The sequence below is a fragment of the Cyprinus carpio genome, chromosome B17 (assembly GCF_018340385.1).
Source record: "Cyprinus carpio isolate SPL01 chromosome B17, ASM1834038v1, whole genome shotgun sequence".
In the NCBI taxonomy this organism is placed as follows: Eukaryota; Metazoa; Chordata; class Actinopteri; order Cypriniformes; family Cyprinidae; genus Cyprinus; species Cyprinus carpio.
The window spans coordinates 21,853,152-22,134,273 of NC_056613.1; the positions used below are offsets into that span (position 1 = coordinate 21,853,152).

At 38.4% G+C, this 281,122-nt stretch overlaps 6 protein-coding genes across 25 annotated transcripts; 3 read left to right on the forward strand and 3 right to left on the reverse strand.

The window, feature by feature from the left end:
• Positions 1–17,488: 17,488 nt before the first annotated feature.
• On the reverse strand, positions 17,489–38,943 carry zmp:0000001267 (b(0,+)-type amino acid transporter 1). Its single transcript, XM_042743118.1, is given in 8 exon segments — positions 17,489–18,552; positions 19,574–19,702; positions 19,862–20,008; positions 20,177–20,496; positions 28,020–28,176; positions 28,178–28,458; positions 37,759–38,262; positions 38,694–38,943. Coding segments are annotated over 8 exon segments (1,926 nt in total). The 3' UTR covers positions 17,489–18,414.
• Positions 38,944–87,559: 48,616 nt separating this feature from the next.
• On the reverse strand, positions 87,560–151,844 carry arel1 (apoptosis resistant E3 ubiquitin protein ligase 1). 3 transcript variants are annotated; one of them, XM_042742811.1, is made up of 22 exons: positions 151,756–151,844; positions 149,646–149,892; positions 130,547–130,715; positions 129,683–129,903; positions 128,521–128,592; positions 119,092–119,318; positions 118,701–118,938; positions 111,946–112,115; positions 111,625–111,805; positions 110,260–110,504; positions 110,080–110,157; positions 109,810–109,951; positions 109,568–109,689; positions 109,328–109,403; positions 108,967–109,076; positions 108,384–108,563; positions 107,806–107,931; positions 107,343–107,472; positions 107,207–107,265; positions 103,155–103,244; positions 90,112–90,287; positions 87,560–88,788 (listed from the first exon to the last, which is right to left on the reverse strand). In XM_042742811.1, exons 2-22 carry the CDS (start codon positions 149,791–149,793, stop codon positions 88,686–88,688), a joined length of 3,063 nt encoding a protein of 1,020 aa, XP_042598745.1. In that variant the 5' UTR covers positions 149,794–149,892; positions 151,756–151,844; the 3' UTR covers positions 87,560–88,685. The 3 variants fall into 3 exon arrangements, with proteins under 3 accessions (XP_042598745.1, XP_042598746.1, XP_042598747.1); XM_042742812.1 differs by having other exon boundaries at positions 149,646–149,889; positions 151,756–151,810; XM_042742813.1 differs by lacking the exons at positions 118,701–118,938; positions 119,092–119,318.
• On the forward strand, positions 151,789–166,680 carry LOC109081149 (rRNA-processing protein FCF1 homolog). Its single transcript, XM_042743120.1, has 9 exons — positions 151,789–151,944; positions 152,036–152,103; positions 152,869–152,940; positions 155,844–155,992; positions 163,064–163,136; positions 164,587–164,674; positions 165,659–165,753; positions 166,403–166,447; positions 166,560–166,680. Exons 1-9 carry the CDS (start codon positions 151,942–151,944, stop codon positions 166,678–166,680), a joined length of 714 nt encoding a protein of 237 aa, XP_042599054.1. The 5' UTR covers positions 151,789–151,941.
• Positions 166,681–172,861: 6,181 nt separating this feature from the next.
• On the forward strand, positions 172,862–174,112 carry cga (glycoprotein hormones, alpha polypeptide). Of its 2 annotated transcripts, XM_019096146.2 has the most exons (4): positions 172,862–172,984; positions 173,162–173,260; positions 173,342–173,529; positions 173,639–174,112. In XM_019096146.2, exons 2-4 carry the CDS (start codon positions 173,167–173,169, stop codon positions 173,711–173,713), a joined length of 357 nt encoding a protein of 118 aa, XP_018951691.1. In that variant the 5' UTR covers positions 172,862–172,984; positions 173,162–173,166; the 3' UTR covers positions 173,714–174,112. The 2 variants fall into 2 exon arrangements, with proteins under 2 accessions (XP_018951691.1, XP_042598753.1); XM_042742819.1 differs by lacking the exon at positions 172,862–172,984 and having other exon boundaries at positions 173,143–173,260.
• Positions 174,113–174,849: 737 nt separating this feature from the next.
• Positions 174,850–230,441, forward strand: LOC109081152 (zinc finger protein 292-like). 4 transcript variants are annotated; one of them, XM_042742814.1, is made up of 8 exons: positions 174,861–175,243; positions 175,887–176,041; positions 187,103–187,181; positions 206,558–206,693; positions 206,842–207,044; positions 220,929–221,065; positions 223,546–223,684; positions 223,775–230,441. In XM_042742814.1, the coding sequence occupies exons 1-8, from the start codon at positions 175,109–175,111 to the stop codon at positions 229,802–229,804; spliced, it is 7,014 nt and encodes a 2,337-aa protein (XP_042598748.1). In that variant the 5' UTR covers positions 174,861–175,108; the 3' UTR covers positions 229,805–230,441. The 4 variants fall into 4 exon arrangements, with proteins under 4 accessions (XP_042598751.1, XP_042598752.1, XP_042598748.1 ...); XM_042742815.1 differs by lacking the exons at positions 174,861–175,243; positions 175,887–176,041 and adding exons at positions 200,315–200,546; positions 200,617–200,707 and having other exon boundaries at positions 187,110–187,181; XM_042742817.1 differs by lacking the exons at positions 206,558–206,693; positions 206,842–207,044; positions 220,929–221,065; positions 223,546–223,684; positions 223,775–230,441 and adding an exon at positions 200,315–200,707 and having other exon boundaries at positions 174,850–175,243.
• A 19,482-nt stretch (positions 230,442–249,923) lies between these two features.
• On the reverse strand, positions 249,924–253,598 carry LOC109080447. 14 transcript variants are annotated; one of them, XM_042742833.1, is made up of 12 exons: positions 252,969–252,988; positions 252,783–252,904; positions 252,653–252,700; positions 252,470–252,553; positions 252,329–252,388; positions 251,585–251,635; positions 251,332–251,376; positions 251,190–251,251; positions 250,883–250,956; positions 250,719–250,759; positions 250,457–250,613; positions 249,924–250,329 (listed from the first exon to the last, which is right to left on the reverse strand). In XM_042742833.1, the coding sequence occupies exons 3-12, from the start codon at positions 252,677–252,679 to the stop codon at positions 250,172–250,174; spliced, it is 759 nt and encodes a 252-aa protein (XP_042598767.1). In that variant the 5' UTR covers positions 252,680–252,700; positions 252,783–252,904; positions 252,969–252,988; the 3' UTR covers positions 249,924–250,171. The 14 variants fall into 14 exon arrangements, with proteins under 14 accessions (XP_042598767.1, XP_042598764.1, XP_042598768.1 ...); XM_042742830.1 differs by having other exon boundaries at positions 252,323–252,388; XM_042742834.1 differs by lacking the exon at positions 252,329–252,388.
• Positions 253,599–281,122: the final 27,524 nt, after the last annotated feature.

Sequence of the window (281,122 nt, forward strand, 5' to 3'; positions counted from 1 at the left end):
AAAAAGTAGTTTTTTTGAACAATTGAAAATAGCGAAAAAACTAAACCTTGCGATTTTTGAATTTCGGTGTTCATTCGACTTGGCATGAGCTAAGGATTCAGAGGAAAAAAGAATTTTCATTTTGTGGCTTACGGTTCAAAAGTTATTAGCATAAAAACATTGATATTTTGGACAAGTGGTGGCGCTAGAGAGTTGGAGTTAGAGACTTCAAATTTGCTATAGTTAATGGTGGGACTGTCCTCTATCAGTGTGCCAAATTATACAACTTTCCCGCAATCGGTTCTATGGGCTGCCATAGACTTGCGGCGGAAGAAGAAGAAGAAGAAGAAGAAGAAGAAGAATAATAACGCCAACGGATACAATAGGTGCCTAAGCACCTTCGGTGCTTGGCCCCTAAATAATAATAATACTAAGCGCTTGGCCCCATAAAATAATAATAATAAGCCTAACGGTAGGTGCCTACGCACCTTCGGTGCTTGGCCCCTAAATATAGCTGCAAGCAGCAATTACGGGGCCAAGCACTACAGGAGCAAGCTTCAGACGAACAGTGGGAATGAGTAATTAAAACCGTTTTAAGATTATTTTAGGCAAAATGGCTTGAAAACAATAAACACAACAACTAGTAATAGGATTTATTGGCTTATCACGTTTGACCAATAGGTGGCGCTGTTGTCAAATTAGTGTGGAATGGTCAGTGTGAGGTGACTATTGCACATACAAAGTTTTGGTGTCAGTATGTCAAAGCTTTGAAGAGATATAGCCTTAGAGTCATTTTTGACACAGTGCTTAAAGTTTATAGCTGCCTCAAATTTGTAGTGTTTTGTCTATCAACACGAAATCCATAACTTTTTGTCAGCACAGTCTGAAGATTATTTGACTCGATTTTGGTGAAAATTGGACAAACGGTTGATGAGGAGTGCAAAAAAGTAGGTTTTCAACATAAATGGCTGACAGGAAGTTCGGTTTATTATGACATAACTGATATGTATGTTGTCGGCACAACCCAAGGAATATGAGACCAGTTTCATTACAATAGGTCAATGCAATCAAAAGTTATGAAATTTTCAAAAATGGTAATAATTAAGAATTAATGAATGTTTATTACTCCAGACCAATAGGTGGCGCTGTTACCAAATTGATGTGGCGTGATCAATTTGTGGTGACAATGGCACATGCAAAGTTTGGTGTAAATTTGTCAAATCTGTGCAGAGATACAGCCTCAGATACATTTTGGCATTCTTCCAGCAAATTCGTTGGTGCGCTAAATGAAAACCGTTTCGGATATCGACACGAAATCCATAACTTTTTGCCAGCATTGTCTGAAGATGATCTGAGTCACATTTGGTGAAAATTGGACTAACGGTCTAGGAGGAGTTTGAAAAATTAGGTTTTCAACATGAATCAAAATGGCGGACAGGAAGTTTGGCCAATTTTTGTCGTAATTGGTATCGATGTTCTCGGCATGGTCCAAAGAATTTAGGGGAGACCAGTTTCATTCCAATAGTCCAATGTATTCAAACGTTATTAGCATATATGTTAAATTTCTTTATAACTTTTGACCACAAGGTGGCGCTGTGCCCAAAGTTTTTGAGTACCATCAGGGCACGGTGTCGAACATTTTTGTAATTAGTGTCGTAACGATACGCTAATGCGTTTGTGAAATACAGCAACTTAGGTAATAATTCAAAATGGCCGACGCCCAAAATGGCTGACATGGGAAAACTAGGTATCATTCGATTCAACATGATGCACCCAATCTAAAGAGACGAGTTTTGTGATTTTTGGCCAAACCATTCAGAAGTTCTGTGCAAAAATATGCATTTTTCGTATCTCCTGACCACTAGGGGGCACTGCACCGAAACACTGCAGGTAGCCTCAGGCTATGCTTGTTTACAACATACACCAAGTTTGGTCTCAATACGCTAAACCGTTGCGTAGATATAGCCTCATAACTATTTTTGTGTGTTTTTTCTTGAATTCGTTTGCGTGTTATTCCAGAACATTTTGAATAATCAACTTGAATTCCATAACTTTTTGCCAGCATGGTCTGAAGATGATCTGAGCTAATTTTGGTGAGATACGGACTAACCGTCTAGAAACAGATAGAAAAAGTACTTTTTTCGAATATCTAAAAATAGAAAAAAAACTAAACCTTGCGATTTTTGAATTTTGGGGTTCAATCGACTTGGCATGAGCCAAGGATTCCTGAAATTCTCAGAATCTTGCCGGAAAATCGGTGACTAACCTGCCTAGGATGAGTTCGAAACGGTAGGTTTTTCATAACAATTGAAATAGCGAAATAACTAACCTTGCGATTTTGAATTTAGGTGTCCTTCGACCTTGGCTTGGCTCCTAATCCGCGGCACAAAAAAGATTTTAATTTCGTGGCCTACGGTTCAAAAGTTATGAGCATAAATAAATTGAACTTTGGATACTAAGTGGTGGCGCTAGAGAGTTGGAGTTCGAACTCTAACTTTGCTATGGTACATCTCGCGGACAACTGGCTCTGCCTCTTATCAGTCTTGTGGCCAACTTCATAACTTTCCCGCAAGCGGTTATAGCAACTGGGTCTCTACTACCTAGCGGTCTTGCGCGTGCGGTGAATATAACTAAAAACACATCCTGACCTGACGCATACGTGCCTCAAACCCTCCGGTGGCTTGGCCCCTAAATAATAAGATAAGAAGCCTAACGATACAATAGGTTGCCTAACACCTTCGTGCGTGGCCCCTATTAACGATATAAGCTGCACGCAGCGGATGGCTGGCCTCCAAGCCATCAGTCAAACGTGCACCCCACCCCCCGTTATCGCATCTGGTAAACGTGCCCAGGCGGGCACAGGGCGCATTACAGTCAACCCTCTTATACTCAGTTTTAGGGATACACAATTCCCGTTAATCCGAGTCATCAAGCATCTTGGAAATCACAGCTACACAGAACAAATATTCCTGCTCAGAGGGAAGTGACAAATTAACACATGGATTACTAAACTATTTATTCGACCGGAACCCTGCTACACATTTTCTATTCTAATACTACGGTCTCTTGGCTGTGAACATCTGTAGAATAGTCATAGATAGCAATAAAGCAAGCCTTATTTCGTGGCTCATGCACAACAAAAGTCTGGGAATGCCTTTTATGTTTTCCCCCTGTTTGCTATTTCACCTTCTGTCCCTGAAGCTTTGTGGCCTAAGAACACAGAAGGTAACTGACAACAATGATGGTTTAAGTCAGGTGATGATTATGGGTCCCAGCACATGGTTTGTGTAGCTGCTGCCAGTTAAATTAGGAGTGCTTATGTGTCTCTATATTAAGAGTAAATTATGAATCAATGCCCGTTCTACACTTTTTCAGTAATGTGTGATTAACTTGAGAAAATATGTTATCAATACCATTAAAATAACAAAGTCATGGTATTTAGGAGATGATAGCTTTTGCATAAGACTAGATTTATTGGGCTTTATTTGAGGGGTGGTATGTTCGTCGAACAGAAATGAAATGTTTAGCATTTTTTATTTATGCACATAAATGAAATATTTTTCAAGTCTTTGAACAGATCTTGAAGTAGTTGCCTATCCTGTTGCGTGCCCATCCGCGTTGGACACCATTAGCATTGTGGCCTTCATATGATTGAACAACATTATGAAACGGGGCCAATATTTTTTTGAGATGAGTTATAAATATTTAATGATTAGTGTTACTGATATATACCCACATTAAAATCTAATTTACTGGATTCTGTATCTTATTTCCATGGCTTAATCAGGGAGTTTAATGAATTTTTCAATTTACATTTTTAACATTGTTTTTGAATGATTACTAGATTGAGTTTCCGAAAATTGTTTTTGTGTTTTGTTTGTTTTATTTATTTTTAGGATTTTCATTAGGATTTACTTAAAAAGATCGCCACATACTTCAAACATTTTAAGCCGCTTGAACAAAACATGTTAATATTTCTTTACCGATAGGGCGCTACTGGTAACTGTCTATAGCCGCTCTTAAACAAATTTATTATAAAATACAAGGGTGTACACCAGTTAAATTGGACATAAAGAAATTGCTAACAATAGTTAATATGTGCAGGTTTTTAGAGGTTATAGGTGTGTTAGATGCAGAAATGGACAAATCAAATGTAAAATAACATGACATCGATTTAGTTAAACTATAGATTAATTCTTGGATTGAAGCAAAATGGATAATAATAATAATAATAATATAATAATATAAATACATGAATACAGAACACCATAAAAAAACAAAAAACAAAAAGAGTCAGCCAAGATTTTCTGATCTTTTTAGAGTTAGAAATTGAATACAGAAGAGCAGCTGGTAAATGCAGTCAGCTTTAATATTCAAAGCCAGTATCATGATCCACTTCAGATTTAAATTTCTCACAGTTTATATTCACGTGGCTGTTTTCCGTTTACTAAATTTCGCCAAGCTATTATGTATTGTTGAAATAAATCTTGTACGCGATTTTGTTCGTTCTTGCCGACGAAAGCAGAAATCAGTGTCCTTTGGCTGCCTCGAGAGATCGATGTTAGTCTGATTCTGCCCTTAGACGTCCGTCTCGCGCTCTTCATAATAAGGCTATCTTTTCACAAAGTAAACAGCTCCAAGCAACAACCTGAATTCAGCTCTTGTGTTTGTTTGGTGTTCTAGATGGGTGGATTGTGTGCATTCGCGGTAATATTTGTGTTGTTAAAAAGCTCGTTAAAGACATAATGTTGCTTTTAGTTGTGAGCTCGTGGGTGAGACTGCACGCGCTGATGCAGCGGTGATTGCTCATCTCGGTCTTTCTCACTGTTCTAGGCCAGACATCAAATATTCAATGAGATCTGAGCCGGTAATAATACCATATGTTGGTTCAGCCTTGTCAGTGTGAATGAAATGCCTTGTATTTATTTGTCCGTTCTTGCACGAAAGAACGTAAATCACCGTGTTCTGGGAGCGCAGAGCATCGATTGATGTTCAGGGCCCTTAGACAAAGAAAATCTCCCAAAGCACGTCATACCACTCACTTTCATCTCCTATAATATGTTTCATATCTAATTGTTTTGTGTTAATTCGCCGCCGTGTTTTAATTAAAAGGCTGTAGTTTCAATGTATGTAGCTTTTTTTTCCCTTCAAGTGTTCAGAAGTCTCCGCGCTGTCAACCGCCTGCAGCAAATATTTCATTTTAACACTCACAAACATCTGGAAATTTAAGCTGCTTGGTGTGTTCTAATTGGCGGATTGTGGTGGCAATCGCGTAATAATTTATTTTAAAAAAGCTATAAAAAAAATAAAGCGTTTTTTTGTGAGCGCGTGGAGAACGCAGAGCAGGGGGTTGTTTTATCTCTGTCTATCTCACTTTTCCTGGCCATACATAAATTAAAAAGGGCCCCTGCCCCGGTATAAGAAAAAGGTTGGGTTTTATTGCGTGTAAATACATTTTTTTATTTTAGTATTTTTTAACCCGATTTAAAAGTGAAAAAAGCGAGATCCCCCCTTTTAGTCCCGGGAGTTGTGTAGGGCGCAATTTCTCTCGAAAGAAAGTCCAAACATACACCCCTACACAACCCAAAAAACCTATTCAAATCAAAAAAAGCGACTTTCCGTTGGTCGTAGCTAAGACTTTAAAATTTGAAAGTTTTCCCTTTAATAAGAACAATTTGTACCGGAGTTTGGGGTTGGTAAAACTAAGCCCCCATTTGCAAAAAGGGGGCGTTTTAGGTGCCTCTCCACGCCCTTTTAGACTTTCCGTGTCAGCATCATTAAAACTGATATGTGTTTTGAGTTTCATGAAATTTTTTTAAGATGTTATGTGCCCCAAAACAGAAAAATATTTTAAAAGAAAATTTCCGTTTTTTAAAGTTTCCAGAACACATATTAATATAATATCCCTCCGTTTTTCTGGGGGGGTTTTGTCATTTTTCTGATGAATTTTAAGCAAATTTATAAAAATAAGATGCTGAATTCAAAACATTTGAAAAAAACACACTTCCTGTGCCCGTTTGGGGGCACTAATTTTCTCCAATGTCACATTTTGCGATCGGATCAAAAAGAACAAATTTTATGAGTTAATTAAAATAGGAAATGTATGGGGGTTTTTAGCACTTCTGTTTCTCATTTTTGCCCTAATTTAACGCCGCCAAAAAAAAAAATCGAATATCAAAAACCCTGGCAATTTTTCATCCCCAAGTCTTGAGATCATATTTAAGAGTTTGGGGGCAGGGTAAAAAACCTTGAAGTTATCAAATTCCCGAGCATGGCTTTTTTTCAAGTCTAAATAGGATTCTGTGGGCGGGGCCTATGACATGCAATATGAAATTGGTTTGGGGGCAAAGAGGTCTATATGTGAAAACTGAGTTTTAAAAAATCATGCAAGAGTGTGAGATAACAAAAATTTCTGATGTTCCAGGGGGGCCCTAGAGCCCCCGGCACGCCCGGGGCTCGCCTCGCAGCCCTCCCAATGGCCATAGATTTCCAAGGGGTGTGCAAATTTCAAGAATTTTTGAGATGTTAAGGGCCCCCAAAAAACCCCCAAAACTTTTCAGAAAAAAAAGAATACCCAAAACCCCAAATAGCCAACTTTTGTTGGGGGGGGGGCTTGACAGGGTCGAAATTTTTCGGCTTGATGGCTAATTTTGTACCCAGTTTCATACGTCTACGGCAAGTTGTATGAAAATATGGCCCTCCAAAATTCCCGGGGGCGTGTAGAGCCCCCGTGCCACGCCCCGGGACAGTCTCTGCCCGGCCTAAGGCCAGATTTCCCAAAGGGTGTGCCAATTTTTAAGAGTTTTGAGTGTTAAGGGCCCAAAAACCCCGAGAGTTGGGGAAAAAAAAATTTAAAATAAAAAATAATCCTAAGGAAAACATGGGCTTGCCCTCAGGCTTTAGCCTAATAAGAAGGAGAATAAAATAAAAATAAAAATTTCCAGGAAAACAAAAGGGCTCCGCCCCTTGGGTTTAGCCTAATAAAAAAAAAAAAATAATATAAAAAAATAACCTAAGGAAAAAATAGGCTTTCGCCCCCAGGCTTGACCCCAATAATAAAATATAACAATAAACCTAAGGAAAAAAATAGGGTTTCGCCCTTGGGTTGAGCCCAATAAAAAAATATCTTCGGAAACAAAACGGCCTGTGCCCCTTGGCTGGGCCCTAAAAATAATATAAAAATAAAAACGAGCAATTCCAAAGGCCTCACACCCTCGGGCTGGGGGGTAAAAATAAATAAAAAAGCAATTTCCCAGAGGGGCCCCGCCCCACCCGGGTGGGCCTAAGAAAGTGCAAGCAGCGATGGGAAAAGGGGCCCCCGACCCGGGTCCCACCATCGGTGGCATAGGAGATAGGAAAAATTTTGGGCCATAGGGTTTTAAAAATGGTAAATTTGTGCCACATTTCCTGCTGCCAACAGGTGGGTATGATTTTAATTTAATATGGCTGTAAATGTCTTCAGGGATGGCTTTTACCAAACATGCAAAGTTTCCCGGGAGACAGACATTGATGTTTAGTTTGTTTAAAAAAAAAGTAATTTCCTGTTTCCAGCGGGGTGCTAAGACTATAAATAAATATTTGGCTAAATATGGGCCTTCAAAAACACTGAACTTGGGCAGACCGGATATTGCAATTAAATAAAATTTTAAAACAAGTAAATTTCCGTTTCCAGCAGGTGGGCTATAAAAATAAAGAATAGGGGGAGGATGTGTTGGAAAGGGCTCTGGGCAAAGTAAGTTGGGGCGACGGACATTGCAACCCAGGTACAGCAACTTTCCCCCTTTCCCCCATTTGTAGAGGGTTTAAAACTTTAAATAAGTGTACTAGAGTTTTTGATGTTTTAAAGTTGCCCGTATATTTACACCCTGCACTTTTAATATTGCTAGGAGCCATAACAGTGTTTAAAAATGACACTTCCCCATTGCCCGTAGGTGGCCACTTTACTATAACCGAATACGGGCATGTTTAGTGTTTTGGACAGGACTCTTTTAAAATGTGTGAAGTTTGGGGCAGATGGCATTTCAGCATGAGTACAAAGCCCCTTTGTGCTTAATAGCATGTTAGCACTTAGTAAGTGTTTCTAGCTGTTGATAATATTTTAGGAGTTTAGCACACAATAGCATATTTATGTTTGCTAAAAGGCTACCAGTGTAAAAAATTCACGTCTGTTGCGTAGGTGCGTTAAACTATAACAAATGAGAGACATGTTTTTAGGCCAGGCTCTTATAAAAAAGTGTAAATTTTAGGGAGATTGGCACTGTTGCAAGAGTTAAAAAAACCCTCTTTTATAGTTTAACAAGTGGGGGTTTTTACAGTTTGAGAATAATCTAGATGTTTTGACACAAAGGAATTTTAGTGTGCTATAGTGCATAAGTTTAAAAATTTTCTTCCTGTTGCCCGAGGGGGGCGTTTTTAAACTTAACCAAAATGAAAATGTAGATTTTTAGGGCCCGATCTCATAAAAATGTGAAGTTTGGGGGTGAATCGGATTGCTTGCCTGAGTTACAAAAACTTCCTTTTTCACTAGCATAAAGTATCAATGCTTAAGCACTTAGTACGGTTGTTAGCATGTTTAGTATGTTCTAGCATTTGCCAGCCTATTTAACAATTGTTGACACTTTTTAATATGATCATAAGAGTCCATAACAGTGTTATTGTGTGTCACATCCTGTTGCCCAGCAGGTGGCGCATGACTATAACCAAATACGGGCATGGTAATGTATGTAGAGTAGACCTGATGTACGTTTTGCAGATTAATCGGCACGGGGGGGGGAATAGTTGATTGCTGGAACAATCGGGTTTATTCGCAAAACCGTGTCCTCCCTCCTATATGTCGCTTCGTCCCTTGCTCTGAGAGCGGCTGATAGTTTCCCGGTTGGGTCCCTTTGCCTGGAGCTGCTGAGAAGGTCTGTTTTCCTTATACTGTGCGAGAGCCGGTCTAGTGGCTGAAATCACTGACAGCACGTGCTGTTTGTTTAGACACGTCACGCTGCACGCTTATGGAATTACATTTGGTGAAACGTAACTTTATATAAAACTGAACATAACTTTTTTCAAAAACTATCAAAAATATGCCCATTACAAAAGAAGAAAAACCAATGAAAATGAAAAAAATTAACTCAGTCGCACAAATTTAACAGGCTCTTCAAATATGATTCATTCTTTGTTAATGTTTTTCAAAGATTCGTTTTCCCTAATCGTGGACTCTGAATGCATTGCCACAGATTTCGCTTACGTTTCGCAGCTTTTCATTTGGTGTTTTTGACACAAACCTCTCGTGGGGGCGGCTTAACAGTGATCTACTCTGATTGGATAGTGAGCTTTTGATGGGCAGGTGCTCTCTGAGCGGGAAGTACAGACGCCACTCAGTGGCGCGCATATTGGAAGCTCTCGCGGTGATTAAATCTGGGTCTCTAACCGCAAGAAATTCTTTTTCACAGACAAAGTGAAAGAAATTATTTTTAAGTCTCATACACAGGTTCTACCCTGTAAAGAAGTTTTATACAAAGATTTTTAAATCTGACATTGATTTTACAAGCTCTTTTTGGTTCGAGTTCTGAAGAAACTGTACACTTATTTTGGTCATGTCACTACACTCAGAAACTTTGGGATGATTGGTGTGTTTGTCAAGTAAGATTTTGCCAGGCTTCTCAGTTCATATGAAAAACATTATATTTGTGGTATTATGACTCTGACCCCACAAACAAAATATCAGGTTTGTTATTAATTTAATTTTTTTCCTAAACAAATTTCACATTCACAAATGCAAATTCTCCAACGTAAACCTGCTTCTTTCTCTGGGTTTCCTAAAAGAAATGGAAAACTATTTGAATGTAATTTGATCTCCTTGTGTAATTTTGATTAGATTTTGGCCCTCTTTATCTTAGTTCTAATTTTATTCTTTATTGTTTTTTTTTTGTTTTTTTGTTTTTTTGTGGTTGATATTATGTATGTTTTTATACTTTTGTATGTTTTTGTTCTCTGCATTAATAAAAAAAGAAAAGAAAAAAAAAAAGCTCTCGTGGTTATTTGTATGCAATACGTCGTGCCTTGTATTACTAAATATGTAAATAATATTTGACCTTCGATCGTCTCACTCTGTAAAGATGAGCTCTCAGGAGAGACATGGAGCGGGCATCATCTTCCTCCTCGCTTGTCCTTCAAAGGCAGCTTGAAGTAAGCTTGTGTTACTGAAGTAACCAATAACATCGATACAAGTTTTTCATGTTACAGTGTGCAACAGTTTGTTGTGGGTTATTATTGTCATTCAGTAACGCAAGCTTACTTCAAGCTGCCTTGAAGGACAAGAGCTCATCTTTACAGACTGAGACGATCGAAGGCCAAATATTATTTACATATTAAGTAATACAAATCACCGCGAGAGCTTTCCAATATGCGCGCCACTGAGTGTCTGTACTTCCCGGTCAGAGAGCACCTGTCCATCAATAGCTCACTATCCAATCAGAGTAGATCACTGTTAAGCCCGCCCCCACGAGAGGTTTGTGTCAAAACACCACGTCAACTGCGAAACGTAAGTGAAATCTGTGGCAATGCATTCAGAATCCACGATTAGTGAAAACGAATCTTTGAAAAACATTAACAAAGAATGAAGCATATTTGAAGAGCCTGTTAAATTTGTGCGACTGAGTTCATTTTTTTTTTTTTTTTCATTTTCATTGTGTTTTTCTTCTTTTGTAATGGCATATTTTTGATAGTTTCTGAAAAAGTTATGTTCAGTTTTATAAAGTTTCGTTTATTTTTATAGAAGCAAATGTAATTCCATACACGCTGGACAGAGCGCCATTCACATAGTTTTATATTAAATTACATTATATTCGCCCCGAATCGTTGTTAATGTACATAATGAATTGTATATTGAGCATTTTCATTGAAACGTTTGTCTTTCTGTGGCTCTAATAAAGTCTGTATGCTTCATTTATATAGCTAATATTGCTCTTTCTGTTTGCTCCGATTTTCAAACATTGAACTTAAAATTATCTTTGCCTCATTGTTCATTTTTTTAGGCCCCGTCCACACGGATCCGGCGTTTTCGTAAGGTGAAACCGCTATTTTTTGAAACCGGGTCCCAAAGTGGATAAATCTGAAAACGCCGCCTTAGCGTTTTAGTACTGGACGGCTAATCCGTATATTTTTCTGAAACGATGACGTCATCAGCCCACGTCTCCCCCCCAGTCAGACACCTCTACGTCACGTAACAGCAACAAAAACATGAACAAATACTGAACGATTGTCTTTTTATTAACTAACATTAACACAGATTAATAAATGTATTGTTCCATGTTCGTTTGTGTACCACGCGCAAGGTTTATGAGCGTAGTCCAAATCTTCTTCTCCGTTTTTTAGTGTATCTCTGTGGCAGAATTACAGCGCCACATGCTGGTCTGGCATGTATACTACATCATTTAGCGGTTTCGTGTGGACGCGGATATTTCTTGAGATGAGGAAAAAAAAGATCGGATTGGGGTAAGCTCATAGACAGTAAAAGAAATGGACACAGCGACCCCATTGGAACTCAATTGAGACAAGTGAAGCCCATTTTTAGCGATTTTTTTAGAACTTCCGTTTCTGACGCGCAGACTCAAACTAAACTTGATTACGTCAGCAACCTGTCCTGACAGATGTAAATCTTCTAGTAGCTGTGCGTGCAAACTGCCATCGTTAATCTTGCAGAGACGGCGAGCTTGAGCGGGGAGTTCTTTGGCGTGAGTGAGCAGGAGTATGTATTCTGATTAATTATTTTGTATAGTATTTTAAAATGTAACGCCAGTACGCCATTTGTCTTGACGTCTCCCCGATTGCCTGCGAGCTTCTCCTCCTGTCTGTACGGTAATTTCTCTACTGTGCGACAGAGAGTCGAGTGGTTATGACGCAATCGTTAGCCTATTTTTTACAAAAAAAACTGTTTTTTCTACGGGGCCATAATGTAACATAGAAGGTAATGGAGCCCTTTATACATTGTCGTGTATCTTTAGAAATAAATAATGGACAAATGGAGTCTTTAAACGCCTCAGATGTAAAGTTATTCGCTGTCAAAGTGACGCCAAAATGAATGGGAGTCAATGGGATGCTAACGCAAGTGAAGTTCTGCTACAAGATGGCGGCACGCGGCCGACTTCAACTTCCGGTCGACTTCCTTCCCCCCTGGGTAAGCTCCGTCTCCGTGTGGACGGGGCCTTAGTCAGCTTGTGTCCGTCTGGTGAATAAATAAACTGTTAGACCGCTGCTCAAGTTGAACGCGACGCGTCTGGATGTGTGTACCCGTGAGTTCTCCTAGACTCAGCTGCTCTTTTATTTTGATTAGATAATCACTTGAGTGTTCAGTAACAGAAGCAGTTAAAGTGCGAGAGTTAACATTGTGCTGGTATAATTGTAGGGCCCTATGTTTTCCGCGATGCAAAAAACGCGGACGGAATCGCGGAATCCATTCATAAAAACAGAATTCACAGTTTAGCGCGTGTGACGCTCGCGGTGATTTCAGCGTCTGCTGTCTCACTAAATGAGTACGAAAACACATGAACAAGCGCATCTCCAGAACTGCTCTGAGAGTCACTTCATGAGCATTTGGCCTTTTGTTGATTTGAGCAAAAGCATCATATCACTTGCAAAGAATTGTAAAGGTATTCTTTTATTTTGCAACCCGTCAAAATAAAAGTCCGGTTTTGAAGTCTAATGTACATAGCCTACTACTACTACTAAAATGAAACAAGCATTATTTTTTAAGGAATAATCACACAACATTTCTTCCATGTTTTAATTTTAATAGTAAATCCCCCTTGTTTGCCAAAAAAGTTTGCTTAATTTTTATTAATTAAAAGACAAATAAAATGTTTCATGCCTTGATTTGATAACAATAAATATGTAAATACACAGAATTTTTGAGTGGAAAAAATCATTAGTCTTCTTTAAGAAAAATAAATTAAGTTGTTTTATGTGTTCAAATAATTAGACATGCTAAAACAGAATTTGGTAACAATAAAAAAATATGGTGAGAAAAAAATAAAACATTTCATAGGGCCCTAAACATGTAATTTTTGTTAAACTTTAATTAAACTGATTTGAAAATGTGTAAGTTTCATGATTTTATTTATTGACTTTATGATTAAAAAACTTACTTTATGATAAACTTTAATTTAACTATTAAAAAGGAGTGGAGTAAAATTAAAATGGAAAAAACTGAATCCAGAAAAATTAAATAAAATTTGGAAATAAATAAAATGGAATTTAGGAAAAAATTAAACAGATTTCATAGGGCCCTATTACTATTACTGTTATTATTATTATCATTATTATTATTACTACTACTACTTTTTTTTTGTAAATAAAGCACTATTTTAGTTTTTTTTTTTTTTTTGTATCCATTTTAAAAACTATCGGTTAATTAATCGGTATCGGCCAGTGTGGTCCGACCTAGCTATCGGTATCGGCAAAATCCAATATCGGTCGACCTCTAGTAATATGTTCAGGCAAGGACTCTTATAAAATGTGTGAAGTTTTTAATATGTTCCTAGGAGTCCATAACAGTGTCAACCATGTCACTTCCTGTTACCAGCAGGTGGCGCTATGACTGTAACTGAATTTGGTCATGGGTGTTTGTTCAGGACAGAACACCTTTCACACGTGTGAAGTTTGGGGCAGATCAGACATTGCTTGCCTGAGTTACAGCGACTTCCTGTTTCACGGCGAAACATCAAAATTTGGCAGGCCGCCAGGGACACACCCCTTGACGAAAACTCAAAATCTTTGCAATTTAACATCACAAAGGTCTTATGATGACCCTCACAAAATTTGAAGATAATCCGATTAAAACTGTAGGAGGAGTTCGTCAAAGGCATGGAAATGGCAAAAACTGCACAAAAATCGTACAGGAAATTCAAAATAACTTACTTCCTGTTGGATTTTGACTTTTTTGTAGGTAATGGTGTGTTACACGTATGTTCCGATTTTCATGCATGTACGTGAAAAGTAGCCCGAGGCGCACTCCGCTGAAATTTAACAGGTGGCGCTATCAAGACATTTTGCCACACCCACTTCTGAAACCTATATCAGATGTAAATTTTCGCCAGTTCTGATGCGTGTGCAAAGTTTTGTGAGTTTTAGAGCATGTTTAGGCCCTCCAAAATGCGATTCATTACGGAGAAGAAGAATAAACGGAGCAATTCCAAGAGGGTCCTCACACCATCGGTGCTCTGGCCCTAATTAAAGCTGCAAGCAGCGATGAACGGCCCCTCGCACCCGGGCTCACCACCAGCGGGTGGCTTTTTTAAAACAGCAAACGGCGAGATACACTCACCTAAAGGATTATTAGGAACACCTGTTCAATTTCTCATTAATGCAATTATCTAATCAACCAATCAAATGGCAGTTGCTTTAATGCATTTAGGGTTGTGGTCCTGGTCAAGACAATCTCCTGAACTCCAAACTGAATGTCAGAATGGGAAAGAAAGGTTATTTAAGCAATTTTGAGCGTGGCATGGTTGTTGGTGCCAGACGGGGCGGGTATTTCACAGTCTGCTCAGTTACTGGGATTTTCACGCACAACCATTTCTAGGGTTTACAAAGAATGGTGTGAAAAGGGAAAAACATCCAGTATCCAGTCCTATGGGTGAAAATGCCTTGTTGATGCTAGAGGTCAGAGGAGAATGGGCCGACTGATTCAAGCTGATAGAAGAGCAACTTTGTCTGAAATAACCACTCGTTACAACCGAGGTATGCAGCAAAGCAGTTGTGAAGACACAACATGCACAACCTTGAGGCGGATGGGCTACAACAGCAGAAGACCCCACCGGGTAACACTCATCTCCACTATAAATAGGAAAAAGAGGCTACAATTTGCACGAGCTCACCAAAATTGGACAGTTGAAGACTGGAAAAATGTTGAATGGTCTGATGAGTCTCGATTTCTGTTGAGACATTCAGATGGTAGTCAGAATTTGGTGTAAACAGAATGAGAACATGGATCCATCATGCCTTGTTACCACTGTGCAGGCTGGTGGTGGTGGTGTAATGGTGTGGGGGATGTTTTTTCTTGGCACACTTTAGGCCCCTTAGTGCCAATTGGGCATCATTTAAATGCCACGGCCTACCTGAGCATTGTTTCTGACCATGTCCATCCCTTTATGACCACCATGTACCCATCCTCTGATGGCTACTTCCAGCAGGATAATGCACCATGTCACAAAGCTCTAATCATTTACAATTGGTTTCTTGAACATGACAATGAGTTCACTGTACTAAAATGGCCCCCACAGTCACCAGATCTCAACCCAATAGAGCATCTTTGGGATGTGGTGGAACGGGAGCGTCGTGCCCTGGATGTGCATCCAACAAATCTCCATCAACTGCAAGATGCTATCCTATCAATATGGGCCAACATTTCTAAAGAATGCTTTCAGCACCTTGTTGAATCAATGCCACGTAGAATTAAGGCAGTTCTGAAGGCGAAAGGGGGTCAAACAGTATTAGTATGGTGTTCCTAATAATCCTTTAGTTGAGTGTATATGCTTTTAATGTGGTAAATATAAGACGAATATGTCAAAGTCATTTATATGTGCCAATCTTCCTGCTGCCAGCTGGTGGAGCTATGACTATAACTGGATTTTGGCATGTAAAATTCTTAATTCCAGCACTTTTATCAAGCATATGAAATTTAGTGCAGATTGATCATGAAATTTTTCAGTTAGTATAAAGCATGAGGTGTTCTATTGCCAACAGGTGGCGCAATGATTATAACTGAATACTGGCCTTTAGATGTCTTCAGGCCATGACTCTTTCCAAATATTTGAAGTTTGGTGCAGACTGGACATTGCATGTTTAAGTTAGTGTAAAAAAAGCCATTTCCTGTTGCCAGCAGGTGGCGCTATGATTATACTGGAATATTGACCTTTAGATGTGTTCAGGCCAAGACTCTTTTCGAAAGGCCGGGGAAGTCGTGTCACTTCCTGTTGCCAGTAGGTGGCGCTATGACTATAACTGAATATGGGCATGTCGTTCTGTTCAGGTCAGGAGTCTTATCAAACATGTGAAGTTTGTGGCAGATTGGACATTGTATGTCTGAGTTATAGCAACTTAATTTTTCATGGCGAAACATCGAAATTCGTCAGGCCGCCACGGATACGCCCTTAAACAAAAACTCACGATCTTCGCAATTTAACATCACAAAGGCCTTTAGATTAGGCATACCAAATTTGGTGTTGATCTGAATAAATCTCTAGGAGGAGTTCATTAAAATACAAGGCACGCAAATGACAAAAATGATGCAAAATTTGCTCATAAAATTAAAAATAACCGACTTCCTGTTGACTTCCTGTGACATGTACAGTATGACACATCAGATTATGAATGACCAGGATTAATTGTTAACTCTAGGTAAAGTATGAACAGTGTACAATGTAAAATAAGATTACCTAGGATCCCATTTACCTGTGGTTTAGAATTACCCAGTGTTAATTATTTCAAGTGTGAGAGACCTTAAATGTTTAAGATATTATCAGTGGTTATACCAAATATGCCCTTTAGCATTATGACTATGCTCACATCATATAACAAAAAAAAAAAAAAATTGAAAGAGAGAAAGAAAGAAAATCCAATAATTCCAGATTAGGCAAATTTTGATTTATTGATGTCAATGCAATGTGTGGTAAAAGTAACCACTTTTCCCTATGAGGATTTGATTCAAACGTTACAATACTGTGTGTTTGAACTCTTGGTAGCTTGGTAACTTTTCATAGTTAAAATGAACAAAATCCCTTCTTCAAAATATCCCTAAAACTGATTTAAAAATCGAATCTTATGAATAGACTACTGAGAGAAAGATAATGTCCCTCAACTTGACCATTTCAGTGCATTTTTAGCACTCTGACAGGTTTGTTCTGTGCATATTGTTTTGATCGAGGGAAACAAGATGCATTCCTAGTTTCAACATTACTTATTCTTCAGACATTTGCTTTTCAGCCACTAAAATAGATAATATTCAACAATCTGAAAATGGAGCTTCATTGAGATGCCCCATATCTCTGGAACTGAATGATGTAGGGCCTTATAAATTAAGATTCAAATGTAAAAGTTTATTAAAACTAAAATATAAAATAATATTTTGATATCTTTAATTCTTCTTGAGTTATAGGCATGCAAACTTTGGAAAATTATATTAATGACAATCAGTCAGGTATGTTCAATGCAGTTGCTTTGACAGAAGTAAATGAGATGCATCTCTAGTTTCAACATTATTTTTTCTTCAGGCATTCCTCTTTAAAAGAAAAGAAGTACTATATTTTTGCAAATTGAGTCACTTTTGGTTTTTAACCACTGAAAATATGTACATTTTAACAATTTACTCCTGGAGCCATGTTGAAATTCCAGTATCTCTGGAACCGAACCATATGGGTGCTTAAAAATGAAAATGCCAAATCAATATCTAAAAGGGCATTGAGATATCTTTAATATTTTTTGAGTTACAGGCATGAAAACTTTTACAAAAAACGTGAAAAGTGCTCTTTCCCCATTTTTGAATGGTCACCATTGGCACATAATGTAACAAAGATTGCTAAAGTCAACATATTTTCCCAAAAGACCAACTAATCTCTGTGTAAAAATAACATTGTGAATGACTTTCATAAGTCATTTTAAACCTCCTGTAATATTGCTCTGAATCTCAGGTGAAAATTGCCCTTCTACAAAATTTTCCTTCAGAAAAAAAATATGCGCAAAATCAAAAATGTGAGATGGGAAAATCTCTGAAATTTGGTTGATTTGACATGTAATGACCCTGCTGTAAAAAAATAAATAAATCAACCAACCAACCAAAAAAAAAAAAACAAATGTTATTGCACTTGTGTTCATAGCAGTACTTTTAAATGAAAAAAGAGTGCAATACACTACTTTTGAATTCATTATTTAGTTTTGTGCATAACAATGTGAATAATCGTGATTAATTGCAGAAAAATCATGCTATTAATAGCTACTGAACAATGTAATCATTGCCCATCACTAATATGTATGTGTGTGTGTGTGTGTGTGTGTATTTAAAGTATTGTCTGTGCCTTGGTTCCTTTGTCCGTTGTCGTCTATACTATGTGCTTCATGTGTGTTCCTGTCTGCCCTGTTACCCCCGTTTGGATCAATAAAGATTGTTACTCGTTACACTCCATCATATCTGCGTTCCTTGCCTCCTCAGGAGCATCGTGACACTTTTAAAACTGCTACTTATTCAAACTTCTAATTACTTCAAACTGAACACCTTCAAACTTCAAACTTTTAAAGCTAGGCTTCTTCCAACTTTCTGGTCAGGCTTTCTCAAGCCAACATCAAAGTTTGTATCGATATACTTTTTTCATGTAGTTCTATTTAGACTCTTTTAAGCACTATTTTTTATTACCTTAATTTCAATAGTACATACATGTTAAAAGTCATACAAAATCAGGCACTATACCTGAAGTAGTTCACTATGGCCTGGAACTCTCCCAGAATGAGAACAATAAGAGCAATGATTGTGTTGAAAATGAGGGCTGGAGAGGGAGTAAGCCTGCGCATGTGAGCCATGGCCAGGATGTCTGGCTGAAAGACAGGAAACATATAATTGTTCTTTTCTAGATCTAGATAGCACATGTATATTTATCATACATCATAGTGGTTAATTTAATTATCTGTATATCTGTCATGGTGCAAAGATAAAGCTTTTTCAGATGCTAAAATTAAAAAATGTGTGTGTGTGTGTGTGTGTGTGTGTGTGTGTGTATAAATATATATATATATATATATATATATATATGTGTGTGTGTGTGTGTGTGTGTGTGTGTGTGTGTGTGTGTGTGTGTGTGTGTGTTTAAATATAATCAATGCAAAACTTTGAACACAGTTCGATAAACAGTGAAATAAACAGATAAAACTGAATCATCAGAAGCAGTGGAACTATAATTTTTATCCTTGGTCTGGCTAGAAACCATGTAAAACCCATGTTGCAGTTTTGAAAAAATGGTGGCGATTGGGAATGGATGTTTAATGTTGGTTTTTCATGTTGTTCTTCACCCTAATTATTAATTTCTTTTGCAGTTAACATGTATTTATTCTACTCCACCTGTTGTTTTCGGACCCTGCTGATCCAGTGAGTGTTTCGTTTGTCCAATGGTCATGCCTTAACTTTGCAAATTCTAGTATTGCATTAGTATTTTATCCTTCTCATGTGCATTTAATAATTTAGGACTTTTCGGTCTGAGGTTATTCTCGTTTTGGCTCTTATTTCCTCTATAAAAAAAATCTGCTTAATAATTATGCCCACCTTAATATAAGGACCTTTTCACTTCCAGCCTTTGTGGAATTTTATATCACTTATAAATGATTAAATACAAAATTAATAGGAGCTATTAAAATTGATGTGGTTTGGAATTGGTAAAATGTGCTTGGAAAAAAATGATCAGAATATCAACTTGCATAATAAATATGCATGCACTGTATAAGTAGTATATCTGGGTAAAAATGTCTTTATATTTTTCTTTATATTTACAAATTCTGCATTACACTCAAATTACTGATTTGTCTTTCACATTGTTTTCAGTTATTTCCAAAGCAATTTTCTCACCATGTGTCCCTCTCTTGCTGCTACGTAACACATTCGTCCTCCACTGAAAAAGGATCCATTTAGAGAACCAAAGGCTGATAGTGCTGCAGCAACAGACATCACCCAGCCCCATCCTCCTAATACTTTATTCTTTGCAAAAATAAAATAAAAAACCTTGCACATCATAGAACAAAAATCCCTGTCCCATCTATAATATTCAAATAATGTAAAATAACAATACAAAATAGTATTTTTGCACATAACATTTATGCATACAATTATATCTAAAAATACATTTTTGTACAGCACTCAAAATCCTTACCCCCAAGTGACAGCCACTGCACTGGATGATATCATCTCTGTGGGTGTCATGACAGCTAGATAACTGACATTGACTAGTAGGTACAGAATCGTTACCATGGGAATAGCTATCATCAGTGCCCTTGGCAGGTTCACCTGAAAAACAAAATAATTTCATTAATGAGAGGATTATAGTGATAAACCATATAATTTTGCGGTTGTGACATATCCACATTTATCACCTTAATTATATAATGACATCAACTTATTTCATTCATGTCAACACTGCACATAGTAATGACATTGCAGAAGACTTAATCTCACCTCTGGCCTTTTCACCTCCTCAGTAACATTGTTTAAGTTGTACCACCCAGCATATGACCACAGGCATTGATACAGTGCCATTCCAACAGTACTGATACCAAGCTTTGTGTCTGCGAAGGCACTTTCTAAATTTAAGAGACTTCCATAATTTCCCTGTAAAAGTGTTATTATTCCTCCAATAACTATTATCATTAGACATACAAATCTCTCCACCATAAAGACTGCCTGAGCAGCAATGGTAAAATTTATATTTTGCAGGCTGGCAGTTGCAATCACTGACACACATGCTGCAGCAATACACATTACCATTAGTATGTGTTACAGACACGCCAGGTTCCACCTCCATTCAATCACAGCGCACGCCCTCACCTGAGTATTGAGCACTTCCACCTGACCCTCATCAACAGTCAATCACCTCTGCACTACAAATACCACACACACGCACTCAGTCAGCGTCCGGTCTCGTTCCCAACAAGGTCTTACCTTTATGCTAACTCTAAGGACTAACTCTATCTCTACTTACCTCTCTCCAGCGATCTCCAGAAGTTCCCATCCATCTCTGTGCGTGTTTGTGGTACACCTCCCTACCTTGACGTCTCTACCCCTCTACTACGGATCAATTCATCACTGCCAGTCTCCATATCACTTTTCCCAGCACTACCCGCTCCTCTGCTTGTGCCTGAATAAAACTGTCTTTCTGTTATCCTCAGCCTCCTGGGTATTTCATAACAGAAACCGGACAAAGACCGATCGGCACAAGCATGAGTCTCACGGATCCCTTCCAAGACCTGGTCGACGCATTACGTCAGACACTCACCACTCTACCCACATCCCCGACACCAGCAAGCACTTCCGCCAACAACGCCAGCACTCCCTCACCTGCCGTGCATGCCAGTCCCATGGCCCGGCCGGTGCCCTACTCTGGTTCGGCGGAGGATTGCAGCGGTTTTCTTCTTCAATGCTCGTTGATCCTGGAGATGCAACCGCACTTGTACCCAACCGAAAGATCCAAGGTAGCATTTGTGATTTCTCGGTAGCATTGTTAATAACTTCTGTGGGCCGATTCAATTTGGACTCAGAATAACCCAGTTATCCAGTCTTATTCCAGCTTCATCGACCATTTCCGAGAAGTTTTTTGCAGACCAGCTTGGGACTCGTCTATTGGTGAGAAGCTGTATAACCTTAAACAGGGAAAAATGTCTGTCAATGAATATGCTTTTCAGTTCAGGACTCTAGCGGCCACCAGTGGATGGAACAAACAGGCCTTGCTGACTACCTACTGTCAGGGATTGGAACCTCGAGTGCGGTTGCATCTCGCTGCATATGAGGATACCATCGGGCTTGAACGGTTCATTCAACTCTCCATCCGCTTCGCCACCTGTATGCAGTCGTGCCTAGAAGAGCACCAGGGCCAGGCTTATCCCAACTTGCCACTCTGCCGACCAGAGGCCGTCAGCTCCCCAGAACCAGCCAACGAACCCATGCTAGTCGACTCCTATTGACTCACGGCGGCGGCTGAACGACAAAGACGGCTGGCCCAGAATCTATGCCTCTACTGTGCATCCCCGGGGCATATCATCTCTGTATGCCCCGTCCGTCCTCCTCGTCCCATGGTGAGTGCCATTCTCCCTTCGAAGTATCAAATGAAACCACTCACCACTATTGTGACACTTACTGCCGCTGACATCTCTCTTCCAGTTTCCGCCCTCCTCGATTCTGGGTCAGCCGGCAACTTTATCTCAGGCACCCTCTGCCGTCACCTCAAACTCTCTACCACGGCAACGCCGTCAGCCTACCAGGTCCACACAGTAACCGGAAGGCCGTTGAGTAGAAGATGTGTGCATTATAGTGTGGGTCCCATTACCCTCCTAACCGGACTACTCCACCAAGAGGAGATCCACCTGCTGGTTCTGGAGGAATCCACCGCTGACGTCATCCTAGGGTGCCCATGGTTGGAGCAGCATAACCCTGTCATCTCGTGGAAGACGGGCGAAGTCCTGAAGTGGGGCGACTCCTGTTTCCAGAGCTGCATCACCGGTTGTCCTGTCCCAGGCAAACCTACCCCTGCACCTCTTGCAGTTTGTACTACCTCAATTGAGAGCCCGGTGGAGAACCAATCCATCTCCATCCCAACATGCTACGCCCCCTTCAGTGACGTATTATGCCCCAAACGGTCTTCCAAGCTGCCTCCACACCGGCCGTGGGACTGTGCCATCGATCTGCTTCCGGGTAAACCAGTGCCTAAAGGAAGGATCTACCCCCTTTCCATTCCGGAGGAGAAGGCCATGGAGGAGTACATCAAGGAGGCGCTGGCCCAGGGTTACATTCGTCCATCTACCTCCCCTGCTGCTTCGAGTTTCTTCTTCGTTGAAAAGAAGGCTTACGACCCTGTATCAATTATCGGGCTCTTAACAACATAACTGTCAAGTTCCGATACCCACTTCCCCTCGTCCCAGCTGCCCTGGAACATCTCCATGGTGCCACTGTCTTCACCAAGTTGGACCTCCGCAGCGCCTACAACCTCATCCGGATACGAGAGGGGGACGAGTGGAAAACAGCCTTCATCACCCCTACTGGCCACTATGAGTACTGCGTGATGCCGTATGGACTTGTTAACGCCCCCTCCGTCTTCCAGGATTTCATCCATGAGGTGCTCCAGGAGTTCCTCCATAAGTTCATCCTCGTCTACATTGATGATATCCTCATTTACTCCCGGAGCCTAGCGGAACATCGTCGCCACGTTGCGGAGGTCCTGCAATGCCTGAGGGCCTTTCAGCTCTACCTCATGGCCGAGAAATGCTCCTTCCATCAGCCCTCAGTGCAGTTCCTTGGTTACAACATCAACAGCAGTGGCATCCGGATGGACGAGGGGAAGGTAAATACTGTAAGGGATTGGCCCATACCTACCACCATCAAGGAACTCCAACGATTCCTTGGCTTTGCCAATTTCTACAGACGTTTCATCCAAAACTACAGTGCCATCACCAGCCCTCTCACTAGTCTCCTCTGGAATAAGCCAAAATCACTCTCTTGGACTCCAGCCGCCACAGAGGCCTTCAACTCCCTCAAGAAGGCATTTACGACCGCTCCACTCCTGGTCCATCCTGACCCCAACCGACCCTACATCGTTGAAGTCGACGCCTCTACTACCGGAGTGGGAGCAGTCTTATCTCAGCAGCAGGGGAATCCCAGTCGCCTCCACCCATGCGCCTTCTTCTCCCGGAAGCTCAACCCGGCGGAGGTAAATTATGACATCGGCAACCGTGAGTTTTTGGCCATCAAGTTGGCCCTGGAAGAATGAAGGCATTGGCTGGAGGGAGCCAAACACCCCTTTCTCACTGACCACAAGAACCTTGAGTATCTTCGGGTCGCCAAGAGGCTAAATCCAAGACAGGCCCGCTGGGCACTATTCTTCACCCACTTCCATTTTACCATCTCGTATCGCCCAGGGGCTAAGAACGTGAAGGCTGACGCCCTGTCCCGGTGTCATGCCCCCAAAGAAAACCTAGAAGAACTAGAAACCATACTCCCAGAAAAAGTCATCATCAGCCCCATTACCTGGTCTGCCGAGACTCTTCCTTCATCCGATCCGGCTACCAACACCCCGCCGGGTTGCCCACCGGGACACCAGTACATCCCCAGGACACGGCGCACTCCACTCATTCACTCCGCTCACACATCTGTTGGGGCTGGTAACACCCCGCCGGGTTGAAAACCCTCTCGTTGCTAAGGGAACGCTTCTGGTGGCCCAACATGGCCTCTGACATCAGAAGGTATGTGAACGGATGTACAGACTGCGCCATCTCTAAAAGCCCACGCCATCTACCATCAGGCAAGCTCCATCCTCTGCCCGTCCCTAATCGCCCGTGGTCACACCTAGAGGTGGATTTTATTACTGATCTTCCTCCCTCTGATAATAATACCTGCATTCTTGTCATAGTGGACAGATTTTCTAAGTCATGTCGTCTTCTCCCCCTGAAAGGTCTGCCCACGTCCATGGAAATGGCCGAGTTACTATTTAACCATGTCTTCAGGTACTTCGGCATCCCAGAAGACATCGTCTCAGACAGAGGTCCTCAGTTCATCTCCCAGGTATGGAAAGCATTCCATTCGCTCCTAGGTGTGGCCATCAGTCTGTCCTCTGGATACCATCCACAATCTAACGGGCAGACGGAGAGGAAGGTTCAGGAGATTGGACGCTTCCTCCGTACCTTCTGTCACGGCCACCAGAACTCCTGGAACCAGTTCCTAGGGTGGGCCGAGTACACACAGATCTCCCTGCGACAACCTACCACCGGACTCACTCCATTCCAGTGCGTGCTCGGCTAACAACCTCCACTCTTCCCCTGGTCAGGAGAACCCTCGGATGTCCCCGCCATCGACTACTGGTTTCGGGAGAGCGAGAGGGTCTGGACGCTTCCTCCTTGAAGACGTTGCTGCCTTACGAAGTAAGAGACATCCTGGACTCCCGGCGGCATGGTGGACAACTTGAATACCTATTGGACTGGGAGGGATATGGTATGGATCCGAACTTACTAAACACCTTCCACTCCAGTCATCCTAACAGGCCAGCTCCCAGAGGAAGAGGACGTCCACCACGTCGTCGGGGTCCTCGGCCCTCAGGAGCGGGCCGTGGGGAGGGGGGTACTGTTCAGAGGTGGAAAGTAACGAATTACATTTACTCGCGTTACTGTAATTGAGTAGCTTTTTTGTGTACTACTACTTTTTAAAGTAATTTTTAAAATCTGTAATTTTACTTTTACTTAAGTATATTTTGTTTGAAGTATTGTACTTCGCTACATTTTAAAACACATTAAAAAAAAAATTGCTCCCTGTAAACTACGTCAGTAAATAATGGGCAGGAGGGCAAACTGGCGCTAAAATCACAAGAAAGATGCAGACGGACAAAACAGGCGTTGGTGCAGACACCGCTGAAAACGAAACCCGTCATATTCTGAAGTTGGACTCGAAGGAAATGAAGTGAACCCCTGGCCATATTTATGCTCTATTGTGCAGTGTAAGCTGTGCTTACCTAGGGAGACCAAACTAGCAGCTTCTAAAATCTCGACAAGACATCAACCCTTCGCAAGCATGTAGAGGTAAGATAAATTATGATAAAAATGCATCGTTGCATTGGTGGTCAAAATGAAGCTTTGACATTTTAGCAAGAGGTTTGCACAAATTAGCCAAAAAGACAGTGGTGTGGAGTGTGCGATATATATCGTCTGCGATAATATCATAATTGTTTTTTTTATTATGTGCGAGCGCATTTATAGTGCGTTCTTTCACTGTATGATTCAGTCTTGTAAAATGCATTTAGAATGATCACAAAATTGAAGATATAGGGGCAGAAAATTTACATATATCATTTCATATAGTAAATCAAAATCACACAAAGAATGCCGTCTTTTCCTACAAAAATCATCATGATTAAATATATATATATATATATATATATATATATATATATATATATATATTTATTTATTTATTTATTTATTTTTACAACAGGTCAGTAAACAAGTTAATTAAGAGACTTGCGTTTTAGACACCATATTGCCTGTTTTTGCTCTATTTTTACAACAAAAAATAATTAGAAACAGCCACTGAAGCACAGTTTTGTCTCTGAGCAACATGACAGTGTTTCGTTCCTGAATGAATCAACCATTTAAATTATTCGGTTCAATCGCAATGACTCACTTATTAACAGTGACTTGCTGACACATACTGGCCATTTTAATTTCACATTTAAAGTATCTTTTGGGTTTTTTTTTTTATAATTAATTTCTTATAATTTCAAATGAGTATTCAACATTTTAAGTCTTTTATATCAAAACATTATTCATGCATTTGTAACTGCAGGTTAGATGCATTCTTATCCTGCATTAAACAGTGTGTAAATACATCTAAATGTCACTTCCAATGAAGCTTCTGCATTTAGTCTGAAAAGATGAGTTTGTTGATACTGATTTGCCTGGTAACAGCCCAAATGTCTTATTATTCTAAATAACTGATTCCTTTAATTAAAAACAACTAGTTTGAGATTAATAGGCCTGGGTGTCAAACTCAGTTCCTGGAGGGCCGGAGCCCTGCAGAGTTTAGTTCTAACCCTCCAGCACGCATATCATGTAGTTTTCAAATAAGCCTAAATCAGCATTCTCCAACCCTGCTCCTGGAGAGCTACCGTCCTGCAGACTTCAGTTCCAACCCTGCTCCAAACACACCTGTCTGTAACTATGAAGTAGCCCTGAACACCTTGAACAGCTTGTTCAGGTGTGTTTGATTAGGGTTGGAGCTGCAATCTGTAGGACAGTAGCTCTCCAGGAGCAGGGTTGGAGACCACTGGCCTAAATGGTTAAATTAGCTGGTTCAGGTGTGTTTAATTAGGGTTATATCTAAACCGCGCAGGACTGTGGCCCTCCAGGAACTGAGTTTGACACCCTTGCCTGTCCCATTTTTGCCTCCCTTCCACTGTTAAAATGTAACTAAGTAATTTTTACTCTGAGTAAATTTTAAATGAACTACTTTTTACTTTTACTTGAGTAGATTTTTAGACTGGTACTTTTACTTGTACTTAAGTAAAATTTCATTAATGTAATGGTACTTTTACTTGAGTAGAATATTTTTGTACTCTTTCCACCTCTGGTACTGTTACAGACACGCCAGGTTCCACCTCCATTCAATCACAGCACACGCCCTCACCTGAGTACTGAGCACTTCCACCTGACCCTCATCAACAGTCAATCACCTCTGTACTACAAATACCACACACACGCACTCAGTCAGCGTCCGGTCTCATTGGCAACAAGGTCTTACCTTTATGCTAACTCTAAGGACTAACTTTATCGCTACTCACCTCTCTCCAGCGATCTCCAGAAGTTCCCAGCCATCTCCGTGCATGTGTGTGGTACACCTCCCTACATTGACGTCTCTACCCCTCTACTACGGATCCATTCATCACTGCCAGTCTCCATATCACTTTTCCCAGCACTACCCGCTCCTCTGCTTGTGCCTGAATAAAACTGTCTTTCTGTTATCCTCCGCCTCCTGGGTATTCCGTAACAGTATGGGAGGTGTACAGCCTGGGTAAAATTTTATTTTTGTCTCGAATGCGCAATGCAAATCAACGAATTATGCGCTGGTCCTTGATTATTCAAGATTTTAATCTTGAGATTCGCTATAAAAAAGGCAAGGACAATGTACTAGCAGATGCCTTATCTCGTTCTTTTAGTTTTGTCTAAAAGGGGAAGAAGGAAAAAAATAGTTTTTTTTTTTTACGTGTGGGGGTGTTACGATCCTAGGTATCTGTTTTGTGTGGGTGTTGTTTTGTATATGTGTGCAGGGATTGGCTGTCGTCGGTGGAGTCTGATTGGTGGATCTACTCATTCGCCGCCTTTAAAAGGGCGGCACTTACCGAAGATGGGAGCTCATTCTGGCGTTGGCTTGTTGGTGTGAAGAGCTCCGGGTTCCTCCTCCCGTCGGCAGATCCCAAAATCTTGGTTTATTGTGTTCGTTTGTTTATGATGATTTAATTTGGTTCTGTTTTAGGAGCGTAGGGGGGTCCTGCTATTTTTTTTTTTGTCTTGTTTGTGATTTGTTTATTTATAGGGAGTTAGGGAAGTTACTGTGTAATTTTGTTTTATTCCCTGACTAGGTAATTTATATATGTTTGGTTATAAGTTTATTTTGTTTATTATTTTGGCCTTGGGGCACCCTGAAGTCATTGCTCCTTAGTTTAATTCTTTTCACTTTAAATAAATTATACTTATGTAACTTAGTTTTGTGTCGTTGGTGATCTGTCGGCTGGGGCTGGTTTCCCGTTATCGTCAACAAAAGCGCTTGCCAAGCCCGTCCTTATAATACGGGACGTAACACAAAGCATACTTAGCAAAGCTCAGGGAACCAGCTATAATCCCAAATGGCTTCATCACAAATATGGTTGTAAAGGTCACAAAGAATGCAGGACAAGGTCCATAAATTCAAAGGATATAGCTATAGTCAGTCACCCCCTGATTCTTTTATAATGGTTCCTATCTCAGCACATGACAAAGCAGTACACATGCATACTATACCACATACTGCCCAGATGATCAAGCTTGCCCCTGAACTCCCTAAATATGCCAGTACAAACTGTGGAGACAAAAAAATAATAATTCTTGAACCAATCATGATCCCTGCAACCAAAGACACAGCACTGGTGAGCCCCAACTCCTGTCTTAGGGTCATTTTTTCCTTTCCTGCTTTTTTAATTTTTCTGAAATCTAAAAGGAAACCTGTCGTGCCTTAGAAAAACGGTTTGAAGAATGAAGAAACAGAAATGCTTCAAGAAGTTCAAAGTTTTAACTACACTGGCAGGTAAAATTCTCATAGCTTCACAATATGTTGGATTTACAAGTATACTACATTTTTATATGTGTGGCATGACACATAACATTTTGTAACATTGCGTAAACTGTTGTGCCAGTCCATATAGTTTATAGTGTTGTGCCTGAAAATGCAGCAGGGCATACACATACAACATAAGACTTAACAATTAGAGAACACATCTAACATAATTGTGTAAATTAGTAAAACCACTAAGAAATAAATCATTAAGCAACAGATATGTGTAATCATTACTGCAGGATGTAATAATAATAATAATAATAATAATCTGAGGTGTTTTATTTTTCTTCTTCTTCTTCTTTTTTTTTTTTTTTGTATCAGGTTAACCACACACTGGTGTATATATCTGAATGAAAATAACAAACAACAGGCAGTCAATACACTCCTTGACAACAGGTTATTGTATTAAGAGCTCAAAATATCCACCACAGATGAAATCATATGATGCTTTTGGTATGGTTTTGTGAAGAAGAAAAAAAAAACTTTTAAATTATAAAAAAAAAATCTAAAATTCTATCTATTTTTATTGTGTTATTTCTGTGGTGGTAGACCACAATAATGATAATAATAATATGCTTTCCCATAACTCTTTTCCCGCCATTGAAAGATTTTCCAGCTTTCTGTGTTTTCAATGTTATACAGTAGGGGGTACTAATACACATCTTCTGAACAGAATCTTCAAATCAAAACATGCATAAAAGCAGCAGAAATAAACAACAGCATATGTAAGAAGATGTATGTGCAAAATACCTCAAACATTAAACAGCATATAATCAAAATTGCCTTACACTGCTGAATGAAATGTTAGAAGGTGATGAGGGCAGATACATCCATCTTTGAATATCAGACTCAATTTTTCCATAAACTGACATATAGTTTATTTTTGAGATGAGGGGTAAAGTGGATCTGAGTTAGATCCCTAAATATTTAACTTGTGTTGATATTAGGATATTGTTTGGGATAGAACAAATGAAACCACCGGAATTAAGAGGCATCAAAATATTTTTAGAATGATTCATTTTAAATCCCGATAGTATGCCAAATTCAACTGTAATTTTGAGGGCATTAGGAAGTGAGCGCTGTAAGTCAGATAGAAATAATAAAGAGTCATCTGCATATAAGGAAATATTAATTGGTGTAATAAGACTGCACTGTCTAACATACTTTGCCAGGGGTTCTATTGATTAGTTGAACAAAAGGGGGGAAAGTGGACAACCCTGCATGGTACCTCTATGAATATTAAACGTATCTGAAATTAGTCCACCAGTAAATACCCTGGCCATGGGATTAGTGTATACAGTTTGTATCTGGGGAACCGGTGAATATTTAAATAAAACATATAATAAAATAATAAACACAAAACAGCACAATAGCCCCTCGCGGACGATTGTCGCGCACAAACAGAAACAAAACACAATATAAAATCCAGGCCTGGTCCTCTCTCGTCCTTCACTGTCGTTCCTCCTCCTTTTATCCTTCCGGAGCTCCTCCGTGGGACTCAAGACCAGTGAGTGGTACAGGTGTCGCTCATTTTCAATTACTCCACCCGCCCCACTCATCACAGCATCATTCTAATAAACCGGTCAACAAAATTGAACTTCTTTAACGTATACCACAGAAAGCCCCATTCAAGCTGATCAAAGGCTTTTTCGGCATCAATAAATAGAAGGCCACTAGGCACTTTCAATTTCCCTGATTCTGCGATGACGTGTAACACTTGGTGGATGTTGTCAGAAGCCAGGCATCCAGTTATTAATCCTGATTGATCTGGATCAATTAATTTATGTATTATTACTTGTAGACGTCTGGCAATAACTTTAGTATAGATTTTGACATCCTCATTAATCAAGGAGATGGGCCTATAGTTAGAACAGTCCGAGTGATCTTTGCTGGGTTTAGGTAGAACGGTTATTAAAGCTGTATATTGAGGTCTCTGTGAAAATGGGCTTCGGATATGGCCTCATTTATAGTGCCTAATCAAATATGACCTAGTAAATCCCATAGCACCAGGTATAACTACCTTGGGAGGCCATCAATTCTGGGAGGCTTTCCTTTCTTTGAACAAAAACTGCATTATGTAGTTCATCTAAGGATATATCAGAATCAAGGTCATCCACTTCCTCTTTTAAAAGTTTATTTAAATTCAACTCATCAAAAAATCTTTTTAACTGGCCAGTATTAGGTTGCGTTTCTGAAGTATATAATTTTTCAAAAAAGGGATTTCTGAATATCTTTGTGAATTTTTTATTAATATCTTTGGGATGTGAATTGAGAACATTTTTTTAATCACCTGTATATTAAAATGTTGCTCAAGTTTTTCAGAATAAGTGCAATGTAGTGATGTGTCATTCTTGAACGATTCGTTCATTTTGAAAAATTTTTTAATGTGACTCAGGAAGAACGAGTCGTCTCTGGGAGTGATGTGACAGACCCATACGACAGACCCATAAGCGTAACCAATGCAGTCTTGAGCAGGAAAGAGAATTGATTAGTTCATCTCTCGAGTCTTCGGGTTTATCGAGTCATTCGTTCATCACATGAAAGACACTTTAACCTATGCAGTCTGAGTCGGAAAGAGACTTAATAATAATAATAATAATAACCAACTCTTTATTACCTTTGTACAACATTCAGAGTATGGAAAATAACCATCATGACAGAAATTCACACATTTATAAACTAAGTAAAAAGCTACAATTTGAGACCAGAAACGCAGTAACTGTAAGAGTAAATAATTATAATAATGATAATAATGATGATTATGATGATGATAATAATAATAATAATAACTATGCACCCATTTGTAAGGAAGTTTGTAAGTTAATTTCTCTATCCAATGTTGTCACGTTACGTGACAAAAGAAAGAAGGATAGGTTAAAGCCTTTTATAAGCTTATGGGGCTGTCACGTGATAAAGGAATGGGTCAAACTGGAGGACTCGATAGATGAACTAATCAATTCTCTTTCTGGCTCAGGCTGCATAGGTTAAAGCTTACGGGGCTGTCACGTGATAAAGGAACCACACAAAGATGAGGCATAATGGCTAAACAGTCCATTTAGATATGTATGTGTGCATGTATATTTTTAATTGATTGATTTATTAATTCACACAAACATACAATAGAATGAAGTGAACATTACAAAGAATTCTAATTAAGAGAAAAATAAAATAAACACATGTCCTAATTCTTAACTTCACTAGGCGTGTTTTGTTTTTGTTTAGTTCGCATGTAAATATAAATAAATAAATGGGTAATCTAATTCTAAGAATAAAGAGAAAATGTATCAGCTGACATTCTCAGCCAATGACCATGAAGCTGTGTCGTCAGTCAGTCGTTTCCCATCATGCTTTTGAAGACCGCAGTGGATGGAGAGCAACTGCGCTCGACTGCTCAGTCCGACACAGTCACCCCGCCGTCGCGAGAGTTTTTTGCCACATGTCAGCATGACAACAGAGCAAGGCAGACGTAACTCGGACACTTTTCTAACCGGCATGCATCTCGTGGTGATCACTGGTTCTGCGCAGATTTTGCTCATCTCAAACAAGCCTAGTGGTATTTCGATTACATCCACTGCATCTGTGATAAAACACGCAAACGCGATCTCCGCAATTGCTGACGTTTGCAGGCGACAAAACAGCGAGATTCAGGAAGTGTCCGAATTCAAAGGTCTTTTTTGACCCCTCTCCTTACTGCAGCCGCCTACATTTCAGGCGAGGCAAAGCGCATCTCAAACAAGCCTATTGCCTATGGATGCGGTGTTTATGCAAGTGGTACATGGTAGAAATAGACTTTAGGACAATATAACGTTGCAATAAAATTAATAATCTAGCTACAATTGCTCAGGCAGTTTCGCGTGACTTGCCTGGAATGCTACAAAGTCGTGAGACGTGGTTTGAAGTCGTGACTTACGGGCTCAAAAACCTGCCTGGAACGCAGCATTATACCAACCCGGGAGTAAGATTTTCGGCACAGAAATTCTCCGTCATTCGTCCAAATTATTTTTTAAAACTTTGGCCATGTTTAGCATGAGAATCCATCTCTTTAACACTGTAAACAACTCTGAATACATGAAATTGATTGTAGCCCCCCTTTAACATTAGCTCCACAGGAAACACTGAAATAACACTCAACATCTAACCACTCACAAGCTGTAGTAAGATACTGTGCAGATCTTAAATAAACAATGTGAAGATATGATACAGTCCATTATTCTGTAAATGAAGTAGATTTAATATGGTGTGCATTGTGTGTTATAAGTAATCATACTTTTAAACTTATAACCACAAATACGTTTCATAAGTATTATGATGTATTATTATTGTTGTTATGATTATTCATGAGTTGATATAACATATTATACGTTTTTTATAATGCATTATGCATTCATTATAATGCCTTAAGAATATCCTTATAATGTATTATAAATACAGGCTTCATAGAAAGTGTTACCGGAAACACTGTTAAGAAAGGGTTTAAAAGCCTCTGGTCCCCAGTAGGCTGTGACATCTAGGTCTTTATCCAGTTGAGGTGGAGTTGTAATACGGGTGAGTGGATGTTAGGAGGGGCTTAGGGCTTGTGTCTCCCCGCAGCTTTTCTCTTGACCTGGCTGGTCCTGGCTAGCATGCCTCACTTTTTTCAATACCTCACATATTAGCTGTGTGTGTGTGTATAAAGGAGGCAAAGGAGATGGGGGGTGGGAGGGGTAAATAAACAAACATACACGGGTTAAGTGTGCCGTGTGGTTGGGCTGTGTGGCATGGGCTGCACTACACGTCTCACTGTTTTAATGCATCACAAACTATCTGAGACATATATACAACCCATACAAAAGAAATAAAAAAAAAACATACACAGGGTAAGTGTGCCGTGTGGTTGGGCTGGGTCTCTGGCATGGGCTGCACTACACGTCTCACTGTTTTAATGCATCACAAACTATCTGAGACATATATACAACCCATACAAAAAAAAAAAAAAACATACACAGGGTAAGTGTGGCGTGTGGGTGGGCTGGGTCTCTGGCCTGGGCTGCACTACACCTCTCACTGTTTTAATGCATCACAAGCTAGCTGAGACATATACACATCTACACATTAAAAACATAATTAAATAAAAAAAAAGACATGTAAGGTAAATGTGGCGTGTAGGTAGTGAACAGACATTTAAGGTAAATGGGGTGTAAACAAACAGACATTTATTTTGGGTGTGTTGTGTAGTGGCATGTTTAGGTTGGTGTTTTTGGGGATGTGGGTGGAACTATTTTTCATCCAAAGCTTGCCTTTGTTTTAATGTTGCTGCCTTTGCTAGGAATGCTGCCTTTTGGCATGCAGATGAAACTGATGAAGTAACAGAGCGTACATCACATGCTTTAGACCTACGAGAGATCCTAGAAGATATTGCTGATATACTGTCTCCAGGGCCAACCTCTTCACTAACTAACTAATTCCTTCTTATGTTGCAGAGCAATGTCAATCCACACATCAGCTTCAAGTTCAAATTCAAGTTGAGCTTTATTGTCATTCCGCTACTTGTGTGGACATACAGTGGAACGAAATGTCGTGCCTCACAGGACCACAGTGCTACATAAATACAGACATACAACAATGAAGTAAAACAGTATAAACCTATACACAACTAACCTACTGACCGATTTAACTATACAGTACATAAGCTAAAAAAAAATACAGACTATACGAATGCTTCACATACAGTTGTGGCCAAAAAATATTGGCCCTCTTGGTAAATATGATCAAAAAAGGCTGTGAAAATTCATCTGCATTGTTAATCCTTTTGGTCTTTTATTAAAAAAAGGATGTGATTATTAATATGTGTTTACTTTTATTGGATAATAAGAATTTAAAATGGAGGGGAAATATCATTATGAAATAAATGTTTTTCTCAAATACTCGTTGGTCACAATTATTGGCACCCCTATAAATTCTTATGAGTAAAATATCTCTGAAGTATATTCCCATTCATATTCACAATTTTGAGCAATCCAGCATGATTATAAACATGAAATCATCCAGCTCTGGCTTATGAAATATAAAGAGGAGGGAAAACAAAGCCCAAATTCCCTTAATCATCCATCACAATGAGAAAAACCAAAGAATATATTTCTGATGTGCAGCAAAAGATAATTGAGCTTCACAAATTAGTGAAGTGGCTTTAAGAAAAGAGCTAGAGCATTGAAAATCCCATTTTCACCATCAGGGCAATAATTAAGAATTTCCAACCAACAGAAAATGTTACAAAACTGCCTGGAAGAGGAACGTGTGTCTATATTGTCCTAATGTGCGGTGAGAAGGAGAGTTTGAGTAGCTAAAGACTCTCCAAGGGTCACAGCTGGAGAATTGCAGAAAATAGTTATGTCTCTGGTTCAGAAAACCTTTTAAAAAATTGTCAAACAGAACCTACATCAACACATGTTGTTTGGGAGGGTTACAAGAAAAATTCTCCTAGCTCATTCAAAAACAAACTAAAGCATATTCAGTTATCAGCCATGACCGGAACTTTAAATGAGAATGGCTTCTATGATCAGATGAAACTAAAAAATGAGCTTTTTAGCAGCAAACACTCAAGATGGGTTTGGTGAAAACCAGAGAAAATAAGTACCCCATGTGTACAATGAAATATACTGCTGTATTTTTGATGTTGTGGGCCTATATTTCTGCTGGAGGTCCTGGACATCTTGTTTAGATACATGTCATCATGGATTCTATCAAATACCAACAGATAAAATATCAGTAAGTGACTGACTCTGTTAGAAATCTTATAATGGGCCATGCTTGGATCTTCCAACCATATAATAATCCAAACACAAACCTCAAAAACAACACAGAAATGGGTCACTGAGCTCAAAACCAAGATTCTGCTATAGCCATTCCAGTCCTCTGACCTGAACCCTACAGAAAATGAGAGGAGTGAACTGAAGAGGAGAAGCACCAACATGGAGCTGGGAATCTAAAGGGTCTGGAGTGATTCCGGATGAGGGATGGTCTCTGATCTCTTGTCAGGTGTTCTCTAACCTCATCAGGCATTATAGGAGAAAATTTAGACCTGTTAAACTGGCAAATGGAGGTTTCAAAAAGTATTGAATAAAAGGGGGTCATTAATTGTGACCAATGTGTATTAAAGAAAAACATTTATTTCATAATGATATATCCCCCCATTTTAAATTCTTATTATCCAATGAAAGGATACATTTTTGTGATTTTTTTACATAAAAAGACCAAAAGGATTAACAATGCAGATGAATTTTCACAGCCTTTTTTGATCATATTTACCAAGGGGGCCAATATTTCTGGCCACGACTGTATACAATACCCATGGATTATTAATTCCTCATTGTTATTAGGATATGTCCCCAAAACCTTCAAACTGGCTGTTATTAAGCCTCTCATCAAAAAAACACAACTTGACCCCAAAGAACTAGTTAATTATAGACCGATCTCGAATCTCCCTTTTCTGTCCAAGATACTAGAAAAGGTAGTATCCTCACAATTATATTCGTTCTTAGAGAAAAATGGCATCTGTGAGGATTTCCAGTCAGTATTTAGACCGTATCATAGTACTGAGACTGCTCTCCTTAGAGTTACAAATGACCCGCTCTTATCATCTGATCATGGTTGTATCTCTCTATTAGTGCTATTGGATCTTAGTGCTGCGTTCGACACTATTGACCACACCATTCTTTTGCATAGACTAGAACACTTTACTGGCATTAATGGAAGTGCATTAGCATGGTTTAAATCGTACTTATATGACCGCCATCAATTCATGGCAGTGAATGAAGAGATATCATATCGATCACAAGTGCAGTATGGAGTACCTCAACGCTCAGTACTAGGGCTGTTACTCTTTACGCTTTACATGTTACCCTTGGGAAATATCATCAGTAAACACGGTGTTAGCTTTCACTGTTATGCTGATGATACTCAGCTCTATATTTCTTCATGGCACAGCGAAACATACCAATTTGAAAAACTAACAGAATGCATAGTCGATATAAAAAACTGGATGACGAGTAATTTCTTACTGCTAAATTCGGAAAAAACAGAGGTGTTAATTATAGGACCTAAAAGCTCTGCATGTAATAACCTAGAACTCTGTCTAATACTTGATGGCTGCTCTGTGAAATTCTTCGTCATCAGTTAGGAACCTAGGTGTGCTATTTGATAGCAACCTTTCCTTAGAAAGCCACGTTTCTAGCATTTGTAAAACTGCATTTTTCCATCTCAAAAATATATCTAAATTACAGCCTATGCTCTCAATTGTCAAATGCAGAAATGTTAATCCATGCGTTTATGACCTCAAGGTTAGATTATTGTAATGCTTTATTGGGTGGTTGTTCTGCATTATAGTCCTCCACGTCTGCTGTGTTTTCAAAACTCTGGCAATTTGATAATACCTAGAATATCAAAGTCAACTGCGGGCAGCAGATCCTTTTCCTATTTAGCGCCCAAACTCTGGAATAACCTACCTAACATTGTTCGGGAGGCAGACACACTCTTACCGTTTAAATCTAGATTAAAGACACATCTCTTTAACCTGGCTTACACATAGCACACTAATATGCTTCTAATATCCAAATCCGTTAAAGGATTTTTAGGCTACATTAATTAGGTAAACCAGAACCGGGAACACTTCCCATAACACCCGATGTACTTGCTACATCTTTAGAAGAATGGCATCTACCGATAATATTAGTCTGTTTCTTTCTCTCTTATTCCGAGGTCACCATAGCCACCAGATCCAGTCTTTATCCAAGTTAGAGGGTCACTGCAGTCACCCGGATCCAGTACGTTTCCAGCCCCGATGGTGGATCAGCACTTAGAAAGGACCTCTACAGCCCTGAAAGACAGCAGAGACCAGGACAACTAGAGTCCCAGAGACAGATCCCCTGTAAAGACCTTGTCTCAGACGACCACTGGGACAAGACCACAGGACACAGATTATTCTTCTGCACAATCTGACTTTGCTGCAGCCTGGAATTGAACTGCTGGTTTCGTCTGGTCAGAGGAGAACTGGCAGTCAAATTTAGACTGGTTTCTCCCAAGGTTTTTTCTCCATTCTGTCACTGATGGAGTTTTGGTTCCTTGCCGCTGTCGCCTCTGGCTTGCTTAGTTGGGGACACTTCATTTACAGCGATATCGTTGACTTGATTGCAAATTATTGAACAGATGTAAGGCACGCCTACCAGCAAACGGTCCCAAAGAGGATTTCACCGCTTTCGTGTAGTGGGTATTGGAGATTAACGTATCACCGTTCACCATCTGCCCCGCTGAGGAGAATATCTCCAGCCCCACTCCCAAACCAGAGACCAGCCAGCTGTCATCCCACTGCACGGAGCAAGTGCCAGAGCCCACCGCAGCTGCAGATCCCGAGCCGGACATGATTACAGAGCCAATCATCACTGCGGAGCTAGGACTAGAGAGCACGACTGACCAGGTGTGTGAGCCGGCAACACTGTGCATCGTGGGAGTACTGGTGGAGATCGAGGGCTTGGAGGGAGGCCCGACCCACACTCCTGCTGCTGAGGGTGAGCTGCCACTGGTCACTGGACCATATACAGAGGAACTTATGGCCATTTTTGAAATGGATTTAATAGACTGGTTTGGGGAGGTAACTCCCAGTCCTCCTATGTCTCCGCTGGTTCCGCCCAGCCCTGAATCTCCTGTGGCTCCGCAGGTTCCGCCCAGCCCTGAATCTCCTGTATCTCCGCTGGTTCCGTCCAGCTCAAGTCCTTCTGTGTTCCCTCCCAGTCTCCCTCTCCTACCTCCTCTCCAAAAACCAGCCAGTTCCTCAGTCCTATCGACGCTGGTGCCTGTCAGTCCCTCAGTTCACCTTCAGTCAGCTTCATCTGGGCGCTCTGATCCGCCTTGGGACTTCCAGTCTCCAGCTCCACCTTGGCGTGAGGATCCCTTGTCTCCGCTTCCAGCCTTCGAGTCCTGGACTCCACCTCTGTCCTTCGACCCATCGGCTCTGCCTTGGATCTTAGCTCCCTCGTCTCCACCGTGGCCCTTCATCCCACCAGCTCCACTGGGTTCCCTCGTCCCTCCAGCTCCACCTTGGTCAGTCGTCGACCATCCGCCGCCTCGGGACTCCACTCCTCTGGCTTCGCCTCATCACTACATCCCTCCAGCTCAGGCAGGCTCCTCCTTCCCTCCAGCTCCACCTTCATCCTCAGTCGCTCCGGCTCTGCAGTGGTCTTCCGGAGCCCCGCCTCTGCCTCGGTCGCCTGAGCCTTCTGCTCCGCCTTGGCTCTCCAGGTCCTCGGTGTCACCCTGGCTCTGTGGCTGCTCTGCTCCATCCTGGGCTCCTCATCCACCGGCTCAGTCTCCTTCAGTCGGCCTCCTGGTGTTGTCGGCTCCTCCTCCACCATGGCTACTCCCACTGTCGACTCCACCATGGCCCGCTATCCTGGCTGGCCTCTGGATGTCCATCTGGCTCCTCCTGCTCCGGGCTCCTCCCTGGCTCCTCCCTCCATCCACTCCACTCTGGTACTATGGTCTATGCTCCCTCTCCATTGCCTGCCCCTTGCCTGCCCCACGGCCACCTCCTGAACCCCCACCCTCCCTCCTCTGGACTATTCTGTCGGTGTGAGCATGCACCGTTCCAGGAGGGGGCAAACTGTCACAGTTATGGACTTATGTTATCACTTAGTTTCCTTATTTGTCCATGTTCCTTTTCTTGTTTAGTTAATTAATTAGACCCACACCTGTTTCTGTTTCCCTCTGATTACATTCTCTATTTATAGTCTGTGTTCTCCCGTATTCCTTTGTCCGCTATTGAGTTTGCTGAGTTTGTTATAACCTGTATCATGAATGAGGATTATGTTGGATGACTTGGATTTGTGTTTGGTTGTGCCCTTTTCCTCCCATGGATCATTAAAAGCCTTATTTGTTATCTGCTTTGTCGAGCGTTTTACTTAGCACACCAGCACGTGTGACACAAAGAGAAACATTGTAAGTCAAGCAGCTGGCTGGGGGAACAGTGCAAGATGATTTGTAGTGCATGAGCATGTAAAAACATTACTGAGTCTTTTGTGGGATTATGTACACACAGGAGTGTGTGTGAAAAGTGTCTAGTGCTCATAGAGGAGAATTGCACAAAATAGATTTGAATTGCACAAAAAATCTTCAATTGAAAATTTACTTAAAGCCTCTACTTTAGGTTCAAACAACTTTAGTTGATCCTTAATAACTTCTTCATCAGACTGTTGAATTAGCAGTTCTTTAACAAGCATTTATAGCACAAAACTCTCCAAATTGTTTGAACTCTGGTGCAAACTTGCACTTCATTATTTCCACATTGTCATCGTCATCCATTAAATTACACATCTCATATTTTCCCTTGTGAGATAGCTCTATTTAGCCCTCCTTGAGCTGATCTGTGTTTGCAAAGCAGCCTACAAAGCCTTTAAAGTTGGTCTCACCTGCCGTTTCTCCACCACCATAGCAGCTTCATTGTCCTCCTCCATCCTCCTCCTTTGTAAGCTCCAAACATCCAAACAAGCACAAATTATATTACAATTGTTGGCCAATCGGTACCAGGCCTTTTCCACTTGTTATCTTTCTAAAAATATACTCATGAAATTACAGGTACCCGAAATTTCATTACAGTAACTTGAGTAGTTGTAGTTACCTCCACCACTGATACCCAGAAAGGTAAATCGCTATCTGGGGGTCAAAATACTTTTGGTTGGATTGATTCTCAGTCCAAGACGGTCCAGTTGGTTGAGTAACAACAACCTGTGAGCAATAAGTTCCAGTTCTGATCCGGCTAGTATCAGCCAATCGTCGATGTAGTTTAACTTTCTGGAGTTGACAAACGTGCCAGCACGTTTTGTGGCATATTTTCTGACAACCACTAAAGGAACTTAAATTACTCAAACATTTTCGATTGTACAAACAAGAGCAATACATCAAACTAATATTCTCTGATAAAGAAATTATTACTATAGTAATTATAAACGTTTCCTGTCTGACTTCATTATCTCTAATTTGATCACGCCCACAAGCTACTTTTGATATTACAATCATCCACGTGAGACGCGCGGCATAAATGCCCATATCACCTCTGTAAACGAAGCAGCAAGACTTTTCTTCAAGCTCATCTCGGCTATTGTTTGTTTCTGGAAGACGTGCTGAGAGGAATAAGCTTTGGATTACCTCAGAAAAAGATTCGAATGGTTGCTTGATCCAGTGGAGTAGATCTTTTACATGAGTAAGTCTTTCTTTTATTAGCATACTTGCATTAGTTCTTATAGTGTAACTGTGACAAAACTTGTAGGGGTGCATGGGGCACAAACAAATGCGGGGTTAGTTGTAACACACGTGATTTACACACATGCTAGCATAACCAAATCTACTGTATTTACTAGTTGCCATATAAACACTATAAAAAAGTGTGCCAAAATTCAAAAGTCTTTTGAAGATATCATTGAATATTTATTTTACCATAGTAAAAGTACATTTCTGGCTGAAGTACATTTTTCATCTCAGTTTTTACCATTCATTTAAAATAAGTAAAATCTGCTATTATTTTACTCTCCAATCTGTTATTCACACGAGCATGTTTGCAATGTATTCATTGTCAAACTACAAAATTTGATTATTTTTAATTCTTAAAAAAGTCATTATTTTATTTGAAAAAGTTAAAAATATTTTAGTTTGTCTTGTATATTTTTTTCATTCGATCAGATAATATTTTAAGCTGTCATATGGTCATGTTACAACATTTCCCTCAGATATTACAATGTACCCCACCTACGGGGCTTGTTGTCACATTTCACTTCATTCTTTTGAGGTAAATACCGAAAAACATATATACTGTAATTATAAAACAAAGTGACGTATTTGTAGTAGACAAGGTGTGAAATTAATGTGGATAAAAAAAATTATACTCTGAACCCCACATAGATTTACACAAACTGAGAAATTCAAAAAGTGTTAGGTTGTGCCCCATGCTCCTCTACACATTTTACTAGTTAGACTTTTTCCAAACTATAATTCCTGACTACATGTATAATCAAATGAAACATCATGAAGTATGTTTCATTTCATTGCATCTAAATGCCTCACGACACCAGGATGTTTTTTTAATGTTCTATAAAATAGAAAACTATACGATATAAAAGTAACACTGTAACACTAAAGAATGTTTAGACAAAACTTTACTGTTACTCCGTTCATGGTTTTATGTAGATGTTTATGTCGTGCTGTAACGCCACGCCAGCAGAGGGAACCCTCGCTCAAGTTCTGACTGGTACCACTGCTGCTTCTGTGTTCACTTCCTGTTTTTTGCCTTTGCCTTTGTGAAGTATTGCCTGTATCACTGCCTTACAGAGTGTTACCATTGTCTTGTTTTGATTGCTACGTGTATGATTTATCGCCTGTTTCTCTGGATTTTGCCTTTTGAATTTCCCTTGTACTTGTTTGCTGGTTGGACTGATTACTGTGATTTTGACTTCTTGGCCTGTGACCACGACTCTGATTTCTGCCCCACATTTTGGATTGTTGAACTGTTTGCTCATTAAACTTCTGCAAATGGATTCTAACACAGCCTCGCCTCACCCTCATTACAGAATACTTCGCCTCCTCTGAATCCAGAGGAAGTTTCCCAGCTTCAAGTGGCTTTTGCTTATTAAAGTGAAATGCTCAAGGGTTACCAAGAACAGCTCAACGAGCTTCATTTTGCAAACGAGCATCTGACGCAAAACATTGGATCGCTTCCTTCTCCTACACCACAGGACGGTAAGACTTGCTATGCCTGAAAAATTTGATGGTTCAGCTGAGCAATGCCAGGGCTTTATTCATCAAGTGGAGTTTTTTTTTTTTTTTTTTTGCTAGCCAGGGTGAACAGTTTTACTTAGATGAAAAGAAATGTGCTTTTTTGATGTCACTGCTTTCTGGTAAAGCGATCGATTGGGCTGCAGCATTCTGGGTGACAGACCCTTTGTTACGTACCTCATATGATTACTTTGTCAAACAGTTACAAGAGGTGTTTAAGTATCCTGCTGGGGGTAAGGATATATCTACACAATTGCTTCATTTGTCTCAAGGCAACCGCACTGCTGCAGATTATGCTATCTAGTTTAGAACGCCTGCTGCTCAAAGTGGCTGGAATGACATCTCTTTAAAGGCTGTTTTCCGACAAAGCTTGAACATCGATCTACAGACTGAACTGGCTTGCAAGGGTGAGAACTGTTCATTAACTGAATATATAACTCTTGCTATTAAGATCGATAACCTAATGAGGAATGCTCCCAAAAGGAAAACTGTCCAATCATCACAGGCTCCTACCATACACCAGCTCTGCCATGTTCCTCTACCCATGTCAATGCCTAGCCAGGAGCCCATGCAACTGGATTTCTCAAGACTTACTGAAGAGGAGAGAACTCGACGACGTCAACTCAATCTGTGCTACTACTGTGGTGAAACAAGCCACCACAGCATAGTATGCCCACACAAATCCCGGAGGAACACCAAAATTACTATCCAGGTGAGTGTTAAACAATTTTCTCTTCTTCCAACCAAATCAATGACTCTTCCTGTTCGGCTAGCTACTGAAAGTACTTTCATCGATTTCACAGCACTGATCGACAGCACGGATGGAGCTGCCCTGAATCTCATTCACAAGGACATCATTAACAAATCCAACATTCCCACTCAACCCTGTGTACCACTCAACAAGATCAGTGCTGTTAACAATACACCCATAGGAGATGGCATCAACCAGCAAACACAAACACTTCAACTCCATATTGGACTATTCCATCAAGAGGCCATTTCCTTCTACGTCATTGACTCTCCCAGATACGAATTTATCCTTGGCTACCCCTGGTTATCTGTTCACGATCCAATCTTTTCCTGGCATCATGGTGAGCTAACCCATTGGTCTAAATTCTGCCAAACCCACTGCATACAACCCGCTATAATCAAGCCCTGTTTGACAACAAGCATAGAAAGCCCAAACACTACTCAAACTACTAAGATTCCCTCCTGTTATGAGGAGTTCAGTGAAGATTTTAGTAAAATCAAGGCCACCCAGTTAAGACCTCATCGACCATGGGACTGCGCTATTGACTTGTTACCCAATGCCATGCCTCCTAAGAGTAAAGTCTACCCTCTGTCATGCAATGAGACTCAAGCCATGGAAAAGTACATAGAAGAAGCTATGAACTCTGGATTTATCCGTCCCTCCACTTCACCAGCTGCCACAGGATTTTTCTTTGTGGAAAAGAAAGATGGAGGCTTACAGCCGTGCATTGACTACAGAGGTTTAAATAATGTGACTGTCAAGTTCCGCTACCCCCTTCCACTGGTTCCTTCAGCACTGGAACAACTACATGAGGCCAGGATCTATACAAAGCTCAACCTCAGAAGCACATACAACCTGATCAGGATCCGTGAAGGTGATGAATGGAAGACCACTAGGGGGCACTATGAGTACTTGGTCATGCCATATGGACTTGCTTTTCCCCAATAGTCTTCCAGTCTTTTATCAATGAAATTTTTAGAGATCTGCTGAACCACTGTGTAGTGGCATACATTGATGACATCTTAATTTACTCCAAGTCTGAAACTGAACACATCCAACATTTCAAGACGGTACTCTCCCGCCTGTTGGATAACCAGCTATATGTCAAGGCAGTGAAATGTGAGTTTCATGTCAAGCAAACGTCCTTCCTTGGGTACAACATCAGTCATCAAGGTGTCGAGATGGATGACTCCAAGATCAGGGCTGTCACAGACTGGCCTCAACCCACAACAGTAAAAGAACTTCTGCAGATGCTTAATTCGTAACTACAGTATGATTGCATGCCCCCTAACGTCACTGCTAAAAGGCAAACCATCAAAACTCAAATTGACTGAAGAAGCTACCCAAGCTTTCACCAAGCTTAAGATAAGTTTTACCACAGCCCCGATTATCAAGCATCCTGACCCTAACCTTCCCTTTGTGTTAGAAGTTGATGCATCTGAGCCGTTCTTTCCCAGCATCATGGTCAACCAGGAAAACTCTACCCTTGCGCATTTTTCTCAAGAAAACTGACTTCTGCTGAGCGCAACTATGATGTAGGCAACAAAGAACTTCTATCCATGAAGGCAGCCATAGAAGAGTGGAGGCATTGGCTTGAGGGAGCAGTCAGTCCATTCCAAGTCATCACAGACCATAAAAACCTGGAATACATCAAGAGTGCCAAATGCCTGAATCCACGTCAAGCCCGTTGGTCTTTATTCTTCACCCGTTTCCAGTTTACCGTCACCTACAGACCTGGCAGCAAGAACAGTATGGCTAATGCTCTATCCAGACGTCATGATCCTTCAACAGACAATGTCACACCTGAATCTATTCTTCCACCATCTGTTATCATTGCTCCAGTAACCTGGGACATTATGGAAGAGATCCAACGAGCCCATCAGCAGAAACCACCACCAGCAAACAGTCCTCCAAACAAACATTTTGTGCCTCAAGGTTTACGTCTCTGAGTCATGCAATGGTTTCACACCTCTCTGAGGTCAGGACATCCTGGAATTTCTCACACTCTCCACCTATTACAGAACTCCTTCTGGTGGCCATCGATGACCAGAGATGTGGTAACCTATGTCAAGACCTGCCAAACTTGTGCTCAATCCAAGACTCCCAAGGAACTACCCTCTGGTCTCCTCCAACCGTTACCGATTCCTCAACGTCCTTGGTCTCACTTGTCCAAAGACTTTGTCACAGACCTGCCACTCTCCAATGGTTTCACCACCATACTAGTAATTATTGATCGCTTCTCTAAAGCCTGTCGTTTGATCCCTCTCAAAGATCTCCCCACAGCCATGGAAACAGCCCAAGCCCTATTCCACCATGTTTTCAGAGTCTATGGTTTGCCTGAGGATATTGTTTCTTACAGAGGAAACCACTTTACCTCTCAGGTTTGGAGGGCCTTCTGCAAGCAATTAGACATCAATGTAAGCCTCACATCAGGATACCATCCACAGTCAAATGGCCAAGTGGAAAGGTTGAACCAGAAGATTGGCAGGTATCTCAGAACTAATTGCAGTCGTGAACAGAACCGGTGGGCAGAATTCCTTCCATCGGCCGAGTATGCTCAAAACTCCCTAACTCATTCCTCCACTGGCATGACCCCTTTCCAATGCGTGTTGGGATACCAACCCCCCTTGTTCCCGTGGTCAGGTGAACCCTCATCTGTACCTGCAGTCGATGACTGGATCAGACACAGTGAGAGGGTCCTAGTCGAGCGCCAGGAGAGGGATTCTGGGTGGGATTCTGTAACGCCATGCCAGCAGAGGGAGCCCTCGCCCGAGTTCTGACTGGTACCACTCCCTCTGCTGCTTCTGTGTTCACTTCCTTTGTGAAGTATTGTCAGTATCACTGCCTTACCGAGCGTTTCCATTGTCTTGTTTTGATTGCTACGTGTATGATTTATCACCTGTTTCTCTGGATTTTGCCTTTTGGATTTCCCTCGTACTTGTTTGCTGGTTGGACTGATTACTGTGATTTTGACTTCTTGGCCTGTGACCATGACTCTGATTTCTTCCCCACATTTTGGATTTGAACTGTTTGCTCATTAAACTTCTGCAGATGGATTCTAACACAGCCTCTGCCTCACCCTCATTACACATGCTTAACAATAATAATTTAGTTTCCCAGATATAAAATGTTTTTGTATTGTAATTAATAATAATAATAATAATTCCTTACATTTATATAGCACTTTTCTGGGCACTCAAATCACTTTACATAGAAGGGGGTAATCTACTCAACTACCTCCAGCATGTATAATACATACAAAGCATACGTGTGTTTATGACTATAAAATCATATTATTTATTTATTTAGGAGTTGTGAATGAACTATATCAGTGATTGTTAATGTGATGATATAGTTTCTCCTGTATCAACATGCTTTTATTGTGTGACTAGATACCTTGAAGACTTTGAAGACTTCACTTCTCTGACAACACTGTACCATGTTCAACTACATTGGGCTAATGTTCTTCTGTGAAAGAAGACTTGAAAGTGCACAATCCAAACTTAAATTTTTATAATTAAAATGGTAGTGCAAAGTCTGATTTTAAAATGGGTTTCAAAGGGTAAATTATGAGATTTTAAGTGTTTCAATTGATATATAATTTCTGATGACTTCTAAAGTGTCATAGAGAAAAAGGCAATGAAGAAGACTTTTTTTGACAAAGGTCAGAACTCCTGTTATGATGTAGATTTTTGAGGTGCACTCTTGTCATAAATTAATCTGTTACTTTTCCTACATAATCTTAAACAAAAAACATTGGTAAAATATTTATTTAGGAGCCTTAGACCTTTCCAACGATATATAGTTTGTCATGATTAGATTAAGATTTAATTATAATATGGTGAAGTAAATTTAGGTGTCCCACAGATGGGACGGATGATAATCCACAAGAGGGTAATTCACAGAAGGCAGGCAGGAGAAACAGGCAGGGACATTCACAATACCAGACAAGTGACAAATGGACACACTAAATCTTAAATACTAAAGCAAATGAGGATGATTAACAAGACACACCTGAACCAAATGACACAAAGGGTGACAGAAACTAGGTCAGGGAAGACGTTAGGAATGAAAACACAGCAAAATAGCCCATGAGTGTGACAGTTCACTCCCAGGGGGTGCGACCTAATGCTGCAGGAACAACAAAGGGTGGGACGGAGAGGGACTTAGGAGGAGGACAAAGGAGTGGATGTGGGATGGTGACAGGGAATGGCAAAGGGCTGGCAGGAAGGTAGGCAGACAGTACAGGTGGAGATTTGGGCAGAGGACGGACGCCCGAGGGGAGGACGACGAACAGAGTCCAGGGTGGAGACAAAGGAGGGAGGAGCCAAGGAGGAAACAGGAGGAGCCAGGACGGATCAGATGGAGGGAGGAGCCAGGGAAAAGACAGGAGGGACTTGGAACAGGAGGAGCCAAGCGGGACTCAGGCCACAGCCATGAAGGTGACCCACAGTGGAATGACGGTGGTGGAGCCTGAGGAGGAGACGGAGAGCCAATGAGCTGGGGTGACACTGAGGATGCAGAGGGCCAAGTCGGTGCAAATGGCTCTGCTGACCAAGGCGGAGGCGGGGATCCAGAAGGCCACGGTGGAGCTGGAGCGACAGATGATCAATGTAGAGCTGGAGGAAAGGAGGTGCCTGACAGAGCCAGATGGATGGAGGGATGAGGTGCAGCTGGAACAGTGGAGTCCTGAGTTAGCAGATGGTCGACGATTGACCAATCTAGTGCCGGAGGGACAAGGGAGCATGGCAGAGCTGGTAGACTCTCCACCACGGATGAGAGGAGGGAGCTAGGAGCCATGATGGAGCAGATGGGTAGACGGGCCGAGGCAGAGTCCAGGACTCAGAGGCTGGAGGCGGAGATAAGGGATCCACCAGCCAGGACACCGATAGAGACTGGAAGACGCCTGGCGATCCCACCGCACAGATGGTGGGCTGAGGGTGAGCAGAGGGGCTGACAGGAAGCAGTAGTGGCAGAACTGAAGCAGGGATGACAGGAGGAGACTGGAGAGGGAGGGTGGGAACTTGTGAGCATCAGGGCTTTCTGGGATGATGTGTGCTGCCCACACACACCAGATCGCGACTCCCAACACTGGGAGCACAGTGGACAGGGGATTCAACCTCCATGGTCAATATAGGACAAACAGGTAATTCGAGAAAGGTATACATTTTACATTTACATTTAGTCATTTAACAGACAGATAAGGGCAGATTGATAGTACGGGCATAACCTCCGTGATCACGACAGGACAGTGGTACAGTGGGCAGGGCTTCCCTTCATGCTCTCATGCTCCACTGTGACATCCTACACGGTGGGTTATGTTGCGCCTGATCAGACGTCATTTGAGGCTCTGGCTCCAGGGCGATTCTCAGCTCTGTCACTCTTTTCAGCGATGGCTCGTTAGTTGCGGTGGGCTTTGGCTTTCCATCTGTGGTCGGCTCAGTCTTTGGTTCCGTGCAGCGGGGTGATGGTGGGCTGGGCTCTGGGTCTGGAGTGGGACTGGCAAGATCATCCTCAAGTCAGATGGTGAACGGAGATATGTTTCTCACCAGTTCTTGCTCCACAAAGGTGGCAAAACTCTTTCAAGGACCCACCTTGGATGACTGCTTGTCATCCGGATAGCTGGTGTAATTTGCTACTTCCAGGAAGAGTCTTGTGTGGTCCTTGAGAGATCGCTCCTGCTGCCCAGCAGGAGGAGGATGAATTCAGGACAGTCCATGACCAAAAAAAAAAAAGACTTAGTAAATAAATAAATAAACACGGGGAAAGAATGCCGCTAAACGTTTTGATGGTCTGGTATTCTGTCACGATACGGTGTCTAAGATAAAGTCACACATGAAGAAGATGGAGGCAAAAAGTCTATTAATAATCCACAAGAGAGTAATTCACAGCAGGCAGGCAAGAGACAGGTGTAGGGACATTCACAATACTGAACAAGGGACAACTGGACAGACTAGAACTTAAATACTACAGCAAATGAGGATGATTATCAAGACATACCTGAACCAAATGACACAATCACAGGGAGACAGAAATAGACAGAAAATCCTACTTATTAAAAATCAAGAAGAACAACAATTTTCTAAGTAAAATGTACACATATAATTCATGTAATTAATGAACTGCGTGAGAAGACTAACTCTTATTAATATTTTCGTGTAATATTTAAGTTTTATAGTCATTGCACATAAATCTAGAAATACTGAGTAAATTTTAATCTAAAAGTACAGCGTACTTGAATCCACGCATGCGTGTTTGGACCTGCACTTTGAAGAGGGACGGTTGGGCTTGTCACTGTAAGGAGTGAAATTATTTCCTTATGAAAAGAATTCTTTGTGAAGCCAGACTTTCAGGAACTCTCGCAATGCAAATGCAGATGCACCAAAACAATGGGCTTTGATCTCCTCGTGGAGCCAAACAAACAGATAGGAAGATCTGGAAGAAAGACCATTTGCTCTTTGGTACCTTCACCCATCCTTGCCCCATGGGCACATGGTCCAGGCAACTAAAAGTTGTTACGCTCACATAAAACATTTACTTTATCTTCAGGATTCATGATTGTAAACTTTTCATGTTTGGTGTCATTTTAAAGGTCTCTGTGCGATTGGTAAATTGGTCTAAATTTCATAGTAGTCATTTATATTATGAGAAAGATTGAAAACTTTTGTATAATTGTGTTCTGCTGAGGAGCGGGTGTGTCCCCCTTTAGGGGTCTTTGAGAATGTTTATCTCCAGCCAGGTGTGACCCTGATGTGATCACGGGAACCTAAAGAAACAAAAGGTCTTTTATGTTTTTACAACTGATTTGAAGATTTCTTTGTTGTCTAGTCTGAGTATTTAAGGGAAGTGACAAAACACTACTGCACGATTCTGTAGCCAGAAAGCCTGTAGTGTGGAGTGTATTTCATATGCTCCATACTATGTATCTTCCTGAAGTCAGGTATACTATTATTTATTTAAAAATGTAATTGTGTTATACACATTGTGCCTACAGAGCACACTGTATAGTTGTTTGTGCTACTACATGTACACATTGGCTAGTTAAGTTTATTCTCTAAAACACCTGAGTGCTTTGCTATGCAATTTTAGACCATGTGTCTTAAATTAGGATAACTGTTACATGTGTGACTATGTTAAATTTGTGTGCCTCCTGCATGGATCACATGGCCGTTCCCAATATGGCTACAGTGTCTTTGTGCAGAAGCAAAGTTGCAACACAACTACAATGTGATTTACAATTACACTATCCTTTCTAAATTGGCTTCTAATTATTTTCATTATGTAATTGGCATGATACAATTTTACCTGACTGATAATAAATTGTTATATTTGATTTATTCTGCATTATTCTTAATTCATTATTACTCGTAGATTAAAGCGAAGGTATTACCCTCAAATCTGTGTTCAGGATTGTTCATACGAAAGGTTTAATAGATGGAGCATGGGGCACATCAATCGAGTCCATTTCGATTTCAGACTATCACTGCCTTAAATAAGTTGCAGTTTTCATAAATATATAAAAACTATGCTTTTTGTTATGAGTAAGCAGAGCGCGACCGACTTAAAGGTAGATATTTACCCTGCATCCAATGTTTAAGATCAGAACTGACGAGTTTGTGTCCGGAATGAGCATTCAATCAGCCGAAATGTTACTTCTAAAGCGATACCGGGTCTGCAGTGAACAAATAATTTAAAGTATGGGATTTTCAGAATACTCAAATATCTAAATTAATAAACAATCGATATTTGTGATCAGCTTTTGATAGAAATATTGCCCAAATTTAATGATCACGTGAAATTGGAGTCAGATTGAACACGGAGCTAAAATTAGACTAAAATTCAAACTAAATCCTGATAAATTCAGAAGCGCAAATAAAAGACCGAATACGCATTAAACCTTTGACCAGGCCGCTGGATTCCACTTTTTGGGCTGGCGGGTGGATCCTTACATCACGAAGGAGATGGATGGCTGGATTTTCTCGTGTTTAAGGTAAGTTTTCCTTTCTGTTTTAGATTTCTATATTTTTAGACATTATTAGACAGATGAATTAATAAATTTTAATTAATGTGAGACCCTATTTATCAATTTTTTATTTATATTAATCATAAATATATACATAATAAATAAGCATATGTCATATACATTTTGACATTTTAAAAAGTTTAAAAAAAATGCTAAATTATTTTGATTTAATGTAGACCTAATTTAAGCAAATTAATACATTTTTATTTAATTTTTTTTTTTATCTCACCCAGGTAACGGCTGCAGAACTGTCAAAAAAAGACTAATAAGAATTAATAATTTACATACATAAGCATGTTTTCTCATGGTGTATTGTTGAGCTATGAGTTCCTCACTGATTGTTTATTATTATTTATGTCTCGTGAATGGGTGTCCCTTATTTTGCTTGCTGAAGGTGGCAACTCTAATCAACAGGAGCCTTTGGATTCACATCAGAATAAGCCGGAGTGTAAATTGAGGACCATGTAGGAGTGATTTGTCTAATTCTCATGTTCAGGCAAGTATAAATCTATGCATAGTGTAACAATATAAACACTCCATAGTCACGGGAAGAAGGAGGCGGGAACCGGCAAACATTCAACTATAACTTTAATAATAAAATAAACATAAAATTTCACAAATTAAACCCAAACCACAAAATAAAACCCAGGCCTGGTCCTCTCTCGTCCTTCACTATCGTCGCTCCTCTTTGTATCCTTCCGATCTCCTCCGTGGGACTCGAGACCGGTGAGTGGAGCAGGTGTCGCTCATTTTCCAATCACTCCACCGGCCTCGCTCCGTTCCCATGGCTCTCGGCCCCGCCCCACTCGTCACATACCCCCATCGCAGGCCGGGGGGTACTCCCGAGACTGCGCTCTACTCCCCCCCCCGGGGACCGCTCACGGTGACTTGCGGGAACCTGGGGTAAGGACAGACAGACGAGGCGAGAGAAAATGAGATGGAAGGATGAGGAGCGACAGAGACGAGAGAGGGGAGAGAGGAGAAAAAAAAATCCGGTTCCCAGACACACTGCCGCTCGGCCCTCCACCAGCTGGGTGAACTCTTCCGCAGGCCTGGCAGCGGCACTGGATGGCCTTCGGTAGACGGCACGTCACTCTTCCGCCGCCCGGTGGATGGCGACGGCTCCTCCGCTTTCGGGCAGCCGGCAGGAGTCCCCCGTTCCCTGCTCCTCCCCATTCTCGGTGGATGGCAGCAGGCTTCGGCCACCTGGCGAACGGCGGCAACTCCTCCGCTCCCTCACGGACGGCAGCCGTCCCTCCACATCACGGGCGGCCGGCGGCAAGTTCGTCCGTCCCCGGCAACTCACTCCAGTCCACTGCCTCGAGCGTCCACGGCGCCAGACTGCTACGCCCTGCTCGATGGCACCGCGGATTCACCCCAGCGGCGAGGGATCTTCGGCAGCGCATCCCTCCTTCCTCCCGGGTTTCGGCACCAGTGTAACAATATAAACACTCCATAGTCACGGGAAGAAGGAGGCGGAACCGGCGAACATTCAACTATAACTTTAATAATAAAATAAACATAAAATAGGGCGACTGCCGCGCACAAATAAAACCCAGGCCTGGTCCTCTCTCATCCTTCACTATCGTCGCTCCTCTTTTGTATCCTTCCGATCTCCTCCGTGGGACTCGAGACCGGTGAGTGGAGCAGGTGTCGCTCATTTCCCAATCACTCCACCGGCCTCGCTCCGTTCCCACGGCTCTCGGCCCCGCCCCACTCGTCACACATAGATTTGCATGATATAAAATTATTGTTGTTATTTTTACCTATTCTTCACTGCATAATATAAAATTGTGGTTAAATGTTTTAGATCATTGTTTTAATATTACAAACTGTGTCTTAATTTACAGGGAGACCTTACTATCACTACGATACAGTGAGGTGTGGGGAGGAAGACAGTCTGATAGTTTTCACGTTTGATGCAGTTTTGGTTATATCAATACTACTTAGCTCTGTCAGGTTAAAATCTCATCTTGTTTTCTAAGTTAAGTTATTTTCTTTCTATATTTTATACCTACTGGGGTCGAAACTGTGTATGGTGCAGAAAATGCAGTTCATGTTGGTAATGGAGGTTGAATTTTACTACAGGACAGCAGACACTTGAAGTAGCATTCAGTCATACTTTTTTTTTTCTGTTTTCAGTAGACCAAATATTACCAGTGGAGGTATGCATGTTTTATTAATTAATGTCCCTTTTTTATGAGGCTTTACTGAATGCACCTTTAAAAACTTGTGTCCAGACTTTAGTAGGTCATGTGAATGGGAATGTTTCACTTTTATTAATGTTGGAAAAATAAACTGTTTAATTTTATTTTAGTTGTGTGATTTGTGTTAAAGGTATAGACCAGAGGTTCTCAACTCTGGCGCTCAAGGTTCATGTCTCTGCACAGTTTAGCAAACCAGACCTTGATGAGCGTATTCAGATGTGTTTGATTAGGGTTAGAACTAAACTAACTGCAGGAAAGTGGACCTCGAGGGCCAGAGTTGAGAATATATATATATATATATATATATATATATATATATATATATATATATATATATATATATATATAATCAATTTACTTCAGGAAATAGTAAGATTTACTTAATATTTTGATAAATGCAAGGTTCTTGTCTATAAAATAATAAATAAACTTTACTTAATTTCTTTAAATTTAAATTAATTTCATTAAATAAACACAACAAGATTTAATTTCTTCATAAATGTTAAGCTTAGTAGTAAGTAGATTTTACTTAATTATACAAGTAAGCTGTACTTGATATCAGAGCAGTAAAATTTACTTAAAATGTGTTCGTGCAAATTGTAAAGAGGATTTTTTTCAAGTAAATCTTCATTTAATTTTAAAATAAAATAAGATTTAATAGTTAATAGTGTTTTTTTTTTCAGTGTACACTTTAAACTGCTGGGTTAAAAACAACACAACTTGGGTTATTTGAAAACCCACCGCTTGGTAAATATTGGACAGAACACATGCTGGGATATTTTGAGCCACCTGGCTGGGTTAATGTTTTTAACAAGTTTTTTTTTTTTTTTAGTCAACTATTTTTTAAAATAATTAATAATTTTGATTGCAACTGTACTTTAAATGCTTTTTATTCACATTAAAATGATTATGGGGCTGAATACTTTTGAACAGGCCTCTATATTAATCGAACAGTGTAAAATATACAAGATTAAACAACCTTTAATAAACATAGGTATTGTTAAATATAGGTATATACATTTTTACAACCTAATTTAAACTTTAATTTATGAATTACCTTGGAGCTGAAATGCTCCAAGTTTAGACATAAACATCTTTTACAAATATTACCACATAATGCACTTACAGATCCATTGTGAATGATTCCACATTCTAGATTCAAAGGCAGGATACTGTTTAACTTAAATTGTTATGAAAATTTTAAAATGCACTGTATTTATTTTGTTAAAATGTTTGAGACATTATAAATATGTACTGGATGTTTTTTTATGAATATAAATCTTTTTGTCACTTTATGTGCAAAACTATTGTCACAGTGGAAAATATTGAGGACATAATTACCTCAGGATGATTGATCTCCTCAGTAATATGGTTTAAAGTATTCCAACCATCATAGGACCACAAACACTGGTAAAATGCTATTCCCACGGGCCTGATGCTCAGTTTAGTCCCTTCAAAGAAGTTTTGGAGGCTGTTCGAGGTGTCCCCTTGAATAAGTAGCACAACTCCTCCAGTCATTATTATTATAAGTGCCAGTACTTTCATAGCAGTAAATAATACTGTGACTGTGATTGAGGAGCGCACATTAAAGCAGTTGACAACTGTCAATACCATAATCCCTAGGGCTGCCAAACATTTTACTGCTCCATTTGGTGGTTGGCAATCATCATAAAAAGGTGTAAGAGCATTTTGGGCAAAAATCAGTGCCACTGCAATCATGCTGGTTGGTCTCAACACAATGTTATTGGTGAAGGCACAAATAAAAGCCATGATATTGCCTGAAGTGTGCAAGATGTAAATATACTCTCCTCCAGATTCACGGATCACAGTTCCTAATTCAGCATAGCACAAAGAAGCTAGCATGGCCAACAATCCACTAGCAGCCCATATTAACAGACTAGCACCTGGACTACCTATATAAATCAGCACATACTGAGGAGACATGAAGATTCCAGATCCAACCATAACGCCTGCAATGAGAGACACTCCACCAAGCAGCCCTACTTCAGTCTTCAGTTTTAGCTTGTCAGGTGAACTGTCCTTTTCAGTTGCCATAGTGGAAAAAGGAAGACTGTGACTGTGTCTTTTCGGTCAATTTCAGATGGATAGTATGAACAGGACAAAGTAAAGCACTTAACAGTCTGAAAAGGTAATCATTACTTGTTTGTGGCCAACATGAGACTGCAATTGCACTTAGAGCAGGACTGGAGGTCACAGGCTTAAGGATAGCAACATGCTGTTCTCTGACTGTTCATTTATCTTTTCCCAACTAATATTTTACACTTGAATCAAGTTCTTGAGGTTAATACGTGATAAAGAATACAAGTTTATATATGTCATCTATTAATGAAACAGGTTACATCTACACAAAGGTGTCAAAAGGGGCAACTGTCTTCCAACATAATCAACAAGAGAAAGCTGGACAATTTGGAGTTTCGTTTACAAAATGAGGAAAAGAGTGTTTCATCAATATTATTTATTGTACAACTGAGAGCAGAAAAGCTTTGAGTGGTTACAGCCAGAAAAAATGTTTTTTCAATGTCATGCTCATAGAATTGACAAGAAATTTCCCAATTTTTGACCGAAGGAATTATTTACATGGATATGTCATTTATTATTTTAAAGTGATGTTATTTTAAAGCCTTTCATTTTAGGAAAAAAATGGAAAAGTACCTCTTGCAACTCTTCTGACAAAATCTTTGAAGATGTAGTGATGTCTGTATCGATTTGTATTAAGCTTATCCATGAATAGAGAGAGAATGTCATAGAAGAGTGTGTAAGAATACCTTTAAGCAATGTTACATTTGCAAGTATGTGTGGCAAGTGTATATTGTTAAAGTAAATTATTGAATTCATTATTATAATTATTACGATTAATTTTAGGGTATTTTATTTAAAAAATTTGTTTGGGGGGAAATTACACTTCAGAGTAAGTATAAGCATAATCTGAAAGCTACAGTATGTATATGCTTGCTTTTTTCTTTAATCTGTAAAAATGTTAAGTATAAAATGTTAAAGAGGCATAGTTACATATGTAGTTATAGTATTTTTTCTTTCGTTCATCTGGTTCAAAAAGCTAAGTTGAACCAACGTCAAGAAAAGTGACGTACAGGTGCTGGTCATATAATTAGAATATCATCAAAAAGTTTATTTATTTCACCAATTCCATTCAAAAAGTGAAACTTATATATTATATACATTCATTACACAGACTGATATATTTCAAATGTTTATTTATTTTAATTATGATGATTATAACTGACAACTAAGGAAAATCCCAAATTCAGTATCTCAGAAAATTAGAATATTACTTAAGACCAATACAAAGAAAGGATTTTTAGAAATCTTGGCCAACTGAAAAGTATGAACATGAAAAGTATGAGCATGTACAGCATCAATACTTAGTTGGGGCTCCTTTTGCCTGAATTACTGCAGCAATGTAGCGTGGCATGGAGTCGATCAGTCTGTGACACTGCTGTTATGAGAGCCCAGGTTGCTCTGATAGTGGCCTTCAGCTCTTCTGCATTCTTGGGTCTGGCATATCGCATCTTCCTCTTCATGATTACCCCATAGGTTTTCTATGGGGTTAAGGTCAGGCAACTTTGCTGGTCAATTAAGAACAGGGATACCATTGTCCTTAAACCAGGTACTGGTAGCTTTGGCACTGTGTGGAGGTGCCAAGTCCTGTTGGAGAATGAAATCTGCATCTCCATAAAGTTGGTCAGCAGCAGGAAGCATGAAGTGCTCTAAAACTTCCTGCTATACTGCTGCTTTGACCTTGGACCTCAGAAAACACAGTGGACCAACACCAGCAGATGACATGGCACCCCAAAGAGTGGCTTGACACAAGGAATGCGACAGCTGAAACCCATATCTTGCATACATCTGTGTGTAGTGGTTCTTGAAGCACTGACTCTAGCTGCAGTCCTCTCTTTGTGAATCTCCCCCACATTTTTGAATGGGTTTTGTTTCACAGTCCTCTCCAGGGTGCGGTTACCCCTATTGCTTGTACACTTTTTTCTACCACATCTTTTCCTTCCCTTCGCCTCTTTATTAATGTGCTTGGACACAGAGCTCAGTGAAGAGCCAACCTCTTTTGCAATGACCTTTTGTGTCTTGCCCTCCTTGTGCAAGGTGTCAATGGTCGTCTTTTGGACAGCTGTCAAGTCAGCAGTCTTCCCCATGATTGTGTAGCCTACAAAACTAGACTGAGAGACCATTTAAAGGCCTTTGCAGGTGTTTTGAGTTAATTAGCTGATTAGAGTGTGGCACCAGGTGTCTTCAATATTGAACCTTTTCACAATATTCTAATTTTCTGAGATACTGAATTTGAGATTTTCCTTAGTTGTCAGTTATAATCATCAAAATTAAAAGAAATAAACATTTGAAATATATCAGTCTGTGTGTAATGAATGAAAAAAGTTTCACTTTTTGAATGGAATTAGTGAAATAAATCAACTTTTTGATGATATTTTAATTATATGACCAGCACCTGTATATGCGTAATTTGGAGTGGTGATTGGCAGCCATGGCTCCAGAGTATGTCAAGTCAAGTCAAGTCACCTTTATTTAATTCAATTCAATTCAAGTTTATTTGTATAGCGCTTTTTACGATACAAATCATTACAAAGCAACTTTACAGAAAATTAAGTTTCTACAATATTTAGTAGTAGCTTATCAGTGATGACTGTCAGTTTATGTGCACACGGCAGAAATGTTCGTAAAAATCAATAAAAGACGTAAACAAACAGACGATTAACACTATTAACAGCAATTATGCAATCAAACTTATAGCAAAATGTGGTAGTTCTGTATGTTGTCTCTGGGTTAGCATCATCTGAGGTCCTCTGAGGGGCTGGCATCATCTCTTCTCAGGTGTTCTGGATCCAGACTGGAGCTTGTGTAAATCCTAGTTACCACGGGATGTAAATCCCGTGGCAAAGCAGAGAAACAAATAGAGACATAATTAGCGTAGCTGCTGTTCCAGCCAAGTAAAATTAATTAGATTAACCCAAGCTAAAGAATAATAATGCACATTTGATCAGATATAACTGCAGTCCAAAATTATGAGATGCATTATTTGAATGCTTGGCCAAAGAGGTGTGTTTTTAATCTAGATTTAAACAGAGAAAGTGTGTCTGAACCCCGAACATTATCAGGAAGGTTATTCCAGAGTTTGGGAGCCATATGCGGAAAAAGCTCTACCTCCTTTAGTGGACTTTGCTATCCTAGGTACTATCAAAAGTCCAGCGTTTTGTGACCTTAGGGAGCGTGATGGGTTGTAGCGTGGTAGAAGACTAGTTAGCTACGCAGGAGCTAAGCCATTAAGGGCCTTATAAGTAAGTAATAATATTTTGTAACTGATACGGAACTTAATAGGTAGCCAGTGCAGAGACTGTAGTATTGGGGTAATATGATCATATTTTCTTGACCTGGTAAGGACTCTAGCCGCTGCATTTTGGACTACCTGTAGCTTGTTTATTGAGGATGCAGGACAAACACCTAGAAGTGCATTACAATAGTCCAAGTCTAGAGGTCATGAATGCATGAACTAGCTTTCCTGCATCAGGAACAGGTAACATGTTTCGTAGCTTGGCAATGTTTCTAAGATGGAAGAATGCTGTTTTTGTAACATGGGAAATATGATTTTCAAAAGACAAGTTACTGTCTAATATAACACCCAGATTTTTGACAGTAGAGGAAGTAACAGTACATCCGTCTAATTGCAAATTGTAATCTACGAGATTCTGTGTAATGTTTTCTGGTCCAATAAGTAATATCTCATTCTTATCTGAATTTAATAGGAGAAGAAAAAAAATTATTGGTCATCCAATCTTTTACATTTTTAACTTTTACATTCTGTTAGCTTAGATAATTTTGAAGTTTCACCTGGTCTTGTTGAGAGTTGAGTATCATCAGCATAACAGTGGAAACTAATCCCGTATTTTCTAATGATATTACCAAGGGGCAACATGTATATTGAAAATAGCAGAGGACCTAGGACAGATCCTTGTGGCACTCCATATTTTACCGGTGATATATGAGATGACTCCCCATTTAAATAAACAAAGTGGTAGCGATCGGACAGGTAGGATCTAAACCATCTTAAAGCCTGCCCTTGGATACCTGTATAGTTTTGTAATCTATCTATGAGTATGTTGTGATCTATGGTGTCGAACGAAGCACTAAGATCAAGTAAGACTAGCAATGAGATGTAGCCTTGATCTGACGCAAGAAGCAAGTCATTTGAAATTTTAACAAGTGCAGTTTCTGTGCTATGATGGGTCCTGAAACCCGACTGAAATTCTTCATAGAGATCATTTTTTTGCAGGTAGGAGCACAATTGAGCAGACACAACTTTTTCTAAAATTTTAGACATAAATGGAAGATTTGAAATGGGTCTGTAATTTGCCAGTTCACTAGGATCTAGTTGTGGTTTCTTAACCCTCTGGAGTCTAAGGGTATTTTTGGGGCCTGGAGAAGTTTTGTCATGCCCTGACATTTGTGCTTTTTTCAGTTTCTTATAAATATCTAAATGGCTAAAATCTAATCTCACTGTAATCAGCACAAACTAGGCTATAATAATATGTGAGCAGCATGTATGTACAAGATTGTGTTTTTGAGAAAAAAAATGTTATGCGTGGTTAGTGAAAAACTAAAAATGCAAACTCTATCCGAATAAGGCAATAAAACACATACAGAAAATTGGTTCCCAGGAATTTTGAAAACTGGAGCTTGTAGCCTAGAATTTTTTTTTTCTAAATGATGTGAAAATCATCTTGTTTACTCACTTACAGAAAACAATATATTGATTAAAATTTTCTAAGACACTTTTTGTTGGTAAAAGTCATATGCGAGTAGGCGTCAACTATCATGAATTCACACCTGAGAAGACAAAGGCCTGCATAATGAGCTGCATAATGAGCCATTCAGTCAGCTGTGTCACTTGAGAGGGATGAGTTACAAGAAAGAATGTGAGGACAAAATAAATGTATATAATTTTATGTTTGTAGTTTATTTAGAATATATTTAATTATCCCACAACATAATTTAATATTCACTTGTGAGTGCAGTTAAACAGTTTATTAGGAAAAATCAAAGCTGACTTTCAAACTGAATTTTTTGCATCATTACTCCAGTCACACAATCCTTCAGAAATCCTTTTAACAATCTTATTTTCTACTAAAAAAACATTTATTGTTATTATTATCATTATTATTATTATTATTATTATTATTATTATTATTATTATTAATGTTGAAAAGAGCTGAGAATATTTTTTTTTTAGGTTTTTTAGGGGGGATAAATTGAAAGAACAGCAATGATTGTTACATTTGTTACAGTTACATTTATTGTTACATTTATATTATTTACATCAAGCTTTTGAATGGTATAGTAGTGTATATTGTTATTGAAACTTCATAATATTTCACTTGATTATACATTTTAGTCAGGAATTATAGTTTGGAAAAAGTCTTTGGGAAAAAGTCTAACTAGTAAAATGTTTACACGTTATGTGAAAACTATTACAAGTATATAAATAAATAAAAAGAGACTTACTCATGTTTCTGATCTCTGCTGAATAAAGTGCTTCATTCTTTTTTCTGAGGAAATCCAAATCTCAAATCCTCGACCACATCACATCTTTTTGGGGTGAATTATGTCTTATTCCTCTCATCGCGAAGCAAACAGTAAAATAATAAAAACTTGAAGAACAGTCTCGCTGCGTTGTCTTCTGTTGTGTGGGCGTATTCAAAAGCCGCGCGCTTCAGTGAAACATTTGAATCTCAAAAGCGCGCTCGGCGCGGGGGCGTGGTCGCATTAGAAGATAATGAAGGAAGACGTGAAAAACGGACATCGCGTTGTTTTCATATGGATTACTTTATCACAGAATATTTGTTTTCAGCAGCACTTGTTTAGTTTAAAAGTAGACATGTCAGGCTTTCTATAGATATCTCTCTCATGTCTCTTCGTTGAGTATTCACTGAGTTACAGTTCATTTTAATGACGCATTTGTATCTGAAGATCAGCGCAGACAAAGGCTGCAGACAGCACTCCTTGTTTGTTATCTTTATTTTATAAGTGCACAAAGTTTTGTTGTTATTATGTCTGTATACAAAAAAAAGTAGACCCTTTACAGATTCGATTGATGTATTGCACTTATCTGTACGATCAAAACTGAAAGTGTAATTTAAGTTCTTTTCGGGGTTATCAGGAGAAAATACCCCAAAACGCGTATACGCGTTAATCGACTCCAGAGTGTTAATAAGAGGCTTAATAACCGCCAGCTTGAATGGTTTTGGGACGTGACCTAAAGATAACGACGAGTTTATAATATTGAGAAGCGGTTCTTCTGCTACAGGTAACAACTTTTTCAGTAATTTAGTGTGTACAGGATCTAATAAACATGTTGTTGGTTTAGATGCAGTGATAAGTTTATTTAGCTCTTCCTGTCCTATAGTTGTAAAGCACTGCAGTTTATCTTTGGGTGCGATGGATAAAACTAAAGTATTAGATGCTGTGGAATCTACATTTGTTATTGTATTTCTGATGTTATCTATTTTATCAGTGAAGAAATTCATAAAGTCATTTACTATTTAACTGTGAGGGAATATTTAGATCGGGTGGCGTCTGGTTATTTGTTAATCTAGCCACTGTGCTAAATAAAAACCTTGGATTGTTTTGGTTGTTTTCTATGAGTTTGTGGATATGCTCGGCCCTGGCAGTTTTTAGAGCCTGTCTATAGCTGGACATACTGTTTTTCCACGCAATTCTAAAAACTTCCAAATTCGTTTTTCTCCATTTGCGCTAAAGACTACGAGTTTCTTTCTTGAGAGCGTGGGTATTACTGTTGTACCATGGCACAGTACGTTTTTCTCTAACCTTTTTCAATTTGATGGGGGCAACAGCTTCTAATGTATTAGAGAAGATAGTGCCCATGTTGCCAGTCATTTTGTCTAGTTTATGTGTATTTATGGGTACACAGAGCAGTTGAGATAAATCAGGCAGGTTATTTGCGAATCTGTCTTTGGTGGCTGGAACAATAGTTCTGCCCGGACGATAACGCGAAGCTATATATAATTATTATCATCAATACGCAAAATGCACGATACAAGGAAATGGTCAGTAACATCATCACTTTGAGGTACTATATCTATGTCAGTAAGATCGATTCCATGCGATATAATTAAATCTAGCGTATGATTAAAACGATGAGTGGGCCCGGTGACATTTTGCTTTACTCCAAAACAGTTTAATAAGTTAGTAAACGCAAGTCCTAATGCATCATTTGTATTATCAATATAAATGTTAAAATCTCCGAAAATTAGCGCTTTATCAGCGGTAACCAACAGGTCTGAGAGGAAATCTCCAAATTCTTTTAGGAATTCTGTATATGGCCCTGGTGGTCTATACACAGTAGCCAGAGAAAGAGATACAATAGATTTCTTTTGCATATCTGACAGTGTAATATTAAGCATAAGTATTTCAAATGATTTAAACCTGTATCCTGTTTTCTGGGTAACACTGAGAATATCACTATATATTGTTGCAACACCTCCCCCACGACCAGTCTGACGGGGCTCATGTTTATAACAGTAGTTTGATGGAGTAGACTCATTTAGACCAATATAATCATTTGGTTTTAGCCAGGTTTCAGTCAAGCAGAGTACATCATCAAAACTATTATCTGTGATCATTTCATATACAATAACTGCTTTGGGTGTGAGTGATCTAATGTTTATGAGCCCAAACTTTAAAAATTGTTTTTGTTCATTTATTTTTACGTTTTTCAGGTTTAATCACGATAAGATTTTTTCTAGATCCTACATTAAATTTATATTTTGACCTCACTATTCGGGGAACAGACACAGTCTTAATAGATTGGACAGCGCAAGTACTTCTAACATTTAAGCGGGTAGAACAAAAGCCATCATAGCAGTTATTTGAGAATTGGCTTACTAATCAAATGGAGCGTAGAGTCCTGGAGATGTTGTCCGAGAGCTGCTCCGCTCCGACTCTGCTGGGGTGCAGGCCATCAGCGCGAAAAAGCCTAGGTCGCTCCCAGAAAAGATTCCAATTATTAACAAAGAGCAGTTTCTGTTCTTTACACCATGACAATAACCATTCATTTAGAGCAAAAAGTCTACTGAACCTTTCGTGTCCTCGTCGATACGTGGGCAGCGGTCCTGACACGATGATCGTCGCCGCGGGCGTCGTGCTGCGAACCGTCTCGATCAGGCTCCTGAAGTCCCTCTTCAGCGTCTCCGTCTGCCGCTGCGTGGTGTCGTTAACCCCGGCGTGAAGCACGACCGCTCTGGGGCTCTCGTCGGCCTTCAGGATCGCGGGTATCTGCGCAGAAACATCGAGAACACGAGCACCAGGGAAACAGTGAGTGTGCACTTTACCATCGGCTAACGTAGCACGGACGTGTCGGACGATGGAGTCTCCGACGATCACAGCGTCGCGTTCCGTCTCGCGGAGGGGAGAGAAGCGGTTCCGTGTGGAGATCTCGAAGACCGGAGGGGGAGAAGTCGTCGCCTTGGGAGAAACCAGGCTCAGTCGGGGAACCAGTTCTCCGCGACAGGTTGTGACATCTCCGTTCCCTCCTTCAGGGAACGGTGGTTGAATTGAATTGAATTTAAATTTATTTGACAAGTTTATAGAACTTTACAAAATACAAGTATCCCATACACTTTAGAAAAACTGTTGAGGATAAAAACACAGTAAAGCCCTTGGCTTATTTCCACTGCATTCCTCGATGTTAATATAAACGTTATGGCTATGTACAGAACAGACAAAGCAACATTATCTCCTAATCATATTATCATATTATAAAATCAAATCATTATCAACATAGTAGAGATAATTAACCAATTAAACAAATACAAATCACAACTGACAATAAAAACACCACTAATTGACACAACTGACAATAAAATCACCACAAAACATGCTAACTAGCATCACCAAACAGCCATCTTTTTAGCAGTCTTTTAAAACTCAAAAAATGTTTTACTCCCTTTACTGAAACTGGTAATATATTCCATGCTATAGCACTAGTATATAAAAACATATTTTTACCCACCAAACTCTTAAATTTACATGGACAAAATTTTAAAATCACTACCCCTAGTTTTATAGGAATGCTGTTGACTCACCATATGAAAGTAATTTTCTAAATAAATTGGAACCACATTATTGACAATTCTATGTGTCATACCCATTTTTAAAAATAACACCCTTTTTTCCAGAGTCAATAAACCCAACTTCTTAAAACTCTCGCTATGCAAATGCGATCGAGAATGCACTTTTAAAATTATCCGAACTAATTTGTTTTGAGCCTTTTGCAATTTATTCTTCATAACTTGGGAACAACTACTATACCAAAAGGAGGAAGCATAAACAAAATGGGGTTGAATCAAGATACCAGCCAATAATGTTAAGGAATAAACATCTAATAAATCGGCTTGCCTCACTAAAAACCTAATTTTACCACATATTTTTTTTTTTTAATTTTTTTTATTGAAATAAAATGTTATTTTATTTTTTTTTATATTAAACAAATAGTTTACTACAGTTTTTTCCTCTATAGCCATACCTAATTTTCCCACATATTTGGTATCATCCTTATTTGATTTCATTTTAGATGCAAAGAGAATGGCCTCAGTCTTTCCTGCATCTAAGGAGAGTTTATTATCTAAAAACCATTTAGAAATCACTTGTACCTGCAAAGTTATAGTTCCCTGTAGGACCCCCTTATCCTGATGAAACACTAAAACTGCTGCTGCATCATCTGCATACAGAATAAGTTCATCTGAACATGCTACTTTAAGATCATTTATATATAAAAGAAAAAATAAGGGACCTAAAATACTTCCTTGAGGAACTCCACAGTTAATAAATTAAGGACTAGACAATATACCCTTAATGTCAACCCTCTGGCATCTATCATCAAGGTAGGACTAAACCCACCTAAGTGAATTCTCATCAACAAACAGTTCAGACAGGACCACTTTGGCAAGTTACTTGAGTTTATTGAACACAATTTATCTTTGGTGGTATGGTTCCTTATGGGGGTTCTTGCTCCCAAATTAATTGAACATACAAGAGCTTAAACATTAACCCCCCGGAACCATCAACTTGGAAATACATGACAATTAAGACACTTAATAATGTCTTTAAAAGCGAACAGTGGTAATCGTGTAGATGTGGCAGTGGAAAGTCTATCCTGTAGCTTGGTTATGAGGATGAGTGTCTCTCAGCAGTGAGATCCATGCCAACCGGGACTTGAAAGCCTTAGTGATCTGAAACAAAGAAGACGACAACCAGAAGGTGCACGGTAATATGCTCATGCTTATAATGGGGAGGGAGGGTTGCGAGCCATTTGTGCATAATTACCGACTGACTGAACTAACGCTGTCTGCCTTTAAATTGAACGGTAAAATTGTGTGGTCTACATTGTCAAATGCTTTCTGAAGGTCCAACATAACCATCCCTCAAAATTTACCATTGTCAACCACTTTCCTTATTTTATCAGTCATATATAATATACAAGTCTCAGTTGAATGTAACTGCCTAAATCCAGACAGTAAATCATATAAAATATTGTTTTTACTAATATATTTTTCAATTTGGTCATAGATAACTCTTTCCAATATCTTAGACATCGCACCCTAAACAGAGAGAGGCCTGTAATTAGCCATATTTAACTTGCAACCCTTCTTATATAATGGTATAACTACAGCTCTTTTAAACTCCCTTGGTATTTTTCCTTGTTCAGTTGATAAATTTAATATATATGATACATAAGGAGCTATCACTGTAATGGAGTCCATAAAAAAAATAGAGGTGGCAGTAAAATATTATCAGTAATATTATAATTATTTATTTTTATTTCATTTATAGATTAAAAAACTTCACTTTCAGCAACTGGTCTCAACTTAAAATAATCTTGACTAATTCCATGTTGCCCATAAAAGGATTTAACTTGCATTTGGTTATAAATATCAGGCCGCTCTGGAAGTTGGTTATATAATTTATTAGCTAATTATATGAAATAATGATTTAAAGTGGAGACGATGTTCATCTTGCCATGAATTGCGAGAATGCTCTAAATCCATCTAGAGTCAAGGAGAAGAGGCAAAAGTTGAAGAAGAGACAAGCCGAGTGGGATCTTCAAAATGGAACTGCAGCAGTGCCTTTAAATTAAAAGCAGTCTCTGTCACAGGGTGGATGGGGACTGAGAGGAAGAAATCAAATCCCTAAGCAACGACAAGTGTTTAATAAGCATGTTGGTGCTAGAAAATCTTTGAAGTTACCAGATAGATTAATAGGAATGAAATACACTGCACAAGACGAAGGGAAGTAAACTGCCTATTAGACACAGGATCTCAGGTCACGACAGAATCCCTCTGTCCTTCTACAACAGTCACCTGTCGCACCATCCTATGCAACCATTGAATCCCCTATTGGAAACTGAAGTTTCAAATGGCCAGGCTGTTCCTTACCAGGGATATGTTGAATTATCTCTGAAGTTTCTTCTTGAGTTTCTAAAAAGAGAAGTTGAAGTTCCGACATTGGCCCTAGTAGTCCCAGACCTGACACATGTGCCCCAAATCCTCATTGGCACTAATACTTTAGATGTCTTGTATGCCAATTACGTGCAAGGAACCACACTCAAAGACAAGTCATGTTGCCATGGATATCAAGCTGTGATAAGAGTTCTAGAGGAAAGACGGCAACGAGCTGGTGCGAGTGTCTAGGGCCAAGTAAAAGTGAAGGGAGATGTGTCAGAATTGGTAACATCTGAAAGCACAATAGATCTCAACGGGTGTGTCAACATCGTCGGGCCACTGTCAGAGGCCTGGGTGATGGTAGAGCCATAAGCATCATCTTCTTTGCCTGGTGGACTGCTAGTGGCTAGTTGTTTGCATTCCCTACCTCCAAAACACAACATCCAGATACCAGTAGTGTTGAAGAATGAGACACAAGTTGATTTAGCAATCCCTCCGAGAGCAGTACTGGCAGAAGTGCATGCCGTCTAACATGTGATTGAGGGAGGAAACCCCATGCATGCTTCTGAGTGCAAAGATATGAGTCCTGTGCAAGCTAAGATCGTTCCTGATTTTGGTGACTCCCCTCTATCATGTGAATGGAAGAGAAGGATAACAGATTTAGTGAACTCCATGCCAGATGTACTTGCACTTCATGATTTGGATTACAGCCACACTGATAAGGTAAAACACCACATCAATCTCAGTGACAACACACCCTTCAAGCAGAGAGCTAGGCCTATCCATCCCCAAGATGTTGATGCAGTAAGAAGGCATCTCAAAGAAATCCTCGACGGAGGTGTCATTAGAGAATCAGAATCCCCCTTTGCCTCTCCGACTGTAGTGGTAAAGAGGAAGAACAATGATGTACGTTTCTGCATTGACTTTAGAAAGTTGAATTCACAGACCCAGAAACCTCAAAGAGCTCAAATTTTTGCTTGGGTTCGTGGGATACTACAGGAAGTTTGTCCAAGATTTCTTAAAGAAAACAAGACCTCTTAATGATCTTACTATTGGATACCCCCCTCTGCAGAAAACCTAGAGATGAGACTCAAAGAAAAGCACAAAGTACCAGGATCCTAAAGAGCAGTTTGGGTACCGATGGACCCAGGAATGCCAGCGGCCATTCGACAGTGTCATAGAAAGGCTGACTTCAACCTCAGTTCTTGGATATGCTGATCCCAGCCTTCCCTATGAGTTGACAACGGATGTGAGCACCACTGGACTTGGGGCTGCCCTTTATCCAGAGCAAGAGGGCCGAATGAGAGTTATTGCCTTTGTGAATAGGGGACTTACCAAAAGTAAAGCTAATTATCCTGCACACAAATTGGAGTTCCTTACGCTCAAGTGGGCAGTCACTTCAAAATACAGTGATTATCTGTATGGAGGAGAGTTCACTGTTATAACGGACTGCAACCCACTCACCTATATTTTAACATCTGCAAAGCTTGACGGCACCTGGAGTTCCAGCAGGAGGACGCCCATGGCCATCCGATTCTACCCCAAATATCTGAAGAACGGTTTAGGGAATGCCAAAGAGCTGATCCAGAGCTCAAAGAAGTAATTTGAATCCGGGGAGAAACCTAAAGGGAAAGTAGAGCCTGTAGAGGTAGCCTTATGGCTGAGAGAGTGGAACAGACTGGAGTTCAAGAATGGAGTGTTATTTAGAAGAAGGCAAGATCGAGTAGGTGTGCTGTATCAGTTGGCGTTACCCATAGATCTTCAGAAGATGGTCTTGACAAGCCTGCATGATGACATGGGCCATCTCGGAACTGAGAGGACCTTAGATCTGGTTAGGTCCCGGTTTTACTGGCCAAAGATGGCGATGATTGTGGAGGAGAAGATAAAGGCTTGTGAGCGTTGCATGAGACGGAAGACTCCCCCTGAGCAGGCTGTGCCCCTAGTAAACATAGCGACTAGCAGACCCCTCGAGGCAGGCAGCCCCGGCTACCAATCAATCTGGCTTTCAGTTTACCTGCTGATGAATCATCATTCATCATCACACTCGAGGTACATCAGGAATTTGAAGGAACATCTGGAGGAGAGCTACAGGATAGCTACTGAGAACGCCTCAAATTTAGCAAGATGATGAAAGTGGATATCCCTCTGCTGTTATTTCACAGCCTAAAGGATGCAGAAGGACCTGCATAGCTTCAAGGTGGGGAGAATTTAACCCGGGGAACCCACACAACCAGTGAAGAAAATAAAAGATAAGAAAAATTGAAGGAAAAGAAAATATGATTCAAAGAAAGTAAAGGAAGTTATTTGACCATTAACTGTGTCAAAGTGATGGGTTCTTTAAGAGCTAGTAGCAGCAGTGAACTTAGCCCTGCCTATATGCCACTGAACATGTGAGAGAAAGTTCTCAATTTTCCTAGAGATGAGAGAGAGAGAGATGAGGCAGCTACACAGAGCAATCTTCAATCCCCTCCTCATTAAATAATCAATTTAGAGATAAAAGTGATTGGAATACAACAGGAAAATAGGATTTGTCAGGAAAAAGGACCTGTCACCGGAGTAAGAAGCGGATGAGGCGGGGACTTGTGGAACAGAGGGAGACCCACGGAGCATCTAAGTGCCACAAATGAACTTCCTTGTCTGAAAATATATAAATTTCTTGCATTGGTGAGTTACAGTTCAAACATTAACTTGATATTTATGCAAGGAAATTGCAGCGGATTTGATAGAAAATAGATACGAGGTTTGTTTATTTAGGTCGCGCGTGCAGCGCGTGGGCCGAAATTAATATCATATGGGCTAAAGTTAATGCACGTGTGAAAATGCTAATGAGCTAACAAAGCATCATAAAGTATGGTATTTAAGTGTCATAAGAATACCATGTTATGTCTTCAAAACATTATTAGTATGCTGGGAGATTTGAAAACTGATGCTTTTGAATGTTAGCATCGCACATATCCAGCTTCATATTTATGGGTTTTCATAGCCGGTAGGTTGGAGATGTACTTGAGAGGTGAGGAGCTCCGGTTCAAATCCTGTGTAACCACACGTACCACAGCAATGGTTATATATATCAATGTAATTAAAATGTGCCAGGGTTCACTTATTGAACCTGTGTTTTAGGGCCACTCAGTGGACACTTCTCTTTGAAACTGCAGCGAAACTTGCAGTAAGGTACGTAAAAACGGTGCTGCACAAAAAGTACACAGAGGTACGTATTCTCTGCTGAAGTCCATACTGCCAAGTCTTCATATTTTCACAACAAGATCAACAGCACTTCTAATACATGTAATCTCTTCAAAATATTAAATCCTTTCCTCTGTCCCCCTCCAACACCTCCTTAACAGCCGGAGACTTTGCCACATTCTTCACAAACAAAATTAGAACAATCGGCAGCAAGTTCTCAGCTCCACACACACAGGAACACAAACCACATCTACTGCTAAAACTCCCATCTTCTCCTTCTGTCCCCTCACTGCACCAGAAGTTTCAAAACTTCTACAATCCTACAACATGCCCTCTAGACCCAATACCCTCACACCTTCTCTAAGCAATCTCCCTACACTCTTACCAGTACTCACACACACACACACATCAACACATCTCTTCTCACAGGCATTTTCCCCAGCCCATTCAAGCAGGCTCGGGTAACCCTAGTGCTAGGTTTTTTGAGCAGTGGGGTTACCCAAGCCTGCTTGAACACTAAACATTAAACAATGAACGTTAAACACTTCTCTTACAGATAGCTACATACCTGTCTCTCTCCTTCCATTCATAGCAAAACACTTAAACGAGTTGTTTTCAATCAGGTATCATCATTTCATTCACAGAATAACCAACTGGATGCTAACCAACCAGGTTTCAGGAATGGAAATTCAACTGAGACTGCGCTACTGTCAGTCACGGAAGCCTTGTGGATTGCAAAAGCTGATTCCAAATCATCAAGGCAAGGCAAGGCATTTTATTTATAAAGCACATTTAAAACAGTAGCTGCTGACCAAAGTGCTTTACAATCTAAAAACGTAAAATGATAAAATACACATTAAAAGAAAATACAATAAAACAGATAGATTAACAAGAGAACTTGATTAATAAAATGACATTGATCCAAAAGCCAGAGAGAAAATATCTGTTTTCAGTGAAGATTTAAAACACTCAACATTGGATGAAAGCCTAATTTGTACCGGCACAGTCGTGGAGCCGCAACAGAGAAAGCACAATCTCCCCGTGGGACAGTTAGCAACAAACTGTTTGAGGACCTTAAGTGCCTTGAACATTTCCGGTGGACAATAAGATCAGAAATGTACTGTGGAGCCTGGCCATTTAGCCCCTTATACACATACAATAAAAATTTAACACAGCCAATGAAGAGAAGCCAGAACAGACGAGATGTGTTCTCTCTTTCTAGCTCCAGTAAGAAGCCTGGTGGCAGTATTTTGTACTAATTGAAGCCAAGACAGAAAAGACTTAGCCACACCAAGATACAGGGAGTTACAGTAGTCCAGCCTGGAGGAAATTAATTTGTTGGTCAAATTTAAGACCATTATAAAAGATCAAGTCAAGTCACCTTTATTTATATAGCACTTTAAACAAAAAAGATTGCGTCAAAGCAACTGAACAACATTAATTAGGAAAACAGTGTGTCAATAATGCAAAATGACAGTTAAAGGCAGTTCATCACTGAATTCAGTAATGTCATCATGCAGCTCAGTTCAGTTTAAATCGTATCTGTGCAATAATTTGCAATCAAGCCAACGATATCGCTGTAAATGAAGTGCCCCCAACTAAGCAAGCCAGAGGCGACAGCTGCAAGGAACCAAAACTCCATCTGTGACAGAATGGAGAAAAAACCTTGGGAGAAACCAGGCTCAGTCGAGGGGCCAGTTCTCCTCTGACCAGACGAAACCAGCAGTTCAGTTCCAGGCTGAGGTAAAGTCAGATTGTGCAGAAGAATCATCTGTTTCCTGTGGTCTTGTCCCAGTGGTCATCTGAGACAAGGTCTTTACAGGGGATCTGTCTCTGGGGCTCTAGTTGTCCTGGTCTCCGCTGTCTTTCAGGGCTGTAGAGGTCCTTTCTAGGTGCTGATCCACCATCTGGGCTGGATATGTACTGGATCCAGGTGACTGCAGTGACCCTCTGACTTGGATACAGACTGGATCTATGGTGGCTATGGTGACTTTGGAATAAGAGAGAAACAGACTAATATTAGCGTAGATGCCATTCTTCTAATGATGTAGCAAGTACATCGGGTGTTATGGGAAGTCTTCCCGGTTCCGGTTTACCTAATTAGTGCAGCCTAAAAATCCTTAAATGGATTTGGATATTAGAAGCGTATTAGTGTGCTATGTGTAAGCCAGGTTAAAGAGATGGGTCTTTAATCTAGATTTAAACTGCAAGAGTGTGTCTGCCTCCCGAACAATGTTAGGTAGGTTATATTAGGTTAGGTAGTTTTGAGAACGGGGCGGACGTTGAGGACTATAATGTAACAAGAGCTCGTTCAAATACTGAGGTGGTAAACCATTCAGGGATTTATAAGTAATAAGCAAGATTTTAAAATCTATACGATGTTTGATAGGGAGCCAGTGCAGTGTTGACAGAACCGGGCTAATAGGATCATACTTCCTGGTTCTAGTAAGAACTCTAGCTGCTGCATTTTGGACTAACTGGAGTTTGTTTACTAAGCGTGCAGAACAACCACCCAATAAAGCATTACAATAGTCTAATCTTGAGGTCATAAACGCATGGATTAACATTTCTGCATTTGACATTGAGAGCATAGGCCGTAATTTAGATATATTTTTGAGATGGAAAAATGCAATTTTACAAATGCTAGAAACGTGGCTTTCTAAGGAAAGGTTGCTATCAAATAGCACACCTAGGTTCCTAACTGATGAGGAAGAATTGACAGAGCAGCCATCAGGTCTTAGACAGCGTTCTAGGTTATTACATGCAGAGTTTTTATGTCCTATAATTAACACCTCTGTTTTTTCAGAATTGAGCAGTAAGAAATTACTCGTCATCCAGTTTTTTATATCGACTATGCATTCCGTTAGTTTTTCAAATTGGTATGTTTCGCCAGGCCGTGAAAAAATATAGAGCTGAGTATCATCAGCATAACAGTGAAAGCTAACACCATGTTTCCTGATGATATTTTCCCAAGGGTAACATGTGAAGCATGAAGAGTAACGTCCCTAGTACTGAACCTTGAGGTACTCCATACTGCAACTGTGATCGATATGATACCTCTTCATTCACTGCTACGAATTGATGGCAGTCATATAAGTACGATTTAAACCATGCTAATGCACTTCCATTAATGCCAACAAAGTGTTCTAGTCTATGCAAAAGAATGGTGTGGTCAATAGTGTCGAATGCAGCACTAAGATCCAATAGCACTAATAGAGAGATACAACCAAGATCAGATGATAAGAGCAGGTCATTTGTAACTCTAAGGAGAGCAGTCTCAGTACTATGATACGGTCTAAATCCTAACTGGAAATCCTCACAGATGCCATTTTCTATAAGAATGAATATAATTGTGAGGATACTACCTTTTCTAGTATCTTGGACAGAAAAGGGAGATTCGAGATCGGTCTATAATTAACTAGTTCTTTGGGGTCAAGGTGTGGTTTTTTGATGAGAGGCTTAATAACAGCCAGTTTGAAGGTTTTGGGGACATATTCCTAATAACAATGAGGAATTAATAATAGTCAGATGGATAAGAGGATCTATGACTTCTGGAAGCACCTCTTTTAGGAGCTTAGATGGAATAGGGTCTAACATTCATGTTGTTGGTTTAGATGATTTAACAAGTTTATACAATTCTTCCTCTCCTATAGTAGAGAATGAGTGGAACTGTTCCTCAGGGGATCTGTAGTGCACTGTCTGATGTGATACTGTAGCTGACGGCTGCATGGTTACAATTTTATCTCTAATAGTATCGATTTTAGAAGGAAAGTAGTTCATAAAGTCATTACTGCTGTGATGTTGGGAAATGTCAACACTTGTTGATGCTTTATTTTTCGTTAATTTAGCCACTGTATTGAATAAATACCTGGGGTTATGTTTGTTTTCTTCTAAAAGTGATGATAAGTAATCAGATCTAGCAGTTTTTAATGCTTTTCTGTAGGATAAGTTACTTTCCCTCCAAGCAATACGAAATACCTCTAGTTTTGTTTTCCTCCAGCTGCGCTCCATTTTCTGGGCTGCTCTCTTTAGGGTGCGAGTGTGCTCATTATACCATGGTGTCAGACTGTTTTCCTTAACCTTCCTTAAGCATAAAGGAGCAACTGTATTTAAAATGCTAGAAAAGAGAGAGTCCAAAGTTTCTGTTACATCATCAAGTTGTTCTGAAGTTTTGGATATGTTAAGGAATTGGGATACATCAGGAAATTTACTTACAAAGCAGTCTTTTGTGGTAGAAGTGATGGTTCTACCATACTTGTAACAAGAAGTAGAATTTACAGTTTTAGCTTTATGAAGTTTGCACAAAACTAAATAATGATCTGAGATATCATCACTTGGCTGCATAATTTCAACACCATCAACATCAATTCCATGTGATAGTATTAAATCTAGAGTATGATTTTGAAAATGAGTAGGTCCTGAGACGTGTTGTCTAACCCCAATAGAGTTCAGAATGTCTATAAATGCTGATCCCAATGCATCTTTTTCATTATCAACATGGATATTAAAATCACCAACAATTAAAACTTTATCCAGCACTAACTCGGATGTAAAATCAGCAAACTCTTTAATAAAGTCTGTATGGTGCCCTGGTGGCCTGTATACAGTAGCCAGCACAAAGATCACAGGGGATTTATCATTAACATTTGTTTCTCTGGATAATGTTATATTAAGCACCAATACTTCAAACGAGTTATACTTGAAGCCTGCCCTCTGAGAAATCCTGAAAACATTGTTATAAATTGAAGCAACACCTCCACCTTTACATTTTGGACGTGGCTCATGTTTATAACAGTAATCTTGGGGTGTAGACTCATTTAAAATAATGTAATCATCAGGTTTTAGCCAGGTTTCTGTCAAACAGAGTGCATCTAGATTATGATCAGTGATCATATTATTTACAAAAAGTGCTTTCGTAGAAAGTGACCTGATATTCAATAAGACTATGTGCCATATTTCTAGAGAGAAGAGCGGCACCACCCCAGGAGGGATGAAGACCATCTCTTTTCAACAGGTCAGGTCTGCCACAAAAGCTCGTCCAATTGTCTATGAAACCTATGTTATTATCCAGGCACCACTTAGACATCCAGCCACTGAGTGATGACAATCTGCTATGCATCTCATCACCACGGTAAGCAGGGGGGGAACCAGAGCATATTACAGTGTCTGACATCATGCTTGCAAGTTCACACACCGCTTTAATGTTATTTTTAGTGATCTCCGACTGGCGAAGTCGAACATCATTAGCGCCAACATGAATAACAATCTTACTGTATTTACGTTTAGCATTAGCCAGCACTTTTAAATTTGCTAAGATGTCAGGCGCTCTGGCTCCCGGTAAACATTGGACTATGGTGGCTGGTGCCTCTATTTTCACGTTCCGTACAATAGAATCGCCAATAACTAGAGCACTTTCATCAGGTTTCTCAGTGGGTGCTTCACTGAGTGGGGAGAACCTGTTTAATATTTTGATAGGAACAGAAGAGTGGTGTTTAGACCCACGACTATGCCGCCTCACAGTCACCCAGTTGCCCTGCTGCAGAGGCCCTGTTACCGGAACCGAACAATGTACAGGACTCCTTGAGTTAGACGCATCCAAAGCCATATGTAGAGCCCTCACATTCTTACTGTCCTCAATTAAAATTTGGATGCGTGTATCTAATTCTGAAATCTTCTCTGTCAGCCTAACTATGTCCCTGGATTTATCACATGTGAATCTCTCGTCACCGACAGAGATAGATAAACTATACATGTGGCAAGCAGTGCAAATAACAATAGAAGGAGGAGCCATTACTCACTGTGCTTGATGAAAGATTCTTACCACAGTTGTTTGAGGAACTTGTGAAAAATCGGAGAGAGAGAGGAGGGGAGAAAAGAAAACAGCGATAGGCACAAATGGAAACGCTAATGACAAGCTAACGAGTGCTAACGCGATACAGGTGCACTGCACTCGCGGATTTAAAATAAAAGAGAACGATCAAATTAATCAGATTAGATTGATAGATAATATCAGAAATATGGTGGGAATTAAGTTATATTTTATCACTTTAAACAAAAGAGAGTGATAGTAAGATAAAGATTCTACAGAAAAACAAAGCTACACGGAGCTATGATCACAAAACAGCAGCAAGGCAAGCAGGAAGCCAGATCACACCCAATTTGTTTGCATGAGTATGAGAATGCACAGTTAAAGGACCCAAATTGTCATTTATTTGTATAATAGATGCTGGAGGTCTGAAAACTACAATTTCAGTTTTAGAATCATTTAACATTAAAAAGTTGGCTGCCAACCAGCATCTTACCTCTGCTAGACAATTTAATAGAGAATGTATATTATAATTATCCCCATATTTTAAAGGGAGGTAAACCTATGTATCATCGGCATAAAAATGTTAATGTTATACTTTTGAAAAATCCTGCCTAAAGGGAGCAAATAAAGTGAAAACAAAAACAGGCCCAAAATTGATCCCTGAGGCACACCGCAAGTTAATGGTACAGAAGAGGAGGAAAAATTCCCAACTTCCACCGAAAATGATCAATTCAGTTCAATTAAATTCAAGTTTATTTGTATAGCGCTTTTCACGATACAAATCATTGCAAAGCAACTTTACAGAAAATTAAGTTTCTACAATTTTTAGTAGTAGCTTATCAGTGATGACTGTCCATTTATGTACATATGGCAGAAATGTTCGGAAAAATCAATAAAAGACGTAAACAAACAGATGATTAACACTATTAACAGCAATTATGCAATCAAACTTATAGCAAAATGTGGTAGTTCTGTATGCTGTTTCAGGGTTAGCGTCATCTGAGGTCCTCTGAGGGGTTGGCATCATCTCTTCTCAGGTGTTCTGGATCCAGACTGGAGCTTGTGTAAATCCTAGTTAAAAACAGAGAAACAAACAGAGACATAATTAGCGTAGCTGCTGTTCCACCCTAGTAAAATTAATTAGTTTAACCCAAGCTAAAGAATAATAATGCACATTTGTTTAGATATAACTGCAGTCCAAAATTATGAGATGCATTATTCGAATGCTTGGCCAAAGAGATGTGTTTTTAATCTAGATTTATACAGAGAAAGTGTGTCTGAACCCTGAACATTACCAGGAAGGCTATTCCAGAGTTTGGGAGCCAAATGCGAAAAAGCTCTACCTCCTTTAGTGGACTTTGGACTTTTTTTGGTAGCACCTAGGATAGCAGTGTTTTGTGACCTTAGGGAGCGTGATGGATTGTAGTGTGGTAGAAGACTAGTTAGGTACACAGGAGCTAAACCATTAAGGTCCTTATAAGTAAGTAATAATATTTTGTAACTGATACAGAACTTAATAGGTAGCCAGTGCAAAGACTGTAGTATTGGTAGCCTGACTTCGTCATACTCATATTCTAGGCAGAATGTGAGTCTGATACTGCTCCATTGCACTTGAATTATGGGGCATGTCTTAACCGAACCAGTAAAAAAAAAACTCTGCACTCAGTTGGATAGACCTACAACCAATCAGAGCAACGCAGTAAGTGACGTTAGGTACAATATATTTTTTACAACATTTGCTTCATGTCACTATGTTATGAGTTATTTTCTAAGTCAGACAGTCAGATTAAATCTTACCATTTGTAAATGAGATGAACTTCATCCACGACAATACCCATTACGTTGGCTTGAAAAACATTGGAGCCAGCTGATAAATTAAACTTTTGCCGAATCCCGTTGGAAGGACGGCAAACACATCTTTCCCATCGACAAATGCCTTGATTGCGGTTCTTTGTTCGTCTTTTAAAATTAATGCGCTGTCGATTTCTTTTATTGCAGACGTGATAGCGGAATCTAAACATCTTACTTCTCCAGCTGCAGTCATCGTTGGTGAAAACCATAGGTGAAAACCAATTCAACCCAAGCGCTCTTTGATGACGTGGGTGGTTACGTAACCGCAGATAGCCTGTCCATCATCGATTAAAGCCCGCCCTGGCAATTTGATTGGCTCGGCCTTCTGGGAGCCGAGCATAATTACTCCTCAATGGATCGAGTCCAGACCGAACTTCCCGTCCAAAAAATGTTGTGGGTGGGGTTCGGGCTGGCACCCAGGCTATAGTATTGGGGTTATATGATCATATTTTCTTGACCTGGTAAGGACTCTAGCCGCTGCATTTTGGACTACCTGTAGCTTGTTTATTGAAGATGCAGGACAACCAGCTAGAAGTGCATTACAATAGTCCAGTCTAGAGGTCATCAATGCATGAACTAGCTTTTCTGCATCAGAAACAGGTAACATGTTTTGTAGCTTAGCAATGTTTCTAAGATGGAAGAATGCTGTTTTTGTAACATGGGAAATATGATTTTCAAAAGACAAGTTGCTGTCTAATGTAACACCCAGATTTTTGACTGTACAGGAAGTAACAGTACATCCGTCTAGTTGCAAATTGTAATCTACGAGATTCTGTGTAATGTTTTTTTGGTCCAATAAGTAATATCTCTGTCTTATCTGAATTTAATAGAAGAAAATTATTGGTCATCCAATTTTTTTTTTTTACATTTTTAACACACTCTGTTAGCTTAGATAATTTAAAAGTTTCATCTGGTCTTGTTGAGATATATAGTTGAGTATCATCAGCATAACAGTGGAAACTAATCCCGTATTTTCTAATAATATTACAAAGGGGCAACATGTATATTGAAAATAGCAGTGGACCTAGGACAGATCCTTGTGGCACTCCATATTTTACTGATGATAAACTAGATGACTCCCCATTTAAATAAACAAAGTGGTAGCGATCGGACAGGTAGGATCTAAACCATCACAAAGCCTGCCCTTTAATACCTGAATAGTTTTGTAATCGATCTATGAGTATGTCATGATCTATGGTGTCGAACACAGCACTAAGTCCTGTCAACACTGCACTGGCTCCCTATCAAACATCGTATAGATTTTAAAATCTTGCTTATAACTTATAAAGCCCTCAGTATTTGAATGAGCTCTTGTTACATTATAGTCCTCCATGTCCGCTGCGTTCTCAAAACTCTGGCAATTTGATAATACCTAGAATATATAAGTCAACTGCGGGCGGCAGATCCTTCTCCTATTTAGCGCCCAAACTGTGGAATAACCTACCTAACATTGTTCGGGAGGCAGACACACACTTGCAGTTTAAATCTAGATTAAAGACTCATCTCTTTAACCTGGCTTACACATAACATACTAATACACTTCTAATATCCAAATCCATTAAAGGATTTTTAGGCTGCATTAATTAGGTAAACCAGAACTGGGAACACTTCCCATAACCCCGGAGTACTTGTTACATCGTTAGAAGAATGGCATCTACGCTAATATTAGTCTGTTTCTCTCTTATTCCGAGGTCACCGTAGCCACCAGATCCACTCTGTATCCAAGTCAGAGGGTCACTGCAGTCACCCGGATCCAGTATGTATCCAGCCCAGATGGTGGATCAGCACCTTGAAAGGAGCTCTACAGCCCTGAAAGACAGTGGAGACCAGGACAACTAGAGCCCCAGAGACAGATCCCCTGTAAAGACCTTGTCTCAGACGACCACCTGGACAAGACCATAGGAAACAGATGATTCTTCTGCACAATCTGACTTTGCTGCAGCCTGGAATTGAACTCCTGGTTTCGTCTGCTCAGAGGAGAACTGGCCCCCCGACTGAGCCTGGTTTCTCCCAAGTTTTTTCTCCATTCTGTCACCGATGGAGTTTTGGTTCCTTGCCGCTGTCGCCTCTGGCTCGCTTAGTTGGGGACACTTCATTTACAGCGATTTCGTTGACTTGATTGCAAATTATTGCACAGATACTATTTAAACTGAACTGAACTGCATGATGACATCACTGAATTTAATGATGAACTGCCTTTACATTTACATTTACATTTAATCATTTAGCAGACGCTTTTATCCGAAGCGACTTACAAATGAGAACAGTAGAAACAATCATATCAACGAGAACAACAACAACGGTATACAAGTGCTATGACAAGTCTCAGTTAGTCTAGTACAGAACACGTAGCCAGGGTTTTTTTTTTTTTTTTTTGAATATGATAGACAAGAAAAAGAAAAAGGTAAGCACTAGTATTAGTTGGTTAAGTGCAGGCGAAAACGATGAGTATTTAGATGTTTTTTGAAAATGAGTAAAGACTCAGCTGTTCGAATTGAGATCGGGAGGTCATTCCACCAGCTGGGAGCAGTCCAGGAAAAAGTCTGTGAGAGTGATTTTGAACCTCTTTGGGATGGCACCACAAGGCGTCGTTCACTTGCAGAGCGCAAACTTATGGAGGGTGCATAAGATTGAACTAGTGAGTTTAGGTAAGTTGGCCCCGTGCCAGTGGTCGTTTTGTAGGCAAGCATCAGTACCTTGAATTTGATGCGAGCGGCTACTGGTAGCTAGTGTAACCTGATGAGGAGAGGAGTAACATGGGCTGTTTTTGGCTCATTGAAGACAACCCTAGCTGCTGCATTCTGGATCAGTTGTAGAGGCTTGATAGTACATGCAGGAAGGCCCGCCAGGAGAGCATTGAAATAGTCCAGTCTGGAGAGAACAAGAGCTTGGACAAGAAGTTGGGTGGCTTGCTCTGACAGGAAGGGTCTAATCTTCCTAATGTTGTATAAGGCAAATCTGCTGGACCGGGTCGTTGTAGCAATATGGTCTGTGAAGCTTAACTGATGATCCATCACAACTCCTAGGTTTCTGGCTGTCCTGGAAGGAGTTATGGTTGACGAACCCAGCTGTATAGAGAAGTTGTGATGAAACGATGGGTTAGCTGGAACCACCAGCAGTTCAGTCTTAGTAAGGTTGAGCTGAAGGTGATGGTCATTCATCCAGCTAGAAATGTCACTCAGACAGGCTGAAATGCGAGCAATTACCGTCGGGTCATCTGGTTGGAATTACAAATGACTTGCTGCTTGCTTCAGACTAAGGCTGAATGTCGTTACTAGTTTTACTTGATCTTAGTCAAGTCAAGTAAACCTTTATTTACACCTTTAACTGTCATTTTGCATTATTAACACACTGTTTTCCTAATTAATGTTGTTCAGTTGCTTTGACACAAAGCGCTATGTAAATAAAGGTGACTTGACTTGACTAAGACCAAGTAAAACTAGTAACGAGATGCAGCCTTAGTCTGACGCAAGCAGCAAGTCATTTGTAATTTTAACAAGTGTTCTATCACATTGCTTATCCTTTCAAGTAAAATGGCATGATCAGTTGTGTCAAAAGCAGCACTAAGGTCCAAGAGTACTAGACCTGCAGAATTTCCTGAGTCCACAGCTAACAAAAGATCATTCAGCACCTTCAGCAAAGCTGACTCTGTACTATGATGTTGTCTAAACCCTGACTGAAACTTGTCTAACAAATTATTCTCACTTAAAAATAGTCAGTTGATGAAAGACAGCTTTTTCCATCACTTTCGACAAAAATGGTAATTTTGAGATGGGCCGGTAATTATCTAAAACATAAGGATCTGAACAGACCTTTTTTTCAAAGTGGATTCACTACTGAATGTTTCAGAAATGGTGGAACAGTGCTTTGAGATAGGCTACTATTTATTATTGTTAAAAAAAGGTTCAATGGCACCCAGCACTTCCATAAAAGACAAGGAGGAACAACATTCAAGGAGCATAAAGCAAGCTTCATTTTATGGAAAACATCCACAAGAAAGCATGAAGAAATATGTTCTTATTCTACTGGATCTATCTGCTGCTTTTGACACTGTCAATCATCAGATCCTTCTGTCTGCCCTCTCCTCACTGGACATCACAGGGATTCCACTTCACTGGTTTGAATCCTATCTCACTGGTAGGTCTTTCAGGGTGGCCTGGGGAAGGGAGGTATCCAAACACATCAACTGGTCACTGGGGTTCCTCAAGGATCAGTTCTTGGACCCCTCCTCTTCTCCATACACACTACATTACTGGGTCCCATCATACAGGCACATGGCTTCTCTTGCCATCGCTATGCTGATGACACACAGCACTATCTCTCATTTAAACCAGATGATCCAACGGTAGCTGCATGGATCTCAGGCTGCCTGGCGGACATCTCGGCATGGATGAAAGAAAATCATCTACAGTTCAACCTGGCAAAGACTGAGCTTCTTGTCTTCCCTGCCACTCCAACTCAACAGCATGATTTCACCATCCAGCTAGGTTCTCCTACAATTACCCCATCAAATTTGACCGCATAACCTTCAAAGACTACATTGCAAAGACTGCTTGATCTTGCAGGTTTGCATTGCACAACATCAGAAAGATCAGGCCCTTTCTAACGGAGCATGATGCACAACTTCTTGTCCAGGCCCTTGTCATTTCTAGGCTGGACTACTGCAATGCTCTTCTGGCTTGACTTCCATCAAGCACAATCAAACCTATACTAATTATTCAGAATACAGCAGCACGACTGGTCTTCAACGAGTCCAAAAGGGCCCATGTTACACCTCTCTTTATCTTGCACTGGACATCAGTTGCGGCTTGCATCAAGTTTAAAAAATGTATGCTTGCATATAGAACAGCCACAGGCTCAGCACCCGCCTACTTCCACTCACTACTACGAATCTACATCCCCTCCAAAAGTCTGAGATCCGCTAGTAAGCGATTCCTCATTGTACCATCACTGAGAGGCTCATAATCACTTTCCAGAACATTCTCTTTCACCATTCCTTGCTGGTGGAATGATCTTCCCACCCCTATCTGGAATGCTAAATCCCTGACAATTTTCAAGCGACAGCTGAAACTAAACTATTTCGACGCTACTTTACGTCATCCTAAAAAATTTAAAAATAAAAATTCTTTCTCTATTTATTCCTTCCCTTTCTAGCTTGTACTTATTTAAACAATGCCTGAAACTTGGTATTACGAGAACTTTCTGTGTCTGTTAGCCTCTTTAAGAAGAATCGCTTTTGATTGGGGGCTGACATTAAATCAGGGGACACCAATAAAAAGATATACATTTTACAGAAAAAATGCACTTGTGTCAAAAACATTGCTTAACAATGAGACTATATTTAAAACAATATGCAAATTTGATTTTTGTGTCATTTTGCCTTCATTTTGTAAATTAAAAAGTCCTGCTGAAAAAGAAAAATCATAGTGACAAGCCAAAAACCTTACCCTTATCAGCATAAATGCTATTTAAATTATTTAAAATAATATTTGACTTTTTTATGTAATATTGATGAAAGAATACATAGTATCATTGTTTTTAAATTTCAGATTTATTCATTGTTATATTAAATCTATGTTTGATTATTTCTTAGGGATGCAAAAGGCCACGATTTCGTGGAATGACCCCTGCATTAGGCCACTGACCCTGCGTTCCAGTTCCTTTTTTTATGCCTTTCACTTGCAAACTTACCTCCATCTCGTTTACTCGGATGTACATTGCATGAGTGCCCACTTGTGGCAGAACCCTTGGAATGGGCTGTACTGGAACGTCCTTTGCCCTTGATCACTGATGTAGAGTTGGTTTATTGCTTACATTTTTTTCCCCTTACAAATTTGTTTTGTTGCCGCATTCTATATGTGTATAGGTATGCTTGGGCTGTTATAAATGTTATAAAAAATAAATAAAAAAAAAAAAAAAAAAATTCATTTAGATATTATAGAGTTGTTTGGGGTGGGGATAAATTAAACACGATCTGCGATGATGTCACAATTGTGGTGCATTGTGGTCTATGGAGCAGCCTGAAGTGTGCTGTTTTGGAGAAGGAAGTTGCTCCATTGCATTTGTGAGAAAATCTGCCTGCACACATTTGTGAGAAAGCCAAGTTAAATATTTTATATATATATATATATATATATATATATATATATATATATATATATATATATATATATATATATATATATATATATATATATATGCAACACACTACATATATTTGTTATACCTTTGCATTTTCTCTCAAATCAATATGTTTATGTGCATATTCCTTTTCATTTGTTTGATGTTGAGTTTTCATTTGCAAAGCAGATGACATTATGACAGCAACTCTAGGGGTCCATTCTTCGGATATCGCTAACTCTGTTAGCTGGATTTGTTTGTTGATGATTTCACCTGATCTTGGATTGGTTGGTTCTTCAAAGCTCTTCCCTGAGTTGCTGGCATAGCAACAGGTCCGTAAGCTTAAACCTGCTCAGGAGTTTGACTCCTAACTCTAAGGTTGTGGGTTTAAGTCTTGGGCAGGCAATACCACGACTGAGGTGCCCTTGAGCAAGGCACCGAACCCCCAGCTGCTCCCTGGGCGCCGCAGCATAAATGGCTGCCCACTGCTCCGGGTGTGTGTTCACTGCTGTGTGCACTTTGGATGGGTTAAATGCAGAGCACGAATTCTGAGTGCTCTGCATTTAAATTCTGAGTCACCATACTGGGCTGTATGTCACGTCACTTTTTTTTTTTTTCTTCATTTTTTTATTACAAGAGTACCCTATCGATCCAAGGACAGTAATTTAAAATAATAATAATTTAAAAATTATTTAAAAAGAATATAATAATGTTGTGTAGCCTATAACACTACAGACACAGCCAGTTTTACTCATTGAAATATTTATTCATGATAAAATAATTATTTATAATTGTATTGGAGTCTTACACACATGCTATACAATAAATCTGAGAGTTCAGTTATCATGATTAGAAGATTCAAATCATCTCAGATTAATTAAGTGAGGTACAAAGAAAGGGCCCCTGGATAAGCTTTGAAGAACCAAACAATTCAAGATCAAATTGTCAACAATCAAATCCAGCTGAGTTAGCGATGTACGAAGAATGGGCCCCTGATATTCACTGCTCTCTCGGCAGGATTGTATATTGTTCCCACAGCGATTCTTGCAATGTAGAGTGAACACTGGATAGAGAAAGTCTCTGGTTAGTATCGTAACCTTGGTTTCCTGAGAGCATTCTGCAGCGTTTGGTCTCAGATTCTGATGCAATTGTCGCTCTTGCTGCATTTATACTGCCTGCGAGCTTGTCAGTATTTGCATGCGATTTGCATAATTAGCGATAATTGGCCAGTTTAATGAACTGGCATTATCCTATAAGGTTTCAAGAAATTGGAGAAGGGGAGGAGTTCCCACAGTGATTCTCGCAATGTCTCATTCTCGCTCTCAAAGAACTTGAAGTTACGACAGTAACCGGAGATGTTTTTAGGCTATAGTTTGGATATTAGCTAACATCCATTGCAGAACTGATGTTATACAGGCGTTTGGTGTACGTATTCAAGCTTTAGTTATTTTGCTAAATATTCGTACAAAAGTTAGTGACAATGTTCATATGCATATTTTATGCACAAATTTGTGCCTAGGCATGCTTAGTGAATGAGACCTAATTAAACAAATTTAAATATTTTATGAATAAACAAGCCTGATTAAAGAGATGGTTAATTGTGGTTTAGTCATAAAGTAACACAAGGCTGAATATAGAGAATATAGCCCCCCCCCCAAAAAAAAAGTAAAAAAAAAAAAAAAAATCAAGAATTGTTAATGGTATGTGTCTCTTTATTGTACTTCAGTTCTTTTCCCTCCTTTAGGTACACAGAGCCTGGTTTCTGGCAACTGATATAGTGCCTTTCTTAATGCTGGACTAAATTTGGAACTTTACTTTGAAGTGAAACAAATCCATAACATTATGCTTTGGATTACAATTCCACATTTTTAATGACATTTATGATTAATAAATTATTTTTTTTATTGTGTTAAAATATCAACTGTAGCCATCTGCACAGAAATGATGAAACCAAAGAGGGTATCTACATGAAAAAAAAAAAAAAACAAGAAAGTGTGTGTCTATATATCTATATATATCTATATAGATATATATATATATATATATATATATATATATATATATATATATATATATATATATATATATATATATATATATATATATATAGATATATATATATATATATATATATATATATATATATATATATATATATATATATACATACATACATACATACAGGTACATCTCAGTAAATTAGAATGCTGTGGAAAAGTTCATTTATTTCAGTAATTCAACTCAAATTGTGAAACTTGTGTATTAAATAAATTCAATGCACACAGACTGAAGTAGTGTAAGTCTTTGGTTCTTTTAATTGTGATGATTTTTGGCTCACATTTAACAAAAACCCACCAATCTCAAAAAATTAGAATATGGTGACATGCCAAACAGCTAATCAACTCAAAACACCTGCAAAGGTTTCCTAAACCTTCAAAATGGACTCTCAGTTTGGTTCACTAGGCTACACAATCATGGGGAAGACTGCTGATTTGACAGTTGTCCAGAAGACAATCATTGACACCGTTCACAAGGAGGGTAAGCCACAAACATTCATTGCCAAAGAAGCTGGCTGTTCACAGAGTGCTGTATCCAAGCATGTTAACAGAAAGTTGAGTGGAAGGAAAAAGTGTGGAAGAAAAAGATGCACAATCAACTGAGAGAACCGCAGCCTTATGAGGATTGTCAAGTAAAATCGATTCAAGAATTTGCTTGAACTTTACAAGGAATGGACCGAGGATGGGGTCAAGGCATCAAGAGCCACCACACACAGATGTGTCAAGAAATTTGGCTACAGTTGTCGTATTCCTCTTGTTAAGCCACTCATGAACCACAGACAACATCAGAGGTGTCTTACCTGGGCTAAGGAGAAGAAGAACTGGACTGTTGCCCAGTGGACCACAGTCCTCTTTCAGATGAGAGTAAGTTTTATATTTCATTTGGAAACCAAGGTCCTAGAGTCTGGAGGAAGGGTGGAGAAGCTCATGGCCCAAGTTGCTTGAAGTCCAGTGTTAAGTTTCCACAGTCTGTGATGATTTGGGGTGCAATGTCATCTGCTGGTGTTGGTCCATTGTGTTTTTTGAAAACCAAAGTCACTGCACCCGTTTACCAAGAAATTTTGGAGCACTTCATGCTTTTTTCTGCTGACCAGTTTTTTGAAGATGCTGATTTCATTTTCCAGCAGGATTTGGCACCTGCCCACACTGCCAAAAGCACCAAAAGTTGGTTAAATGACCATGGTGTTGGTGTGCTTGACTGGCCAGCAAACTCACCAGACCTGAAGTATTCTAATTTGTTGAGATTTGTTGAGTGAATTGGTGGGTTTTTGTTGAACGTGAGCCAAAATCTTCACAAATAAAAGAACCAAAGACTTAAACTACTTCAGTCTGTGTGGATTTAATTTAATACACGAGTTTCACAATTTGAATTACTGAAATAAATGAACTTTTCCACGACACACACACACACACACACATATACATATAGAGAGTGTGAGAGAGATACGATAGCACAGTGTAACATCAAGGTAGTCATTTCTTTTTTTTTTTTTTTTTTTTTTTTTAGCATTTTGTGTCCTTGCAAATGGTTTGTAGTGGTCATAAAAGGACACTCCAGATTTGCATGTGACCTCCTAGAACAGTGGTTAATATTAATGGGTATGGAGGTGGTTCAACAATGCTGGCTTTTGGTGTCCCCCCAACACTGCACCTGTTTTTGTGTTTTTTGTGTGTTAAATAATTTTGTGGTGAGTTGAATTGGTTATGTTTGAATAGGGAGACATCTAAGATGTGCAGTGTTGGGGGTTCTCCAGGACCAGGATTGGGAACCACTGTCCTAGAATATTGCTACAGGCTCTATACAGTGGAAAACATTTCACTATTGTTCTTCAACAGTCCACCATTGTGCATTGTTTTTTTTTCTCTCACAAATGGACTTTACTTTTGTAGCGGCATTAAAAGAACAAAATTTAAACAGCATCAGTTATGTACAAAAGAAGCAAAAACTATCATAAAAAAAAAAACAAAAAAACAAAATCAGAGTTATATGTTGTTTGGGGACTTGTTTGGTATGATGCATAGATGTTGTTCAAAGATTTCAGAATAACAGTAGTTTTGCTGTAGGATCTTGTGTCTTTGTAATAATATTTTAGAACCAAGTACATTTTTTAATGGACATCCAAAGCTAAATCTAATCATAACTAGTTTTCTACATATGCTCAATAATAATGTCCAAAATGAAAACTATGGGGCTCAATAAGAGAGCAAAAAGCACATCTGAAATATGAAACAAACTGCTTCATCCCAAAACAGTTGAAACTGAAACAGTATGAACATCTCTGAAAAAAAACAAATTTATAATTTATAAAATTCCCAAAGAAAAAAAGAGAGATGGTAACATTATAATGTGTCCAATGTCTCTTTTTCATAAATATCAAATGAACGTTATAGGGAAAATATACACACTGTATAAATAAAGCATACAATAAAATAACAGTTATATACACAACCTTCCCTGATCAGTTAAGGCCCAAGTGTAGAGGGTATGCAGTCATTGCCAACATCCCTTAGTCTACTATGTTCCATTAAAAAACAAAAACAAAAAAAACACATTCTCTTTATGTCAAATGCAAACCAAGCATCCTGATACTTATGTAGGCCATTTATAGAAAGAGTGGCAACTATCTGAAACAAAAAATGCTTTTCTTCTCATTTTCATCTTTAAATACATATGTACATAACTCCTGAATCCTCCCAGAGGCATCTTGTGATCAAAGTCCTTCCTTTACAGTACACTGTAAAGTACACTGTGGTGACATGTTCATGAAAAAAGGAGGTTTGGAGATAACTCTGTTTCTGCCTGAGCTGGACTGATGTTTCAAAGCATACCAAAGCCCTCACTCCCCTCACTGATGGCCAGTTTCAGCAGCTTGTGGAGCTCCTCGTAGGAGTCATATGTTGGGAGGCACAGCTGGTTAAAACTGGTTAAAACAGAACAATGTGGGAAGAGGAGTTAAACATGCAAGCCTAATATAAAAATATCACTTTTACCTATAGATGCTTCTGACAAAACTATATTTATGTTGCTAGAAACATTAATACAGTATATTTAAACATTTTTATTATGTAAAAAAATCATGATAGTTAAGTAAATAATGTTTTTTTTTTTCCCTAATCAAATGGAAACAAATGCAAAAACCTTAAAGGGGACCTATTATACAAAAATCACTTTTATAAGGTGTTTGAACATAGTTGTGTGGCCGCAGTGTGTGAATACAACCAGCCTATAATGGTAAAAATCCACCCACTCATTTTTTTTTATAATCCCAATAAATCATAAACAAAAAATTCCAGATTCTCCCTATATACACGTCATCTTAGGGAAAAGTCCCACCCATTTGTGATGCTCTCTACCCTATTTGCATAAACACAGCCCTGATTGAGAAGCAGCAGTCCGCCATTACTGTTTTCTTGCTGATGCTGCTTGTCAGTTACATAGACTCCCTCTTGAAGCTCTGCCCTCTTCTGAAAAGGGGGCTGGGAGCACCAGCTCATTTGCATTTACAGGGGCATAATAGGTCACATTCAAGATGAATATTAGTAATAAAACCACAACATACCTGAAATTTCCATTTGTAAGAAAATTATAGTTAAAGTTAGGCCCACAAAGTTAGGACACTGACACAATTTTCATAAATGTGGATCTGTATGCCACCAGAATAGAATTAAAATGAAACAATGAAGATAAAATTAAAGTGCAGACTTTAAGCTTCAATTCAGGGGGTTGAACAAAAATATAATACATATTTTTATGCACAGTCCCCTAATTTTCAAGGGCTCAAATGTAATTGGACAAATAAATATAAACAAATAAAATGATCATTTTTAATATTTTGTTTAGAATCCTTTGCATGAAATGTCTGCCTTAAGTCTGGAACTCATGGACATCACCAAAGACTGGGTTTGGAATAGCCCACATCTGTCCATGAAATGGCTTTTGAGTCAATTGTCCAATTACTTATGGTCCCTTAAAAGGGGGAGGGTACATATTAAAGAGCTGTAATTCCTTAATCTTTCCTCCAATTTTGATGAGAATACCCTCAACAGTATAACCTCACAGTGTGCACTTTAAGCCCATATTCATTATATAACTAACTTGAACATGTTTTGGTCAGCAGCTAAAATAAAAAAAAAAAATGTGCCTTTGTCCAAATATATATGGACCTAACTGTATATCACAAAATAATGGAAATTGCTTTTGGTCCTACTGTGGAAGAAAGATGATGTTTGATGTGTGAGCTCACCATGTGTGTGCAGTGGGCAGCGTGCTGTGTGTGGGAGCTGCTATAATCTGGAAGGAAGGGCAAAGCGTATTGAAGCCGCCAGGTGGGAGCTGCGAGGAGCCAGTGGTGAACTGCAACAAACGTGCCAATTCTTCCTGTGTGAAGGATGACACCACTGCCCAGAACCATTTCATTACCTAAACAACAGAACAATGAGCTTACTGTAACACTTTCATCCCCTGCTGTGATCTCTCAGCATATTATTGTAAAGTCAAACACATTCCAATATTAAGTCATTATATACAAAAACCATAGATATGTACAATAATTACCACTGGATATCATGTTAATGTGAATACAATGTTGAAAAAGTGTTTGCCTCTGGCTGATTTTCACATTGTCATATCTACAAGCAGAACCAAGGCATAAAAGTGACTGGTAACAAATAAAAATACAACCAGACATTCATGCACTCATCAAATTTATATAAACTTAAATGAGTGTGTGTGTGTGTGTGTGTGTGTGTATATATATATATATATATATATATATATATATATATATATATATATATATATACTGTATATATGAAAGCAATAAGGTACGAGAGGCCATGCTGTATTGTGAATAAATCATGGCTGAAGGCCATTGATAGGCACGACGCGAAACGGCCAAACAATAAAAACTATTAAAACCAAAAATGTATGTATTGAAATGTTACTTTTTTGAAGCAAGCTTGCTAAATGCTGTCCTTCCGCTAAAAGATAGTTCCTGACAGCAACAGTAAAAGGCAAGAGAATGTTCCAAACATGCCTCATCTAATGAATCTTAAATAAAAACAGAGAATAGGAACTCTTCTTATCCGCTGTGTAATTTTTTTCACACATACATCTGCTTATCTCTCAGCATGAGAAAACGTCTTTTAGTTTAAAAGAGACCCATTTGTGGCACAACGTGAGATTGCAAGTGTCATTACAGTGTAAACTGATGGACATACAGAATCGTACCTGAAAAAACAGAAAACTAATAAATTCAGTAATATTCCCTCCTCACTTTGGAAACTGTAGGCTTCCACACAGACGCGCACACACATCAACATATTTCCGCATGAGAAGCATTTATTAGTTGGGGGAAGGGCAGGGTCTCAAAATTAAAGATGAAAGATGCAACATAATGCCAGCAGGGGTCACTCATACGTCATGAAATAAATAAACAGTTAATTCTGCCGAAATACAAAATACATGAAACAGTTTTGATGCTATATTATTGATTTTTTTATGTTGCTAAGGGTGTTGCTCGGTGATACACTGAACCGTTGCGTGAAGCGGTCATAGCCATAGACATATAAAGGGCAAATTCCAAACAGCTTTTCTGCACCCCTTGAAGGGCACTTCGGGAAGGGGACGCCATTTGTAGGACGCCATTGAACAATCATTCAGTTGTTCCAAACAAAAGTGAACAACTGAATCCCTTCACGAAGGACCCTTCCAGAAGTCCGTTAGGGAAGGGAACATGCGATAGTCACTTCACGGAAGTGATTTTCATTTGTGATCATGTGATCTTCGGTTAGATCATCTTGCAATGCTTTGTAAAGCAAAGTTGGGGTTGATTTCGAGTTTACATACAAACTAAATTTGTCTATTTTAATGTAAGACAAAATATTTTTCATCAGTGATAGAAATATGATTTAAGACGGTAATGTAAGCAAGTTTAGTTTGAAAAAGTTAAGTAGTAAATAAGACAATTAGACAATATTTGAATAAAATAATAATAAAAGGAAATATTTATTTGCAACAACTGATGGAGTGCTGAATGCTGCACGCATGCACAGCGTTGTCAAGGTAACATTTGGTCAGTCATTCCCTTCGTCAATGGAGTTCAAAATGCTTATACGAGACAGTAATGCACTACACCCTTCAAATAACACACTTCAAGGGCTTTGCCCTTTGAAGGGAGTAGGATATAGAGATGCTCACTTCCGTTTGGAATTCGCCCAAAATACCTAGACGCCTCATTGGCCATTGGATGGTACGTCAACGCCGCCGCCGTATCGTGAATAAAACACAGCTGCTGACCAATCAGAATCGAGGGATGGGTAATTGGAAATTTGTTTGTAAGTTGGTTAGTTCCATTCCTTGATTCTGATTGGTCAGCAGCTGTGTGTGTGTGTGTGTGTGTGTGTGTGTGTGTGTGTGTGTGTTTTTTGAGAATTACATAAATATTGGAAATTGGAAAAGTTGCTGCTTAAGTTTTTATAATAGCAATTTGCATATACTCCAGAATGTTATGAAGAGTGATCAGATTAATTGCATAGTCCTTCTTTGCCATGAAAATTAACTTAATCCCCAAAAAAACTTTCCACTGCATTTCACTGCTGTCATTAAAGGACCTGCTGAGATCATTTCAGTAATCATCTTGTTAACTCAGGTGAGAATGTTGACGAGCACAAGGCTGGAGATCATTATGTCAGGCTGATTGGGTTAGAATGGCAGACTTGACATGTTAAAAGGAGGGTGATGCTTGAAATCATTGTTCTTCCATTGTTAACCATGGTGACCTGCAAAGAAACGCGTGCAGCCATCATTGCATTGCATAAAAATGGCTTCACAGGCAAGGATATTGTGGCTACAAAGATTGCACCTAAATCAACAATTTATAGGTTCATCAAGAACTTCAAGGAAAGAGGTTCAATTCTTGTAAAGAAGGCTTCAGGGCGTCCAAGAAAGTCCAGCAAGCGCCAGGATCGTCTCCTAAAGAGGATTCAGCTGCGGGATCGGAGTGCCACCAGTGCAGAGCTTGCTCAGGAATGGCAGCAGGCAGGTGTGAGCGCATCTGCACGCACAGTGAGGTGAAGACTTTTTGGAAGATGGCCTGGTGCCAAGAAGGGCAGCAAAGAAGCCACTTCTCTCCAAAAAAAAAACATCAGGGACAGATTGATCTTCTGCAGAATGTATAGTGAATGGACTGCTGAGGACTGGGGCAAAGTCATATTCTCCGATGAAGCCCCTTTCCGATTGTTTGGGGCATCTGGAAAAAGGCTTGTCCGGAGAAGAAAAGTGAGCGCTACCATCAGTCCTGTGTCATGCCAACAGTAAAGCATCCTGACACCATTCATGTGTGGGGTTGGTTCTCATCCAAGGGAGTGGGCTCACTCACAATTCTGCCCAAAAACACAGCCATGAATAAAGAATGGTTCCAAAACACCCTCCAACAGCAACTTCTTCCAACAACCCAACAACAGTTTGGTGAAGAACAATGCATTTTCCAGCACGATGGAGCACCGTGCCATAAGGCAAAAGTGATAACTAAGTGGCTCGGGGACCAGAAAGTTGAAATTTTGGGTCCATGGCCTGGAAACTCCCCAGATCTTAATCCCATTGAGAACTTGTGGTCAATCCTCAAGAGTCGGGTGGAAAAAACAAAAACCCACTAATTCTGACAAACTCCAAGAAGTTATTATGAAAGAATGGGTTGCTATCAGTCAGGATTTGGCCCAGAAGTTGATTGAGAGCATGCCCAGTCGAATTGCAGAGGTCCTGAAAAAGAAGGGCCAACACTGCAAATACTGACGCTCTTTGCATAAATGTCATGTAAATGTCGATAAAAGCCTTTGAAATGTATGAAGTGCTTGTAATTATATTTCAGTACATCACAGAAACAACTGAAACAAAGATCTAAAAGCAGTTTAGCAGCAAACTTTTTGAAAACTAATATTTATGTAATTCTCAAAACTTTTGGCCACGACTGTATGTATGTATGTATGTGTATGTGTATGTATACATATACACACATACACAGTACAGGTCAAAAGTTTGGAAACATTACTATTTTTAATGTTTTTGAAAGAAGTCTCTTCTGCTCATCAAGCCTGCATTTATTTGATCAAAAATACAGAAAAAACAGTAATATTGTGAAATATTATTACAACTTAAAATAATAGTTTTCTATTTGAATATACTTTATTCCTGTGATGCAAAACTGAATTTTCAGCATCATTACTCCAGCCTTCAGTGTCACATGTAACATCCAGTCTATCACATGATCATTTAGAAGTCATTCTAATATTCTGATTTATTATGAGTGTTGGAAACAGTTCTGCTGTCTAATATATTTGATGAATAAAAGGTTAAAAAGAACTGCATTTATTCCAAATAAAAAAAATTCTAATAAAATTTCTAATAATATATATTCTAATAATATATTTTCTTTACTATCACTTTTTATCAATTTAACACATCCTTGCTGATTAAAAGTATTGATTTTTTTTTTAAAAAGAAAGAAAAAAATTACTGACCCCAAATTACTGACCAGTAGTGTATATTGTTATTACAAAATATTTATATTTTAAAAACATAGCTTCTTTTTTTTTCTCTTTTTTTTACTTTTTATTCATCATAGTATCCTAAAAAAGTATCACATGTTCTGAAAAAAATATTAAGCAGCAGAACTGTTTCCAACTTTGATAATGAATCATCATATTAGAATGATTTCTAAAGGATCATGTTATAATGATCCTAAAAATTCAGCTTTGCATCACAGAAATAAGTGATAATTTAAAGTATAATACATTTAAAAACAATTATTTTAAATTGTAATATATCACAATATTACATTTTTTTGATCAAATAAATGCAGTCTTGATGAGCAGAAGAAACTTCTTTCAAAAACATTAAAAATAGTAATGTTTCCAAACTTTTGACCTGTACTATATATATATATATATATTTATATATATATATATATATATATATATATATATATATATATATATATATATATATATATATATATATATATATATATATATCCATTGTCCTCATTTGCCATGTCTCTGTGTGAAAAAGTTTTGCCCCCAGGAGTCAATAACTAGTTACACTCCCATTAGCATTGTTGAATGTTTCTACAAACTTGACATCTTGGTGAAGTACATGGAGCAATTTTTGCTGTTGTGGCTTGCAATGTTTCTGCCTAATGGGAAAAACTGCATGGAAATGCTCATAAATAGTCTTAAACTCAAAAAAATATTTTGGAGTCTTTAAAACAGGAAAAAAGCTTGTGACAAGCAGTACTCTCAAAGAGACATCTTTATACCGTGCAGTGCACAAAATTAAGATTCGAGAGATGGTTCAAGTCAGAGCTCAATAAATGATGATAAGTTTAGAAATGTTGTGCATCCACTTATTATTAGTGTGACATTTTAGCATGCAAATGAAGGGGGAAACTTCAAGATATCGGCCCTAAAAATCGGCAGCACATATCGACCATCGGCTGACCCTGACCTCTAAACATCGGCATCTGCTATAGAAAAATCGGTCAATCTCTACTTCACACATTGCGGGAATGTCGCATTTTGGTGCAATATGGGCATACAACATGTTCAGAATTAATAAACTTTTAATAAACTACAGAACAGCGCAAGCCAGAAACGGTGCGCCTCACGCGGGCAGGACTTATATGCTCCAAGAACGAACACTGCACTAGTGATAAAAAATACACAGGTCTGTTATGAGTAGTACTTTTAATATAGACAAATTATTATTAGCCTGGGCTACTGTACATTTTTTATGACTGCCGTATTCTCAAGTATTTTCCAAGCAAATTAAGTGCACGTTTTTATCATGTGTAAAATTACTGATTAGCGGATAAAGGCAGCTTGTTTGTTTTTTTTTACACCAAAAATATACTAGGGCTGTGCAAAAAATCGAATGCGATTTTCATGTGCATCTCCTCAGTAAAGGCGCTCCTGTGATTAGTAGTATATCTCCAGCACGTGCGTTCAGATCAGGATTGTCAGGTTTTCAAAACAAAACCTGCCCAATTGCTTCTCAAAACTAGTCCAATCGCGTTTCATTCCGGAAGATAAAAATACATGTTTTTGGCAGGGTTCCCTTGGTAATATTCACATTTTAGGGGCTAAATATCACGTATTGGGGTCGCTTCAACCCGCGAACATGAAAAACAACCACAGACTTGGCAACACTGGTTGGCATTTACTACACAGAGCAGTAATTCACTGACAATCTACACAAAATCGATTTTAAAATCGCAGGCGATTCTTTGTCGATTTTGAAAGCGATTTTCTGTAGCTTGTCGGTGGACTACGGCTCTGTGTAGAAATGCCGCTCCACCTGAACCAGTGTTGCCAAGTCTGTGGTTGTTTTTCATGTCCACGGTTTGAAGCGACCTCAATCCCAATAGCATGATATTTAGCCCCTAAAATGCAAATTTTACCAAGGCAACCCTGCCAAAAAAACATATATTTTAACCCCGGGATGCAATTTTTATCGGGGAACCTCCTGGAAACGCAATTGGACTAGTTTTGGCCTAGTTTTGAGAAGCAACTGGGCAGGATTTGTTGTGAAAACCTGGCAACCCTGATCTTAATGCACGTGCTGGAGATATACTACTAATTACAGGAGCGTCTTTACTGATGAGATGCGCATGAAAATCGCATTCGATTTTTTGCACAGCCCTACAATATACTATAGGCTACTACTTACAGAACTTTTTCAAACTTGATGTGCTGTTGTGGTAGGCCAGTTTCAAATCGCATATCAATCTGGCACACTGCCTTTGTCTTGTCCTCACTAAATTTAAAGTGCGACCACACTGCTGAGGTCTTCTGAATTTTTGTCTTCTCTTCCAGATGAACTGAATCATGACGTTCACTCATGGGAAATTCATAAGCTGCTTTTCCACTATCGGGCCAAACGGTCTCCTTTGCTTAACCGTTCTATTCCGTGCTGATCCGGGCCAGTCAGCATGGATACAGTTTCATTTTCCACTGTGGTGCTGATAATGGCGCTCTTTGGAATGCAATACAAATGCATCAGTTGCTTTGGTAATGCAAGTGTAATATAAACAACGATATGGACGATGATCAGATCTGTTTTTGGGACTCCTTTTTTATATGATATTTACTTCGTTCAATAATAGTTTTTCTAATATTAATTAGAAAACATCCCGATTCACAACATTCGTTTCCAAACACAGAAATCAGGTAGAGCCCTGCACGGGCCTCAAGCCTATGCCCTACGGCCGGCTCTTGGCCTACAGCTGACCAGTATCCTCGGCCTGAGTCCAACTGGAGCCCATGTTTTTTCCTCTCTCGCCATTAAAATAGTTCAGTTTTGTTTTTAATTGAAAAGTTATATTTCTTATGGTTTCAGTATTAATTAATTTAGAAAAATATTTGGAACTTTTTTTTTAATTCTGATTTGATCAGGTTTTGATCAATTTAGCCTTCTCAAATCATGACGACTTGCTTAAAATCTATAGATGTAGAACACAAAGCATATTAAAATGTTAGTTTAAACATTTAAAAGTGCACTGTTAGGCGTATATCTAAGCGTTTGTGCAGAAAGTGTTGAAGTTAATGCGTGGAGGCACCAGTGCGATCCCTTCATTCTGTTTTTCATTATAGTGGAAACAACTTGAAGTACGCCGTCATTTTTGTGCATACAGATAAGACTAATATTTCATTCGGAACTGTAAATGGTGTACCCTTATTTTTGTGTAAACTTACATAAATATCAACAAAACGTTGTGCTTCTGTAAAATAGAGAAAATAAACTGGATTCGCTTTCTGCCGTCTCTGTCTGCGTGAACATGTCAAGCTCGGGCTGAAATGCAAAGCTCTAAAAGCAGGTGCAGTTTAGCTTTGCCATGTCCAAAACTGATGGTTTATATTCACAATAAGCTACATATAATACATATAAGACTGAATCCATGAAGGGCTAATAATTACAGTAAAATGTTAATATTATTGCGCTTTGAACAGGCTTAACCCTCTGAAGTCGATTAACGCGTATAAGCGTTTTGGGGTATTTTCTCCTGATAACCCCGAAAAGAACTTAAATTACACTTTCAGTTTTTTTTTGATCGTACAGATAAAGAGCAATACATCAATCGAATCTGTAAAGGGTCTACTTTTTTTGTATACAGACATAATAACAACAAAAACTTTGTGCACTTATAAAATAAAGATAACAAACAAGGAGTGCTGTCTGCAGCCTTTGTCTGCGCTGATCTTCAGTTACAAACGCGTCATTAAAAATGAACTGTAACTCAGTGAATACTCAACGAAGAGACATGAGAGAGATATCTATAGAAAGCCTGACATGTCTACTTTTAAACTTAACAAGTGCTGCCGAAAACAAATATTCTGTGCTAAAGTAATCCATATGAAAACAATGCGATGTCCGTTTTTCACGTCTCCCTTCATTATCTTCTAATGCGACCACGCCCCCGCGCCGAGCGCGCTATTGATATTATAATGTTTCACTGAAGCGCGCGGCTTTTGAATACGCCCCACACAACAGAAGACAACGCAGCGAGATTGTTCTTCAAGTTTTTTTTTATTTTACTGTTTGCTTCGTGATGAGAGGAATAAGACATAATTCACCCCAAAAAGATGTGATGTGGTTGAGGATTTGAGATTTGGATTTCCTCAGAAAAAAGAATGAAGCACTTTATTTCAGCAGAGATCAGAAAAATGAGTAAGTCTATTTTTATTTATTTATATACTTGTACTAGTTTTCACATAACGTGTAAACATTTTACTAGTTAGACTTTTTCCAAAGACTTTTTCCAAACTATAATTCCTGACTAAATGTATAATCAAGTGAAATATTATGAAGTTTCAATAACAATATACACTACTATACCATTCAAAAGCTTGATGTAAATAATATAAATGTAACAATAAATTTAACTGTAACAAATGTAACAAACAATAATGTTCTTTCAATTTATCCCCCCTAAAAAACCTGAAAAAAAATATTCTCAGCTCTTTTCAACATTAATAATAATAATAATAATAATAATAATAATAATGATAATAATAACAATAAATGTTTTTTTTTTGTAGAAAATAAGATTGTTAAAAGGATTTCTGAAGGATTGTGTGACTGGAGTAATGATGCAAAAAAAATTCAGTTTGAAAGTCAGCTTTGATTGTTCCTAATAAACTGTTTAACTGCACTCACAAGTGAATATTAAATTATGTTGTGGGATAACTAAATATATTCTAAATCAACTACAAACATAAAATTATATACATTTATTTTGTCCTCACATTCTTTCTTGTAACTCATCCCTCCCAGTGACACAGCTGACTGAATGGCCCATTATGCAGCTTATTATGCAGGCCTTTGTCTTCTCAGGTGTGAATTCATGATAGTTGACGCCTACTCGCATATGACTTTTACCAACAAAAAGTGTCTTATAAAATTTAAATCAATATATTGTTTTCTGTAAGTGAGTAAACAAGATGATTTTCACATCATTTAGAAAAAAAGTTCTAGGCTACAAGCTCCAGTTCTCAAAAGTCCCGGGAACCAATTTTCACCAAAATGTGTTTTATTGCCTTATTCAAGTGATTTAACATTTTTAGTTTTTCACTAACCACACATAACCTTTTTTTTTTTCTCAAAAACACAATCATGTACATACATGCTGCTCACATATTATTATAGCCTAGTTTGTGCTGATTACAGTGAGATTAGACTTTATCCATTTAGATATTTATAAGAAACTGAAAAAAGTACAAATGTCAGGGCATGACAAAACTTCTCCAGGCCCCAAAAATACCCTTAGACTCCAGAGGGTTAACCCAGGCTAATTACATTAGATACTGCAGAGAGGAAAGAGAGAAATAATTAATTATTATTACAGCAAAAATGTGTTTTTGTTCCATGAATAATTTTTATGTGAGGTTGAAAAATAAATGGTGCTATAAGTCAGTTTTATAGGCTTTTCATCAAAAGCAGCATCAAAAAGAAGCTTGCTCACTGGCAGTCCAGTTCAATAGGCTTTTCATCTATATAAAAAAATATATATATATATATATATATATATATATATACAAAAACACATTTTTGCTGTAATAATAATTATTTCTCTCTGCAATATCTGATGTAATCAGCCTATTTATAATTAGGCCTATAAGATCAGCATTAGATCACTATAATAAACACACAATAATTATCTCCTTGATAACACTGTTATTTTTATTATTGTGACGTGAGATGAATGAAGAGGGCGTCTGTCTTGCGCAAACACGCAATGGAAAAGGGAAGTTTGGTTTATCAAGTTAATCCAGTGGTAGAAGTGATTTCAGAAATCCCGATTGTGTTTTTTTTTATAATAATAAAATAATATATAACATGATTCTGCAGTTTGATGGTTTTTTTATTTTTTATTATTATTTTAGATAAAGCATGTCCATTTTACACTAAGCATCCAGTACACTATGAATTCAGTCCAGCTGGAGGGGGTTGGGGTTAGTTATGTATAGCTTGTGGGGTCTGAAATAAAGGTGTGAATATCTTGTTCTTTCATATGGTGAATGTCTGATCAGCATTTTAAACTTTTTTTTTTAGGTTTAGGCAAAGTCAAATGTCTCGTTTGGTTTGGCTTTTGCAACAGCATACAGAGTAGTACATATAATATAATATGGTTTTGTTTTTTCTCAGGAGACATGAGGCGCATCGGAGAGAGAAACAAAGGAACTGGCGAAAGACTGGCATTTGCCAGAAAAAAACTTTTGCTCTTAATGTGCTGCTTTGTACTATTTTCAGTTTTGCACTGTTTTAATTGTACGCTTAACACTGCAGTCCTTTGGCAATACAAATGTAAAAATATATTGCAGTAATAAGAAACATCCCTAGACATTAGGCCTAATCATTTTTAGTTTCATTATTGGGCAATTGCAGCATTATTGACATGAAATTCAATCAAAACCTGAAATATAAATTCTGACAGAATGTATTCATTACCAATATATTGAACCATCTCTTTTTGTTTTTCTAAATCCCAAACAAATTCCAGACATCAGAAAATTATCTGTCTATGAATGTGTTTTATAGGCTATTTTAGATTTGGGAAACACACATGCGTTACAGACTCGTCAAAAAAGACCCGAGTTTTTGGGAGACAACATATTTTGTAGACTTTCTGTGATTACAATGCACAAACCAGAAAACAATATCTGCAGAAAGGAGAAGGGTTGACCATTCACAAAAAATAATTTGGGCCTATCAATTTTATTTCAATTTTCGTTTTTGTGTTTCAGAGGAAAAATCAATGTTAAGGATGTTACATCTCTCCGTTATGGACCGTTCTGAAAGCAGAATTTATACAAACGCATATATAATGCTTATAATCTAGAAGGAATTTAATAGGGCTGCCCCCCATGTAAGATTTTTTTAGTTACTAGTAGTTGGTAATTTAGGTCATTATTCAACTAATCGCACGTTTATATTAAATTAACACAGTCTAATCAATAATGAGTCTTAATATATTCCGCGCTCAAGCACACGCATTAAGTTTGCCACAAAGCACAGGAAGAAGTAACCTAATAATTGTGAAAAAGGAGACTTTTTAATTATTTATTAATAAACTGATGTTTTCTTGTCGGCTGCAAGATGACATTCACGATACTGACTTTCTCCACATAGACCCGCCTTTCAAGAGAAATGCAACCTTCACAGATTATATAATCAGGGAGTATTTGTTTTCATTTTGAATTGCTTCGTTTAAAAGAAGACATTTCAAGCTTTCTGTTGATATATTTCTGATGTATGTGAGGCACCCCAATATTAAGTTATTTCATTATCAGGAGAAAATTCAAGTGATCACGAGGCCGCCTCCCTGTAATGCATGTGTATTAATCTTCCACACAAACACTTGAATATGAATAGAAATAGAGCACATTTCTGTTAGGTTACAGTATGGGATCCGCATTAAAAATAAATCTTCACAAGTCTACAACCACAGATGCAGTTATAGCTTGTAAATTGAAGGCTATTTGACGTCTTAAAATGATCTAACGGCCGATGTCGTTCCAAATCGTTGATCATTAGTTGTTCTTGATCAAGATTAAATGGATGCTCATAAACTTGTTTTAATAAATCTCTTTTGCATTAAATAATAAAGATACAAAGCAGGTTAAGTTAAATATTATTATACAGATAATTATAAAATGCTATAGACTGCGAATAAGATTGCAGTTTCACATTTTGCATATGTATTACAAAGTTAATTATTTTTTTACATGGAATTATACAAAATAAAACCAAACAAGATTTTTAATGAAGATAAAATATGTAGACAAATAAAAATAAATGTTGCGTGTCGCGCTGCACAAATCTTGCATTCTGATATTTTAAGGAATAGTATACACTCCTGCATTTAAATGCGGCTGCAATTTATTTTGTATTTTTTTTTAGTTTTGTATAAATATATAAATGTACAAAAGCAAGTAAAGGCGGCTCCCTTTAAAATCCCTTTAAAGGAATTTTAAAACATAAATAAAATATATATATTTTTTTTTTTTACTTGTGACAAATATAGGCCTAATATGTGAGAACATTGACATTTTGCATATAGAGCCATGTATGTAGACTAGCTCACTAAAATAGGCTACCCACTTTTAATGCTCCCATGAAAAGTAAACCACCATTTCTTAAGGATAATATAACAATGTTAAAAGTTAAATGTTTCAAATCTAAAATATGATGTAATACTGTGCAACTTAGAGAAAATATAAGCAAAGGCTCATTTGGTTTGACATTTATCCTGCTTGAATTCGTTCTAAGAAACGCACATAACGCACATAAACTAGGCTACTAAATTTTCATCTGTGAATATTAAATATTATAACTACAGTGTTTTTCTTTCATTTTCCCCAACTTCAGTCGTCAAATGTAACACATTGGTGAGGCAAAGCTGACGGCCATTTGCAAAAATGTGCTTTGATGCCTTTGTTTGATAACTTGTGTTTAAAGCGCCACTCAACAGTAAAAAGCTGCAAATGCACTTTGCAGACGTGGCGGCAGCGCTCGCGGCAGTAGAAAGCACACTCTGGTTGGCCACCTACTGTATATACCTGGTAACATACATATGTATATATATTTGATATGAATATGATATACCCCGCCCAAGTAAAGTCTATGTGTGGGAAGCACTGATGAAGATGTGTTTGATAATGCCATGCTTTCTGTATAAACCAATGTGCATACTTTGAAGAAAGGATGAAATACATTTAACGTGAAGTCACTTACCTTTTCTCTGAAGTGCCATGACCCTCCAACAATTACAGCATGAGCTTTAAAGTCCTGCACGTTAATATCTCCTGTACCACACATCAACAACTGGGAACAAGACAAAAAGTCATAACTTTAAAGTGCATGTAAAAGGCAATTCAAAGATTTGTTTCTAAACCCATTATAAATGTCAGAAATGTATTGCTAAAAATACGTTACAAAGACTGAGAACTACGTAGTACTGAATTGTGGAGTTAGACCATTAAAAAGTTTTTCACCACTTTTGCGTTCAGGATTTTTTGGGTGGCCTGAACGATGGCCTTTTTCTTGATGATGCACTGGAGCCACTGAGCATGGCTCCATGGCTCTCTCCCCTAACACTATAATAATTAGAGCACATTAGCATCAGTGGTTTACCTGCTCAATCGCGAGTTAGTCACTACCATTAGTTACTACAACCTACAATTTGCTTGCTAGCTATGCCTTGATCACATAAATGCATATTACTTGGTTGCGATCATTTACAAAACAGCTCGGTCTCCTCATTTAAATTTCCTAAAATATTATGATATCAGTAAGAGGTGGATTAAATTTTGTGACGAGCCACCTTGATGTAGAGCTAAGGATCACCACCAATACCCGCCTTTTGTAGCAGACAGCACATTCTATGGCCCAGTATATGGCAGGGCCCCTCGCTGCAAAAAAAGGGTAGTAGCGCCAAACACTCATCCAAAAATCCAGTAGGCCCCTCTCTGAACACAATAGTGGACAAAGGTTTGTTACATTTTGATTAGAGCTTGGTGGATTAATATAAGCAAACTGTCCAAGGCCATTAGATAAAGACACCAGGACAACAGCCAGAAACTTCTTAGAGGGCAAGAAGACAACCTTTGGTACAAAGCCCGGGAAGGACAGGACTTCTCACTGGTCAAAATGAAAGTGAAAATCAATTAGGGGTGTCAATGGTCCACTTGAGAGTCTGCGATCCGCCATAAAGCAAGAAGAAGACATCTCATGCGCATGGGTGCCTGCTGCTGGGAACGTGAACAAGAGGACACGTTCAGGAGAGTTCTTAATGTTCGTGCTTTTTGTGAATCGGATGGGAGGACGTGCTCAGGAGAGTTCTAACAGTTCGGACATTGTGTTTTGTGTCTTTACAGATCAATGTATCATCAACCGCAGGGTTTAATTTGGTTTTGTTTGTGTATTTGTTTTTTGTTTTATTGTATGTTTTATCCATGATTCCCATCCACTTACATTATAAGACTGATAGACTGCAACGGTTTGAGCTAAAAATCTTGGTTTGTGTTCTACTGAAGAAACAAAGTCACCTACATCTTGGATGCCCTGTGGGTAAGCAGATAAACATAAAATTTTCATTTTTGGGAGAACTATCCCTTTAAGTGACACGTGTTCCAAAAATCATAACGTCAATGATGAAATGAGTATCGATCACTATACTATTTCCCCTCCCTAGGTTGGTAACAGCAAATTCACTACACTCTGCAGAGGACATTTTGCACCGGATAGTTTTAAAAAATTTAGAGCAGAGAATACTGCTTTTTTTTTTTACAGATTTTTTTTTTAACTTATTTTATTTACTTGGCATTTTTTTAACATTCAAATTTGGCTAGGATCTTAACACATTTTTTCTGTGCTGTGACAAACTCAGAACACATTTATTTAATATTGCTTTACAGAGAATTTAACTTTTTAAACATCGACTTTACATGAGGAGTCTGTAAAAACACCCATTAAAGGCTACAGTCACACGCTACATTATTTGTTCTTCAGATATTACTCATCTGTATACAACGTGATCCCCATTTGGTTTTTGTCCACTGAAAATGTGTACAATTTAACAATTTACTGCTGGAGCAATATATTAACAAAATTTGAGTCAGAGACCTCTGGTTGAGTTGACACGGAATGAACCAACTATACTGTCAGTAAAACTTTAGGGACATCAATCCGTCCGGTTAAGAAGCATAAGTGCTTGTGAATAAGTTTTACCTGCTTTGGTGCAAATGAGAGTAACAACAGGTACACTGGAGAGGAAACAGCAAGACAACTCCCAAAAAAGGATGGTTTTGCAGGAGGTGTTCACAAAAAATTGCTCTCTGCTTATCTTTCCTGACAGATCTTTCTCTAGTTTTGCAGTTTGTTAGGGTCCTTCTCACAACATCACACTACCACTACAATGTGGCAGTCCCTGCAACCCAGTCAGGTTGCACAGGTAGTCCAGCTCCTCCAGGATGGCAATTCAATACATGTCACCACAAGGTGTGGTGTGTCTCCCAGCACAATCTCTATAGCACAGAGGAAATACTGGGAGATGGGCTGTTACACGAGGAAAGTTGGACAGGACTATAAAAGGGCAATAACGTGTGGATACCAGGCTGACACACATCTCAACCACACACAACACAAACTTGTTTCTGCATTGACTTTCAACATGTTTCCTTCATCTGGCAGAGAAGCTAGAGGTCGACAGATGGATTTTACTTATACCAATAGTTAAGTTGGACCACACTGGCCTATACTGATTAATCAACTGATAGTTTTTAAACTGAATGAAAACTAAAATAGTGCTTTACTATTTATAAAAACCAGTACTTACCCATACTTTGTAAATGAATAAAAATTTAAATATGAATTATTATATTGATCATTGAAGTTCATAGTTTATTGACTATTGTTAGCAGAAGAAACTTTAAAATGTAAAAATGTATTATTAATAGTAAATGTTGAAATTAATACACTCTAACAGGGAACAATACTTCTACAGCTTTTATTAATCTTAATGTTACAAACGGGCTCTTATTGTAAAGTGTTACTATTTCATTTCAACAGTCATGCTTAAAGGTGGGCATTTTTAAATATCTATACAAAGGCAGATCACCCAAAAATGTCATTAATTACCCCGCCTTATATCATTCCAAATCCAATCCAAATCCAGTGTTTCCAGTTCCAGAAACGTAGCAAGAACATCGATAAAATAGTCAGATGATGAACGAAGGTCTTACAGGTTTGGAACGACATGAGGGTGAGTAATTAATGACAGAATTTTCATTTTTGGGTGAACTATCCCTTTAAATGCTACGCTGAAAATGAAAATTTAAATGTAAACCTTACACACAAAATGCTGCCTGAAAAATAAAAAATTGACTTTTTCAGATTTTTGTTTATGACTTTTTTGCACCAATTGCACAAATTAATATAGAAAATATAGAAATATATATATATTTTTATGATTTTAACAAGTTTTCTTTGGCCAAATTTTAAAAGTAATGCTTTCCCCACATGTTCAGTTGAGAACTAAAGCGTCTCTGGACTAATGCAGAGACTTGCAGTAGTAAAGACAAATATGATTTTAAAATAGACATTGCAGAATCCTGGAAACTTTATCATCATGAAATTATATATTGTGGTATAATTTCATCATAATTTTGTGTGCTATCTGGGTCATGGTATCGGAGAGGGCCAAGCATGGTCAAAGCATACAGTACATCGTGTTAATGTTCTATTCACAAATCATTTCCACCTCTAGAGTCTGCTCTCACACTGTATAATGGCAGCAGACCCTTCTCAGCCGCTCCATGCATGAATGGACACAACCCGGAAAAAACTCTCGTGCCGATTAATTGGCAAAACTGATCAATCAGTCGACCTCTAAGAAAAGCTATGTGAAATCTGTTCTGAGCTGGAATCAGACTGAAAAGGACTTCAAGAAATGAGATCTGAATAGGATTTAAAACCACATATGAATGCATCTTGAAATGGATTCATAAAAATTGTATTTGTCAGATTATGACCATATATGCACAAAAATCTGATTTGGACTGGCGGTCCAAAGACATGTTTAGTATGTGGATTTATATAACCAGGGTATATAAACTGAACTGTGCTCAGATAAAAGGGTTCAGCTTTGAAAACTATTGTTATGTGGTCTTTTTTTTCTGGAAATCCTTAACTATATTAAAAGGAGCATTGTTAATACACTTCCACTACTGAATGATTTTCAATTCTTCTAATTTGCTGTATATCTACAGCTTAATGTAATTTCTCACCTCCAATTCATTCTCATCAAATATGGCCAGAAGGTTTTCAGGGACCAGTTCATTCAAACCTGAACAGAAGAGGTCATTCAGTTAAAGAGATTTTGTACAGAAGTCTTGAAACAGAGTCAGAAACTTGGGCTCTTACCTTTTAGGAAGTGTTCTACTTCATCTCGCACCTGACTGGCTAGTCTGTACTGGGCCAACAGGTTTAAGTAGTGAATTTTATTCTCATTTGTCACTGCAATTTGAGCACCACCAGATATCAATTCCACCACCTGTAATATTATTACTATAAGTGAAAGTGTACAACAAAAATTCACCTGTACCTTCAAATAACCCTTCAGGCAGGGGTATTCAAACCTGCTCCTGGATCCCTAATTAAAAACACCTGGACCAGCTAATCAAGGTCTTTAGACCCACTAGAAATTTACAGGCAGGTGTGTTGGAGCCAGCTGAAGCTAAAATCTGCAGGATGTTGGCCTTTCAGGAACAGGATTGGAGACCCCTGCCTTAAGATCACTTTCATACACACATGCACTTAACTGTATGATCGTATTTGGAATCAAGATGAATTTTTATTGGTTTTTCATTGAATTAATGATGACTACCTTTTCCAGGTGTCCTGACTTGCTATATTTTTCTTCTGCAAACAGCAGGTCCATTTCACTGACATCATTGTTAAGAATAAAGCATACCTTGGTTTTGTAAAATTCCTCATCATCAGTTTCAAAGTACTGCCAAAGCAAAGAAAAACAAAAAATTAACAAACACTCATATAATTTAATTCAAGGAAAGTAAGAGTATTTGCATACTTGCAAACTCTGGGCTGAAAAAAAAAAGTTGACGGGGCTCTGATATTAGAAATAGAACTATATACTTACTATGTTTAGATAAACCTCACATTTCAGCTTTAAAAAAAAAAAAAAATGTTTTTGTTTGTCATATATAATTGGTATGAACAGAAAGATCCCCCAAATAAAATCTCATTGGATTTGCATGAATCATGTAAATGGTCTTTTTCAAATGTGACAGGTATGCTTTTTCAAGTTTACAGGTATGCTTTGCAAAATTTGCACCCAAAGAGAGGAGATATGACTACTCATAAAATGAGTATTCATTTGTAAAGGAGGCATAAACTATATTAACACAGTTTAAAATTTATATTTATTAGCAGGCTATAAGTCACCTTATAGTTCATTCGCAATCCAATTATCTGAGCCAAAAAGGAGCGGGTGAATCGGGCTCGTACCAGCTGCTTGTAGGCCCCACCTAAAGCTGATTCATACAGACATTTCCCCACCACTCGACCTGCAAACTCATACATTTTCACCCTCAGGTGAGGGGGGCGATCAGCATCTGGGTGGACCTGCCCAAAAACATAGAAGAGCTTGACCAACATCAACATTAAAAAGTCAATGTGTATATCATGACAGTTTCATTTAAAGGTGATGAGTGTAATTTTATCCCCTTTAAAATACTTTCTCATATCCCAGTGTAATATACACAGACAATTGTACAGAACTCTTTATCCACCTTACTTTGCAACGTTATATTAAGCTATTTTCTGTTAATGTGCAAGACTTCCAATTAGTTAGTTGCTTTAAGTAAATAACTAGATAAATAACAAAATGCAGTAAATACAATAAAACTGTTTGCGCTACAAACCAGAGTGTTTATAATTACAACAATACATTAAAATAATATGATAAGAAATACAAGTTTGCAATATCAAGCAGCTTAAAAAGCTGTTTTGTACAGCTATGACTTACCAAACCTTGGTTGTTGTCACTAAAGCGTGTGAAAAGCTGGTTATTTGTATCAAACAGAGCCTTACAGATAAGCTCAAACCACTCACGCCGTGGCCCACCCCAGTCCAGAGCTAATAAACACACCCAAACACATAGAACAAATCAACCTTTAAATATGATTATGGGTTTATTAATGGTAAAAAAAAAAAAAAAAAGAAAAGTAATGAAATGTCACAATAAAAACAAATCTTAATGGTTAAAAATTGGCTTTTTTAATGTAATTTATGTAATTTTATTTTATGTAATTTATTATGCTCTTGACAGGTTTGTGAAATGCACAAGAATAGTTAGTAAAGCTAACAGCATCAATCGGTTAACCAACCTTCCTCATCCTGGAACACAACTTCAAAGTTCTTACTCCAATCCGACACAGAAAAGTTCCGTGTGGCCTTCAGAGACTGAAAAAAGGGGAGGAAGTGTCGCTTTAAATTCCCATAAAATTCAGAGACTGCACTACACCAAAGAAATAAATGGTGCAGGGCTGCAGGCTCATATGAATATTGAGATACTTTCTGTACTGTTCTGTATGGCCCATGAGGAATGATCTGCCAGATGTGCTCACCGATTCAAGGAGTGAGTGACGGCTGATTTTCAGGCAGGTTTTAGTGCGAGGTCTCTTGGAGTGAATGTGTCTCAGCTCCCGCTGAAAAAAGTTCACTTTATCCTGAAAAGTTTCTGATCCACCTAGAAGATGCAAACACACACACACACACACACACACACACACACACACAAAACACAAATCAAACACAACAGCATATCTACATTTGATTGTATTTACGGCACACTGCCACTCACACTAACCAATATTCTTGTGGAGAAAGCGGATAAAGGTTGCAGCCATGATATTTCTGTCCTTACAGCTGAGCTCTACGGGAGGCTGAATCCCATCATCTACTACCAGTGTTAGGTATTTATGAACAGGGTCTGGTCCATGGTAAGTGAACTGCAAGAATATTTTTTTTATATATATATATATATTCTTGAATAAAATAACAGCCTTTGCAGTCAGCAAAATAATAGTGTTTTTGGTAAAATTATTCTGAAAATAAGGTAGTCTGAAAAAAAGATAACCTTAGTTCCAGGACACACACGGAAAGTGAAAAGGCGCCATGGAATAATTTTCAGGTAAAACTCCTTCACGGAAAATTGCTGAAACACAATAAGTCAGTATTTAAATTAACAAAGAACCAATATTAACAAACAAATTAACCACACAAACGTAGCATTAACCCATTTAAAAATCTATTTTACCTTTGGTGAGATATAGCAATACACCTTTTTTGGTTTCTTGACCTTCTCTGACTGCCCCTCTACAGGGGAGTCATGTTCCTCCTCATCATCACCCATGGAGGGCCGTCTCTGCAGGGCTAGCTGAGAGGATGCTAGAAACTGCCAAGGACAACTACTGTAAGTGCCCATGCTGTAGAGGTAGGCCTCAAAGTAGATGCTTATGCCTGGGGTAGATACATTTTTCTCCACACAGTTCTTCTCATTTTCTGTGTGAGTGCATAATGGTGAAAAGACATTGAGAAAAGGTTACAGCAACATGCTTCCACTCTTCTGGATGTTATATATTGAGTCTGCTGTTTTCTGTCACTGTTGCCCTTACAATTACATTGAAGAGAACAAAAGAGTTCCCACATTTTGATAACTAAAACTCCATGACTTCTCATTTCCACTAATTTATGATTATAGTGGCAAATGTTAATTTGCATATTACTGATCCTTGGAATTAACTGATTTTAAAGATTATTGTACAAATGCAATAAATAAATAAATTAATTAATTGTCAGCAATGTGTGTCCAGCATTAGCATCCTAAATATCTGGACCTGTTGCCTAATCAGAGTCCTGCAGTGTGAAATGTGTTACTGCTACAGCCAAAGAAAGAGCAAAGTTCAGAGGGTAGAGTCAGATCTGTAGAGAAACCTCAGCAAACTTTTGCAAGCAACCATGTTCTTCATTTTTCTTTTTTTCTTTTTCACTGTAAACCAGTGTACAAACAACTTGTATTGTTAGCTTCTTGCGGGATACAATTTCTAACAGGAAGAAATACAGTCTTACATTTTTTTTAAGTACTGTAGATCCATAATTGGAGTGCATTATTTCCTGCATCACGTCTCGCATATGTTTGGCTGTGAAAAGTAGTTTGTGGATCAGACAAATTCTCAGTGATAAACTTCCTATTGAAATGTTGGGTGACCCCTTGTGCATGATGAGAGTATCTGAATCAGTCAGGTTTAATATTAGGTATTCAAGTTTTACACAAAACTTTCATTAAAAAAAATAAAAAATAAAAAATGCAAACCCTAAGAAGTACTATTGTGGGTTGTGGCCAGACAAGAACAGGCAGAACCTTGTGGGGTTAATCTGAATATGGTCATTCGGAGCAATAAATTTTAGCACTGGCAGATTTGTTTTTGTCACTTGTTTTACATTTAGTTTCACCAATTTACCTATGTTGCACGTCTTGTGATTTAAAATCACGATTTAATGTAACGGAAAAGTTAAGCAAATTATTTTTGAAAAGTTTATTTTTATTTTATTTTTTTTTATAAGGGATCCATGTTGGTAAAAAGTCTCTACAACAACTTCTCCAATGCCAAAATTAACTCACCGCTGAGTACAATGATGTCAAACTCCCCGTTGCTAAGGGGCTGGTCCCTGTATGAGATGCATGCTCTGAAGCAGCCTTTTTTCCTGAAGGTAAGCCTCATCAGAACTTGGCACTGTGGCTTGTTTGATGATACCGATGTGCTGTAGCAATCATTTGAGCTCTCCTCATCCACTGTGCCCAACTGTAGGAACAGTAAGAAAAACATATGCATGAAAATTCAGCAAATTCGGCTGGACCTGAAACCCATTTAATGCAAAGACATATATCCAAACATTGAAAGTTTGAATTAAAAAACTCTGTGTATGCAGTAAGTGTCCTTACTGGGTGGACATTCATGCTGTAATTGACCTCATCCACAAGTGAGACAGAGTTACTGGTGGGGTTGCCATACTCATCCCGTGGTTCTATCTGTAGCGTGTGCTGCTGGCCGTAAGTCAGAACCAGTGTTGAGAAGTGATACGCTATCTTTGTTTTGGATGGGACCACTGTACCTGCAACCCATGCAAATCATGTCATTTGTCATCAGCATCTTTTCATTTACTACAAAAGAAAGTAAGCTTAAATGTAACAACATATTACCCGATAATTATTTTATATTACTAACAAAAAAAAGGAAAACTGGCAAAGGATATGCTGGTTCTTTTCGTGGCCCTTTTTAAAGACTTTCTATACCGTAGCGCGAGCCTTTTTTTAGAGACGGCAAGCAAACATACATATTTTAACTTACACTGGAAGACAAAGTTTTTGGGACAGCAGAATGTTTCAAAATAATGATATAATAATGATTTATTTCAAGGTACTAATTACTATTTACTCTTTCACCTAGATATTACACTATAGAGACTATGTCTGTTCCCCGGGCTAGAAAATACAAAAAACGTCCAAACCAATTTAAGAGCAACAATTTAATTGAGGTTCAACAAATAAAAAAACAGATGCAATACGCATAAAGAAAAATGATAAAGCTTGGCTTATTGAATATCAGGTCCCTTTGTACGAAAGCACTTTTTGTAAATAATATGATCACTGATCATAATCTAGATGCACTCTGTTTGACAGAAACCTGGCTAAAACCTGATGATTACATTATTTTAAACGAGTCTACACCCCAAGATTACTGTTATAAACATGAGCCACGTCCAAAAGGTAAAGGGGGAGGTGTTGCTTCAATTTATAAAAATGTTTTCAGGATTTCTCAGAGGGCAGGCTTCAAGTATAACTCGTTTGAAGTATTGGTGCTTAATATAACATTATCCAGAGAAAAAAATGTTAATGATAAATCCCCTGTGATGTTTGCACTGGCTACTGTATACAGGCCACCAGGGCACCATACAGACTTTATTAAAGAGTTTGCTGATTTTAAATCTGAGTTAGTGCTGGCTGCAGATAACAGTTTTAATTGTTGGTGATTTTAATATCCATGTTGATAATGAAAAAGATGCATTGTGATCAGCATTTATAGACATTCTGAACTCTATTGGGGTTAGACAACACGTCTCAGGACCTACTCATTGTCGAAATCATACTCTAGATTTAATACTGTCACATGGAATTGATGTTGATGGTGTTGAAATTATGCAGCCAAGCGATGATATCTCAGATCATTATTTAGGTTTGTGCAAACTTCATATAGCTAAAACTGTAAATTCTTCTTCTTGTTACAAGTATGGTAGAACCATCACTTCTACCACAAAAGACTGCTTTGTAAATAATCTTCCTGATGTATCCCAAGTTCCTTAGCATATCCAAAACCTCAGAACAACTTGATGATGTAACAGAAACTATGGACTCTCTCTTTTCTAGCATTTTAAATACAGTTGCTCCTTTACACTTAAGGAAGGTTAAGGAAAACAGTCTGACACCGTGGTATAATGAGCACACTCACACCCTAAAGAGAGCAGCCCGGAAAATGGAGCGCAGCTGGAAGAAAACAAAACTAGAGGTATTTCATATTGCTTGGAGGGAAAGTTACCTATCTTACAGAAAAGCATTAAAAACTGCTAAATCTGATTACTTTTCGTCTCTTTTAGAAGAAAACAAACATAACCCCAAGGTATTTATTCAATACAGTGGCTAAATTAACGAAAAATAAAGCATCAACAAGTGTTGACATTTCTCAACATCACAGCAGTAATGATTTTATGAACTACTTTACTTCTAAAGTCGATACTATTAGACATAAAATTGTAACCATGCAGCCATCAGGTACAGTATGTCATCAGACAGTGCACTATAGATCCCCTGAGGAACAGTTCCACTCATTCTCTACTATAGGAGAGGAAGAATTGTATAAACTTGTTAAATCATCTAAACCAACAACATGTATGTTAGACCCTATTCCATCTAAGCTCCTAAAAGAGGTGCTTCCCGAAGTCATAGATCCTCTTCTGACTATTATTAATTCCTCATTGTTATTAGGGTATGTCCCCAAAACCTTCAAACTGGCTGTTATTAAGCCTCTCGTCAAAAAACCACAACTTGACCCCAAAGAACTAGTTAATTATAGACTGATCTCGAATCTCCCTTTTCTTTTCAGGATACTAGAAAAGGTAGTATCCTCACAATTATATTCCTTCTTAGAAAAAAAATGGCATCTGTGAGGATTTCCAGTCAGGATTTAGACTGTATCATAGTACTGAGACTGCTCTCCTTAGAGTTACAAATGACCTGCTCTTATCATCTGATGGTGGTTGTATCTCTCTATTAGTGCTATTGGATCTTAGTGCTGCGTTCGACACTATTGACGACACTATTCTTTTGCATAGACTAGAACACTTTGTTGGCATTAATGGAAGTGCATTAGCATGGTTTAAATCATACTTATATGACCGCAATCAATTCGTAGCAGTGAATGAAGAGGTCTCATATCGTTCACAATTGCAGTATGGAGTACCGCAAGGCTCAGTACTAGGGCCGTTACTCTTCACGCTTTCATGTTACCCTTGGGAAATATCATCAGGAAACACGGTGTTAGCTTTTACTGTTATGCTGATGATACTCAGCTCTATATTTCTTCGCGGCACGGCGAAACATACCAATTTGAAAAACTAACAGAATGCATAGTCGATATAAAAAACTGGATGACGAGTAATTTCTTACTGGTAAATTCTGAAAAAACAGAGGTGTTAATTATAGGGCCTAAAAGCTCTGCATGTAATAACCTAGAATGCTGTCTAAGACTTGATGGCTGCTCTGTCAATTCTTCCTCAACAGTTAGGAACCTTAGTGTGCTATTTGAAAGCAATCTTTCCTTAGAAAGCCACGTTTCTAGCATTTGTAAAACTGCATTTTTCCATCTCAAAAATATATCTAAATTACGGCCTATGCTCTCAATGTCAAATACAGAAATGTTAATCCATGCAATTATGACCTCAAGGTTAGATTATTGTAATGCTTTATTGGGTGGTTGTTCTGCACGCTTAGTAAACAAACTCCATATAGTCCAAAATGCAGCAGCTGGAGTTCTTACTAGAACCAGGAAGTATGATCATATTAGCCTGGTCCTATCAACACTGCACTGGCTCCCTATCAAACATCGTATAGATTTTAAAATCTTGCTTATTACTTATAAAGCCCTGAATGGTTTAGCACCTCAGTATTTGAACGAGCTCGTGTTACATTATAGTCCTCCACGTCCGCTCCGTTTTCAAAACTCTGGCAATTTGATAATACGTAGAATATCAAAGTCAACTGCGGGCGGCAGATCCTTCTCCTAATTAGTGCCCAAACTCTGGAATAACCTACCTAACATTGTTCGGGAGGCAGACACACTCTTGCAGTTTAAATCTAGATTAAAGACCCATCTCTTTAACCTGGCTTACACATAACATAATAATACACTTCTAATATCCAAATCCGTTAAAGGATTTTTAGGCTGCATTAATTAGGTAAACCGGAACCGGGAACACTTCCCATAACACCCGATGTACTTGCTACATCGTTAGAAGAATGGCATCTACGCTCATATTAGTCTGTTTCTCTCTTATTCCGAGGTCACCGTAGCCACCAGATCCAGTCTGTATCCAAGTCAGAGGGTCACTGCAGTCACCGGATCCAGTATGTTTCCAGCCCAGATGGTGGATCATCACCTAGAAAGGACCTCTACAGCCCTGAAAGACAGCGGAGACCAGGACTAGAGCCCCAGAGACAGATCCCCTGTAAAGACCTTGTCTCAGACGACCACCGGGACAAGACCACAGGAAACAGATAATTCTTCTGCACAATCTGACTTTGCTGCAGCCTGGAATTGAACTGCTGGTTTCGTCTGGCCAGAGGAGAAGTGGCCCCCCAACTGAGCCTGGTTTCTCCCAAGGTTTTTTTTTCTCCATTCTGTCACTGATGGAGTTTTGGTTCCTTGCCGCTGTCGCCTCTGGCTTGCTTAGTTGGGGACACTTCATTTACAGTGATATTGTTTGACTTGATTGCAAATTATTGCACAGATACTATTTAAACTGAACTGAGCTGCATGATAACATCACTGAATTCAATGATGAACTGCCTTTAAATGTCATTTTGCATTATTGACACACTGTTTTCCTAATTAATGTTGTTCAGTTGCTTTGTTGCAATCTTTTTTGTTTAAAGCACTATATAAATAAAGATGACTTGACTATTTAAAGAAAACAGTTCTGCTGTGTTTCATACTTGTAAATGGAACTGAAATGTTTTTGCATCCTTTCATCAAACTATCTTGCAAGTCTTTGACAGTTAATCCGAGGGGTTTTACTCACGTGCTCTAATCAAACATTTTATTCCCCTTGATGATTTTGTGCCTTTTCTTAAACACCCTCAAAGCTTTTCTGGTACAAGATATTTTAAACTTATGAACAAGACTGTCAGCTGTGTCTCAAGGAACTTTAAGTGCCTTGGAAATTGTCTTGCAGCCATAGACTTTCTAGTGTAATGTATGTTCTCTATAGCTTCAGCTTTTGTGAGAGCTCTTTTAACTTGGCCATATTTGCTACTCAACTTCAGCACATGCACTGGCTAAATGTATGTGTGTGTGTAACAGCCCAAGTTAATTCAGTTTTGTTACAGTGTTTACAAAGGCTTAATTGAGTTTTAACACAATTTTGTACAATACTTCTTAAATAAGTGACTTATTATATTAAATAAGTTTTATATAATTATTACATAGCTGTATTACTTAAAACACTACATAATATATTGACATACCTTTTAATTTGCCACTAAACTGTTATAGATGCCATTTTTAAACTCTGAATCTTCAGAAACTTATATTACAAGCTTACTTTTGTTATTATTACCATCTCTGAGGAGTTTGACTGCAATTTTTATTTAGTGTCCTTAATAATTTGTAAGAAGCATGCGTTTGAGCAATCATGATCAACTGAACTAAGGCATGAATACAGTGTTCGAATTGTGTCAAAGCTCTTGGGGGGGTCCCCCAACCAGGAAGCTCATTAACCCACTAAGGGCTGGATTTAAAAAAAAATCACACAGAAACATGTGAAACATGCAACTCAAGGTCAGTCAGTATTGTGTATGGCCCCCACGTGCCTGTATGCACTTCCGACAACATCTGGGCATGCTCCTGATGAGATAGCGGATGATGTCCTGGGGGCCAGACCTAGATCAGGGCATCACTGAGCAACTGAACAGCCTGTGGTGCTATGCCCTGGCTTTGAATGCTCCAATACATAACGTGGCAGAGATTCTCAATTGAATTTACTGTAGGTCTGAGGAACATGAGGGCCAGTCAAAGCCAACAACACTGCTGAAGATTTCATCCCAGTACCAAACAGTAGTAAGGGCACCGTTGGCAAACACATGGAGGTCTGTGTGACTCTCCAAAGATATTTCTCTCCAGACAATCACTGACCCACTGCCCAAATTGGCATTGGTGGACCTGCCAATTTTGGTGTTCTCTGGCAAATGCCAATAAAGCTGCAAAGTGCTGGACTGTAAGGTCCCATTACAGGACGTCAGGCCCTCATTGCCCATAGGTAAATATAGATGCCATAATCAACCGCTCCAGATACGTTGATGAGTCCACCATCTTGGAATGGTCTATGAATGGTCTAGGAGTCAATCAATGAGTTTCAAAATCAACAACACTGTGCAGCATCTCGTTGTAAAAAACGCCTAAAATTAAATTCTTGAAGAAACTGAGTAACCTTTCACAAGTAAGAATGTGTTGATTTGTGCTTTTAATATTTATTAACTCAATATTACAGGTTTTTAACTAAAGTACCTTTTAAATGCCTTGTTGGTTTTGCCTTGTAGTATTAATATTATTGTCTTGTTGTTAGTTTAGCAAAAGCATCTTCTGAAGTCTACTGAAGATATAAATATTTATACATGCGTGTAACTACAGTTACAGTGCAGATGCACCAGCAACTTGCTCTGGAGTGTTCATGGATATTCCAGTATGGTAGATAGCTTACGTATATTAGCCCACAGAAACTGCCGCTTATGGGGCATCTAGCTATACATATCTATGCTCATGCCACCCTCATGGAGTCTGTTTCTGACAGTTTGGTCAGAAACATGCACAGCCATGAAGGATAAGGAGAGGGTAATAGTCTGTGGTCCTACCTGCATTCCCATTTTGGGGACTGTCTTGCTGTTGCCTCTCTAGACCACTTGTTGACACTTTCATTGTTGTCACTCTCATTTGCACAAAAGCAGGTAAAACTGATTCAAAATCACTTATTCTGGGCAGGTTGATATCCCTAAAGTTTAATAGATTGGTGTTATACTGTGATGATTAAGTAAGAGCAGTGGATATTTGCACACACACACTGTCAATATAATCTATAGATCTATAGTCTACACAACCCAGTTAAAACCTGCAGCTTTTTGAGATGTAAAAAACAATTAAAATGAAGGCAACAAAACAAACAGAAGCTACAAAAAACTGAAGACTGTTATTCATAAAGACTGGCTGCTGTATTAAAAGCAGAAGGTCTTTCAACCAAGTATATTCCTAGAGTTTTATAAATGGTGTATGCTAATTCTGACATTTACGATGAAACCTTGTATATAAGGTCCCTCATTCCAAACACAGGGAGTATTAGAAAAGTAAGAATTAGGAATCTGTACTTGTAATTTACCTGGCTGGAATATCTTGTAGTAAGGGCTGTAAGCCACATTCAGGCCTCCAAGTTTGACAGCTACTTCATAGCGTCCTGCCTTACGCACAGTGAAGGCCACTTTGACTACATTAGACTCTGGCTCCTGAAGGACCTCCTGGGTCACAGGGACTTCTAAAGCCAGCTCTATGTGAGTGATGTTCACCCTCAATCCCACAGGTCTGTGTGCAGGAAAAGGCTGGCCATTTTTGTAAAAGAGCTGGGAGAAGGGTTTCAAAACAACTAATAAATACATAAAACTGTAGTCATTTTAACTGAGCTGCATGAAGCACCAATGTTTAGTCAATTACAGAGTCAGTACAGACTATACAACATGAAAAAAACTTTTTGAGAAAAACTTGTGATTGGTCACCTGCACCCGGAAACTCATGGTTTGACCCACTTCCTGTGGCTCTTTCCAGTCCCAGGAGACCTTGCATGAGCGTGGGTCCAAATAATTACCCCGCACATAGTCATAGATACTGCGGTCCCCATGTCGGGCAGGGTCCTCATTCTGTAAGAAGCTGACCACACGAGCAGCAAGCTCACACAGAAATTTGATGGTAAAGACGAATGCGATGATGGAAACAGTTATTCCACCTAAAGAGAGTATATTAGTCTTAAAATAATGACAAGTAATAATTGTAAAAGATAACATGTTTAGGGACAAATTCTCACTATTAACTAGTTGCTTTTTAGCATGCATATTACTAGCATATTGATTGTTTATTAGTATTTATTAAGCACTTATTAATGCCTTATTCTGCATGACCAAAATTTAGAGATCCCTTAAAGAGCCCCTATTATGCCATTTTTATGGTTCCTAATATTGCTTTGGGAGTCTCCTACAACAGGATTACAGGCATGCAAGGTCAAAAAACGGTTTTGTTTTCTCAAAATATGCATTTAATATCACCTCATTTTCCAGTGATTCTCAAATGATTCATTCGAAGCAGTTCAAAGTTTCAGCCACTCTAAACCCCTCCTTTCCGTGAACCTGCTCTACTCTGATTGGTCAGATAGCCTAGTCTGTTGTGATTGGTCTACTACGGTATACAGCGGTGTCGGAAAAAATACGCCTATTTCAATAGTTCTGTATTTTGAACACTCTATGGAAAATACAAACATCTATTATTTATCATACTTACAGGTTGTAATTCAGTGGAGCAGCTGTTCCAAATAAACAGGAAACTGATCCATCTTTCTACAGCAAGCATTTTGTGAATCCTGCGTTGAACTCCCCAAGATTTGAGAAGCAGTCGTCAGTAGAATGACGTGTTTGTGGGTCAAGTTGTTCGCAGCCGACCAACGTAGAACATAAACATGCATTAGGCAAATGTGTTACGATGTGAAGTGTAGCCGTCATGGAAGTGGGATTCGAATTACTAATGACTCGTATAGACTGTACAGAGTCGATTCTTTATTTTGGGAGACAATAACTTTATTTATCGTGCATTTTTTAGCTTAACTCGTTTAATTCACATACAGCGACATTACACACTGCATGAAAGGCAATATTGGAAATGGCATAATAGGGGCACTTTAATCCTACCCCACACCTAAACTTAACAACTACTTTACTAATTATTAATAAGCAACAATTTAGTTTACTGAAGCAAAAGTCATAGTTAAGAGTTAGCTCATAGTGAGAACTGGTCCCCAAACTAAAGTGTGCCAACATAAATTTAAAAAGGTATTTTCCCAGACAATCCAAGAAAACTAAACAAATAACATAAAAAGAAACGTTAGTACAAAAGTAATAATGTAATCAGAGCAAAATGTTTAACTAACTGAAAATTGCATGAATTCATGAAACACAAGGATTGTTTTTTATGAGTGCTTACAGCAAAAGAATACAATGACCAGAGGTTGTGAAACTCCAAAAAGGTGTGTGTATGTGTGTGTGTGTGTGTGTGAGAGAGAGAGAATGAATATGAAATATACAAACAATCAAATAACTTCAATTGATGGTTAACAAGTAATATTTGTCATTTCAGAGATGAGTACTACTAAACCTGTAGCTAACAGAAAGTACTAAGGTGCTATACATGATTTTTCAACCATTAAATGTTGCACAGGATCACTGCATCTCAGACCAAAACAAACATGCCAATGTGTAAAAACACAATATATAATGAAGTGTAGATACCTTTGGCTTTTGTAAACAATATCAAGTAATGTGGTAAGCATTATGGTAAAATAGAAACATGGCATGTGGAAGTTGGCCTTCAGCAAAAAGCATTGTACTACAACACTATCAAAGAGAGGGATACAATAACAAACACAAAACAACGAAAAACTAAACAGAAAAGCTTCGATTACAACACACAGAGGCGTTAGATTTCACTCTCTGCTAAGAATGCCATTACGACACTATATCTTTATTAGGGCTGACCTTGACTAAAGATTTTTCTGGTCGACTAGAAGTCGTTCATTTGAAGCATTAGTCGACTAATTGCACGTTTAATAATAAACTATTTAAATCATAATAATAAGCCTTTAATTGCCTACATAGCCTTTGCACTCAAGTGCACACATGAGCTTGCCACAGCACAGCGATAGAAGAATTAATGATTATGAATGTGTCAGGGAAAAACAGGAAGGAGGCTGCATTAACATTTTAATAATTCATTGATAAACTAGTGCTTTGTTTTTGGTTTAAGAGAAGTCAGTGACACAGACCTGTCATCTCCACGGTGGTGGATGTGCCTATATGCATGTTTCATATGGATAACATAATCTGAGAACATATATTTTCCATTTGAAATGGTTTATTTGAAAGTAGACATTTCGCTTTCTATAAATATATATTTTTTCATGTCTGTAAGACAAATTATACACTGAGTTTTGGAGTTTCTCGCTCAAGTTCACAGAGACCGAGACGCCACAAAGCGCATCCTGATTGTTTTCATTGTTTTACAAAAGTGCATTTTGTTGTTATTGTGAGTGAACACAAATAAACGTAGAGTCTTTACAGATTTGAAAGATATATTACTCTTATCTGTATGAGCAAAAATGAGGAAGCATTTTAAGAGCAAGTGAGCGCACCGGCACCTCCATCTGCCATGCAGTGAGCGCACCGGTATGGCGTTATTTCCCTGTCAAATGTCGAGAGTGCATTATTGTAGCGCGAAAGTACATTAATATAATGTGCAAGCGCGAATCTCTCTGCTTGCGCGCGGAATATAATGTGCTAGCGCGAATCTCTCTGCTCGCGCGCGGGATATAATGTGCCCGAGCGCGAATCTCTCTGCTCGCACGTGGAATATAATGTGCAAGCGCGAATCTCTCTGCTCGTGCGCGGGAACTGGGCGCGCGCTCTCAGATACACGTTGCTCTTGTAAGAATTTTCTCTGGGCTCGCTCAGAGAGTCTGCCTGCACTTAAAACGTGTTCAGTGCAATCACGAATCTCTCCTCTTCGCTTAAAGCAAGCGTGTATGTGCTTAGACTGTGTCCCGTGCGTTCGCGCATGGCCAAGTACTCTTCTCTTCGATTTCTTTCTCTTTGCTCTTGGCATAAACGCTGTCAAAACGGCAACAACCAATCAGAAATAGGCTTCAACGACTGACCAATGAAAACGCGACATCGTACATGGAATCTTATTGGTTGATATTGAACCGCACATGGAATAAGTTCACTGAAGTTCAATCAAGACGAGCCGAGATGGATCCGCCGAATCGACGATCTCAGGTAACCAGTTTTATTTGTTTTGATGTTAAATATGTCAAATGTATCTTAGAATTGTCTGTGAAGAGGGCGATTGGATTATTTTACATATAAATTACCTAGACTGTCAACCACATTGTTCACACTACGTGCCATGCCCATTGAAAGTGAGATTTTTTAGCCAAATATATTTGAAAGCCGATTCCAAAAGGCAAAAATAATATTTTACGTCTGATAATTAACACATTGTCTCTTGCAATCACACCAGCGATTAAACATTAAGTACGTAGTGAGATCAACTGCTAAATTCAAATCTGAACAAATATTTCGGGGAATAAGATAAGGGGGCAAAATGCCCCAGTAAAATTATGTTACGAATGAAGTGATGTGAAGTGAAGTGAAGTGATGTGAAATTAATGAAAAGTGTCATCTGCAATGGATTTTCTTTATCGCGGATTGCAGCGTTGAGTGTTATAATCAATCACGCACGTTTTTTTTTTTTTTTTTTTTTTTTTTTTTTTTTTTTTTTAAATCTAAAAAATCTAACCTTCAATGGGCATGGCACGTAGTGTGAACAATGTGGTTGACAGTCTAGGTAATTTATGTGTGAAATAATCCAATCGCCCTCTTCCCAGGCATTTCTAAGATACATTTGACATATTTAACATCAAAACAAATAAAACTGGTTGCCTGAGATCGTTGATTTGTGGATCCTTTTCGGCTCGTCTTGATTGAACTTCAGTGAACTTATTCCATGATGGGTCGTTCGCAAACTCTTAAGAGCCCTTGTAGGTTCTTGTAGGTGAACGACGGGAGCTGGCTCGCATATCTGAAGAGCCGACTCTATTTTAAAAAAAATATAGCCTATAGAAATTAAATCATTATGTAATAATGAAATAATGGATGCATTTTATTTTATTTAAAATAATTGACTAATTCAAAGAACAAAAAAAAAAATAAATTATATAGGCCTAAAGGCGCACATATTCGTTTCGACTGTCTGATCAGCCTCACATTCTGTTCCTGTCAATCATACAAGAGGTGTCAACCAATTATATGGCATGAGGGAGGGGCCGAGCCATCACACACACACCACACACACAGTGTCAAACTCGGAGAAGAAACTGCATCAGCCCCTCGAATGTAAGGCAGCTTGCATTTCTGAATGCAAATCTCTCATAAAATAAAAATATGATCAGCATTGTGTGTGTGTGTGTGTGTGTGTTCATGCTAGTTATACAAAACATAACTAGTGAGATAGTTCATGCTGGTTATATAACATGCCAAAAAAGAGGGACCAGTTTAATCCTTTCAGTTATTTATTTTTCTTTAATATGGGTTCTATTATGTTCAGATTCAGATTGTATTTGTTTTATAATGTTGTTGTTTCTATACATTTAAAAAGTTGTAATTTAAATGCAAATGTTTAATAGTATTCTTTTTTCATAACAAATCAATGCATTTTTAAAGAAATTGTGAGACACTGTGCGTATGATTTCATTTAATAATTTAATTAGAATTGTTTTCACACCTATCATAGTCAAAACATTATTGTTTTTTAAAGAGCCGTTTGTTAGCCAAAAGAGCCGGCTCTTTTCAGTGAGCTGAGTCAAACGAGCCGGCTCATGAAAAAGAGCCGAAATGACCATCAACCAATAAGATTCCATGTACGATGTCGCGTTTTCATTGGTCAGTCGTTGAAGCCTATTTCTGATTGGTTGTTGCCGTTTTGACAGCGTTTATGCCAAGAGCAAATAGAAAGAAATCGAAGAGAAGAGTACTTGGCCAATGCGCGAACGCACGGGACACAGTCTAAGCACATACACGCTTACTTTAAGCGAAGAGGAGAGATTCGCGATTGCACTGAACACGTTTTTAAGTGCAGGCAGACTCTCTGAGCGAGCCCAGAGAAAATTCTTACAAGAGCAACGTGTATCTGAGAGCGCACGCCCAGTTCCGTCCCGCGCGCGAGCAGAGAGATTCGCGCTTGCACATTATATTCCGCGCGCGAGCAGAGAGATTCGCGCTCGCACAATATATTAATGTACTTTCGCGCTACAATAATGCGCTCTCGACATTTGACAGGGAAATAACGCCATACACCGGCACCTCCATCTGCCATGCAGTGAGCGCGCTACTCTTTACTCTCTGCAGCGACACTTAAACAGCACACATTTTTCCAGGTTAACATTAGATTGAGTGGCCATATAACATTGGTGCTACTTACATATTTCATATTTGATAATAAGCCATATTTGAGGTCGAAGAATGATAGGCGAGCATTTGTCCTGCCTGATGTAGCTTACTAGTGTTTACAACATAGACCAGTTGTAAATGATCCATGTGACTACGCCAATGTAGATTTTTATTTATTTATTTATATTCTGCGACTAAGCAAGTAATAAAATTTTGGTAGACCAAATCTCTTGACAAATAATGTTTTGTGGTTTTTTTATGTTTGTTTGTATATTAGGTGGAGCACCTTTAAAGATATTAATTTTTCAATGGTTAAAAAACATTATTGAACATAGGGAAAGGCCAATTATACTTAAAACAAAGTGTTTCTAAAAAAATATATATTTAAGAAAAAGTAATGTAATAATAGTAACGATTTTATTTTGAATTACAACTTTAAAATTACAATATTCATATTTATGGCTTAATTCAATCATTTTTAAAAGTTTATTTTGACGGAAACCTGCAGGAAGCTCTTAAAGTTTCTGTTTCATTGATATTAAACACTTCTTATCACAAGCATGGGAAGATGGTTTCATATTTTGTATTTTCAAATGAATCAAAATTATTATGAAAAATACTATTATACCTTAAACACCTTAAACAAGTATTCCAATACGATTTTCTCAAATTGTCCACCATAATGTTTACTATGGAATGCTGCGATATAGCCTATCTGCCATTTCTAAGGCATGACAGATTGGATTCTGACTTTTTTAAGTGGTATGTTAACATGACTCATTCTGGTGTTAGAAGCTGCACTTACAATACCATTCAATTTTACCATTACCTGCTGAGAAAACTGACTGAGGCTGCAACATATTCGGCTCTAGTTTAAGTTTAATTTCTTTTGTTTCATTACGGTTCATGATATATTAAATTATACATGGCAAATAATCTACAATTTTCAAATAATTAAATTATTAACATTCACTGATCATTAAAGAGGGAGGTCTAATGCTATTTCATGCATTCTGAGTTATCTACAGTGTTAAAGAGTTGGACTCATGCTAAACATGGCCAAAGTTTAAAAAACGATTTGAATGTATTACAGAGTAATACTATGCAGTAAGTTGTAGGAGTAATTCACATTCAACATCATAGGCAAAGGACTTGCTCAAGAAAAATGTCTCTAAAATAGTGTGTTTCCGAGGGTCTGGCGTTAGAGGGGGTCCCCCAAGGGGGGGGGGGGGCACCTTAAACAAGTATTCCAATACGATTTGGGATACTTTCTAGTGCCTGAAAGCCCATGGTCCCCGCATGTGTTTGCTGGATAGGAATGGGTTATGCAAATGTAATTAAAAAAAATTAATTTTGTGTTTTATGAAAAAAAGAAAATCATACAGTGAGTAAATGATGACTTGATTATTTAATGATATATTAATGCAGTGAATCCAGAAAACAATTATTATTTGGAAATATAAACATATGTGACCCTGGACCACAAAACCAGTAATAAGTGTAAATCTTTATAAAAAAAATTTTTTTACATTTATATACCATCCGAGAGCTGAATAAATAAGCTTTCACTTGATGTATGGTTTGTTAGGATAGGACAATATTTGGCCGAGATACAACTATTTGAAAATCTGGAATCTGAGGGAACAAAAAAAAGCTGTCACCTAAAAATGAATTTCTTAGCAATGCATATTACTAATCAAAAATTAAGTTTTAATATATTTACAGTAGGAAATTTACAAAATATCTTCATGGAACATGATCTTTAATTAATATCCTAATGATTTTCGGCATAAAAGAAAAAACAATCATTTTGACCCATAAATTGTAGAGTTTGTTATTTTTTTGTTAGGATATTGTGATAAAAGTTCATTATTTTCCATAATGTAATGATAAAAATTAAACTTTCATATATTTTAGATTCATTGCACACCCACTGAAATATTTCAGGTCTTTTATTGTTTTAATACTGATGATTTTGGCATACAGCTCATGAAAAAAATTTTATCATTAGATTATGGAAAATAATGAACTTTTATCACAATATGCTAATTTTTTGAGAAGGACCAGTATTTTCGGCTATTGCTACAAACATACCCCAGGGACTTAAGACTGGTTTTGTGGTCCAGGGTCACATATGTCCTACTGGCAAAAAGAATTTTAATTTGTTATAAACAAAATATCTTCATTAAACAATTAGTAGCTTTTCTAAGACTGTGATAACATACAGTATACAGTACTATCATAGATCATGCAATTCACTGAAAAAAAAAAAAAAATAATTCAATTAAGTCAAATTGAATTGAATATATATATAAAAATATATATTTTTACAAGAGAGATATTTAAAAAAAGGGCTCTGTCCAAAATAAAATATAGTTAAAGTTATAATTGAAAAACCTGGAAGGCTGTATCAAATATGATTTTTTACAATATTTATGAAATTAATGACAGTAACAGGATTGATGTCATAGTCACAGGACTGACCAGAGTGACAGGAATGACAGGACACACATTCTTCATCACACTGCACATATTTGTTCACATAATACTGTACAATTGAACCATTTTAAAATATTATTTTGGACTTACTTGGTATAGTTGTATAACAATAGTAAACAGTCAATTATTCATTTTAAGTCAGTTCATTGTTGATTTAGCACATTACATTTCAAAGAGATCTAATGTTTTTAAGGATATTGCAATTAGATAATGCATTCCATCTGTTTGTCCGTGTCACCTAGCAGAACTTCAACTATACTGATCTGGTTAAATTAGTCAAGGAAGATGATCAGATCTTTCTTGAACATTGCAAGACTGGGGTGAAGGTCTGCAGTCACCTTGCTGCTCTTGTTTGCAATTGAATTTATATGGATGCATTTATTGATGATGAGTTATGGGGGAAAAAATAGGATTTTTTTTTTTTAGACTTTAACAACAACATTAATAGTAACAATACCAATAATACTAACTAAAATGTAACTCATGCTCATATGCCACTGAATGTTATAGGCATCAGGTCAATAATACACCCAGGGTGACCTTTAAACATGTTTACATTTTCCACAGACAATCTTTAAAAACAGGGTGACACCTAATCTATGGCATCCCTGTTACCCACGATGACAGTAACAGGTTTGACCATTTCAAACTAATTTGCTAATTTCTAGCTAATAGTCAAGTTCACAAAAGCACGTTGTACACTTTGAAAGAATTTTACTTGTAGATAGTTAATATTAAATGTAATAAATAATTGTTTAAATTTACATTTTAAAAAGTCACAGTACTGACACAGCAAGATGCCACCCCCCTTCCTCTCAGTCAAGCCTCAGAAATAATCAAAAATAGAATATTATAGAAGTGAGAGAGAAACATGCTTGTTTTTTAAGTGCTGAAATCCTGGTTGAGAGATTATGTTACCTCCTAGAAGTGATGTCACTTGAATGTACATTATTTTACAATTGTTTTTTGATGAGAGTAAAAGGGCTGACATGATATCAGGGGACACCAATAAAATGAATTATATTTTATAGAAAAAAAAAGCATACCAAAAACATTGCTTAACAATGAGACTATATTTAAAACAATATGCAAATACGATTTTTATATAATTTTGCCTTTTTGCCAATTGAAAGTCCTGCTGAAAAAGAAAAATCATAGTGAGGGACAGGCCAAAAACCATACCCTTATTAGCATAAATGCTATTTATATTATTTAAAATAATAGTTAATTGACTTTTCTGATGTAATATTGATGAAAGAATACAAAGTATTATGTTTTTAAACTGCAAATTTATTCGTAGTTATATTAAATCTATGTTTGATTATTTCTTATGGACGCGAAAGGCACCGATTTCATGGAATTACCCAAATATTTGTTTTATCACATTTTAGAACTACATAATTAAGTTTTAAAAATAATGGTATCGAGTGACTGACTTACCAATCACGTAAAACATGAGGTCCCTTATCAGAAAGCACAGGGCAATGGTAGAGCCAAATATCAGAGCTCCTGCTGAAAGGTGAGACATTAAAACAAACTTCATATGAATCACATCACCATTAAATCATTAACACCAATTCCTTTTTTCAGTCAAACGTTTTTGAACATTAAGATATTTAATATTTTACAGAATTCTCTTTTGCTCATCACGCCTGTATTTATTTGATCCAAAACAAATCAAAAGCAGTAATATTGTGAATATTATAATATTTTTACCATTTAAAATAACTGATTTCTATTTCAATATATTTAAAAATCTAATTTATTGCTGTGATCAAAGCAAAATTTATCATCATCATTGATCCAGTCTTCAGTGTTCACATGATCCTTAAGAAATCATTCTAATATGCTGATTTACTGTTAAAGAAACATTTTTTATTATAATTATCAATATTTAAAGCAGTTGAGTACATATTTTCAGGTTTTTTTATGAATAGAAAGATACAAAGATCAGCATTTATTTGAAATAAAAAGCTTTTGTAACATTATACACTATACCATTAAAAAGCTTGGAATCAAAGCTTTTTTTTATTGAAAGAAATTATAGAAATGAATACTTTTATTTAGCAAGGATGCTTTAAATGAAGTAAAAGTAATTATAAAGGCATTTATAATGTTTTAAAAGATTTCCATTTCAGAGAACTGCGTTTAACCCCACAGAAGAAAGGGGCAGGGTGAGCAGAGCTCATTAGCATTTAAAGGGAAATGCACCATAACGGCTTGCTGTGAACAGAGCTGTTTTTGACAGGTTAAAAGGGTGTTGTTTTAGACCACTGGTTCCCAACCCTGGTCCTGGAGGCCCCAACACTGCATGTTTTGCATGTCTCCTTAATCAAGCACACCAGATTCAGATCATCAGCTCATCAGTAGAGACTCCAAGACCTGAAATTGGTGTGTCAGAGAAAGGGGACATGCAAAATGTCCATTGTTGGGGTGCCTCCAGGACCAGGGTTGGGAACCACTATTTTAGACTAACATTTTTAAATTTCAACCAAAGTGCATTATAGACTTTTCATTAAGATCCTAAAGAATCATATGAACTTGTGAAAAATGGGCATCCAATGACCCCTTTAAAAATAAATTTGAACAATAGGATACATACCAAAAGACCACTTCTCATTCAGCCGCCTCTCAGCAAGGCAGTGCACCAGCTGAATCTCGTATTCTTGATCTCTACTTCCCTTAGATGCCTGGAGGACCCTCACACCTGTGGACAGTTTGATGTAATCCTCATAGTAATAGCCCCATGCTGCTAGAGAAAGCTGAAGCTGGCTGTCAAACTGTGCTAGATCATCCAGGGTAGTGCAGCCCAGGGTCTTCAGGCTGCCAAAATACAGTATAAAGAACAGCCAATATATAACAGACAGGATAGATGGATGAGTGAATGTTTGAACTTCCTGACTTTCTCTGCTATTTATCAAGCAGATAGACACATCAGAGATGGCTACAGGAGCTGTACTTTCTCAGAAGTAACATGGTAAGGAGCATCATCATTTTGTCTGACTATATGGACTTTTAGTTTGTTTTCATTCCTCATGTGTTCCCTTGACCTAGTTCCTGTCTCCCCTTGATTATGTTAGTCAGTTTACCTGTGTCTAGTTAATTTAGTCATTATTCCCTCATTGGTCTGTGTATTTAAGTTCCTGTTTGTTCAGTTTCAGTTTGTTGGGTCTCGTCGATTGTTATATGTTACTACTTTCCTGTTTGGACTACCTATATGTGGATTTAATTAAATGCTGTCAACCTTCATCGTCTTCATGTGTGTTCATCTACACCGTAGCACGACACATTTAAGGGTGCACTTGAACCTGGCTTGACAAGACCTCTCATTCTTTCATCCATCACTCTGCCATCACAATAAACTCTGAAATCACTAACAATGTGATCCCTTCTAATTCTCCCTCTAGAAAGCTGATGTATACATAGATGATGTTTTTTTGAGTGACTGATGTTTATGTGAACTCACGTGTGATAGTAGTGCTCCAGGCTCTGGGAACAAAGCCACTCCTGGAAGGCAAAGTCTCTGAGCAGCTGCACTTGGGCCTCAGTAATCTCCCTCCAGTGATGCTTTTCCTTTACCACTTCCTCCAGCCGAGACAGCACACATAAACTCAGCTCCTCCAGAGTCTGTACATCTTTAATGAATGTAAAATAATTGAAAGAAAATGTTATAAGATTCTTACCACGAAAAACTATTTTAGGATTATTCTTTTTATACCTCAGTTTCATACCATCACTTTTTTTTTACCTACTTTAATTTTTATACCAAGATAATAGATCTTCTTGTATACTGTTGTAAGGAGGATTTAGGCAGAGTGGATTCCATAAGCGGGTCTTTTTTTTGGTTTTTTTGCATGTAATATAATTAATATTAACAACTCGTGGTCAGGTCACATGCTTGGGTCAAAACACAGGCAAAACAATCCACAGGCAGACAAATCCAAAACAGTAATCCAAAAACGTGAGTCAAAAGAGCAAAAGCAAAGGTCATAACAAATATCAACAATGGAACAATGAAAGAATGCTTAGTAAGGCAGTGAACTGGCAATACTTCGCAAATTGGCAGTACAAACAAATGACTTAAATACAGGGTGACAGGAAATGACAAGACTTGAATTGATGTTGCAGGAACAGGAAGTGGCAGAGTTCAATATTCAGGTGAAGGCTCCCTCTGGTGGACTGGAGCCTGATCAAACGTTACAGATTCCCTCCCCCTAGGAACACCTCTAGGTGTTTCTTCTAGGACGACCCCTTGGTCTGGGTGCCGGACGATCTGGGTGAGTTTGGTGAAAGTCTCTGATAAGTGATGAATCCAAGATGTCCTTAGTTGTTACCCACGCTCTCTCCTCCGGGCCGTATCCCTCCCAGTCAATGAGATATTGCATCTGACCCCTCCTCCTGCGAGAATCTAGGATCTCCCGGACTAGGTAGGCAGGAGCTCCCACGATCTCAAGCGGTGGAGGCGGTTCTTCGTCAGTGGCTTCCTGGGTTAGGGGGGAGGGATGGGGTGATTAGGTGGTTAGTATGAAAGTTTAGTAGGTGGGTTAAATTGACGTATAATCTTAAAAGGACCAACGTACCTTTGACTTAATTTCTTGCACGGGAGTTTCAGGCGTAGGTCACGAGTGGAAAGCCACACCATTTGACCTGGCTGATACTCAGGATGTGGACGTCTGTGTCGATCAGCTTGGATCTTTTGAGATCGCATAGCCTGCTGGAGACGGACATGAGCATTGTCCCAGACCTGTTCACTTCTTCTAATCCAATCATCCACAGCAGGCACTTCAGATGGCCCCCCAGACCAGGGAAACAGAGGAGGCTGATATCCAAGGACACATTGGAAGGGGGTAAGCCCAGTTGAAGAGTGAGTGAGGGAATTTTGGGCATACTCTGCCCATGGGAGGAATATGCTCCAGATGTGAGACTGACATTGATGTTTAAATGTTTGCAAAAAGCTCTCCAAACACGGGATGTGAACTGTGATCAGTCAGATCTGGCCCTCGATCAGTCACAATATCATCTGGTAGTCCGTAAATCCTAAATACTTGATTGAACAAAACTTGGGCAGTTTCCATGGCAGTGGGTATTCCTTTCAATGGAATGAGACGACAAGACTTAGAGAAACGGTCAATGGAGACCATAATGGTGGTGAATCCTTGAGAGTTAGGCAGATCAGTGACAAAGTCAATAGACAGGTGTGACCAGGGCCGTTGGGGAATTGGTAGCGGTTCTAGAAGTCCTGCAGGCAATTGTCGAGGTGTTCGTGACTGAGCACAGATCTGACAAGCACTTACATAATTACTGACATCTGCAGATAATGTGTGCCACCAAAAATAATTTCTGACCAAAGCCGTGGTGCGATTAATTCCAGGATGTCCAGAAGCAGGGGATGTGTGAACCCATTGAATGGTTCTGTTACGAAGACTTGTTGGAACATAGATTTTCCCAGCTGGGCACTCTGGAGGGGATGGCTCTTCGTGTTGGGCATGTTGAATCTCTTCCATAATATCCCACTGGATGGGTGCGATGATGATGGAGGGTGGTAAGATGGTTTCTGGTCTCATCTGTGAATTAGCAGAGTCATGGATTCGTGACAATGCATCTGCCTTACTATTTTTGCTCCCTGGACGGTATGTGACTGCGAAATTGAATCGAGTGAAAAAGAGTGCCCATCTTGCCTGACAAGGATTCAAACGCTTGGCATCCTTGATATTACTCTAGGTTTTTGTGGTCTGTAATGACCTGAAAGGGATGAAGGGCGCCTTCTAGCCAGTGTCTCCATTCTTCCAGAGCGGCCTTGATGGATAATAATTCCTGGTTACCAATATCGTAATTGTTTTCGGCTGGAGTTAACTTTCTTGAGAAGAATGCACAAGGGTGTAACTTGCCGGGTGTTCCATGACGCTGAGAGAGGACAGCACCGATTCCACAGTCGGAGGCATCAACCTTGATGATGAAGGGAAGTTTAGGATCTGGATGCTTAAGAATGGGAGCTGTGGTGAAACTGGACTTGAGCTTGTTGATTGCTGAAGTAGCTGCCTCCGTCCATACAAACTTCTTGGGTTTTCCTTTAAGTAGTGAGGTGACAGGTGCCGCTATGGTACTGAAATCACAGATGAATCTACGGTAGAAGTTTGCAAATCCTAGAAATCGTTGTAACTCCTTAACAGTGCTGGGTATGGGCCAGTCTGTGACAGCTTTTACTTTGATGTCATCCATCTCAACTCCTGAATGGCTAATATTGTATCCCAGGAACTTAATTGATGTAACATGAAACTCACACTTTTCCGCCTTGACAAAAAGACCATTTTGGAGTAGGCGTGACAACACAGTTCTTACATGAGAGATATGATCCTCCATGGAGCAAGAGTAGATCAAGATATCGTCTATGTAGATAATCACAAACTGATTTAAGAGATCCTTAAAAACTTCATTAACGAAGGACTGGAAAATTTAAGGTGCATTGGCCAACCCAAATTGCATAACCAAATACTCATAGTGCCCCCTGCTGGTGAGAAAAGCCGTCTTCCATTCATCACCCTCATGGATTCTGATGAGATTGTAGGCAGATCTGAGGTCCAATTTAGTGAAGTAGCTGGCCTCACGTAATTGCTCCAGAGAAGAAGGGATAAGAGGCAAAGGATGGCGATTCTTAACAGTGATAGCGTTGAGTGCTCGATAGTCAATACAAGGTCTTAAACCACCATCTTTCTTGTCAACAAAAAAGAACCCAGATGCTGTGATGGGGTGTGGATGGCCTAATAAACCCATAAGATAAGGCTTCTTCAATATATTCTTCCATGGCCTTGGTTTCAGGAATAGACAGCGGGTAAACAACTCTTAGGTGGAGAGGTGTTAGGAAGGAGGTCAATGGCACAGTCCCAGGGGCGATGAGGTGGCAACTTGGTGGTGTTGTCTTTGCTTAATACCTCGGCTAAGTCAGCATACTCAATAGGGACATTAGTGGGTAGTGAAATTGGATTCTTGGCTAGATGAGTCGTGCAGACTGGAAGCTTGGTGGGCAGCTCTAGACAGTGAGAGTGACAATGAGGTGACCAACTGACCAACTCCTTCTCCCTCCAGGAAAACTGTGGGTCGTGCGTAGACAACTAAGGATATCCTAGGATAACTTGGTTTCGTGGTGATGATATAACATAGAGAGTGATTTCTTCCACGTGAAACAGGCCAACTCTAAGTTTTATGGGAAGTGTTTGATGAGTGATATGACATTTACCGACAGGACCATCATCAACGGCAGTAACAGCAATAGGTGGTTCACATTTGGTTGTAGTAATGTTCAACTGCTTAACTAAATCTTGATGAATCACATTTGCAGCAGCTCCAGAATCTGTTAACGCTGAAAAATGATGGTCTTGATTAGCAACTGACAAAATGATGGGAAGGTGACAAGCATAAACTGATTTGTAAAGTATTGAACATGTGACTCACTCGATAACTTGAAAAGGGGTTTGCAGCAGGTTTAACAGGACAGTTGGAACAGCGATGTCCTGATTCACCACAGTAGAAACAGAGTTGATTGAGTAATCTTCTTCTCCGTTCATCAGGTGGTAGGTGAGTTCGTCCAATTTGCATGGCTTCAGTAGGAACAGACTGACATGTTGTTTGCGCAGTAATAGTAGGCACATAAGCGAATTTAGACTTGGGACTTGGTTGAGTTCGTAAAAGATTGTCAATCTTGATAGCAAGGGTAACAAACTGGGAGAAGTCGAGGGAGTCATCTTTACATAGTAATTCCGCTTGAAATTTAGCAAACAGACTTGAACGAAAAATGTGCTTCAAAGCAACATCATTAAACCCACTTTGTGCTGCGAGAGTGCGAACTGGATAGCATAGTCATAAGCTGGTCTGTTGTCTTGACGTAACTGAGTTAGTTGAGTGGCTGCGTCCATGCCCCCACCAGGATATTGGAAGACATCACGAACCAATTGAGTGAAATAACTATAAGACTGCTGGATATGTGTGTCATGATCCCAAACAGCTGTAGCCCACTCTAATGCTTTCCCGGTAAGCAAGGTCATGATAAACGAACACTTTGTATGGTCTTGGTGATAAGTTTCAGGTTGGTTAGAGAAATAGATAGAACACTGTCGTAGGAAACCAATACAGTTGTCAGGAGAGCCATCAAACTTATCAGGTAACGCAAATCTTACCGGGTCAGGTCGTGGGGCAGGGAGAGACCGAATATACTGTGTCAAATGCTCATTGGTGGCATGTAGCGTCAACAACTGGTGTTGAAAACCATTCAGCAGATCCTTTTGATACTCGATGGTAGAAAGGAGTTGAGAGACTTCCGCTGGATCCGCACCAGGCGAAGTATTCTGTAAGGAGGACTTAGGCCGAGTGGATTCTTTATTATAGGATCTGAGCATAAAATCCAAACAATAGTCACAACTCGTGGCCAGGTCACAGGCTTGGGTCAAAACACAGGCAAAACAATCCACAGGCAGACAAATCCAAAACAGTAATCCAAAAACGTAAGTCAAAAGAGCAAAAGCAAAGGTCATAACAAATATCAACAATGGAACAATGAAAGAACGCTTAGTAAGGCAGTGAACTGGCAATACTTCGCAAAGTGGCAGTACAAACAAATGACTACAGGGTGAATACAGGGTGACAGGAAATGACAAGACAGGAACTGATGTGGCAGGAACAGGAAGTGGCAGAGTTCAATATTCAGGTGAAGGCTCCCTCTGGTGGACTGGAGCCTGATCAAACGTTACAACTGTTAAACAAAATGTTTAAATTTTAAAAATATAATATAAAAAAAATTAAATGATAAAATATTTAAAAAAAAATATAAAAACTGTGAAACCACTAACCTGAAAAAAAAAAAAAAAAAAAAAAACGCAATTTAAAGCATGAAGTCCACTAAAACATAGGTTGAAACAGATTTTATAGGGTCCTACAGATATTAGAAAATATTAAAAATTTTACGAAATTTAATGCAGGGGCGCAGCTAGGTTTAGCCACCCCACACACAACTGCTAAATAGTTGTGTTTATTTAGACATGCAAAAAAAACGAGCACATCAAACGGGAGACTTTTCAGACACGCACTCCATGTCACCTCAGCACCAGGTACGAGTCAAACGAGCACGGAAAGAGTACCAGTGATGAGGAGCATCTGTAGAACAACAAACAGTGCCACTCATAACATGTGCTCTTTCAATTGCATGCACAAATACGACAGTGCACGCTGTAGCCTGTATCATTTAATTTCAAAGCACGAAAGAAACCACGAGCATGCAATGTCACGGTTATGTAGTTTGTTAAGTCACAAATTACAAAAAAGAAGATTAAAAGTGGACTTAAAACTGTGCATGTAATTATTTATTATTTATGAGACATAAAGCACTGTCAGCATCAAGTTCAGCAGCATCAGCTATTTAAGTAGCAGCCAAAATATCCTAATAACCAGCTGCTGTGATGTCTGTTAAACAAAGGACAAAATAAAAAAAGAGGAAATCAATAACTTCTGTAGTTTTAAGCTTTATCTCTATTTAATTTAGAATTTAGTGTTTGATAACTTTTTAAATTATATTTTCTACTTGCTGTAGTGCACAGGTAAATATGACATTTAATAAATATTAATGAATTCATTAAGCTAATGAGGCTTATGAATGTTAAATTGACAGCTCTCAATTATACTGTAATATTGAATGGTTATAGTCAATGGTTAAATATTAGGAAAAAAAATTAATAGAGACATCAGTTGTTATCAGTGATACTTGCCTTCAGTCATAAAAAAGATGGCATTAAACAAATATAAAAAATATACTTTCTTTTAGATTGAAAGTGAAAAAAAATGCCAGTGTGTTCATAATTAAGATAATACATTCAAATATTATTATACAGTTTGCAATATCAAGCAGCAAAACAATATGTTTTGTGGCCACGGCTGTTCTTACAGGGAAAATAAGGTGGATAGACCTAGGGCTGGGTAATATGCAATATATATCGGATGGATGAAATTAAAAGTCTATCGTTTCATATTATGCCCTATCGTTTATTTGGTGGTGCAGCAAAATACATCGTTTACGGCAATACTTTTTCATCATTTGAATGACGGCAGTCTTGCATTACATGGGGATGCAGGCAGAAATGTGAATAACATCATGCACTCACATCACGTTGCGGTGCGAGTGGTAATGAAATCTTCAACTGATTTTAGGCCGTTGATACACAAACAACAGAGTTATATGTGCACGCTGTCTGTTTCTGTGTGAGAGGAGTGCATAAGCCATGCATCAGCTGCTAATAGAGTGAGCATTTTTGCCCCTCTATTGACTTTTTAACGATTTGATTGTATAAACACTTACATGCATCCAAATGCCCAGCTTTGCAAGTATCCTCATAAACACAGTCATTTAGGTCTTAAGGGAACGTAAACAGTTGTGAGAAAAAGCACATGTGTAACAGTATTTTGGATCCTGACTTCGGTCTTAAAGGGGAAGCTGTCCAATGTCTCTCCTGTCTGCCATTCATGTTAATCAAACAGTGAGAGAAAATCTCTCACTGCTCTAGACTAAATCACTTTTGTAATAAGAATAAGAAGAAAATAATTAAATAATGATAATGGTAATAATTATGCTATGATCTTGGTTTTGCGCAACTTGTCAGTGAAAAACGGCTCTGTGTAGTAAATGCTGCTCCACGTGAAAGCACGCACGTGTAGAGATTTACCGCTGATCACAGAACCGGCTTTACTGACGAGATGCGCATTAATAGTGCCAATATTTATCATGCATCCCTAATATACAAATATATATATATACACTAACACATACAAAGAGTATATGCATGCATACATACATACATATACATATATATATACATATACATATACATATACATATATATATATACATATACATATACATATACATATACATATACATATATATATATATATATATATATATATATATATATATATATATATATATATATATATATATGTGTATATGTATATGTGTATATATATATATACATATATATATATATATATATATATATATATATGTATATGTATGTATGTATGTATATATATATATATATATATATATATATATATATATATATATGTATATGGAGATAGATAGATAGACAGACAGACAGACAGACAGACAGACGGATAGACGGATAGATGGATAGATTAGTCTTCACTGTGTAGAACTTACACAGTGAAGACTAATTAATTTACACGACGTATTTCTTATTTATTGCAGTTTTTGTTCTAGGTGTAGTTTTTGTTCTTATTTCATCACTGAAAGTTTATTTATCTCGAATGAGCTTTTTTTTTTGTTTTTTTTTTTTATTAGTTTGATATCGACATTGGTGGCAAGGATTATGAAAATTCTATGGTATCAAAGATTATAATATCATAAATACCTTATTAAAAGAAAAAAATAAATATATTGTTATGTATATCCATAATGTGATAATAAAAAAATTACTCACACCACGATACAAGATTTTGGTCATATCACCCGCCCCTAGATAGAATCCTTAGGTAAGCCAGTAAAAATAGCATTACAGTGTAACGAGGAGGCTGAAGCAACATTAGAATCCATTTGCAGAAGTTTATTAGGGAAAGATCTTACAGACAGAGTCGTTAAACCAGGCAGAGAGTCAGTACCATAATGGCAGTACCTCCCCGTCAGCTTTGTGTTTTCATTGATGGTGTATTATTTATTTGTTTTGTAATGCTTTTATGTTCATAATCATATTATTAAAATACTGAGAACAAAAATAAACGCACATTAACACGTTCATAATTTTATGTAATTATTTTTTTAGTATCCTGAAACTCTCCCGAGCAGCGTTTTGAGCTCAGATGAGATATTGTTCATAGAGCGCCCTCAGGCGACCGTTAATTTTACATCAGAATGAATACGCTACCTACATGTGATTTACGAACATTTATAAATTAGCCACCAAATTATCATCATTTTTGTAAGTTAACAACAATGCCACCTCAGTAAATTAGTAAAATATTAAACTGAGTTATTGCCTACATAACATATTTTAATATAAATGATTGTATGAATTGTGGGTAAAAAGTAGTGAACGAATGTAGGGAATGAAGTCGTTCACTCAGAATTCGGACAGCACTACAAAATGGCTGACACCCGATATAGTGCACTACATAGTGGATAGGGAGCGGTTTCGGACACAGCAGCTGACTCATGTTAAATAGTCCCAAACAGGAAATGATTGCAGAAGCAGAGGGAGCGGTGAATAGTCAGTACTCAGATGAAGGCTCCCTCTGCTCGTGTGGCATTACATACAGTAATCAGATCAAGAGAAAATAAATGCATGAATTAGTTTCTTAGCATTAAAAGATAAAAATGATGAATCCTGGCAATGTTTGACAGGTGATTGAAACAAGTTTTGGTAACTTGATTAATATGTAGGGATGCACGATATTATCGGACTGATATCGTAATCAGCCGATAATGACTTTAAATGTAAATATATGTAAAATGTAATATATTGGCATCGGCCCGATGTGAAAAAAATATGCCGATATGTCTTGCCAATAAGAGGAATACGTAAACTCACATGTGCTCAGGGTGTGCTAGTGATTAGATAATGTCAGCAGTGTGGCTCTTTCTTGAAGCAAAGTTTTTTTCTGAATGATGATTGGATTCACTGTTTTGGATAGCTGCATTTAATCTGTGAAAACACGTACAGAATAACATGTTCGCTGTGACAATGACAGCCTCCCCCAGGTCCTAATGTCCATTCGGTAAGGAGTTAAAAAAAAAAAAAAAAAACACATTATTTTTCACATAATATATCTTTATTCCACACTGCTCTGTCCCTTCTCTGAGAAACACGCTGATCATTTCCTGCTTTTATGAAGCCCCTCCCTCAGAAATAGGTGATGGGCTCTGATTGGTTAGCTAGCCCAGTGTGTTGTGATTGGCTAAACCACCTCTAGTGCACATCTAAACATCCCGCCCCTTACCTCAGCGGCATGTGCGCCGGTTGTATTGCAAGCAACGGCGTCATTAATATCGCTTATCATTTTCAGCCCGATTAAGAAGCAGAGGATATTATTGAAGATGATCATGCAGAAACTGTGCATGCACAGCTTTTAATGGTAGGGCTATGTTTTTTGTTTGTTGTCTCATACTTTTAGATACGTTGTTATTTGTAAATGTTACTGCTAATGTTAGCTTTTAACATGCGGTTTAATCATTATCAGATTAAAGCTTTAATACAGTATGGCAACTGCACGCCCATCCATGTTTTATGCTTCTCATAGCTATGTGAAAATCCAACATACTGTATAATTGGAACAGTTCATTGTTGGAGCTGAGCTGAATGATAGAGAGAGACAGAGAGAGAGAGAGAGAGAGAGAGATGCAGAGCATGTGCAGAGCAGGGGGACGTGAGGAACAGTATTAAGAACCGCTGCTTTAGAACATTGATTTTAAAACTTGTGAACCCATTAGAATCATTAGAAGACAGAATCGCGATTCTTATGTGAATAGATTTTTACGTGCACCTCTAGTTTTCTCTTCCTCTTCTCTAAAGCAGCACAGCATGGCCTCACCCCCTTTGCTGCCTTTAAATGACTACAGGGTTTATCTGGGTTTGTTATGTCACAAACCAGGGAAGTAACTTGTTGTAGTCCTTACCAGCCGTTGTAGGATTAAACTGCCAGAATTTTAAAAGACAATATCTCCATTTGCATTGAACTTTGCAGATACAGCAACATTACACACTAACTATGGTTAAAAAAAGTTAAAATCGCAATCCAATATCGTACATCCCTATTATTATGAGACTTCAAACTCAAATCACAATCCAAAATGACAGGCAGGTTTTTCACCTCTTTCTTAGGTTGCAATGCTAAGGAACTTAATCCAGCTTCTATCCTCTCCCTCTTATTTTTTTTTTTTTTTATATATTTTTTTCCCCACAACAAGAATTTCAGTTTTTATCTACATTCAGTTTTAAAAAAAATGCATTCATCCACTTTACAATGCTGGACAACCTCTCTATTACAACAGTGTCTCTGAGCTTAACTGAAATATTTTTTGTCATAAGCATGTTGTATTTCTGAATTATGCTGCTCAAAGGGAGCATATATGAAAATAGAACTGGCCCAAGAAATGATCCTTGTGCAACACCAAATAATATTTCATAGCACTTTGATGTACAGTCACCTATATTCACTATTATATTTTTTGAACCAATTTAAAACATTACCAGAGGGCCCTATATGTTTTTCCAGATGCTTTAAGTGCTAAAATAACGAGTGAAGCATATAGAACGTCTGATTAAAACACTTTATTTACTTTATATGAAGCATACACTAATAAAGAGAACAGTCTTTTTTTCATTTCATAGTCCAAGCTTTAAAGAAAAATAGAGACATGAAATAAAAAAGTAGAATAAATGCTTGACATACACTATTTCTGCTGTTGTAGCAGCTCACAAGTGATTTCTCAGCCATAGTTTTATGTAACAGTAGGTGCTCTTGGGCATGTGATCAGATATGTGGATCTTATTGATTAGTCAACTTACATGCTAACAACATGACAGTTTTGAATGTGTGTGGGAAAGAGACACTTGTTTGTGTTCGGATAATCATTAATCAACATCAATGGATAATCAATGAGACTTTTCATGTGACTTTTCCTGCACTTCCTGTATTTCCTACTTCAGTGAAAAAAGTGCTAAAAGTTGTTATAAGTCATATTATGGCAAATGAGTTAATGAGTGGTCCTCTGCTGCCATTTAACTGGTTTTACTGGTTGTGCTGGTGCATCTTTTCACCTGCTGAGTTGGCATCTATATAAAAAACAGCTCTTATTATACTGTAGCTGGTGCAATGTGAAGTTTAATGATGATGTGAGGTTGCATTGAAAATGGCAAAAAGTTTTTTGTTAACAATGTGTGTACTGTGCATATTTATTACTTATATATAAAAACACACATGCAGCATATATTTTGAAATATTTTATATATATATATATTATATATATATATATATATATATATATATAATATATATATATATATATATATATATATATTCATATTCAAATTACAAATAAATATAAAATATATTTAACATATAAACATAACATTTTTCTTAAATACATACATGCATTTGTGTGTATTTATATATACAGTCATGGCCAAAAAGCAGTGACATAAATTTTGTGTTTTGCAAAGTTTGCTGCTTAAAGGGATAGTTCACCCAAAAATGAAAATTATGTCATTAATGACTGTCATTAATGAAAATTAATGTCGTTCCAAACCCGTGAGACCTCCGTTCATCTTCGGAACACAGTATAAGATATTTTAGATTTAGTCAGAGAGCTTTCTGTCCCTTCATTGAGAATGTATGTACGGTATACTGTCCATGTCCAGAAAGGTAATAAAAACATCTTCAAAGTAGTCCATGTGACATCAGAGGGTCCCGTTAGAATTTTTTGAAGCATCGAAAATACATTTTGGTCCAAAATATCAAACCAAAACCTACGACTTTATTCAGCATTGACTTCTCTCCCGGGTCTGTGATGAGCGCGTTCCCAACACTGCAGTTTAGTGATATCCGGTTCGCGAACGAATCACTCGATGTAACCAGATCTTCTTGAACCAGTTCACCAAATCGAACTGAATCGTTTGAAACGGTTCACGTCAACAATAAGCATTAATCCAAAATGACTTAAGCTGTTAACTTTTTTAACGTGGCTGACACTCCCTCTGAGTTCAAAATAAACCAATATCCCAGAGTAATTCATTTACTCAAACAGTACACTGACTGAACTGCTATGAAGAGAGAAGTGAAGATGAACACCGAGCCGAGCCAGATAACGAACGAAACATTGACTCGTTCTCGAGTCAAGAACCGGTTGCATCGGTTTTCGGATCACCGGTAGTGATGGGAAGTTCTGTTCTTTTCCGCGAACCCGGTTCTTTCGGACAGTTTGATTCAATAAAACCAGTTGCCGAAAAACGGTTCACCAGTTCTTTTGCGCTCGACGTAATGACTTCATTGGCGATGACTTGCCCTTGATTCAAGCCTTCGGTTTACCCGCGCTCATAAAACATTAGCAACAGAATCAGTTCAGAAATCAATCACCAAAAGAACCAGTTCGGTTCAGACGCGCTATGTGTCAGTCTGAATCACGCATGCGCAGTATCATCAGCTCCTCGGTTCTCGAAACGGACGCGTCCGACAGAAACGGTTTTCTTGACTCGAGAACGAGTCAATGTTCGTTCGTTATCAGTCTGGCTCGGCTCGGTGTTCATCTTCACTTCTCTCTTCACAGCAGTTCAGTCAGTGTACTGTTTGAGTAAATGTATTATTCCGGGATATTGGTTTATTTGAACTCAGAGGGAGTGTCAGCCATGTTAAAAAAGTTAACAGCTTAAGTCATCTGTGGATTAATGCTTATTGTTGACGCGAACCATTTCAAACGATTCAGTTCGATTTGGTGAACTGGTTCAAGAAGATCCGGTTACATCGAGTGATTCGTTCGCGAACCGGATGTCACTAAACTGCAGTGTTGTGAACGCACTCATAACAGACCCGGGAGAGAAGTCAATGCTGAATAAAGTCGTAGTTTTTGATATTTTTGGACCAAAATGTATTTTCGATGCTTCAAAAAAATTCTAACGGACCCTCTGATGTCACATGGACTACTTTGATGATGTTTTTATTACTTTCTGGACATGGACAGTATACCGTACATACATTCTCAATGGAGGGACAGAAAGCACTCGGACTAAATCTAAAATATCTTATACTGTGTTCCGAGGATGAACGGAGGTCTTACGGGTTTGGAACGACATGAGGGTGAGTCATTAATGACATAATTTTCATTTTTGGGTGAACTATCCCTTTAAGCTGTTATGGTGTTCATTCATATTGTTTCTAGATTATTGTGTAAAGTGATCAGATGCATTTTAAATAATTGCTAAAAGCTTCATTGGCCAAAAAATTTACTTTTCATAAAAAAAAATAATTTCACTGTTTTTTGATTCTGACACAAAATGACCAGCTAACATTAACTGACTTATCATATCAGCAGCACATGTGAAAGTGTGAATGACTACTGGTCAGGTGAAATCACTAATTAGATTGTAAGAGTAGATTGATTGTTGTAAAAGGAGGGAAGAAGCACTTCAAATCATTGTGTTTTTGTTAGCAATGGTTAGCTCCAAAGAAACATGTGTAGCCATCATCATTTTGCATCAAAATGGCCTCACATGCAAGGAAATTGCTACAAAGAATATTGCACCTGAAAGAACAACTTAACAAATCATCAAGAACTTCAAGGAGAGAGGTTTGACTGCAATGAAGAAGTCTTCAGGACGTTCCAGAGTGTCCAGCAAGCGCCAGGACCGTCTCCTCCTGAGGAGTCAGCTATGTAATCGTGTCACCACCAGTGCAGAGCTTGCTCAGGAATGGCAGAAGGTTGGTGTGAGAGTATCTGCACGCACAGTGAGGTGAAGACTTTTGGGCCTGGACAACGGCCTGGTGTCAAGAAGGACAGCAAAGAAGCCACTTCTCCCTAAGAAAATGTCATGGACAGACTGAAATTCTGCAGGAAGTACAAGGATTGGACAGCAGAAGACTGGTGCAAAGTTATTTTCTCTGATGAAGCTCCCTCCCGACTGTTTGGGACATCTGGGAAATTGATTGTTCAGAGAAGAAAAGGTGTATGCCCTAATAGTCGCTACTAATACTAATCACTAGTCGACCAGAAGAGGCTTGGATTTTATTAGTCACTTAGTCTCATAAAAAAATACAAATAGACAGTATAAGTCATTATAATCCATAATTATGTCCCCACTGGATGCAACAAATGCCTCGTTTATAATGGTTTCTAACATTTTTGTCTCGTTGCTCCAAGACACAGCATCACAATATGGTAAGGGGCGTAACCTTTCTGTCACTTGCTTGAGGTATTTTTGGCCAATCATAACGCACTGGATAACTGGCCAATCAGAGCACACCTCGCTTTTTAGACCGATGAGCTTTGTAAAAATCAACGCGTTTCAGAAAGGCGGAGCATAGATGAGAAACAATAATGTACAGTATGTGGAAAATAATGTTTTTTGAACCTTAAACCGAATAAACATTTCATTACACCAAATACACAAAATAATGTTCTTTTTAGCAACATTATATGACCCCTTTAAACTGAGAACAAAGAAAGCACTGGTTTATCAAATTATTAAAATATTAATGCAGTCTCTTTACTGTTTTCCACTGACACATTAATAATCATTACTTCTGCCAGTGCGCTGTGGCAGGCTTTATGCGTTTGCTTGAGTGCTTATGGCTATGTAGACAATTAAAGACTCATTATGCAATTAGTTGACTAATGCGTCAAATGAACAACTACTAGTCGACAAGAAGACTCCTTAATCGAGGGCAGGCTACCATGAGTCCGGTGCTGTACCAACAGTGAAGCATCCTGAGACCATCCATGTTTGGGGTTGCTTTTCAACCAAGAGAGTGGGCTCTCTCATACTTCTGCCCCAAAAACACTGCCACGAATAAAGAATGGCATCAAAATGTCCTGCAAGAGTGACTTCTTCCAACGATTTGAGGAATTTGTTGATGGTCCATGCATTTTCCAGCATTATGGAGCACCATGTAACAAAGCAAGAGTGACAAAGAAGTGGTTTGAAGATCATTACATTGAAATTTTGGATCCATGGCCAGGCAACTCCCTGGATCTCAATCCTATAGAGAACCTGTGGTCAGTCCTCAAAAGGCGAGTGGACAAGCAGAAGCCCACAAATTGTCAACAACTCCAAGAATTAACAAGGCAAGAATGGATCGCCATCAGTCAGGATTTGGCCCAGAAGCTAATATCCATCATGCCAGAACGAACTACAGAGTTTATGAAGAACAAGGGACAACACTGTAAATACAAAGATCTTCAACCTTTCACTGACATCAGCCATCATATCACCCTGCTTAAAATCAGCCACCATCATTCCTGTTCCTAAAATATAGTTGTCGTGTTGCTTAAATGATTACAGACCAATTGCACTAACACCAGTAATTATGAAGTGCTTTGAGAGATTGGTCTCACAGCACATCGAAACCAGCCTCCCCCCCCCCTTTGACCAACACCAGTTTGCTTACAGAGCAAATAGGTCTACAGATGATGCCATCACCATAGTCCTTCACACTGCACTTAACCACCTAGAACAGCAGGGAACCTATGTAAGAATGCTCTTCATAGATTACAGTTCAGTGTTTAATACAATTATCCCAGACATTCTAATCAGCAAATTATCTGCATTGGGCCTCTCCCCCTCCATCTGCATATGGATAAAGGACTTCCTCACAAACCGCCCACAAACTGTTAAGCTCGGCTCAGCACTGGCTCTCCACAAGGCTGTGTACTCAGCCCTCTACTCTACTCCTTTTACACATATGACTGTACTCCCACTCATCCCACCAACACCATCATCAAATTTGCAGATGATACCATAGTGATTGGACTAATCTCAGGAGATGATGAATCAGCCTACAGAGATGAAGTTCAGAAACTAGAGGAGTGATGCTCTGTAAATAAATTGTCCCTAAACACCTCTAAGAGCTCATTCTGGACTTCAGGAGGCATCATACTGAACCAGCCCCACCCTACATCAATGGGGAATGTGTCGAAAGGGTCCACACCTTCAAATTTTTGGGAGTACACATATCCAACGACATGTCTTGGTCTGCTAACACCTCAGCAACCATCAAAAAGGCACAACAATGGTTGCACTTCCTCAGAGTGCTCAGGAAGAACAACCTAGAGTGTAAGCTGCTGGTGTCCTTTTACCGCTCTACCATAGAGAGTGTGTTAGTGTACTGCATTTCAGTGTGGTATTCCAGCTATACTGCAGCAGACAAGAAAGCCCTTCAAAGTGGGGAAGTCGTGGCCTAGTGGTTAGAGAGTTTGACTCCTAACCCTAAGATTGTGGGTTGGAGTCTCAGGCCAGCAATACCACGACTGAGGTGCCCTTGAGCAAGGCACCGAACCCCCAACTGCCGGTGTGTGTTCAGGGTGTGTGTGTGTGTTCACTGCTGTGTGTGCACTTTGGATGGGTTAAATGCGGAGCACGAATTCTGAGTATTGGTCACCATACTTGGCTGTATGTCACGTCACTTTCAAAGAATAATCAACACAGCCCAAAATATCACTGGCTGTTCACTACTATCCCTGGAAACCATTGCTCACTCCCATTATCTCTCAAGTGCCAAAAACATCATCCAGGACACCACCTGTTTAATCTTCTGCCCTCAGGCAGGCGGTACAGATCCTTAAATGCAAAAACCACTCGCTTACAGATCAGTTACTTCCCAATTGCTATCAGGACTTTAAACTCATAAATGCACTAATGCCAAATACTATTCCAACCACGTTATTCTTTTAACTACAGTCACTTATTTCATTTAAATCTCTTCTGTCTATACTGCTGCTATTGAACATGCAATATACAATATTGTACAATATGCAGTATGTCAATCTGTAATACCACTGTCTGTACACTTTATTTATCAAAACTTCAAACAAATGCACTAAATAATATGTCAGGTGAAATTACCATATCTGGTTACTAAATGTGAAAAACTATATCTGCAGTAAGGTGCAATAATACATGTGCAATAATTTACACTATATGTCAATTGTGCAATACTATATCTAGTCACTAAATCTCTACAGGTATTCATTCCATTTAAATTGCACCTTTGTATAAACATACTGTGCATATCAATGTGAAGGCCAATGTGCAATACTATAAATGGTCACTTTACTCAGATTGCTCAATGTGAATATCATAACTCAGTCACTTGTTGTATTTATTTGTTAAATTATACTGTACAGTCTTATAGTCTAATTTATTGTCTGTGGTTATATGTTTGTTTTTCTAACACCAGTCAGGAGCAGTGATCCTAATTTCGTTGTATGCAGAAAAATACAATGACAATAAAGGCGTTCAATTGGCTCATTATATTTTTTGCAAATAAAAGCCTTTAATAACCGTCACCTGTCCCCTCTGTGGGACACCTAAATTTACTTCACAATATTACAATTAAATCCTAATCTAATCTTGACAAATTATATATATTTGGAAATGTATAAGACTCCTAAATAGATATTTTAGTTTTGTTAAAAATTATGTAGGAAAAGTAATAGATTAATTTATGACAAGAGTGCCTCAAAAATTAACATCATAACTGGAGTTCTGACCTTTGTTAAAAAAAAGTCTTCTTCGTTGCCTTTTTCTCTATCACACTTTAGAAATCATCAGAAATTATATATCAATTCAAAACTTAAAATCTCAAAATTCATCCTTTGAAACCCATTTTAAAATCAAACATTGTCGTGAAAGTGGTACATCAACACCGTGTTACAAAATGCTTTTATTCATGAATTATAAAAATGTAAGTTTGTATTGTGCACTTTCAAGTCTATGTTCAAAAATGTGAGTGACAGTTGAGGGGTTAAAACTTATATGCTTATCATTGTTTTTCAGTATTCCATAGAAACATGGAAAAATAATCTACAAATACTGAAGCAGCAAACTTTGCAAATCACAAAATTTATGTTCCTGCCAAATCTTTTGATTGTACATAATAAATATACGCAGTACTCACACATATATTATTTAAATAAAAACTTTTATTTCGCATGCGATTATTCACGATTAATCATTTGACAGCACTAATTGAAAATAGTGATTATAGTTATTGGGTTATATAAACAAAATTGACAATGCTAAGCAATAGGTGTTATGATCGGCAGTCTGTCATTTTGGGCAAATAAAAAGGTTTGTCTAAAATCATTTTGTTAAAAGTTGGATTTTATGTGCCATGTATGCAACATAACCCTTTGCAAGTTACATGCTTGTTTATGTGATGAATTGCAACACTTGTGTTTTTTTTTTTTTTTATGATGTAACATACATTTTATGTATTATATTAGGACAGGTCACATAGTTGCAGGGCTCTCCAGTGCAACCATTTCAGCTGCATTTGTGACTGAAATCTACTGCCTGCGATTATGAAAAAATATTTAAGAGCACCAGTGTGACTGACCCAATTCAGCATTTTGAAATCAACATGATTTTGACTTTTATTTTCTATTTTCTGTGTGGCTTGGACACGGCATCCATCAGAAATATACTAGGCACATTAGCAAAGCGGCGCAGAGATATATATTATTTAAAAATGTCTAAAAAAGGCCTCCCTCCACCCCTCAAATTAAAAAATCCCCTCTCACAAGAGTCAGCTAAGAGGATAATTAGCTGACTTTTTCGAAAATTGTGAATAGTGAATGCATAGTAATGATTGTGATATTTAATTATGACTATACATTTTTACATATAGTAAAATTTTATTATTTCTATAAAAAAAAAAAAAATTGAAGGCCCCCCTGCAATACTGTTGCGGCCCACAGGTTGAAAAACACAGCTCTAAACTAATACTTCTAATATTATAAACAATCCTGGTGAGGCAAATCTATAAACTAAAAGTGTTTGTTTTTAAAGTGTTGAACTAACCTTCAAACAAATACTTGTATTCGGGCAGGCTGTGTCTCTGGAGCCATTCTTCAATCTGACTTTCCTTGCCTTTCTTCCAGCGCACCTCCCAGAAGAAAATCCATGAGACTGAACAGAAGACGAAGGTCAGCAAAAACAGTCGGTCCATTAGACCATGTTTAGACTCCACTCAGACCTCTGTGAGCTCAGGGTCTGACTTGCTTTCTGTCTTATCTGGTCCCGAGTACTTCTCCCATGTTTTCTCCTGCTGGGGAAAAGGACAGCATACATATAATTTAGACTTTGTCGAGTGTCTATTGTAGACAGCCTCTAGCTTGTAATGTGACACAAGCAACAACGGTCATGTCCAATATGCTTCAAAATATCTTATTTTGTGTTCAACTGAAGAAAGAAACTAATACAGATTTGGAACAACTTAAGGAAGAGTAAATGGCCATTTTCATTTTTGAGCGGCAATTAAAGCCTCAGGTCAAGTGTATGATGACAGCTTTGTACATCTCGAATTTGGGGATTTTCTGTAGAACACAAAAAATATTTTTGTGAATGTTGAGAACCAAACAATATTAGAGCTCAATGACCTCCAGCATATAAAAAAAAAAATTCAGAGGCAGGAACTGGTCAGTGTAGAAGGAAAGCTGAATGTAGCAAAATACAGAGAAATCCTTCACCAAAACATGAACATTAAGTCATCATTTATTCATCCGTATGTTGTTACAAAACTTTAATTAAAACAATGTTTTGTAACAACATAATTGAAATGCAGCATGATAGTACCTACAACAATGAGATAATGAGGCCTATTGGTTAGAGAATTGGACTTGTAACCAGAAGGTCGCAGGTTCAAGTCTCGGTGCTGGCAGGAGTTGTAGGTGGGTGAATGTGAAGAACAGCGCTCTCTTCCACCCTCAATACCCATGGCTGAAGTACCCTTGAGCAAGGCACTGAACCCCCAGTTGCTCCCCGGGCGCTGGATATACCTGCCCACTGCTCCGGGTGTGTGTTCACGGTGTGTTCACTTCTCACTGCTGTGAGTGTGCACTTGGATGGGTTAAATGCAGAGCACCAATTCCTAGTATAGGTTATCGTACTTGGCAAATGTCACGACTCCAAAAATTATTTTTCTCACAGCCGTTTTTTTTTTTTTTTTGGCAAATTCCAAGTTTCCATCTGGCCACTCTGACATAAAGCACAGATTGGTGGAGTGTTGCAGTGATTGTTGTCCTTCTGCAAGTTTCTCACACACATGATCTCTGGAACTCAGCCAGTGAATGTCAGGTTTTTGGTCACATCTACCCTGATTGGCCTGCTTTTTGAACAATTCTGCTTCTTCCATGTCAGAATTATAGAGATCACTATGCTCCTGGGCAGCTTCCAATGCAGTAAAAAATGTTTTATAGCCTTCTCAAGAGTTGTGCCTTGAAACAAACCGGTGTCTGTTCCTTTGACAACATGGCTTGGTTTTTGCTCTGGTATGCATTTTCATTTTTTTTTAATTTTTTTTTTTTTACAATTTACAAGGTTACCACAAATCTGCTTTGTCTCATTGATTGGTTTTTGCTTTGTCATTACAGGGTATCAAGAACAGACTGATGTATATGCGTGTGTATGTGTGTGTGTATATATATATATATATATATATATATATATATATATATATATATATATATATATATATATATATATATATATATATGCAATCTTAGTTTCACCGGGTGACAGACCTCTGCTAAATAATTACTGCAGTTCTTCCATTATATCGATTAGATCTTTAAACATTCAATTCCTGTTATCAGTACTGACTTTAATATTAAATCTATTACATCGGTGTATACTAGTGAAGCAAAATATACAAAGACAAAGTCCCCGAAAAATGTTAGCATATATTGCCTAAATAACAATCCAAACCTACATATCTTGACCTCTGAATCACAGTGGCATAAACAGAACATATGCAACGCAGAATAATCACATAATGTCATAAAAAAAACAATACTCAGTACTGAAATACCCACAATGCAGTTAAAGTAATCAATACGCCTAAAAAGTATTGTACGACACTGTAGTATTCAGATTTAGACAACATCTGCAGTATCGTCTTCTAGATATTTACCTTGATGGATGTCTATTGAGAACCGGAAAGACCGCAGGGTCTAGCGCTAGCATAGATGACGCAGGAAATGACGGCTAAAGTAAAATAAGGAATGTGTCGCATAATGTTGACGTCAAAGGACGCTTTGTCGCAAAGTGCAACCACACACGAGGGCTATAGTGCCAATCTCTACCATTTTCAGCCGTCATGGTAAAGTATTTATTTCAATAATGCTTAACAATGTGCACAATGGCTTTATTTCTTCTTTGGTTGAATGACAACTTGTCTTTTTGTGATTTAGGGAAAACAGAAGAAACAGAAAAAATATGCCACCATGAAAAGAATGATCAGTTTAAAGGATCAGAGGATGTAAGTATCATCATTTGTTTTATCATGTTATATTATATTATATTTTAAGCAACACATGGATTAAAATGGTTCTCATAAGTTGATAATATTGGTTGCGTGTCACAGAGAGAATCTAATGAAATGGGAAACCGTTACAAAGTACACTAACGTTATCGGTCAAAATTTAGGTTGTTTTGATTTGGTTGAGTTGGTGTTCAAGAAACTATCCTTTTAATATCAATGTTGAAAAGTGTGTTTAATCTTTTTTTTTATTTTATTTTTTTGCTTAAAACTTTTATAGAGACCACTACTAACAAAAGTTTGGTTTAAGATTTGGGGGGGGGGGGTACTTGTATTAAACAGTATGCATTAAACAGTACAATCACTCTGTTAGCACCTGACATGGCAATTGATGCCCAAATTAATGCTATGTTTAAACGCATCTTTTATCATACAAGCGTGTTTTTCACTACTAAGTGACGTTACTGACAGAGGTTCTTTGTGTGGTTCTCTTGTTGATCACCACCATCCTGGAGGTCAGGGTTTTCAGGTCATCATAAGAAACACTGCAAGACTCCATACACAAATAAGTTTGGATGGGCGATATAATGCTATACACAAAAAAAAAAAAAAAAAAAGTAGACATTTTGTTTAGATTTTTCATTTGCTTTTAAGCATTCTAGCACAATAAGCAGTGAAAAGAACTCAATTTGCTACTTTAAAAAGTAGCATCTCATAACCTTGCTTTTTTCAATTTTTTCAATTTTTTTTTTTTTTTTTGTCCAGAAAAGAACAGGACAGGGCAAAAACACAAAAGAAGAAGAAAGAAGATCCCTCAGTCATTAAAGAACAAGAAGTGTAAGTTTGAATTCTATATTTCTGATTGTGTTTGTGTTACTTTGCATCTATTGATGCATGCTGATTTATTATTTTGCAGAAATTGCAATATGCTTATTTGAATGGCATGATATATCAACATTGACTCACAGTATACAGTTTGATTATATCTATCCTAATATTTTCTCCCCAAAAAATAATAGCTTTTAGTGAAAAGTTTGGATATGGGACTTTAAAAAGTTAATCAATGATTCCCAGAGGCAAATAAACCTTAATCAGAACTTAACGTATTAACAAAAATAATACAGCCATACAGAACTTCAAAGCTCTAAGTAGCTCTCTCCACATTCCATTTTATAAAGCATTTTGAGCATACTGATGTCATGGTAAATTCCATCTCCACATGTAAAACAAAATAGTTTAAACTTAATTTAAAGTGACAGAGTGTTTAGCTGTACCATACAAGTATTATTTAAAATCAAATAAAATTAAACTTTAAAATAATTTTTTATATACTGTCCAGTAGCTTTGCCAAAAGTACCCATACTTCAGTACCAAGTCAATACTTCGATTTTAAAAATTTAACCATACCAGTCTTTCTGCAAAACCTGTAATTGAGAGTAGAGGATCAATCCAGTACCTGCTAATAAGCAGAAGCTTTTAATCTTTACTGTATTTGTGTGAGCGCTTTGTAAAGAGCATCAGAAATTTCAGTTTCAAGTCACAGCGTACAAAGAGCGCCAAATGAGCTCTAAATAATTTTATAATAATTTGTTTTTAATTTAAGATTGTCATTCACAATGCTTGATGAGAGTATTTCATATACTTTTTTGCTTCAAATAAAAGTTTGTGATGTTGTGGTTCACCTTGAGGCTGTTTGGCTTGGTTCATGGCTTAAAGAGTTAAAAAAGAAAAAACTTCAGAAACAAGTGCCATTGAAAAAGGGGGAAAGTCTATAGCAGGTGCATTGAAGGGACATTAGCTTCATTGATTATAAAGGGAGTGCTCTTTGCTTGTATTTTCTATGTAGGCTAACCCGTTCATAATTTGACTAAAAAATATTATTTTTTATGCTGCGATTTACACACTGCAAAATTTCGAGAGTGAAGGACAAATATCTATCAAAATAGAATTGTGCATTATGTGTTGATCTTTTTAATGCAATATTTACATAATTGAACAGTAATTTGAGGCTCCATACTAAATGTTTTAACATATTGTTTACTTACTGTTTAGTACATATATATAGAGAGAGAGAGGGAGAGAGAGAGAGATTTTTTTATCAAGCAATTAAAATATTTATTTTTTTATTTAAAAATGTTTAAAATAAAAAATTAATGTAAAATAGTCAAAATAGTTTTCCTATAGTACCGAAATTTACTGTATTAGTTTCATCTACTGAAATTCTGGTACCATGACAACACTACTGTCTAGTAATGGTTACATCCAAAAATTTATGATAAATGTACTTTTTCCTAATTTTCAATTGGAACACCTGTTCTTGTAATGTCCTTACTCTTTTTGGATCGACTTCAAATTAGTCATGACGCACATTTTTCATAAAACAAGATATTTGCAGAAACTTTTTTTTTTTCTTAAATCCATACTTGTCAAATTTACCATTAATGGTTCATCATATAAATATTCTAAAGTAGTAGTTCACCCCACAATGATAATTCTGTCATCATTTACTCACCTTCACAACATTCCAAACTCTTCAAATTCAAAACTGAATTCTCTCTCTCTCTCTCTCGCTCTCTCTCTCTCTCTCTCTGTGTGTATTTGAATAAGGGGCTCAATGAATCATAAAACTCACAGATCAATTCTTATTATGCAAAAATGTAACTTTGTGTTCTATTTACATATTACTTCTTTACAAAGTACTTTGATACCACAGCAAATACTACCAAACTTATAAAGTTCAAACATTATTAATAATAACAGAACAGTCAGTAATAAAATGGGACCAACAACAGCTTGTTGAACAAAAACTTGATGAAACAAGTGTACAATGGACTGCCTAGTGTGAGTACACCCTTATTCTCCTGCATCACCACACACACAAGTCTACCCGCCCACACCTGCACTCGCCCATCAAGTGTTGTCCCTCGCTGCACCTTTTTGCGTTGGGTCCCGCAGTTCCCTCGATAGTGCAGGTCTGTACTTGGAATTATAATGTTATGATCGAGGCTCTGGTCTCTGAGCATAACTTGTTTTTCTATAACAAACTATAAAATATTTTCTAAAAAACGTTAATGCTCAATGAAAAGCAGATAGCTTTGGTTTTATAATTAATTTGATTACACTAATGTTTAAGTTGAGATTTATAAGAAATATTTTAGAACTATTTAAAAAGAATACTGCTGTAAAAAAGCACCTTATTTGTTTAAAGTGTTTGCAAACCAAATGTTATTGCACTTTTGTTCATATAGCAGTACTTTTAAATGAAAAAAGTGCACAATGCACAACTTTTGAATTCAAATTTTGTGCATAACAATGCGATTTAATCGCAGAAAAATCATGCGATTTAATCGCAATAAAAAAAAGGTTTAATCGTTGCCCAGCACTAATAAATACACACAAGCATGTATATATTTCAGAAAAATAAATGTTTATTTATTAAATAGATTTATAAACAATATAAATATATGATTGTAAATACATGTAAATATTTTCTAAATATAACCTTTGTGTGTGTGTATATATATACATACATACATATATATATATATATATATATATATATATATATATTTAATAATAAATATACACAGTACACACACATATATTTTGTATGTGATTATTTTTATTTTGGTTGTTTGACAGCACTAGTAATATGTTGAGTAATATTTTTGAGTCATTGTATGCATGTGTTTGCATTAATTATATATAACAATTTATGCCTCAACCTATCTTTCTTACAGAGCGAAGCACCCATCTTGTATGTTCTTTCAATACAACACCCAGCTTGGACCTCCATATTACATCCTTGTTGATACCAACTTTATCAACTTTTCTATTAAGGCCAAATTAGATGTTGTCCAGTCAATGATGGACTGCCTCTATGCTAAATGTAAGTCTCCACATTCTCAGAGTTACTTTCATCAATGCTGATGTTAAAGACGATGGGTGTTATGGGGCAGTTGTGGCCTAATGGTTAAAAAGTCGGACTTGTAACCGAAAGGCCACGGATTCGAGTCTATAATTCTGGGAGGGATTGTAGATTAGGGATCGACCGATATGCATTTTTCAGGGCCGATACCGATTATTACAGATCAAGGAGACCGATAACCGATATTTTGAACCGATATGTGTCTAGTGTAAAAATGAAAATTAATGTCAAAATTAAGAATAAAAAGGCCTCTGACAAAGACTCTCTTTAAATTATTTTAACACATCTTTAATTCTGAGAACTGTTCATAATAACAATATTAATAATAACAACAAACATAAAAAGTGCTGGGAGCATCCATCAGCAGCATTCTGTAAACTAAGTAAAACTTAAAGCAAATTTAAACAGCATCAAATGAACAAATAATGGAAAATAAATGTAATCTCTCTCTCTCTCTCTCTCTCTCTCTCTCTATATATATATATATATATATATATATATATATATATATATATATATATATATATATATATATATATATATAATGTATGTGTGTGTGTGTTATATTTAGCATTTTATTTGCAACCCAGAATTGCATTAAAATCACACACAACCCATATTGTAATAGTGTTTTATTTTTATTTTTGATGTGTAAAATGTTTGTTTGACTGTTTATCACGGCGATACAAACTAGGAAGTATACAGGACAGCGTCATCCAGAAACGTGCAATGTGAGATTATTGACAATTTACAATATTAGCATAGGGTTATTAGCACGGTGCAATTTGTGAAATAAACAGGGGGGGGGGGGGCAGAGGGGGGGTGCTTTTGAAAAATTTTATGAAATGTTTTTAATACGACGGAAATTGTATTTAGTGTGATCTCAGTTTAATAAAAACATTGTAAGCCTACGTTAGGCCTATTAATTGTAATGATTTAATGTCCACGGTTATTCAAAACAACAAATTACATCGAGAAAGCGAGCAAAGAACACAACGGAGCTTTTTGAAACTCCGAATCAGTTAAACCATTGCGTCGCAAAATGATTCACTGTTTCGATGCGCTTCAATCGGATCGCGTATCGCGAATCATTTGATTCAGATCTGGACGTCAGAGCGGGTTTGCATGATGTTTGCATTATTCAGCAGAGGCAGGGATGCATAGACCAGAAGGGGGAAATCCCCCCCCGGCAAATCGCACCCTGGTTATTAGTCAAATGAGAGAGCGCGGCCGCGGAGATAACTAAATCAGGAATAGGGAGCTCGCGTCGCTTCAGTGTTTCAGCTCTTCAAAATTGCATAATGGTAATTTTGAATCTGTATGATAAATTATTTTGCAATCATGTTAGAATAAAGCAATATTTCTCCAAATATGCGAATTTTTTTTTGACTAAGAGCCCTAACGGAACGGACGCTGTTCAGTGAAGCTATGTGAACACACAAAAAAAAAAAACGCAGCAGACGTGAGTGATTTCATTCGTGTTGATAATCTATTCACAATATAACGTTAAGTTGGCCGAATGGTGAGAGAAGTAGGTTTTAGTTTCACTATCTCAGCATTGATGTGATGATCCGTTAAAGCATATCACTGCAATGACGGACATTGACCGGGAATTCACAGTATAACTGAACGGGGCTTGTCATCATAAATCGATTATATTTAGGTGTTTTGCAACTTCAATGTAGTGATTTATTGTAACTTCAGGAACGTTTACTGCATTCTTACCTTCGAGAGATAACTTATTGATGTGTGATGATGATCACTGAAGCAGGTCCTGTGCTTTCGGTGTGAGAGCGGAACATTTTCCACCCGCGCCAGGCGTATTGATTGGCCAGGCTCGTGACTCCCAACAAATCAGACGGACGATGGGCGGGGCTTAGTCTAGGCCACAGAGTGGTGCGCTCTGACTGAGGTGGCTGGATCATTGCCAGATCGCGCATTTCAAAATAAAATGTTTTTATCGGCAAATCGGTTTTGAAAATGGCCGATGCCGATAACAATAAAAATGCTTAATATCGGCGCCGATAATCGGTCGACACCTATTGTAGATGGGGGTTAGTAAATGTATAGCACTCTCTTCCACCCTCAGTAACATGACTGAGGTACCCTTGAGCAAGGCACGGAACCCCGAACTGCTCTCTGGGCACTGCAGCAAAAATGGCTGCCCACTGCTCCAGGTGTGTGTTTAGGGTATGTGTGTGCATGCACTTGAATGGGATAAATGCACAGCACAAATTCTGAGTAACAGACACCATACTTGCCTACATGTCATGTGACTTTCATATATGGGATATATTGATCACTGTAGTGATTCCAATGCAGCAACATTGAACAAAAATGATGCTGTATTTAATACGGAGTTTACAACATAATCCTGTGGATATAGGGCTGAAAATGGAGGGTTCCTGTTTTGTTTTGTTTTTTATTTAACAGAAAATTTAAGAGATTTCTATTTTTTTATTCACATGGTAGTTCACAAAATGTAGCACAGTTTCCCTATCAGTGCACATTCTCACTAAACAAATCAGAGCAGATCACTTAAGGTAAATTAACTGGGATGAACCAGGATTTTACTGAACAGTTCAAAGGGAGCATAGTTTGCTTTTTGGGTTAAAAGAATTTCTTGGTATGAAATTTGAATGGTATGACAATTAGAGATTAGACTGTGCAGAAATTGAAATCTAATCACGCTAATACACACTATACTCATAGTCACGCAATGCTGATGTTGTTAACAAAATAATCTGAGAATAAAGTATAATAATTTGCACAGTTTGATGTGATATGAGCTAATCGATTGTTAGATTAAATCACCATTGGTAGCGCGATTTATTGTAATGCTTTTTTCCTCAGTTGGTCAGAACAAACGTGGCAGACTTGTTACTTGTTCGTGTGAAGATATTGTTTGGATGTTATTATTTTGTTAATATTTTTATTTTGATAATGTTTTAATATGTGATTGCTAAATAGTGTATTGAATTGTGTGTGGTGACTGACTGCCACACATTAGCCGCGTTTCACTGTCAATGAGGTGTGGGCGGCCAAAACCGGGCATGCTAGTGCGTGCCAGGGCCAGTCGCGTTTCCACTGTCACTTCCGGGGCTTGATCGTGCCTCGTCGGGGGTTCCTCGGGGCCAACGGCCAGGGTTTTTTGGCCCGACATAAACCTTATGCCAAAGCGGGCCAGCTGGGGCTAGAGGAGTGGTTATGAACAAAGGCGGATTTTCTCCACGTCTGCAGAGCGTCAGAGCTGCGGATCATTTCAGAAAGCTAACAGCTATAACACCAATATTAAAAACTTTTTAAAATAAGTTGAGCTCAAAACTCACTTTCAGTCAGCAGTGAGTGTTTGAAATAACTCGATCCGATCCAATGTGGATTATAATCACCATAAAAGGCAGAAATATTTATAAGCGATGCAAAAGAATATGGACGCTCGGTATTAACGTTACCATAGTAAACATGGTAAATGTGACCGTTTGAAGAAATCAGACATCAGCTTCTTATTCTCTATCACAATCGTGTAGTAACATATTTTAGTCTCGTCTCGAGAGTTTAGCTCCACGTAGCCTATGTCATAAAAATATAATAATGGTTTTTGTTTGGGAGCTTTTATAAAAATAGAGAAATTATAATTCATTCTTAATGTGATGTATGTGACTACAAATAAACAGAAACAGTCTCGACTGAATAAGCAGGCTATTTTCATAACGCTTCAGCATTAAAAATAAATAAATAAAATAGAAATACATTTATTTCTGTGACAAATTTTCAAGCCTGATAAATTAATTCATTATGCTCAATGTATCACTCATAGTAAAACGTTGATGCTTTTGAATTAAAATATTTAACAAAGCATGCAAACAAAAGGCCGCTGTTATCGTGTTCGTTTTGTGATCACGCATGTTCCACTGATTTATTTCTTATTCGTTTTCTGATAACTTCTCTTTGTTGGTGAAATGATTGGATTGCATGACGTTGTTCCTGAGAGGCGTGTAAAGGGCGGGTTTTAGTGAAGTGCAGCGGCGCTTCAGGCCCGACGGTGGAAACGCAGTGCTATTTTTGCCTCGTGCTACTGGCCCGAGGCTATAAGCCCCGCCCGGCCCGGTTTTTTGAGCGCTTTTTAAGACTTTGCTGAAAGTTGTAAAGAGGGTGTTATAGTGGAAATATTAGATTCATCCGCGCTGGAGCTGTAAATTAACAGCACAGTGAGCACCTGCAGCTTCTGCACCGCTTACGTACCACACATGGGCTGCATGCGCACTGTAAATGGAATATGCGTGAACCCAGTGTAAGAGGCCGCCTTACATGTAGCTCACAAAATCAGGCTTGCGGTATGTGTAAGCTATTGTGCAACAATTGCACAATTGTAAAAACAAAAATGCAATGCATGATCAAACATTTAGGTGAGATAAATATATATTTTCAGACCCTAATTAAATGTCTAAAATTCCTGGTTGGAGTCTTACTATAAATAATTCTACATGATAAAAAGAAGGCTTTAAAAAGATCGATATCGGTGATCGTATCGGCAGATACTGGTTTCTGTGATCGGTGATTGGCCTCAAAAATCCTGATCGGAGCACCATTATTAAAAACCTACTTTTGCGAACTAGTCCTAGGTTTTTCACTCAGTTCTGATCAAACCACTGCAGTGCAATTCTCTGGACTCTCTAGATCAATAGTTATCAAAAAAAAAAAAATTTTTATTTTGTCCTTTGGTGAGCTATAATGGGGTTATTTAGAAAGGGGGCATGGCCAAATATACCCAAAAGCCTATAAAACGTAAACGAAAACTCAAAACGTTACGCTATACACTATAACAATTAAAAAAGCTTAAAAACACAATATTTCTATGGTAAACTACTTCAAATTGCAAAAAAGTTAATATATTCACTAGTTCTGTCAAACGATTAATCGTGATTAATCGCATCCAAAATAAAAGTTTTTGTTAGCGTAATATATGCGTGTGTACTGTGTATATTTATTATATATATATATATATATATATGAATACACACATACAATGTATATTTTGAAAATATTTACCTATATTTACATGTTTATATTTATATCATGTATAAATATTTTTATTGTATAAACATAACACTTTTTTCTTATATTTATGTGTGTGTATTTATATATACATAATAAATATAAACAATACACTCATATATGTTAGGTAAACAAAAACTTTTACTTTGGATGCGATTAATTGTGATTAATCGTTTGAGAGCACTGATATTCACACAAACACTAGATCTTCATATCATATGATAGAGCCCCTCATTCTGAGCAGCTTTGCCTCTAGGATCACTGCTGTCAATCAAACTGTTCAAGTATTTGAGATTAATAAAAAAAAAACTTTTGTGAACTAGTTCTAGGTTTTTAACTTAAAATCAATAAATCCAGTGCAGTACTATTCTCTAGACTTTCTAGACCAATAATTATCAAAAAAAAAAAAAAAAAAAAAACTTTGCATTTGGACAACTTTAAACCGGTCATTTTGTAATATGTTCTTTACATAGTGTACCCAAAGGCCTATAAATCCTAAAAGAAAGCCCACAACTTCTCAAACTGTGTGAAAATGCATAATTTCATTGTAAACAAGCATGCAAAATTAAAGAGAGATTGTGCAAAAAATAACACTAAAATTGTTATAAAGGTTGAATACACAGTGTTGTATGAGAAATTGTTGTGATTGGCAGTACTCGGCGCCTGGTCAGGAAATGTCATGTCCCTTACCATAGCCGGCTGCCAGCTTCAGTGTAAATATTGCGTCAAAATCAAATCAATTTGAACGCAATTTAAACCTGGATGATTGTAACCACTCTAAGTTTGTCCAACTTGGGAAAGCTAGCATGTCTCCGACAAAGTGATAACACTAAACCAGGTCTCATCCCATTCGTTGGTGTTTGTGATATCACAAATCCCGGAAAATATACATTGTAGTACAAACGAGTCGTTCATTGTAGTTTTTGAAAAGTGATTTCTGTTAAATAAAATATCTCTTTTTGAAGTGGACTTTGAGTTTTGTCATTTTGCAGAACTAAAGTTGAAAATGTGAAAAAGCATAATGGGACCCCTTTAAATTTTTTCCTGTATTTCTGATCAAATAAATGCAGCCTAGATGAGCATAAGAAACTCCTGTTAAAAAAAATAAAAATAAAAATCGAGTGTACATTTGTAGTTTTCAAGCTAATAATTAAAGGGTTAGTTCACCCAAAAATGAAAATTCTGTCATTAATTACTCACTGTTTTTTTAAACCCATAAGACCTTCGTTCAACTTCGGAACACAAATTAAGATATTTTTGATGGAATCTGAGAGCTGACTGACCCTGCATAGACAGCAACGCAACTGAAATGTTCCCAGGTCCAGAAACGTAGCAAGGAGATCTGTAAAATAATCCATGTGACATCAGTGGTTCATCCACAATTATACAAAGCTATGAGAATACTTTTTGTGTGCAAAATAACAACTTTATTCAACAATTTTTCCTCTCTGCATCACCCTGGTGCCATTTTGGAGCATATCCGCTGAACGTATGCTGTTCTGTGTCAGCTGCGTCATGCCAGAACTGTTTCCTATGTTATTGTGATTTGATCTGAACAGAAACAGTGTATCGGTGTGACACATACGTCAGCATACGTCCAGCGGATATTCTCCAGAATGGCAACAGGGTGATGCGAAGGAGACAAATTTTTGAATACATTTGTTTTGTTTTCTTTTGCGCACAGAAAGTATTCTCGTATCTTTGTATAATTGCGGATGAATCACTGATGTCTCATGGATTATTTTACAGATCTCCTTGCTACGTTTCTGGACTCGGGAACATTTCAGTTGCGTTGCTGTCTATGCAGGGTCAGACAGCTCTCAGATTCCATCAAAAATATCTTAATTTGTGTTCCGAAGATGAATGAAGGTCTTACGGGTTTGAAATGACATGAGGGTGAGTAATTGATGACAGAATTTTCATTTTTGGGTGAACTATTCCTTTAAGCTAATTTTTTTTTTTTGTTGTTTCATTCAGGTGTTCCTTGCATAACGGACTGTGTGATGGCTGAACTTGAGAAATTAGGGATGAAGTTTCGAGTGGCTTTGCGGTAATGCACACTTACATGACATACATGTAACAGTAACAGTGTCTTGAACACTGTGGACCAAACCATTATTTGGGGACGGGGCATAATAATAATCATTTTTATTTAAATATCCTTTTTTTATTTATTTAACTAAAAAAATTAAGCAAATAATGAAAAGTTGTTAAATAAGTTTTGTTTGTAAAATCTTTGTAAAATCAAGTTGAACTAATTGCAAATAATAGTTTTATTTTTTAAAATATGCACATATTCACTCTAAATCACATTCAGTTATGAATTACATGAATCACACCTATATTTTCTATGTAACACATTTTTTTATGCATAATACTGTCGGTTGTTTAACATTTCTTTCATAAAACAGTTGGCAAATATTAAATATTTAGCTACTTACATTTTGCACTCTTTCACTGTTAAAACTAAAGCACTGGGGGACACACCCAGCTACTCTGAACAGTAAAGCTTGTCTACTCTGATTTGATTGGCCATCATAATCATTTTGGTTATGATGAGCACTGTTAAAGCTCTAAGGCAGTTGATCCTAAAAATGTATCCCCTAAAACGCCATCCTAACAACACACAGTGCAATGTGTAACATAGTACAGCAGACCAGCATCAGACAAACATGCCATTCACTATTTCACAGAACAAAGTGAGCAAATACATTAACATGGTATGTAAGCTCAATGTACATTACACAAATATGCACATATAAAAGATATAATTTTAATGCACAAATAAATGCATATGCATGATAAATATTTTGCAGAAATTTCTCTGATTATAGGGAAAATTACTAGCTTTGTTTGCCCTAGTCATTTCATGCTTTAACTTGTCGCAATGATCTAATTAAAAGGCATTTTTCTATTTAGAGCTCTATCTATCTAGAGTTTTTGAAATGCTGGTAAATCAGTTGCAGCATTTTCTGGCCTAAGTAGTAGTTATTTCAGTTCTACCTTTGTTGCAGTGTGTGCCTCTGCAGTGGTCATTAGATTAACAACATTGTGGACAGCACTGTCATTTGCCGTAAATGACATTTGAACAGTTTGTCCAATTTGACAACATTACAGTTTCAACAGAATTTACATTACATTTAATCATTTAGATGACACTTTCTTCCTAAGTGACTTACAAATGAGTACAATAGAAGCAATCTGTCATCATTCCTGTTCTGATTTATGAATGGCAGACATCCCACTTTTCCTGCAGTGTTCTATGCAAAATCCCAAAAAATTGAGTGAGTGTATTTTTGGTCATTTCATCAAAAGTTGTCTGCATCTGGAATGGTAACGGTGTAGATAAAAAAAATAGAAAGTTGTTGTGTATGTGAATGTGGTGCATTTACCAGATAAGTTAAAATTGGAATTTCACTGTGGTTTTAGCAGGTTTTATGTCTGAAAAGTGGCTACACTTTCTTTCTTGGTTTTTATGCTGATTTGAGCTTCATTTGTAGGATTGCAAAAGATCCCCGCTTTGATCGATTACCTTGCTCACACAAAGGAACGTATGCTGATGACTGCTTGGTGCAAAGAGTAACGCAGGTATGAGAACTTTGTAGTATGTGGGGTTATAATTGTTTAGCTTTACTAAGATGGCAGCATCCTTATTTGTAACAATTTCCCCCTGATTTTTTTTATTTTAATTTGGGTTGCATTATATGCCAATTGTCAGTGGGTAAAAAAATTGGGTAAAATCACTTTGATTATATTTTATTCCCCCAAAATGTATTAAAGATATCTTAATATCCTTGTAGATTTTGATTCTTAGATCTTTTTTTCTGGTATCTCCATTTGAAGGCCCTATATGATTCCAGAGATATAACAGAATCCTAGTGTTGCTCCAAGGATTTGTTAAATTGTATACATTTTCAGTGGTCAAAAACCAAATGTTTTTTTTTTTTGTAGTATTTTTTTTTTTTTAATTTGCTAAAAGTATACATTTTATAAATTCATGCATTTCTTGGAAATTTAGCCCATGAACTTGGCGTTACTCTACAGAAGCTACAGGAATGTGATTTCTCTCAAAAAAATTAGCTTCTTTCCCATGTCTCACACACTTTTTGGACTTAATTTTATTGATAAACATGAATATGCACACCTATTTATGATCTTTTTTTTTTCATGGTTCAATTGAATAAAAACAGAGTGTAAAATGTTGTAAAAACACTAACATTCAAATAATTGCATATTCACCAATTAATTAGAAGTTACTGATTAGATACAGTATGGCTGTAGTTAAGAAATATGACTGTTTAATAAGCTTTCATTCCACCAGGTCCAAAGAAATGCAAAAGCAGATTTTGAATGCAGGGATTATGAGGGTTAAGACACAGCAAATGTGGAGGGTTCACAAAAGCAAGGAATCAAACAAATGAATAAAATGAGATTCTCAAATATACAGTATATTAGGAGTAAAAATGAAGTAAATTCACAAATCAATAAAATAAATGAGACTATGAAACAATTCCAATCTCAGAGCTGATACCCTTTACATTATGACTAAAGCATTCCCATTTGTTTCATTAGCACAAATGTTACATTGTGGCCACGGTGGACAGGGACCTAAAAAGGAGGATTCGAAAGATCCCAGGAGTCCCAATAATGTACATCTCCAATCACAGGTACTTAAGCTCTCTTTGCTAAGTCTTATCTTAATGTTGCTGAGGAGTGGGTCTTGGGGGGGGGGGGGGGGGGGGGGGTTGCCTTATCAGGTGGTGAGTGTAAGTGAGAAAGCCTAGGTTATGTGCAAACTCCAAAATTTGACTGAAGTCAGATGCTTCCCATAATGATGATCTGGCAGTGTTTGCATACTTTTTCATAGACTGAGTGGATTAGATGCAATATTTGTTAAATACACAGACGTTTCAAACTTTTTTAACTTGCAACAAACCCTTTTGTTTAAAATTTTAAATACTGCTTAATAAATCACCTGTATGTAGATGAATAAAGTTTAACATAGGCCGATACTATTAAAATAACATTAAAATTGCATTTTATTTTAATTTTATTTTTGTATTAGGGATGCATGAAATTAGTTAGTTCTATTATAAAAACAGATTTATGAGCAATATCGGAAATAAAGGTGTCAGAATAACATGAAACACATGGTCCCTCTGGAGAAGCTGCGCAGATTGAGCCAGCCAGCTGCTCTCAAATCACTCTTACAATACTTTGATGGCATACATTACAGTGACATGGCATTGCCACCATCTCAAGTCAGACAAAATTTCTAACTTGCATGCACTGCTTTTTTTTTCTTTTTTTTTTCAGGTATAACATTGAGTGGGTGGATGCCATTGTTGATTATGGAGGGTTGTGGGTTGTTTTTTTTTTTTTTTTTTTTGGTTTGTTTTTTTTTTCAAGAATTTGTTTGTTGGATAAACCCCCTCCTTCTACATTAAAGATTTCACCTGTGAATTATGTTCAGAACTTGGTACAATAAAGTTTTTGGCATCCCAGATCCCCAGCAGCTCAGAGTACATCAGAGGAAATTAAAAGGTGGAGAAAATAAAGGAGGAAAATTATCTGCAACCAATGAAAATGACTAACCCAAATCTAAATGACTAGTCCAAATCTAGTGGATGTTGTGGGGAACTTCAGTGATCTAGGACATCCTCTTCTTGATATTAACGTGTTATTGATTTAAATTATGTGGTGTCTCCCATCAGTGATATTGGTTTCATCAAACATATTAAATTGGCCTAGTAGTCTTTAACTATTACAATATGTTAACAGCTCACCAATGCAGTTTTAAATAATAATGAACCTTTTCCTTGACGCCACTCCCTGGCACTCTTTTATGTTCATAGAATGGTAGGATTTTTTTTTTTTTTTGTCTTCATCTTTACAATGACATCTCTGTCAGTTGTTTACACATCTGGTTGGATCCCTTTTGCTTGGAGGCTGTCATAAATAAAAGTCACCATAAATAAATTTATCAGTATCCTTGTTTATGTCAAATTATTATGTTGTTTGTCAATTATTATAGTTCATTATCATTGGCCTCTTGTGGCTAAAACCATATTTACATTCTGCAGTGCTACACACAGGATGACTTGATTGCAATTAATTGTAAAATAGGCTACTGGGACAATGTACTGGCTATATATATTTTTTTTTCTTTACTATCTTGCTTTTGCTGTTCTAAGGAATGATTTATGCCTTAAAAGCACTGCATTTCTTTAGGTGCGCCAAGCAGTATGTATTAAATTATCACAAATCAGTGACCATTGTTATAAATACTTGCATAGGACTAACTGGGCATTGAATTTCTCAGACTACATTGCTAAAACTGCCCGGTCCTGCAGATTTGCTTTATACAACATTAGGAAGATCAGGCCCTTTCTTTCGGAACATGCTTTACAACTCCTTGTTCAAGCTCTTGCAATGCTCTCTTGGCAGGTCTTCCAGCCAGTTCTATCAAACCTTTACAATTAATCCAAAATGCTGCTGCAAGATTAATCTTTAATGAGCCGAAAAGAATGCACGTCACACCTCTGTATATCAGTTTACACTGGCTACCAATAGCTGCTAGCATAAAATTCAAGGCATTAATCTTTGCCTACAAAACCACCACTGGCTCTGCACCCCTTACCTTAATTAATTACTTCAGACTTACATATCCTCTAGAAGCTTGTGTTCGGCAAGTGAATGTCACTTTTATTGTGCCATCCCAAAGAGGCACAAAATCACTTTCACTGACTTTTTCATTAACTGTTCCCTCCTGGTGGAATGATCTGTTTTGTTTAGCTTTGTTTTTCTGTAGAATCTCTATCTTACTATCACTCTCTCTTGTTTAAAGTGATAAAATATAACTCAATTCCCACCATATTTCTGATATTATTTATCAATCTAATCTGATTAATTTGATCATTCACTTTTATTCTAAATCCCCAAGTGCAGCGCACCTGCAGCATGTTAGCATTTGTTAGCTTGTCATTGGTGTTTCCATTTGTGCCTATCACTGTTTTCTTTTCTCATCTCCTCTCTCTCGCTCTGTTTCTTTTCTCTCTCGCTCTGTTTTTTTTTTCACAAGTTCATCAAACAACTCTGGTAAGAATTTTTTATATATCGGTGTGTGTTATATTTTCTTGTTATTTTTTTTTTTACCTGTTGCCACATGTATAGTTTATCTCTCTGTCGGCGACGAGGGATTCACATGTGATAAATGCAGGGAATTAGTTAGGCTGACAGAGAAGATTTTAGAATTAGAGACATGCATCCAAACTTTAATTGAGAACAGTAAGAATGTGAGGGCTCTAGATACGACTTTGGATGTGACTAGCTAAGGGAGTCCTGTACATTGTTCGGTTCCGGTAACAGCGCCTCTGCAGCAGGGCAACTGGGTGACTGTGAGGCGGCATAGTCGGGGGTCAAAACACCGCTCTTCTGTTCTGATCAAAACATTAAACAGGTTCTCCCCACTCAGTGAAGCACCCACTGAGAAACCTGATGAAAGTGCTCTAGTTATTGGCGATTCTATTGTACGGAAAGTGAAAATAGAGACACCAGCCACCATAGTCCAATGTTTACCGGGAGCCAGAGCGCCTGACATCTTAGCAAATTTAAAAGTGCTGGCTAATGCTAAACGTAAATACAGTAAGATTGTTATTCACGCCGGCGCTAATGATGTTCGATTTCGCCAGTCGGAGATCACTAAAAATAACATTAAATAGGTGTGTGAACTTGCAAGCATGATGTCAGACACTGTAATATGCTCTGGTCCCCTCGCTGCTTACCGTGGTGATGAGATACATAGCAGACTGTCGTCACTTAATGGCTGGATGTCTAAGTGGTGCCCGCAGAATAACATAAGTTTCATAGACAATTGGAGGAGCTTTTGGGGCAGACCTGACCTGTTGATAAGAGATGGTCTTCATCCCTCCTGGGGTGGTGCTGCTCTTCTCTCTAGAAATATGGCACATAGTCCTAGAGTTTGTACTTACATAACTGGGCCCCAGGTCAGGAAGCAGACAGACTGGCTAAACTGACCGTCTGCTAGCCGCCTCCAGTCACAGAAATCAGTTAATTCTCAGCACATAGAGACTTTCACCTAGAAATCACACTAAAGAGACTGTGTCTGTTCCCCAAACTAGATAATACAAAAACGTCCAAACCAATTTAAGAGTAACAATTTAATTGAGGTTCAACAAATAAAAAACAGATGCAATATGGATAAATGATAAAGCTTGGCTTATTGAATATCAGGTCCCTTTCTACGAAAGAACATTTTGTAAATGATATGATCACTGATCATAACCTAGATGTGCTCTGTTTGACAGAAACCTGGCTAAAACCTGATGATTACATTATTTTAAATGAGTCTACCCCCCAGGATTACTGTTATAAACATGAGCCACGTCCAAAAGGTAAAGGGGGAGATATTGCTTCAATTTATAACCATGGTTTCAGTATTTCTCTCATGTTAAAAGTATAGTAGAACCATCACTTCTACCACAAAAGACTGCTTTGTAAGTAATTTTCCTGATGTATCCCAATTCCTTAGCATTTCCAAAACCTCAGAACAACTTGATGATGTAACAGAAACTATGGGCTCTCTTTTCTAACATTTTAAAAACAGTTGCTCCTTTATGCTTAAGGAAGATTGAGGAAAACAGTCTGACACTGTGGTATAATGAGCACATTCGCCCCCTAAAGAGAGCAGCCCCGGAAAAGGGAGTGCAGCTGGAGGAAAACAAAACTAGAGGTATTTCGTATTGCTTGGCGGGAAATTAATTTATCCTACAGAAAAGCATTAAAAACTGCTAGATCTGATTACTTTTCGTCTCTTTTAGAAGAAAACAAACACGACCCCCAGGTATTTATTCAATACAGTGGCTAAATTAACAAAAAATAAAACATCAACAAGTGTTGACATTTCCCAACATCACAGCGGTAATGACTTTATGAACTACTACTAAGATCGATACTATTAGAGATAAAATTGTAACCATGCAGCCGTCAGCTACAGTATCCCATCAGACAGTGCACTATAGAACCCCTGAGGAACAGTTCCACTCATTCTCTACTATAGGAGAGGATTTTAAATACAGTTAAAATACAGTTAAATACAGAGAGTATAAACTTGTTAAATCATCTAAACCAACAACATGTATGTTAGACCTTATTCCATCTAAGCTCCTAAAAGAGGTACTTCAAGAAGTCATAGATCCTCTTCTGACTATTATTAATTCGTCACTGGATAGGATATGTCCCCAAAACCTTCAAACTAGCCGTTATTAAGCCTCTCATAAAAAAAAAAAAAAACCCCACCTAGACCGCAAATAACTAGTTACTTACAGACGGATCTCAAATCTCCCTTTTCTGTCCATGATACTAGAAAGGGTAGTCTCCTCACAATTATATTCCTTCTTAGAGAAAAATGTTATCTGTGAGGATTTCCAGTCAGGATTTAGACCATATCATAGTACTGAGACTGCTCTCCTTAAAGTTACAAATGACCTGCTCTTATCATCTGATCGTGGTTGTATCTCTCTATTAGTGCTATTGGATCTTAGCGCTGCGTTCGACACTATTGACCACAACATTCTTTTGCATAGACTAGAACACTTTGTTGTTATTTTTGGTTTTTGCGTTTGCTTTGTTTATATTTTACTTAAAATTTTTTTTGATTGGATAGAACACTTTGTAATGGAGAGGTAGGTATCATATCGATCACAAGTGCAGTATGGAGTACCTCAAGGCTCGGTACTAGGGCTGTTACTCTTCACGCTTTACATGTTACCCTTGGGAGATATCATTAGGAAACACAGTGTTAGCTTTCACTGTTATGCTGATGATACTCGGCTCTATTTTTCTTGACAGCCCGGTGAAATATACCAATTTGAAAAACTAACGGAATCAACTAAACAAGGACAGTAAACAGACCAAATAAGGCAAAACAGGAACTGAAACATGACAACAGGTCCAATCCTGACTGTGTGTGTGTCTATATATATATATATATATATATATATATATATACACCTTGCTACATGTAGGGCTAAACGAGACTTGTCATATCACTTTTATTTTATTGCTCTTTTGTTGGTTTTGATTGCTTCTTTTGTCCTCATTTGTAAGTTGCTTTGGATAAAAGCGTTGCTAAATGACTAATTGACTAAGTCACGTAATATCCAGTCCGGAAATGGAAAGAATGGAAGTGGTCTATAAATGAGGTTAGGATAAATCAATTAATTTGATCATTTAAATCTCAAATCATGATCATGGGTTGTCACACACTCAAATAAATTCACATTTCTGTCTTAACTCACACTTTCTGGAGTTAAAAAGGTATTTAATTGGAGCAGAAAGTTTTAAGTCATGGCATTAAATTGTGTAGTGTAGAGAAGGCATAATGTCTCAGTGGCTTAGATTTGTGACTTTTATGTGCTAATTCATCTGTCAGTAACCATAGAAAGATGTGCAGATGTACCTTTTTTGAATCTTGCAGTTTGGAGTTAGATTGGATAAATGTTTGTTCCAGCCTAAGTGTCTTCAAAAGAAAAAGAAAAAAACTAATTGAGTAGGTTTGTTGATTTTGACTATAGTTTTGGTCACATCCATTATTAATGACAACAAATAGTTTGTTAGAAGTGCTGTTTCAATTTCAGATTTATAGAAGAATACTTGAATTCATGCAAAATGCATTTGCGATGGTGCTTTTGTCAGTTTCGTTGACATGTTTTGTAAATGGTTCACCAGCTTTTTTAGCTCAGAAATTGCTAGTGAATTTTACGAATAATTATAAAGGAATTATAAGTAACATTGAAATAAACATCAAATGTTGAAGTTGAAAGACTAAAATAATATTTAGTAATAAACTGCATGTATTTGATTCCATAGCTCAAGTGATGCTTGATATGGCATATGGTCATATGGCAGTCTCATAAAGGGGTATATCTGATCTGATCTGATCAGGTCAGGTCTGATCAGAAACAGAAGTTAGTGGTTAGGAGCATAGATATTCAAGCCATCATTTTTGTAAAACAATTTAAAAAGTCATCTGCTGAAAGTTGTTTTTCATCATGTGCTCCCTATAGGCAAAATGTTGATGTATTGCGTTCAACTAAAATTTGTTCTATAAAGTTTCTTTACTTGGTCTTAAAAAAAAAGGACTTTGTACACTGGAGAACATAAAGGAAGCCGAACAATAAATTTACGAAGTAGCACAAAAGCTATAGACCAAAGGCTTCAAATAAACTGCAGTGTTGGTAATACGTTACCATAAAATAGAAAAGAGAATGTGCATTTTTTGGGAATATGTCTGCATGTTGCCGTTGTCATTTCCTACAATCTCAGTTTGTTGTTAATGTGACTCTCCATCTGGCATTGAAAATATAGAATTACCTTTGCATCAGGCATGAAACTGCACAATCCAAACCAAGGTCTTGTGGATTTGCTGCAGATGGAAAGATTGAGAGATAGTGAAGGCAAAGCAAACATTCAACCTTGACAGTTGATACTGTGTGTTTATAGAAGAGATGAAGGACAGCGTTAATTACAGGTTAATTTATGTGTCAGTAAATCATGTAACAATCTGAAGGTTTGAATTAAAAGAAAACAGCAAAAACTAATTTTTGTTAAAACTGGGTGTTTTTTTTTTTAATCAACAATGTAAATGATAAAAGTCAGATATCTCAAAGACAAAATATTGTTAGTTGAAACTACAGTACATATTCAGTCCTTTACTTCATTTACCTAATGGATTACAAGGTCAGCAAGGGAACAGTCACACACTTGGTCATGCACACACACACAAAACGGGGCAGACGTAAGCAAGGTATAAAAGGTCGCTATACTTGTTTCTGAGAAGACAGATTGATCACATCTCGCAGGAAGTCAAGAACAAAGGTAATTTTTTATAATTAAATATTTATGAGCTTAAAGAATACACTTAAAATGTACAAATGTAGCAAATTGTACAAAGAATGGTCTGTGTGTGTACATATTTAATGTATTTTGAAAATATGAGTGCAGTTGTGTAGCCTAATGTATGTACAGTTTTTAGCTTTTTTTCTTCTATTATAGCAATCATGTTTTGGACAAGATATGCTGGAGCAAGTATATTATTGTTTTTTATGCTTATTCGTCTTGGACAACTGTATCCAAGAAATGATATGAATAACTGTAAGTTGCTAACCAATGACTAAATTTTGATACTTCATATGGGACCATTTCCTTTACTATTATATTTTTATTTTATACAAGTTGGATGTGAGGAGTGCAAACTCAAGGAGAACAACATTTTCTCAAAACCTGGAGCTCCTGTCTATCAGTGTATGGGATGCTGTTTTTCTAGGGCTTACCCCACGCCCCTGAGGTCCAAGAAAACCATGCTTGTTCCAAAAAATATCACATCAGAAGCTACATGCTGTGTAGCCAAAGAAGTTAAGCGGGTAAAATGTGCATTAATAATTGCTATTGCTGTAATATTATGTTTCATTATGTTTTTATGTATTTTACTCTTGAGTATGTAACAAATATTGCTTTTGTTTTTATTTGTAGGTGCTTGTCAATGATGTCAAACTAGTGAACCACACAGACTGCCACTGCAGCACCTGCTACTATCATAAGTCTTAAACAAACAACAACAAAAACATTGTGACATTCAAGATTTGCTTGTGTTGGCCTAAAACTAGTTATATTCCCATCTACCTGTCATTTTACGCCACTTATTAGTTTTGTTAGCTGTGCATATTTACTTTTCTACCATGCAAATTATTCCCTAAATTGTCAATGCTGGGTGTTTTTTCCACAACTTCTTTTCCAAAAGGTTGCCATCATTATTGCAACCAACATTTTAAGAGCAAATAATGTGATATTTTATCATTAATAAAATGCAAGAAAACATCATCACTGCACTCTGTTTGTTATTAGTTTAAGCCCTCTTTTGCTGGTAATTGCCCATTTATTTTGTCATCTTACTTATGTAAGATTGTTCAGATCCATATATTAAATTAAAAATATGATTGCTTGTGACATGCTTTGTTTCTTCTTTTCACCATCACTTTTATATTTGCTTTATCTTTTGTATAGATTGAGGGTGATTGAAAGTTTCAAAGTGGGTTTTTGCACTGAAAAATTAGAAGAACCATTTTTGAAGAAGAATTTTCAGTGACTAGTTCTTATAAGAACCATTTTTTTTTTTCTTCTTAGTGTAAAGAACATTTTAATCAAAACCCATGAAAAAAAAGACTTGGACCTGATGCCATAAAGGAACATTCTCCCACCTGAGAGAAACCTGGTATAATATGCAAACCTGGTTTGTGATGTCCTGTCATGATAAAAGATTAACCGGTGCAACAGGACCTAATGACCACTTAATAACACCTCAACGCATTTAGCCTAAATTAGAAACCAAATCATTGTGTACTTTTTTGTCGTTTCATTTTCATTGTTCTTATCAAAACTGTAAATGTGTATGTCTGTAATTTGTTACAAATGCAAAGGCCTTTTTTTGTGTGTGTGTGCCAGGCCAATGAAGCCACTTGGATCTTAATATGACGAATACACTTAGCAAAAACAATATTATCTCAAGTTTTTTTTATTTAGTTTCTTTTATATGATTAAACGATAGTGATTATTATTTTCCTTTTTTAGTTAGTACTTTCCGTGAAAAAAGACGCCAGCATAAACGTCTGCGCCATTGGTGGGACAGTGTGCGAAGCGAAGTTTCGAATACTATTATGACGAAAGATCGGCGTTACATATTAATTATGGCGCTTTGATGTACTCCTATGGCTGTACTTCATAGCAGTTACTATGGCGACTGCTTCACAATCATAAATATCAAATATGTCTTGCAGACATCGCTTGGTTTCGTTGCTGTAATGCAGATTTTCTCTTGAATATTAATTAGGTTGTGCTGACGTTGCTCAGTAACCCTCTAATAGCGAATGCACGGGTCATGAATATTTGGATCAGGCCTTGACCGTAGTAGTTTGAGATATTTGGGCTGGTGTGAATGCAGCGAAGATGGCGGAGGAGGAGGGCAGCGCGACTGAGGTTGTGGCCCTCAGACACAAATTTCAGGATCTCATCTCTGCATTAAAAAGGAGCTCCGAGTCGACGCTAGATGCCTCCAATTGTTTTTGTCAGGATTTCTGTCAAGTAAGTTACGACTTTATTCATGCGTTTTAATCTATCAGTCTTTGTTCGTGGACGATGCTGCATGTTTGCATCGCTGCACCAACGATAACAAAACTAACAATAATTACACAGTCATTCATAAATGTGATGGGTAAAAGAGAGAAAGCTGTGTGATGGAGAGATAAAGCATGATTGTCTTTTAAAGTCATTAAATCTTGCAGTCATGCCGTTTGTTTGTATGGTATGGTCACAGCTCCTGATGGCTAACACATTAGCTTATTGTAGCAGCAGCCTGTACTTTTACTCAGGAAAAAAAAAGGAAAAAAATTTATGTTATGTATAATCATATACCGTTATCTATATATAAAAACTCAGCAGATGTAACTTATAGAAATAGTGTTTTAATTGCTGTCTCTTTTATTGAAGAAAAATGCATTATTTATCAGTTTGTGACAAAAAATTTTGACCAGCAGTTTCAATAAATCATGCTAGGATCCTGTCAATATATGATTTGATTATTTTTAATTTGAATGTCAAATAAATCACTGCTGTTTTGTCAGATCTAGCATGAACCATATTTCATTATTACTCTGACTGTTACATCCCTTTGTTGGAAATGGCTTTGGGCTGGACCAATCATTTATGGCTTTTTTTTTTCATGCAGGTTTTGATGCATCATGGATGTCAGTGGAAACCAGATGAAGATCCTCTTCCTCTTTTGGAGATGTATACAGTAGCTATAATGTGTTGTGCTGAGGCAAGCCCGTTCCTCAGCCCTGAATGTGAACACGTCACAGATGTGCTGGAGAAGTTGTCATGGTGAGTATATTTTTCATTGGTACTCTCTCTGTATTGATATATCTCAATAGCTTTGCATGCTTGTTCTCTCTCTTGAGGTTATGTATTTATTTATTTATTTTTAGTATCACTTGAACTGAATATGAGGTTTTAACGCATTAAAACTAAAGGTTAAGTTAAACCAAAGGTCTCCAACATTTTTTCATTCTAGAGCTGCTTTTTAAAATGAAAGTGGATAAGAGCTACCCATGTTATCCAAAACATAAATCTCTTAAATAATGTTTCAATACAAACTGTTATACATGGTATAACATGGTATAATATATATTAAAATGTGCTGGACACACACTGAAATCAAGTTTTATGTCGAAGTCACCTTTTATTTTTATAGTGCTTTTAACAATACAGATTGGGTCAAAGCAACAGTACAGCATTAACCCTTTAGGTGCCAGGGTTTTTTTGGGAAAATGCTGGATTTTGACATTTCAAAAGCTTGTGTCTTAAAAGGACTTAAATATAGAGATCTACTGTAAATTAGAAAAATGTTGGGCATGACCAAAAGTTTATGTGGGGTGTAAATATACTCTTCTAATTTGCATATTATGATGTCACCAGGGGGCAGCCATCTCAAATTGAATAATATTCAGGAAATAGTAGATATTGAATTGATGTTTGAACTTATTTGCATGTTTTTTTTTTTTTTTGTCTTTTATCCTCATTCCAAATGATCAGAAAAGAGGAAACCAACTATAAAACAGGAGAAAGTACTAAATTATTACTATATTAATATATTATATAGTAGTAAAATTTATGTGAACAGTAGCCTATTTTTTGATCAGTTTATCAGTAATATTCAGGAAATAATAGATATTGACTGGATGTCTGAACTTATTTACAAGGTTTTTTTTTTTGTTTGTTTGTTTGGTTGGTTGTTTTTTTATTTATTATCTTCATTCTAAGTGATCAGGAAAAGAGGAAATCAACAGTGAAACAGGAGAAAGCAGTAAATTATTACTATATTACTGTGCCATAGTAAAATGCATGTACCCATTTTTGGTAACACTTTGCAATAAGGGTGTATTAGTTAACATTAGTTAATCCATTAGTTATCACAAACTAACAATGAACAATGCATCTGTTCAGAAATTAATTAATCTTTGTTCATGTTAACCTATTCATATACTAAATTGTTAGTTAATGCATTAGTTAACGTGAACTAACAATTAGGCATGGGCCGGTAAGAGATTTTTACGGTATGATAACCTTAAGCAAAAATATCTCGGTTTCACTGTATTACGGTATTGTTTTTACAGATCTGAAATGTGTAATTTTTAAATGACTGGGTAAAAAAAAAAACTTTTCCGCTGAACACAATATATTTTGTTTTTAAGCAACATAAAGAATATTAGAAACAGTAGAATTTGTTTATTTTTTTCTTAGATTTTTTTTCCTTAAAAAAAAAAGACTGACATCTTTATTTAACCTAAATCTGTAATTACATTTATTATTTTTAATTATATAATTCATATACATATCATTTATATCATTTAGTTATATAATAATAATCATATACACATTCATACAAACCCCCAAATCAGTTTTGAGTATTTTCTACCAATAGTTCATGCATTATGAACAGTGAGTGATCTGCCTGCTACAGTATTTTTCTCTGTGCATCTGTCTTCAGTGTCTCTGGCCTGTGTTAATGGGCATTTACAGACTTCATATTTTCACATAAATGACATTTTGGAAAATGATTGCATTGCAACACAGTTTGTGCAAGTCCAGAACAGAGAGTTGCAATAAGGCAAAAAACGCCCAGTTGCCGATCGCGTAAAGGCCAAAGTATACTTTGGCCGTCCACGCACCGTCGGCATTACGTCATTTTCGTCATCAAGAGGGCTCGTGGACAGCCGCACACCCTGTGTTACTGCGCATGTGTCGAGCTCGTCCATTCGGGCTCATCTGCGGTTGAGTATACTTTTGAAGGCAGTGCAGACGTGGCTGTGCGCGAGACGGAACGGAACGCGGTATGTGAAGTATACCCGGGCCCTTAGTCCCGGGGCAGCTTAAGTTCGACCATCCTACACACACGTGACTGACCGCGCTCGCACCAACAGGAGGAGGAGTGGTCTGTTACTCTCTACACTGCACTCAACCTGAGGGAGTCCTACACTCTCAGTCCTTGAGGAGACATGAAACAGTGCATACCGCAGAAACGGTATAATATTATACCGGAAAATATTAGTGGTTTTGAAACCGTGAAATTTTCAAATCTCGATGTACCTTGAAACCGGTAATCGGCCCATGCCTGCTACCAATGAACTAACAATGAACAACTCCATTGTTCAGGATTACTTAATGTTTTGTTAATGTTAACTTACCCATTTACTAATGCATCTCTTGACATTAACAGATTAACTAGTTAACATTGTGGTTAATGCATTAGTTAAAATGAACTAATAATGAACAACACATCAGTTCAGCATTACTTAATCTTTGCTCATGTTAACTTACTCGTATACTAATGCTTCTCTTCACATTAACAACTTAATTAGTTAATGTTGGTTAATGCATTAGTAACCATGAACTAACAATGAACTATGCCTGCAGATAGCTTTAGTTAATAAGCTTTATTTAATTATACTACATACAATATGTAAGGAATAATTGACGACGGGCCGTTGAATTATTAGAAAAATAATGATCGAAATAATGATCTAAACAGCGCTGTCTCCTCGCTAGTGAGAAATGTCATGTGTGGCCTTTAAGTTGCTACACTATATAGGTTAACTGATAAAATTGTCAGGGCAGCACTGACAATACCTTTTTGTGCAAACTGCGTGACCGTTATTACAGTTTACTATGCAAAGTGATATGGAACTGTAATGCGGTCAAGAGAGCTGCCTGGAACTACGTTCGCCGTGCGTTTCCCAGAAAATAATTGCACACCTCAGAATGTTCATCAGCCGATCAGATTCAAGCATTCAATGGCCCCATAGTGTAAATACACATAAACTTCAGTCCTTCCAGGATTTCTGCGCTGCGTAGCCCAAAGGAGTAACACAGGTTCGAATTGCTTTCAGTTTGTTTGTCCAAAGTAGCTCTTGTAAATCGGTCATGAAGAGAACGCAAGCCTGTTCATTCCATTTTTGTAACCTTTCTTTGAGTGAATGTGCGTTGCGATGATGTCACGGGACGCATCTAAGCCCAAAATTTGCAGAAAATCTGCGGCAATTACGAATATTTGTGAGCTCTAGCAAAAATTGCGGAGTTTGCTTGATTTAGCGATAAATTCAGCAATCCCAAAATCCTGGAGGGACTGAAGTTTATTTAGCAGCTAACACACACAATGGATAAACAATACTAACTCCCCATTTGGGGATTGATTTAGGCTATTGGTAAACTTGGAAACCATCTAAACATCAACTGATAATGTTTCTCATGTTTTTAGACTGTTTATTATATAACCTTATTGTAAAGTGTGCGCTAATCGAACAAGAACTAACGTTTGTAGGGCCCTATTTTAATGATCTAAGGCATGGTCTAAAGCGCACGGCGCAGGTGCACTCAGGGCATGTCTGACACACTCTTTAAATAGCAAAGAAAAAATATTGCGCCAGACTTTAGACCAGGTTTGATTTGGTCTATGGTGCAGTCTTTTTTCAGTTCCTCAAAATAGCAACGTGCCAACAATGCGCCTGGACACACCTCTTTTTAAGACCAACACGCCCATGGGCGCACAAATGGGCGCAAATGCATTTGCTATTTAAACAATGCCTTGCGCTGCATTGCGCCAGGTGTATGATAGGGCCCTTAGGCACCAAATTATTTTTTTAGGTGCCACAGAATAAATGTTTATTTATTTATTTATTTATTTATTATTATTATTTAATTTTAACATTTCAATCATACTGTCATGTGTTTATGTCTCATCTTTTCTTGACTTTATCAGCATTTTAATCCATCTTGTAGATGACCTGGGAGCTAAGGTTCACTTAAACTGGGTACTAAATGTCTTTTCCAAATTCAAATATACAGTCACAAAGAATTGTTAATTATCCTTACCAATATCATGGACCATAAGCATCACATGGCCACTAAGTGTAGTTTGGGCTCCTCCTCAATGCATCCTGTAAATGTTGTCATACACTCTTAAAAATAAAGGTGCTTCATGATGCCATAGAAGAACCTTTTTGTATCTTAAAGGTTTCATACAGAACCTTTAACATCTGAAGAAACTTTACATTTCACAAAAGGTTCTTTGTGGTGAAAGAAGGTTTTTCAGATTATAAAAAGTTTAGAAAGAGTTGGTTCTTTAAAGGACCTTTGACTGAATGGTTCTTTTCGTGGAACCAAAAATTGTTCTGTGAAGAACCTTTTAAGCACCTTTATTTTTAAGGGTGTATGTCTTTCACACTTACATTCCGTTTTTCTTAATTAGGAAAATGCATTTTTATAGGAGGAGTTGAATCATGTAGACAACTGGGGTCTCATTTATAAAACTCTCCGTAGATTTCATCCTAAAAGTGTACGTAGGCACAAAAGCTTTTAGATTTATAAAACCATGCGCACACCAGAACCTGTTTTCTCCTAGTTATATCCTTCAAATATAGTGGTATTTTTCATTATGTTGTTAAGATGCCTTCACACAACATCAACACCTCCGTGCAGCTGCGGTTGTAACCTATTATCATTGGTCCTATACCGGACAATCGACCATTCGACCACTGATTCCAGCAGTGTCCACCATAATATCGAAGTAAGTTTTGATCCTTGTTCTCGCTAAAATATTTCTCATAACATGTGATCTGTAGTTTAGTTTAAAGATGAATTATTGTGCACCTATAGCAATCCTCGCTGTCATTAAAACATAGCACACCACAGGAAAATTATTTAGCCTACTGTTAATAAAATTATGTAATTATGTTTTTTGTAAAATTATGTAATTTCATTGTTTATCTCCATCAATGCGAGTGGAGTATTTAATGTAAATGTGTATATCGACATGAAAACAGAGTTTAAAATCGCTGTTTACTTAATTACTTTTCTCACTCCAGGAAAAAGAGTTCGTACGCATGGTCTAGAATGTCCGTACGGTGCATACATATTTATGGCAAGTTTATTTTTTATAAATCACGTTATGTGCGTGGAAAATTGCGTATGCATGTTTCTATGCCCATTTTGTGCATACACAACGTTTATAAATGAGACCCCTGGCCAAGTAAAAATATTAAAATGCAATAGCGCATAAATATAGCAAAATGCTCCTCTTTATAGTTATTTTTGTAGCTGACTGGTGAGCTTATTGACACTGAATGGTTATTCTGAGGTAAATGTATATAACGTTGCAATGTTTACAAGCTTTACACGTTTTCCACAGTTTGAAACACTGATTGACCTTTTACATGAGACATTTCAGTAAGTTGTACTGTAGGCTCTCTTATAAAATAGCCTACCTTTTGATGTTAATTCATCTTCATTATGTACTATAGTAGTAAACAGAAAGATTAAATGGGTTACTTACCACTTGAACTGAGGCGCTAAAGCGATCGTGCCTGCCGTATTAAAGAGTGCCAAAAAAAATATTTATTGTTTGTATTTCGTTATGAACTTTGAATAATTTTAAAGCTGATACTTTGTTTATTAAAAAGTACCAAAGCACAAAGCTTTTTGCAATTACTGGATGGCAAGTGCGCTTCAAATAATGAAGTTCACGCATTAACAGAACACAGCATAGACCTAAGATCTTGTTAAGAAGAATCCATATTATTAAAGGGTTAGTTCACCCAAATATTAAAATTATGTCATTAATGACTCACCCTCATGTCGTTCCAAACCCGTAAGACCTCCGTTCATCTTCGGAACACAGTTTAAGATATTTTAGATTTAGTCCGAGAGCTTTCAGTCCCTCCATTGAGAATGTATGTACGGTATACTGTCCACGTCCAAAAGGGTAATAAATACATCTTCAAAGTAGTCCATGTGACATCAGAGGGTCCGTTAGAATTTTTTGAAGCATCGAAAATACATTTTGGTCCAAAAAATATCAAAACTAAGACTTTATTCAGCATTGACTTCTCTCCCAGGTCTGTTATGAGCGCGTTCACCTCACATCCGGTTCGCGAACGAATCACTCGATGTAACCGGATCTTCTTGAACCAGTTCACCAAATCGAAACTGAATCGTTTGAAACGGTTCGCGTCAACAATAAGCATTAATCCCCAATGACTTAAGCTGTTAACTTTTTTAACATGGCTGACACTCCCTCTGAGTTAAAATAAATCAATATCCCGGAGTAATTCATTTACTCAAACAGTACACTGAGAACCGAGCCAGATAACGAACGAAACATTGACTCGTTCTCGAGTCAAGAACCGGTTGCATCGGTTTTCGGATCACCGGTAGTGATGGGAAGTTCTGTTCTTCTCCGCGAACCGTTCTTTCGGACAGTTTGATTCAATAAACCGGTTGCCGAAAACGGTTCACCAGTTTTTTTGCGCTCGACGTAATGACTTCATTGGCGATGATTGCCCTTGATTGAAGCCTTCGGTTTACCCGCGCTCATAACATTAGCACAGAATCGGTTCAGAATCAATCACCAAAAGAACCAGTTCAGTTCAGACGCGCTGTGTGTCAGTCTGAATCACCCATGCGCAGTATCATCAGCTCCTCGGTTCTCGAATCGGACGCGTCCGACAGAAACGGTTCTTGACTCGAGAACAAGTCAATGTTTCGTTCGTTATCTGGCTCGGTTCAGTCAGTGTACTGTTTGAGTAAATGAATTACTCCGGGATATTGGTTTATTTGAACTCAGAGGGAGTGTCAGCCATGTAAAAAAGTTAACAGCTTAAGTCATTTGTGGATTAATGCTTATTGTTGACGCGAACCGTATTCAAACGATTCAGTTCGATTTGGTGAACTGGTTCAAGAAGATCCGGTTACATCGAGTGATTCGTTCGCGAACCGGATGTGAGGTGAACGCGCCCATAACAGACCCGGGAGAGAAGTCAATGCTGAATAAAGTAGTAGTTTTTGATATTCTTGGACCAAAATGTATTTTCGATGCTTCAAAAAATTCTAACGGACCCTCTGATGTCACATGGACTACTTTGAAGATGTTTTTATTACCTTTCTGGACGTGGACATTATACCGTACATACATTCTCAATGGAGGGACAGAAAGCTCTCGGACTAAATCTAAAATATCTTATACTGTGTTCCGAAGATGAACGGAGGTCTTACGGGTTTGGAACGACATGAGGGTGAGTCATTAATGACATAATTTTAATATTTGGGTGAACTAACCCTTTAATGATTATGAATGAGAATTGTTAATGATATTGCCAATATCCACATAGCTGACAGCTTTACCTGTTGTAGTTTGTTCAAGTTGTGCACGAAATAGACGCTGCTTTTCTGCACTTTCACTTCTTACGTCTCCGTCATTTCGATCTCTCTTGTGCTGCACAAGTGAGCTGTGTTTATCAGGTGTGTATCAGTGCTGATGCATGGCAGAGATGAGGACTGTTTTTTCCACTAAAACTTTGATGCGCATTGTCTCAGTTTATTACATGAACATAGCAAATGATGCAATCGCAAAACAATCAGGAAAAAGGCATTACATGCAAATTTTTAAGTTATAACATGTAAATACATAGGCCTAGTTGCCAGTTGAGATCTGAGCAAAAACTTCACTCGCAATTTAATATTTTTGGTCACAAATGCAACCGTTTTAATTGCAGTTTGGAGCCCTGAATTATGTATATGAAATTATATAAATAAATTTTATGAAATGATATAAATTATATCTATATTATTTAACTAAAATTAAATAACTGTAATTACAGCTTTAGGTTAAATAAATGTCAGTCTTTTTTTTCTTCTTTTTCTCATCAAAAGCTGCAAGACAGCCCACAATTCAGAAAACATTTCAGAAACAAATCAAAGAAAAAATAAACATATACTGCTGTTCCAAATATTCTGCATGTTGCTCAAAAATAAAATATATTGTGTTCAGTTTTTTTTTTTTTTTTTTTTTTTTTTACCCAGACATTTAAAAATAACACATTTTAGAGCTGAAACCATGAAACCGTGATATTTTTGCTTAAGGTTATCATACCATCAAAATTTCATACCAACCCATGCCTAGCTTCAATATTGCCATATCAATTTGAGCCAGTTTCAGACCCCGAGAATATTGAACAAGAGGATCGTGCATAATCTTTGCATACACGAATATTGCAAGACATATTAGAGTGGTAACTAGGGTTGGGTCGATAGACAATGGCATCAACCATCGCCGATGGCTGATAGACATCACAATGTTGAGCCGGTATCATGGTCCCCCATAAATCAGCCACATCTCAATACCGTTTTCGGAAAGAAAATGATGTGTATACGGAACCCAAACTCCTAAAGGGAATAAATATGAGATGGGAGGAAATTACATATTTCAATACTTTCTCTCGCAGTTATATCATTGGGTAATTATACTTTAGGACTATAAAAATTGGCGGTCATCAGGGAGCCTGGCATTGAAACTGCTTTTGAGTGCACGATCGCTTTTTAGTTTCACTTTCGAGATTTGAGATTGCTTTTGATCTGTTTATATGTTTTGGCTTTAATTTTCGAGGATTTTACAAGATAGATGTTTTGTCAGTGGTGCTCAGAATTTACAAATCATTCGCCATCATCCTCAGTCATCTCTCCTACTTACTGTTTATGTGGTAAGTGAAATTTTATGTACTGTAATGTAACAGGCAACCGTTAGTAAACGTTATTTGTTTTCCGTGCCTTTCTGAATACGGATTCACACTTCAGGCACAAATGACTGCATTTACTATGTACAGATAAGTGCAACAATAATATGTATTACGTTTATTTCAAAAATTCAGAAATTCAGAAGGTACTGTAAATATGCATTGCTGTCAATTTTAAAAGTTATTTATGAATTACTTCATGACATGAAACATCAAAACATGAAGCACTTCTTCGTCGTCGTCTTGTCTAATGCACTCAACCAAGCATTCTAACCACGACCAAAAAGTGAAAAAGCATAATAGGACCCTGTGATGAGTTATAAACGGTCTCGAGTTCCACTGTCGTCGCTCCTCCTTTAATCCTTCCGAAGCTTCTCCGTGGGACTCGAGACCGGTGAGTGGCGCAGGTTTCACTCATTATCAATTACTCCACTGGCCTCGCTCTGTTCCCATGGCTCTTGGCCCCGCCCCACTCATCACAGACCCCTTTAACATTTAGAAAGTAACTTTTAACTTCAGTTGTTTCAGTGCAACATACAACTTGTAATGAAACTTTTGACTTATTGAATGATTTAACTGTGTGCTCTGAAACCCCTTTTTGTAATGGCTTTGCCAAGGAAAATGTATGTCTTTAAAAAGGTTTTAAAAGGTATTGAATTAAACTCCATTATTCCTGTATATACTCTGAGTACAATATTAAAGATTTTTTGCTGAAACCATGGTATTTGGTGATTCCTAAAATGCAAGTCAACAGCTAGCATCATTTTGAGAAGTCAAAAAAGCATTAAATTAATACCCATGTCCCCTGATGATATATTAGGCACTTTCGCACCAGAGGAACCTTTTCATGGTTTCTAGAACTATTCCCGCTTTTTGGCGTGTTTGCACCGCAGGAACTAAAAATGTATTTAGTTCTAGGGACTCTGTTTGGGTGAACTAAATTAGCTCCTACTTCAGAGTAGGGTCTAAAACAGTTCTATTTGAACTACCAGTGACGTAGTGTATGCTCATTAGACAAACGCATATGAAACACTGGCTACCCAGCATTTTTAAAAAGCCATGTAATCATATTTACTCCACAAACATGGAAAACAGTGATAACGGCATTTACATTCAGCGTTTTGTTCTTTTCTCAACCTCAAAGATAACACTGTAAGTTATCATAAGAGATTTTCATCCTCTTTTAATTGTGTAAATTGTGTTTACATTCCATCTCCATTATCACGAAACCCACGACACACATCAAAACAGCTCTGAATATGGCGGTGTACTGTTTTTACTAAGGATTGTTTTTCTCTTTTCTTTTGCTTTGTCTTGTACTTGAATAGTTTCAAATCAGTCATAATGGAAATAATAGAAATGTCTTTCATGCTGAAAGTATCACAGCGTGTTGGTCACTTGTAGTGCATGCGTGATGTAGTAATGTGAAAACCATTTTTGCATTGTATTGAGAGAGAATCAGTCACACTGTTTGTGAACATCTCACAGAAAATTGTCAAACTACTGATTTGATCTGATAATCTGTGTATTCATTTGCTCTTTCAGCTTCCATGCTTCAGTGAATAAATGTTTGGGGAAATTCCTGCATTATAAATGCTGAACCTGTGGAAATGCACAATACCTTCAATCCCATGCCAAAAATATACAAATATATTTAAATTTTCACATAGGAGCATATGGGAGACTAAAGTTGTGTCCAATATCAGACACACTATACCCTAGTCATTTTTTCTGTGCGACATAAGCAGGTGTGCAGTCTGACCATTTTCAGACTAATTATTTTGGTCGGAAGGGGGAGTTACTATGAGTATAGTTGTTGGGTTTTACATTTGGACTTTTTTTTTTTTTTATGACATGCCTAAAATGAAAGTTGATAAATATATTTTACAAATATTTAGTAAATATTTATTCTTCTCCACTGACCAGTGCATAATGCTGACTTAACGCTGATGGTTGTATTATGTTTTCAAAGTCTAGAAACTGTTCATGCTGCCTGGTATGCAGAACGGGTGGTATTTTCCATTTATACAGAAAGAGTTTAGTGGCTAACAGAACTCATTATGTCATTCTTTATTGTTGTAAATGTCATCCAGCTGTGCAGCAATTCTAGTTCAAATTGCTGCAGAGCTGCAGTTCTCTTGGGTGCAATGTATATACCTTAACGTCTATATTTGCTTACTGATTTTTGTTCACTATTTAACCATATAGTGGCCTACATTCTGTTCACTAAATAAAAAATAAGTGCATCAGTAAACAAGTGAGTCATTTTTAAATACAGTGTAAGTGAATTTACTCATTAGATGTTCTTGTTTCCTCTTAGGAGCTGTCTGAATCTTCTGTTGTCATTCTCTGAGCAAATCCCTGGTGCCTTATGGGAAGAGTTTCAATCTTCTGTCAAGGTCAGAGACGATACTTAATTGCATGTTTTTATTACCATAAAGGTATCATGCAGCATATGGGGAATTAATTAACTAACCTAGATCATTAAACGATGAGGCAGAATGATACAATTAAGCATAGAAGCTTCATATAAGCATCAAATTGATAAAGGATCAGCTTTATTAACTGTTGAATTGCATTCCGTCACACAATAACATAACTATTTTATTTTTATTTGAAGAACTACAAAGAGAACTTGGGTAAGAGGTCAAAATAAAAAATATATATCAGATGGCTTGGTTAACCCTCTGGGGTCTAAGGGTGTTTTGGGGGCCTGGAGAAGTTTTGACATGCCCTGACATTTGTGCTTTTTCTAGTTGCATATAAACATATAAATGGCTAAAGTCTAATAACACTGTAATCAGCAAAAACTTGGCTACAATAATATGTGAGCAGCATGTATGTACATGATTGAAAACAATGTTTGCGTGGTTAGTGAAAAACTAAAATTTTGAAGTCACTGAACTGAGGCCATAAAACACATACAGTACCCAGCCGGCATTTCAACATTGATTCAACGTTGAAACAACATCAGGGACAATGGTTGAATCAATGTTGAATTACCTTTCGATTTTGCACATTGGATCAACGTTGATATTGTGATGTTGATTCACTATTGAAATCACGACGTTGATTCACCGTTGAAATCGCGATGCTGTTTCACCGTCTTACCTTCATCATGGGTGAATTATGGTCGTTCTGGAGACGTTGGATTAACGTTGAATTAGGTGTTGATTTTGCAAAGTGGATCAATGTGAATAACACGACGTTGTTTCACCGTTGTACCTTGCACCATGTATAAATACACAATTGTATGTTCAGTTAGAGCCTGGTTTGCATTTAGATCAACACTGTACATTGTAAAGGCTAAAAATCAAATGACTGGCAGCAATGGCTTTACAATCAACTTCAATAAACTACTACATGCTCAAAATTGTAAAACAACAGTTTTATTTTGGAAACATACTGTATAAAACAGATGGAAATAATCCCAAACTTTATTTTGCAGAGTATTTTGCAGAACATTTTTATTTTGGTGGAAAACTACAGTTTCTGTAAAAAAAAACATGTTTTAGTAAAGTGTTTCATGACGAGATGTGTACATTTGTGCAGTGAAAATGTGTTGAACAGTTCAAGAATAGCACCTGCAACCAGAGGCACTGTAAGGGGAGGGAAGTTTAGTTTAGGTTTAATTCCAAGCGTCCAGCATTAGAGGGGGCACCCCGAGGCGGGGGGTGATTTCTAACGGGGAACCCCCTGGACCTTTTTACCGTGGGGAATGCAGAATGTGATTTCTACCGAAGGGGACCCTAAAATGTTAGAACCAACAGCCTCGTGCATATAGTTTGGTTCTGCTTCAGGTGATCCTTGAAAGTGTCCCAGCTCTAGGTCTTTTCTGACACCGTCCCCTCCACTCTCTCCCACTTGTGCGCTTTCTGTACGGTCATGTATAAACAAAAACAAAAACACCAAAAATAAATCCTCATAAAATATCAACTTTGATATTGTGAAATATATTTACAACAACAACACTATTCATTAAACACTTATTTAATGTATTCAGATGAAAGTTTACAATATTAACAAATTATTCACAAGCAGTGTTTTCAGAGCCCCCAGTTATTCTGTTTTAATCAGAACCCTAGCTACAAAGTGTATTTAGTAAAACAAGTAAATCAAATTAAGTACATTTTTATTAAACTTAAAAAGTAAAATCACAACCTATCACAATTTCTAACCAGTGTGCCAATAATAAGCTGGATCCTTGACTCTACAAGGGGAAAGAAGAAATGGTTTACTGAAGAGTTCTTAAAAAGCAGGATTTCCTTTTATACCATTTCTTTAAACCAGTGGTTCTCAAACTTTTTATACCAAGTAACACTTCACCACCATAATGACCCACAATAAATTACAGCAGCGTAGTAGTCCTACCTATTCAGCTACAGCTCTACAGTTCAAAAAATTAGGCAGTTTTATTCCTAATAATAATATTTATTGTTGTCAGCCACTTGAACATTGTAAATACACAGTTTGAACATTAACACTGCACTGTGCTTACATAAATACAAATTTTGAATTTTATGTATGAAATGTGACAAAAAAAAAACCTTACTCAAAGATTTAATTAATGCATTAACATTAGTTTATACTTAATTTAGTGATTCCCCTGTGTAACCACTAGAGGGGGCCTGAAACTTTGAGAAACACTGCTTTAAACAAACCTAATTTATTTTTAAATTCATTTCATTAATTCATTTAAATTGTACCGACATTTGCAATTATATATTTCAGCAAACACTTTGAGACTATTATAAGAATAAAAACATATATAACACACCTAATGCATGGGATTCATATCAGGAAAATGTGGAAAAATCTCTAAAAGACAGACATTAACACATAATTTACCAGCAACACAACATCAGATGAGCATCTAACTTGAGCATCTGTGATCAAGCAATACAAAAAATACACACACAGGTATTTATCTTCTGCAGGTTACATGTCCTTTTCCCATTTGTAAACTATGGTAACGATGTATTTTACTATTTTCAAAAAATAATAATGATAGCGATTTTCTTACCTTATATTACCAGGACCTCGCAGGACAGATCTGACCCTTCTTGTGTTCACATTACAGTTTTTGTTCTCCATTGACATGTCAAGACTAGGGCTGTGCGATTAATCGAAATCGTAATAAAATCGCAATTTGAGCGTGCGCGATTTCTAAATCGCTATATATCACGATTTTCCGCGGTCCCGACCTCCCGCAGTATGCTATCCGATCCAATCAGAATGCAGCGCACCTAAGTGGAGCGAGAGAACATAACAGACTGGGCATATGCCTAACTCCAGGTTCACACACTCTGTCTGTGATGCATATTTTTTCCGAGCCCATGTTAATGGATCAGAACGTTCACAATGAACGCGGTAAAAGATGTGAACAGAAAAGGTTAGAAATCGAAAGGTGCAAAAAGAATGAATATCTAGCGCATGAGCATAGAGAGAGTTGTGAGTGAGTGAGTGAGTGAGTGAGTGAGTGAGTGAGAGGAGACATGTTTTAATTGCGTGCACTCTCTCCGGACTGCGTGTCGTTTTGTGACAAAACAAAGGAAATCTGCGTGCGAGCGGAGAGATTCGCGCTCGCGCATTATTTTAATGTGCTTTGCGTGTTACAATAACGCGCTCTCTGTTCTTCTTCTGAACCGCACACACATACTGTATATGCTCTGCAGACGGAGTACGTGTGAACCTTGGGCAACAAATATACTTCAACACCTGAGGCACCGCTACAATGAGCTGTATGACCAATGCATGGAAAAAAAAAAAGCCCTGGACACGGGTTTTATTTTATTTTTGTGTTTTTTTGCAATGTCTAGACATTTTGTTTGAAATCTTTACTTAGTGATTATTTTGACTTATGTCTGTTCTAGAGGCATGTTACAACTTTTTGATAAAGCTCTCAATGATTTTCTTTGGAAATATGTTTCAAATTTATACTGAATGCATTTATGACTGTAAAGCATGTTTGTGTGTGTCAAAATCGTGATTAAAATCGAAATCGCAAAATTGATCAAAAAATCGTGATAGGTTTTTTTTGTCCATATCGCAAAGCCCTAGACACGACTCAAATTCGCTCAAAAAAAAAAAAAAAAATTAACAGGCAAATACAAAATAATTTGGGACTGACCGAGCAGTTACAACGAGCAGCAGCTCACAGTCAGCCGTGTCACTCACAAAAAGACGATAATAAATGTCATATTTTCAAATTTAGAAAGGCGTGAACCATTTCATTGTCCAGTTTCCTGGATGACAGCCAGATTAATCATTCATGATCAAATCAATAAAGTTAAACAACCAATAGGAATTGTTTCAGCGTGATAAAGCAGCGAAATATATTTAGTTTTTTTTGTTGTTAATGATGATAATATTTAACATATACCTTTAGATTTTAGAATGGGTATCATGATTAAATTATTGTAAAATACTATTAAAATAATAATCTTAAATAATTTAATATAAATAATTTTTAAGTTTAACCTTTTTCAACCATTTAGCATTAAACATTTTCAACGTTGTTTCAACGTTAAAATAACTGACCTTTTCAACCATATTTCAATGTTGAAGGTTGGCCATGTGCCGGCAGTTTTTCAACCGTTCCGCTTTAAATGTTGAAACAACAGCTGACCTTATTTCAACCATATTTCAACGTTGAAGGTCGGTCATGGGCTGGCTGGGAACATTTGTTAACAAGACTTTTGAGAACTGGATCGTGTAGCCTAGAGTTTTTGCCTCAAAATGATGTGAAAATCAACAACTTTACTTGCTCACAGAAAACAATATATTGATTACATTTTCTAAGACACTTTTTGAGTAGAAAGGGGCTATGCGAGAAGGCGTCAACTTTCATGCATAGTTGCAGTGATTCACACCTGAGAAGACAAATACTGCATTTCAGTATGTATGTGACTGAGAGGGAAGAGTTACAAGAAAGAATGTGAGGACAAAATAAATTTGTATATTTTTTGTTTGTAGTTTATTTAGAATATATTTAGCGATCACAAAAAATAACTTGAGATTCATTTGCGAGTGCAGTTAAACAGTTTATTAGGAACAATCAAAGCTGACTTTTTAGCATCATTACTCCAGTCACATTATCTTTCAGAAATCATTCTAATATTCGGATTTGCTGCTCAAAAAACATTTATTATTATTATTATTATGTTCAAAAGAGCTGAGAAGATTTTTATTTATTTTTTTTCAGGTTAATTGATTAACCCCTTACCAGTATACCCCCATTTTCTGCATGGGGACAGAAATGACATACCCAAAATAAAAAGGTTTCTGCTCATGAGTCTTTCTGACTAGATACATAATCAACATATGTTCACAAAGCTGACACTTCAAAATGTACTGTTCAAGAATCAGAATTACTCAGACTGTTATGATAATAAAGATATATAAGCTCAAACATAAAAACAAAAATAAAAATATTAAAAACATATTTTTTAAAATGTACTAAAAAATTGATGATGTAGGATATGATTTTAGAAACATGAAGCTAAAGCCACAAGTCTACTAAAGCTTCATTTGAAAATTCATAATGTAATCTGTAAAACTGTGAATTTTATGAAATATTTTCTAAGGCCATGTCGTGTGTTTTTAGAGAAGGCTAATAAAATGTATTTATGGCCCCTGTAAACTCTCCTGTAAGCTCTCCTGTGTGCTGTCTCCATATGTTTGGCTCCAAATACTGCCTCATTCATGATTCTATTGTTCTTATGAAACGAGCTTTTCACACATCAGCCAGGTATGAGACATTATCCGCATTATTCTTTTATCATTATTCTTTTGTTTTTATTCAGCCATTATTAGCCAATGTTCTGGTATTTAATGGTTTACCAAGCCACATCGCTTATACATTTACCCAACTATTATCAAAAGTCTTAATATAAAAATATAACAAAACATTTTCTTACAACCTTACATGAATTATTATGACAAAATGCATTATGAAGAAGAACCACACCTGTTATGTAGCTGCATTAGTGCTAACAATAGCATCAAGCTACATAAGACAATTTATGAGATTATTAGGACACTTTTACTCAAAACTCACTTTAAACCTACATCGAGTGTTTATAATAACTTCCTTTTGCGATCTCATGTGGAATTTGGGCGTTTACTGTTGTAAAAATATGCTATTTATAGACATTTATATCGCTGCACAAATTAGCATTACATATGTGCAAAATAATTGTTGTTATATAAATGCCTCAGATCTCAAGAAAATTACATACAAACCATATACTATCGTAATCATGTTTATTATTTGGATATTTCGTGGGTACAGAGGTTTCTCTGTGTTGTTGTGGTCAGATATCAATGCGGAAGAGTGAAGGAAGCATGTGACACGATGCGACGTTGTCTTGTTATGAGACACAAAAGATTGACAAGGCGAGAACAAATCAGAGTTTGTCTGAGTCACAGCACAAACACAGAGGAGTACACACACAGAGACAGTGCTGGGAGCGGCTAATTATCATCAGATCACGTAAATCAGTGGAAAATGAATAGAAATTATGATTCTGTCAGAAGAAATATGAAGTAAACATGAGTAAATGTATCCATATATCTCCATGTACATGCATCTTTGGACTATAATCCCTTATTGACGCTGTTCAGTGAATCTATGTGAACACAAATAAACCACTGCTGACGTGACAGGATATGAATGCATGGTGAATTTCTATTCAGAATTTGACATAATACAGATTTAATATTTTGCACTCCTGACTAGGGCTGGGTGATGTATCGAATATTAGCGATAATATCAGAATAATTTTGACAATGATGTAAAATGTAAAAAATATCAAATATTTCAAATTCAAGCACACTTTCCCAAAAGAATGTGCCGAACATTCAAAAAAGGAACATGTAACTGCGGAGTGCTCTACGCGCCTCTACTACGAGAACTTTCATGAGAGCGGTTGCCAGATAACAAGAGTTTAAATCCTCGAACCAGAGCTTCGCTGTGACAAGGATACATTTTCTGCCCGGTGTTTGCTTATTTTAAGCAATCTTGCAACCATGCGCACGTGCTCACTCCATTGCGGAAGCGCTGCTGACGATGATCTGTAAAACAAACAAGCTGGATTTTAGCGATCTAATGAAAGCGTCATTCAGCCGGTCTGTGCTCTGTCATGAGATCTTGACTGTATTGTTTGCGATTATGATCACTGAATAAATGTACTTACTCGACCATTAATGTTTGAATAGAGAAACATAGGCTATGGCTGTTTGGAATTACTATTATGGAATTTCACTGTTATATTTACCAGTATTTCATAATATAGACAGAGAGAGTGCAAAAGTCTTTGGTATTCATTCATATATATATATGTATATATATGTGTGTGTGTGTGTGTGTGTGTGTGTGTGTATATACAGTACAGACCAAAAGTTTGGACACACCTTCTCATTCAAAGAGTTTTTTGTTTTTTTACATGACTATGAAAATTGTAGATTCACACTGAAGGCATCAATACTATGAATTAACACATGTGGAATTATATACATAACAAAAAAGTGTGAAACAAGCTGTTCAATCTAAATTGTTTTTGTTGTTTTTTTTTTTTTAATAGGCAAAAGAAAATCATGTCTTTTTTTATTATTTAAATGCAAACACATCGAGATATATATCGAATATCGAAAAAATTTGACAATATCGAGATGTAATTTTTTTTTTTACATATCGCCCAGCCCTACTCCTGAAATAAATTACTAAATTACTGTTACTGCAACAATGTTTTATCAACAATGTTTTATTAAGTGGTCAAATATCAAAACTAGAGTCTTTAATCTTTCTACTGATTGCACAGTTTGTCCGGAGTGTGATGTTTAACGTGCTGTGAAAGTGAAACAACAATAATCTGGGATCGCTGATGATCCTTGAACGCAAAGGGGTTAATAGAAATTTCAGAAGAACAGCATTGTTTGTAACATGATAAATGTCTTTATCTTCCTTTGTGTGCTAAATAAGTTTTAATTTCTATATTTACTGGCATAGTGTATATTGTTACACCTGGAGTAATAATGCTGAAAATGTAGATTTTATCACAAGAATAAATTACATTTTAAAATATATTCAATATACAAAGCAGTTCTTTTAAATAGTAAAAATATTTCACAATTTTACTGCTTTAGCAAATGCAACTTTACATATTTTGGATCAAATAAATGCAGGCTTGGTGAGCAGAAGAGAATTATTTACAAAAACATTAAAAATCTTACTGTTCAAAAGCTTTTGACTGGTATTGTGACATGTTGAAATATATAAATGAACATCACATACCTGGCATTTCCAAAGTGTATATTGTTTATGTGCTCTGATGGACATAAAAAAAAAAAAAACCTTTTGAAGAGACTCATGGGATTGTGACCCTCGCTTGGTCTAAGCTGTGTTCCAGGTTCCTGAGTGGGCTGCTTATTTGCTTTGGCTCACTTTGCAACAGGTTCTTTTGCATCCTCACATCTGAAATAAAGTAAGCATGCTGTTTACACAAATAAACTACATTATTAACATTATTGTGATGGTCACTGATACTAGTACTAATTTATATAACATAAAAAGAACACAATTACCACATAGCACATATTATTATTATTAGTGATATTTAAAGCTTACTTGAAATATTTACACCTCAGACGATCGCAAACACCAATGACGGGTATAACACATTCAAAATATTTACACCAGAGCAGATATTCATGAACAGAATCTTAGTTACATTCATAAACTCAAGCATGCTTTGTATGTAGGCCTATACAATCCAAAAACTATAGTGCTGCTGATGAGTGCTGACAGGTGGTGGTGCTTAGTAATCAGGTGATTGGGATCTGGTGAGTGTAGTAGGTGGAGACTGAGGTGCTTGTGATGACTCCCTGACAGTACCCCTTCCTCCATGGGCGGCTTCTGATGCCCTACTGCAGCGACGGTGTCACCCACGGCCTCTGGGTGGTCAGGGAGTTGCTGATGAAAGTTGGCCAAAAGTGAGAGATCCAGTACATTGTCCCAGGCCACCCAGGATCTTTCCTCCGGCCCGTATCCCTCCCAATCGATGAGGTATTCTAGGTTACCACCCCACCGCCGGGAGTCAAAGATATCCTGCACCCTGTAGATTAGGGGTTCCTCGACAATTTCGGGAGGAGGAGGTACTGCTGGCTTGTCGGGTTCTGTGACAGAGAGAAAGGCAGATTTAAGGAGTGAGACATGGAATGCTGGATGAATATGATACTGGGCTGGGAGGTGAAGACGAAAGGTGAGCTAATTTATCTGCCTCTTCATGGTGGAGGGACCAATGTAGCGGGGACTCAGCTTCTGGCGGGGCAGGCGGAGACGCAGATCCCAGGTGGAGAGCCAGACTTATGTCTCCATACTTCCTGCTGGAGTTGGACATGAGCGGAGTCCCAAACTCTCTCGCTCGCCCGGAACCAGTGATCTACAGCTGGAACATCAGAGGGTTCTCTAGTCCAGGGGAATAGATGGGGTTGGTAGCCGAGCATGCACTGGAACAGGGTGAGGCCAGTGATGGTTTGCTTAAGGGAATTTTGTACATACATGGCCCATGGGAGAAATGGGTTCCAGCTGTGTTGGTTGTCCTGACAGTAGGCCCGGAGATATCTCCCAATCTCCTGTATCTTCCGCTCAGTCTGTCCGTTGGTCTGGGGGTGATATCCTGAGGACAGGCTCATGGTGACACCAAGGATCTTGAAGAAAGTTCTCCAGACATGAGAGATGAAGTGGGGTCCACGATCAGAGATGACATCTTCCATGATACCAAAGTTGCGGAAGACATTATGAAAGAGAGCTTCGACTGTTTCTAGGGCTGTGGGTAAACCCCGAAGGGGAATTTACTTGCAGGTTTTGGAGAATCTGTCTGCTGTAACGAGAATGCAGGTATACCCACCTGAGTTGGGGAGATCAGTCACAAAGTCCACTCCGATGTGGGACCAGGGACGACAAGGAATAGGTAATGTGACCAATTTTCCAGTGGGCATGTGATGTGGAGTGTTGGTAATGGCACAGACTGAGCATCCACAGATATACTGGGAGATGTCCTGGGCCATACTAGGCCACCAGTACCGAGCTTGGAGGAGCGAGGGAGTTCGCTGGCTGCCTGGGTGGCAAGAGCCCGGGGAAGCATGAAGGGAACCCAGAAGGGAGGATCGTAAGGAGGTAGGTACATAGGTTTTACCTTCTGGGCCTCCCAGCGGAGTGGGTTCGGTCTGAGTGGCGAGGTGGATTTGGTCATCCAGTGCCCACTGGATGGTGTTTACGAGGACGGCTGGAGGGAGTATGGGTTCAGGTGTGGGGTTTTCTTCAGGACCATGCACTCGAGAGAGTGAATCTGCCTTGACATTCTTGTCTCTGGGTCGGTAAGTGATAAGGAATTGAAACCGGGTAAAGAGGGCTCAGTGGGCTTATCTGGGGTTCAACCTTTTGGCACTGTGAAGATATTGAAGGTTCTTGTGGTCTGTGATTACTGTAAAGGAGGGTTGTGCTCCCTCCAGCCAGTGCCACCATTCCTCCAGAGCCAGCTTGATGGCAAGCATTTCCCAGTTAACGATGTCATAATTCCGCTCTGCTGGGGAAAGCTTCTGGGAGTAATAGGCGCAAAGATTGAGTCATGGAGGCTCTCTCTGGTACTGGGATTGTACTGCCCGCACACCGGTAGTGGAAGCATCTACAAACCCTGATTCCAAAAAAGTTGGGACACTGTACAAATTGTAAGTAAAAAAGGAATGGAATAATTTACAAATCTCATAAACTTATATTTTATTCACAATAGAATATAGATAATATATCAAACGTTGAAAGTGAGACATTTTGAAATGTCATGCCAAATATTGGCTCATTTTGGATTTCATGAGAGCTACACATTCCAAAAAAGTTGGGACAGGTAGCAATAAGAGGCCGGAAAAGTTAAATGTACATATAAGGAACCGCTGGAGGACCAATTTGCAATTTATTAGGTCAATTGGCAACATGATTGGGTATAAAAATAGCCTCTTAGAGTGGCAGTGTCTCTCAGAAGTCAAGATGGGCAGAGGATCACCAATTCCCCCTATGCTGCAGCGAAAAATAGTGGCGCAATATCAGAAAGGAGTTTCTCAGAGAAAAATTGCAAAGAGTTTGAAGTTATCCTCATCTACAGTGCATAATATCATCCAAATATTCAGAGAATCTGGAACTATCTCTGTGCGTAAGGGTCAAGGCTGGAAAACCATACTGGATGCCTGTGGTCTTCGGGCCCTTAGACGGCACTGCATCACATACAGTAATGCTACTGTAATGGAAATCACAACATGGGCTCAGGAATACTTCCAGAAAACATTGTCGGTGAACACAATCCACCGTGCCATTCACTGTTGCCGGCTAAAAAAAGAAGCCATATCTAAACATGAAGCCAGAAGCACAGGCGTTTTCTCTGGGCCAAGGCTCATTTAAAATGGACTGTGGCAAAGTGTAAAACTGTTCTGTGGTCAGACGAATCAAAATTTTAAGTTCTTTTTGGAAAACTGGGACGTCATGTCATCCGGACTAAAGAGGACAAGGACAACCCAAGATGTTATCAGCGCTCGGTTCTGGAAGGCGGCTCGAGCTTCAGGGTTCCAGGACAGAGACTTGGGTTTCTGACAGAGCACAGTAGTAAGGGGGGATGAGAGGATACTGAAGTTCTGGATGAATCTCCAGTAGAAATTGGCAAAGCCTAGGAATCGTTGGAGTTCCTTAACTGTCTAAGGTTGGGGCCAGTCACGGACAGCTTGGGCCTTCCCCTGGTCCATCTGAATGGCATTTGCACTGAGGATGTATCCGAGGAAGTGCACCGTGGGGCGGGGGAAACTAACAATTCTCGAGCTTCAGGTAGAGATGGTGTTTCCTGACTTGTTGTAGGACCTGCGTGATGTAATGGCGATGTTTGGCCAGGTTCCGGGGAGTAAATCAGGATGTCGTCGATGTAGACGAGGACAAATTTATGAAGGAACTCCCGGAACACCTCGTACATAAACCCCTGGAAGACGGACGGTGAGTTCGAGAGGCCATATGGCATGACCTGGTATTCATAATGGCCTGAGGGGGTGATGAATGCCGTCTTCCACTCGTTGCCCTCCCAGATAGGAACAAGGTTGTAGGCGCTATGCAGGTCCAACTTCGAGAAGGTGTTCATTAAGGGTCCGGTAGTCGATGCAGGGCCGCAAGCCACCCTCCTCCTTTCCCACGAAGAAAAAGCTCGAAGCCAGGGAGGTGGAAGGGCGAATGAACTGTTGTTGGAGAGCCTCTTTGATGTATTCCTCCATTGCCTTGCGCTCCAGGATGGACAAGGGATAGACTCGATCCTTAGGGAGTTTAGCTCCAGGCAGCAGGTCTATTGCACAGTCCCATGACCGGTGCGGTTGTAACTTCGTGGCTGCCTGTTTGCTGAACACGTCCTGGAACGCCGCATAGTCAGATGGGATCTTCGGCACCTCGAGTGGTTCCGGGCTTTCCACGAGGGTGGAGTGAATTTGAAGACTGGGGTTCTTGACTCGGGGCACCGGAATGTTGGAGACCCAGAACTTTGGAAACATGCCTCACTCCATCGGAGTATCTCGCTGGACTCCCATCTGACTTCAGTTGAGTGTTGTGATAACCGGGGCGTCCCAAGACGATATCCACGGTGGATCCCTCCAGTACCAGAAAGGAGATTGTTTCTCGATGTAGACAGCCCACTTGTAGAGTGATCAGTGGAGACCGGAACTTGATGTATCCACGCCCGAGAGGCTTTCCTTGGATGGTCTTGATCTTGAGATCTAGAGCTTGTCTCTTTGTGGGGTAATTTGAGCTGTCTTAGGAGGGTTTGTGAGATAAAATTGCCGGAGGACCCAGAGTCCACGAGGGCTGGTACTGAAATTGAATAACTTGATGTGAGTAGTTGGACAGTTAACAAGGGCAGGGTAGATATAGCAGGCTCAAATTGGAGAGTACTCACCGCTGGGAGTGGGGGACGAGAGGGGCACATCTTAATGTAATGCCCCGGGACTCCACAGTACAGACATAACCCAGAGGCTATATGTTGGGTACGCTCCGCGCGTGAGAGGCGATTTGTGTTAAGCTGCATCGGTTCTGGTACTGGAGGACAGGCAGCTGGTGAGGTTGGTGAATGAGCGGTTTTGTCAGGTTGACATGCCTTGAGACGTTTGGAGATACTTACGGCATTATCCATGAAGCTCTCCAGGCCGACACTGTCATCGTATATCGCCGTTTGTGCTCTGATCTGTGGATCCAAACCCTGTCAGTAAGCAGTGAGTAAAGCGGTCTCGTTGAAAACCTCCTTGAAGTGGGAAGAGAAAGCATCGAACAAGTTAATTAGTGTTCTCTACGAATTCCAGATGGCTCGTGCCCAGAGCAGAGCTCGTCCTGCTAACAGGAAGATTAGAAAGGTCACTTTAGAATGTTCAGTAGAAAACATTTTTTGGGGGGGATTGCATCTCAATATAGAGAGAGACTTGAAGAAGAAAACTGCTACATTCAACCGCCTCACTCGATTAGGTGGCAGGGATGGCCATGGGACTGGCAGAGGCAGACTGAGGTGGTGTGACCGGAGAGAGAGTGCCATTCGTATAGCACTGACCAGCTCCTCGAGGGGGTCTGGAGCCATGGGGCTCGGGTACTACATCTCCGGTCTTCGGTCCAGTTCTGGTCTTCTGTCAGCAGATAGACACAGAGGTAAGGTGAAGATACAAACAGCTGGTTTATTGAACACAGAGCAAGGAGAATCCAGGTAAGAGAGCAGGGTGTGGGATAAGTCTTTAAGGGACTTATCTGTATGGTAATGTCCAGTTCCTTTCCAGGGAATCCGTGGGGTGGAAGGTGCAGAGAGACGGTGGAGTTCCGGAACGGTGGAGATTGAGGAGCAGAGAGAAGGGGTAACTATTGGAATAGGTAAGCACAAATTAGAGTCCGGTATGTCAAGCAGGGAATGATTGAGACCAGACAGTAAGTGTTCAGGAGGAGTGCGAGGATATAGTGCTGCTGATGAGTGCTAACAGGTGGCGGTGCTTACTAATCAGGTGATTGGGATCTGGTGAGTGTAGTGGGTGGAGACTGAGGTGCTTGTGATGACTCCCTGACAATTCCCAGCCCTAGTAAACAGCAACGTTTCAACAGTCATAAAGAAGCTGAAGCTGTTTTCATGTCATCTCAGATCTCAGATCTGAGGCTGCTGCTTGATTTTGAGGCTAAATGGAGTTAATTACTTTACTGTAATCACAGTCTCTTATTAATTGTATTAGTGATGCCTAGAAATAATATTATTTTGGAAAGATGGAATTTGAAGGTGTTAGTTTTTTCTTTTCTTTTCTTTTCTTTTTTTCCTTTTCCACCTTATAAAGCTATGCTTTATTGCTATTCTTAATAATATAGCATCTTGAGTTGAGGGTTTTTTCTTTTCTTTTTTTTACGGTTCTACATTGACGGTTCTACATCTGGTTTTGCTCACTGGAATACCTTGGGTTATGGGGTCTGGGGTAGCTGGGTCACTCTTGAGCAGTGTTGTGGTACTTCTTTTAATTTTTTTTTTGTATTTATATGTGTTGTTTGTTTATCTTGTTGTGATTAATCTATTTTGTAGTTTCTGCACACTTGTAATGTTTTTTTGGATTTAGTTGTTTTTTGATTTCATATCTGATCACTGTCATTATTATTATGTTATTTTTTCATGTTGGTTGATGTTAAATGGGGTTAAATGGGGTTAAAAGGGTTAAAAATAATTCATTTGAATATTAGAAACCTTGTGCGCAAAATTGATTTACTTCGTGTGTGGATTGATTTGAATAACCCTGATATTGTCACACTCTCTGAAACATGGCTAAATAGCAGATAAGCAGATAGAGATAAATTTGACCAATTATGTTATTTATAGATATGATAGGTGCTCCAGGGGTGGAGGTGTGTCTATATATGTTTCTAATGGTCTTGTATCTGAACTGATTATACCTTAATTCGATCCTCTATATTTTAAATGGATTTTTGTTCAGGTAATTTTTAATTTAAATAAATGTATAACTATTGGAAGCATATACAGACCAACTTCTTCACCAGTGGAGTCATTTAATTGTCTGTTATCTACCATTAATTCTATTTTTGATAAAAAAATAAATAATATTATTTGGTGATTTCAAAAAGAATTGGTCGGATAAATCATCTGATAAAGAAAAAAATATTTAATAGTTTAAATCTTACCCAACTAATTACTGAGCCTACTAGAGTTAGTGCTCGAGCACAATCCCTTCTTGATTGGATTCTTGTTTCACATCCTAATAGATATTTAAAGGCAGGTGTAATGTCTGACTACTTTAGCAATCACACTATTATATTTTTTGTATGGAAAATTAAATTACCTAAATCCCCTTCTAGATTTTGCAAGTTTATAGTTAAGGCTGATTTATGCTTCTCCGTTGAACCTACACTGTAGCTACGCCATAGGCATAGCTGCTGCTGCTTCGTCTTTTGCCATGGTACTGTGAGATACACAAGCAACATTCCCATGGACACTGCAGACTAGCATGTGTAATTGCATGTTGATGCAGAATGACGCAGGACCATAAATGAAAACCAACGCACAGCCTACGGCGTATGTCGGATGCAGAAGTATAAATCAGTCATTAGATTCCACTGTCGGTGATCATTCCGGCAGTAGAGACGTCTTCCACTGGTGATGCAGATTGCATGCAGTGGGGAGGGCATAGAGTTGCATCGATATATACAGATATATGGTATATATCTCATTATTTTCATTTTTGTATTTCGATTTTTAAAAATCTGTATTTAATATATAGAGGTATTTCACTTACTGCCCAATGTTGTCCAACAAAACAATACTTATTAAAGGCTATGAAAACAAATAAAGATAATGTAAAAAGATTTTAAAAGTAAAATCACATTTCATTCTAACATTGTAACATTGCAATCTAAAAACAAAAATAAGGCTTTAAAAGTGGAAGTTAAAGTCACTAAACTAAAAATGAAAATAAATAAGATCAAAAGCAGAGTTGTGTTAGGCTATTTTGATTACCCCATTACAGCCACTTTACAGTCAGTGCTATCATAAAAATAGACTGACTTTTAATTCTACATGTCACATTTATTGTCCAACTACAAATATTTCAGCGAACTGTATATTTTAGTCAGAATTATTGTGCTCATTTAATTGGGATCTGTCTGTTTGGCACGCATGCGTGCGGCAACGCTCTTTCACTGAATTCTGTGAAGTTTAGCAAAAAGTTTAGGAGAATCGCAAAGCAAGATGGAGAATATACCTGTGAAATGCAAAGTATACATTAATCTCAAACACATTAAACAGAGCATCTGACAGGCCGAGCCGCTTAAACTATGCAAAACTATAACTATATAGTCTTACCAGTTTTTAAAGGCCTCAATATGAAACTTGTCACATGTTTAGAACAAACTGGATTATGCACTTTCTCCGCAGCAGCTCAGTCTGTGTCCTCCGCTATCTTTTCAGATGCGGTCGTATCAAACTACTGTATATCGATATAAATGGTATTACCTCGTATCGTATCGCTTATAAAAAAAAATATTGATATATCATACAAACTCAATATACCGCCCAGCCCTAGTTGAACCTTAGTGGTCTTGAAGTCTCTTTCCTCGTCAGGCCAGAAACTCAGAACGCTGTTTCTGGTAGTGTCCTTTCCCTCACAGGATTGGAGCTCAGAACCATTGTATCTGTTATTGCCTCCTACCACATAGGTCAGAAACACAGAACGAGTGTATCTGCTACTGTCTCTTTGGAAGTACCAGAGACTCAGAACAGGGAGTGTCTGTTGGAAGGATAATTTTATCCCTTTCTGATGAGGAGGAGATTAGAATCTGGCACCTCTTGATTCCAGATATGTGATTGACCACTTGTGTCTGAGGTGGCAATGGTGTTGCCTGCCTTAGTGTGGAACTCATTTGCATATAGTGGAGTACAAAGTTAAACAGGCCCTGTTTATACTTGGTATTAAGATGCATTATTGTCTATGGTATTGTTTGTGGTTGTTGTTGGATTTTGACTGTTTACAACTGGCATTTTAATCCATCTGTTCTGTCCACTTTCGACCACTTCTGACCAGATTACCCCACCGTGGTGCTGATTACATCAAGAGGAGGGTAAATGGGCGGATCCCTCTGTTGGCATCAAAACACAAGGGCTAAAGTTATCGCGCACTCATCATTTAATCTCAAACACAATACGGTATTGCGGTTACAGTAGGAGTCGTCAAGTTTTCTCTGTACTTTGTCTTCTGCCCACACAGAGATGAGGCACCTGGTCTCACTGGATGTCCATCCATGAGGATCCATTGTTTCTTTTTCGTGTTTCGTGAAAATAATACTTCTGATTCGACCCGTCAAAGTTTAAAATCCTGTCTGATAAGTGTGCGTCCTTGTACGTCTCGCAATGATTACACATGAAATAGGTCAGTATGCAGAGAGTAGGCGGTGCATTCGACCACATCAGTGTCTACAGCACAAAAGCAATCCGGTCAAATGCATTTTCGACTACCTCTGGAAGTTTTTGTAAGTGGACAAGCTCAAAACATTTCACACCCTTTTTAGCGTTTTGTCCACTTGTGATCCAGTCGACCAAACCGCATCTTAATACCAAGTGTTAACAGGGCCACAGTGTCTTTAACATTTTATCCATGTAATATTTCTTTACCAAACTCTTTCAAATTATTACCAACATCATGGGGAGCAAAAGGAGTCCAAACATGATAGGGTACGGTTGAACTTTCACTTATTCATACCATAATATGTTAATGATTGATTACAAATAATCCATTTATAAATGACATCTGCACAAAAAGTGACAGTCCATACAGTCCTTTTTGACAGTCCATACAGTCCTTTTCATGCAATCCAGATTTGTGTCAGCTCTCAGGCTTTCTTTCATTTTTGGGATTTTCTGATGACAAGACTGAGCAAAACATGCTTTTTACTAGACATTGTTTGTTTACATTCATGTCACCGTCCTGCCGTATCGATGACAGCTCGCACATTGTTAAACACAGTAAGCAATGAATGGTCAGGTAGCAACGTGTAGTCTGACATGTTTCTTGTTCATAACATGATTTTAGGAGTCAAAAATTGCATATCGTAATCAACAAAAAATTGTGTAGTCTGAACTGGACTTAAGGAATGGTAAAGGGAAGTTTGTCAGCTTGACTCATAGTTTTCATTCAATTTTTAAAACCATGGCAGGCCACAGACATGAAGTCGGTTTCAAACTATTTTTAGCCTTATTATCGTCTGAACGCGCACACTAGACAATTCATCCAAACCGTGAGACCACAGACTTGTTGACTCTAGGAACAATTTCACAGTGACACAAGATCTCACAGAGACTTGCGAGATCAAACTTGACTAGAGAATAAAAACAAATGGAGAGTAATCAACGTTTCAGCTGGCTCTCCTGGCACGCGAAGATTATTGTTTTTCCACGCAACCTAGCAAGGGGAGGTTGTCGCGGGGCCTTTCGCAGTGCTTGCTCTGCGTGCCCATCCGCTACACCACTGGGCAGACAGCACATTGCCTGTTAATGTCGTTTTGGCTGCCTTGTTGAGCACAATGGCACTGAGAACATTATATTTCACACACTTAAAGCTCTGTTATTTTTCAAATGTAATAGGATTAGTTCAACGAATCAACTAGTTTGTAATGTGCACCTAACCGAAAGCCTCATAGCAAACGGTTCAATATGAATACGTGCATCATTAGAGAATGAATACGTGCACCCCTAGAAGATACACTTGCATATTATCTGCATAGAAGTGAAAAGAGATTCCATACTTAGAAAACATTGACCAAAAGTGTAACATATACAAAGAAAACTAAATCTGGCTGAGAATGGACCCCTGTGGAACCCCACTAAGCAAGGAGACAGGTTGAGAATAATCTTGATCAATATTAACTGAAAAGAATTTATATTGAGAATCGTGAGATTTCAAAGGTATCTAAAAATTTGGTATGGTAACTACATGTGCATGTCTGTCTCAAAATCAGCCAAAAACCAAGAGATCCGTGGAGCTAGAATGTCTGCTTGAGTGCAAATTACTAATGACAAATATTGATTAATGTAAATAAAAATCATATTTGCTTCATAATTACATTTTAATCAAGTTTCAATTTGTTGACTCTTAATAGTTCATAATAATCTCTCTCCTATCTGTGGCCTAGGACAGAGACCCTAGTAGGATAGAGTATATAGAATGGCCAAAAAATCCACCAATCAGTACTCTTACTAGTTTAATAACATATATGCATTAAAATTAAGTACATTTGTACTTTACTGAAGTAAAATTTAACTTAGTTATTTTACTGGAATAATGTTTCATTAGGCTTTAAATCAACTACAAGGGATGTTAGTAATTTTGTCTTCTCAAATACTCAAATAATTTTAATGCACCATGTCAAGTTAAAATAAATTAGAACGTGTCTCAGGATGCAGTGGACATTTCCATTCATTTGTGTCTGGTTTCCAACCATATATTACGATATATATGACAAATTTTTTTTGTTGTGTGTAATTGTTTTGCATGTTCAAGGACTTTGAATGTTTAACTTTCCATGTATAGTTAATGTTTTTTGCAAGTTTTCAATTACAATAAAATCATAATTCTTTGTGGAATTATTGTGTATTTATCTTAACCTTGGGCTTGGCCAGTTAGATGACCCTTTACCACTACAGTGCTTGTATTATGAGTGTGTTGTTGATTTCTCTTAATGCAGATGGCTCATGGCATTCTTCAGGCACATGGAAACTCACAGTTTCACACCCTGTTGACTCTAGCAGAGGAAAATGGTGTGTGGTCCAACACCACGCTTTGTAGCCTTCTCTCAAGTGACATCACTAATGTACAGAAAGGTGAAATGTATTCTACTGTCTATAACTTTCTTATTTAAATGTTCTATTTGTTCTTATTATCTTATTTATTTCCATATTTTGGTAATAACATTAATTTATAATTGTACTGCCATTGTTGTTAACTTGATTGAATGTGCGTCTTCCATAGTACATGAGTTTTTATCTCGAGAAGGACCTGAACTACTTCATATGCGTATAAAGCACCTAATGAAACAGAAGCATATGGAAAAAGCTGCAAGACTAGCTAAGACCTGCGCAGAGTTTCCAGAATTTGGAGGCAAAAAGAACTTCAAACAAATCTACCTCGTATGTCTGTGTGAAATAAAGCCGCAAGAAGAGCTTATGCAAGAGGTAAGGGTCCTTTTAAAAAAAGTCTCTCTACTTGGCATTATTGCTGAAGTTTAAGCATATTTTGAGTTTTATTTCTGCTCTTTCACATTTTTTGTTTTATTTGAAATTATAGCCAGGCTGTTTGTGTTCCTTATATCAGTTTTAACAATATAACAATTAATAACAATTATAGCTGTATGCCCGAGTGGGCTGTATTTATTGAAATAATGGACTTATTGAATTTAGCTTTTCAGTCACCTCTTAGGGTCCTTAAAAGGCCCTTAAAACACTTTTTTTTTTTTTTTTTTATGTTTTACAGGCAACAGTCATTCTATTATAAAAAGTTTTTTTCCTGACTTTTGCCAAGGATTCTGATAAATATCTTCATCATATCCAAATTATCCAAATATCTTGGCCTGCATGTTTCTGCATCATGTTGGTATCACCATCATGCTTAAAGGGTTACACCCTCATGCTGTTCCAAACCAATCCAAAACTTTTGTTCATCTTTGAAACGCAAATTAGGATATTTTTAATGCAATCTTTGAAACGCAAATTAGGATATTTTTAATGCAATCTGTGAAATTTCTTTCCCTCTGTTGACAGTCCATTCCACCAAAACTTGAGGCTTCAAAGTTAAAGAAATAAAAGTAACAGGGATGTGATTTTTCTGTATGAATACGGATTTCCATATTTTCCAACATCTGAGGGATGACCCATGTGATTCGTGTAGATCCGAGGTTTTTTTTTGGTTGTGGGGGGGGTTGTAGGTTGGTTACTGCGTGATGATTGAAATTGCGCAAATGACATTACGCTATTACCTAAATAAACTGCAGAAAGAAACATCATGGACGGAATGGTCCTGAGAGAGCTGCACGAGTTTGCAGCGCCATCTGCAGGATAGTTAAAGCATTCAAATGATTCAAAACACCAAATGAGAGCAGAATCATCTCTGAAACGTGTTACTTGACCCGGTGACTTTTTATGAATTGCGGTGAGAATTTGAAATTGGTAGTGCTGTCATAAAATTCACAACGGTTGTGCTGTAATTATATAATAGGCTGTAGTGTGGCTCGCTACATGTCTGCCGTTACAGTACTGTTTTCGGTTTCGATTGACTGTTAGTGCTGCGCTTGGTTTGAGCTGATTTAATTTGCATTTGTGAACGCAACATTCATCATGAGAAGCGTTTATAAATCTGTTGTTGTTTACAAAAAAGTTTCAGTGTCACATAATCCTTCAGAAATCATTCTAATATGCTGAGAAACATTTCTCATTATTATAAATGTTAGAAACTGTTTTGCTGCTTAATATTTTTGTTGATAAAAATGTTTTTGTTGAAACATTTGTATAAGTTTTAAATTTGTAAAAGATCTTAAAAAGAGAGAGAAGAAACCATTTTGCGACAAAAAGTGAGTGAAGTGAGTGAATTTATATTTAATAAATGCAAATAAATGTTGTTCATTACTTTATATTCATCAAAAAATCCTGAAAAATAAAGTGCATCAACATGTCCACACAAAATATGAAGCAGCAAAAAAAAACATTAACATTGATAATAATCAGAAATGTTTCTTGAGAGTCAAATAAATTGTAATGATTTCTGAAAGATCGTGTGACACTGAAAACTGGAGTAATGATGAAGAAAATTCTGCTTTGCATCACAGGAATAACATTACATTTTATAATGTATTACAATTGAAAACTGTTTTTGTATTTGTAATTGGTCTTGATGGGCAGAAGATCAGTTACTTCAAAATCATTAATAATTGTAATGTTTCTAAATTTTTGGCAGGTACTTTTATAATAATAATTATAATTCTATATACTTTACTATAATATATTATAGTACTTTATTATAATATTATATTGTTGTCATGATTATCAAATGTTGCTTTTTATTTTTTACAGCACAGTATGTGTTTTTACAATATAAGATATATATTTTAATGTGCTAAAATATATATTTTTAATAATGAGTGATGGGGCATGGATTGTGGGCATGGAGTGTGGCGTGGTCAGATTTTCTGTTTTGTCCCTAGTTGATCACATGCCTGAGTAATCCATATGAATTGAGCAGTTTAATCCAAGTCTCCTGAAGAGACATGATCACTTATGATGAACAGATTTAATAAAGGTTTTTATTCTGATATGAACACTGATCAGTGCATCTACATTAAATTTGGTAAACAAAGACTTGCTTGCTTGATGCACAAAAACCAATCATGTTCTCACACGTCACAAAAGTATGACTGAGCTGCTGTCATTGTCATGAAATACTAACATATGTTTTAGGGTTTCATGACCCTTTAAAGGCAAATCGCCTTGTGGTCTGTGTTGTTATTAGTTGAAGGGTTAGTTCACCCAACAATTAAAATTCTGTCATCATTTATTCATGTTGTTCCAAACCCAGAAGGTTTTTGTTCATCTTCGGAGCACAAATGAAGATTTTTAATATTCTCTCATCCTTGCAGGGTTCCCACTGTGAAAGTGAAAGTACTTGAATTTCAGACATGGATTCAAGGCCTGGAAAGTACTTGAAAAACATAGGTCCTTAAAAGTGCTTGAATTAAATTTGAAATAACATTTGTTTATGAAGGGATTAAAGTTTTCCGTCGCTACGACAGATTTCCTTTAATTGAAAAAAAAATTAGGAGAAAAGAAACATTTAGTTGTTGTTGTTGTTCTGGCAGCACACCAAAAATCATCCCCGCCATGGCTGCTGCTTCGCAGTGACAACATAGTGACGCCACTGCTTCATTCAGTCGGGTTATTAGCAGAGAACATGGAAAAAGGGCTTGAATATCAGCGTGGGATTTATTATTATATATTTATAATTATTATTATTAATAATTCTACTCATTCCTGCAGGTTCCGCACTTAGAACGCAATGACAGATGAAGGAATGTATCATTTGCACATGCTTTTGAGTCTTAAGAACTCACTCGCGCGCTCTCATTTTCTGTGCACCCACAGATCGCGATAAGGAGAGTGACAGCTTTTAATAGTTATTTATAAGAGAGTTTGCAAATGTCATATTGATTTAACAAGTACTGCCTGATTTTGCTCTATTTCTTTAATGAAAATATTTCCAAATATAGTAACAGCTCAGCTGCTTCGCACTAATATTAATATTGTATATAATTTTTGCACATCAGGGAGCTGCTATCAATATGCGGGGCATTGAAATTGCATTTGAATGAGTGCTCGCTTAACACTTTTGTGATCACGCACACTCTGTGTATAGGGAGTACATCTTAAAGTGCGTGCATAATTATTAGGCATGTTGATATTCTGATTATATATTTTTTTTTCACGCACATTTTACCAATTCCAAACCACATTAATCTTAATAACTACTATTTTTTTTGTATTTAATCATTTAGAAGTGATATATAATTGTCCATGAAGGCTGGAAATGAAAAACTCCTTATTAAGGTGTGCAGAATTAATAGGCTGGTTTTCTTTTTTGGAAGAAATGAGCCAAAAAAGCAATTTAACTCAGACTGAGAAGAGAAAAATGATTAAAATCCCATAAGAAATATTAAAAACTAATGCAATACAGAAATTTTAAAGTTAAGGCATGACCATTGGTCAGCAAAATTCTCAGTGGGTCAGCAGGGTCAGAAAAAAACAGGTTGAGAAGAAAAGACACGTTAACTACAAAACAATTAAGAATTAATGTGAAGAATTAACTGCAACCTTGAGTCTCCAAAATTAGAAGGTGTCAGGTTCTCAGAGATATTGCTTGGGTAAAAAATCATAAAAAAAAAAAAAAAATCCCCTACTAAATAAGAATAACATTCTGAAGTGTTGTGAAATACATACAAGACTATTTTTATAGGCTTTATGAACAGATAAGTTTAGAGTGACTCTTGATGGACAAGCACCACATCCTCTTGTACCAAACTGTTTGAAGAATTTATCTTCCAGAATCTGATAGTAAGTTTTAGGAGCTCATGTTTGTTAGTCTCTGCAAGACAGACTTTTCAGGATAGGAGATGGACTAAAAATGCACTCCCAAAACTTACTGCAACATGGAGCCAAGGAGAAAAATGTAGAACTTGTAAAAAAAAAAAAAAAAAAAAAAAAAAGCAGAACAGCTTAGTGAAAAGCGTTTACAGTTTAAAAGCAAATAGAAAGTCCTATTTTTTTATTTTATTTTCTTTATATTTTTTGGCCATGTTCATTAAATATTTTCAAAATATTCAGATTTGCACGTTCATAACGTTTTAAGCAGCTGCATTCCTCTTGGTCAGAGATTAAAAAAGATTTGCATTGACGAGTTTTATTTATTAATGAGTAACGTCTCTTTTGAGTGAATGTGCAAAAATTTTTAACAGGTTTTACCATGTTATTACAATATTTAACCATTTTTTATTAATTAAAAAAAATCGAGAAATTCTTTTCAAATTTAAATTTTGTAAATGTAATAAAGCAAAAACCAGTTTGATGCATATTTTATCAATATTTTAGAAATTGAATGTAATTATTACCAGTGCTGACTTCAGTGGATTTCATTAAATTCCTTTGAACACAACTGCTGAAAAATGGTCTAAATTTAAACCTACATATTCAAAACATTGTTACTCTGAAATTTTTAATGTAAATGTTAACTGTAAGTGAAATGTTAAGTAATGTAAGGTCTTTCTCAAGCCACTACATATGCTGGGGGTGTGAATTTGATAGGTGCTTGATATAAAATAAATGGTTGCTTTAAAAAGTCCTTGAACCTGGTGTTCATGAAAAGAGTGGGAACCCTGGGTCCTTGATCAACGCTCATGCATGAAGCTCATCAAAACCATGGTAAATATGGCATGCACAATTGTACGTTCTTGATGTGTGAGCAAAACCTCATTAGGGCTTCTCTGTTTAACATATTTGATGAGCTCTGTGTATGTGCATTGCTCAATGTTTATATATGAATAAAAGCCAATGAAAATAAATAATTAACGAGTTCATCCATTTAAAGCAATCATGTCTCTTAGAAGATTCAATTTCATATGGTTTTACTTTTTAAGTGTTTTTTGTACTTTTTGATGCATGAAAGTTTGGATGGACAATAATGATGTGTTTCCAAAGATTGAAAGGACTTTTTTTTTTGGGTTTACCCCATTACATGATAGTGAGCGAAAAGCAGGGCTATACAATTCGTTTTCCCCCCTGTAAGGAGGGGCATTTTAAAACTTTATCTGGGGTCCCAGTGAAAAAATTGAATAATGGTGTTTTTCCTTAATAAAGGGATAGTACACGTGATATATATGAGGAGTTTATTTGCAAAGACAAATAACTCAATTTTTTGTAGATTTTCCAAATTATGTTTTTTAATGTGCATTCCAAAGACATAATCATATTCAAAACTGCATTTGGGTTGTAGATTAATAAAAAAGCACAAAAATTAAAGGTAAAGTTATAAAATTAAAGTTCATTAAAACGTATGTGTTTATATATATAAAAGTTTTTTAGCAAAAGCAGAAACTCCAACAATTCTTTTTTCAATGGAAACAAAAACAAGTAATTGCTTGATTGCTAAGTTGAGGGACTGGGGTTCTAATCCACCCCGTTAAAGTTTTTTTTCCCCCCATTAAAACCAAAATATTATGAGTGTGTTGTTGATTTCTCTTTAATGCAGATGGCTCATGGCATTCTTTTCTTCAGGCACATGGAAACTCACAGCCTTCACACCCTAAGTTGACTCGTAGCAGGAGGGACAAAATGGTGTGGGCCAATCCACCCGCTTTGTAGCCTTTCGTAGGTGATCATCATAATGTACCGAAAGGTGTAAATGTATTCTACTGTCTAAAACTTTCTTATTAAATGTTCTAGTTTGTTCTTATTATCTATTGTATTTCTCTATTTTGGGTAATAACAGATTAATTTATAATTGTACTGCCATTGTTGTTAACTTGTTTGACATGTGCGTGCTTCCATAGTACATGAGTTTTATCTCGGGAGCAAGGACGCTGAACCTACCTTCCACCTGCTGCGTATAAAGCACTCTCAATGAAACCGAAGCATATGTAAAAAGTCTGCTGCGACTAGCTAAGGACCTGCGCCAGAGGTTTTTCCAGAATTTGGAGGCAAAAAGATACTTCATCCACAATCTACTCTCGTATGGTCTTGTGTGAAATAAAGCCTCAATGAAGAGCTTATGCCAGAGGCTAAGGGCACTTTTAAAAAAAGTCTCTCTACGTGGCATTAATGCTGGAAGTTTAAGCAATATTTGAGTTTTATTGTCTGCTCTTTCACATTTTTTTGTTTTACTTTGAAAAACAAAAAAAAAATTAACTAGCCAGCTTGTGTCTTGCTGTTCCTTATATTCCAGTTTTGCTAAATATAAACATTAATAACACCAATCGATAGCTGTATGGCCCGAGTGTGGCCTATGTATTTATTGCAGACCTAATGGGACTTGATTGCAATTAGCTTTTTCCCAGTCACCTCCTCTTAGGTCCTTAAAAGGCCCTTAAAAACAATTCTTTTTTTTTTTTTTTTTTATGTTTTACAGGCAGACCAGTACATCTGCTATTATCAAAACAGTTTTTTTCTCTCGACCTTTTGTGCCAAGGATTCTGAGTACAATATGGCTTCGTCCATACGCACAAACTCAATTTACCACAATAGTCTTGCGACCTCGCATTGTTTCTGGGGCGGGGCGATGGTTGGTATCCACTTCATGCATTGCTATACATGGAGGGTTCTCACCCTCCAAATGTATTCCGTCCCGGGCCGGTTCCCAAACCGCGCTCCATCCAAAAATTGTCTGTTCGTTCATGGTTGTGAACTAAATACGCGAATCTTACCGGGATATTTTTAATGCAATCTTTGAAACGCAAATTAGGATACTTTTTAACTGCAATCTGTGAAATTTCTTTCCCCTCTGTTGACAGTCCATTCCACACCAAACTTGAGGCTTCAAAGTTAAAGAAATAAAAGTAACAGGGATGTGGATTTTTCTGTATGAATAGCGGATTTCCATATTTTCCACCTCTGCGTGAGGGATGGACCCAGGGGGGGTGATTCTTGACATGTAGATCCCGAGGTTTTTTTTTGGTTGTGGGGGGGGTTGTAGGGTTGGTTACTGCTGTGATGATTGAAATATGCCCATAATGACATTACGCTATTACCTAAATAAACTGCAGAAAGAAAGACATCATGGACGGAATGGTCCTGAGAGAGCGTTGCCCGAGTTCGCAGCGCCATCTGCAGGATAGTTAAGGCAATTCAAGATGCTTTCAACACACCAAATGGAGAGGCAGAATCATCTCTGAAACGTGTTACTTGACCCGGTGACTTTTTATGAATTGCGGTGAGAATTTGAAATTGGTAGTGCTGTCATAAAATTCACAACGGTTGTGCTGTAATTATATAATAGGCTGTAGTGTGGCTCGCTACATGTCTGCCGTTACAGTACTGTTTTCGGTTTCGATTGACTGTTAGTGCTGCGCTTGGTTTGAGCTGATTTAATTTGCATTGTGGACGCAACATGAACGAACACGTGGCGGTTCATCATGAGAACGCGTTTACCGCCTCCCTCTGTCACTGTCGTTTACAAAAGCCAAGGTTTCAGTGTCAACATAATCCTTCAGAAATCATTCGTAATATGCTGAGAAACATGTTCTCATTATTATAAATGTTAGAAACTGTTTTGCTGCTTAATATTTTTGTGGAAAACAATGATAACCACTCAAACATTTGTATAAGATTTTAAACAAGAGAGAGAAATTAATATTTTATACATCATGCCGAAAGTGACAAAAAGTGAGTGAAGTGAGTGAATTTAGTATTTAATGAAATGCAAATAATGTTGTTCATTACTTTATATTCATCAAAAAATCCTGAAAAATAAAGTGCATCAACATGTCCACACAAAATATGAAGCAGCAAAAAAAACATTAACATTGATATAATCAGATGTTGTGTTCTTGAGAGTCCAAATACATTGTAATGATTTCTGAAAGATCGGTGTGACACTGAAAACTGGAGTAGGAATATGAAGAAAATTCTGCTTTGCATCACAGGAATAACATTACATTGTTATAATGTATTACAATCTGAAAACTGTTTTTTGTATTTGTAATTGGTCTGAGGGCAGAAGAATCAGTTACTACTTCAAAATCATTAATAATTGTAATGTTTCTAAATTTTTGGCAGGTACTTTTATAATAATAATTATAATTCTATATACTTACTATAATATATGTATAGTACTTTATTATAATATTATATTGTTGTCATTATTATCAAATGTTGCTTTTTTATTTTTTACAGCACAGTATGTGTTTTTACAATATAAGATATATATTTTAATGTGCTAAAATATATATTTTTAATAATGAGTGATGGGGCTATGGATGTGGGCACTTGGAGTGTGGCGTGGTCAGATTTTTCTGTTTTGTCCCTAGTTGATCACATGCCTGAGTAATCCATATGAAATTGAGCAGTTTAAATCCAAGTCTCCTGAAGAGACATGATCACTTATGATGAACAGATTTAAATAAAGGGTTTTTATTCTGATATGAACACTGATCAGTTGCATCTACATTAAATTTGGTAAACACAAAGACTTGCTTGCTTGATGCACAGAAAACCAATCATGTTCTCACACCCGTCACAAAAGTATGACTGAGCTGCTGTCATTGTCATGAAAATACTAACATATGCTTTTAGGGTTTCATGACCCTTTAAAAGGCAAATCGCCTTGTGGTCCTGTGTTGTTATTAGTTTGAAGGGTTAGTTTTCACCCAACAATTAAAATTCTCTGTCATCATTTATTCATGTTTGTTCCAAACCCAGAAGGTTTTTGTTCATCTTTCGGAGCACAAATGAAGATTTTTAATATTCTCTCATCCTTGCAGGGTTCCCAATGTGAAAGTGAAAGTACTTGAATTTCAGACATGGATTCAAGGCCTGGAAAGTACTGAAAAAAACATAGGTCCTTTAAAAGTGCTTGAATTAAATTTGAAATAACATTTGTTTATGAAGGGATTAAAGTTTTCCGTCGCTACGACAGATTTCCTTTAATTGAAAAAAAAATTAGGAGAAAAGAAACATTTAGTTGTTGTTGTTGTTCTGGCAGCACACCAAAAATCATCCCCGCCATGGCTGCTGCTTCGCAGTGACAACATAGTGACGCCACTTGCTTCATTCAGTCGGGTTATTAGCAGAGAACATGGAAAAGGGCTTGAATATCAGCGTGGGATTTATTATTATATATTTATAATTGTTATTATTAATAATTCTACTCATTTCTGCAGGTTCCGCACTTAGAACGCAATGACAGATGAAGGAATGTATCATTTGCACATGCTTTTTGAGTCTTAAGAACTCACTCGCGCGCTCTCAGGTTTTCTGTGCACCCACAGATCGCGATAAGGAGAGTGACATCTTTTAATAGGTTATTAATAAGAGAGTTTTGCAAATGTCATATGATTTAACAAGTACTGCCTGATTTTGCTCTATTTCTTTAATGAAAATATTTCCAAATATAGTAACAGCTCAGCTGCTTCGCACTAATATTATATTGTATATAATTTTTGCACCATCATGGATCTGCTATCAATATTCGGGGCATTGAAATTGCATTTGAATGAGTGCTCGCTTAACACTTTTGTGATCACGCACACTCTGTGTATAGGGAGTAGCTATCTTAAAGTGCGTGCATAATTATTAGGCATGTTGATATTCTGATTATATTTTTTTTTTTTCACGCACATTTTACGCCAAATTCCAAACCACATAATCTTAATAACTACTATTATTTTTTTGTATTTAATCATTTAGAAGTTATATATAATTGTCCATGAAGGCTGGAAATGAAAAACTATTCCTTATTAAGGTGGTGCAGACATTAATAGGCTGGTTTTCTTTTTTGGGAAGAAATGAGCCAAAAAAGCAATTTGTTCACTCAGACTGAGAAGAGAAAAAATGATTAAAATCCCATAAAGAAATATTAAAAAACTAATGCAATACAGAAATTTTAAAGTTAAGGCATGACCATTGGTCCAGCAAAATTCTCAGTGGGTCAGCAGGGTCAGAAAAAAAAACAGGTTGAGAAGGAAAGACACGTTAACTACAAAACAATTAAGAAGTAATGTGAAGAATTAACTGCAACCTTGAGTCTCCAAAATTAGAAGGTGTCAGGTTCTCAGAGATATTGCTTGGGTAAAAAATCATAAAAAAAAAAAAAAAAAAAATCCCCTACTAAATAAGAATAACATTCTGAAGTGTTGTGAAATACATACAAGACTATTTTTATAGGCTTTATGAACAGATAAGTTTAGAGTGACTCTTGATGGACAAGCACCACATCCTCTTGTACCAACTGTTTGAAGAATTTATCTTCCAGAATCTGATAGTAAGTTTTAGGAGCTCATGTTTGTTAGTCTCTGCAAGACAGACTTTTCAGGATAGGAGATGGACTAAAAATTGCACTCCCAAAAACTACTGCAACATGGAGCCAAGGAGAGTAAAATGTAGAAACTTGTAAAAAAAAAAAAAAAAAAAAAAACAGCTTAGTGAAAAGCGTTTACAGTTTAAAAGCAAATAGAAAGTCCTATTTTTTTATTTTATTTTCTTTATATTTTTTGGCAGATTTGCATGTTCATTAAATATTTTCAAAATATTCAGCTGCATTCCTCTAGGTCAAATATAAAAAAAAATGGGATTTACAATAAAAAGTAATTTACAAAATTGTTTTGACGAGTTTATTTATTAATGAGTAACGTCTCTTTTGAGTGAATGTGCAAAAATTTTAACAGGTTTTACCATGTTATTACAATATTTAACCATTTTTTATTAATTAAAAAATCGAGAAATTCTTTCAAATTTAAATCTTGTACAAGAACTAAAGCAAAAACCAGTTTGATGCATATTTTATCAATATTTTAGAAATTGAATGTAATTATTACCAGTGCTGACTTCAGTGGATTTCATTAAATTCCTTTGAACACAACTGCTGAAAAATGGTCTAAATTTAAACCTACATATTCAAAACATTGTTACTCTGAAATTTTTAATGTAAATGTTAACTGTAAGTGAAATGTTAAGTAATGTAAGGTCTTTCAAAGCACTACATATGCTGGGGTGTGAATTTGATAGGTGCTTGATATAAAATAAATGGTGCTTTAAAAAGTCCTTGAACCTGGTGTTCATGAAAGAGTGGGAACCCTGTCCTTGATCAACGCTCATGCATGAAGCTCATCAAACATGGTAAATATGGATGCACAATTGTACTTTCTTGATGTGTGAGACAAAACCTCATTAGGCTTCTCTGTTTAACATATTTGATGAGCTCTGTGTATGTGCATTGCTCAATGTTTATATATGAATAAAAGCCAATAAAAATAAATAAATAAATGAGTTCATCATTTAAAGCAATCATGTCTCTTTAGAAGATTCAATTCATATGGTTTACTTTTTAAGTGTTTTTGTACTTTTTGATGCATGAAAGTTGGATGGACAATAATGATGTGTTCCAAAGATGAAAGGACTTTTTTGGGTTTACCCCATTACATGATAGTGAGGAAAGCAGGGCTTTACAATTGTTTTTCCCCGTAAGGAGGGCATTTTAAAAACTTTAAGGTCCCAGTGAAAAATTGAATAATGTGTTTTTCCTTAATAAAGGGATATACAGTGATATATATGAGGAGTTTATTTGCAAAGACAAATAACTCAATTTTTGTAGATTTTCACAAATTATGTTTTTTAATTGTGCATTCCAAAGTAATATCAATCAAACTGCATTTGGGTTGTATTGATTAATAAAAGCACAAAAATTACAGGTAACTTATAAAATTAAAGTTCATTAAAAGTATGTTTTTTATATATATAAAAGTTTTTTAGCAAAAGCAGATAACTCCACAATTCTTTTTTCAGATGGAAACAAAACCAAGTAATTGCTTTGTAATTGCTAAGTTAGAGGGACTTGGGGTTCTAATCCACCCTCGTATAGTTTTTTTCCCTCATTAAAACCAAATGTGTTCATCAGTAATGGTTTGTGTGTATTTTATTTTGTGATTTCACTGGAACGAATAGAGAGTCTCCACAACAGTTAGCAATAGACTGAAGTGCTCCTCTGTGACACCGGCATTGATAACAGCAGACAAAAGCAACACATTTCAGAGGCAGACAAAACTCCTCCCAGCTAGCACGTCTTCGAAGTGAATAGCAGCCTTGTCACCTGAGTTAAATACTGTGCCTTATTCGCAAAAATTGACTTATGGAGTTTTGTACATAAAAATGTGAACTCACGATGCCTTGACAGTGGACAAAACCAGCTTTTGCGACAAAAAGTATTTAGCGTTCAGAATGTGCTATGTGTGAAGAAAAATGCACGGCAGTCAGTTAATTTTTTTTAAACATGATGTTTATCATTTTTTTAAAATGAACTCTTCATATACACACATTTAGGTCCTTATATATTTGGACACGGGCACAATTTTTTATAATTTTAGCTGCTGACCAAAACATTCAAGTTACAGTTATATAGTATGGGCTTAAAGTGCACACTCTGAGCTTTAATTTGATGGTATTCTCATCGAAATCGGAGGACAGGTTAAGAAATGATAAGTATTTAGACATTAGAAATAGTAGCTTTAGAAAGAAATATTTTATTTGATTCAACATAAAATTTATTACACATAAACATTTAGGCTACAACGACCTTACATAAATGGAACATAAAAGAAGATAATTTGAGAGACATCTTTTCTTTTTTTTTTCTTTTTTCTTTTTTTTTGTTTATGCAGTGAAAGTCACTGGTAACCAAAATAGCTTTGTTTCCATTTTACTTCAGAATTCATTATATGTTCTATGTTAGAAAGTAGTTAGTTATTGTTTGAGTAAATGATGACATCATTTTTTGGGGGGTGAATTATCCCTTAAAAGGGATCATTTTTAAATCAATTAATTTATTTATTTTAAATGAAATAATACAATAATACTCTAAATAAGAATCTAAAGCTGCCAGAAGTTGGCGGTTAATGTCTTTATGAGTCATTCATTCAATTTGATCAAACGACTGATTCATTCAGGAATTGAGTAAACGGCTCTCTCTATGAATGGGCTTTTCTATCATTGATTCACCTGATTCATTCAAAACGCGGATTCATTCAGAAACTAAACACTGCTTTGTTGCTTGAAGACACACAACAATTATGCTATGGCTTTAGGTTTTTTTTTTTTTTTTTTTTTTTTTTTTTGGCAAAACTGAGCAAAAAAAGACAATATTGTGTTTAAAATATAACACAATATTAACTTCTTATTTACTTAACTGTTGTATAAAATCACATTTGCACTATTTGGGACAAACAGCACTCGTGAAATATTGCTCTTACTGCTCGTGTGATATCGCTGATCATATGATATAAATATGAGAACTGAGTTATTTGCATCATATTTGTCAACAGTCAAGTGTATGAAATATGAGATGACGTATGATGATGATGAAAGATGACGTACAGGTCTGGGGGTGGGGCTAATGCGCTAACTGTGTTTAAATATTTTAATCGGTTATTTTTTCATAACTGTCACACCCCTGAACTGTTTTCATTCCTCATGTTCTCTGTGTGACCTAGCTTCTGTCTCGTGTTGATTGTGTCATTATGTTCAGGTGTGTCTTGTCATTACCCTCATTAACGTTCCCCTTTTAAATTGCATTCTGTTCATTGTTTGGTTGTCCTGTCTCCTTTATTTGTGTTTCTGCCTTCTCCCTATGGATTAACCCTATGTGGATTATTAAAGACTTTGTATCATCATCTTTCTCGTTATGTCCTTCTCCCGCACCACACCGTGACAATAACTAATTAAGCATTAAACTGACAGGCCTAATATATATATATATATATATGTACACACACACCTACTGTAAATAATAACCTAAATTCTCTCCATTCTGTTTGGCAGATAAAGGAGGTAGACTGCAAAGAGGCTCTGGACATGATTTGTAATTTAGAGTCTGAGGAAGAGGAAAAGGGAGCTCTCAGTCTTTGTACTGCATTTTTCAAGCGCCAGCTTGTCAGTGGCGATGCTTATTGTGCCTGGTAAGCCCCTTGTTCTCACTCAAAATTTTCAGTCACTATACATTAGCTCTGCACTAATAATGTTAAAGTAAATGTGATCATGGTTTCGCCTGCTACAGTTAAAGGGTTCATATGATGCTGTTAAAAAGAACATTATTTTGTGTATTTGGTGTAATGAAATAAAAACATTATTTTCCACATACTGTTCATTATTGTTTCTCCTCTGCCCCTGAAAAGTTTCTGAAAAGTTTTTTATAAAGCTCATCGGTCTGAAAAGCGAGGTGTGCTCTGATTGGCCAGCTGTCCAGTGCTTTGTGATTGGCCGAATGCCTTAAGCGCGTGATGGAAATGTTACACCCCTTGTCATACTGTGATGTGTCTCCCAATTAGAACACTGGCGCGACAAGACAAAAACAATAAAACCCATTACAAACAAGCCATTTGTTGCATCAAGTGGGGTCATAATTACGGATTATAATGACTTGTACTGTGTTTTTACGCGTTGCGTTGCATCAAGCCGGGTAAACATAAAACCATGTCTGCATTTGTGATCGGAGAAACGACAAACAAGCGCTACCCTACACCAGCCTCGCGCCCCCCAGCTCTGCATATTTTGTTATTTTGTCTCTCTTTGTTAACACATCTGATTCAGATAATCAGCTCATTAGAAGTGAGCTCCATGCATGAACTGTGTTCCCATTGACATGGTCCCTACACATTGTTCATTGCTCCCTGAGCAGGGAAAATCTGTTGAAGTTTACCTCACTTCGGAACATTCATTCACGGATTTGCGCTGCGCAACGTCTTCACACACAGACAAGTGTGACATCATATACCTCTGTAAATAAATAAAATAGAAATTAATTTCTTGCACACTTCAGTGCACTTTGAATGGAACATATACGTTCGCTTCGAACTGAAATCATGGCAGAATATCCTGTGATGTCCACTTCGCAGGGCACTTTCATTCAAATAGAACAAATGTCTGAAGCCATAAGAGAAACATACAAAATGTGCAGAGTAGTGGGGTGCAAGGACTGGAATTGAGAACCGCTGTTCTACACTGCTCAAAACTCGCATTTGAATCATCAGTGGCAAATCCTTTACATATGTAAATGTACTTACAGACTGTGAGTCAGAAGCGCCGGCATTGTAGTCTTCTCTCCCAGGATCAGGAAACAGTCCTTCTAAATATTTGGGTTGAACTGTTCTGGAACAGTGTTGTAAATACAACTTAAAGGGTTAATTCACCCAAAAATTTAAATTATGTCATTAATGACTCACCCTCATGTCGTTCCAAACCTGTAAGACCTCCGTTCATCTTCGGAACACAGTTTAAGATATTTTAGATTTAGTCCGAGAGCTTTCTGTCCCTCCATTGAAAATGTATGTACGGTATACTCTCCATGTCCAGAAAATTAATAAAAACATCATCAAAGTAGTCCATGTGACATCAAAGGGTCAGTTAGAATTTGTTGAAGCATTGAAAATACATTTTGGTCCAAAAAGAACAAAAATTACGACTTTATTCAGCATTTTCTTCTCTTCCGGGTCTGTTGTGAGTGCGTTCATGACGCTGCTGACATATGACGCTGCTGACGTGTTTTCTGGTGTGCCCAATAACAAAGATAACACGTCAGCAACGTTGTACATCAGCAGCGTCAGTGCAGTGTTGTGAACGCACTCACAACAGACCCGGAAGAGAAGACAATGCTGAATAAAGTCGTAATTTTTGTGTGAACTAACCCTTTAACCACTGATTTCTAGTTGTGTCCTCTTTTGGAAGGCCAAACAAAGTATTTTCGCTTTCACAACGAAACAGCGTCTCCGCAACATGGCACTGGCGGCAAGCGAGAATCAAAGTTACACCTTCTTTCTTTGCGTGATCATTTGGGCGGTGTTATGCAAAGCTCCTGCATCATGACGTAGACATGTGGGGGCATGTTTAAACGAGGCATTTTAGGAGGGCGTGGACACGTCTGAACTTTTATAAAGAATATCTCTATGGGTTTGAGACTTTAGTCTTTGCATCTTTAGGGATCTTATCTATTCACAAACAACTCCAAAGAGAAAGGAAAACTTGAAATCACATCATATGACCCCTTTAACATAATTTTTCTTAAATTTGTTTCATTTTTTTACTTTTGTATTTTTAGTGGCACACTACAGTACACACAATTATTTGGCAAGTCAATATTCTGATCATGTATTTCTTCTAAGCACATTTACATATTTCAATTACATTAACCTTATTAATTTCTGTTAAGATATATACAGCGCACAGCATAAATGAGTACACCCCCTCTAATTAAATATAAAATATGTATTTTCTTAAAGGGGTGGTTTAATTATCAAGACATAGACACGCTGTGAATAAAAGATTTATTGTGCAGTTTAGACAGCTTGATTGATTTTAACAGGAGGTCTCTTGAGCTTGCATGAAAATAATTGAACAATTTTGAACAAATTATGATTATCATTTTATATTGTACATCTTACAGGGAGCTGACACTGTTTTGGAGTAAACTGCTTATACGGCTCGAATCAAAACAGGCCTTTTTGGAGCAATGCAGACTGTTAGCACGCCTCTCTGGGAGTGTGTACCATATTCTGCTCCTCATCAAAGTCATTCAGGCTGAGGTTAGAAAAGTTTTTGTTTTTATATCAATTTGTTTTGGAAATCAAGGCAATGGCATTAAGGTGACAGGTGACATTTTTGTTTTTCCTCAGGTTGAGAAAGGTGGACTTTCAGTGTGCATCGAAATGTGCATTCAAGCACTAAAAATGGGAGTCAATGATAACGAGGGTTGCAATATCTCCATCTGCAAAACAATCTCTTGTTTGCTGCCTTTAGACTTGGAAGTAAAACAGGCTTGTCAACTCACTGAGTTCCTGATAAAGCCATCTTTGGATTCTTATTATGCTGTTGAGACTCTCTTTAATGAGCTTGACCAAAAACTTGAGCAGGATGATCCACCGATTCTAAATTCACTACGCTGTGACCTGTTGTTGGCCTTAAAGACTAAGTGGCCTTTCGATCCAGAGTTCTGGGACTGGAAAACCCTAAAACGTCAATGCCTTGCTTTGATGGGTCAGGAGGCAGCAGCTATATTGTCTACTGACAAATTTACTGACAGTGAAGACAATGAAGTCCATGACCTTGATGAGAAATATTTTAGACATCTGCATTTTACCCATAGTCCTACTTATGAACTCAGTGAGGTTGAAGAAGAAAGAAAGAAGAAAAAGGAAATGAAGAAGATGAAAGAGAGGGGATTTGTTTCTGCTCGATTCCGGAACTGGCAGGCTTATATGCAGTATTGTATTTTGTGTGATAAAGAGTTCCTTGGACACAGGATTGTGAAGCATGCATTGAAGCATTTACAATATTGTATTTTTCGTTTTTCAATGTTTGGTTTTACTTTTGAAACTAAAGCAATTCTAGAGCCTCATGTGGCATCACATGTGAAACAGTCATGTAAGGAGCGCCTTGCTGCTATGGGTGTGAGCAAGAAACGTCCCAGTTCTGACACCAAGTTAACACCAGCTAGCAGTACTTCGAGCAGAGCAGAAGAGCACTACAGCAGAGAAGAGCACTACAGCAAAACTTCTGCAAAAGTTAGCCAAGGGACAATTTGCAATAATTTGTGTGCTTCAAATGGTAGTCCAATCACAGATGTGAAAAGTAAAATTAAGTCGTCATCCCCAAAACAGGGTAACCCTATTCGTGATGTTAACAACACTAAACTTTGTTCCTGCCCTGTAACAAGCTGTCAGAAAGTTTTTAAGTACTTCAGGAATTTGGTTGCACATGTTAGGGCCCACAAAAATGAGCGGGAAGCAACACATTTCCTTGAAATACAGAGCCAAAAGGCTTTGTGCCAATATTGTCATCGCCAGTTTGTTAATGTGACCCATCTTAATGATCACTTACAGATGCATTGTGGTGAGAAGCCATATTTTTGCATTCAGCTTGAATGTAACTGCAGCTTTTCCTCTCATGCTGAGCTTCTGATACACAGAAAAGAACATGCTGAATTTAAGGCACAGTGCGCATATCCAAATTGTGAGAGAATATTCAAAGAGACATACTTGCTATATGATCATGAAGCACAGCACTACATGTCGTTCTCCTGCAAAAGTCATAACTGTGACAAGATGTTCTACACCCTGTCTGAGCTAAAATTGCATCAGAAAAGACACACAAAGCAGGACCGCTCTGCTGTTGATGTTCACTTACCTTCTCAACTGGAATTACCACCTTCGACTTCTCCTGCCTTAGAGTTGCCTCCAAGCCAAATTAAAGAGGTTTCTCAAGAGTCTACCCCAGTAGAAATGAAGTGCACAGTTGAAAATATAGTAGACACTCATGATCCCACAGAACAACCAAAGCACCTTGTATCAGGAGCAGCTCGGTTGACAGTAAGCAAAAATAATTCCCAAACTAACGCTACTCAGCCTGATGGATCTAAGACATCTCATTGTCTTGGGAGAACAAAGCAATTGCATCTTGAATCATGCTATGTAAAACTGCAGCCTATTCCCATCAAGTGCAATGATCCAATATATTTAAATGCTCTAAAGGATGCTGACAGTGAAACTCAAACACTCTTGAAAGACAAGAAATTGTTTTCTTTCCCTCAGAGTCAGCTTGAGCCTTCAACATTGAAGTTATCTCCCTCTGTGACAAAAGCCAGCAGAGAAGAAGGTCTGACTCATGTGTGTCCATTCGAAACCTGTACACGGAAATACAGCACCTCAAAAAGTTTATCGAGACATGTCAAAAATGTTCATTCGGAGGCCTTTGAGGAGTGGAAGCTGTCAAAGAAGTACAAACGGATTGCAGAAATTGCTGCAAAAAAATCTTCTGAGCACACAACCGCTAGTTCTCAGAGACCAAAATGGACAAGCCGTTCCAAACAAACTGAACATACTGCATTTCTGGACTCAGTGATTCAAAGTCCTTCTTCTGCTTTGTCCAATCTCAATAGTATTCAGTCTGCAAGTGCCAAGTTTTGCTCTCAGCTTGAAAACACTCACAGTGCAACATCACCAGACACAACAGGTCTGATGCAGTTACCAGTAACTCAGACATGGGAAACACCCTCAATGGAAAATTTGGATTCAGGTTTTTCTGTAAATGATCCTTACCACTCTACTATTTTATCTGACAACCAACACACAAACCCATCATACCATTCTGACACAGTATTAAATTACGCATCTCCCTCATCTTACGATAACATCATCCCCCTTACTGTGAATGCCCACACACCCTCCAGTGTGATGAATGAAGCCTCAAAATATGTGTCAAGCTCTCTTAGAGTACTACATGCACTTAACAGCGATCAGACTTGTGACTTGTCACAGGTTGAGTCAAGTGTTAATCCTGGATTCAGTCAAATTGGACAAAACCATCTCAATGATATGTCCATCAGCACTGGTTTGCTGCAAACAGGATCTTTGTCTGGGCACAATGTCAGTCTATATTTTTCAACTTTGTCTTCCGAGGAAAGTCCTACTTCAGTGCAGCCTTTGGCAAATTCAAAGAAAGAAAGGAAAATCGACACTGATAGTACCGATGCATTATTCTCATCAGATACCAAATGTTTGTCGAATCTTTTAAAACCTCAATTTAATGAATCGGGAGAAGATTTCTTTGGTGATGCCCCCCTGACTGATGAGAAAAATCCAGAAGATTTTTGTAATCATGAGCTGTCACAGGAAGGAACTGAAGGAATAGCTTCAGATGACCAGAACATTTCAGGTTTTGGAGAAACTGGGAAATCCAAAAGAATGAAATCATCTAAGAGAACAAAATGGCCTGCCATAATACAGGATGGGAAAGTCATTTGCTGCAGGTGCTATAGAGAGTTTTCAAGCACAAAGTCACTAGGAGGTCATTTATCAAAACGTTCTCAGTGCAAACCTGTAGATGAAATTGATCTTACTGCTGATTTACCAGTATCATTTCTTGATTTTCTGAATGATCCTGACATTTCAATGGTGCAAATGCCTCTCCCTGCGAATGACATACATGAGCACAATGACAAATCCTGCATCTATGCACCATCAGAATCAAATATCTTTAATGGGAACACTTTAATAAGCATGCATAGCACGGACAGCCTCCAGAACTCTAATATGTCCTCTCAAGACCCCTCTGAAATTACTAGAAATTACAGTTTCTTCCATCCACCTGTAACAAACACAGGCACAGAAATCAAATCTGAAGCTGAACTCACCCCTGCAAATACTGGTGAAGATGGCAAAATGATAGAAATTGAAAGGGCACTACAACGACTTGATTTAGTTGATATACTTAGTCAAGACAAATGTGTATCTGTGCACACTAACCTGCATGATCTAAGCTCTGAAGCTGTCACCAGAAATGATCAGTTTCCCACAATTAAAGATGCTGTACAAAACGAGCAGAAATGCATTTTAAAGCCCTTTAGATGTAAAGAAGGCTGTGATTATGGAGCAATGACAAAAGAAGCTTTATTTAAACACCTTAGCCGTGTACATGATTACAGTGAGGAAAGGATAAATGAAATGAAGAAAAACCCTGACAAATTAGCACCTTATAACTGTCATCTATGTTCCAAGACATTTACCAGAACCACAGGCCTTAAAATTCACTACAAAAATGTCCACCATTTTTCAAAAGAGGAAATGTCTGGCTTGAAAATCGGTCTTGGTTATAGAAAGATCAGAAAATCAACAGAGAATGTGTCAGAAAGTGCGCATAGCAGTCTCATCATTGACCAGGGAAAAGACTCCCTGTCAGAACAGTCTCAATCCCAGATCAGTACAAATTTGACAGTTACATCTGTTGATTCCAATGTTAAAGGAAAAGCCAGCATCATTGCCAAAAGAAAAAAAAAATGCCCCACTCAAAACTCCCTTACAGTTGCCAGCACTGACACCTCCAGGACTATGGAAGCGTCACAGAAAAATGTAGTAAATCTTGATGGGCTTTCATCTACAAATGTAAAACTAGAAAGCCCCTCTCTGACTGAAGAGAATCGTGTTATTGAATTAAATGAGCCAGGTATATTTGCAGTGCAAGAGCTGAGTGGTGGAAGTCCGTATCTCTTTGACACACTTAATGCTCCAGACAAAAGAACAGCATATGCAACTCCACAATCTAACAGAGAAATTGAGACAAATTCAAATGTGATGGTTGATCTTAAAAAGAAAGCTGAAATGCCAGTAGACAATATCGATTTTGGTGATTCAAGTGATGCACAAATTATGTACCGTCCATACCGATGTGTGCATGAAGGATGTGTGGCTGCCTTTTCAATCCAACAAAATCTTATTCTCCATTATAGGGCTATGCATCAATCAGAATGTGATGACAAAAACAGTGCTAAAGAAACTAATGGAGTTGTCCAAGTGCAGGAATATAGATGCCAAGTCAAACAATGCTCCAAAGTAGTGTCAAAAGTTACCAGTTTGTTGAAACACTATCTTTTACTCCATAGATGCACATTGGAAAAGGCAAGTGCATTGTTATCCGGTGTTGAGGTAGGCACGTTTCAGTGTGACCAGTCAAAATGTTCTGCTCACTTCACGTGTCATTTGAAGTACATAGATCATATCAAAAATGATCACAAAGCAATAAAGGTTTCAGCAGATGGGGACTTCGAGAGCGTGGACCTCACATTCAGATGTCAGTTCGAAGGTTGTGACAGGGTATATACAACCAAGTCAAACCTTCTTCGACACCTTATGAAGAAACACAATGCTACTTTTGAAACTATGAAAGAGAAACAAGAAAATGGGATTGGGGATGATGTTCAGGCAAAAATGTTAAGTGCAGGTTCTAACAATGGAAAAGAGAATATTGCAAATAACAACATTAAAATGAAGAGGAAGAATTCAAAAAAGAAAGAGGACAAGGCCCAGAACCATTGGATGATGGTAGCAAAGCCTGCTCTTAAATCCACAGATGAAGCATCTGCCTTGTGCAATGAAAGACTTCCTTTACAGTACCCGTGCATGATTGAGAGTTGTGATTCAGTAATGAGTGCTGAGCACAGTATAATAAAACATTACACCACTCACGGTCTCACAGAACGGTATATTGAGGATCAGAGAAGCCAGTTCATATTTTGCAAGAAAAGCAATGAGATGCCCAGAGCAGATAATACCTCAAAGATTTTTGAGGTTGCAGAAACAGTCTTTGATGGAGATCAAACAGAGAATTCAAAGGTCAGTTCTCAAGATGTAGGCCCAGAGCCTGCAACGGAGGATGTAGTTAATGAAAATTTCGCTTCCACAACCAAGCCAGTAATCAAACGGAAAAGGGGTCGTCCACGGAAGTCAGAATGTAGAAACAAAATCAGTGTCGAGAGAAAAAAAAGTCTGCGGAACTGCTCTGCTGAGCATGTTAAATGTTTGCTGACAGTCTCAGGTTCCATATTGAACTCGTCAAACTCTCAAGGGAACCATGTAGATAATGAAGTTGCACTAAAACTTTATAAGCCTTCAGAGTTTGAGACATCCGTCCTGAAGTTCAGTGAAGACTCTCTATCCAATCCATCAAAACGACAGCGAACACTTCAACCAATCATCCCAGAGAGAGATCAAGTCCAATGCATTGTTAATTTCAGAAATCCACTTAAGATTGAGACTGTGGAGAATGTTAAAATTGTTATGTATGAAAACCTATCCACTTCTTCTGAACTTCTTCTAAAGCAACTTCAAGATATGCAGCCTATGGTTATCCTGACAAAGGGGCTGCACAGTTGATGGTTAGATGGTTATGCATATATTAATCAAGGCCTTGTTCTCAGGACCACATACTGTGTCACATGCTGCTGACAGGTGCATCCAGTTACACTCTTGCATTTATAGTAGTTCCAACACCTTGTTTGTTAATGGATTTTGATTAGTGCTTTAAAAGAAGAATAGAAAAACTTTTGTACAATATTTAACATTTTGATGTACCATTATTATGGTTGTGTTACAATACCATTTTGTATTTCTGAAATTCTCTGATAAAAATTAGATGAAAACATTTTTAAAAATGTACAATTTTATGTAGGATGTAAAAGTTATGATATATCCCTGTGGGACTGTATTCTTTTTTCCCTTTTGCTGTTGTTGTTGTTGTTGAAAGTATTTATTTTTAACTTAACGTTAGCCTGTCAATGTACTTGTCTTCCACCTTACATTCAATTTAAGTAAACTGAATGCTCTGTGTAAATTGTGGCATCCACATGACTACTTAGTGTTGGACTGTGGTGTTTGCAGTTCTGAGGTTTTTTTCACCAGAATTCAAGAATGAGGTGAAATGTTTGTGGACATTCAATATAGCACAGAAATGAAGGACAAAGTACAGATTAAGGAGGGGGAAAAATAAAGATATTAAAAGAATTTACAAGTACACAGTTTGTGTGTGTGTGTGTGTGTGTGTGTGTGTGTGTGTGTGTGTGTGTGTGTGTGTGTGTGTGTGTGTGTGTGTGTGTGTGTGTGTGTGTGTGTGTGTGTGTGTGTGTGTGTGTGTGTGTGTGTGTGTGTGTGTGTGTGTGTGATTTTACAATAAAAATATGCGCTCTAAGGATGGACTTGAAGCAACAAACAAGACACAAATCAAACTTAGTGGCAGAATCAAATAAGGAATGTGAATGCAGCTGCTCTGATATCACAAACACTGCTATGGAACATCAGGATTACTCTAGTCTATCTTGAGTACACCTCAACAAGGTCAGTCCCTTCTCAGCGTTTGGTTTTGTTGAAGTGGTGGTTTGTTTGGTGTGTCTAGAGCGTTTTGGACTGCGGTCAGGCCAGCCTCCACTTTGAAAAACACGGTCATTCTAGCCGCCACGTTATTTTGTGGTGGGCGCATATACTACTCTTTACGGTAATAGCGCGTAATACCCCAGATCAGACGAAAAGTCATCTTTGGCTTTCATTTATTGAGCCAGTTTCTCTGCACATATTGAAGGAATGAATTAAAAAAAGGCCTGATATGAATGACATCAATTAATAAATCATTTTAAAAAAGGTTTTATATTAAATCAATACATTAATTCATTCATTCATTCATTCATTAATTAAAAAGGCCTGATATGAATGATTGATAAATAAATTAATTAATTAATTAATTAAAAAAACAGATTAAACATTACATAATAAAAGCCCTCCAAAAATCTCATATTTCACCTGTTCTGCCTGTGATTTTGAATAGCTCTAAAAAGGAAACTCCCTGTTTCCACAGACTAATTTCAATTCAGATTAGTAGTCCAGTACCCCAGGGTGTCCCTCAGCCAGTTTCAGGATGATCTGATGTTGCATTACAGAATAAAAGCCCTCCAAAATCTCATATATTGTCTGTGCTGCCTGTGATTTTGAATGGCTCTAAAAAGGAAACTCCCTGTTTCCACAGACTAATTTCAATTCAGATTCATAGTCCAGTACCCCAGGGTGTCCCTCAGCCAGTTCCAGGATGATCTGATGTTGCATTACATAATAAAAGCCCTCCAAAAAATCTCATATTTCACCTGTTCTGCCTGTTATTTTGAATAGCTCTGAAAACGAAACTCCCTGTTCCACAGACTAATTTCAATTCAGATTAGTAGTCCAGTACCCCAGGGTATCCCTCAGCCAGTTTCAGGGTGATTTGATGTTGCATTACATAATAAAAGCCCTCAAAAATCTCAATTTCACCTGTTCTACCTGTGATTTTGAATAGCTCTGAAAACAAAACTCCCTGTTTCCACAGACTAATTTCAATTCAGATTAATAGTCCTGTACCCCAGGGTGTCCCTCAGCCAGTTCCAGGATGATCTGATGTTGCATTACATAATAAAAGCCCTCCAAAATCTCATATATGATCTGTTCTGTCTGTGATTTTGAATTGCTCTAAAAAAGGAAACTCCCTGTTTCCACAGACTAATTTAAAATTCAGATTAGTAGTCCAGTACCCCAGGGTGTCCCTCAGCCAGTTTCAGGATAATCTGATGTGGCATTACAGAATAAAAGAGCTCCAAAATATCAATTTCACCTGTTCTGCCTGTGATTTTGAATGGCTCTAAAAAGGAAACTCCCTGTCTCCACTGACTTATTTCAATTCAGATTAATTGTCCCATACCCCAGGGTGTCCCTCAGCCAGTTTCAGGATGATCTGATTTTGCATTACGGAATAAAAGCCCTCCAAAATCTCAATTTCACCTGTTCTGCCTGTGATTTTGAATAGCTCTGAAAACAAAACTCCCTGTTTCCACAGACTAATTTCAATTCAGATTAATAGTCCAGTACCACAGGGAGTCCCTCAGCCAGTTTCAGGATGATCTGATGTTGCATTACATAATAAAAGCCCTCCAAAATCTCAATTTCACCTGTTTCTGCCTGTGATTTTGAATTGCTCTAAAAAGGAAACTCCCTGTTTCCACTGACTTATTTCAATTCAGATTAATTGTCCCATACCCCAGGGTGTCCCTCAGCCAGTTTCAGGATGATCTGATTTTGCATTACACAATAAAAGCCTCTAATGGCTCTAAAAAGGAAACTCCCTGTTTCCACAGACCTGTTTCAATTCAGATGAGTAATACAGCACTCCAGAATGTCACTCCCACAAATATCTGGATCTGATGTGTAATTACAGAATAAACGTCCCCCAAAACGATTTTGTCTGTCAATACTGATAGGTATACAAATTAAACTCCCTGTTTTCACAGACTATATTTTCACTTCAGAGTGATAGTACACCTGCTCAGAGATTCACCCACACAATGTCAGGACTATCTGATGTATAATTTCAAAATCAAAGTAATCTAAAACCTCATATTTAAGCTGCTTTGTCTGTCAATTTGGATTTGTTTATAAAGGAATCTCCCTGTTTCCAAAGAACACTTTGACTTCACATAACCAGTACACCTCCTCATTGTTGCTCCCACAATGTCAGTGTTATATGGTGCAATATTACAAATTTAAGTCCTTCAAAAACTTATAAGATGTTTTATATAACAGTTTAGATTGGTGTAAAATGGAAATGCTGTTCCCACAAACCATTTTCACTTTAGACTGATAGTGCATCACCTCAGAATATCGTTCACACAATGTCAGGACTGTCTAATGATTCAGATAAGTAGAAAATGTACTCACATTGTCACTAAAGTTTATAAATTGCATTACTTTTTAATTCTTCCCTGTGTTTGAGCAAATTACGTTAGCGGAGCTGCATGAGCCATGGCAACAAAGCCCGTCGGGTCATCTGGCTATATAATCAGGCATTTCACGGTAGGATCCTCAGGTTACTTAGACTGAACGGGTTAGATTTAGGGTGCATGGAAAAGTATGCAGTACTCGTTCCGTATCTCAGGAAAACGAGGTTACGTTAGTAAGCGAGTACTTTCCCTATCGATACTTCAGTCATACTGTGTCTGTTAAGATGCTTTGGGGAACCAGTACAATCGCGCCGTGCTATGCTATAGGAATGACTAATACTTGAACTTGCCTTAAGGACCCAAGGGGGGCCCAGAGGGACCAAATATTTTGCAGGGAAGCCCTGCAGGAGGCAGTAGGGCCAAACTCAGAGAGGTCTTGTATAATCGTCCTAAGATAATTTAGTACAACATTGGAACTCAGTGAAGGCCAAGAGCATACATGAAGAAGGCAAATGCCAAGCACTGGTTTTGTCATATGACAGAGTGCCCTGTTTATGCAGAAAGGGCCCCAGCCTGTAAGGCCTGGATGTACAGATTATAAAACTTGGCAAATGTGGATGGCGAGGCCCAGCCGCACAACGCTAGACCAGGCCCAGGAAGAGGCAACGCCTCTGGTTGAGTGGGCCTCTTGCTCCCATTGAGCATTGAACGCAAAAATAAATGTATGCTAGCATAATAGCATCAATTATCCATTTGGAAAGTCTCTGCTTCGTGACAGGAGTACTCTTGGTGCGGCCACCGAAGCATATAAATAGCTGATCCGACTTCCTGAATGGGGCGGAGCGCTCAACATAGACTTTCAACGCCCTGACGGGGCAGAGTAAATTCAACTCTTGCTCCTGCTCCGAAGGAGGAAGCGCCGATTGAGTTATTACCTGTGCTCTTAATGTAGTAGAGAGCACCTTAGGTATGTAACCATGCCTTGGTTTCAGGACGACTGTAGAGTTGTTGGGCCCGAATTCAAGGCAGGTGGGGCTCACAGTGCCTGCAGATCTCCCATATGCTTTACCGATGATAATGCTAGTAGCAGAGCAGTCTTAAGCGTCAGGGGACAAAGGTCAATGGACTGTAGCGGCCTCAAATGGGCAGCACCATGTAGGGAGGGTGATGGGGCGAGGTGGGTTGAGCCTTCTAGACCCCTTCTGAAAATGAACAACTATGTTGTTCCTGCCCACTGATTGGCCAGCTATAGAAGCGTGAGAGGCTGCTATGGCTGCTAAATAGACCTTGAGCATGGAAGAGGAACAACCCTAATCCAACAGCTCTTGCAGGAAGGACAATACCAGAGATATGTCACAGGAGATTGGGTCTGCGCCACAGGCTGCACACCAGGTGGACCATTTAAGGGCATAGAGGCGTCTTGTAGACTGTGCTCTAGACTGAGAGATTGTGTTTAGCACGTTCTCGAGGAGGTTTGCAAGCTCCCATCAAGAGGCCAAAGGTGCAGAGCCCACAGCTCGGGCTGGGGATGCCATATCGTTCTGTTCGCCTGAGAGAGGAGGTTTCATTTCAGGGGAATGGGCGACAGAGCTGCCGAGAGCAGCCAGTACAGCTCTGCAAACCAGTGTTGGTTCCTCCAGAGAGGGGCCATTAACACAAACTTGTGTCTGTGTTCCCTGATCATCTGATTACCTGTGGAATTAGAGCGATCGGGGGAAAAGCATAAAGGAGGAGGTTTGGCCAGTCATGGGCCAACGCGTCCCTGTCCTTTGAAAAGTAAGTTGGGCAATGAGAGTTGTCTTCTGAGGTGAAGAGGTCAACCTCTGCCCTGCCGAAGATCTCCCAGATTTTCTGAACCATTTGAGGGTGGATTGTCTACTCCTCCGAGGGGACGTTGCTCCAAGACAGCATGTCTGCTCCTTAGTTCAACCTGCCCGGTACATGCGCTGCTCTCAGCGAGCGCAAGTTGAGCTGGGCCCATTCCAACAGGCGCTCCAGCAGTGTGAAGAGGCACTTTGAGGAGAGAAGTACCGGAGACACAGAGGCCATGAGGCCCAGCATCCTCTGAAACGCCTTGAGATGACAATAGTCTCCAACTTTGAATGAGGCCACAAGCTGCTGAATGGCCAGTGCACGTTCTGGCATCAGGGGACCCTCACCCTCATTTGGGCTGAGTCTAAAACTGTTCCTAGGAATGATATCCATTAGCTGGGGAACAGTGCCCTCTTGGCAAAATTGACCCCTGAGTCCCAGGGATTCTAGGTGGCTGAGGAGGCGGGATCGTGAGATAGTAGCTCGTCCTCTGACTGGGCCAGAATGAGCCAGTCATTGAGGTAATTCAGAATGCGGATTCCCGTCTGTCTCAGCGGGGAAAGAGCTGCATCCATGCACTTTGTAAAAGTGCAAGGAACTAGGGACAGTCCAAAGGAAAGGACTGTGTACTGATAAACCACTCCCTCAAAGGCGAATCTCAAGAAATGTCTGTGATGGGGGGCTATCTGGATGTGAAAGTATGCGTCTTTCAGGTCCAGTGAAAAGATCCAGTCCCCTGGGCACTACTTGCGAGAGGATCTGTTTCAATGTAATCATCTTGAACGGCCGTCTCATGAGAGCATGATTCAAGTGCCTGAGATTAAGGATGGGCCTTAGGCCGCTATCCTTTTTGGTGACGAGTAAGTAACAGCTGTAGAAGCCTGACTCACTCTTGGCTGGGGGAACTGTTTCTACTGCCCCTTTTGCCAGCAGGGACCACCCCGCTAAATAGCGGGGGTCTTCGAGTCAATTAGGAGTGTATAACCTCGTTTTATTATCCCTGTAACCCAGTCTGACACTCTGGGGATGGCCTGCCAGGCCTCGGCCTGCATGGCAAGGTGTTGGATTGGCTCGAATGGTGAGCCTCCAAATGGGGAGTCGATGCTTGTAATGAGTGGAAGAGGAAATTTTCTCTCTTTTTGAAAATGCTTGTTTTATTTTTCTCGCTATAACAGTGGCTGGTTGTGTGGATGCGATTAGAATGGGCCCTATGTTCACAACAATATTTTTGGTCACAAACACACTGCCATTGACACCCAGAACTGAACAGGGTGCTTGTTACGATTAACTCAGAGCCATAACAAAAGACAAGAGACCATGCCACAAACAAACGGTGCAAAACATAAATGTATTGTGTATCTAACACAAGTTTAAACAACAAAACCCAGTAATGTAATCTAGGGCAAATGCATGGATGTATGAGGTGTATGAGTGCAAGTGTTGAGTGTAACATAGAAGATATAAACTTAAATAAACTCAAATGTGCATCTGTGAAGAATGCTGGCGTCCCGAGCGAGGCATGGGCCTGAACAGGTCGACCGAGCAGCGTTCAAGCTTCTAGCCACCAGAACCCCGCAGGAAGGAGAGAGACCAATCCAGCAGCGAAGCTCCTATTTAAACACCATTCTTCTCAGGTGAGAACAATTAAGTCTGAAATAGAGGAGGGGCAAGAGAACAAGCAAAGACAGGCCAAAGGCCATAACAGTGCTCGAGAGGTACAGCAGCCCCTTCCTCTTCCTGTCCCACAGATCAGGATGAGGCGCAGGGTCCAACGCTATCTTGGGTCGGGGGCCCTGGCGTTTATGAAATGGGTAGCATCCGGCAGAGCGGGAGCGTTGACGAGGCTCGGGCTTAGGAGCTGTGAGAGCAGCTGGCAGTGCAGGCTTCTTGGGATGCTGAGTCAGCACATTCTTGGGGCAACTGGAAGCAGCCGTCAAACTGGATCGCTTTGGCAGTCATTTGCTTGTGATGACTTCTGTGCAGTGGTAAAGGTTTCAGCAAAACCCTCAACTGCAGGTCCAAACAGGACAGTAGGGGAAACTGGGGAGTCAAGTAAGGGGACCTTATCCGCATCCTTGATATCCATGAGGTTTAACCATAGATGGTGCTCAGGCACCACTAGGCTGGGCATGGATCTGCCAGTCGCCTGCGCTGTCATTTTGGTGGCGTGTAGAGCCAAGTCGGTCGCACTGTGCAGCTCCTTAAAAGCTGCGGGGTCTGGGCCGGACTCATCCATGCAATGGAGGAGCTTAGCCTAGAAGACCTTTAAGACCCCCATGGAATGAAGCGCCAAGGACGATGTTCCAGCAGAGGAATAGGCTTTTCCGGCAAGAGCTGAAGTCGTCCTACATGGCTTGGACGGGTGGGCGGCCTTTGCCTTCCGGCTGGTGGCCTCGGGCAGGCAGAGATGGACGGCCACTGACTCATCCAGGGGAGGCAGTTTGTCATACCCCTTTTATTCAGCACCGTCGACAGACGTGAAGGCGGATGAAGACGAGGCACGACGGCGGGCAGAGTAAGGGATAAACCAAGACTTGGTGATCTCGTTGTGGACCTCCGGGAAGAATGGTGAAGCTCATTGTCGAGGGGCCTGACTGTGCCCCGAGAGGAATCACTCTCCGAGCGGCTGCGAGTTGGCTCCACTGGCGGAGACCACTCTATACCCAGCTCCTCCAGAGCTTTAGACAGGACGCGATATAGTTCAGTGTCCATGCCTGTGCTGGCTGCGCTGGGCTGTGCAGATGGCAGGGGGTTGGGGTCGACATATGAGCCCGACAGCTCCGCCGCATCTGAAGACTCCAACGACATGCTGTCGTCCATGGCGTCCACTCGCTCCCACCAAACGAAACCAGATTGCTCGAAGCCGCAGATGAACGATGGTCCGGAAGGGACAAGTGGACAGGTGAAGCCTCTCTTAGTGGAGAGAGCGAGGCATGAGGAGGCTCAGAGATCCTCTGCCCCGGTGCTTTTTTCCCACAGGAGGAAAAAAGGGTGAGGTCACGAGGGACAGAGTCGCTCTCTGAAAAGAGAGCTTTCCGTGAGTAAAGCACAGTAACGGCGCAGCATTTGCTCTTGCATTTGCAATTTGCTCTTAAATGTGTTCTTTTAATGTAGCCGGATAGCGGCAGGGAACATTTTGGAGCTATACAAATTCACAGGCAGAACAGGTTGAAAATGAGATTTCGAGGGCTTTATGTAATGCAACATCAGATCGTCCTGAAACTGGCTGAGGGACACCATAGGGTACTGGACTATTAATCTGAATTGAAATTAGTCTGTGGAAACAGGGAGTTTCCTTTTTAGAGCCATTCATAATCACAGGCAGAATAGGTGAAATATAAGATTTTTGAGGGCTTTTATTATGTAATGTAACATCAGATCGTTTTGAAACTGGCTGAGGGACACCATGGGGTACTGGACTATTAATCTGAATTGAAATTAGTCTGTGGAAACAGGGAGTTTCCTTTATAGAGCTATTCAAAATCACAGGCAGAACAGGTGAAATTGAGATTTTGGAGGGGTTTTATTATGTAATGCAACATCAGATCATCCTGAAACTGGGTGAGGGACACCCTGGGGTACTGGACTACTAATCTGAATTGAAATTAGTCTGTGGAAACAGGGAGTTTCCTTTTCAGAGCTATTCAAAATTACAGGCAGATCAGGTAGAATATGAGATTTTGGAGGGGTTTTTTTATGTAATGCAACATCAGATCATCCTGGAACTGGCTGAGGGACACCCTGGGGTACTGGACTATTAATCTGAATTGAAATTAGTCTGTGGAAACAGGGAGTTTACTTTTTAGAGCTATTCAAAATCACAGGCAGAACAGGTGAAATTGAGATTTCAGAGGGCTTTTATTATATAAAGCAACATCAAATCATCCTAAAACTGGCTGAGGGACACCCTGGGGTACTGGACTACTAATCTGAATTGAAATTAGTCTGTGGAAACAGGGAGTTTCCTTTTTAGAGCTATTCAAAATCACAAGCAGAACAGGTGAAATTGAGATTTTGGAGGGCTTTTATTCTGTAATGCAACATCAGATCATTCTGAAACTGGCTGAGGGACACCCTGGGGTACTGAACTATTAATCTGAATTGAAATTAGTCTGTGGAAACAGGGAGTTTCCTTTTAAGAGCTATTCAAAATCACAGGCAGAACAGGTGAAATTGAGATTTTGGAGGGCTTTTTTTATTATGTAATACCACATCAGATCATCCTGAAACTGGTTGAGGGACACCATGGGGTACTGGACTACTAATCTGAATTGAAATTAGTCTGTGGAAACAGGGAGTTTCCTTTTTTAGAGCTATTCAAAATCACAGGCAGAACAGGTGAAATTGAGATTTTGGAGGGCTTTTATTATGTAATGCAACATTAGATCGTCCTGAAACTGGCTGAGGGACACCCTGGGGTACTGGACTACTAATCTGAATTGAAATTAGTCTGTGGAAACAGGGAGTTTCCTTTTTAGAGCCATTCAAAATCACAGACAGAACAGGTGAAATATGAGATTTTGAGGGATTTTATTATGTAATGCAACATCAGATCATCCTGAAACTGGCTGAAGGACACCCTGAGGTACTGGACTACTAATCTGAATTGAAATTAGTCTGTGGAAACAGAAAGTTTCCTTTATAGAGCCATTCAAAATCACAGGCAGAACAGGTGAAATATAAGATTTTTGAGGGCTTTTATTATGTAATGCAACATCAGCTCATTCTGGAACTAGCTGAGGGACACCCTGGGGTACTGGACTACTAATCTGAATTGAAATTAGTCTGTGGAAACAGGGAGTTTTGTTTTTAGAGCTATTCAAAATCACAGGCAGAACAGGTGAAATATGAGATTTTTGGAGGGCTTTTATTATGTAATGCAACATCAGATCGTTCTGAAACTGGCTGAGGGACACCCTGGGGTACTGGACTACTAATCTGAATTGAAATTAGTCTGTGGAAACAGGGAGTTTCGTTTTAAGAGCTATTCAAAATCACAGGCAGATCAGGTAGAATATGAGATTTTGGAGGGCTTTTATTCTGTAATGCAACATCAGATCATTCTGGAATGGGCTGGGGGACACCCTGGGGTACTGGACTACTAATCTGAATTGAAATTAGTCTGTGGAAACAGGGAGTTTCCTTTTTAGAGCTATTCAAAATCACAAGCAGAACAGGTGAAATTGAGATTTTGGAGGGCTTTTATTCTGTAATGCAACATCAGATCATTCTGGAATGGGCTGGGGGATACCCTGGGGTACTGGGCTACTAATCTGAATTGAAATTAGTCTGTGGAAACAGGGAGTTTTGTTTTCAGAGCTATTCAAAATAACAGGCAGAACAGGTGAAATATTAGATTTTGGAGGGCTTTTATTATGTAATGCAACATCAGATCGTCCTGAAACTGGCTGAGGGACACCCTGGGGTACTGGACTACTAATCTGAATTGAAATTAGTCAGTGGAAACAGGGAGTTTCCTTTTTAGAGCCATTAAAAATCAGACAAAACTGGTCATATATGAGATTTTGGAGGGTTTTTATTTTGTAATGCAACATCAGATCGTCCTGAAACTGGCTGAGGGACTCCCTGTGGTACTGGACTATTAATCTGAATTGAAATTAGTCTGTGGAAACAGGGAGTTTCTTTTTTAGAGCCATTCAAAATCACAGGCAGAACAGGTGAAATTGAGATTTTGGAGGGCTTTTATTATGTAATGCAAACATTAGATCATCCTGAAACTGGCTGAGGGACACCCTGGAGTACTGGACTATTAATCTGAATTGAAATTAGTCTGTGGAAACAGGGAGTTTTGTTTTTAGAGCCATTCAAAATCACAGGCAGAACAGGTGAAATATGAGATTTTTGGAGGGCTTTTATTATGTAATGCATTAATCTGTTTTTTTAATTAATTAATTTATTTATTTATTTATCATTCATATCAGGCCTTTTTAATGAATGAATGAATGAATGAATGAATGTATTGATTTAATATAAGACCTTTTTTAAATGATTTATTAATTGATGTCATTCATATCAGACCTTTTTTGTAATTCATTCCTTCATTCATTCATGTGCAGAGAAACTGGCTCAATAAATGAAAGCCAAAGATGACATTTCGTCTGATCTGGGGTATTACGCGCTATTACCGTAAAGAGTAGTATATGCGCCCACCGCAAAATAACTTGGCGGCTAGAATGACCGTGTTTTTCAAAGTGGAGGCTGGCCTGACCGCAGTCATTTTGGGTGGGTGGGGGTGGGGGGGGGGCAGTTTGGTCTCTACCTTAAAGGAGGGTGGCCACGGTGGGGGGGGGGGGGGGGGGGGGGGGGGATTGGTAGAGTGTATACACAATGTTAATAATATATATTAATTGCGCGTTGTGAGATTCATTGGTAACAGAACTGTGAGATCGCGATGAACAAAAAGTAACAGCTTTTTAGTGGTTATTATGAGCGCACTTTGTGAGCTTTCTAGCCAGTCAATTTAAAATGAAGAACTTTGTTTTTTTGGCCACACACACGTTGCAAAGTTTTCAGGAATGACATCTGCATATTTATGCAGGATTCGCTCTCGAAGTAGCAGTGTTTGGCATGGTGATAACCATAGCAAGAGACGGGACAGAATATGTGAAAATGTGCATTAAGACTAGAGCACCCTCACTAATTTCAGAAGCACCCTCAGTGATTATTTCTGGAACCTGGTTTATACGCTTTTATTGCATAACTATATACAAAAACAACAAAATACAAATGCAGTAAATAGAATAATTTAATAAATGCATAATTACAATTTAAGCACTTAACTAAAGTATTAATAAAATAAATAACTAGAAAAGGCTGACTATATTCAGCTTGCTACCATTTAGTGAGAAAAACCTACTCTTCACCCGAATTAGAAAAAAAAAAAGCTCCTCTGGTTTTCAGTGATGCGAGGACAACGTCTTAGTGTACACGTTATATCTGAGCGAGAGCAGAGCCAATTCATAAAAGTGCAATGTATATTTAAAAACACACGTCCAGTTTTGTGTGAGTAAAGGAAATCTGCTTGCGATTGGAGATTCGTGCTCGTGCATTAGGCCTACGTAATGGATTGCGTAACATTATGTGCTCTGGACATTGTCATTAAGATCACGCTATAGAAGCCGCATAAATGCTTAATAATGTTGCAGGGCGGGGCCATGGTGGGGGATTTTTGACAAAATCCTAATATTAAACACCCCAAACTCTTATAGATTAACATACAAAGGCAGACAGTTATATGCGAACCAATATATATTTGTGATTTTAGTTCAAGATTTTTTCTTTAATAATTCTATTATTTCAGGGGATTTTACTAGATATTAACATCAATGACATGCAAAAAAATTTGGTCAGTGCACTTTGGCAAATTTTCTTATCAATAACAACAAATTACATGCGATGTAAATAAGAGATTACTTCATCATACACTGCAGACAACATCACTGATTATAACATAGCTTTTTAAGAGTGCTTACACTCACGCTGGACTGAATTCAGTGATATGCTTTGATAATGAGAATGTTATTTGCTCGCTGTATAATTTAGTTGTTTGAATAATCGTGGACATGCTGCGTTATAATTAAACTTACAAAAAGGTCTTAAACGTGATCAGGTTAAATATAAATTCAGTCTTATTAAAATAGTTTATGTCATAATATGGTTGCCGACTTGCCTAAAACGTTATGCATAGTTAATAGATTATATTAGGCTACAGTGGTTTGAACGCGTTTGACCAGAGACTACAGCGCAATTTAAAGAGCTGTGCTTATGTGATTGATGATGGTCGTCTTGAGAAGCTTCAGAAAATGGCTCATAAAAAGGACGAGGACGTGAATTGTTTTTACAAGTCGGAGTGTAAAATTACGGTAACATCGCGTGATCAATACAACCACACTAGGCTATATATTTCTGGTCAGTTTAATAAATAATTAATCACAAAATTATCACAAAAATTAAGTATCTTGGGGATGATGTAGTCGATATGTGTTTAGTGGATCATGTTGAGAGATGTAGTAGGTTGGTCATATTGGATACGTGCTGGACGTTGTAACGCGCATGCGCGGTGGTGTGTTTTGGTGACGTCATAGACGCATGCGCACTACCGATTTATGATTATAATGCGCATGCGATGGTCTTGAGTGACACGCATGCTCAATATTGTATTAAGATGATGTTCTTACCTCTATAGCAGTAGTACAGATGAATAGTAAGTAATTATTTACATTTATTTAAAGATCTATATTATTTACAGTTTATCTACACACATGCAAAATAGTTGTCCGGACAACATTTTAAATCACATGATTAAAGTTTTTAAACCTAAATTTGATGGATTAATAGCATAATGTCACCGCAAGTATTATTTTTTTTAATGTGTGTATATAGAACATTTTAAAATAAAGCCATTTTCTTTTATTCAGGTCATAATTGCTGTTGAGTGGAAGCAAAAATGAGTCAAGTAATTGTCTCTGTAATTTTAATCCTAAAAGGTACAATACAATAAAGTCTGTATACAACTTAAAATACCAGTACACACTCATGGGGAAAACGCAAAAATATTAACAGCACCAAGAAAAAATAAAAACTTGTCAGATGTCAAAATAAACAAAAGTGCTATATATATATATAGTGACGGGGTGAAGAAGCACACGACACGAGGATCAAGTTAAGTTCCCCGAAGGGTGGATTTTATTGAGGTGGTGCAGGGAAAAATAGCCAACGTGAGGGGTTCCGGTGCTCAGTGCTCAGCCTTCTCTTCCTCCCTCGGTGCGCAGTGCTGTGTGGGTCCGTGAGGTCCGTGTCTTTAGCAGGCTGGCGGTCACACGCTGCTGTCTGGAGGAGAAACACAGAGAATTGTTAGCTGAGTCCTTTGGAGACATCTCACCCCTCTGTGTTCGTCGGTGCCGCTTATAAAGCCCGTCTACAATGGGCTGCAGGTGTGACCGCTCAGCCCATAATGAGCAGGTGCAGGTGTGCCTGCTCTGTTTCCAGGGCGACGCTGATGAGAGCTCGGGACACGCGTCACACTCCCCCCCCCTAAGCGTCGTCCTGTCCCTGTGGAGAAGTGGGGAGATTGGGGGAGGGCGGGGAGTGGAGCCTGACAGACCTGCGAAAGCTGACCATATCCTCGAGAGTCCATCGGCGTTCGCATTGGCCGTCCCCGCCCGGTGTTGTACGGTGAAGTGGAAGTCCTGGAGTGCGAGGAACCACCGAGTCACCCTGGCGTTGGTGTCCTTCTCCCGGGCCATCCACTGTAGGGGGGCGTGGTCCGTGATCAGGGTGAACTGGCGGCCGAGAAGGTAGTAGCGGAGCTCCAGGACTGCCCACTTGACGGCCAGTGCCTCCTTCTCGACGGCCGCATACCGTCGTTCCGCTGAGGTAAGCTTCCGGCTGATATAGATCACCGGGTGTTCCTCGCCGTCGATGACCTGGGAGAGGACGGCTCCCAACCCGGTATCGGATGCATCCGTTTGCACCAGGAAGGGGCGATTGAAGTCGGGGGCCCTGAGCACGGGCTCGGAGGTGAGGGCGGCCTTCACCCGTTGGAACGCGCGCTCTCCGTCTCGGGGTTCCACGGGACCTTCTCTGGTTGCCCCTTCCTGGTCAGGTCTGTCAGGGGAGAGGCTAAGGAGGAGAAGTTAGGGATGAAACATCGGTAATATCCCGCCCACCCCCAAAAAGGCCCGTACCTGCGTTTTGGTGGTGGGCCGCGGCGCGGAGAGGATCGCCGCCACTTTCTTCTCCTGGGGTCGAATGAGGGCGCGGCCCAGTTGGTAGCCGAGGTACTTGGCTTCGGTGAGGGCCAGGTGACACTTACGGGGGGAGGCGGTCAGTCCAGCCCCGCGGAGTTCCGATAGCACCTTCCCGCAGCCGCTCCCGGTGCTCCTCCCAAGTCTCGGAATGAATGACTACATCGTCCAGGTAGGCGGCCGCGTAGGCCTGGTGGGGCCGCAGGAGGATGTCCATTAGCCGCTGGAAGGTGGCGGGAGCCCCATGCAGGCCGAAGGGTAGGACCCGGTACTGCCAGTGGCCACTGGGGGTCGAGAACGCAGTCTTCGGCTTGGCCTGTTCGGTTAGGGGGACCTGCCAGTAGCCCTTGGTGAGGTCGAGGGGTTGAAATGTACCGGGCCCTTCCCAGGCGGTCCAAGAGAGTTCATCGACCCGCGGCATGGGGTAGCCATCAAACTCCGAGACTTCGTTTAGGCGGTGGAAGTCATTGCAAAAGCGGAAGGTGCCATCGGGCTTTGGAACCATGACGATGGGGCTGGACCAGGGGCTGCGTGATGGTTCGATGGTCCCTAACCTCAACATCTCCTGTACCTCCTCCTCAATGGCATGTCGCCGAGCCTCCGGAACACGATAGGGCCGCTGCCGGACGATTACTCCGGGTGCTGTGCGGATATCGTGCTTGAGTACGTGGGTCCGCCCTGGCTGGGGAGAGAACACATCGGTGAACTGACTGACCAGTGTTGCAGCTCCGACTTTTGGGCGGCCGAGAGATGGGGGTCCATGTCCACAGCCACGGGAGGTTGATGAGCGAGGGCTGCCAGCTGGGGCCCGGACCCGACCCAGCGCTTCAGAAGGTTTATGTGGTACAGTTGGTCCTCTCTGCGTCTTCCGGGCTGCCGGACTCGGTAGGTGACAGGGCCGATCCTTTCCGTGACGGTGTAGGGACCTTGCCAGCTGGCCAAGAATTTACAGGCGGGACGGTGTAGGGACCTTGCCATGACGTGGTCTCCTGGCTGAAATTCCCGTGGCTGGGCCGCCCTGTTGTAATGTCGTTGCTGGGGCCTGCTGAGCTTTTGCCATGTGCTCCCGGACGATGGGCATGACCCTGTCGATCCTCTCTCGCATCTCCCGGACATGCTCGATCGTGGAGCGGTGGACGGCTGCTGTTCCCAGGCTTCTCGGGCGACATCTAGCAGGCCGCGGGGCTGCCGGCCAAAGAGGAGCTCGAAGGGGGTAAATCCGGTGGAAGCCTGGGGCACCTCCCGGATGCCGAACAACATGTAGGGCAGCATCTTGTCCCAGTCGCGCCTGTCTTCTGCAGCCACTCGCCGCAGCATCTGCTTCAATGTTTGATTGAATCGTTCAACCAGGCCGTCCATTTGCGGGTGGTATACAGTGGTGCGGAGCTGTTTGATCTTGAGGAGCTTGCAGAGGTCAGCCATCACCCGGGACATGAAGGGGGTGCCCTGGTCAGTCAGTATCTGGGATGGTAGGCCGACCCGACTACTCAGCAGGAAGAGCTCCTGCGCAATGGCTTTCGCGGTGGCTTTGCGAAGGGGGATGCCCTCGGGGTAGCGGGTGGCATAGTCCAGGATGACCAGAATGTGTTCATGTCCCCGGGCGGACTTCGGCAGCGGCCCTACTAGGTCCATTCCGATCCGCTCGAAGGGCACCTCTATGATGGGCAGCGGAATTAGCGGGCTGGGGGGAGGGGTGCGTGGAGACGTCCGTTGACAGGTGGGACAGGCCATACAGAAGCGCTTCACCTCGGCCTCCAGGCCTGGCCAGTGGAACCGGTCGCGGATGCGTCGGATGTGTTTTGGGCTCCCAGGTGGCCGGCCATGGGATGGGCATGCGCCAGCTCCATCACCGCTCCTGTCTTGGTCCTTGGGACCACCAGCAAGGTTTTTTTCCTCCCCCCTTCGCTGTGCGACACAGTACAGCAGGCCGTTTTTGACCACGAAATGAGGTGTTGGGTGGGGTGCCGGTTGGAGATCCTTCCCTTCGGCGACCCTCACTTGGGCCCAGCAGTGTTTAAGGCGGTCATCCTTGTGCTGCTCCCGGGCAAAGGCCCCAACCCCAGCCACCTGCTGGAAGAGGTCATAGAAGAGGTTAGGGTTATGACGGGAAGACTCACCCTCCCTGGGGCTGTCCGAGGCTAGCAGCACGGGGCGCCGTCGGGGCTTCGTGGACGTCCGGCGCTGGGGGGCGGTTCCCGGCGGGGGCTGACAGGCTGGCTAGCGGAGGCGAAAGAGGCGGTCGAACCCCGGCCAATCCCTGCCGAGGAGGACCGGTTACAGGCAGCTCCCTGACGATCCCAACTTCCACTGGCCAGGCACCCGGGGGGAGCCGTGATAGTGACGCGCCGCGCCGCGGTACTTCCCCTGGTATCGCCGTGGACACAGGTGATGGACAGTCTGGCTTTGGGTTCCGGCCGTGGAGGAAGGACCGTCGGCCTGATAAGTGTGACCCCGCTGCCAGAGTCGAGGAGGGCGAGGAGATCCCGGTCGGCCATTTATCTTCACTTCCGCTCGTGGGGCCTGCTTTGGAGGTTCCGCGTGTACGGGACAGCCTGCCAGCCAAGCGCGTCCAGGGGAATGGGGAGCTTCGGTAGGCATGGGCTTATCCTGTGGCCTGGGAACCCCGCCGTCTGCCGACTGGTCGCTGGGTGCCCTCCGGCGCGCGTCGCTCCTGGACCACCCTTCGAGGAAAGGGCGGCGCTCGCTCCCCAGCCTCCCGGTGTTGGGTGGCCTCCGCCAGCTCGATGGCCTCCACCAGCTCGTCGATATTGGAGGGGTTCCGCATACCGGCCGCCTGCCGGAGAGGGCGGGGAAGGGCCCGTAGGAGGCGGTCCACTACTACGCGCTCCGCTACCTGGTGTGCGGTGGGACCCCCGGCCAGTAGCCAATGTTGAGCAAGGCGTGAGAGGTCAGTCACTTGCGCACGGGCGAGCCGCCGTGGGTTGTAGGACCAGTCATGGAACAGTTGGGCGGCGCTAATGGGCGACAGTCCAACCCGCCCCAGGATATCCTTTTTCAAATCTTCATAAGAGCTACTCCGCTCGGGGGGCCAAGCATAAAGTATGCCCGTTGCGCCTCTCCCGTCAGCAACGGCGCCACGATCCGCGCCCACTCGTCCCTGGGCCACGCCTCCCGGGCAGCGATCGCCTCGAACATCTGAAGGAAGGTCTCGACGTCATCATGCCCCGTCATCTTCGGGATGAGCTGGGTAGCCTGGGCTCGGGGGTCAGGTAGCAGAGTTCGCGGGGCGATCGTTGGGGGAGGAGCGCCACCTGGGGAAACAGGAAGGGGACGTGAGAAAACTAATCCGGTGAGAGTGAATGTGGTGGGATCCTGGTCGGTAACTTCTTCACTGTTATGCTCGCATTCTCCACCAGTGTGACGGGGTGAAGAAGCACACGACACGAGGATCAAGTTAATATCCCCGAAGGGTGGATTTTATTGAGGTGGTGCAGGGAAAAAATAGCCAACGTGAGGGGGTTCCGGTGCTCAGTGCTCAGCCTTCTCTTCCTCCCTCGGGTGCGCAGTGCTGTGTGGGTCCGTGAGGTCCGTGTCTTTAGCGGGCTGGCGGTCACACGCTGCTGTCTGGAGGAGAGAAAACACAGAGAATTGTTAGCTGAGTCCTTTGGAGACATCTCACCCCTCTGTGTTCGTCGGTGTGCCGCTTATAAAGCCCGTCTGCAATGGGCTGCAGGTGTGACCGCTCAGCCCATAATGAGCAGGTGCAGGTGTGCCTGCTCTGTTTCCAGGGCGACGCTGATGGTCTGCAATGGTCTGCAGGTGTGACCGCTCAGCCCATAATGAGCAGGTGCAGGTGTGCAATATATATATATATATATATATATACAGTACAGACCAAAAGTTTGGAAACATTACTATTTTTAATGTTTTTGAAAGAAGTTTCTTGTGCTCATCAAGCCTGCATTTATTTGATCAAAAATACAGAAAAAAATGTAATATTGTGATATATTATTACAATTTAAATAATTGTTTTTAAAATTTATTATACTTTAAGTTATCATTTATTTCCTGTGATGCAAAGCTGAATTTTTTAGGATCATTATCACATGATCCTTTAGAAATCATTCTAATATGATTTCAAAGCTGAATTTTTAGGATCATTATCACATGATCCTTTAGAAATCATTCTAATGTTCGAGTCTCGGGCCGGCAGGAATTGTGGGTGGGGGGAGTGCATGTACAGTTCTCTCTCCACCTTCAATACCATGACTTAGGTGCCCTTGAGCAAGGCATCGAACCCCCAACTGCTCCCCGGGCGCCGCAGCATAAAAAAAAAAATGGCTGCCCACTGCTCCAGGGTGTGTGTTCACAGTGTGTGTGTTGTGTTTCACTGCTCTGTGTGCGTGCACTTCGGATGGGGTTAAATGCAGAGCACGAATCTGAGTATGGGTCACCATACTTGGCTGAATGTCACGTCACTTTTTAAATATGATGATTCATTATCAAAGTTGGAAACAGTTCTGCTGCTTAATATTTTTTCAGAACATGTGATACTTTTTTAGGATACTTTGATGAATAAAAAGTAAAAAAATAAAGAATAAAAAAAGAAGCTATGTTTTTTAAAATATAATATTTTGTAATAACAATATACACTACTGGTCAGTAATTTGGGGTCAGTAATTTTTTTTCTTTCTTTTTTTTAAATAAAATCAATACTTTTTATTCAGCAAGGATGTGTTAAATTGATAAAAAGTGATAGTAAAGAAAATATATTATTAGAATATATATTATTAAAAAATTTTTTTTTATTTTGAATAAATGCAGTTCTTTTTAACCTTTTATTCATCAAATATATAAGACAGCAGAACTGTTTCCAACACTCATAATAAATCAGAATATTAGAATGATTTCTAAATGATCATGTGATAGACTGGATGTTACATGTGACACTGAAGGCTGGAGTAATGATGCTGAAAATTTAGCTTTGCATCACAGGAATAATTTTTTTTTTTTAAAGTATATTCAAATTGAAAAACTATTATTTTAAGTTGTAATAATATTTCACAATATTACTGTTTTTTCTGTATTTTTGATCAAATAAATGCAGGCTTGATGAGCAGAAGAAACTTCTTTCAAAAACATTAAAAATAGTAATGTTTCCAAACTTTGGGTCTGTACTGTATATATATATATATATAAATGATATTTTGTCTGGTTTTCAACAGTGATCTGTACATAAGATTCCTCTTAATTTGCTGTTCAGTGTCTGCAAGACATGCAAGTACATTTATTAAAAAAATAATAATAAAAGAAAACAAACCCTGAATTTAAGTTCAATATACAAACACAGCAGTCAGATCAAGCAATTGTCACTCAAGTGACAATTCATATTTAACTTTATAAATCGTTGTCCTTGGGGCTATAGTGATTGCCGTCACAGATGAAGCAGTAACCTTCAAACTCTTTGGTCAAGTAAAATGCACGAAGGATTCCTTTCCTTCCATCTCCAATATAGCCTGGCGCGAAGTCTTTAAATAAGTCCCACAGCAAAGGCAACTGGTCACTTTATATGGCACTCGGTACATCTCCTTGTAGTCACTGGAGTATGCACTCCAGTTGACAACACCTATTGTAAGAAAGAGATTTAAAACAATAAAAAGTTCTGAGCAAAGTTTAAAATGCATTTGCAGCTTAAACTTTATGTGTGGAACTATCTACTGGTATAAATATAAAAAAATAAAATGAAAACTTACTGTCAAGCCAGGCTAAATGAGCGTCTTTTCTGAATGATGCGTCACAAACATCATCATGGAAAAGCCAGCATGTCAGAGACAGTCTGAAGAAGGCCACATCTCCATCTTCTTTGACCACATTCAAGAGGATATGTCTCAGGATCTCAAGTGGCATCTGCTGAAAAAAAAAATTGGTTAATATTATTCAATATAAAATACTAGTCGAATAATAGCATACATTTAAATTGTTAAAAATAACATTTGGAATAGGGAAAACTCCCACCTTACTTATGTAATCAGCTTCTACTTCCTTTTCCAATTCTCCTTAAGAAAGAACGAAAAGAAAGAAGAGAAAGAAAGTTCACACCAATACATCAATCATGAAATATTTATGGAAAAAGGAACTTGAACATTTTATCTTCAGTTGTCAGATCAGTTGTTACAAACCTATTTTAGTTAAAGTTATACCCGTTTTCATTTCTTTGCGCCTTTTTCTGAGTAGCTTTCTTTCAGCATCTGATCTTAAATTACATATAAAAAAAACAAACAAACAAACAAACAAGTGAACTAGTTTCCCTAGAAAGTATTTACTCCACACAGGAGAAGAAAAAAAAATCACCATAAAACACCAAATACTGTGCAAATTAACATTATTAAAGAGAGGATTAAAAAAACTGCTTCTTCTACTCCTCCATCACCCACTACTACTAATAAATATGTTTTATTTATTGGAAGAACTTGGAAATAGGCTTACTTCACAGGATAATTTGTTAGCAGGAGCAAGCACCACCATCTCCTTACTGCAGCCATGTCAGACTGAAAAATATGCATAATGTAAATCACAATCACCCTTTGAGAATAAACTTTTTCCCAAATTATTAATTTTGATAGCTCACCTCAGCAAAATCAAGGATGCCTCCCATTACAACATAGAGTGTGTACTGTAACATTAATAGTAAGTTACATCAAAACAGATATAAACAATAGTAATGAACTTTAAATGGTTTTGTTTGACTGTATCAATATCTTAAGTTTGTTGGATATTGATTTTGCTCATAAACTAAAAAATAAATTAACAATGAAAGACAGCAATCTGACAAAGCTATCAAGGAAAATAAACATTACTTATTGATAAACGATTCTTCCTACCATCAACACAAACACTCCACAGTTATTTGACCAATTCTGCCTTGGAGCACCCTGTTGAGTTAAATTGAAATAAACATGTTGTAATTATTCAAAAACTAACAATGTGGTTGAATATCTAAAATGGAATTTAGTGATGGCAACAAGAAAACTGCTTATGTTGAGATCATCACATCCATACTCTTTCCACAGTCCAGGATGTAGTTGCTGTGCAAGTACTCTACAAAGCATTTAAACAACAACAACAACAACTAAAACAAAAACTGAATAAAAATAATAATAAAATACTAATAAACAAACTGGGGTGGAACAAATCCCCAAACAAATTATTGGCTCATTTATCATCGTTTAAACAATTTTTTCTTTGAACTATAAAATATAATTCCAGCGATAAGGTAGATTTAAATAGTTTAAGCATCAATGAAAAATGAGCCATAAAACAAAAAACAAAATGCATGCAAAAGGATGTATGGCACAAAACAGAACTACCATAATCCTGAACTTCTTTTGAACTCTTAATATTTTTTCTGAAAAAACCTGTAGGGATCAATGTAACGACAATCGCTGAAGTCAGTGCCGTGCAGTGAATCAAGCAAATACATCTCTCTGCTTTTTGGTTTCATGATCTGTAAAACTAGTTCTATTAAATGATTCTTGGAAGATACAACTGTTAGTTATGTCAGAATATCTCAGTGTTACTTGCATTAAGGAGAACTGATAATTTAAACACAATAGACTTACACATACCATCCAATGGTTTGATGCCCAGGAAGGGAGTAAGATGAAGTCACATTCTGCTATATGGTCCTTATACAGACAACAAACATTTTTAAATGGCACCTAAAATGACCCTAGTTAACTTCTATTAAAAATTTCAGTCATACTTACAGGTAAGTTAGCTGAAGGGTCTGCACACAATGGTGGCAACCATGTCACTGTCACATACGAGCTAAAACAATGGACCTTTATGTTCTGTTAGATACCATTTAAAATTACAGTTAATAAAGGATCACTTGTGCACACTTTCACACTCCAAAAAAACAGTTCTACACAGAAATTATAAAATATTACCTTTAAATCAGCAATATCTCTGACCATTGAAAGGCAGACATTCAAAATCTGTAATAATTTAAGATGAAACCAAATTTAATATTCACTTATCACAAAACAAAAGCATGATGTTGCATGTGATAATACTCACAGTCCCTTCAACATCATTTGGATGTCCCAAGGTATAAAAAAATCTGATCTGTTCAGAATTGTTGCTCCTACTTGTGCCAAAAATTGTTGTCGTGATTCCTTTTCATTTAAAGCATTTTTTATCTAGAAAAACGAAGTGTAAGTATGATTATACACTTTGCATAAAAATGCAAAAAATTCAACATACCATCTTTATTTGGTCACTGCTTTGTGGATGCATCCAGCATGCCCTGTTTGGCTGCACATTTCGTAGGGCTGTCATGTCAATCCCTGAACCTTGGCTGGGGTCTGAAAAGAGACAAAATATTATGATCCAACTGTATTTATTAAGTGAAGTGAGATTTTGCAAGTGCGGTGTTTACTTACAGTGTACTTGGTCTATTTGTGTAATATCACAGGTGTGTCTTTCACTATCATTTAGGGACTGTGGAGGTGTACCTTCACATAAAGTACGGGACAAAGTGATTTTTACAATACATGAAAAAATGAATGGTCATTGTAAGTTTAAAAAAAAAAAAAGTTACCAAGTACTATCTGACCATAACCATTGAAGGTTAACTGATAACTTGGTGATACAATTTTTCTTAGGCTGTCCTCCATGTTCTTATTCTGTGCTGTGTTATAATGGTAACATGGTACACACCTGGTGCACCTTGAAATTACTGGACCAACTGCCCTTTTTAAAGACATTCATCTAGAACAATGCAATAACAAATAAGTATTCATTAGCCGAGCAAAATCAGGTTAATTTTACATTAGCCCTGCAGTCTATCCATATAGTACTGAAGTATAAGATTAAAATAAGAATCGCTGTGAGCATTATGCCAGTCATGTCAGCTAAACACGTTTACAACGCTTCGGATACATAACATTTCACAAGACTATATATGTTGAAACAACAAAACATTAAATGAAGATTAGAAAGATTAATTACCTACCGATAAACAATCACTGTTAATTAATCGGCCGTTTTCTGTAGACTCTTCTCGGAAGACCAAAGCACGTGCGATCGTTTACCAACTCTCTACTGCGCATGCGTCTATGACGTCACCAAAACACACCACCGCGCATGCGCGTAACAACGTCCAGTACGTATTGGATCTGATCCAGCTACGTCATCGTGCTACAGGCTGCAGCGAGGACAGTCTCGATCGAGGGGCACAAGGAAAATCTCAGACCCGGCCCTGCGGCGGGGGGTGCTGCACAGAGGCAGATCTACGGGGTGGCAAAGGGTGGCAGCTGCCACCCCTGGGATACAGTCTTGCCACCCCTGTTGCCACCCCATTTATAAATCAGATAATATTTTTTAAGTATATTTTATGTTCATAGCCTACACGTTGAAGGCCTAGGAGACCCGCACCAAACTCCTCTCAAACAGAAATCGCCGATTTAGAATCCCCTCCCCCTCACAGTCACAATGGTTTCACCCATCACCAGCACTGCAGCGACCCCCGCGAATTATTTCACCAGCCAGTCAGTGCCGCAACCAGGGCAGGCTGCACAGTGCATCTGTCTGCAGTACGCAGTGTCTCGGAGAAGAGAAGTTGATTAGCAGTTAGCAGTGAGTTTAGAGGTAAGTTTGACACCAAGTCGAAAAAGTCCATAAGCAGACAGTTAACCCTGCAACAACCACATTGTTACGTTGTTTACATCCGCAATACTTTGTTGTCTTATCGAATTTTTCTATGATCGTCAGGTCAGATAAGGGTCTAACATAAGTCTTGCTCTTTGTGTGTGTTTAAAGTAACGTTACTGCTGTCACAAAATTTTTCGTATGTTTTCTGCATACAGTATGGAGCCTCACAAATGCCTGGCATCCATAAATGTTTATCTTGGGCTGAAAAGCTCAAACTATAGTTAATATGAAGATGGTACTCCTCTGGTACTGCTTGGTGACTTCATCATCCACCTAGATAAACCCCAGGCTGCTGACTTCAACACTCTGTTCGCCTCATTTGATCTCAAGCGAATCTCTACTACAGCGACTCACAAATCGGGCAACCAACTGGACCTCATCTACACCCGCTGTTGCTCAGTGGACAACACTTTAGTTACTCCACTGCACACCTCAGACCACTTCCTCATTACTGCTAACCTAGCACTTACTCCTGAAGCGGCACACGCTCCAACGCGGGTCACCTTTCGACGAAACCTACGCTCACTCTCTCCATCTCGCCTATCCTCTGTGGTTTCATCCTCACTTCCTTCACTCTCGCAGTTTTCAGCTCTGGACACGAACAGTGCTACGGACACTTTTTGTTCCACTCTAACCTCTTGCTTGGACAACTTTTGCCCACTGTCGTCTAGACCAGCACGCACCACCCCATCTGCCCCCTGGCTGTCCGATGTACTGCGTGAACATCGCTCTAAACTCAGGGCTGCAGAGAGGAAATGGCTTATAAATCAAGAAACTCTACCGACCTCAGTCTGTATCAGTCTCTCCTCTCTTCCTTCTCTGCAAACGTCTTCACTGCTAAAACATCATATTACCACGACAACATGATTAACAACTGTTTGTGATGCTCGGACACTCTTCAAAACCTTTCTCTTCTCTTCTTAATCCGCCTCCACCTCCTCCTCCATCGACTCTTACAGCTGATGACTTTGCAGTTTTCTTCACAAATAAGACAAGAACCATCAGTGACCAATTCTCCACACCGCAGACTGAGGATAACTTCACAACGACTAATGCTCACTCTTTCTCCTCCTTCTCTCCACTCTCAGAGACGGACGTTTCCAAACTTATCCTGTCCAGTCATCCTACTACTTGCCCACTGGATCCGATCCCCACTCACCTCCTTCAGGCGATTTCTTCTTCAGTCATACCTTCACTTACTCACATTTATCAAACTCCTCTCTTCACTCTGGAACACATTTCCCTCAGCATTTAAGCAGGCTCGGGTAAGCCCACTGCTGAAGAAACCATCTCTAAATCCAGCACTTCTAGAAAACTACAGGCCGTTATCCCTTCTTGCATTCATTGCAAAGACACTCGAACGAGCTGTGTTCAACCAGCTCTCTATGTTTCTTGTACAGAACAACCTCCTGGACAGCAACCAATTCTGGCTTCAAAAGTGGCCACTCAACTGAGACTGCCCTGCTCTCGGTTACTGAAGCCCTGCGACTGGCAAAGAGCAGCTTCAAAATCCTCAGTACTCATTTTGCTGGACCTGTCTGCTGCTTTTGACACTGTTAATCACCAGATTCTACTGTCCACCCTCAGAAAGATGGGCATCTCTGGAACCGCACTCCAGTGGCTTAACTCCTACCTTTCTGATAGATCCTTCATGGTGTCTTGGAGGGGGGAAGTTTCTAAGTCACAACTACTTGCTACCGGGGTTCCTCAAGGCTCAGTACTTGGACCACTTCTCTTCTCCATCTACATGACGTCATTAGGATCTGTCATTCAGAAGCATGGCTTTTCCTATCACTGCTACGCTGATGACACTCAACTCTACTTCTCATTCCAACCAGATGACCCGACGGTAGTTGTTTGCATTTCAGCCTGTCTGAGTGACATTTCTAGCTGGATGAATGACCATCACCTTCAGCTCAACCTTACTAAGACTGAACTGCTGGTGGTTCCAGCTAACCCATCGTTTCATCACAACTTCTCTATACAGCTGGGTTCGTCAACCATAACTCCTTCCAGGACAGCCAGAAACCTAGGAGTTGTGATGGATCATCAGTTAAGCTTCACAGACCATATTGCTACAACGACCCCGTCCTGCAGATTTGCCTTATACAACATTAGGAAGATTAGACCCTTCCTGTCAGAGCAAGCCACCCAACTTCTTGTCCAAGCTCTTGTTCTCTCCAGACTGGACTATTGCAATGCTCTCCTGGCGGGCCTTCCTGCATGTACTATCAAGCCTCTACAACTGATCCAGAATGCAGCAGCGAGGGTTGTCTTCAATGAGCCAAAAACAGCTCATGTTACTCCTCTCCTCATCAGGTTACACTGGCTACCAGTAGGACGCTCGCATCAAATTCAAGGTACTGATGCTTGCCTACAAAACGACCACTGGCACGGCGCCACCTTACCTAAACTCACTAGTTCAATCTTATGCACCCTCCAGAAGTTTGCACTCTGCAAGTGAATGATGCCTTGTGGTGCCATCCCAAAGAGGTTCAAAATCACTCTCACTGACTTTTTTCCTGGACTGCTCCCAGCTGGTGGAATGACCTCCCGATCTCAATTCGAACAGCCGAGTCTTTACTCATTTTCAAAAAAAACATCTAAAGACTCATTTTTTTTCGCCAGCACTTAACCAAACTAATACTAGTACTTACCTTTTTTCTTTTTCTTGTCTATCATATTCAAAAAAAAAAAAAAAAAACCCTGGCTACGTGTTCTGTACTAGACTAACTGAGACTTGTCATAGCACTTGTATACCGTTGTTGTTCTCTCGTTGATTTGATTGTTTCTACTGTTCTCATTTGTAAGTCGCTTTGGATAAAAGCGTCTACTAAATGATTAAATGTAAATGTAAATGTAAATGAATCCCATAGTTCCTGTGGATTTTGAGGTCTTGCCTCAGAAAATAGTGTTTTTGATATTTGCCCTCAAGTGATCAGCAGTTTAGAGAGAGAGAGAGAGAGTGTGTGAGAGAGATTATGAATGACATTCTTATGTACATTTTAAATTGTTGTATGTTATATTGTAATAAATCCAAAAATAATGTTTGACTAAAAAGGTACTTCACTGAGTCTTTATTAAATCAGAGGGAAATGTTTTGACAGTCATGGTTATCATTGCAACAATCCTGCATTATAATCTTGTTTCAATCCAGATAACCTAAATCTATTGATGGCTTATGTTGTATGACTAAATCTGTCGATATTTCCTCAAAACTCACTAGAAGACATCATTTGAGGGGATTTTTTTTTTTTTTTTTTTTTTTTTTTAATCTCCTGGGGAGCATAACCCCAAACCCCCCCAAGAATTGCTTTTTCACACAGTACCATTTAAGACTTTTAGACTACACAGACTGTTGATAGTGATTACACAGAGAAAGGGTCCACAATTCACAAATTAAGACCCACACCATCCAAAAACCCAGCTACATCTCTGATTTGACTCCCACTCCATATAATGAAGTGTAGAGAACAAAACACATTCAATGAAAACCGTAGCATTTTTAATTATGAATAATGTCCATGGCCCCCTCCTGAAACCTCATGCCATCACTTTGCCACCCCAGGAAAAAATCTCTAGATCCGCCACTGGTGCTGCAGGACGCTCAGCACCCCTAGTTCCCATGGCCATATGGGAGAAGAAAGCGGCCCTAGGTAGCTGCCTACACGTGCTAGGATCCGCCACTGCCAGATGCAGTTATAAATACTAAAAACAAGCCTATCGCAAGACATCTAGTGGGGAGCACCTGGGGTGGCCAGCCAAATTTCAGGGGGACCAGTGCCACCCTGGGCCACCACATAGACACACTGAAAAGACAGCCTGAGAACAAAATGTTTTATATTAATCTGCTTTGAAGTGAACTTTGTTGCATCAGCATAAACCATCCCAATGCTTTCCAAAAAGAAAAAAAAATTCTTTAGACAAATCCTCCAAGTCCTGCACATTTGGTTTTCCAGCATCCTTTGCATATTTCAACCTTTTCCAAAAGATACTGTATGTATTTGAGTTCCATTATTTTACATTGGTGAAAATTAAAGGAATCATAAACAACTATTACCAAGGGTGCAACAAACATTTACTGGTGCTCAAAAAGGCAACATGATGCTTTTAAGAGCTGAGGGGTGTAAAGATTTTGAACAGGATGATCTGGGTAAATTATACTTATTTTGTCTTGTGTGAAATGCAAGTATCTTCTGTAGCTTTTAAAAAGGAAGTACTACATTTAAGGGTGCTATACGTGGAATTCAGAAACCCTTTTTATTAGCAACATCAATGTCCATTAAGTGAACTGCAGCCAGCAACTTATTGCTCATGCACACGTAACACACAAGACTAAATGTGATTCAAGGCCCCAATACTCATGGCGAAAATATGATCTTTTTCCACTCTTTACTTAGAAATTACAAGAAGTTGGAAATACCTTTGCAGCAATGTACTGTTAACAAACATGCAAATGCCAACCACGCTGTTGAGAGCAATTGTTCCATGTCACTGAATGGGAGGGAGACTCTTGGAAGTACTCATAACCGTCACATCCTTTTGATTTTCCCAGATGTCTTGAGTTATTCACATAAAATTCATTAAACAGCCTAGGAAGTCAGGGAATAGCTTGTGTTTTAGGTTTTGTTTCAAGCTGTTCATGCATTGAGAATAAAAAAGGAGTTAATACATGAAATTCTTGCATATACCTCCTTTAAACAAAATGTGACCCTGGACCACATAAGGTCATAAGGGTCTTTTTTTTTTTTTTTTTTTTTTTTTTTTGAGATTTATACATCACCTGAAAGCTGAATAAATAAGCTTTCCATTTATGTATGTTAGGATAAGACAAATGGCCGAGATTCAACTATTTGAAAATCTGGAATCTCTGGGTGTAAAAAAAATCAAAATATTGAGAAAATCACCTTTAAAGTTGTCCAAATTCTTGCCATCAGGTCCTCATTTATTCTGGATAACACAAATGGAAATATATGAGGACTTGTGCAGCATATAAACCAGCATGCGGCAGCAATGCACAACACTGAGAAAGAGAGAAAATTACTGATATAAAAAAATAAAATAAAATAGGAAAAATAATTAACGATACATCTGAGTGTGCATCACAGATGGGCTTTAAATCACAATCATACAAATATATAATGTGAATTCATCTGTTACATGAAATATGAATCCATGCAAAACTTGTGCGACATACTGCTGCGACATCTCATGCAGACTGGGAAGCAGCAAAGTGCGCAAACCCCCCAAGTCAGCATGGCGGCAGGAAATCCCAAATATGGTCATGGCAAGTGGAACCACAAAATCATTTTCTAAATACATCCCTGCTACATTAGCAATGTATATTACTAATCAAAAATGAAGTTTTGATATATTTACGGTAGGAAATTTTCAAAATCTCTTCATGGAACATGATCTTTTCTTTAAATCCTTATGGCTTCTGGCATAAAAGGAAAATTTATAATTTTGACCCATACAATGTATTGTTGGCTATTGCTACAAATAGCCTATACCCGTGCAACTTAAGTAAATGTAAGTAAAAGTAAAACACAAATAAGTAAATGTCTACACCCCCAGCTCTAAAAGCACTGCACATCAGTAAATTCATCTTTTGTAGTGGTTGTCCCTCACTTCAAGCAGTTTCTAGCATTTGTAAAACTGCATTTTTCCATCTCAAAAATATTTCTAAATTACGGCCTATGCTCTCAATGTCAAATGCAGAAATGTTAATCCATGCGTTTATGAACTCAAGGTTAGACTATTGTAATGCTCTATTGGGTGGTTGTTCTGCACGCTTAGTGAACAAACTCCAGTTAGTACAAAATGCAGCAGCTAGAGTTCTTACTAGAACCAGGAAGTATGATCATATTAGCCCGGTTCTGTCAACACTGCACTGGCTCCCTATCAAACATCGTATAGATTTTAAAATCTTGCTTATTACTTATAAAGCCCTGAATAGTTTAGCACCTCAGTATTTGAACGACCTCTTGTTACATTATAGTCCTCCACATCTGCTGCATTGTCAAAAGTCTGGCAATTTGATAATACCTAGAATATCAAAGTCAACTGCGGGTGGCAGATCCTTCTCCTATTTAGCGCCCAAACTCTGGAATAACCTACCTAACATTGTTCGGGAGGCAGACACACTCTTGCAGTTTAAATCTAGATTAAAGACCCATCTCTTTAACCTGGCTTACACATAATACTAATACACTTCTAATATACAAATCCGTTAAAGGATTTTTAGGCTGCATTAATTAGGTAAACCGGAACCGGGAACACTTCCCATAACACCCGAGTTACTTGCTACATCGTTAGTAGAATGGCATCTACGCTAATATTAGTCTGTTTCTCTCTTATTCCGAGGTCACCGTAGCCACCAGATCCAGTCTGTTTCCAAGTCAGAGGGTCACTGCAGTCACCCGGATCCAGTACGTATCCAGCCCAGCTGCTGGATCAGCACCTAGAAAGGACCTCTACAGCCCTGAAAGACAGCGGAGACCAGGACAACTATAGCCCCAGAGACAGATCCCCTGTAAAGACCTTGTCTCAGATGACCACCGGGACAAGACCATAGGAAACAGATGATTCTTCTGCACAATCTGACTTTGCTGCAGCCTGGAATTTAACTGCTGGTTTCGTCTGGTCAGAGGAGAACTGAGCCTGGTTTCTCCCAAGGTTTTTTCTCCATTCTGTCACCAATGGAGTTTTGGTTCCTTGCCGCTGTCGCCTCTGGCTTGCTTAGTTGGGGACACTTCATTTACAGTGATATTGTTGACTTGATTGCAAATTATTGCACAGATACTATTTAAACTGAACTGAGCTGCATGATGACATCACTGAATTCAATGATGAACTGCCTTTAACTGTCATTTTGCATTATTGACACACTGTTTTCATAATTATTGTTGTTCAGTTGTTATCATATATATATATATATATATATATATATATATATATATATATATATATATATATATATATATATATATAGTTAATCCTTTTGGTTACACTTTATTTTGATAGTCAACTTTAGACATTCTTCTAACTATAAGTAACGTTGCAATAACGTCAACTAACTCTTATTAATTTGAAACTAAATCTCTACCAACTCTCAGAGTAGACTGTTAGGTTAGGTTTAGGATGAGTAGAATAAATTGACATATACTTGCAAAGATTCTTAGTCAGTATGTTGTATGTTGTGGGCCAATCAAAGTAAATAGTTAAAAGATATTAAGCCCAGTCTACTACCACCCTAATGATTGTTAGTTGACGTGTAGTTGCAAAGTTACTTACTGTTAGTAGAATGGCTAAAGTGGACAATCAAAAAGTGTTACCATATGGTTTTTTAAAAGAAGTCTCTTATGCTTATCATGGCTGCGTTTATTTGATCAAAAATACAGTATAGCTGTAATATTGTGAAATATTATTGTAATTTTAAATATTTTCTTAAAGATATACTATAAAATAACATGCTCTAATAAAAGATGTTTATTTTAAATCATAATATTTTAATGTACATTTCGATTTTGGTTTTACACTGTAGTATTTTAAGAAAATATATAGTTCTTGTGTTTCAGTCAGTCAGTTGTTGTATTTGTCTGGTTGCCTGGTATTTGTTGTTAGAATAAGACAATGGTGTGAGTTGTAAAGAAAGTATCAAACATATATAAAGGAAATTATAAATTAAATTATTTTCAAATCAAGCTTAAAAGCAGTTGATCATAAATGATAACTAACATTTCCATTTCTCCTGCAGGTTTAACCTTTAAGTGCATTTTGGGGAACAGAAATGTTCTATCCTTGAGTAGTGCTGAAATAGTGAACACATATAGACAAAGACAAGACGGCTAGACATCTGTATGAAAATATTATGATCTTATGATTTGGGGAATAAGATGAAGTAATCAGTAACAGAGGCGGGTTGCTGATTTGACATATAATGACATAATATGAACCAATCATATTAAAGGAGAGTGATGTAATGTGACATAATGTTACTTTTGCTATGCACCTGTGCTATATAAACTCTTGTATTCTTTTGGTTTGGGGGGTGTTGTGTGTGATTGTTTTGATTTTGTTATGGATGTGTTTTATGCATATTCAAAGGCATTGTCTGGAGTCTCTATGGCGGAAGACGTAACTCGGAGGAGAAGAATTGATAAATAAATTGTTATTTTTGTTTTCGTTGCACAAAACAAGTATTCTCGTAGCTTTTAGTTAAGCCACTGATGTCAAATGGACTGTTTTACCAATGTCCTTACTACATTTATGGACCTGGGGACATTACAGTTGCATTGCTGTATATGGGGGTCAGAGAGCTCTCATATTTCATCAAAAATATCTCAGTTTGTGTTCTGAAGATGAACGAAGGCCTTACCCCTGCAAACAAGCCTTAGCCTAAGGGCCCCCAGTGGGCTGCCAGCGCAGGGCCCCTGAGAATTTGATGAATCACAGATGAATCTAATCTTTTGAGTTTATGTGTAGGCTGGCAGTCAATGCACCAGTGTGGATGTTCACTATACTTCAGAATTACAGATATTACATCTTGAAAGTATGTACAAAATTAGAAGTTTCACCGGAAAATGTCATCTAAACAAGTAAGTAATATCTACCAGTTTTGTTCTGACCAATTAAAAAAAGGTTTTACAATAAATTGCGCTACCAATGATGATTAAATATAATGAATGCAAAGTAAGCTCAGATCATGTCAAACTGAGCAAATTATTATTGTTACACTTTGTTCTCAAATTGTTGATGTTAACAACATCAACATTACGTGACTGCATGTATTTAGTGTGTATTAGTCATATCTGTAGATTTTAAATTTTGTAGAGTATAATCTCTAATTGTCATACCATTTAAATGTCATTGAAAGTAATTGTTATTTTAACCTCAAAAAACTCAGGTTAAAGTTTCCTAAATGACAAGTTTAATTATTCCAGCTGCTGTACGAAGAGGCTACAAATAATCTGCCACCTGTAGCATCCACACGATATAGCCTACTAGCCAGGACCCTTTTTTATGTATGCAGTAAGTAGTGATGTAATGGCTCTGAGTTGTATGTCAGCAAACTTTGAAACCAACCTAAACCACTCAAATTAGAAAGTATTATTACAAGTTTACCGTTGTGAAAGAGCTAAGGTAAGGAGATAGTTTTGAACACTGATTGGTTATGTACTTTCTCAATAATTGATTTTGGATCATTTTTAACCAAAAAGAGCCAAAATCACAGGGGGGTAAAAAATGACTTCATAAAGATTGTAACAGTTTCCCTGTTACTTATGTACCAGAAATCATCTTGTTTCTACTCACCTGAGCATTAGGGGGCGCTCCGTTAAAGTAATGCATGAATTCCCCTATTAAGATAACAAAGAAGGAGTAATGGCAGGAAGTTAATTCTCTATCTTCTTTGGAGAAGCTTACCTCATGGTGGTTTAAGACTTTGTACCCTGTTTGAGGAACTTTATAGTTCTAAGCTCATCTGTTACGTCCCGGTAGATGTTTGTGCCCCTGTGTGTGTTTTTTCTCTCTCCCGCCTCCTGTCAATTTCTTAGGCACGCCTACATGGGACGATCATTGGTTCGGGAAGCTGCCAATCTTTATTAGCGATCGTGACGTCGTGGTTTCCACTGTCAGGTGTTCGGACGGAACACCATATCCATCAGAATGGGATACCTTCGGTTAATGCGCATGCGCAGCAGTGAAATTGGTGGAATTTAATTTAATAAACTGTATTTTTATTAAACCAGGGGCTATCAAAACAGCATATCCCTTTATAAACTGTATTTTTTTATTAAACCAGGGGCTATCAAAACAGCATACCCTTTTATAAACTGTATTTGTATTAAACCAGGAGCTATCAAAACAGCATACCCCTTTATAAACTGTATTTTTATTAAACCAGGGGCTATCAAACAGGATACCCCTTTATAAACTGTATTTTTATTAAACCAGGGCCTATCAAAAAAGCATACCCCCATACAAAGTAGGCTAAATTGACAGACTCCGCTATAAAACTCAACTTCCGGTATGCTATTCTGACAAAGTATGCTACATCGACAGAACACCGGCGATTCTGATTCTGAGTTAGTGGTTTTTGTTTTGTTCTCTTCTTTGGTGCCACTTGTGTCCTTCTCCCCCATTTATATTTGTTTTCTTCTAGAATTTATGTAAATATTGTATATATTTTTTCCCTTTGTTATTTTGTTACTTTATTCGTTGTTGTTTATTATTATTATTATTATTATTATTATTATCATCATTATTATTATTATTATTATTATTATTATCATCATCATCATCATCATCTTTGAAACACCTCTTGGGCATCCAAGTGTAACTCCTATCTCTTTGAATGGGGAAACCTCAAATACTACCAAACTGTTCACTAGGCTTGCAATTAAATTTCATATTTGAAATCACCAAAGAAATCTGATAACAACGGTGTCATAAATGTTGTTTGTTTTGCTCAAATGTTATAAAAAGCTTATTCAGGCTAGATCAGCCAGTGCGCATGCGCAGTCCTGAGCACACTTCTCAGAACGCTGACTGTTTCTATAGCAACCGGGACGCTTCTAAAGGCAGCTGCAGTGACGCGCTGACTTTACCGATTACCGATTAACTCCTTCATTCAGAAGGCGGGGCTTCCTGTGATTGAGCGGCCATTTTGAGCATTGAATTATTTTATTTTTATTTTTTTTCATTCAAAACTATATGAGTGACACGTCTTGGGTATTCTAAAGTCTTTGGTATGGTTTAAAGCGTCTATTTTCTAGTTGTATGTATGGAAATGTTCGTTTCGTGGCACTCTGAAGCCTCAAAATACAGGCAGTTACACAGTATTTTCCATATAAATATTAAAACAAATGTTCTCCCATGCGGTACTGAGCTGAACTTGTATGGAGAACGATAAAAATAGTTTGGTATGTATTATTTGAGCCCAGTGCTGCATTAGAGACCGTTCAAATAGAGCGCAACGGAACACTGTATGGATTTAGAACGGCGGTAACTTTAAAAAAGGAACTTTAAACCTGACAGCGTAAAGTTCAAGGCATTGATGTTTGCCTACAAAACCACCACTGGCTCCGCACCCCTTTACCTAAATTCATTACCTCAGACTTATGTGCCTTCTAGAAGCTTGCGTTCTGCAAGTGAACGTTGCTTGATTGTGCCATCCCAAAGAGGCACAAAGTCACTTTTACGGACTTTTAAATGAAATGTTCCCTCCTGGTGGAATGACCTGCCCAACTCAATCCGAGCAGCTGAATCCTAGCCATCTTCAAGAATTGGCTTATAACACATCGCTTCTATCTTTATTTGACCCTCTATCTTTAGCACTCACTATTCTAATTCTATTCTTAAAAATCTTTCTAATCTTTTTGTATGCTATCTGTTTTCTTTTCATTTATTATCCAATTAACAAAAGCAAAAAAAGGACCTCTAACACTAGTTTGCTCCATTCTTTTTCTATGTTTTCTTTTTATTTATTATAATATTTAAAAGCCCTTGCTACGTGTACTGGGTTTAAGCTAACTGAGACTTGTTATAGCACTTGTATATCATTGCTCTTTTTTTGATTTTGATTGCTTCCATTGTCCTAATTTGTAAGTCGCTTTGGATAAAAGCGTCTGCTAAATGACTAAATGTAAATGTGAAGTCATCCATCAGAATATGCATGGATGAAAAATTTGGGACAAAACAAGATTACTACTCGAACTGTCTCTTTTCTGCATGTTATAAGGAAAATGAATGAGCACCTCCCTCAGTTCTTTTGGAGTGCGTAACTTAACGTTACATTTGATATTGCTGACATAAACTTGGTTCAGATGAAATTCTGAAGGTAACGTTACAAACTCTTTTAATTTTTTTCTGAAGTAGTCATTCCTGTGCCTCACCAGGACCCATTGTAATGCTGCGTGAATATACGGTGATAAGTAAATTGCATACGTTCAAAACTATAGACTATACATTTTTTAATAACAGTAATAATAGCATAGCTATATCTTGTATAAATAGCCATACAATAAGGATAGACACAAATGTGCTAAATTTCCTTTTATTTTGTTATAATTATGTGTTGTGTAATTTTAAAAGCATAGTCTGGATGGTAAAGTTTGTCTTTGGTAATTAAAACACACTTGTCAATACATTTCTCTGTAAAGATTTATATATAATTTTTTTTTTATATAAAACGTTTTTAACGTTTCTATATTTTTCATGTTTATGATATTTTGGAATAACTGAAGATCAGCGCAGAATTCAATCTTGTGGATGGACCGCAGCAAGTCTGTAATAACTTGCATAACCCAGCTGTGCTGTTCAGTACTATTAATGCTGCTTTTAAACACTCCCCAAGCTACTTGTTTAGAGTCTTCTGCGGAAATGTGAGAATTTTTTTTTTTAAGATTGAGGTTGTTGGAGCTAATATTTCTCTCCCATCTACTTTTTTTTTTTTTTTAATCCATTTCCACTGAGTGCTCTGCCATTTTTAATCAGTTTGAGCCGGTGTCTCTTGCCTCATTGAGAGAGATCATTGTTAAAATGAAATCATCCTCATGTTGCATGGATATTTTTCCACCCTGTCTTTTAAAAGAGTCCTTTGAAACTATTGGTCCAAAAATTCTTGCAATTACTAATAGTAGCCTGGCCTCGGGAGTTGTACCGCAGTCTTTTAAACATGCAGCAATGGAACCAGTAATTAAGAAAACTAATTTGGATTCCTCAGTTCATTTTAGACCCATCTCAAAACTTCAGTTTCTTTCCAAACTACTGGAGATGGTTGTATTTGGACAATTGAATTCACTTCTAGATCTTTACTATATACACGAAGTGTTTCAGTCTTGTTTTAGATCATTACATAGTACAGAAACTGCACTGTTGAAGGTTTTTAATGACTTGTTACTTGCTACTGACTCAGAGGACTGTGCGATTTTTTTTTTTTAATTCTACTAGACCTTACATTTGATACCCCACATTTGATACTGTAGACCATAAGACCTTGATTTCATGCTTAGAACAATGTGTTGGTATTAAGGGTCCTGCGTTGGAATGGTTTAGATCCTATTTGTCCGAAAGAACTTTATCGGTTCGCTTAGGAGAGATTTTGTTCCTCAACTGCTTCTTTCATGCGTGCGGTCCCCCAGAGCTCCATTTTGGGGCCTATTCTGTTCTCCCTGTATATGCTTCCCTTAGGACATATTTTTAGGAAGTTTGGTATTACTCTTCATTGTTATACAGACGATACGCAAATTTAACTACCTTTGAAACGTAAGGAAACTTGTTCTTTAGAGCCCCTATTGCAGTGTCTTGAGGAAATTAAGGCCTGGATGACATTAAATTTTCTTCATTTTAAAGAAAATAAAACCGAAGTTATACTGTTTACGCCGGGAGGTACTTGTGAGTCATCTGATTTGGACCTTGGTGAATTGAAACCACTTGTGAAGCCCTATGTAAATTTAGGGGTTATCATAGACTGTGATTTTTTTAAATTGGACAAACCGATTAACTCTGTAGTTAAATCTTGTTTTTTCCAATTGAGACAACTCACTAAGGTGAAATCTTTCTTGTATTTTAAAGACTTTCAAAGAATCATTCATATCTTTATTTTAACTCATCTAGATTACTGTAAGGGCCTCTATGTAGGTATTAGTCAGGCCTCTCTCTCCAGACTGCAGATGGTCCATTATGCACCAGCTCGCTTGCTGACGGGTACACGAAAGTGGAAACACATCACCCCCATTCTCGCCTCTCTTCACTGGTTACCTGTCCATTTTAGGATTCAGTTTAAGATATTGGTATTTGTTTTTAAATCTCTTAATGGTTTAGCACCTAAATATCCGTCCGACTTGATCAAGCTCTATGCTCCGCTAAGAACGCTTAGGTCTGCTGACCATTGGCTTTTAGTTGTACCATGGGTAAAGCTGAAGAGCAGGGGTGACCGAGCATTTCCCCGAAGCTCTGGAATAGTTTGCCCCTCAACATTAGACAGGCTCAAATACTTGCTGTTTTTAAATCTAGCCTAAAGACTTATTTCTATAGTCTGGCATTTGACGCTACATGAGAGCTGCTTCATTTGATTGTCTTTATGGTGTCTTATTGTCTTCCTATACATTGTTGACCGTTTGTATCATTGATATTTTTATTATTTTTGTGTGTACAGCACTTTTGATAAACACTTGCTGTTTTTTTTTAAAAAAAGGCTTTATAAATAAAATTGAGTCGTATCCATCAAAATTCTATGCAGACATAATAGAAATGACATACAAATTTGTCCAAGCTCTACAATGTGAAAGTAAATTTATTTACTTTATAAATGCACATTTATTGGAGTCTTTTAAGCTTTACGATTGTAAGGCACATTTAAATGCTTCCCTTTGTTTTTATTAAAGCACACAGGCTCAGAGCAGGAATTCATCAAGGACGTGACTGTTGGGATCACGGTTGTGGATGACCAAACTGAGCAGCATCAATCTGCAGTGATGTGGTCCAGGTAATAGAAGAAATGTTGGTGATCTGGGGTTGTAACGCGTTGTTGGGTTGTGTGCTGTGTTAGACTATCTGGGACTTGTCACAGAAAGAAACCCATTCAGGTTTAGAACAACTTGAGGCTTAGTAAATTACAATTTTCTTTCTCTCTTTTTTTTTTCTTTTTTTTGGGTGAACCCTTTAAGAAAATTTAGACATTTGCACTGGAAAATGGCTTCAAAATTTAGAGAACATAATTTGACATTATTTTCCCTTCAGTTTTATTCCTTGAATTTTCTATAATTGTTATTTAAAAGGTCTTTATAAAGTGTTGAATTTATCTTCATAAAACCAGCAGAAACCCTGTTTATGGACATCGCCATTCTTTATTATTTTGCTGAATACTGTTTTGAATCCTGAAAAATGTTCAGTGCTGGCATATTGGCCATTAGCAACTTTGCTTATAGGGTAAGTTCACCCAAAAATGAAAATTAGGCCATGTGTTTGCCCTCAAGGCATCCTAGGTGACTGTCTTCTTTCAGACAAATTCAATCTGAGTTAAATCTTAAAATTTGTCCTGGCTTTTCCAAGTTATTTAGTGTGTGTGTGTGTGTGTGTGTGTGTGTGTGTGTGTGTGTGTGTGTGTGTGTGTGTTAAAAAAACACATGGATTCGCTACAGGAGGCCTTTATTCACCCCCACCCCCTGGAGCTGTATGAGGCACTTTTTCTTATAGATGGATGTGCTTTATTTGACTACTTTTGGACTGTTAAAGGGAAAACACCAGCCTATTGCCATTATAAAGCTTGGAAGAGCAAGGATAGTTTTTAATATAATCCAATTGGATTCGTCTGAAAGAAGAAATTCATACACACCTACGATGCCATGAGGGTGAGTAAAACATGATTCTTAAAGGGTTAGTTAACCAAAAAATGCATGCTTTACTCTGGAACATGCAGTGCAACAGACTATTGTTTAATTGTTTTAAATATTTACATCTTTATATTTTTATATTTTTATTTAATTGGTGGGACAGATTAGACTGAATTGCAAGCAAGCAAAATTTGATTTTTAGCCTAGCTGGTTCAGGTGGTGTATTTTCAACTTATTTTCCCATTGGGATTTTAAAGTCCTTGTGTTCAGCAGAACAAAGAAATTTGTACAGGCTTTTAACAGTTTAATACACAAAGTTATTTTGAATGTTTGTAACTGAAACTGTTGAGGAGCACCATATACTTTTGACTTTCATGTTTGGTTACAAACATTTTTCAAAATATCTTCCACTTGAGGGTGAATGAAAATTTTCATTTATTGGTAGCTGTCCATTTAACAACACACAACCTTAATAGTGTATGTACATATGTGTTCAGTTGTAATAAATTTAATCAGTAAAGTAATATTTTGTTTTCCCAGCCATCCAGTGAAATTAAGGATGTTGTGAAAGAAATTGAAGAGGGTATTCTGATTGTAACTGAGGAGCAGCAATGTGATGTGCTTCCCAAGGAATAACCAACATTGCTCTCATTTGGATATCTTGTCATCACTGACATATCCCATGTCCCCAAGGCATTTGGACTCCTAATGGGTCTGTATGCAGTGAACATCCACTACCTCAAGTGCATGAAATACATCATTTGAGGTTCTGCAAAAACTTGTGACGAACAGCTGCTCCCACCATGTGCTCGCCACGGCAGCAGGAATTGTAGGTGGGGGGAGTGAATGTACAGCGCTCTCTCCACCCTCAATACCACGACTGAGGTGCCCTTGAGCAAGGCACCAAACTCCAACTGCTCCCTGAGCGTCGCAGCATAAATGGCTGCCGACTGCTCCGTGTGTGTGCACTTTGGATGGGTTAAATGCAGAGCATGAATTCTGAGTATGAGTCACCATACTTGGCTGTATGTCATGTCACTTTCACTTTTACTTTTCAATGTTCATGATGTGTTCATCGGCTCCACGGCAAGCTCTTTCATAAAGTAGTTTTAAAAAAAAAAAAAAAAAAAGGAACTTTTGAGCCTTTCACTACTTTTTATAACGCACGTTAAAGTATCATGTTATAACTTGGAATATGCATGTTCTCATGAAAACAAATGTTGTTTCACATCTCATTTTCCTATACAGTAATGTACACATTTTCCTTCAAATTGACAAGTGCTTTTGCTTTCCTTTTTCTGTTTCTTGTTTTATGACCACTAAATAGAATTATGATGAGGAAGAGTTTGGAAACATTCAAGATCCTTCTGATGTTAACACTTCTGTCTGGTCATGTTGCGCTATGAAATTTAGAATGTGACAGTTCAGACCTTTGTGCTTCCATGTGCATTCCTTTTATTTTATTATACATAAGTACAGTACACTTTTTTTTTTTTGTAACTAAATGTGATTGCTTTTGCTTTATATACATATATCTTAGTTTCTCATTTTGACCAATAACTTGCATTATGGTGGGGGGAGTGCAGAGTGAGTTATGTACGGGATTCACTCCCTGTGCAAGGCATTGATTTTATTCTTGCCAATGACCTGGCAGGAGGGAAGATAATGCCTGTTTTAGAGGTTGCTGATACACCAGATGTGTTTTGCCAGTCAGAAGATTTGTCTAACACTTACCCTAATGTTTTTCCCACATGCGCTGTTACTTTCGCTCGTGCAAAGTGGGTAATATGGTTGATTTATCTGACTCATTCTATCTTCCTCTCCTTGGTGGTGACGAATCACTGCATACTGCCTCTTGCATACGAAAGCAAAATAATTCAAAGTCAGACAACACCAAAATAAGTGCCGCACAGAAAGAGGACAAGTCTCTCGTCATGTCTTTTAATTCTTGCGACTCTCTTGTTGTGGTTAAAGGGTTAGTTCACCCAAAAATCTAAATTAGGCTGTGTTTTACTCACCCCTGAGGCACCCTAGGTGTATATGACTTTCTTCTTTCAGACGAATCCAGTTGAAGTTATATTAAAGGGGTGGTTGATTGTGATTTTCACTTCTTTTTTTTTCATTAGTTAGTGTGTAATGTTGCTGTTTGAGCACAAACAGTATCTGCAAAGTTGCAGCGCTGAAAGTTCAATGCAAACGGAGATATCATCTTTTAAAATTCTGGCAGTTTAAGGCCTATAAAAATGGCTGGTAAGGGACTACAACTGTCACAGACACGCCAGGCTCCAGCACTATCCAATCACAGCGCACTCACTCACCAGAGTACTGATCACACACACCTGCACCTCATCAGCACCATAATCAACTGGCACATAAAAGACACTCACACACACACACAGTCACTGTCCAGTCTCGTTTGCAACAAGGACTTACCTTCATGTTTACTTCAAGGACTTCCAGTGTTATACTTACCTACAGGTCCTTCTCAAAAAATTAGCATATTGTGATAAAAGTTCATTATTTTCCATAATGTAATGATAAAATTAAACTTTCATATATTTTAGATTCATTGCACACCAACTGAAATATTTCAGGTCTTTTATTGTTTTAATACTGATGATTTTGGCATACAGCTCATGAAAACCCAAAATTCCTATCTCAAAAAATTAGCATATTTCATCCGACCAATAAAAAGAAAAGTGTTTTTAATACAAAAAAAGTCAACCTTCAAATAATTATGTTCAGTTATGCACTCAATACTTGGTCGGGAATCCTTTTGCAGAAATGACTGCTTCAATGCGGCGTGGCATGGAGGCAATCAGCCTGTGGCACTGCTGAGGTGTTATGGAGGCCCAGGATGCTTCGATAGCGGCCTTAAGCTCATCCAGAGTGTTGGGTCTTGCGTCTCTCAACTTTCTCTTCACAATATCCCACAGATTCTCTATGGGGTTCAGGTCAGGAGAGTTGGCAGGCCAATTTGAGCACAGTAATACCATGGTCAGTAAACCATTTACCAGTGGTTTTGGCACTGTGAGCAGGTGCCAGGTCGTGCTGAAAAACTAAATCTTCATCTCCATAAAGCTTTTCAGCAGATGGAAGCATGAAGTGCTCCAAAATCTCCTGATAGCTAGCTGCATTGACCCTGCCCTTGATTTTTTGCCACACTTTTTCCTTCCCACAGACTTCCCACTGAGGTGCCTTGATACAGCACTCTGGGAACAGCCTATTCGTTCAGAAATTTCTTTCTGTGTCTTACCCTCTCGCTTGAGGGTGTTAATGATGGCCTTCTGGACAGCAGTCAGGTCGGCAGTCTTACCCATGATTGCGGTTTTGAGTAATGAACCAGGCTGGGAGTTTTTAAAAGCCTCAGGAGTCTTTTGCAGGTGTTTTAGAGTTAATTAGTTGATTCAGATGATTAGGTTAATAGCTCGTTTAGAGAACCTTTTCATGATATGCTAATTTTTTGAGATAGGAATTTTGGGTTTTCATGAGCTTTATGCCAAAATCATCAGTATTAAAACAATAAAATACCTTAAATATTTCAGTTGGTGTGCAATGAATCTAAAATATATGAAAGTTTAATTTTATCATTACATTATGGAAAATAATGAACTTTTATCACAATATGCTAATTTTTTGAGAAGGACCTGTATATCCAGCGATCCCAAGTTACCTCCTGTTTTCATTGTGTGTGTGTGTGTCATCATCCTCCTCCAGCGTCTCAACTCCTCTACTGCCAGTTGGATCTTGACCCTGCCAAAACACAAAGGACAGTATCACTACTCTCTCACTTATCAATTACCATTGCTACTTCAGTTTTACTCACCTGTGTTCTCAATTCCCTCTGCTTGTGTCAATAAACAACCTTACCTGTGATCTTCCGTCTCCGACCAGTCTGTACTGTAACAACAACAAACTTCTTCCCAGGTCTGTTACATCACGAACCCAGATAAACTCTGCCCCCGGGAACATGCAACAAAGGTGGTGAGGCCATGTTGTGCTGCTTTAGAGAAGAGGAAGAGAAAACTAGGGCTGCATGTAAAAATCTGTTAATATATTAATCGTGATTCTGTCTTCTCACGATTCTAATCTTCTCCTCTTCATTAATATTCTCTGTGTCTCAATTGGGCTTAAATTGATGAGCAATATAGAGGATGTCATTGTTTACAATCGAATCGGAGCACATTCGGAGCAGACGCACTCTAGAGGCGGTTTAGTGAATCACAACACACTGAGCCAGCTGACCAATCTCAGCCCATCGCGTATTTCTGAGGGAGGGGCTTCATAAAAACAGGAAATAATCGAGGAGTTTGTCAGAGAAGGGACAGATTGGTGTTGAATAAAGGTAAATTATGTAAAAAATAATGCGTTTTTAAAAAATGAAGCATAAACACATGTTAGACTGCACCCCATAAACACAATCAAGTTGTAACAAATTTTAGCTCAAAGTGATATGAACATATTTAAGCATAATGGCTTATTATTAACTATATTCATCTTCAGGAATTACTTAGCATTAATAGTACAATAAAATGATTTGTTCGTCTGCAGGACGGACAGTGTTAATCGTTTATTGACTAAGTAAAATTATTTCTCTGGCCATGAAAAATAATTTTACTACTAATACATTGCTCCCAGAACATGTAACAAAACCGGAATGTTAAAGTGACCTCGTCCTGTGAGCAGCAAACACAGACAACCAAGTGTGAATACATATGGAGGTTTATTAAACTACACTACAGGGGAACATGCAACATCTGTTGTAACAACCTGTTAAGACCCATCAAAGAATCACGTCACCTTAATTAAAAGGAGTCAAAGCCTAGAAGCGCAACTAAATAGTTAACAAGCCGTTACTTGCATTGGTTCTGTAAAGTGTCCTGGTGCATGTATAATGCGTAGATTCCTGTTAGGAGTGAAAGCTTCGTCATTTCATCCATGGGTTGACTGCTCCGCAGTGAATCAACAAAGTTGCTGAAAACTGCCAGAAGATCGGACTCTTCCAGAAGGGGAGTCGCGGGGTTTCCCAGCTGATAGGTGTCTCCAAGGAAACAAGTGAAGAGAAGACCACTTTTGGGGTGAGGGAGAGGTTTTATCTGATTTCCCTGTAACACCCTGTAACCCTGTTCTTAAATCGGGAAGAAGAAGGCGGGAACGGGCGAACATTCAAATAAAAACTTTAATAATAAATTAAACACAAAAGAGCATGACAGCCCCTCTCGTCACACACCCCTTTTGGTAAGATTGACCATTAACAAGGCATATAGTTTCAGAAAAATATTCATATTCAAAATGTAATAATCACTTTAATCTAGCTTGCGCCAACAGTTGTACACAGAAGCAGTTCCGAGACATATGGGCGAGTGGAGCTCCACTCAAGAGCGGAAATACGTCACCTCCACTAGCGACGCCGCCGCCATGTTGGTCCGGGCCACACTTTCCGTAGAATTACGTCCACTCTACCAATGACACGGCCGCCATGTTGGTCCAGGCAACACTTTCCGTAGAATTACGTCACCTCCATGGGGGCAAGTCATAGGCAGTAAAAGAAATGGACACAGCGACCCCATTGGAACTCAATTGAGACAAGTGAAGCCCCATTTTTAGCGATTTTTAGCACTTCCGTTTCTGACGCGCAGACTCAAACTAAGTTTGATGACGTCAGCAACCTGTCTGACAGATGTAAATCTTCTAGTAGCTGTGCGTGCAAACTGCCATCGTTAATCTTGCAGAGACGGCGAGCTTGAGCGGGGAGTTCTTTGGTGTGAGTGAGCAGGAGTAAGTATTCTGATTAATTATTTTGTATAGTATTTTAAAATGTAACGCCAGTATGCCATTGTCTTGACGTCTCCCTGATTGCCTGCGAGCTTCTCCTCCTGTCTGTACGGTAATTTCTCTACTGTGCGACAGAGAGTCGAGTGGTTATGAAGTAATCGTTAGCCTATTTTTTTACAAAAACTGTTTCTACGGGGCCATAATGTAACATAGAAGGTAATGGAGCCCTTTATACATTGTCGTGTATCTTTAGAAAAAAATAATGGACAAATGGAGTCTTTAAACGCCTCAGATGTAAAGTTATTCGCTGTCAAAGTGACGCCAAAATGAATGGGAGTCAATGGGATGCTAACGCAAGTGAAGTTCTGCTACAAGATGGCGGCACGCGGCCGACTTCAAATTCCGGTAGACTTACTTCCCCCCTGGGGCAAGTGGAGCTCCACTCAAGAGCGGAAGTACGTCACCTTCACCAAACTTTCGTTTTGTATTATTAATTGTTACATACATGTATAAAGGGTGCTTTGCAAGTTATGTCACCTCTTTGTACGTAATATTAATATTTTTTTTTTTTTTATCTTTGTTACTTTTACCTAGTAGAAATAATAAGAAAAATAATAATATATACTAATCTTTTACGGTTTATGACACGACAGCGTTTTTTTGCACTAAAGACATCCACAGTCCATATTTTGAGAGCTTCTGCCTTTTTTTCATGTTTGTTTTACCAATTTACAACTGCCAATGTAACCATTCCATACATTTAAGAAAGTTAACCTTTTGTTTGTGATATTTAGCAATGAAAAATAAATGAAATATTAAATAAATTATTAAAATAATACCTCAACCAGAATTTTGTCTGTTGAATTTTTTATTTTAAGCAAAATAACAACATATATAAATAAACCACAGTAAAATAATGAAGAATAATTTCCACAATTTAACAGTTTTAATTGTTTTTTAGTAATAATAATAATAATAATAATAATAATAATAATAATAAACAGATCTTACACTACACTGAAAACACATGAACTGTAAGTGACCATAATTGTTACAGTAAAAACACAATGTGCACGCAAGCACACACACTTTACTCTTCAAGACCTCCATCGTCTGTGGAGCAATCCAGTAGTAAGGGTGGTCATCTGAGGAGTAAAACCCCAAAAGCACTTCCTGTTGTCCATTTCCCTGGTGACCAGACCCACAGTCTTTGTGAAGCTGGCTGCACTGTAAGCGACTGCACCTACAGATGAAGTATGGCTTTCTGTACTTTAGATAGTGTCTCTTTGAATATATTCACTGCACCTGTTCAGTATCAAAAAAAAAAAAAAAAAAACAGCACATGACGATAGCACATTAAGTAACAATTCAGACAATAAATTTTCATGTTTCAGTCAAAAGTTTTATGTTAGGGAAATGGAAGAGCGTGAGATTACTTTGCCTAATTATTATACCCACAAAAAACAAGAGGGTCAACCACACTTACTGAAGTCACTATCAAGCCAGCTGAAGTGTGCCTCCTGTTAAATATGCTCCTGACTGACAATGCTGTTAAATCTCTGGCATGAACAATTACGTCAGATGGGTCAAGTTTAATTACAATACTGACATTGCATTATCATTAATGTTAAAGCACTTTTCTTGTTGCTGAAGGTGCCTGGGCCACCACAGTTGTGCTTTGTTGTTCTGATGCATCTGATTGCTGGGCTGGGGATACAAAGAAGACACAAGCACAGCAAAACTGGAACAAAACTATGTCTGTGTACTGACGTTATTTAAATTCAACACAGAAAAGTACTGCATCATTCACCTATGACAGTCCCAAAGCAGACAAGGTGATGGTGCTCAGAAGTTCCAGTCTCTATCTGTGGAGGTGTTATGAGGATGGATAACACTTGATATACATTTGATCTGAAACAAAAAAGTCAAACAATAGAATAATAGAACAACAAAATTGAAAAAAAAATAAAATATGTACATGTCACATGTAAAAAGACTTTGACTTCTAGGGTGGCAACTTACATTTAAAATTATATGACCTTTTTAACATTATACAAGCCACCAAAACCTAAGTTACATCTATGCTAGCCGTCATGTACTGAAGGTAAAAATTTAAAGAGCAAACAATTTACAAATTAGTTTATCAGAAATGTATAATCCAAACAGTACTTCCCCAGTCAACTGAAAAGAAAGTATGTTCATCAAGAATTTAGTGAAGAAGAGGCAAAGAAAATAAGGAAGTGTTATTTTACTTATCCAGTTCTTCCTAAATCCAAAGAAGTGACATTTAAAATTCTAAACGACATTTATCCATCTAATAACTTCCTACTTGAAAGATTTAATTGGGAGAACCATTCATGTGGGTTCTGTGAGAAAGATATTGAAACTGTAGAACATATGTTTTTCCAATGTGAACTTGTACAGACTTTTTGGCTGGAATTTCAAAACTGGCTATCAATAAACCCTTTGACTGTGATCTCAATTAAGGTTGGAGTATTGTTGAAGGATAAGATCCTAGACTTTTTGATAAATAACTTAATTACTTTGTGCAAATACTATATTCATAGATGTAAGTTTTTAAAGGTTAAACCTCACTTCAGCGGATGGAAGAATGAACTAAAGATATTTGCAAAGTCTCTTCATGACATGATGGACAGGAATGCCCAGAAACTCTTATATGCTTTTAACTTGTTTTTGTTGTTAGAATAAGTCTTTGATAATTCTTTTTCTTTCCCTTTTTTATTCTGTTTTATCTTATGGTGTGATTATTGTTATTTGTTTTGTCTCTTTCATCATTTTTTCTTTCTATTTGGCTGTATCAACACTAATAATATGTGTTCAGTTGTTGAAATGTGCCGTAAAGGTTTGTAATTGAACTTGATACCTTAATTAAAAAATAAAAATAAAACATTGGCCAGACACACAGATCTATGTGTGACTATATATGGTGTACAGTATATATGATTTATGGATCAGTGGCCAGACATCAACATTGCTCGCGATATAAAATAAATATATAAAACCATCATGTTTATTAATCCTTTTGTGAGTAATTTCACGCAAGCCCTGTGCGTTTTTCTTACACTGCACGTTACAACAGCGTCAGTTCACCATTTTAGCGATGTTGAGATAAAATTACCTGAGTTTAAGTTTGAAGAACTCACGGTGACGCCATCTTTATGTTTTCAAGTGGAGGTGACGTATTTCCGGTTCGAGTGTGGAGCTCCACTTGCCCATGGTCTGCAGCCAGACCCTTCTCAAACCAACAATTGTTAACAGGAGCAAAGGAAGCAAAGTTTCCTTACTTTAGCAAAGGACAACCAGTGTCCTCATGGCTTATATCAAAATCCTCCGACATTCTTCTTTACAAATCCTCATTTTTTATTTCCATTTATTGACCGTTGTTTTGTTTTGATCTCTCCCCTGCGTTTCTGCATGCGTCACTTCTGAGTGGCGCATGCGCAAAGCTGACCTCATACGTCATTACCCCGTAACTGCATCATTTACAACAGTGAGCGCAAGCTGGATTCAAGTGATTACGTTTTGAATATGGATATTTTTCTTACTAAAACGCATCAATTCGCTACAGGAGGCCTTTGTTCACCCCCCAGAGCCGTGTGAGACACTTTTTTTATTTTTATTTTTTTTATGGTTGGGCACTTTTTATTTAAATTCTTTTGGACTGAAGCAATGCAACACCCGCTGACTGCAATGATAGAGCTTGAACGATCAAAGACAATTTTGAGCTTTATAATATAATAATAATATAATATGAACGCAGTCCAGCAGGGGGAGGGGGGAGCAATCGAACTCGGGTTCGGACCAGGCAAGCGAGCCAAGTGTGAAAGCACCCTAAAATAGTGTAGACTGATCAGGGCACAAATTTTGTATCGAGACTTTTTAAAGGAGTCTTTGGCAATTTCTCACCAAGTTTCAAGAGTGTACCATCCGCAAAGCCAAAGATATAATTGATATAAGTGCTGGGTAGTTATATTTAATACACCTGACTCATGAGTAAGATTGGTCTGTTTGGTCCCTCATTTCGTGTAACATTTGCACAAAAGATTGCAGCATCATATTATTTTTACACAGAGATTGATAGGTCTGTTAGTAAAATCGGTTGACTTTAGCAATCTTTGTTGCATTATCTGCTAATGGTGACCAGTAAAAAATGGAGAAAAGCACTTATCACTTTTTTTCCAGAAAGTTTGCATTTTTATTTTGATCCTCTCTACAAAATAGTGGGTTACTTAGTAAATATAAATTAATGGCGTTTAATATTTTGTCTGTCTTCATGTATTTGTTTCCAGAGAGCGAGAGAGAAAAAAAAATCAAAAATTTGAACTGGGGACCTTTTGGTTGAGTTGACACAATATGACCCTATAGTCTTTTCAAGAGACCCATCACCACCTCTTAGAAGCCTCTCTCTTACTGCATTTAATTTATCCCTAACCCTTTAATCAAAAATTCCTACAATTCTCCAAATTCCCATAAACGCTTTTCATTTCAGTCTCCCTAAATAATGAGAGACTGACATTTGTCTTTATGTACACAAATAAAATAAAAAATAAAGTAAGTAATGCATCTTTTGTCATTCTTCTTCAGATTACAGTACATTTCAAATTTCTCCATTATCTTCTACAGATTTTCATTTTTGTTTTCAAATGGTATTATTACCTTCTTCAGCAACAAAATGAAGAAAAGGGACGGCTGTATCTTAGACACTTGATAGAGTATTCTGTTGCAACTGAATACAATTCAAACCACTGTCAAAACATTCTCCAGATTTCAGATAAATTGCCCTTACTTCATGTCCTGCTGGAGGTTTCAATCCATCCATTTCTCAATTATTTCTTAACCTCTGATGCCATGTTATGTGTTACAAGCCAATCACAGCTTTACAGTGTTAATCAGGAAAATAAAGTTCCAGTGATGCAAAAAAAAAATGTAATTCTGCTTTGAAGCAGCCCTAAAGAGGACAGTTTCAGTTGATCCATTGTTGATTTAGTGATGTCATCATCCACCTCAGTTCAGTTTTCATCCAATAGTGTCTTGCAATCAATTTAATAATCTTGCCAAATATTAAGTGTCCCCATATATGCAAACCAAAAGGTGCTGTGGCAAGGAATTCAAACTCCATTGGTTAAAGAAATAGAGGAATAATCTAGGGTCAGTTGGGGGGCCAGTTCTCCTCTGGACAGGTGAACCAACATTGGTGGGGTTTAGTTCCAGGTTGCAACACAAGTCAGATTGTGGATTGGTATTATTTATTTATTTACAATATTACTGCTTTTGCTGTAGTTTGGATCAAATAAATGCAGGCTTGATGAGCAGAAGAGAATTCTTTAAAAACATTAAAAATCTTACTGTTCAAAAACGTTTGACTGTAGTGTGTGTGTGTGTGTGTGTGTGTGTGTGTGTGTGTGTGTGTGTGTGTGTATATATATACTTTCAAATATTTTTTCTTTTAATATTGTACAAATAGCATTAATTACTTGTTACTTGGAAATCTTTAATTTCCAATCAATAGACCAATCTTCCACCTTTTTTATAGCTGCCTAAAACACTGTTAAATAGATAGATAGATAGATA

Coding starts and splice junctions, on each gene's coding strand:
- cga (XM_019096146.2), top strand. CDS start 173,167: ATGTTTTGGACAAGATATGCTGGAGCAAGTATATTATTGTTTTTTATG. Junction 173,261..173,341: donor AAGAAATGATATGAATAACT/GTAAGTTGCTAA, acceptor ATTTTATACAAG/TTGGATGTGAGGAGTGCAAA. Junction 173,530..173,638: donor TAGCCAAAGAAGTTAAGCGG/GTAAAATGTGCA, acceptor TTTTATTTGTAG/GTGCTTGTCAATGATGTCAA.
- LOC109080447 (XM_042742820.1), bottom strand. CDS start 253,471: ATGTCTTTAAAAAGGGCAGTTGGTCCAGTAATTTCAAGGTGCACCAGG. Junction 250,760..250,882: donor TATAACTTTAACTAAAATAG/GTTTGTAACAAC, acceptor TTCTTTCTTAAG/GAGAATTGGAAAAGGAAGTA. Junction 250,330..250,456: donor TCATTTAGCCTGGCTTGACA/GTAAGTTTTCAT, acceptor TTCTTACAATAG/GTGTTGTCAACTGGAGTGCA.
- LOC109081149 (XM_042743120.1), top strand. Junction 164,675..165,658: donor TGGTGCAAAGAGTAACGCAG/GTATGAGAACTT, acceptor TTGTTTCATTAG/CACAAATGTTACATTGTGGC. Junction 165,754..166,402: donor ATGTACATCTCCAATCACAG/GTACTTAAGCTC, acceptor TTTTTTTTTCAG/GTATAACATTGAGTGGGTGG.
- LOC109081152 (XM_042742814.1), top strand. CDS start 175,109: ATGGCGGAGGAGGAGGGCAGCGCGACTGAGGTTGTGGCCCTCAGACAC. Junction 187,182..206,557: donor AGTTTCAATCTTCTGTCAAG/GTCAGAGACGAT, acceptor CTCTTAATGCAG/ATGGCTCATGGCATTCTTCA. Junction 221,066..223,545: donor GGCGATGCTTATTGTGCCTG/GTAAGCCCCTTG, acceptor TACATCTTACAG/GGAGCTGACACTGTTTTGGA.
- arel1 (XM_042742811.1), bottom strand. CDS start 149,793: ATGGACCGACTGTTTTTGCTGACCTTCGTCTTCTGTTCAGTCTCATGG. Junction 128,593..129,682: donor GAATGAGAAGTGGTCTTTTG/GTATGTATCCTA, acceptor CTCACCTTTCAG/CAGGAGCTCTGATATTTGGC. Junction 103,245..107,206: donor TTGATGAGAATGAATTGGAG/GTGAGAAATTAC, acceptor TCTTGTTCCCAG/TTGTTGATGTGTGGTACAGG.